This window comes from Pinus tabuliformis, chromosome 4_1, assembly GCF_031772625.1.
Source record: "Pinus tabuliformis cultivar Carrire ecotype Pingquan chromosome 4_1, CPIR1, whole genome shotgun sequence".
Taxonomy (NCBI): Eukaryota; Viridiplantae; Streptophyta; class Pinopsida; order Pinales; family Pinaceae; genus Pinus; species Pinus tabuliformis.
This window is the reverse complement of record NC_142303.1, coordinates 786,512,891-786,801,248: the sequence shown is the minus strand read 5'-3', so window position 1 is coordinate 786,801,248 and position 288,358 is coordinate 786,512,891. Positions and strand designations below refer to the sequence as shown.

At 38.2% G+C, this 288,358-nt stretch overlaps 3 protein-coding genes across 3 annotated transcripts; 2 read left to right on the top strand and 1 right to left on the bottom strand.

The window, feature by feature from the left end:
* Window positions 1-13,005: 13,005 nt before the first annotated feature.
* LOC149178550 (uncharacterized) lies at window positions 13,006-15,004 on the bottom strand. Its single transcript, XM_089422138.1, has 2 exons — window positions 13,484-15,004; window positions 13,006-13,347 (listed from the first exon to the last, which is right to left on the bottom strand). Exons 1-2 carry the CDS (start codon window positions 15,002-15,004, stop codon window positions 13,006-13,008), a joined length of 1,863 nt encoding a protein of 620 aa, XP_089278264.1.
* Window positions 15,005-50,846: 35,842 nt separating this feature from the next.
* LOC149178549 (uncharacterized) lies at window positions 50,847-52,139 on the top strand. The gene has a single exon (XM_089422137.1). The coding sequence runs from the start codon at window positions 50,847-50,849 to the stop codon at window positions 52,137-52,139; it is 1,293 nt and encodes a 430-aa protein (XP_089278263.1).
* Window positions 52,140-106,739: 54,600 nt separating this feature from the next.
* ABCG7 (ABC-2 type transporter family protein) lies at window positions 106,740-269,705 on the top strand. The gene is made up of 11 exons (XM_089420375.1): window positions 106,740-107,160; window positions 136,984-137,174; window positions 137,281-137,431; window positions 169,070-169,202; window positions 233,130-233,331; window positions 265,484-265,766; window positions 266,276-266,407; window positions 266,753-266,973; window positions 267,325-267,537; window positions 267,721-267,805; window positions 269,157-269,705. Exons 1-11 carry the CDS (start codon window positions 106,930-106,932, stop codon window positions 269,343-269,345), a joined length of 2,031 nt encoding a protein of 676 aa, XP_089276501.1. The 5' UTR covers window positions 106,740-106,929; the 3' UTR covers window positions 269,346-269,705.
* Window positions 269,706-288,358: the final 18,653 nt, after the last annotated feature.

Genomic DNA, 288,358 nt, shown 5'->3' with positions numbered 1-288,358 from the left:
GTTGATCTTGGTGGATGGCTACCAGGATGGTATGTTGTTGAGGACGACAACGACTTCAAGTGGAGGAGGATGTAAGGACCTACAGTCCTTGAACGCACTCTCGGCTTGAAGTGTGATGACAAACGAAGAAGTGCGAGCTCAGAACTACAACGCGACAAAGTTATGTTATAATGCGAAGTGCGTAGGAGGAGAGCGAGCTGTTTTATAGTGTGGGGAGCATGAATGCTCAACCCACGGCCGACCAACAAATGTAGCAAGGCCAAATTGACTTGTGGGCGTTTGGATGATGGCTGACGAGATGTTTAGAAGTGTTTGTGATAAAGTTTGAGGGCGTGGGCAGGTTGGCTGGGTAGCCACGACCTTGCCTTGCCACTCGTATATATTGGTGATGCACGGAGCTCATTTGGACATCGCATCATCGCTCAACGAACTCGCTCATGAAGAAGAAGGTGCAGATCTAGTGCGTGGACGCAGCAAGAGGTAAAGGTACAGAACTTGGGTGATGCGCCCGTTCTTGGGCAAGGCCGCATGGAGGTAGCGCGTATCTTGGTGTTGGGTGAGGGCGCGGGTAGAGGTCGCCCGCCGGTTGGAGAAGGGCGTGCACAGGTGTGGCACCCGGTTATGCGAGGGAGCGCCCGACCAAGGTGTGGGCGCCCGGTTTGTGCGACGACTTGGCACGGGTTCTTGGGTGACTCGGGTGAGCGCCCGCCTGTCGTGCAAGTGTGCACGGTGAGACATTTGGTGAAGCCGGTTGTGCGAAGAGGGTGTCTTGGTGACTTGGTGGAGTCACCCGCTCGTCGTGCACGAAGACAAGGTTCGGTTGTGAAGTGCAGAAGTTAGCTCGTGTGAGGGTGCGCCCGCCCGCCTTGGGCAAGAAAATCTTGGTTGTCACACGGAGGTGTGATAAGGTTGTAAATTTGGCTAAGTATGAAACTTGGTGTTTCCAAGTATACTTGTAAAGCTTTGTAATATTGAAATACTATGTAATATATTATTCGGGCAGACTCATTGTTCAGGGAGTTGCCCCTCCCTTTATACTGTGCAATTGTGTACTCGTTTATAATTGTTGATGTTAATGAATGTGTATGGGTGTTCATTGGTATAAAGGAAACATTAATACTACTTGGTTGCGAAACACAAACTAAGTAGGATAAGTGGTTAGGCGTAGTCCATGAACATAAGTATTGGTGAAAAGAAAGTGTTTGGTGGTGCCGCACCTCGCCAAGCGCGATTGAAAGACTACCGCCGGCCTAGGGGCGTGACAAAAAGGGTGGTTGATGTGATGTCTGTAGTCGATGCTTGTCATTTGTTTCATGACATAACATTATTGAATTCAATTTGAACATTTGAAGTGATAGATATGTGGCAATAGGGATATGAGAATTTATGTAGGAGTTTCTCCCACACTTTTGATGGCACTAAAGAGACAATAAAAAGATAATAAGAAATGCTTATGATTATTATAAGAAAATGATATACTTACAAAAAAACCAAAAACATAGTATATAGTTAATAAATTTTCGAATCCTATTATTCTTATTCTCAGGCATACCAAACTTCAATCCGATTTCACCAGCCAATAACCCAAATTTCCTATGCTACAATGTCACCTCATCTAGTTACAACCTATCTTCACCCAATTACGAGCCCACCTCACCGTTCATATAGTCTCACATCACCTTCATGTAGCCAAACATCTCTAATGCAAAACCCAACTTCTCTCACATACATCTCGATTTCCTTGACATACACAATGAATTTCCAAAAAAGACGATTATGAATCACATTATCCCATACGCAGAAAACATCTCCTTAAACATTATAATCTTCAACTGCAATATAGAGTGAATTTTAGCTGAAACATAGATATGAACAATCGAATCTCATATGTAGAATATTCTCAATTATTATTTGTTATAATGGATGAATACTTTTGCCTCAACGACATATTCATTCCATCATTTATTGGATAATGTGATCCATCAATAATATACTTGAAATAGTGCCATTTATTATGTCACTGCCCTTTGAGCAGTGATATCTAGTATCGGCGGAGGGCTATTATTTTTGCCCGTGCAATGATTTTTTTTTTGGTTTCCAAAGCTAAGAATTGATTTTTCTAATGTTTTTGAGGCTGATGTAAGCCCACCACCGACACCATGGCTCTAACGGCCGAGGCTAGACGTTAGCCTCTGTCCTAATGGATGTCATGGCATAAGTATTGCTGGTACAGGTGGAGGGTGGCAATATTAAAAATGACGAGATTTTTTATTTGGGATATGGTCAGACGTGAGGATTGCACATTATTTAGTGGCTTCGATATTGGTGAAAAGGGTGGCATATAACGCGTTGTTAAATGTTGCTTGTATATGTGTAATGGACTATGGTTCAACACTTTTAACCGGAGGACAGAGGGGCTGGTGATATGGTAACACATTTATTGATGGTACAGGTGTATTGCAATATGTTTTAGCGCATAGAGTAGTAACAAGTTTAAACAGAATGGCCTCTGTTCTATTTAGAATATGGTTCAGCGCTTTCAACAAGAGGATAGAGGGGCAGGCGATCCAGTAACACATTTATTGCTGGTACAGGTGTATTGGAATATGGTTCGGCGCTTTGAACCGAAGGATAGAGTGATAATAAGTTTAAACATAGTGGCATATAATGGTAGGCTTTGCATCTTGTCAATTTCTTTTCTCGGAGCATCCTCGACATTGAATTCACATTCAATTGCCACTGTTGTATTCGCTATCAGATCTAATTAAATTGCCTTGAGTTTTCAATTGTTTTTATGTTCGTTAAGCCCTCGTATCTCCCTCTGCACAATGTCCTTTAGAGGCTGTGAGATAAACAATGATTCTTTAATGTGCGGAATTAAATACTTAAAAGAATCTAAAAATAAAACTTTAAAAATAAAACTTTAATGTCGAATAATTACTTATTGTAAAGAATCGTAAAAACTGGATGCCCAAGAATACTTACCTCTAGCCATTTATGCTACTCCAGTGTTTTCACTACGCTTGAGGTAGCCGATAGTCTCACAGAACTTTGGATGGATAAAAGAGAGAAACAAGTGACTGGTTGTAAAAACCCGCACCCAATTTGATTGTACAAAAAAACAACGTTAATTATGAACACGGCAAGGTAAGTGATAAGAGTCTCTGGCTATTAACATTTCAAATGCAACGGAACAAAATCATAGTCAATGTTGTAGTATTGGAACGCAAGGCTGCATTTACAAATCTCTTTGGTCAAACTCGATTTCACAATGGGTATTTAGCAAATCCACTATAAAATCCCAGCCACAAGCTACGCGGCACACTTGCAGTACCAGTCCAACTCAGATTTTTATATTCTATAGTTAGGCAAAAAACACTCTGCCAGAAAAGCCCATAAAACAATGAAGGTTCTAATCACACATAGGCAGCTTCGTATTGACTTAGTACACTGCTGGAAAGTTATTGAAATGACCCTGAAACCATTTAAGGACGCGTGCATGAAAAACAAACATCAGCAAGTTGTCCACAATCGAACAACATCAAGGATCATGCCTAAGAAAAATACGCCAAAGCAAATCGCAGAACTGTTATGAGGAGAGATAAATGCCCAAACAGAGAGCACTCCCGTTCATCAAGCTATGAAACGTAATGGAGACAAGAAAAAAATCACTACAGAAAATCTGAAGGCACTTCCAAGCTCTGCTCTCTCAACTTGATGGTGTAAAACTGAAGGGGATTGAGATGCAAGCTTGGGGACCAAACAGAAATATATATAGCCAAGCTTCCATCAAGCTTCTATTGGCTATGTGTTAGGTGTTCCACAGATCATGGTAGACAACTCTAGATGGAGTAATGGACCACTTCAGAAGCTCCCAACAAGAAATTAATTAACTGCAGTTGATTTCTGTAATTTAAGGAAATTACTGCAGTTGGTTTCCAGAAATTAAGGAAATAACTACAGTTCACTTTCGTAATTGTAGGCAGCAGTTGGGAAAACTTAATGGAGCTTAACATTCTCCCACTTGGTCCATACTTCCAAACTTAATGTCTCATCTTAAAACCCATTGATAATCTGTATTAAGTAATAGATATATGAATCATGGCGATAAGTCCTCTAATGACGAGTATTATCTTCCATGTATTACTATGTATTTATTCTTATTATAATTTATGTGGCAACAATTTCTTAATGAATAAACCTTATGTTTATTCCTGGTCCTACACAAATGAGTTTTCTCAAATTAAATTAAGGTGCACATAAATATGAGAAAACATCACAATAATTAAGAATTTAATTAAAATAACATTGTCCATACAATGAGAAACTACATAATGGAACCAAGTCCCATATTCATTACATGATCCTTGAATTTAAATGGTGGCATGTCTTTAATCAAAGGATCGGTGATCATCAACTCAGTGCTGACGTGCTCAATGACCACTTTATTTTCTTTAACACGTTCCCTTATAGCTAAATACTTAATGTTGATGTGTTTATTTCCACTCCCACTTTTGTTGTTTTTAGCCATAAAAATAGCAGCTGAATTGTCGCAATATATTCTCAATGGCTTAGAGATAGAATCCATAATTCTAAGCCCAGAAATGAAACTCTTAAGCCATACACCATGTAAAGTAGCCTCAAAATAGGAGACGAACTCGGCTTACATAGTGGAAGTGGCAATCAAGGTCTGCTTGGCACTCCTCCATGATACAGCTCCACCAGCCATCATAAAAATGTATCCTGATGTTGATTTGCATGAATCAACACATCCAGCAAAGTCAGAATCTGAGTAGCCAATTACTTCCAAAGTGTTCATCTGTCTATACATAAGCATGTAGTCTTTGGTTCCTTGAAGGTGCCTCATTACTTTCTTTGCAGCTCTCCAGTGGTCTAAACCTGCATCACTTTGATATCATCCCAACATTCCCACAACAAATGCAATGTCAGGTCTTGTGCAGACTTGAACATACATTAGGCTTCCGACAGCAGAAGCATATGGAATGTTCTTCATTTGTTCCCTTTCAAAGTTGTTCTTTGGGAATTGGTTCAAATTGAACCTATCACCCTTCACAATGGGAGCTACACTTGGTGAACAATCCTTCATCCGAAATCTCTCTAAAATTTTATTAATATAGGTTTACTGAGATAGACCTAAGATGCCTCGAACTCTGTCTCTATGGATCTTAATGCCAATGACATAAGATGCCTCACCCATATCCTTCATATCAAAATTTTTAGAGAGGAATTGTTTCACCTTATGTAACAAACCCTTATCATTGGTTGCTAGCAAAATGTCATCCACATATAAAACAAGAACACAAATTTTACTCCCACTAACTTTCAGATATATACATTGATCCATAATGTTTTCTACAAAACTGAAAGAAGAAATTACATTATGGAATTTCAAATACCATTGGCGGGATGCTTGTTTTAAACCGTATAATGACTTCTTGAGCTTGCAAACCAATTGTTCACCATTACTAGAGGGGAATCCTTCAGGTTGTTTCATGTAAACCTCTTCCTCTAGATCTCCATTGAGAAAAGCCGTTTTCACATCCATTTGTTGCAACTCCAAGTCAAAATGGGCTACTAATGCCATAATAACGCGCAAGGAATCTTTCTTAGATACAGGAGGGAAAGTCTCCGTGTAGTCGATTCCTTCTTTCTGAGTGAATCCCTTAGCAACAAGTCTTGCCTTGTATCTCTCAATGTTGCCCAATGAGTTTTTCTTTGTCTTAAAGACCCATTTACATCCAATGGCTTTTGCACCATTAGGAAACTCAACAAGATCCCAGACTTCGTTACTCTTTATAGAATTCATCTCTTCCTTCATGGCATTGTACCATAGTTCTGATTCTTTGCAACTCATGGCTTGTGAAAAGGACTCGGGATCATTTTCGGCTCCAATGTTGTAGTTAGATTCTTGCAGATACACAACATAATCATCAGGAATCGCTGATCTCTTTAGTCTAGTAGATCTTCTTAATGTTGTACCATCATCTTCTGGAGAAGTATGTGGTTCAACTTGTTGTTCAAAAGTTCTTGGCAACTCTTGAACTACCTAATCTACTGGAATGTCGTCAACAACTTGTGGAACTTCAACAATTGGTTTTTCAACACAGTTTGTACTTGAGGGGTGCTATGAACAATAACCAATCCATGACTTGAGGTGGAAGGTTGAGATTCTAAATGATCCTTCTTAGAAACTATGTTCCTCGTTTGATCGCTCCCACTGATCAAGTCATTTTCAAGAAACTTTGCAAATCTTGATTCCACAATCCTAGTGCTATGAGACGGACAATAAAATTTGTAACCTTTAGACCTTTCAGCATATCCAATGAAATACCCACTAATGGTCCTTGGGTCGAGCTTCTTCTCTTGTGGATTATATATTCTCACTTCAGATGGGCATCCCCAAACGCGCATATGTCGCAAACTCGGTTTCGAACCTTTCCATAATTCAAATGGCGTTTTAGGAACAGCCTTGGTTGGAACTCGGTTTAATATATACACTATCGTCTTAAGTGCTTCAGTCCACAAGGATTTAGGAAGATTGGAGCTACTAAGCATACTCCGCACCATGTCCAATAATGTTCGGTTTCTTCTTTCTGCTACACTATTCTGGTCGGGTGAACCAGGCATGGTGTATTGGGCAACAATCCCATGCTCTTGAAGAAATTTAGCAAATGGTCCAGGTGCTTGTCCATCTTCTGTGTATCTACCATAATATTCTCCACCTCTATTTGATCTCACGATCTTAATTTGTTTGCCGCATGGTTTCTCTACTTCAGCGTTAAAGATCTTAAAGGCATCTAATGCTTCGCTATTTTTATGAAGCATGTAGAGATACATATATTGTGAGTAATTATCTATAAAAGAGATGAAGTATCTCTGACCATGTGAGTCCATGTTTGGACTACATATATCAGTATGTATGATCTCTAATATGTCCGAACTCCTATTGGCACCTTTCCTTGACTTGTTGGTCTGCTTTCCCTTTATGCAGTCCACACAAGTCTCAAAATCAGTGAAATCCAGAGTATTAAGTACCCCTTCATTTACCAATCTTTTAATTCTTTCTATGGAGATATGACCTAGTCTCTGGAGCCATAATTTAGAGGAATCTTCATTAATAACACATCTTTTAGTGCCAGTGTGAACATGCATTGAATCATAAGTGACATTGTTTTGTAAATTAATGCAGTAAAGACCATTAGACAAAATACCATTCCCAACATAATCAGATTTATAAAATAGATTGAAAGATTTTTCTGAAAAGTTAATGGAATATCCAAAAGGTACAAGCCTTGAGACTGAAATCAAGTTTCTAGAAAAACTAGGAACATAAAAGGTCTTTTCTAATTCTAAAACAAAGCCACTACTTAAAGTTAAATAACATGTTCCTATAGCTTTCACATGCGAGCTCATCTTGTTTCCTGATAAGATGCTTTGCTCACTTCCCACTAGCTTCCTTAGGTTTTGCAAACCCTGCAAGGAATTCGAAATGTGAATTGTTGATCCAGAATCAATCCACCACATGTTAATATTGACGTTAACCATATTAGATTCATAACAAACAAACGAGATTAAATTACCTTTATCCGCAAGCCATTTCTAAAATTTGGCGCATTCCTTCTTCATGTGTCCCTTCTTTTTACAGAAGAAACACTTGGAATCTTTCTTGATATCAGCTTGGGGAGGTACTTTACCTTTCCCTTTCCGATTGGCTTGAGATTTGCCCTTTCCACGCGTTGCCAGCATTGCACTTTCTCCCAGTTCCGTCACCAGTCTCTCTTCCTCTTGAACACACATGGTCATGAGTTCATTAATTGACCATTTATCCTTATGTGTGTTGTATGAGATTTTGAAAGGTCCGTATTAGTGCAGAAGAGTGTTTAGGATATAGTGCACCAGGAAAGACTCCGATATTTCAACCTCGAGTTTCTTCAATTGAGCCACAGTGTCCCTCATCTGCATGATGTGCTTGCGCACACCTTTCACATTGGTGAGCCTTAGGGATGAGAACTTCATGATTAGGGTGCTTGCTAGTGCCTTGTCTGAAGTGACGAATTGATCATCAATGGCCTTCAACAAGTCTCGGACCTTTTCATGCTAATCAACGGAACCACGAATACCAACTGAAATTTTAGTCTTAATGAACATCATGCTTAGGCGATTGGATCGCTCCCATCGTTCATAAAGCGTGACGTCCGCTGCAGTGCTAGTATTAGTGAGTGGCGGTGGTTCATCTTTCTTAATAGCATAGTCTATGTCCATCCACCCCAAATGAATGAGAACCCCCCCCTTCCAGACCTTATAGTTATCTCCCTTAAGTTCAGGGATATCACAACGAATTTCAGAGAAATTTGCAAGTTGTACAACTGCATCAAAATTAAAAAATCACATGCTTATGTTAAAATTGAGGCTTAAATAAAATTTCATGTTTTACCAATGTAAATCATGCTCAAAATTGAATCTAATGACATAAAAATTGCGGGCTAAATTTTCAATTCAAGCAGATTCAATTATTCATAGTTTTGAACTTTATGATAAAACTATTAATTCATAACTCCTGTGGGTAAGTTATGAAATTTTATCCTAATTAATTACATAAATATAATAAAAATTCATGTGAGATAAAATTTATTATATTTAGTATAGTTAATTACAATTTAATGTCTAAATAATCTTTATGTGATCCTAACCAATCATAATATATAATTTTATTTAATTACAGATGCTGTCGCTATTCTCTAATTAATTAAAATTATATGGATCACTAGACATTATTTCTTACATAAATTGCATAAACACAACTATACACAATACTTCACATTTCATGCTAAGTGAAATGGCGTATACATAGTTTAATATGAAGCAATTTAAAAAATATGAAAAGCGGAAACAATTACCGCACTTACGAAACACTTAAAAATTTACTTATAAAATTATAAACAAATCTTAACCAGAGTAAAAATAATGTTTTGTGAAAGGAATAAGTCAAAATGATATTTTAAATAAACTCCATATTAATTCGTACTAATATAACCAGAACTATAAGTGAGTGACATAGTATGAGTAAAAACTTCAATAAATATCAGTATTACTGTAAATTACGGCAATAATTCCTCACAAGATAAAATAAAATTAAAGAACTGTTGTAAATTTGCACACATCAAGGCAGAGATAAATTAAGGCTCTTATACCAAATGTGAGATAAACAATGATCCTTTAATATGCTGAATTAAATACTTAAAAGAATCTAAAAATAAAACTTTAATGCCGAATAATTACTTATTGTAAAGAATCGTAAAAACTGGATGCCCAAGAATACTTACCTCCAGCCATTGATGCTACTCCAGTGTTTTCACTATGCTTGAGGCAGCCGATAGTCTCGCAGAACTTTGGATGGATAAAAGAGAGAAACAAGTGACTGGTTGTAAAACCCGCACCCAATTTGATTGTACAAAAAAAACAATGTTAATTATGAACACCACAAGGTAAGTGATAAGAGTCTCTGGCTATTAACATTTCAAATGCAACGGAACATAATCATAGTCAATGCTGTAGTATTGGAACGCAAGGCTGCATTTACAAATCTCTTTGGTCAAACTCGATTTCACAATGGGTATTTAGCAAATCCACTATAAAATCCAAGCCACAAGCTACGCGACACACTTGTAGTACCAGTCCAACTCAGATTTTTATATTTTACAGTTAGGCAAAAAACACTCCGCCAGAAAAGCCCATAAAACAATAAAGGTTCTAATCACACATAGGCAGCTTCGTATTGACTTAGTACACTGCTGGAAAGTTATTGAAATGACCCTGAAACCATTTAAGGACGCGTGCATGAAAAACAAACATCAGCAAGTTGTCCACAATCGAACAACATCAAGGATCATGCCTAAGAAAAATACGCCAAAGCAAATCCTAGAACTATTATGAGGAGAGATAAATGCCCAAACAGAGAGCATTCTTGTTCAAGCTATGAAACGTAATGGAGACCCAAAAAAAAAAAATCACTACAGAAAATCTGAAGGCACTTCCAGGCTCTGCTCTCTCAACTTGATGGTGTAAAACTGAAGGGGATTGAGATGCAAGCCTATGTTACCAGAAACGAGAAACCGGAAACGAAACGAGAAACGACAACGGGACAAGAAACGAAGTTTGGAGGTTTCACATTCAAGAAACGAGGAGAGAGAAAAAAAAAACAAGAAAAATGTGAAAAACATAAAACAAAGCACACATCATCCGCATTCTCCAATAATGTGGTTCATACATAGTTGCCCATAGGCTTTAGTTGCTCACATAGACCATTCTAGAATATTCATAGTGAGAAACAAAGCTTGTGTTGCTTATATAGTTCATTCTCAAATACCCATGTTTGATCCTCTAATAGTGAAGAAACCTTTGACATTGAACTCAAGCTTGATTTGACCTTTCCATTTCCATTTGATTTGGACCTAGTGAGAGTGGGATTTTTTTGAATGCCATATCCCTAGAAATTTCCTGATGAGTACATGATCTCACATATCATGTGTATATTCTCCCATATTATTTGAGCGGACCTCAAATTTGGGCTATATTGTAGTATTTGGTAAGCAACTACTAGGATGTAGTTTCCCTAGTGGGTAATAGGATGGTGAAGATTAAATTGAGCTCCATTGGGATTGGGGAATTCAGCGAAAAGTAGAGAATTGTTTAGAACTATTACTACCTTCAACTATCTTATTATACAAAGAAGTGTTGCTCCCTCCATTGACATTTTGAATAGAAAAAAGGAAGACTTTATTGTTAACTCATTATAATAAAAATTAATCTTTATAATAATAAAAATAATATATAATGTAACTGTGTGCATTTAAATTTATAGTTTTGTATAAAAAAACAACTTTTAAATATTAAATACAATAAAACCATAAAAGAAACCCTACACTAAATACACTTTTAAATAAAACTAACACAAAAATTAAGAAAAATTAATTAAAACATTAAAAAACATAACATAACAAAAACATGACATAACAATAGACAACACATCCCAATAATATAATTTTAACAAACAAAATCTCTAAATAGACAATTTTGTTTAAGAAAATTTAGACTAAGTACAATAGACCATGAAACCGCTTCTAAAAACTATCTACAAAACCAACCTTCATTTTTTTAAATTGGGCTCAACATTACAATAAAACCAACATTAGCAACATTTCTCGGAAAACCAATCTTTTGTTTTTTTATTCTGCTCAACGTCCAATTGAAATGAGACCAGCGTGACAATTGAAATGAGACCAGTGTTACAAAGGAACCAGAACAACGTTTCTCAGAAAACGATGTCAAAAACAATTCGTTTCAGGAGAAACCGGTTTCTGTATTGAAAAACGAAAACGACCGTACAAAACGGCGTTTCCTCCGTAGCGTTTTTGGTAACATAGATGCAAGCTTGGGGACCAAATAGAAATATGTATAGCCAAGCTTCCATCAGGCTTCTGTTGGCTATGTGTCAGGTGTTTCATAGATCATGGTAGACAATTCCAGATGGAGTAATGGACCACTTCAGAAGCTCCCAACAAGAAATTAATTAACTGCAGTTGATTTCCGTAATTTAAGGAAATTACTGCAGTTGATTTCCAGAAATTAAATAAATAACTGCAGTTCACTTTCGTAATTGTAAACAGCAGTTGGGAAAACTTAATATAGCTTAATGGAGGCTTCGTTTGTGCTTCTTTTTATTCGAGTGAGTAGTGTCTGTGGATTGCTCTGCGACGACGCAAAATATTTCTTGGAGCTCCAAAGCGTCCTCGGCATTGAATTCACGCTCTTTTCTATTTGCTATCAGATGTCATTCAATTTCCTTTGGTTTTCAATTATGTTTGTGTTCGTTGAGCCCTTGTATTGAGTTTCTATTCATTGAGCCCTTGTCCCTCCCACTACACAATGTGGTTATTGGTATAGAGGCTTGGTGTTTAAGCATTAGGGACTCAGGTGAGCAGTGTCTACTGTGGCTAGAGCTGAAAATTTCTTCGTTTTGTTGTGTCAGTGCCTAAAAGAAATTTAGGTGTGTCGTGGTTTGGAGAAAGCCAGGGTATTCTCTAGAGCTGTCTGGTGACTGTGCAAGAAACAAGAAATAGAGGCGACAAAGTTTTGCAAGGTTTTTTTTTTCTATTTATTTTTCATGTTCTTTTGAAATTTTTTGGTTGCTATTTTGAAATTTTTGCTGCTTGATTCTTAACTGGATTATGCTGTAGGTTCTTGGTCGTGGTTGCAACAACTGGTGGGTGTTTTGTTAAGCAGTCAGAGTGTGGCAATTATAGTAGTTTTTTGGTCGAAAAGGTTAGTTGTTCTAATCGCTTGTTTTGTCTAATGCCTTGTTTTCCATAAATTGTTGTTCGAATCGATTGTTCTTTGTTATTTTCAATTACCTGTTGCATGTGGTTTCTTTTATCTGAATTTACATACTTGTATATTTTTATTTGCACTAGGCATTCTTAGCGAAAACGGTGCCAGTGGCCTATCCAGGTTAACGTGATAATAATCCTATCCTACGAGCGCTATAGTCCTTGTAGGAAAAGAATGAGATTCTGGGTTCTCAATTCAGCTGCTCCCCTATGTTACCAGAAATGAGAAACGGGAAACGGAACGGAAAACGAGAACGGTACGAGAAAAGGTTTGGAGGTTTCGCATATAAGAAACGAGGAGAGAGAAAAACACCATATTAAAGGTGAACAATATAAACAAAGCATTAATCATAAACCTGTAATGTTCCTGCTCATGAAATTGTAAAAAAACAATTGTAAATACTAATTTAGTTTTAAGAAGGAAGTGATAATTTTGTAGATCAAAAAATTTAGCCATCATTAATTCCAAGAAAATAGAAAACATTGATAAGAATAAGAGATTTGAAATATAAATAATTAAATTTGTTCTTTTGAATATATATGTATCTCTAAAGTCACTTCCAACAATTCATATCAAAATGCAAGTAAACCTAATAATCTAGATTTGAAGCTCATTTTCTGGAATAGTTGTTGAGCTTGAGCCAATTCCAAAAGAATTATTTTGGTCAATAAACTTCATGGTATCATCAAGCATGTCTTCAGCATTGTCTTGTAGCACCTCAAGTGGAAGCTCATCATTTTCGTCATCTTGTGAACCACCATAATCCCACATTCTCGTGGGTCCAGTTTTGTATTCTAGTTGTTGTCGAGATAACAAACGTAGATTTGAGTGTACAAACACCAAATCTTGTGCCATTTTTGTGCCTAGGCGATTCCTCTTCGTTGAATGGATGAAAGCATATTCACTCCAATTTCTTTCACATGCAGAGGAACTAGTCACCTGTATAATAAAATTAAAATTATGTTAGTCATAGTCAATCAATAAATCTTATAAGATAAATAATCCAAAATGAGCTTTAGAATTAATTGTTTAAACAATAAATCAATACATTAAAGGTATTTGTTATTAAGAATACCTGTGAAAGCAAACGGATAGCCAAACGATGAAGCAAGGGGGTCCCTGTACCATATTGTATCCAGAAGTCGATGGGTCCAAGTTGTTGTCTGTTGTATGCACAATCTTCATTTGCAAAGTGGTCTTCTGATCTCAAATACTTTCCTAGCTCAAACCGTAAAGCAGTGCGATCCTGACGATCGTAACACCTACTTATAAAAGTGTTCCAGTTTTGCATAACCTCTACATCTGACGATGGTTTCTTATGAAACCATTTAGGATTGAGTAAAAATGCAATTGAATGAAGAGGGCTATGAAGCATTTTCCACCTTGTCAGACTAAGTTCCCACACTTCATTTCTGGTGTCTTTGTCAATCCTAGAATTTTCATCTTCCATTATGTCATGAATCTTCTCTCTCATTTGATCCATGCTCTCAAAGACATCCCCTAAGCATGGTTGATCACTATCAAATATGCGAAGGGTGGAAACAATAGGTGTAATAAAGGTGACAATATCCTCCACTCTCCTCCAAAAATTCTCTGAAGAAAGACCAATAATGATGTCCTCAACTTTTAGGCCATCCCCAGTATGAAAACCCTTCCACCTTTGCCAATCCATTGATACCACCATCTCTCTCAAAGATTGATGCATTTTAATAAGGCGTTGAAGCATAATGAAAGCAGATGCAAATCTAGTCTCGGCACATCGAAGAAGCTGAAGTTTTGCATATTTCCTATAAATTGCTATGGATGCTGCATGATTAATAATAAAGTGTTGTAGCATCTTTGCTTCAGTTATAGTTTTATCAACCCATGCAATGTTATTAATATCTTTCAGGAGCAAATTCAAGCAATGCACAGAGCAAGGAGTCCAAAAAATTGTTGGATATTCATCCTCAATCAACCCACCAGCAAGGATATTGTTTGAGGCAGTATCTGTAACAATTTGGACCACGTTTTCTCTACCAACCTCCTCTATTGCCTCTTTGAGGAGACCTGTTAGATATGGACCATCATTTGTCTTTCCTGTAGTATCATAGGATTTTAAAAACAAAACTCCTTTTGGGCTCGAAACCAAAATATTGATAAGGGGACGATGGTTAACATCTGTCCAACCATCTGAGACAATGGAGACCCCAGATTCCTTCCAACTATCTCTAATGTCTTGAAGTCTAGCTTCAACCCGAGCCCTCTCTTCAGATAACACGGTTGTCCTCATGTTTTCATAACTAGGAGGCTTGTAACCTTTAGGAGCATTGCTAACTAGATCCCTTACCATTTCTTTCCAATAAGGAGACCTACAAACATTAAAAGATATGCCATTTGCAAAAAAAAATCGTCCAATGGATGCATCGAGATTTCCCCTTCCTTTTACATCCCATAAGTTTTGAAGGTGAGAAACAGAAACTTGATGTTGAGAATAAAAGTGTGGACCACCAATTGTCAATCCACTAGGATTGTTGTTAGCTTGAACTAAACCTTCAACAATTTTTCTCAGCTTTTCAAGTTCATTAAATTGCTTAATTAGAGAAGCTTTTTTCATATAATCTACAACCTTGCTCGTCGCTGTTTTCGGTCTATGATTATAGAAGCAACACAGTGTTGTACCCACTTTATCATGTGCGCAGAGAGAGCTTAGTAACAAAACCAGATCATCACGTGAACAAAGCTAACTCAATGGTATGTCGTGGGCATTAGGGAAGTGATTTAAATTAAAAAATAAAGTACATGTCACATAATCTCTTTATTTTTGCAATTAATTGTTATATTAAAATATAAAAAATTGTCAAATTAACTAAAAAAATAGCTATAGGACATTAATGTTGAGATGTTGAGAGGGCTAAAAATATTTATGTCGTTCTACATGCTTATATATATTGGATTTATACAAAAGTTAGACATGAAAGATGAGAGGACCAAAATTTTTTTATTGGACAATACATAATCATATATATTGGATTTATAAAATTCTTTTTCATATAGTAGGATTTGAGAGTAAAAATTAATTATATGAATTTGAGGTTCAATGAATTCTAGTGAATCGATGAAAAAGATTCAATGCACTTACTGCGAGGTACGTGTGATAAAATTTAGTATTGGTTTAATATGGTTGTACAATATTTATTTTTTTAATCCAATTTTTTTTATTAAATGAAAATTTAATATTTAATATTATGATATAAGGCGTTATATTTGAGAATATATTATATTTAATAATAAATTTTATCATTAATGGATATATGAAAAAACTCTCCATAGAGTGTGTAAATTAAATGTATTATAATTTGAATTTTTCTACTCATTCAAAATAATTGGGAGGGAAATTAAAATTTTGATCTCAAATTTAAGAAAATTATATTGAAGACATGTGATTGTAATTGTTAAATATAAATTTTATAATTTAATTGTAATAGGAGCATTTTACATTAATTATTTTATTTTGTTTTTACATTTTGTCTTATATTTTTCTTTTGCACTTTGACATTGTCAAAATTCTTGCATACCATAGCTTGCCAAACTATGGGTATATCTTTATTCATCTTGAATTTAGCAATAAGACTTAAAGTCTAAACATTAAGACATTAGACTATAAGTTTCTATAAAAATAATATTAAGCTTAAAAATACTACTTTCCTAGTGCTTTGGTGCTATATAAATCCTTTTTGTTTTCTCTTTTTTGAGTTGCATGCCAATGCATGAATTGATTTGTTTGGAGCCAAAAGTAGTTATATTACAACATACATAGTGGTTGCACTTGTTGCATGTTGCTGACAAATTTTTATGCAACTCAGATCAAACATGTAGTTTCATTTTTTCTTGTAATGTTAGAGTGTATATCGTAAACAATTTTACAAGAATAGATATGGATAAAGGAACATATTAGTGCACTTTGTTGTCTCATTGTTGTTTGTTTGAATGTTCATTGTGCTCTTTTGTGTTCTGGTTATTTATATCATGCTTGTACTACATTTATGCGCTTATTGATTCATGCACTTATTTTGAAATGATGCTACATCATTGGTTGAATTCTGTTAGATCGTTGCATATTTATTATTGATAGTTGTTAGCTTTAAATATTGGCACATCAAATTTATTGGGCATTTTAGAAAAAAGTTTGACATAACCATTCACTGTGTTTATTAGGTGTGTTTTCTCTTCGAGAGAATAGAAGTGATATATTATCTTGGTTTACCTCATGTGTGTAGACATATAATATATCTATATTGCAATGTGGAGCAATTAGTAACACTCTTTTTAATGCATTGAGTTAAAGTCAAGCAAGCTATATGCAATATACTATTATTGTCAATGTTTCTTGTCATTATTTTGTCTTAGTTACTTTGAAGCATGCCATTACTTGTGTGGCGTTGTTATTTTGTTTTGAAATGATGATAGCTAGAGATAAATTGGCTTGAAAGCACTATGTTAATGAATATACTCTTAGTGAGAGCCTAGGTCTTCCCGACCATAATGAGAATCTTATGAATTTTATAATAGATAAAGACTTTTTTTTCCCAATGTTTCTATATTTGAAATATGCTTAGGTTAACAAATATTATATTGGTAGATTATAGTGTGTTTTGGACACTTGTGCATTTAAGAATTTACTTTTATCTTTTTCTTGTGTTCTTTGTGACAAAGCAAACTATTCACAATTGTGCTACTTTGAAAAAGAAAAAGAAAAAAAGAAGTGGGAGGCAAAGGAAAGAGCAAGGAGAGAAGAGTACACTTTGTATAGCAAATTTCATAATATGCTCCAATAATACTTCTTGATTTAATAATCAAAGTATTTTGTGTTTCTTCAACTATAATAAAAAATTACATTGGACAATTTGCATATTTGCTCATTGCCACTTATGGCAACAAAAAACGCTTTTGCGATACATGAATCATGTTTTGAAGAAATTGATTACAGATTATATAGATTCCATTTATATAGGTTGAAACATTTCTACTACTACCCACGAGACTGTATTTTTGACTCATTTGTTGTTCTACTTCACTTCCGTTATACATCAGTTGAAATACGACAAGGAATTGTAAATCACTTTCACCATTGCTTACATTATGAACATGATGTTGCTATACAATCACTGCATACTGAATTGACTTCTGAATACCTTCAAGATCTCCATCGAGTTACTGATGTTGATACATATTTGCAAGGATTGGCTACACCTGCTTCTAATTCTAATGCTTCAACAATTAGCTTGTGGGGAGATGCTTTTTGCATCAAATGGTTTTCTAATTGGTTGTCAATACCAGTCAATGTTTGGTTATTTACAAGTGGAAAACCATATCTCTGCTTCAACCAATATATCCATGGCTATCAATTTAATATTTTATTGCATAACCAAAATCTTGCATGTGGCCACTTTGAACCACTTCTTCAATATTGCACAATGAACATTGTATCACCAAATTCTATATCAATTGCTCCATGAATTCCTGCACATTATTCCTCTTCTGTACAACATGACATGGTGTCCATTAAACAAATGTTGTTAGAAAAAGGATTCTTGATTCATGATCACATTGTCGATGATTGTCATGACTCACTGTTCAATTCTATTTGCATAGTTGCACCTTGGTTTGACATGTTTTCCATCAGAAAAACAATTGCACAAACCTTCTATAATTTCTATAGTCAGAATGATGTTAGAACTATCAAATACTTGCAAAAGAACCTTGATACCAAAACGATTGAACAAGATAAATGTGTAAACAATTGGAAAATTTATATTATCAACCTATCAATGCCATATGACAATGGACACATAGAGGGAAATCATTTCTTGATCCAATGGATATGTGAAATACTTGATATTAACATGTATGTTTGGGTCCAAGTATCAGAGATATTTCTTTACGATTCTACTCATCAAACGTTGCCTCAATTTTATTTTATCTTATGAATTTGCCCATATCCACATCACTTGCACACTTTTATGCAATTTCGCAAATTAGTAGCGTTTGTAGTGTTAATGATTCACATAACATAGATACACGTCTCCAAAAAATATTGGGAACAATGAATTTTAATGCCATTTCAAGTCTTACACCCAAGCAACATTTACACATAAAATGCAATGTTGTTGCACCATGTAGCCAACCAGACAAGGGTTTCATTGACAATAAAACATCGACGAGCAGGAAATATGTAAGATTGTATAAACATTGCACATTAAAACGATAGCCTCTTTCTTCATTATTTAGTGACCACCAAGGGAAGGCAATGCTTGTTCTTCCTTTCAACAAATGCAATAAGAATTCTTCCTTTCAACAAATGCAATAAGCATCCTAGTCGATTGAATCATTTGAAACATGAAATATGTGCATATGGTGCTTTGCAATTGCAAGAACAAAAAAAACATTTGCAATTGATTAAATCAATTGAGGCACATTCGCGGTCCATACAAGACACACCTACCCATGTATGTTGTGTTTGTGATAGATTGCATTTTGAGAAAGATATGTAGCTTTTGTGCAATAAAACATTGGAAACTTTTCATGCACTCACAACTACAACTGAGGCAAAGCCAATCAAAGCCAATGAACAAATTTGCAAATTTTGCAATACAACAATAATCAATGGAAAATTGCCTAAATTTTCATCGTCTTTACATATCTGCCAGAACAAAAAATTAATTTTAGTTGCAGAGTTGACAACTTTGGAAGAGAGGTTAGTGGCACCAAGAATGACCTTTGCACAAATACCACAACTTGGCTACAAAAGATCGCAGATAGAACTAATAGGCACAATCATAAATGTTCCTTCCAATTTGAATCAAATTCAAAGAACTCTACCTAGAAGTATTGATGATGGCATGACAATTGTGATAATGTTTAAAAGAAAAATAGAATGCAAGAATGCATATTTGTCTGGAAATGTTCGAAAAAAAAATAATGGTTTCCTTACGCGACTTGTGCAATACATCTCTTTACAAAAATGAATAGATAATGATAAACAATGAGTGGCAAGATCATTTCAATCAACATAAACAAAATCATGAGAGCGTTAGCCCAAAATTTCATGAAGCAGAATCATTATGTCTTAGCAATGATTTAGAATCGAAATCCGAAACACTTGTGCATGGTTACTCAGAAGCACACTTAATCCATGATATTGATGCAAAAATATTGCAAATTCCACCTTCCAAAGGATACAAGCCATTGGGTATCTTCCAGGACAAGTTCTCTAAAGAGCTTAATTTCCCAACATTGTTTTATGGCTCTAGTCGGCCTATTTTTGTGGTCAATCGCCTCTCATATAAACAAATTGCACAATGGGAAGTATTGCACAAGTATGAATACTTCTCAACACATGTTACAAACATATATTTTTAAGGAAATTCATATATTGATAGACCATGTTTCCAGTTCAACTTGGATTTCAATTTGCAAAGGAGAGCTAAGAGGGAAAAAAGTAGTAGCTAGAGATGTCAAGTATCAAAACAACCTTAATTTTTTTTTGCAATCACCAATTGCATATCAATGTATAAAAAGCATTCACACCTCTCCTGACTACTTTGAAAACATATGAAAAGACATATTTGCAATGATACATCAACTCGGTCCACCAAATTTTTTTGTTACATTCACTAGTGCTGAGCACATTTGGGAACCATTGATAGATGCATTGAAGACACAAACTTGTACTAGTTCAACAAACCAACTTAATGATACTTCGAATGAATGCATAGACAAGTTGATCAGAAGTCGCCCAGTTATTTGTAGTTGTTATTATAGAGAAAGAATCTTAGCCACGCGCACTTTGATCACGAAAAAAATGAACTATTTGGGCAAGTGGAAGACTATTTTTATCACAAAGTTCCAGAGCAGAGGAATTGAACATGACCATGGATTGCTTTGGATTAAAGATGCACCAATATATCAACATTCTCTTGAAATTGATGTTATTTCTTTCATTGATAGCTATTTGACTTGTAATTCAACAATATATTCAGATCAAATGATTCAAATACAAACTCATCATCACACAAAAACTTGCAAAAAAAACAAACATTCTAATTGTAGGTTTTGTTTTCCTTTTCCACCAATGCATGAAACTTGTCTCTTGCAACCTTCATGCAATAGTGATAATAACAATCAAGAAATGAAAAAAAAAACTTTCTTCTCTCTTACATAACAAGGTGTACCCAAAAGACATGATATTTGATACCTTTTTGGCCAATCTTGGTATTACGAACAAAGAATATATATTGCTCCTTCATTCTTACATTGTTTGGCCCATTGTACTATTGAAAATAAATCCATGCAATATTTGGATAAATTCATTTGCAAAAAAAAATCCCTCAATCGTGGCAGGCAAACAAATATGCACAAATGTATATTAGATTCCTATGATGTTGCAACATATTGTAGTTCCTATATTACAAAAATGGACCGCACAATGACATCTACCTTTAAACGAATTCAGGAAGATTGCTTGTCTAACAATAGAGGAAACTATCTGTAAACTTAGAAATGCATTATTGAATTTGCAAGAAATGTCAAGTACACAAGCTATTCACATTATACTCTCATTGCCTTTGTACTCATCATCGAGAAAACTGATTTTTATTAACACTACTCCAGCTTAAAAACGATCATATGTGCTTAAAAGGCATGGTCTCTTGAAACATGAACATGACAAATTTGAAGGTATTTTGTGCAAGTCAATCATTGATAAATATGTGGCCCAACCCATTGAACTTGAAATAGTTTACCTAGTAGAATATGCTTCTTACTATTTAGTTGGGAAAAACAGAACCAAAAAAAACACACGTGTTATACGATTCGTTCGATACAATGAACAAAAGGAATCTGAAAACCATTATAGATTGAAAATGAGGCTTTCTCTTCCATATAGAGAATTTGAATGCACTCTTAAAAATGGCAATGTGACCTGGACCGAAGCATTCTTGTCTCAAAAGAACATTGTTTTTTCCACCAAAAAACATTTTTTCCATTCAATATCTCCATGGGGTGACATTGACCTTGCTTCTACTGCAATTTCATCCAAAGATGAAGAAGCACTTGTACTCAACCTCCCATCAAAAAATGACATAAAAACTTGTTTCCATGAAGAATATGATATTCAACATGATCTATTGAAAAAAATTCAATCTAGAAACATGGATATTGCAAGTGCAAAAAAAAATGAATATATCAAGAATCCTTTTGTTTTGAGCACAACATCATATCATGAACTTAAGAGAAAACTAAACAAATAACAACAATGCATATTGAAACAAATAGTGTTATGAAAAAAAAACAACCTAGGCAAACGAATTTACTTCTTTATCACTAGAGGTGCAGGCACAAGAAAAACATTCACTGCAAAAGCACTTTATCATGCTTTGATGCACTACTATAACAAAGAGCTAGAAAGTGACCCCCTTAAGAGAAAAGGCCTGACACTTTCATTCACTGGCAAGGCTGCATATATTGCAAATGGTGTCACAGTGCATTCGAATTTGCACCTATCACTGTCATCTTTTAACATGATGCCATTGAGTTCTAATACACTTGATATGTTAAGCAAGGAATGTGTAGGCCTTAGACTTTTTATCATAGATGAAGCATCACTGATTGGTTCTCAATTGCTATATAACATTGAAAAACGTCTTCATGAAATCATGCACACACCAACCACACCATTTGGAAACCTTGACATAATATTTTGTGGTGATCTATGCCAAGCACAACCTGTTCATGATCAATGGATATTTGGGCATTTAGGTCTTAAAGCAACTAGTATTCCTTACAACTTTTGGAAAGACAATTTCATTGCTTTTGAGCTAAAACAAGTGACGCGACAAGAAAACAAAGAATTTGTGTTTGTATTAAATAGACTTAGAACTTGTTCACATACTATCAACGATATTGAATATTTGAACAAGCATTGTTATAGATGCCCACCAAATGATCCGACATTTCCATACTTGTTTTACTTGAACAAGGATGTGCAAAAACACAATGAAAAAATGTTATGCCTCGTCGACGCAAAAACTATAACATTGAGTGCAAATGACAAAAGAGTTAGATCATTAAACATAGATAGCTACACCAACACCAAAGTGCAATTTCCAACTATCATTTTGCTAAAAGAGAATATGCTCATTGAATTGATTGGTGGAAATTATGATATTAAAGATGGCTTGGTCAACAGAACTGAAGGAATTTTCAGAGCATCCACAACAACTGAGAATGGTGCAATTTTGATTTAATTTCTTGATCTAACAGTTGGCAACATCCAATGAAAAAAATTGAAACATTTGTTCACAAATTACATAATGTCTAATTGGACACCTATCACCAGAGTCTGTAGACATGTCCAATAAAAGAAAAACCATAGTTACACAAGAGAACAATTCCCTGTTCAACTAGCATGTGCATGAACCATACGTAGATCATAGGGCTTAACAATTGATAGATTGGAATTTGACCCAAAAGGAGTTAGGAAACACGGACTTTTCTACAAAACACTTTCACGTGTAAAAATAATTGAATCCTTGTATGTAATAAACAAAATAGAACAAAGAAACTTCAATCTCTCTAGCAAAGTTGTTATTGAGCTACAAAGACTTAGAGAAAATGATCCCTTACAACTTCAATACAGTTTATAGTCAACGAAGACAAATGGCTACTTCAAAATATGTTCATTGAACACACGAAGCCTCTCATTGCATTTTGAAGATATTATCTTTGACTATGATCTGATGAATGCTAATATTCTTTGTTTCTAAGAAACAAAAACAAGTGTGCCTCCACCAAATCCAATGTTTGCAGAAAAATATAATCACATACAACTATTGCATTTGCATGCCATTTTGACATGTTACACAAAAAACCCCACAATTCAGAATGTCTTCATGTACAAAACAAATCATATTAAATCAATAATTGCTCTATTTATTTTCCCAAAAAGTGTTATTGCGATTGCAAATGTCTATTGTACACCAAATGCAACAACTGGCGAAATAATTGATTTGGTCAAATAAATTTTAAAACAAGTGCCAACACACTATCAAATCGCTATTGTTGGTGACTTCAATCTAGACATGCTACATAATAGTTATGGACAAAAAAACTATGGTCATTTATGCAACAAAACAATTTCAAATTACAAACAACAACTGATTATGGCTCAATGCTTGACCACATTTGGACAATTATTGCAAATAGATCTGTCTCCTTTGATGTTTTTGATGCTTATTGGATAGACCATTGCACTATCTGCCTCACCGTACCTTCAGTGTACACTTGAACTAGAATTCCTATGTTGATTTGACTAAAGGCAAATGTCCAATGCTCATGTCTGTTGTCAAATATTTGACACTCAAAAAACAAGGATAACATCATATGCATCATACCTAGAGAATCAAACATCTAGTTAACCCATATTTCAATTTAATTTACATGTGGAACTTGTACAAATGCCTAAACATTGATACAAATAACACCTTTTCAAAAGACTGTCTATGTGTCTTGTTGTTTAGTCTTTATCGATATTTACCACAACTATATCAATATCTACACCGCTCTTTAAAATGTACATTGTTTTTTAAATTGGCTATTGTATATAATTGCTCATTTAATTCTTTAATATATTGAACAACAATGTAAATAATTGTTCTTCCAATACTTTTTTCCTCCTCTTGTGGTTGTTGTGTCTAAAACACACTATGCAGTGGATTTCAAATACCTCATTTATTAGGCATGTTTTCTCTTGGAGAGAATAGAAGTGATATATTATCTTGGTTTACTTGATGTGTGTAAACATATAATATATCTATATTGCAATGTGGAGCAATTAGTAACACTCTTTTTAATGCATTGAGTTAAAGTCAGGGAAGCTATATGTAATATATTATTATTGTCAATGTTTCTTGTTATTATTTTGCCTTAATTAGTTTGAAGCATGCCATTACTTGTGTGACATTGTTATTTTGTTATGAAATGACAATAGCTAGAGATCAATTGGCTTGAAAGCACTATGTTAATGAACATACTCTCAATGAGAGCCTAGGTCTTCCTGGCCATAATGAGAATATTATGAATTTTATAATAGTTAAAGACCTTTTTTTCCATTATTTCTATATTTGTAATATGCTTGGCTTAACAAATATTATATTGGTAAATAATAGTTTGTACCAACAATAGAAATAGAAATGTACCAATAGTTAAATCAACCACAACGTACCAACAACTAGGACTAGCAAAAATTTTGTACATCAGTTTACTACCACTATGGGGATTTGATATAATGTTATGAATATTGTTTATGAAATTGTTCTTGTAATTGATTCTTATGAATTACTACAAAATTATTTTACTATAATAATTATTGTTTTTTTTCCAACAACCAATATTTTATTACATATTACAACGCACTTCAAATCCTTTCTTAGTACAAACAAATCGCTTGTTTCTCATTGTATTGTTTTTCTTTTCGATCTTTTGGCTTTTGGTTCTTTCTTCTCCATATTTGTCTACCTCCAAAATTCATGGCCTCTAACAAATTTGGTTATTTTGAAATAGATACATATTTACCTTACATGCATCACAAGTACCTATATCCAATGTACAACTGTGCTCTGCCTTTATTGTTGTTTCAATCTTAACAATCAATAAAAAAAACATAAAAAAATGTTCAATTGAATGTTATGTTAATTCATTTACAAGTTGCCAAATTCTTTACAACTTTGGGAACAAAAAAATCGGTAAAACAAATGATTTGATCTCACAAATCTTTTTTCTTTTTACACTATTTTTTGGATTCTTTTTTCGTTTATTCTTATACAATTATGTCAGATTTTAAGTTATTCCTTTGGAACTAATGTCAACAAGTCATTGACATGTTTCATAGTACCATGGAAAACAATAAGCCTAGTCTCTAGCTGCCAGATGCACAAATGACAAAAGAGCAAGATTCAAAGAGGTGAGATTGCTTACTCTATTTAGAAACATGCAATTTTCCCGACAATTGGTTCTTTATTTCAAATGTGAATTTATGAACATTAACTGTTTTTTTTTTAATTACACAGATTAAAAACTATGCAAAACATTCCTTGCTCAATTATACAATTATGCACAGGTGCACACACACATGCTTTTGCAGGTGATGTCCTTGTAGTGTATGGACCAGGGCAAACCAGAAATCAAAATTCACCAGTCAAAAAGCATTTAGTGCATGCAGATATTGTAGACAAAAGCGGTCAACTAAAAATTACAGTCAATATAAGTAATAGTCTTATAGACAAATTCCGTGACAAGATTTGTCCTGGCAAAAGTATCTGTATTACAAAATTTGCAGTGAGAAGCAAAAGGGACTATGAGAGAGGAGATGTAAAACGTTGTATAGTCTTAACTCAAAAAATTTAAGTGAAAATAGTGTCCCAAGTTTGTAACAATCGTAGGCTAGCTCTAGATACAACAATAAAAAATCTTCTTATGTCAAATGAGACATATCCAGTTGGTTCTGTTGCAGCTGTTGTTATAGCATGCCACCAAAACAAAAGATAGTTTGAGCTCAACATCAAAGATGGTGAGACTAACCATGATACAACTATTGTAAGTCATATCTTACATGAAAACGTCTCCAAATTCTATTGCACATTGATCAATAATTATTGCTATGATTTTTCTTTCATTGTCAAATGACACAAAAAAATTATGTTTTCATATTTGCAATATTCGATAACTCTAATACTCAAAACTTTGCATTCAATGACAATTGCAATTGAACGAAACTTACAAAGAAGACTTCTTGGAAATAAAGCATGAACTTGCATCTAAAAACAAAGCACTTTATCTATTCAAGAATATTGTCAGAAATGGACCAAAAGGATGCCAAATGCTATGATTTGCAGCAACAACTTTCATTGATGTTCTTAATGGTAGTTGTGCAAAAGAAAATTTGTTGTCGTTCATTAAATCAACAACACAAATATTTAATTGCTTTTACATTTTGCATTCTATGGACATCTAGTCTTCTGTTCAAAATCCTTATATTTTGTCTATCAAATCATATCAAACCTTAATAATTAAAGTCATTTTTGAAACAGGTGCAAGGGACACTCAAAGCAAAGAATGTTTTCTCACCACCTTATGAGAAAATTTGTGCTCAATGTTCAGATCCCATGCTTCCAAATTCAATGAATTGCATGTTATATAAATAAAATACAACAACTACATATCATACGACTATCGATTGCATACTAGAGACATGTGACAACAAAATAGATTGCAAATTGCAAATGCCGCAACTCCAACAACTCTGTCCAATAATTGCTAACTCAAGTTTCCAAGAATATATGGAAAAGATATCATCCACAATGTTCAATCTGTGAAAGTTGTCTGTTCATGGCATTTTCACTTTGACAATCAATAACATAATTGTTGACATCAAGCTACTTTGAAAAAACTTTTGTTCAATTGCGATTTCTTTGGCTTGACTCCTCTTAATGTATGTGTCTTCCTATAACAATGTATCATTGATAAATTCATTTATTTATTGAATACTTTGAATAACTTAAATCTTGTATTAGCGTTTTTTTTATTGCACTAATATTTATCTCTTGCTCATTGTCATATATTAACTTGGACAAACCTATATTTTGTTGCAATGCCACTTGGAAAAACTTTGTCAATTGCAGAAGAACTTTGCCAGTACTAGTGACAATGACATGCATATTCATTGCACAATGTTGTTCTTGTACAAATTTGTACCAAATATGTTTTTGTTTAGCAAACAAATGCGAGAGGAGACAATGTTTTTTTCCCTATGCACTAAAGTAACGAATCTTATAGCTACATTGTTACTTTTTTTTTGTCTCCTTGTAGAAAAATGTAATATGATATGGCTAGAATTATTGCTATTGACAAATGCTCAATCTATTTACTCTCATGTGTTAATTCATATTGTTCGTGCGTCAACATCCAATGGATTTGTTTATTCTGTCTTTTGGTACAATCTTTTTATTTTATATCTGAGTTATGTGCACAAATGCGAAGATTAAAACTATAATGAATTTTTGGTTTTTAAATGCCTCAATTTTATTGTGGATCACGAGACGCCTTTGTAACCTTGTTTCGAGAATCGTTGCTATCTTTTTGTGCAGGAATAGTTTATACTGTGTTTACTTACCACTTGAAATTTGCAGGTTATGCATTAGTTAGACTTCAACAAATTCACATATATATGTTGCCTTATCCTTTTCATAAAAGTTAAATTTGAATACAACGTTGTACAAGATTGTTTGAAAAGTGAATATAAATCTAAAACTCATGTGCTGTAGCTTTTGTAAACAAGCCTGCTAAAAATACTTTGTGAACTTTTGTATTGTTACAAGAATCCTTGCTTTAATAATATTTTCTTTGTTTGTCAGTTCATATATTTTCCAGAACTTGTAGTCTTATGAGGTTTTGATTGGGCTTGTTTTTAAATCTAGAAACACACACACAAGATTCTTAAGTCGACTATAGTTATATTTTGCACAAAAGAATTTGCTTTCCATAACTTAGCATATGTTTTTTTTGCACCAGAGAAATTTTTTTCCAAATATAAAATCTGCTACTTTCTCAAACAAAGAGACAATTACAAAAAAACCAAAAACAAAATGCTAATTTTTTGTGAGAAATAAATTTGGCCAAGTCACATAATTTTAGTAGTCTAATTTTAATCTTGAATTGAAAATAAAATCTTCTTTATTTCAGAATTCCAAAATTTGGCAAACTTCCCATGTTAACGACAATTTTAACTTTCCATGTTGAGAATCATTAGTTTGAGAATTAATATAGCATTTTACGGTTGTTAATCAATTTTATTAAGTTTTAAATTTTATTACTTCGTGATCAAGATAATAATCAATAAGAGTGTAGATGGGTAGTGTGGATGGTTAAAGTCCCTTTCCTAAGTCATTAGCTTTGTATCACAAGGCATGGGTTTAATCCTCCTCAGATACATCTAGGTCAAACTCCATTAGTAGAGTCGATTAGGCATGAGGCCTTTTTGGGTGGGCCTCCCTATGGGCATTATTACGAAAAAAAATGGAAAAAGAAAGAATAAAACTAACAGTTATATGAATTTTTATGCGGAGTTTGTGTTTTTTCCATTAGAGTTATGGATTGAATAATCAAAAGAAGTCACCCTTTTCAATAATATGTAATTAAAACTATTATATGAATTTTTATGTTGAGTTTGTGTTTTTTCCATTAGAGTTATGAATTGGATAATCAAAGGAAGTTACCCTTTGCAATAATATGTAATTAAAGTAAACCAACCTAGATTCATCTTAAACTAGGGTCTATCAAGCATTGTGAGGGATCAAGTCCAGAGTTAAAATGGATCTAAGCTAGTACTCTTGCATTCCATAGTGGATTTTCTCAAGCCTTTAATTAGGTTTCATCGTAAAAAATATGCAATACCATGAGCTTGTAACTACCATCAATAGACACATCAAATGACATTTTAATAGTAATTATTATTATTATTTTTTAATTTTAATTTAATTTTAAATAATTTGGCCAAGTCAACATAACATTACATTACACAACGTTTTACAACATCACTATCATACTACATTGCTGAGCACCCTTTTGTCTTATCATTGATTTAAGAGGAAGAACACTTTGAAACTATAGCATCACTATCATACTACATTGTTAAGCACCCTTTTGTCTTATCATTGATTTAAGAGGAAGAACACTTTGAAAATATAGTGTATTTTTAATGTTGACTAGATGTTGACAAAAATAATTGAAAATAAATGAAAAATGTGTGTTTCTATGTTTTTTTCATGTAAATTTTGCATCCAGTGAGTATTCCAGCATGGTAAATAATTGAAAAAAAAAACAACACTTCATGTATTTTTAATTTTTTTTGCAGTGGGTCTATGTAGAGTGAGTGAGTACTCACTCAATGTATTTTCAATTCTTTTCAGCGTGGATATACTAAAAAATATGTAATAGGTATTTGTTTAATGAAAAATTATATTTTGCATCTAACAAATGCCTACAATTGACATTTGAGTAAACCTATAAGGAAATGGCCAAAAAAATTAATTTCTCCAAAATTTTCAATTCTTTTCAGCGTGGATATACTAAAAAATATGTAATAGGTATTTGTTTATAATTTTGCATCTAATAAATGCCTACAATTGACATTTGAGTAAACCTATAAGGAAATGGCCAAAAAAAAAATTTCTCCAAAAATATTTATCACTGATATGAGATTATATTAAATTTTAAAAGTATATATATATATTTTTTTATGTTGCGGAGGCCAATTTTTATCTTAAATTTCCCTAATAATCCATTATTTTGCTTAAAAATAAATGAAAAACTAATGCAATTTTCTTTCACCAAACTATACTATTTACTCATGTCATTCCTGTGCTTAACCTGCATGAATCTGGTGAATCTGTCAGTTCTCGGCCTTGCCTCGCATTCATTGTAGTTGTTCAGAGTATTTCCCCTTCATAGTCCCCAGTAAATAAGTTTGATTGTGTTACGATCTTTATGGGATTGTGAAGGCATCTGATAGAGATAGTTGTTTTCTTCTTGGACTTTCACAGTCCAACGGTTTTTTGTTTGTTTGGAAGTTCGGGTTTTTAGTTCACCTGTTCATTTCGATGTACAGCGTGGTCTTCCTTTTTTTTTAGGTCTCCACGTTTTTTAATATTTTTTGAGTTCTGCGTTTTTTCTTAAAACTTTTTCTGTTTAGAATATATGTTTTAGAAATTGTTTTAGTGTGATTTTTTAGATTTTTTGTTATTGAAATTTGATAGAAAATTTTGAAGTAAAATCTTAATTTGTGTTATTAAATTGATTTTTTTATTGTATATGAATTTAACACTTTAAAAAATCTCTAAAACATTTCAATTATATAGAAATTACCAATCAATTTCAATAAACTTTACCAGATTTAATTTTTCAGAAAGTCCACTGAAAAACTTCCAAAAATCTTACTAAACTTATATGCTTTATAGTTTTAAAAACCCATACATACATAAGCTCTAATTTGGATACACTGCCATGTGCAAAAAAATTGTGGCCGTTCCTAAAGAATTTGATGCTTTATCGTTGACCGACATACTTTTGTGTGTCAATTTTATATTTGTGCAATGGTACATGTGTAAGATAATGGAGCATTTATTTATTTTTTCTCAACAAAACTTTTAAGTTTTCAAAACTATTTTAAATTGTAATATCATGATTAATTAAAGTGCTGTACATGTAATACATGATTAATTCAAATTGATGGTACATACAATATGGTAGGTATTGGATTTTGTGTATTCCAAATACAGGTTAAGGGATCTCAACCTTTCTATTGTCTAATAAAATAGAATATTTAATGATAAATAAAAAATAACTATTACATTATTTTTGTTGAAGGAATAAAAGCAGTACATAGAATGGTGTGAATAAAATCTTTGTTTTTATAAAAAAAAAAAAAAAAAATGCAGGCTTATAAGGTTTATTACATTATTTTTGTTGAAGGAATAAAAGCAGTACATAGAATGGTGTGAATAAAATCTTTGTTTTTATAAAAAAAAAAAATTAAATGCATGTTAGAGGGATAGTAAAGTTATATCCATAAAACTGATCTTGTTGATAGAGTTTTAGCCTTTTGTCATTATACAGTTTAGTGGGATTAATGAGATTATTTGGGAGTTTATATAGTGTGTTTCTATTTTTTCTTTTTAATAGTAAATTAGTGAGTAGTGATTGATATTTGCATAAATTTTTCGTAATATTAAATATAAAAAATAAAGTTGTAATAGTTGGATGTGATATGGTGTGCTTTAGTATATTATTATGGTTATTGTATTCTTTGTAAATTAATGTGGGTTTTGAATTGATTACATGTATAATTTCTTGAAATGAAAATTGCGTTTTCTGTGAAGGTTTATGGAAGAATGTGTTTTATGTATAATTTATATGAATATTATTTTTCTTTACAAAATTATGTAGTAAATTATTTAGGTCATAATTTTATATTGTTGACATCGTAATGTTCTTTTGCAACACTATGATCTCATTCATTTTCATAGCACTTTGTATTGGTAATATGAAATAAAGAATTGATTAATTTTCATGTTTTTGTACCTTTGTAATTTGTGATTGTCTAATAATTCATTGATGGGTAGTTAGGTTTCGACATTTATTCATTTAATTAATTAAGTATAAACACATCAATAGACCGTATTTTATGCAAAAATATATTTATGAAAATATAAAGAAAAACACAAATAAACTCTATTAGCAACAAATTAGTACAACCCCATAAGAATAATGTAATTAAGAATGGACACTAATAAACCTAATTTTATACCCCCTCACACACACTTTTATGTAATATATGATGTGATGAAATTTTGTATTTACTTTGTAATGCATATTTCATGATTTTTCATATCTCAATATGCATGAGTTATGTTGATATAAAGTAACTAATACAAGCTCGTTGATGTCATATTTTCATTTATTTTGTTGTTGTAGGAGAAATGTCAAAAATAAATTCATTCTAAACGTAACACATGTAGCTAAGGAAGACACAGGGTTGTCTCAAATTTGTTAGGCATAATGGCATTTCCTTAACTATATTGTATTTCAAATTTGTTTTGATTTTTTTATAATATAAAAAATTTACAATTGATTATGAATTTTTTATAAGGTGTTTACATACCAAAAAGGGCCATTAGAAACTTTGATTGGGATTGGACTAAATATGGGTTGTGAGTACATGATGGAGTATAACCTCAAGGATTATAGCTCAATTGGTCTTAATTCCAAACATGTATACTCTACGTTGAAGTTCGAGAGATCACAAGTTCGACTCTCTCACTCGGGGTTAGATCCCCGTTGGAAGGGTTAAGAGTTACCCTGCTTACCATCCATGGATCATGAAGAAGTATTCAATGAGTTTTCTATGGAGTATCCTTCCAAAAAAAGGGAAGAAGTATATGATACACTATCAAAGGGTACTAGAGAAGCTTGTAAGTAGTTATGCAATTAAAATCCAGAATTGAAGACTCCTGAAGAGAGCGAGGAGCGATGGAGGGAAGGCGCGGGTTTCGATCGTGGGTTTGGTTAGAGCCGGGACCTGACTGAATAGGGCATGGGCCACAGCTGGGCGCGAGGACCGGAGGAAGTAAACAACGCATACAGGTTTCTGAAGCAGTCAGTCAAGGCGGAACGGGCAGATGTAGGTAACCCTCTTGGGATCGGGCGGTCAGCAGGGAACAAGGGTTAAAACCCTTATTGTCAATAGCGCGGGCGTCAACACATTTCCGTCTTTCACTGTAATCCGCCATAGAAACCATGGTAAATCCCAAGGAGCTCGTGGATTTGGAACCGGTTGCGGAAGACATTTTGTCTGTTTGGGGCAAAGACCCGATCGCTAAAAACATTGAAAGGTATTTCGGAGAGTCGGGGTCATGCAGAACGGGTGCCCTTTCGCCAGAATCACTTAGGATTCAACAATCGTTTTATCAATTGACCACAGGGTTTCCAGAGAACGAGTTTCTACAGCAAGGGCATTTTGACGCTCCGCATCTCTCCTATCCGAGCGAAGGTACTCTACATGCCAATCCCGGCCATCTGAGCCATGGTAGCAGAGGAAACCCGACCCTCGAAGAGCCGGTTCTATCGGGGGGTCTCGAAGACATTGTTAATTTCATCACAAGTTCAGAGCGGCCGGGTGAGAAAAAGACCGGCAGAGTTTCGGCGATAATAAGGGCTTCAATAGGGAAAGATTTTATTACCCCAAAAGGGTATGCTGGTAGGCCGGATAAAGCGAAAGCAGGTTCCACAGTGCCTCAAAAGGGAACCCTTACAGAGTCCCTGGATGTACAGGTAACTATTCCCTCCTCTGATTTTACTTTTCAAGAGTCCGAGTTTCCTCTGCTCTCTCAAGCAACTATTCCCCTAAACCCTAGTTCACAAAGGGGTGAAACAGAAAAAGAGGCCCGGGAGGAGATTTTATGTGGGAGAAAAAGGGGCGAAAAGCGAAAGAAAAACAGGCCTATTGGTGAACAGGAGCTGGAAGGTAACTTGGTTCTAGGAATGGAGGTGAGTATAGAAGCATCTCTGGAGGTGGCGGACTGCACAGTAGTGGGAAGGGCTAGAGGGAAGAAGTTCACCTCTAGTTTCCTGCAAGAGTGGGGAAAAAAGAACTGGTCGACAGAAGAAGGAAGGATTTTCAAAGCTACAACCCTGGCGAAAGGATGGTTTCTATTCAGGTTCGAGAGTAAAGAGGCGGTCGACTGGGTTATTGCTAGAAATTGGGTGATTGGGAATATCCCAATCCTATTAAAGAAATGGACACCTTTGTTCGACGCAAGACGGGAAAGAACAGATGTATACCCTGTGTGGGTAAGGGCTCCAGGATTGCCCTTTTTCCTATGGACGGAAGCGGTTTTCAAAGCCATAGGGAATAGACTGGGAACATATCTGGAAGCTGACATGTCCTTCCTTCAATCTGGGGACCAAGCCATGGCACGAATCCTTGTCAGCTTAAACCCCGGCAATTGTCTTGCAAAGAGCATCAACCTGCAATACAAGGATATGGTTTTTGAGCAGGTATTAGATTACGAATATCTGCCCTTCAGGTGCCATAGGTGTCATGAGTACGGGCACCTGGCTAAGGTTTGTCCCCTAGGAAGGCGAAGGAGAAGACATCCAAAGGACCCGGCACAGTGGGAGAATTTTAATAGCCCTTTCCACCGCTTCCAAGGTCAGAACCTCTCTTCGGAGAGTAATGGAGTCGACGCGGAGTTAAAAGCCTAAACGGAAATGCCGACGACGGAACATAACCAGCTGGATCATCAAGTCACCCCGCGGGAGAAAGAAATTGACCCGGAGAAGGAATCTGCAATGGAACAGCCAGCCGAAGGGCCACTGCAACCTGCTGATGAAACAATGGGTATGTGAGCTGTTTCATATATTCCTTCGTCTCAAAATTCTGAACCTATGGATGTCTGTATGGATCTTCCACCATCGCAAAATTTTATATCTTTAAATATAAAAGGAAATACTTCAAATTGTAAAGAATTTAAAGATGTTCTTGGTGTAGATGATATCTCAGCCGCCCTCCCCACCCTGGATCTGAACAATGAAGGTGCTTCCTTTGAACTTGGGCCTCCGGAACCCCCACCCTCTTGCCCTTATAATCTTCGTTCCCATGACCCAAAGCCAACCATTCCGGTCTCTGTAGGCGGTATTGGCTCTCTCCCCTCCCAAAGCATATCCAGGAAAAAAAGAGGTAGGAAATCCAATTTATCCATGGCACAGATTAAAGCTAAATTTGATGTAGCAGATGGGAAACAGCAATCTATCCCTGGGGCACTTAGAGCAGCGCAACCCCCTGAAGAGGTTATCAAATGATCTTGTCGTCATGGAACTGTAGGGGGTTAGCCAGTAAGCCCAAAAAACTGGTCCTTAGGGAGATGTTCCTTAACTCAAAATCTGATATCCTTTTCCTCCAAGAGACTTTAGGCAGAGGGATAGAGGTGGAGGCTGCCTTAAATGCCCTGATGCCTGGATGGAGGTTCATAGCCATAGATTCAGAAGGTCGCTCTGGAGGTTTGGCTATTGGCTACAAGGAGGGAAGGATAAAGGTCAGAAACTTGTGGGGAATGAAACAGGCCATGGGAATGGAAATTCAATCCACAGAATTCTCCTTTCCTCTCACCATTTGCAATGTGTATGGGCCCTGCCAGGAAAGGGTACCTTTCTGGAATGATCTAATGTCAAAATCCTTTTTAAAGAACTCAAATTTGGTGCTGGGAGGGGATTTAAATTTCTCTATAGGGAGGGCGGAGGCATGGGGTCCCTCAGCTAGAGAAGATCCCCTGTCTGATTTCTTCCTAAATATGTTCTCGTCCAATAACCTCCTGGATATAAATTTACTTAAGTTGAAGCCTACCTGGAGGAATAGGAGAACTGGGGAGGCTAGAGTGGCAAAAAGGCTTGACCGGTTTCTCATAAATGAGGAGCTGGCTGTTAAAATCCCTATGTTTAGACAATGGATTGAAGAAGGAGGGCTATCTGATCACTTTCCTATTTTCTTAGAAGTCTCATCCCCTCCTCTAAAGCCCCCTGCCCCTTTTAAGTTTAACTCTTCTTGGCTCAAAGAGGATTCCTTCTCCAATCTTTTCAAGCAAACTTGGAAGCACCAGGAAGAAAATGCTCCAGAGGATAAAGGGTTCTGGTTCATGGAAAATCTCAAAAACCTGAAGAAAGCTACTATAAGCTGGGCAAAGGATAGGAAGGAAGCTCAGAAAGAGGAACTCACAAAGATTAGTGAAGAACTTAAAAAGCTGGAAAGTATGGAGGGGGAGGGCTACCTGACACAGGCTTCAAAAGAAAACATTCTCCATCTTGAGAAGCTCAAATCTAAGCTTCTCATGGACATTGAAGAAGAATGGCGATTAAAGAGTAGGGCACTTTGGCTAAAAGCTGGTGATGAAAATACCAGGTTCTTTCATAATTACGCCAAAGGTAGAAAATCCGAAAATACTATTTGGGGATTAAAAGATGAAGAAGGTAGGGAAGTGCAGACTTTTCGAGCTCTGTCAGTCTTAGGCCAGAAACACTTCCAAAACCTTTTTGCAGATCCAGGAGCAACTACTATAGCGGAGGTTATAAGGACAGCTCAATGTTTCCCAAGATTCTTGGAGGAAGAGGAAGCGGAGGACCTTATGAGTGAGGTTACCAAGGAGGAAGTGGAAGCCACAATCAAGTCCATGGCAAAAGAGAAAAGCCCTGGACCAGATGGTTGGTCCATTGATCTGTTTCTCCACTTTTTTGAAACTATAGGATCAGAAATTACAGAAGTGGTGGAGGAGGCCAGGAAAAAAGGTGAAATCTATAGTCCCTTCAACGCCACGTTTATAGCCCTTATCCCAAAGAAGGAATTTCCGGAAATTTTTGAAGACTTCAGGCCTATCTCGTTATGTAACAGTATATACAAAATCATAGCAAAAGTGATAGCAAACAGAATCAAACCTGTTTTGTCAACGCAAATTTCAATGGAACAATTTAGGTTCTTATCGGGAAGACAAATTCATGAAGCCATCGGTGTAGCTCAGGAAGTCTTGCACAGTGTGAAGCAGAAGAATAAGAAGGGTGCTGTTATAAAAATCGATTTATCAAAAGCTTATGACAGGGTAAATTGGTTATACCTCAGGATGTTGTTAACTCACCTTGGGTTCAAGCCTGATTTTATCAGTTGGATAATGGGCTGCATTTCAAATGTTAGCTATGCAATTCTCGTTAATGGAGCAGCCACCCCTTTCTTTAAAGGGCATAGGGGGCTGAGGCAGGGTTGCCCTTTGTCCCCCCTGCTCTTTCTTCTAGTTGCGGAAGGTCTCAGCCAGTTGATCCACAAGGCCAGAAGAGAGGGGAAGGTAAAAGGTATTGAGGTAGCTACAAATCTTTTTATCTCTCATCTCCTTTTTGTTGATGATATCCTGATATTCACTAATTCTGAGCTCCCTGAAATAAAAGAACTAAATTCTATTCTAGAGTTGTTTATGAAAGCAACAGGCATGCAGATAAATCATAGGAAATCCCAGCTGATTATGACAGGGCTGGAAGTTCAGGAGAGAAGTAGGATACAAGCGGTCTTGCCTTTCCAGCCTAGTCCCTTGGACCTCCCTTTCAAATATTTGGGCTTTTGGCTTAAGCCAAATGCATATAAGAAGGAGGATTGGAACTGGCTGATTGCAAAACTAGAATCCAGAATTTCTCATTGGAGTTTTAAATGGCTCTCTAGAGCTGGCCGTTTGACTCTGATCAAGTCCGTGCTTCTGGCAATCCCTGTGTATTGGGCTGCCCTAACTTGGGTCCCCAAAGGGATTTTGGAAAAGATTAGAAGACTCTGCAGTAGATTTCTATGGGATGGATCCAAGGAAAACCACGTGCTCCCATGGGTGGGATGGGACAAAGTGGCCAGGCCCAAAGATTGGGGAGGCTGGGGGATTAAAAATCTTCCTGATTTCAGTTGTTCCTTGGCAGCAAAGTCGGGCTGGAGGTTGATAAAGATGGAAAATCTATGGACCAAAGTGATAATGAGGAAATATATAGACCCGATGCCTCTGGAGGATTGGATAAGGAACCCTGTCAAGAATCAGCAGAATGAATCCGTGATTTGGAAGGCTACTGTAACTTCTTTCAAGGTTATAGAACAAGGTCTGGCATGGAAGATAGGGAATGGCAGATCTCTGAAGATTGGGAAAGACCTGTGGCTCGGCTGCAATGAAAACTTCGCCCTCTCACCTGACCTTATTAGACACTTAGAATATAAAAACATTTTCACTCTAGATCAGGTGGAAAAGGTGGGACAGTCGAGTATTTGGAGTCAGGCATGGAAAGATGGTGAGGATCTGCAGCTTGATCAGAGGTGGTGGAATGATTGGTCTTCCTTCACTCAAGAACTTGTTCGCTCAAATGTCAGAATTTCAGACTCTCCAGACAGCCTGATCTGGGCTCACGGAGAAATAGGTGATTACTCCCCCAAAGAAGGATACAAGTTTATCCAATCTAGGAAAGGATGGGCAAATCCAGAGTGGTGGGCCAAACATATCTGGAAGCTAAAATGCCCTGCTAAGGCTAGACTCTTTCTCTGGTGTCTCCTTAGAAGGAAAGTTCCTACTTGGGACATCATCCAGGTTAGATTCATGAATGGTCCGGGAAGGTGCTCCCTCTGTAAAGCAGCAGAGGATTCTATAACCCATCTTTTTGTTCAATGTTCGGAAACTGTAAAAATCTGGAGGGAGGTTGAAAAGCTGATGAACAAAAAGTTTCTATGGGGAAATGGGAATCTGGATGAGGCCTGGTCATCCTGGTGGCAGCACTATCCGGAGGGGAACCTTAGGAATCCCCCACCCATTATTTGCTGGGGGGTCCGTCTTACTAGAAACAGATCTATTTTTCAAGATAAGGATACTCAGGCCTCCACCATAGCTACGCAAGCAGTATCCATATATGCTTCCATCCCAGAACCTGAAGAAAAAGGACCTCAAAACCATGCCAATATTGTCCAAATCAAAGAAGGTATTACTTGGGCGTTCTTTGATGGTGCTTCTCAAAATAACTCAGCAGGTGCAGGTATTGTTATTCATATCAATGCTCATCACTCCCTCAAAGCTTCTATCGGTCTGGGGTCTGGTACAAATAACTTCGCCGAACTTTCAGCCTTAAGACTGCTCCTATGTTGGCTCATCCAAAGGAACACCTTCACTATTCAGATCTTTGGAGACTCTCTCAACGTTATTAACTGGGTCAATGGAAAAAGTTCTTGCAAAAATCTTTTATTGGAACCCATGCTTCAGGAAATACAGGTTTTAAAAGCATCCTTTAACACCTTCTCCATATGCCATATCTACAGGGACAGCAATGAAGTCGCGGACAAGCTTTCTAAGGAAGGTTTGCAGCAAGTTCTGGGAGGATGGAAAATAGATGAAGTCTGTCAAGGACAGACAGTTACATCAGCTGTGCCACCTTATAATTAACTTATCAGCTGCTGTTTTTTGCTTTATTTTATCAGCCTTTATATATTTTTATGCATAGACTTTGTCACACAGACTCTTTACTTTTCAAAACTCGGTTACATATATTCTTTTTGTGGGCTGTTTTCCTCACTGTTGAGGAGGCTCAAAGGTTGATCGGATTGACTGTATACTCTGCTGTTTTGTTTTCTGTCTTCCAAGACGAGTTTCATCATGGGTTAGCTGTTGCTACAGCTGTCTTTGATTGCAAATCAGCTCTGTTTTCTGTGTTTTTATAAACAGAAAGGAGACTCTTTGTTTTTTGTATGCTTGGTTCAGCAAGCGGCTACTTACGGAAATGCTCAGCATCTGCAATGTAACTTTTTATTCTCTTAATAAAAAGTTCGCTTTTTCTTCGGAAAAAAAAGTAGTTATGCAATTTTCCTTCCCCTATTTTAGAAGATTAGAATGCAGAAACTTATCATTGTATACAAACTTTAGCATGATGCATATAACTTAAGCAAGAAGGCTTCAAGATGATGGATATTGTTCATGAAAAAATGACTACTAAGACAACCTTATCAATCTTCACAAATGGGAAATAATTAAATAACAAAGACATTAATAAAAACATACAAATATATACTTAACTAACAAAGATATATTAATAAAAATATCGATAATCCCAAATATCGTAAAAATTATTATATTTCTTCTGTCTTGATGATGGACAACATATTGTTGGTCTAAACTGCTAACAACAACATTTCATACACAGTGAATCCAAAATCCCAAAAACCCAAACTATCACATTATGAAAATCTTAAACATAATAAATAAATAAACACCTACACACAAACACACACATATTGATGAAGATATTCACAATTTTGTGAAGGGGTTTCTTATTGGTAAATAATACATTAATGTTTCCTATTCTTTTGTACTTTTCTTACAACATGCTATTTTGTTAATTAAATGTACATGATTTATGGAATTGCAATTAAAAAAAATTGAGTTATTAACTTTATTCATTTAATTACAAAACACAATATACTTATGTGTTGATTAAATCAAAATGTAAAAATTGCATTATTATAATATGATTTGGTTTTCAAATTATTATTTAATTTTTACGAAAAAAGAACAAAAAATTAGGTAGTCCACTGTGGGTTGTCACGAAAAATAACTAGTTATGTTTTTTTAATTGTATGATCCATTGTGGCATGTTATGAAAAAGAACTAATGTTGTTTTCGTTATTGTATGGTTTCATTCTCATATATTTGTTGTATGCCCTAATGTTTGTAACTAAATAACACATTGCTGCTTCTTACATTGACATGAACACCATTGCTCCAGACTTTAAAGTGCACTTTGGTGTGCCCATGGTGAATACCAACACTATTGTAGTGTAGCATTATGGTTCCCACAACCACTATGAAGTTGTGACAATGCATATGCATCTATAACATTTTGATGTCTCGATATATATTGCTTTGATGTGTACTCTTTGATAGTGCCTTAGTGTCCTTTGTTACACATGGAATCAACACACACTTCTATATAGTGCATAGATTTCCCTAAACATATAGTGCCACACCAATGATGAAAAAACCTTTGGAAAATCTTCCCTACAAAACATTTCTAGTTGTAAGTAAACCTTCAAAAGGAACTTGTGGTAACAATAAGTGAAGGTTTTATAGAAGTTTTTTTTTTTTAGAATTTTGGCCATTCTTGGAACATTAAGAACATTTCATAAACTTTGTTTTCTGTGTAATGCAATGAACTTGGTAATCGCTTCCTTGTCCATTACTCCAAGTTGTCAAATAATATAGTGGTTGAGATCCTAGATGTAGGCATCTATTAAAATTTCCATCATATGCATTTTCATTGTTGTTGTTGTTTCTCCCAATAGTTAACATGATAAAATTCATCCTTGATTAAGACTTTATCTTTCATCCCAAGCAATGGGTTTTGTGGCACTAAGATTACATCTATGTTTGTATAAATTCTCCCACTAAGGCAAATCTTCTCCACACATGCATAACTTTACAAACACAACATGTTGTTTATCCTTACACTACTTTAGTTCATAAAAGAGTCTAATTAAGCCAATCGTCTAGTCATAAGACATCCACTTGACCATCATAGGGTGAAATATCTACCTTGGTCTCCACATTATGAGAAGATCTCATAGTTGGTAGTGGGTTCCCTAGAGAACTACTCAGATATTGTACCAACTTACTTTCTAAAGGTTACATTATCTAACTAGAGCCTGTAAATTGTTACAAAGGTTAGCGAGATTTGTAACAAATAATATATGTTCAAAAGTTAACCATCCAAGGACTTGAATTTTGTATAAATGTTAGTGATTTCAGTCTTAAGCAATCCAATGCCATTCAAAACAAAATCATCCATTTCTTGATGTGTTCGAGAGCAATCCTCGCCATAAACTATGCATTAAATTAACAAGTTCCAAACATGAAACTTTGATACCACCGTGATTTGAGATAAGGTGTGCCCAAAAAAATTAAGTGAATCCATGATTACAATTAATGGAATATTGTTACACAAATACTTTAGGATATGAAAATTTATTTTTTAAGCAATGAACATTATAGAAAGCGATTTCATAAAATAACACATGTTAATGGCACAATTCATTAACAATGATGAATGTACACCAAGATTGTGAACAGCATGAAGCATATACCAACTATCAAGCATATCATTGGAAACCAAGTAATATCAACTCCAATAGGTAATGATTTAAGGAAAAATAGGTTTTTAGATGGTTATGTTATAATAGAAGCGATAGTGTATACTTGAGGAGAATTTGGGAATGATACTAAGGGGGGGTCACCCTTATAAGTGCTAATGAGCAAGGAGTATTTCAAGATTCCAAGTCATAATCCTACAAAAGAGGGGAACTCTTGGTGTGCCCATAAGAGTGGAATTATATTTTCTAAGTTGATAGAGAATTATGGTTCATAATATGCTAATGATTGACTTTGATGACCTTCCAGTCATGTGGAAAATCATGGTTTAAGACATCGAAGAGGAAACAACCTTTGTGGCATACATGTAACTGCACCCTAATCGAATGCTATATTCCAATGGTGCATCAAAGAATTCCATTTTTATCACGACAATCATGCTTGCAAGCTCAACAAGGATATTTTGGTAGAGGCCATTAGGTTGGGATGGATTGTCATTGTACACCTATAGGTTGGTTATAAAAAGGGCGAGTTGGAGAGAGCCCGACTTCTACCACACATTTTGGACAATGATTACACCGATGTTCCCTAATCTATAATGCAAGGATGAATAACAATGTTTCTAATAGATATTGAGATTTGGAATGTGACCAGAGATGGGACTATGGTTTAAGAGTTTAAATTGAATGTAATGAGGCAAGAATTAGAAGAGTTGATTTCCCCCGGTGTAGATAACAAATACTTTATTTGAGATGGACATGTTTGTAAATTGTCAAGTGTTGATGTAACATCAGTGGATTGAGCTAAATTATCAACGATGTTATAGCTATGAGTTGCCCTTGTGTGAGGGTTATAAGTAGTATGCTATAAAGGAGCCTTTGGTGTCGAGGGGGAGGGTAGCGTCACCACTATGACATGGACTTATCAAAGGAAAATTTATTGGAAATTGAGTGGCATCTACGATGATTGAAGGGAAGTTGAGAGGCATACCATACTGGTGGTTGTGAGTTTATAGATGTATTCCTATGACATTCGTGAAAATGTCTCTATATGCCTAATCTCTAGGGTGAGCTTGACCTAGTGGTTGTCGTAATGGGATAATATACCTATGGATAGGTTGTCAAAAGACCCATTAAATGGGTGTACTTCAATTGCAAATAGAGGGATAAATAACAACTTACATTATCCTAAGACTAAAATACATTTTTAAAAGTTAATATGAGAATGAATGAGGGACATACCCAATTATGGATATTTGTCCAATGTGCCCAATGGATCCCAATTGACCTTGCAATGGTTCCACTAATTCACCACCAAATTGCACAATCATACGTAAATCGATACTTTTCTCATTCTTTCATAAAATGATAAATATAAACTTACATGGTTAAAGTATTAATATAATAATATCAAGCTAACTTAGACCCACAAAATCGCATTAAAGATGCAAAAGACATGCATAAACACATAAGTGGGGAAAGAAGAATAGATCCATATTTATTGAAAAGAGTTACAATTATGATGATTATATTTAGATTCATCATTGTACTCCTAGCTCCAAGACCCAAAATCCTCGTCCCTAGTCCTAATTCCACCTCTATCAAACAAGCACGATATGAAACCATATTATTGCAGGATAAACAAATGAATGGCTAATAGTCCTCACTTAGGATCAAACCACAATAATGTTGATGCCCAACACTCAACAATGGTATCCCACTAAATACCAAGGATTCTTGCCATAAATCACCAACTTAAAGTAAATTAACCTTTGCTCCTTATCTTTGGCTCCCATACTTATAGATTCTTGATGAGATAATAATAGGTTGCATTTCATGCACAAATTTGAAGGTATGAGCTTGCATTGCTTTCATGTGAGTATTTTGGCTTTCATAAACTAGTTGATATTGAACTTCCTCATGATTTCTAAAGCTTTTGGGGACAATTATTTATTTTTCATTGAGAAACCATGACCAATATCTCTTATGCAGGGAAAAACATGACTACTCACCCTTATTCCTAGGAAAAGTGTGACTGTAATATCCTTTTTATAATTAAGTGTTTTGAGATAAAAAATTTCACCCTCTGATAATATATTTTGGTATTCTATATCTATCCTAGCTTATGATGTCAAATAAATCTACAAAAACTAGTATTGATCAGGAAGGTAAACGACCCAACCCTAGTTGAATAGTTACAACTCCTTGTTGTAGGAATGGTTTTGTAGTACTATTGGTTGCGGTGGTGGAGGAAAATTTTGGGGTGGAAGTATTGTGCCCTAAGGTATTAGTGGACCTTGTTTGGACCTACTTTCCTTCATCCTTCTATAATCCATTATTTGGGGCAAATGATGAGAGTAGTGGCCATACTCAACACATAATGGATAAGGGAATTTTGTGTGTAAGTTGCCACGTTTTTCCCTTGATTTCGCTAGTTGTTATTACTTTGTTTTGGTTTTGTTTTACAACATTAACATGGCCCCCAGTTTTAGTTTTTTCTAGGGGTTTCTCCCCATCTTTTGGCTCCCTATTTTTTGTTCCCCCCCGCCACCAATTTTACCATTGCTTTGCAATATAACAGAGTTAACCATATTCAACTATTCAAATGCTTAAACTCATGAAGGTTGTATAAAATTGATCTAACGTGATTTTTAGCCTATGGTGGTGCAACATTATTGAGTGGGGCAATTGGGAAATGATTAGTATGAGTTACCTTGTTGTGGGTTTCCATATGAGCTATAGGATGTTGAGGCCCCTCCACTGCAATTTGACTATTTCAGGAGGGTCCATGAACATGTGATGAGACTTGCATACATAGTGGCATGTGGTTCCTAGGATTCATTGATATGTATCCCCCAACCATCGGGGGGGAGTGAAATATGCTACCAGAGAGAGATGATGTTCCAATAGTAGTTTGATATGAAGGGGATTTATCATAATGGTCATCATATTGACTAATGCCATATGAGGATCGGGACCTACCATATGGCTTTGAATGGGTGATGGATTTAATCAATCCAACAATAGAAAAGGATGTACTAGGGTTTTATTGACCACAAGGTTGAGGATGAGGGGCATCAGGGATCACTATGCAAAAGTATGTTGATTAGTGTAAAATGAGGCAAAGTGTTAGGCTTTAAGTATAGCTTCTTTCTCACTTTGAAGCATGATTGTCACAACAACATCTTTGGCATTAAGGGGTAAAAGGGATTTTAGGAATGATTCCAAATGGGGTTTGTCCTTAATTTCAATTTTGCATAAGCTAACTTGTTGCTTCAATTGATGGATGTGGTCCATAGTGTGAGTGGAATTTTTTTGGATAAATTATATTAAGATCTTAAAACCAATGAAATGGTGAATCAAAAGTTGGAAAAACATGAGAAAGGCTTTTGCTAGTGACTTAAAGGTTACATGGGAATCATTTTTTTTTTATGTATGCACCATTTTATGGTAAGATTTATTAAGGTTCATTAAAAGAGCCTTAATTGGATAAAATCATATGTGATGCTATTATATGAGCACTAAAGGTGAAAATCTAAGTTGTGATTGGTTGAGTCTCCCCTTGGTTTTCCCTCAAACTTGGTGATGTGAAAATATATCTTGATTGACATGGGTGGCCAAGCAACATTATGTAAGATGGGGCCATAAGTTAACTTTGTCAAATATAGAAGATTCAATGATGCCATATATGGGATATGTGGTGGTGTTGCATCTACCATTGAGAGACGACAATGGCAATGAGTTCTTAAATTTGGGGAAGAGATTGTGATGGTATTACTAGGTGATCCTAACAAGGTTGAGCTAAGAAGGGTTGATCCTAGAAATGTATTTTTCAAAGGTGAATGCAAGGGGGAAGGTCAAATTGGTAATGAAATAGGACCAATAACACCTCCCAATGCTGGTGAGAGGCCTTTCCGGTGTCAAGAATGCTAGGGTGTCGAAGTATCCCTTATGGTTCTCAACTTGCAGTGAATAATGTATTTTTGAGTGAAAGGGAATAAATCCTAATTTAGTAAATTAACTTAGCCTAATCAAATCAAAGAAGAAATGACCACCAAAATAGGAGTGTTTGAAATTTTTGAAAGTAGAGTGTTTTCATAGGATGGTATCCTTCAACATAATTATGTGAAACGATAACCATTAAAAATTTTCATACTAGAAGACCTAACATCCTCTGTCTCAAATGTAAATGGGCCTTCCAATTGTTTGAACAATGAGGCATGAACCCATATGAAGAAAACCAGTGAAGGTTAGAATGGATTAGTTATCTTGAGGGGAAATGGAGGCATGTCTTAAAAAGGATGGAAAATTTTCCTAATAGCCATTCAACATTTGATTCAATTGCAGTTGCACCCCATGAGTTCCACCTATGTATATGCCCTAAAGTGTGGTCACTAAGGTACATTTGTCTAGTGCGGGTAGGATACTCTTAGATTTTTTTTATTAATCATAGGTTGTGAGACCTCACAATAGCTAGGTGGCTTAGAAGGCTCATAGGACATTGGACCAAAGGTTTGGCCCCTTCATGGTTATCTCCTTACCATTAGTTTTCTACACAATGGGATGAAGTATTTAAAGCACCCTATAAAGTCAGTTTCTAAGTTTCAAATGAAATATGATCAAGGTGTATTTTTTTATGCTTATACCCAAGAGCATAACCTATACTAGAAGATTTCGTTTATGGCCTCTCAATGGAGGATTTTAGTAGGTTATTTTAGAGTTAATTTTTAAAGTTTGGATTTGAGGTCATGAATCCATTCATTCACTTAAGGGTGTAGTGAAAGATATTTTGAACTCTTTGATTTTTTTTAGTCTCCTATATTACTTTCAGGTAGATGGAGGAGAGAAAATTCAAATAAGGGGAGCTTCAATCTATTTAATGTGTGAGTAAAAAATGTGTGGAAGTGTGAGATATGAAAAATATTTCTGAATGAAATTGGAGTATGTGGATATCATGTGATTTATTAACTCCTTATAATTAAGCTCTAAATGTGGTTTGCAACCTTGCAAAATATTTAAAACTGGTGTTAGATTTGTCAAAATGTAGACATATGGGGTCCTTTCAAATATTTTAACTTCCTAAGTGTTTAGTATTGCAACTACTTTGAAAAAATGAAACTATCAAGGGTTGCAAAGTTATGGATTAGCATGGTCCTTTCAATCATTTAAAATCCCTAGAATTTTGAATTACAAACAAAAATAAAAGATATGCACACATGTGGGTGCACTACTCCAACTAATTAAGTTCTTAAATGTGTTGTTGTAAATTGCAAGTGAGATGAAGAGGCTTTCACACCTTTCTAGTCTACCAAGATCACTTGAAAGTGTGAGGTAGAAAGCATACAAGGATAAGAAAACTTGCTTCTAGTCTTGAAATATGACTTCTGATTAAAAAAATAAAAATCTAAATACAAATATGTGGGCTTTAATTAGCCATTGATGTGGCAAGGAAAGGAAAAGAAAGGAAAAGAAAGATGGGTTCCTTTAACTCCCTACTGATCTAAGTTTTCTAACTAATTTTATTGAAAATCCATCTTTAAATTTCATCCTTGAAAATTAGCCATATTTAAAGTTTGTGTGCTTTAATTACCCATCCACATGGCAAGAAAAAGAAAGCTTGGTTCCCTTGCCTCCCTACCAATCTAAGTTTTCTAATTAATTTGCAAGGATGAACTTTATATATGAAATTTTGGCAGGCTTACACAATGCAAGAAATTAAGCCCTATCACTTAACTAAAAATTGGAAGTGAAAATTTCGAAGAAAAAAAACTCATGTAAAGGGGGATTCACGTCATTTTGTAAATAAATAGTTGTGTGAATCACACTAATTCGTAATGCATTGATCGTGGGATTTGGCATCAATTCTTATGAATTCCAGACAAGGCAAATTAATAAAAAATTCCAATGAGACTTAGAGCCGAGCCAAGAAAGTATCCACTGAGCCGAGACAGCTAGTGCTTTTAATGGAACAGGCGGGAAATGTACTTTTTAGCCACGTAGCTTCAATTTCGGGGATGGCTCCTGGGCCATGAATGGAACAGTTGGTTTACATGTGGCTTCCTGGTCCCTTCATATGAGACGTATCGGGTCTCGAACCAACCCAAAGCAAACTCCTATCTGTCCTCTGTCCTAGGTCGCATATAGTCGTGTTTTATCTCAGAAATCAAAATTTTGGTTTCAGTTTTTTCTGTCTCACTTCCCCGCGCACCTCTGCGCTTCTGTTGAGGGTCTTATCTATAAGGTCTATCTTGCATCATGGACAAGCTGGTCAAGTTTCTGCACATATTTTTTGTAGTTCTATCTCTATTTCTCGGAACCTGAACGTTCTTCCACCATCTCTCGGATTTTTGATGTTTTTCATCAGTTTTTGCGTTTTAATCCTGCTTATAACGTTTTCAGCCACTATCAACCAATTTCTATCCATACCTTATTAGACTGTTTTGAGGGTGAGAGTCAGTATTTTTGTGGAAGGATCTTTGCTAATCGAAGTGCGTGCGGGCGATGGGTTCTTGGGGTGGCTGGGTCTTCTTGCGGTTTCTTCATGGTTTAGAGGTAAGCAGGATCTGCTCCCATTTCAGTGAAATCCAGAGTAGTTTCAGAATTTAAAACAAAAGGAAAAATATGTTCTGTTTCTTGCTTATTATTACTTTTTCCATATCTGAGTGGAAGTTTAGGGATCAGTATATGTCTCTAAGTTGTTTTAACAGCCTCTTAGAGGATATAAAAGCTTTATTAATCAAGCATGCATCGTTTTTGAATCCTATCTTTAAGATATCAAAAGTTTGTGTTATATCCAGGCCATGTTTAGATTTTAGATTCAGAATTGGGAATTGGTGGTGCAAATTCAATGGATGTTACTATTGCTGCATAATTTTTTAAAGTTAATCCTGAATTTTTAGTTCTCTTTCTTTTCAAAGGTTTTAATCATCCTCCTCATCTAAGACATCTAATGGCCGAACCTTCTGCTTTGTCCCCTCTAGTTTTCCCAGGGTCGGTAATTTCCAAACTTTAGTTTTCCGGGACCTAGAGGGACCTGTGACATAGGCTAAAGTTTGATATTTCTTGGAATCTATCAATATTCGTCGTTGTTTTCTTCATATCAGCCTGCATCTTATCTTTTTCTGACGCTTACGTCATTATCTTTTTAAAGTCTATCAGTTGAAGTACACTTTAACTGGTCTTTTTCTAGAATGGCTGAGTACATCTCTTAGATATTGTCAGTATTCAGGTTATGGGAATTTTTTTCATATAACTTGGCCATCCCCTCCCTTATCTGGAATGTACTTGGATCTGACTGTTTCCATTTATTGCTGGCCGCTACCTTGTAATCTGCTCTTTGAACTTGCTTGCATCACCTGTCAGCACGACTGACGTTTCCTTTTGTTTTTATCAGTCTCATGGAGATTTTATCGGATGTGTCTGCCACGTCCGCTATGGTGCGGGCCACCATTGAAGCGGAATCGATCCATGGGGGATCCAATCTTCCGTGTGACTGGCAGTCCACTCTGGCGAAGTTATTAATTCCTCCTTCCGCCCAGCCGGCTCATGAGCAGAAAGGTGGTGGACATGAATTCACGCGACATAAACATAACCAGCGTCCCATTAAGACTATTCCGCCACCCTCGTCTATCAACCTGGATAGTGTTTTTCTCTCGGATCGAATTGCCAGTCTTCAAAGTCGAGCACTTGTAGGTTGTTGGCATTTTCTGGAAATGGATGATGCCCAGATGAGAATTTGGCTTGGTACTAAATGGAATTCCTTACTGGGATACATTCCCACGATAGTCAAACTCATGAAGGATTGGTATAGCTTTCACTTCTTAAGTGCTGAAGACTTGGAAGTTATTCGGACTCTTCCATGGGTACACGACAAAAGCTTCTTAGCCCTTCATAAATGGTATATAGGATATAACCCTCTGTTGAATACTCCGTCAAACAATCTTATATGGGTGAAGTTACCTGGTCTACCCATAGAATTATGGATGAAGGAGACGCTGACAGACATAGGAAATGCTATAGGGAAATTTGTCTTTGTGGACCCGAAGTGCCTCGGGGCAAAGGACAAAAGAGTGGCATGGATTCTAATTGAAAAGGAATATAGAGGAGGATTTCCTGAACATATTGATCTTTTTTGGGGAGATTTAAATATTCAACAGAGACTTGATTTCTGGGGGGTCCCTTTTCAGTGCTCTGCTTGCCACAAAACTGAGCACTTAAAAAGAAATTTTCCTCGTCATCATGCTAAATTTTGCACAAAACTCTCGAACCAAGAGCAGAGAGGGGTTGTGGGCATAAGGGCTCAACATATTGGGAAGTCCACTCCTTCAGGTATGTCTATTTTATCCTCCCCTCATGGTTCATCTCCCTATTTTTCTAGAAGCCTATCTATGAAGGCTGGACCCTCTGCTTTTTTTCCCCGAAAATCAATATCTCCTCATGAGAATTTTTTTGTGCATCAATCGTCTCCTAGGAATCAATATCTGAATAAAGTTCTCTCATCTGACAAAATTCTCCGAAGGTCTGTTACTCCATCTGGGAGAGAGGAAATTCTTCATTCCAATCCTTATCCCCCCGAGCCCTCTGTTGATAAAGAAATTCGGTCCCCCTTACCTATTCCTCCCCCTTATTTTGATATTCCTTCTTCTTCTCACATCACTTTCATCCCCTCATCCTCCCCATCTCCTGTAAAAGTTCAATCTATAGCTAAAGGGAAAGCGCCTTACATCACAGTCACTCCTCAAAATTCGCCAATCTCATCCCCTATAAACTCTTTTGGAAGTGATTTGGACTTAATTCTGAGGACAAAATCACTTGAACTGCATCCCCTCACTATTCACAAACTTGATAAGCCTTCTTCTCCCCTTATTAGTCCAACATAGGCAAGGAACATTACCATAAGAAGAAAGCAAAACAAAGGTAGTAGGCATTTCTGAGGTAGGAAGGATAATTCCTGAATAGAACTCCGAGACCTCTCCCTCATAGACGTTCCTATTATTGACCTTGTTGTAAATTGGCCTCTTAGAGCAAGCCAGCCCAAGGAAAAGCCTTCATGACTCACATCCTTTCTATGAATATTAGAGGTCTAGGGGCGGACCATAAATTCTTGACCCTAAAGGATCTGTTTTCTTCATCTCAGTCCAAGATTCTCCTCATTCAGGAGACCATGCATGGAGTTCCTGAATCCATATCATATTTTAGGCGCATGTTTCCTTCGTGGCACATTGTTGCAACAGAGGCAAATGGTCAATCAGGGGGTTTAGTTGTTCTATGGGATCCAGTTTGGATAACGGCAAGGGAATTTAGATGTTTTTCCAGCATCCTGCTTCTTACAAATTTTCGGGGTATTTCTTGCTCCTTCCATATTCTGAATGTCTACGCTCCATATAAGGATCGGTTTTCCTTCTGGAACCGCCTCCTGGCATCAAAATTATTGGAAATTGATTCAATGATGATAGCTGGTGATCTGAATTGCACTTTGAGTTTAGATGAAGTCTGGGGTAGAGGCAGGAAGAATGATCCCTTGGCTGGAACCATAAAAGATGCTTTGCTCCAGCATAATTTTGTTGATGTCTGTCCCCCCCAGATGGACCCTACATGGGATAATGGTAGAACTGATGTTGCATATCTTGCAAAAAGATTAGATCGTTTTCTAATCCATGACAGTTTATTGGATCGACTGGGTTTACCAATCTTGAACATTATAAAGTGCTTCATCTCTAACCACAGACCTATCTCCCTTCAATGGAGAAATCAGGGATTCAGGAAAGGCATTCCTTTCAAATTTAACAGAGTCTGGCTGGAGGATGCAGAATTTAATGAACTTATTCAGAAATCTTGGCATAGTTCCTCTCCTCAGGACCAATCTTCTCCCTCCCAGTCCTTCTTGGGTATGCTTGTATCTCTTAGGAAGTGTGTAAAAGATTGGCAATCCAGAAAGAGACTCTTGAACAGGAAAGCTCTTGATGACATACAAAAGGAGTTGGACAGGACAGCTGAGGATTTCATTGATAATATCATTACTCTAGAGTTGCACTACCATATAAAGGAGCTGGAAAGGAAAAAACACAGTCTACTTGCCATAGAAGAAGCTACCTGGAGATTGAAAAGTCGAGCAATTTGGTTAAAAGAAGGTGATAGGAACACCAAATTTTTTCATAGATTTGCAAACTCCAGGCATGAAATTAATGCTATTTGGGAGATAAAAGATGAGGAGGGTAATCTAGTTCACTCTCAAGAAGACATCACCAAAGAGGCAGTAATTTTTTTTGAAAAATCATACAAAAGAAATGGGGACTGTGGGATAGAGGATATTCTCTGGGGAATTGATTTATTCCCATCTATGTTTGATGAGGAACAAAATGATCGTCTCTTCCAACCTGTCACCGAGGAGGAACTCTTAATGGTAATGAAGTCCTTTAAAAAAGACGAGTCTGGGGCCCGATGGATGGACGATTGAGTTTTTCATTCATTTCTTTGATCTGATAAAGAATGAATTACTGGGTATGGTAGAGGAATCAAGAACCAAGGGAAAAATTCATCAGCACATCACATCTACTTACATAGCCCTCATTCCTAAAAAGAAGGAAGTCTCCTCTTTCTTGGATTATAGACCTATATCTCTGTGTAATACCATTTATAAAATCATATCCAAAATCATAGCGGGCAGAATTCGGGGTACTCTATCCAAATTCTTGACTCAGGAACAACATGGGTTTCTTCAGGGAAGGAACATCTTGGAGGCGGTTGCAAACACACAGGAAAGCCTGCACTCTCTACATACAAAAAAAATTGAGGCGGCCATTCTGAAAATTGACCTCAAGAAGGCCTATGACTGCCTTGACTGGGGTTTTTTAAGATGTCTTCTTATAAAAATTGGCCTAAATTCTCAATGTACAAATTGGATAATGGCCTGTGTTGAAAATTAATTATGCTATCATCATCAATGGACTGCCATCTACTTTTTTCTCAGCTGCTAGGGGTGTGAGACAGGGGTGTCTATATCCCCTCTTCTGTTTATTCTAGCAATGGATTCCTTAAGTCTTCATATCAAAAGAGCTGTCATGGAAAAAAGATGTCACCCTCTGATGATCAGCAGGGGAAATTTCATCTCTCATAACTTATTTGTGGACGATATCTTGATTTTTGGAATGCTCTGTCGGCTCACTTGGAACTGTTTACATGAAATTTTGGAAAAATTCCAAAGAGCTACAGGCCTCCTTATAAATGATAGAAAATCTTCCTTCTATCATGGGGAAGTTAATATGGAATTTATAGAGTATCTGGTTCAACTGTACAAGATTGAAGTGAAGTCCATCAATGATGGCATGAAATATCTGGGTTTTCATCTAAAACCTACGGGCTATTCAAAATCTGACTGGCTATGGATTTCAGACCGATATTTCAAAAGGATAACTAGATGGGAATACAAGTGTCTCTCTATGGCAGGAAAGCAGTTTTAGCACAATCAGTGCTGACCCAACTATCAGTGTTTTTGGCCCATATTTTTTACATTCCGGCGAGTGTAATTCTTTTGTTGCATAGAATGATAACAAATTTTATATGGGGAGGAAATAAGGAGAAAAGCAAATATCATTTGTCAAAACTATCAGACCTTACCCTTCCAAAGAAGCATGGGGGATGGGGAATCACGGATCTCCGGATCTTCGGGATGGCCTTGCTATGCAAGTCTCTATGGAGAGGCATTTTTGGGGATAGCATATGGAGCAGATCCATTAGGAAGAAGTATATGGCTAGCAGAGATATCTCTTTTTGGTATAGGAAGGGGACGACAGGGTCTCCTCAAGGCTCAGCCATCTAAATGAGTTTTCATAAAATTGAATCATTTTTCCTCCAAAACCTTGCCTGGAGCTTTCAAACAGGTAATAAGGTATTCATAGGTCTTGACTCTATATCGGGTGGGGGAGATGATATTAATATATCACGGCAATTAATAGAGTTCTTCCATCGGAAAGGGATTTTTACCTGGAATCAGGTCATTGCAGAATGGCAGGGCCCTTTCCCCATTTGGAGAAATGCTTCGACTTTGGGCTTAAAATGTTTTTTAGCACAACAGTGGACACAGATTCAGTGGATATTAAGGAACAAGGGCATATGTTGAGCTGAAGAAGAGGATGTCTTCATCTGGAAGGGAAACAGTGAAAAGGACAATGCAAGTGTAAAAGATATCTATTCAACCCTTATCAGGTTTCACTATTCTCAATCAGTTAACATTTTTCCTTTATCATTATGGAAAACTGGGAGCCCTCATAAAATCATCATTTTCTCGTGTTTAGTTTTCCATAACAAAAATCTTACTTGGGAAAACTTGCAAAAGAGGAACTGGTCCAGCCCTGGAATATGTTTAATATGTAAAGCAAAGGGAGAAAATAACTTACACATGTTCCTGCAATGTATTCACACCCTTCATCTTTGGAGGAGCCTTGCTTCCTTTTTTGGTTTTAATTTTGTTCTGCATTCTTCACTAAAGAAGCACTTGATTGGTGGAGTAATTAGAAAGCAATCTGGAGACCTATTACACAACTAGTTTTTTGGTCAATCTGGAAACAGAGGAATAACACTTTGTTCCAAAACATAAAGGAAGTTTTTAGGTCTGTTTTTGAGAACATTATCACTCTTTATAACTCTATTCCTCCCAAGATTTCACAACATAAAAAGGAAAAATCAAAGGAGCAAACGACAAGTCACATGAACTTTCCAAGAGCCTATTTTGATGGGGCGACACAAAATGGTATATGTGCTTGTGGGGTCTACATAGCCATGGAAGAATATCAACAATTTTCCATCCACTGGAATGGGGGAAAAGGAAAAAACAATAAAGCCAAGGTAATGGCTCTATCAGGGCTTCTTTACTTCAGCTTATTCCTAAATATTCGGTCCCTGCAGATCTATGGTGACTTTAAAATCATAATAGATCATGTCATAGCCAAGAGTTTTATAAAAAATCAACACCTTTCAGGTTGGCTGAACAAAATTGACACACTCTGGAGGAGGAGGAAGGATTATACTATACATCATGTCAACAGATCTCAAAATACTCAAGCAGATGATTTGTCGAAGAAAGGGCTCCTAACTCAAATGTACAAATGGAAAATGGACATAAAAATGGAAGCCGAAACGTACTCTATTCAGGATTTTTTTCTACTTGGCACATAATTTTACTTGTTCATATCAATTTCCCAGGTATGTTCCCTGCAACTATTTTTTCTTGCTCATATTGCATACTTTCTCCCAGTTGGCAGATGACGCTCCCAAAAGGGGTTTTTCCTATCTAGGCAATCTATTTGGAAAAAGTTTTGTTTTTCCTCAGGTATACCGCACATATACATCTTTTCTTTTTCTGGTACCTTTTGGTATAATAGGCTTTCAGACATTTTTGCACTACACTGTTCCCCTACAGTCTGTACTGTCAAGGAATTTCTCTCATTTCAGTCTATAAAGATGTATTGGGCATTATCTGATTTTAATACAATCAAGCTTTTTTCGTATTGAAAAAAAAGGTGAACTAGTGGTTAGAAAACCAATTGGACATGTCAATCTATTTGGTTTTTTTGTCAATTAGATAAGAAAAAATAATCTTTATATCATGTAAGGTTTCCACACTAATGACAAATAATTGATTAGAGTGTTAGTCAATAACATATATACCATTGCAAAACATAAGACAGAAAGGAAAGAAAGGAATGTAAACCATGAAAATTACACCAAAACAAAAAGGGAAGTGATGATAGAGAATGAATGAAAGTAGGTGGACTCTCCCTTCCTCCTTGGGAGAGTGTTTTTTGTGTTCCTTGGAAGCTCTTCTTTTTGTAGCGCAGAAGTGTGTATGTGAGCTCCTCATGAGAGGACACAAAATATTAATTAGTGGCTATGTTTTTTCTAAATGATCGCTTAAGGCTTACAGAGCTTTAAGAACCATTTAGATAGCATAACCTTGTTTTCTCTTCTCTTCTCAAATGTTGGCCCGTGGTTTCTTTTATAGGATGTTTTCAAGCTCCATAAAAATTAGTTTCCAATGTGAATGAACCAAGTTTGAATAGTAATTTCCCATGCATTAAATGACTTCGAACTACCCAAAGATTCATCATAAAATATAAGAGAGAGAACAAATTAAAATTAAGGAATTGAAATATCAAAATTTCTTGTTTAGACAATTATTTTAATATGAGTTTAGTTTCAGAATGAAATCTACAAGCTTCATTTAGTTGTCTTGATTTTGGATTTCATGAAATAAAGCATGATTGTCAATATCAATATGAACACATATAATATCATTGTATGGAGTACATCTTAAAAGGAAGTGATATTCCTCTTCAATTTCCTTTAGGTTGCACAATTTATATATTCTTTTTTCATAATAAGTTTTTGGAAAAGTTCCATCTATCAAATTTTCTATGTAACTCATGTGAGTTAGTTCTTAGTTTAGTTATCATCACTTGTTTATTGAGGCTCGGAACCTTAAAGGATAAGAAGGATGTTCAAGTTTAGTATTTATGACATTTTTGCTTAACTTATAACTATTTGTACGACCCTCCAACTCATAGGCAAGAATGAGATTGTTGGTACTTTTCCAACTCCAGTTAACAATTAGCTCATGAAGCGCTCTAATCAACAATTTACTCATGAAAAGTGAGCATTCCATGAGTGGTATTTATATCCAAGTGTAGAGTATCACATCTTCTCCTCTTGTCCACTCAATCAAACTCAACTGGCATATTGATGTCCTTTTCATAATAACACAACTTTCATTTGTCTTTGACATTTTATTCACTCCATAGCTATTTAAACACTTCATTTTATATTTTCAATTATATGTTTTCATCATTAGAGGATTACATTACCTTGAATATCCCAAAGTTATAATATTTTAGTAAAAAAAAAATCCAACCTCTATTTGGTCAATGATAGGATTATAGAGCAATGATGGGAAGCTTCTATTATTCATCCTTTTTAACTTGTATTTGTGTAAAATATAACATTTTATAGGTTCATGTTTGATAAGGAATATACCAACTTTACAAAGAAAATGAAATAGAGAATATTAACTTATTTTTAAAATTATATAGTATTGGATTTTTCTTAATAATTATTATTTCAAACTTTGTATATAGCCACATCAAGTAAACTATAATATACACTTTCATTTTAAACTATTTTATTTAACCATTTAATCACTAATCTAATATACAAATTCTAAATCTTGTACAATTGTACTATGTTACTAAAATCCCACCTCATTTCAACACCTTTCCCACCTTTCCCATCACACATTGTAACCAAACCTCCATTTTCATTTCACAAATGTCAATATGTCCATGTAATCTATTGGATTTATTATTGAACTCTATACCTCACACAAACGAGAAAATGTCAATACAATTATTAATTGGCTTCATAAAAAACTAATTTTTGGATTTATCACTAAGTAATGCCTACCTTTGTAAATATTTTTATCTTTCTATTTAATCATATCTTTGCATAATGTGGTTAATCTTGCACACAATGTAGTTAAGTTTGCATATTCATTTCACAATTAATAATTTATTCAAGCTTATGAGTTATTTCAACATTTTTTTATGAACATTATTAGGCATTCAACTAGTTTTGCATAAATAGGTGTCCAATTTGAAATTCCATTGGTTCAGCATATTAGTCTATACCAATTTTATGAGAGGCACCATTCATGAATGTGGGGAAGCAACCCTTGAGTTTTCCTATAATATTCTCCAAATATGTGTGTGTGTGTGTGTTTGTGTGTTTGTGTGTGTGTTGGTTTTTATGAATTATTGGGAGGTGGTCCTACATGCCAAGAGGACTCCTAAGTCGACCTAGAAGAATTATGGAAATTAAAATAAAATAATATTTATTTTGGGCATGATATAAGCTCAAGAATTCTAGTCGACCCCACCATGAGACGGTGTGTCCTTTGGTAAAATTTACCCATTCGACTTGTATATTTATAGATGATGTGACATTTCAATTTGATCACTCGATCATCATCATCTCTCTTCTATAACAACCACACATGGGAGTAGATAGATGACAAATTTGATTGAAGTTTGGACTTGGATTTTTGGCACAGATTTCCAATCAATTTGGAATTGTAAACCTTGTTGAAGAATAATTTATCCTAGAAGAAAAATTGTTGGGTGTTTTTTTATGGATAAATCCCTCTTATGGACAAGAGTGATCTCCTTAGGCCTAGAAATCGGACCTAGATCAAAACAAGCAGGAATGTGAGCAACAATGGGATGAGAGCTTTGTACCTTATTAACAATTTTCATATTCCTAAGAAGATAAGGATAGGGATTTGCAGTACATGTTCTTCTCTTAAATAAAAAAGGCATAAATGTGAAGGGGTGGAAAGAGGTAAGCATTCATAACATTAATTTTTAAAACTGTATAGTCATCAACTATGAAAACATATTTATCAATGACTTTATTTTATGTTGTGTAGATTCTATTGTCAAAGTGCTTCAAGAGCATCGTGAACAAAAAACAAGTGAAAGGAAAAAGTTGTAAGAGCATCAAAAAAAGTGTTATGATAATCCAAATAAATATTTGGGTTTGATAATTGATGGTATGGACCATAAGAAAACACTTCTACCACATTTTGTTCGCACACCCAAAAATTTACATGAAGAAAAGTTTATTCAGTATCACTTGGTCAGTTGTATGGTCTTCAATATACTTCACAACTCAAAATATTCATAATGATGCAAATATGACAATAACCATAATTCATGATGTGCTTTCTCTTTGGTCTAGTAATCTTCCTGAAGTTTTGTATCTACAATTGGACAACACTTGTCGTGAAAAAAAATCATATTGTTTTTGGATATCTAAACATGCTTGTTGAATTGAGAATTTTTCAGAAGCTAAAGGTTGGTTTCCTTCTTGTTGGGAACACTCATGACCATATTGATCAGATGTTCAATCATTTTTTAGTCACATTGAGGAGGAAGGATGTTGGGAGCTTGCCATCATTAATTGAGTGTATTAACAAATCATACATGCCAGAGCCTATTTTTTATGTGTTGGAAGAAATTGTTGACATGCGAAGGTTTATTTTGGGATCGCATGGTGAGAAGAAATGCATTGAACAAATTAATGACATTAGCTTCCAACGTCAATTTCGTAACAAAAAAATTGATGCGAAAACACTAATGTGGGGCAAGAAGTATTCAACTACTGCAAAATGGGCGTCATCATCAGGTTTGGCATTTTTGAAGTTCATTCTAGATCACCCAATATTTGTGTCAAATACATTGTTATTACAATCAGTTGTTGAGGTTCATAATGCACGCAGGCAAAATAGAGATATAAATTATTCTGATTGCCTGTAAGAAATTAAAAAATGTATTAGATATACATATGAGTACTTTGATACTGCTTATTCAGTTTAGTGGGAGTCTTTTTTCAATAATCAAAGTGATATCATTTCAAGAACAACAAATGAATATATACCTTTGAAAAATCCATTTATTTGGCCACAAAATGTGTCAAATGAACATGAGGAAAGAAATATTGTTGAACAACAACAATCTCAAGCTATTATTAATTCTTCACAGGTAGAGGAAAGAGAAATGTATATTGGTTCCAGAAGATCTCATGCACAACGTGAAGCCATGGAAGACCTTTACAGGGGTTTAGTACAAGATATTAAGGAGGGTTGCATGATCACCGTGCTAGTAGATGGAGATCCCAATGGCTATCTATTCTGGGATGCTAAGGTTATAAATGTCATTACAGAAAAATGAAGATGTTGCAGGTGTTGAAGTACATGGGTATGCCATAAATACACACCCATTCAATGGTGTGTACAAGCCAGAGATGGTAGTTTATAAAAAAGTTGTCAAAAAGAGAAAAAGAAAGGGTACAAATATAAATCGTCGCCGCACATAGCTCTTAAAATTGGAGGATGTTGACATACTTGTTTAATGTAGAATTTCCTGCAAATTATCTACAAATATACCTCTGAGATCTATGTAGAAAATCTGACTGTAGATTAACTCGATAATGAAATATACCAAAGAAAAATACTATAATCTACTTCTACAATCAAACTTGCGGAAGCTTAATAGATTTGAGCAAGATCAAGCAGAATACATATAACTAGAAGAAGAATCAATGCACATGAAACACAGAAGAATACTTAGGGGAAAGCATCAGCTAAAAGCCACGCTATCTGTATTATCATACAAGGTGGAAATATCTTAGAATTACACAAAACCTTAGCTCTCACAGCTAGTCAGCTCTCAGTGGAATCCTCCTGGATGCTCACAGGAAAACATGGCTTCTCACAAACCTTCTCCTCTGCCCTCCAAGCCTCCTATTTCCTTACATTGTTTCTCCTGGGTGATCCTACTGTTACCAAGTGTAACACTGATCACTCACTCTGATCTCACACCCTGTAAAACCACACAATCCTCAAGGAACCTTATTCCTTCTGCATGGATGAGTTTCCTTTACAGGAAAACTCATGCAACTGATAGTACATTGTCCATGTCTTTAATCTCAACTGGGTCTTCTCTGAATATACATGCATGAGTTATTTATGAGAGAATCTTCAGTTATCTGGAGTACACTAGTTTGAGGCATGCATGCATTAACTGACTGATCTCACAATTAGTTCCTCAAACAGTTTGGAACTAATTTAACTAGACATAACTCAGTTAACTGAGCTAACTAATTACAACTCAATTATAACTCATCCTTATCTCCTTAATTTAAGGGATAAATTTTGCATGACTGCACAAAGACTTCTAGCTTGAATTTCTCCAACTAATTAATCCAAGATGAATTAATTAATTATTTTTCAAGTAGCTAGTCAGATTAAATTTGAATTTTAATTCAAGGACAAATTAAAATTGGAATTTCTGGATTCTATTTTTATCATTTCTTGTTGTTATTTTCAACATTTATGAATTCAATTTAACAAAGAGAGGAACTCTTCACTTCAAGACGATAGAGATTCTGAAGAGGTTGTTACCAAAAGAAACAATGTTGAGATGGGAGTTTGATGAAACCAGTTGTAGATCCAGAAGAATTTTGAAACCTGAAATGGTGGCCATGGTTGTGGACTCAGATGGCGCATTAGTTGATGAAAGAGAAGAATATGGAACATCTTCATTTGCATCCAGTCATTCATCTGAATATGTAAATTATGATGGTGTGCAAGAAAATATGAGTGATTTTGAATAATTGTCTAAGACGGTTGATATAAATGGTGTTTGCATCGTATCTTGAAATAAAATTTTTGATTTCCCTATGATGTTAAATGAAGTTACGAGTCATTTTTATGTTTGTTGGATTATATGTTTTAATTATGATGAGTTTTATTGTTTAGAATATCTACAATGCAACAATAACTTAGAGATATAATTTATGTTTCATTCAATCTACAAGTATTGACATTTTGATTAATTTAGTCATGTAATTTGCTCATAATTTCATGGTTTAAATATGTTGAAAACTTAGAGTTTTTTAATTCTATTGTTGAAAATTTTCCATTTTTTTATCTTTAATGTTATGGTTGAAAACAATTAGAATTTTAGTGATCTTTAGTGTCATGTTATTATATGTTTAACAACATGGATGAAAATTGATGAAATTTTAATGTGTTTCGGATCCCATTATTTTATCTTTATCGTCATTACTAAAAATGTTGAAATTATACCTGGGAAAGAAAACTATTATTCTACCAAAAGAATTAGTGTGCTTTGTCCCTCAAAAACACTTGTTTTTTGCACACAAAAAATCGGTTTTACTTCCTTTTTTTAAATATGTTGAAAATTAACCCTAAAAAAAAAACATCACTCCAGTATAGACACTTTTCATTTTTAGCATCTTTTTTCATGTTTTTTTGGGGTTTTTTGGCTATAGTTCCCGTTTTGAGTTTATAGGTTCCATTTCAAAGTTTACATTGTTTGAAGGAAGGCCAAATATGAAATGATGGATGACTTTTCGATGATGACATGACTGGCTCATGGATGAAAGTGATGGATGGTTTGTGCTCTCTAAAGAAGTCCCAAACATGAAGACTCCTAGATAACGAAAAGAAGTTCATGACATCGTGAGGAGGAGTTATTCAAGCAGTTGGTTGTCCCATCATCTCCACCTGAGGAGTTGTTGTAGGTCCCTAATTAAGAGGGATCCTGGAAACAAGTTTATTACTTGGTAGAAACTTGGAAGAAAAAATTCCTAAGCCAAGAGGGGGCTTAGGTACATTCCTTCCATAGGAATGAGTACATTCCTTCCATAGGAATGAGTACATTCCTTCCATAGGAATGAGTACATTCCTTTATTGGAATGAATATTCCCTCCTTAATCAAGAGGGAGAGATAGACACATCATTCTTGTCTTCACTTGGGAAGACATAATGGAGGATTGGGTAAAGTTATGGCATCCGATGCTCTTTGAAGATGAGTTAGGGAATCCAAGATAATATTAGTCATAAAGGACCAATATTCTTTCAGGATTAGGAATCCAAGATAAAAGTAGTCCTGGTGAAACACACCCTGAGAACCTGGGTGGGGTATGTTCCGAGAGAGATAATGATGAGGGTGTGTATACATCATTGGTCTCTCCAACATTGTGCTTAGATCTCATGGAGAGATAGAGTTAATATTCAAGGCGTTGCTATGTAAAAATGTTGGTTGATATGATTCTATACAGATGGGTTACCAATGATCTGACTCTTCTTACGAGAAATTCTTCAGATTGAGAATGACAAGGTACCATTATGAATACCTCCCTAGTTAAGAGGGAGTGTTGAAAAGTGTAACTAGGTTCAGTCTTCATAATGAAATGTGTAATTGTGATTTTATGTAATTGATGAAAAGAAGAAAAATAAAATTATTATTGTAATGCTTGTCTCATGAGTTTCATGAGCAAGGAATTTTATTTTGAGTAGTGGCTCCCATTGTGAGCCTTTAGGTTTTGTCATCTAGTCATAAAATTCAAATTGATTCAATGTCATGTATGAATGACCCTTCTTGCGTATGTTACATTTTGTATGACTCATTGAATAGGTATGAAATCCCTCCAAGACAAGCACAAGACCTCTCCTTCAAGTCAGCTACAAGATGGAATAAATAATCTACACAAAGAGACATGGCAGCCCACCCTCTCTCAAGTCGGCTTATTATAGGCTCCAAACACTATAAATAGGGAAGCTCAACATCATCTTAGGAATATATTTTTGGTCATCATCAAGTATGAAGTAAGAGGTACAAAGCTCACTAAGGAAGCCCATTATCAAGCGAAGGAGGGAAGAGCATAAACCAAGATCTTTTCGGGTATATTTTTGGGTCAATTTCCTCTACACATGTGAGGTAGCAAGAGATGAGTTGCAACAGAAGGAGCCTATAAGAATAACAATCCTCTTGGGTAGCCAAGTTGGAAGAAGTTCAAGTCAAGAAGGAATCCAAGTCAAGCTAGAAGAAGACCTATCCAAAGCAAAGAAAATTAAGGCATAAGATAAGGTCTTGTTCATGAGATAGGGTTTCTGAATTAGGATTGCATACCTAATTCAAGGAGGCCAAAGGTTTGAAGTAGAAGGAGGTCAAAGTGGAAGAAGAGCTGAGAAAAAGGAAGGAGCAGACGGTTTACTATCTTTGTCTTAGGATCTCATCAAAATAACTTGTGTCTTGGTCTTGGAGTGGCAAATAGGTCAAGGGTATTGGTCTTGGTATTCGTCAATTGGAATATCTAAAAGAAGAAGAATTTTTTCAGGTTTTCCTCTCAAGTGGGAGAGTTTTTTGCCCTGGTTGATAGCCTATATTATGTGTCTCTTGTCTCTTTATGGTTTATGCGTTGCTAACAGTTTGATGAAGAATAACACTATAATAATATAATCTAAAAGAAGATCCTAATCTGAGTAAAATTCATTCACAAGCAGTTATTGATAGAAAAGAAAACACTTAACCCTGATGCCTTAGATTTCTCAACAAAAAAAAAAAAAAAAAAAAAAAAAAAAAAAAAAAAAAAAAAAAAACTATGCTTGATATAGGATTCATTTTTACACAAGCTTGAAATAGAGAAAAAACTATGCTTGAGATAGGTTTCATTCTTACACAAGCTTGAAACAAAGAAAAATCTATGCTTGAGATATTTTCATTTTTACACAAGCTTGAAAGAGAGAGAAAAATATGCTTGATATAGGTTTCATTTTTACACAAGCTTGAAAGAGAGAAAAAACTATGATTGGGATAGGTTACCATGCCCCCAACATGACTTGCGAAGACTAATGGATTAATTCCAACAATATGACTAGAGGAACATGCCCCCCAAACTGTATGAAGGGAGATATGTTTCATTTTTTAATGAGCTTGACACGGGAAAGGAACTATGCTCATACACCTTGTTTCATTTTTTAACAAGCTTGACATAAAAAGGAACTACACTCATGATGACTTGTTTCATTTTTTAAAGAACTTGACACAGAAAAGTAAGTATGCTCATAAGGTTTGCCTCGATCATGGCTTCCAATAGGACAAATATCTGGAAGGAATACATGTTAAGGGACATACCTTGATCATGGCTTCCAAGAGGACAAATATCTGGAAGGAATACATGTTAAGGGACATACCTTGATCATGGCTTCCAAGAGGTATTTAACATGAGGTAAAAAATGCTCTAGAAAGAATTCATGTCAATAGACTTAATAGGGTTAGGAAGATAAAACTCCATTATCCCCATTGAAGGGTTCACCATGTCAGCTACTGTATATGGGTCAAAAGAAGTAGAGTATACAATGGGAGGTTATTTTTCATTGGAAAGTGAAGGCATGGGTCAGGTTACCGCATAATTAACCTATGGCAGGGGACCAGATACCACTTGTGTATAGCGAATGCTTAGGGAGGTCGGATGGTTTGTAGTTAGATCAAGACCAAAAAATGAAAGCTGGTCAATGATCACAATGTTTCGATTATGAGGAAATACATCACTCAAAAGAGTGTGGACATGACAACTCTCATGGCATAAACATAGTCTCTCCCAAGGATCAAATTAAAATCCAAGGGGCCTTGGACTGCCATGACATCAATAGAGACAATTAATCCTTCCAAGGTAATGGCCAGCTAAGGAAAGATCCCTAAAGGTTAACTAAATCTTCTCTTAAAAGCCAACAGATTATGAGTAACAGAAACAAGATAAGGGGAACCTATAGCTTGCCACGTAGTCAAGGATATAATGCTAACAAAAGCACATTCATCTATAATAGTGCAACATATGCTCTTATTACAAGCATGCACAATGATTTGGAAAGGTACGCAAGAAGGGAGACGAGGCTCTATCAATCTATTCCAATCAAGGTAAATGACCTCAATACTTGGAGGGAGTTCTTTGGGAACAAGAGAAGTACACCCTAATATGGTGGAATCTAATACTACAATTGAACCTGAAGTAACAAGAAAAGTGTGAGTGGTATCAACTTCACTCTCTAAGGGGAGAGTGGGATCGACAAATGAGTGAATTGGATCAACCACTTCAACTTTACTCTTCAAGGGAATGGTGGGATCGACCAATGATGGAGTCATAACAACCACTTCATCAATTGATGGTGGGTTGGGGGAGAAATTATGGTAACCAGTTGGACTTTTCTGCTGAGAAATAACAAGATTATATAACAAATTTGAGGCCCTCATCCATACGAGGGAAAAGATGAGGTCGATGACTCCCTTCACATATCCTATAAGGAAAATTAAATTTATCCTTTTCCCCTGGAACCTTATAATCACTATTTAATGGACCAACAACGATTTGATGAGAATATTTAGACCACACTTCTAATACTATGGGAATATCAGGAGAGTTTTTAAGAAGGTGGTCACCCTTACAAATATTACAAGAGAATTTGGGCTTAAGATGTCTGTTGGAAGGTTACTCAACATTATCAACACTCATAGAAATGGTGGTTGGTTCCCTCCTTTCTTATTTGATTCTTCTTATTCTTCTTATCTTCCTGGCTACTAGCATTAAAACTTTCACCAGGCGGGGAAGAAGAAAGGGGAGAAGACACAGTGGGAAAAGAAGGAAAAGGTTCAACATGAGGTTGGTGTTGTTGAGGTGGATAACTTGTTTGATGAGAAACATGGTTGTTAGGGATAAACAACATTGAAAACAACCATACTAGTAAACCTATCATGAATCCAGGAAGGGACAATGTAGCCATATAAAGAGGACCAATATTTCCAATGCAAAGAAAAAGACCAAGATCCCCGTTAAAATGGGTTCCCTAATTGGAAAAATGTAGAACTGTTACCATCAAACTCAACCTAAGATATTTTAAATAGAAACAAAAACAACAATGCTTGGGGGGACATTTAATAGTTGGATATATCTGCAAGGGCATGGAAATGAACCCGAAATTGCCTTGAGAGGTTTCTCAAAGCAAGGGTAGTCCTCCCAAGTGATCCCTAAGTGTTTTACAACACCATTTGTAATATGTGAAAATCCACACCACTAAGACCAATCAAGCAAGATAGATTACTCCGTTGGTCCCAATGTGACCTCGTGCTTAAATCCTGTGTGAGAGGAGCTTCCCAGACAACGTGATGCAATAAATGGATTTTCACTCCCTAACTCAAGATTCTAATGTTTGTTTTGTAGCCTTGGAGAGTTTAAACTCACTACCTATTCCAAGTCCCTACACCTAATCTAATGTAGGTGTGCTACCAAATAAATGTAAAAATGTTGAATCAATTTTATTAAGCGTTAATTTTATGGTTGTTTTTTACACAATAGAAATATGGAGTTGAAACCAATGATATTTTTACATGACTCAAAATTTCAAGTGCAATGAAATGAAATGAAAGATTTTATTTCGATGAATTCTAGATATAGTAAGGTGTAATAGGTTTTAAGAAAATAAACAAGTGTAACATCCAATGAAAGAAACGTGAACCACTCTTTGAATGCAAATCAAAGAAACGGTAGGATACTCCACCCATAAACTAGAATGCAAGATTTTTCCTTTTTTTTGTTGCTTTACAAATGCACTAAAAAAACCTCAAATGCAATTTTTGCTTCCTTACTTTCAAACAAGATGAAAGAATTCAATGATGATGCAGAAAATCATGAAGTAAAAAGATGCAAACAAAACATGCACTTCCAACACATACTCAAACAAAATGGTGAAAAAGCACAAAAATACTCTTGATCTATAAAGTTAAGATTGTGTAATGACAACAAACAAACTCAAAAACCTATAATGAACATATAAAAAATAGATTTGAGCTAAATCCTGGATTTTTTTTTTACTTTTCTAATAGTGTCGTAGGCTGCAAGTATATTACAGTGTAATAGTTACACAGTGTCGTAAGTATGAATCCACCCAAGTGCGATAGTGTCACTTTGGTTCTAAAAAGGAAAGTACGACAGTGCGAAAAAAATAAAAAAATAAAAATAAATAAAAAAATGAAAATATAAATATAAATATATAATAAAATAAATAATAATAAATTAAAATTAAAATTAAAAAATTAAAAATTATATATATATATATATATATATATAGTTTATAGATCTAAAAAGGATCCAAGGTTTGAGAGTTAGATTTGGCTAGTGAGCGACTCAAAAATCATGAAAACTTAAGAAAGCAAGGATTCAAACAACTAGAATGAATCTGAAGAACGTACTCAGATCTTTCACACTCTTCTGGCTTACACAACGGCTTCCACGCCTCACAACAGCCTTGGTGTCCCTTCGATCTTTTGGCGAACTTCCTACGAACTTCGAACGAAAGCTCAACACAACTACTATCACATCGGACTTTGTAAATCACAGAGATACTCGATTGCGAAAAATCATGAAAACTTAAGAAAGCAAGGATTCAAACAACTAGAATGAATCTGAAGAACCTACTCAGGTCTTTCACACTCTTCTGGCTTACACAACGGCTTCCACGTCTCACAACAGCCTTGGTGTCCCTTCGATGTTTTGGCGAACTTCCTGCGAACTTCGGACGAAAGCTCAACACAACTACTATCACAGCAGACTTTGTAAATCACAGAGATACTCGATTGCGGAAATATGGTGTACTCATTTTATTTCAAAAACTCAAAGTATTATATCTATATATATATTTATATTATATATCTAAAAAGGATCCAAGGTTTGAGAGTTAGATTTGGCTAGTGAGCGGCTCAAAAATCATGAAAACTTAAGAAAGCAAGGATTCAAACAACTAGAATGAATCTGAAGAACCTACTCAGATCTTTCACACTCTTCTGGCTTACACAACGGATTCCATGCCTCACAACAGCCTTGGTGTCCCTTCGATCTTTTGGCGAACTTCCTGCGAACTTCGGACGAAAGCTCAACAGAACTACTATCACAGCAGACTTTTTAAATCACAGAGATACTCGATTGCAGAAATATGGTGTACTCATTTTATTTCAGAAACTCAAAGTATTACAGAGAGAGAATTTCTTTACAGAGATTGACTGTCGTCGCTTTTACTGGACTATATACCATTCATAAAGAACAAGTAACACCGGAGGCTACCTGGCGATAGATAGACTCTGCCTCAAAAATCTATGACAGATTTCTATAAACTGAAAGACTCTTACTAATGGTTCAGCCACTTTAGGTTCTCACCAGTGTCGAGCACACTGATGCGCAGGCTTCCAAACCACCTAAGGACTTGAGTGAATCTTTCGTGGTGCAAGCAGATCAGACCCTCAGGTCCGCAGATGCAGAGCAGGAAAATACACTCGACTCAAAACTCACACAAGACTCAAGACTCTCTAAAACTCCGATGCCAAACAAATGAGCCTTACCCTCCTTATATAGGAAGAGAGGGGGGACAAACATCATTGTTGGTCGGGACAAAGAAAAGACTTAAAGCAAAAGGAATCATTGCTTTCCAGCCTTTATCAAAGCGACGTCCGCACAAAGATTCGGGTCTATAACATGGACCGAATAATTGCTTTCGAGTAACGCTAAGATATTATCTGTAAAGTAGATTCTTGTACTTAAAGTAAATCTGACAGATATCATGACTTCCTACACAGTGGATGCTTTTGTACTAAATCCCACGAGAAAAGACTTAAAGGGGAATATTACACTGTGGAGGCTTTTGAACAGTGAAGCCCACAGGAAAACTGGTCACAATTCAGCCCTTGTGACTGGTTCACATTAAAATATCTTGAGATCCGGAAACCGGTCCCGCTTATATTGCATAGTGTCCCATGCTTTGGTGTAGATCCGCCGAACAATGATGGGCTTCCCCAGCACGATTTGATGTTGTACTTTGGTAAGGATGAGCCATTCCATGTGCTCTCTCATATATTCTTCAAGAGAATTATTATATGGGGCGGTTTGATAAGTTGTCCATTCAGTACTGGCCATTTCTTTTACAGTATGATAGACTAGGTGATTACATTCTTTGTTACATTGCATAATACAGGTTTTACCCATATTTTTACAATATTTTTCATGTTCTACAGGATCCATGGCTGTCCTGTTCATTCCATAGTCTTTCCACCAATCCCTGAACCATTCACATTGCTGATAACCTTGGTAGTGGCCAACTGTGCTGAACTTGATTCTGGTATAATGAGTTTCTGTTTGATCATCAATGTTTAAAAATTGCCACCAGAGTTTCTTGTAATCTGCAAAATCATAAACAGTGTCAGGAAACATGATATGGGGATCATTTTTGGGCCATCTGGCTACTGGGTGAACTTTGCCATGACCAGGCTCTCTCCATAAATCTCTGGTTCTATAAATACAGACATGTCTTTCATATATTCCTGTGTTTTTCCCTCCATGATACCAGATAGTAGCAATATCATGAAAATTTTGTTCTAATGCTATTCTTGCTACTTCAGCATTCCTTCTAGCTTTATCAATAACCATGTCGTGTACCCATTTTCTTCATTTTGGGTAGACTTTTCTTTCTGGCACATAATACTGGAGATCTGTATGAGGTTGTAGATTAGCATCCAATACTTTGGTATTACGGAGCTGCCATGTCGGTTTCCAGTTTCTTTTGTAAGTCTCCCATTCTAATTCATCTGGCACAGTCTTCAAAACTTCTTGTCTCTGATTATTATCCCATTCAGTGATAATAATCATAACATGATCTTCCTTTTGTTCAATATACTCCCTGCTAAGGAAGTCAGGAAGGCTGTTATCTTTTCCCTTGATATGCTCTACTGAAAAATCAAAATTTGCAAAGAGTGCCTGCCATCTGGCAAACTTTGCTTCTCCATCTTTCTTGATATCTTTAGATAAAACTTTCTGCATAGCTGAGGCATCTGTCCTGAGAAGAAAAGGCTTGTTTATCAGATAAACTTCAAATTTGTTAATACAATTCCATGTTGCTTTTACCTCCCTTTCTATGACAGAGTAGTTTTGTTCTGTTGAATTCCAGATCCCTGAAGCAAATTGAACTATCTGTTCTTCCTTTCCAATTCTTTGTTTTAAGAATCCACCCCATCCAACATTGCTTGCATCAAACTCAACTATCTTAAAAGCTTGATCATCAGCTACATGTAGTATAGGTAAAGATTTTACCTTGGCTTTGATTTCTTGGACTGCTCTAGTGTGGAGGTCCGACCATTCAGGGGGATTTTTACCAAGTCGTTTGTTGAGCACGTTCCTATCACTGGTGCAATCCTGGTAGAAATTGCTAACATAGTTTAGGCACCCAAGAAACCTCTGTAGCTGTGTTTTGTCTTTAAGCACATCTGGGAATTTATCTGCAAATTCGATGGCATGCTATTGTAGAGAAATTTGCCCATTGCAAATTGTGTGTCCCAAATTTTTTTATAGAAGTCTGGAACAATTCTATCTTCTTCTTGCTCAGTACTAGCCCATTCTTTTGAACTAATTTCAAGAAAATATTGACATGTTTGAAATGGTCATCAATATTCTTGGAAAAAAATTATAACATCGTCAATATAAACAATTAGCCAATCAAAGTATGGCTTGAAGATATCATCCATGACTTTCTGGAACTTTGAGGGAGCATTCTTGAGGCCGAAGAGCATGGCATTCCATTCATAATGCCCTACTGGAATACTAAAAGCGGTTTTAAATTTATCTGCTTCATCAATGGCAACCTGCCAAAATCCTGCCTTTAGATCAAATTTAGAAAATACCTTGGCACCTGCAATTCTTCTGATCCAATCTCCCTTGTGCGGAATTGGGTATGTATCATCAACCAGAACTGAATTTAGAGGCTTGTAATTTATGACAAGTCTAGGAATTCCTCTAATTTGTTTAGCTCTTTTATTCACATAGAATCCATAGCAGTTCCAGGGGCTATTGGATTCTCTGATCAGTCTTCTGTCAAGCAACTGTTGTATTTCTTTCTAACCAAGATCTCTATATTCTTTGCTCATTGGTATGGCCCTGCTTTTACAGGGTTTTCCAGTATATCCTTCTCTATAGGGCAGCTTGATAGTATGCTGCTTCGTATGCTAGAAAGCATTTGGTTCTTCTGAACAACATGTTTCTTCTAATCTTTCTTTTAGATCCTGGATCTTTCTTTTGACTTGGGGAAATTTTAGTTGTTCTTCAATTCTTAATGTGTCTTTCAGATCTTTGAGATCTGACAATAGAGATTCTATGTTTTCCAGTTTTTGCATGGCTTAGACCATTTTCGAAACTCTTGGGCTTGAAACATAAGGAAGTTCAATTTTCTTTCTTCTCCCTTTTGATGTAGGGATAGAAATGAAGTAGCTGACTCTTCCTCCTTTTATCCTGACTGAGCCATGAGGCTCTATTGCAGCTAGAAAGACATTTCCTAATATGCAGTCAACAGGAATATCTGCAATAGCAAACTTCACATATACACAATGTGTATCAAAACATAATGAGGCTCTAGGAATCTCATATTGGAGTTTCTTGTTTCCAAGACCTACTACCTCTCTTTCAGCTGAAACCCAATACTTGGCTGAAACATTCTTTATGTTAAGGATGTTAATGTCTGCACTAGAATCTAATAATGCAGTCATATGAAAAATTTGCCCTTGGATACAGACTTTTACCTTAACATGGTGTTGTTGATAGGTGATTGTGAACAATCTCATATCCTTCAATCCAAAATGTGGATCTTGCATTCCTTCAACAACTTGCACTTCTTGATGATATGCAGTAGGATTCTGGGAATCCTCTTCTTTTTTCTCACCTGCAAGGTTTTTCCCTTTTTGTATTTCTGCAATTTGAGTTTTAATTGCAGAGATTTCTGCTTTAAGATGGTGAATTTCACCACTTACTTCTCCCAGAGTCAGTGACCTTACTTTTCCTGGCTTTTGATGATGCATTTGAAATGATTTAGTATTTCTTTCATAAGATGCATCAATAAATAAAGGCTTCTTACCTGATTCTTTGGAAGCTTTGGTTTTGAGCTGGTCAGTGAATGCTTCAATCAGGCGATTCTTCATGTCTCCTTCCTCCATTGCCCTTATTTGAGATAAAATCTTCAATTCTGCTTCTTCTTCAGTAGATGCCATGAGAACCTTTTCTTTTGGAGGCTTAGGCCTTTCTTCTTCACTGGAGCTAGTGTAATATTCAGAATCTTCTTCATATAAAGCATGGCAAGCACACTCATCTGAATATGGACATGAACATTCTAACGAATCTGATTCATAGTACTGGCCCATATTAGCGTGCAATTCTCCTTCTTCTTCTGATGTAGAAAAAGAATCAAGAGAAGATCCTTCTAGTTGGTGCTATTGGGTTGTATCTCTGATGGAAAGATTTGGGCATCTCTCTGTAAGATGTGTCTTGGATTTGCATCTAAGACAAAAGATAGGTCCTGAATGTTCTTGCTTGGAATTCTGAGCATAAACAATTGTTTTCTTCCCTTTATTGAGCTTTGATTCTTCTCCTTGGGGACATCTGGATGTTGTATGTCCATTCTGGCCACACAACCAACAAGTAATTTTGTTCCATTTTTCTTGTTTGGTTGAGTGCAAATGAATATCAGAGGGGTTGTAATAATGAGTCTTTGGAACATATCTGTAATGTCTCTTCTTCTTATATCTCTTATTTTTGTCCTTTGCAGGATATCTCCTTTTATCCTTTGGGTAATTTCTTTTATTTTTGTAGAAAGTCTCTCTAAATTCTCTTTTGGCTCTCTTTCTGGACTTTCCTTTCTTAACCAGGGGGTCATCTATTGTGAGTCCATACTTACTGCAGATGGACTTTTTATCTGGTAATCTTGATAACTTTACCAGAGACTTGTTAACCTTTGAACTAGTACAAAGACTCACCAATGTCTTTGTAATATGAGAGTATATCTCTCCCCATGTGTAAGATTCAAACAGTAACTGGAAAATTTCTTGCATTCTGATATAATCAACAAATCTAGAAGGTAAAGCAGCAAGGTATACATGTTTCCACAACAAGTTCTTGGAGTCTTTTACCTCATAGATCCGTTGCATCCAGTCTCTATGGAAATCATCAAACTGTGACATTTTATGGCACTTGAGGTTCATGAGAATAACCTCATGTTTATTGGCTATCTCTGTCTCACTTCCACACCAATGCTCCAGAATCATTGATGTTAATGCGCCAATCATGTTGCTGATGACAATGCCATCTGGATTGTGAATAACGTCTCCTTTCTCATCCTTGAGAACTTCTGCTTCCATGGTTTCAATGAGTTTAGGAGAAGACTTAGTCTCCCACCATCTGAGGGGAGTACCTGTAAAACATTGAATGATGGTTCTGCAAGCATCTATTTCAGACTTACCTCTGAGACACATGAGCTTATATTCAGTGTACATTAAATCTATCATTTGGCGTATTTGGCCAATGCTCATGTTATCAATGTTCCATTCTCTGTGAGAATCAGGGAAAAAAAGTATGGGCTTCAAGCATTTTCCCTTTCCCTTTAATATCAGGGGCAGAGTATCTAGAAAATCTATGTTCCAAGGGTTCATAGATTGGAAGAATCTGTATCTCTGATGTTTTCTGCTCTATTTCTGCATCTGCCTCTGTTTCCTTAAATAAGGAAGCAATACTAATATGTTCTGATTCTTCAGTTCCTGATGATGAGGCAATTTCCTTAGGAAACAATAGAGGGAATTTCTGGACATTTCTCACAGGATTTTCAATTTTGATATTTCTTTTTACCAGAAAACAATTTGGAACTGGCTTTTCAATTTTTTACAACTGTATCCTTTCAACTTTTGTTGTTAAGCCAGTAAGGAGAGTCTTAGTTGTACCTATGTGTCCAACTAATTTTTCTCCTACTTCTTCTATCTTGCTTATTGATTCTTTGGTATAAGAGCGAGTCATGCTGGAATCAAATTGCATATTATTCAAGCAATTATTTACACTATTCAATGAAGACTGTACAACATCTATTTGCTTCTTTGCATCTTTTGTTTTTGCTACATTCATCTCTAGGCCTTTGATAGCAGTATTGGTCCAATTTAATTGTTCACTGGCTTTTTGGATTCTCCCGTCAATGCCTAAAGCATTGTCATCCTTTTGGACCAGAGGAATGGCTTTGGCTGCATTTGTATTTTCTCCTAAAATAATTCCTTTGTAAGGAGGAAATGTAGTAGGAGTTTCTACTTTTGATCCATCAAGTGCAGTCCATCCATGTTTATCAATTGTAGAGCTGGAGGTTGTTCCCGTGAAAACATTTATAGGAGCAACATTATCTTTCCATGAATAGAAAGATATCCAAGTGTTATTTGCTTCCATATAATGTTTCCAGTCAGTTGCATACTGTTTCTTTTGTTCAGGGGTGTATGCTTGGTCAAACTCTATGCCTGAGGATTTGTATACAAATCCCAATTCAGCATATCCTTCATCCATTTAGTACTAATTTCTGACTTCAAGCATCCATTCATAAGTGAAAAGAACTTATGCATTTCCATAACTGCAGGCTTTTTACAGTCAGAAGGAATTTGTTTAAATCTGCATTCTGGAATTAATTGTGATTGTTCAAGTTTTCCTAGCCCATATCTTGGCTTTGCAGGTCTCATCAAACAAGTCATCTCTGTGAACCTAGGATCTTCTTCTTCAACTGTATGTATCATAAGGACATGGTCTGAATCTGGCTCTGGCTCATGTGGGAAGGGAATGTCAGAGTATTTGGGATTCGGACATGAATTGATAGAAGTAGAAGGTGGAGCAATACCAGTTCGTGGATTATGATGCAGATGAACATTTTGTTCAGCTAATGTAAGCAGATTTATGGTATTTTCACAGTCTAGACATTTTACTTCTAAGGAATAATAATTTACAAGCTGAGCTAATTCATATAACTGGTTATGTCTACAGGAAGACAAGGATGAACAGGCAGTATCCACAGTGGAAGGATCTCTGTAGTATTTTGAAGATTTACAAGCAGCATCAATTCTACGACGGTCAATGGTGGATCTTCGGGGAAAAGAAATGATTGCACTAGAAACATTTTCAGAAATATTTGCAGAGGTGATATTTCTTGGTATATGAGGCCTAGAATGATTTACGACCCAATGTTCTGGAAACTGCAAGTCTTCCCATTTGATTAACAGATGTTCAACCTTTTGGTTCTTGGGATTTGTTTTGACAACAACACTGGACTTGGAGTCTCTACTGGGCGTATGACGGATAGCAGGCCACAAAGTATTTGTGTGACGGAAACAGGCTTTGGTCTGTATAGCTATATTATTTCTCTTTTTCTTCATATCAAACCCCATTGTTTGGATCTGCAACTGCATGATTTCTTTAATGGTTTCATCATAAACGTACACAGAGAAATTTGGGAAGCAGTCAAAGTAGACTGGACCATCAGACAGCGGGGCCACAATTCCGCCAATAATGGAATCTGTATACTTATTGTGCGTCATGTCTCTTACAGTAGCAAGCACAAAAGTATGTAATCCTTTATGGATTAAAGGATTGATTCCAACCCGAATGCAAGTAATTTGTCTTTAGCTTCTTTGCTTCTGCTTGTAAGGCTTTGGGATTAAGCAGAGATATAGTTTGGATACTGTCGGAGTTTTCCTGAACTTGATTGACAGATTCCTTAATACTTATTCTAGAAGCAGCAATTAAATGAAAAGGAGCTAAGTCACTATAGACTTCTGAAGGGGTCATAGCGGGCAATTCCCACCGGGCAGAGGGCTGAGTTTCTTCATAAGTGAGTTCAACAGAGTTGAGAGCTCTACTTGAACTACTAGCAAACATTTCTTTAAGGGGATTTTCCTCAGCTTGAGAATCTCTCTCTTCAAGTTCTCGGAAAGAAACAGATTTCCTGAAAGATTCCATTTTGAATAAGAGTACTTAAGATTTTTAGAGTACCAACCTCAAGAACCAGACGTTACTAGCTCTGATACCAATTTTATGCAGGGGCTCCTGTCACGAGCTTGCAACTTGTTGTGCCTCTTCGTTAGTGTTGATGGCCAACTCTTGATGAACCAGTGGTGAACCTACTTAGATCTTTCACACTCTTCTGGCTTACACAACGGCTTCCACGCCTCACAACAGCCTTGGTGTCCCTTCGATCTTTTGGTGAACTTCCTGCGAACTTCGGACGAAAGCTCAACACAACTACTATCACAACAGACTTTTTAAATCACAGAGATACTCGATTGTGGAAATATGGTGTACTCATTTTATGCAGAAACTCAAAGTATTACAGAGAGAGAATTTCTTTACAGAGATTGACTGTCGTCGCTTTTACTGGACTATATACCGTTCGTAAAGAACAAGTAACACCGGAGGCTACCTGGCGATAGACAGACTCTGCCTCAGAAATCTATAGCAGATTTCTATAAACTAAAAGACTCTTATTAATGGTTCAGCCACTTTAGGTTCTCACCAGTGCCGAGCACACTGATGCGCAGGCTTCCAAACCACGTAAGGACTTGAGTGAATATTTCGTGGTGCAAGCAGATCAGACCCTCAGGTCCGCAGATGCAGAGCAGGAAAATACATTTAATATAAAATATCATTTATTTAAATTTATATAAATTAAATATACTAATTTAAACAAACAAACAAAAATTCTTTTAAATATTTTCACAAGATTTCCAAAACAATGAAATAATTAATACTTTTTTTTGTTAGTTTGTGTGAGTCCTTAGATGATTGCACAACTAATTGTAGATTTTCCCACTGTAGATCACCTGGTAATGCAATGTACTAAAGCAAAACACTTGATCTACTTCTACAAACAATTGAGCGAAAGCTTAATCGAACATGAGCAACATCAAGCATGAATAGATATAACTGAGAATGAGAAGTAATCAACCATAAAACAGAAGATATAACACTGGGGAAAGCACCAACCTAAAACCCCAACTCTGTATTATCATACAAATGGAAATCTTGTTCAAGTTACAAAAAGAATCAGTTGTCAAGCTATCCTGCTCTCTCTGCAATCAAACAATATTGCTCACAGACTTAATAGACATAGAATATATCTTCATCAAGCCCTCCAAGCCTCCTATTCCCTTGTGCAATTTTGATTGGGGTCCAATGATATCACATGTGTGAATTGGCCTCATCACACTCACTGTAACCTCAGGTCCAGCTGCGCAATCCTCAAGGAATAATATTTCTGTTGCATGCAAGGAATATTCACCAAGGAATATCCTAGCAACTGATAGTACATTGTCCCTCCATCTGATCTCAACTGGATCTCTGAATGAACTAACATGCATTAGTTATCCATGAGTGAATCTTCAGTTATCTGAAATACAGTAGTTACATGCATGCAAGCATTAACTAACTGAACTCTCATTAATTTAACAAATTGTTAAATTAATTTAACTAGACTTGACTCAGTTAACTGAGCCAACTAATTACAACTCAATACTACAACTCACTCTTATCTCTTTAACTGATGGATAAATCCCTCAATCAAAGGAGAAACTGTTGCATGTCCTCACATAGACTTCAAGTTCATAATTCCTTAACTAATTAACTCAAGATGAATTAATTAATCAATTTACAAACTATTGTTAATATCAAATTCGAAATTTACTTCCTATGTTTAGTCCAGGGACTGACTAAAATAAGAAGGGATCCCGAAATGCTATTTTTAGAAAAGCTATTTTTAGCACTTTCACTTTTCACCCATTGTATCTAAGATCTCCAATGGTTGAACTGCTATTTATAGCAGTGCTATTTTTAGCAGTGCTATTTTTAGCATCTTCTATTTTTAGCATTTCTTGTTGCACATTTCAACACTTCCTGTTAACAAGAAAGGGATTATCAGTAACCCTGATCCTGTCTATGTGGAACTCCAACTTGCATTTTGACAATGCCTTAGTTAAAATATCTGCATCCTGCTCCTCGGTCGAAACATACTGCAACATCATGATCCTCTTGGCCACACAGTCCCGTAGATGACGGTAATGGATATCTATATGCTTGGACCTATCATGAAACACTGGATTCTCAGAGAGTTTTATGCAACTTTGGTTATCACAGTATATCAGTGTAGGATCCATCATCTGACCAAACAATCCCCCTAGAATCTTCCGCATCCAAATGGCCTCGCATGTTGCCTGACTAGCAACCATGTATTCAACCTCTGCTGAGCTAAGTGCAATTAATCTCTATTTCCCGCTATACCAAGAAACTGCAGCTGAACCAACGTTGAAGATTCCTCCAGAAGTGCTCTTCCAGTCTGATGGATTACTAGCCCAATCTGCATCTATGAAGCCTTGCAGCTTCACTCCCTCTGTCCGTCTGTACCATAATATGTACTATGTAGTGCCTCTGAGATATCTCAGCACATGCTTCGCTACCTTCCAAAACAGCTTGGTAGGCTAAACCATAACTTGACTCAGTTGGTTCACCGCAAAGCATAAGTCGGGTCGTGTGTTCACCAAATACATAAGTGAACCCACCGGCTACCGATAAATAGTAGTAGCTACTACCTCACTTGAAGTAGCATCCTCCTTCCTCTAGTTCCCAACTAGAGTAGTTTCCATGGGTTTGTACTTCTCCATGTGAAAGCGCCTGAGTATCTCATTGGCATACTTCACTTGAGACACAAATATTTTCCCATATTTCTACCACACTTCCATGCCTAGAAAGTAGTGCATGAGGCCCATGTCCTTCATCTCAAACTCTCTTGCAAGGTCCTCCTTGCAAGATTTGATCAGCTGATCATCACCTATCAAAATCAGATCATCGACATAAAGTACAATAATCAATGGCTTACCTTCTACCATGATGTGGTAAAGGTTTGCATTTGCTTCACTCTTGGTGAAGCCCAAACCAGTGAAATAGTTGTTGATCCTAGTATACCAAGCATGGGTTGCTTGCTTCAGCCCATATAGTGCTCCTTTGAGTCAGAAAACATGCGACTCGCGATCGAAGGTCTCAAATCCTTCGGGATTCTCAATATATACCTCTTCCTCAATCTTCCCATTGAGGAACATCGTCTTCACATCCATTTGATAGGATCTTCCAACCCATCTGAGCTGATAGAGCTAGCATCGATCTAATAGATGAGTACCTTGCTACGGGAGCAAAGGTCTCATCGTAGTCGATCCCCTCAACCTGTGAGAAACCTTGGCTAACAAATCTTGCGTTGTGTTTCTCAACACTGCCATCAGCTGCCTGCTTTACCTTGTAAAGCCATCGAGAACTAACCATTGACTTGTCCCCAGGTCTAGGGACAACATCCCACACACTGTTCCATATGATAGAATCGTACTCTTCTACCATTACATCAACCCAGACTGGTTACTGCACTACCTCCTGAAAAGAAGAAAGTTCGGTCGCTACACACTCCCCAACCAAGGCCATGTAGCCAGTGTATCTCTCAGGAGATCTCCTCTATCTGTGCTGAGAGGATGGCTGCCCCACATTCTCTCTCGCATCTAGCATCAATCTGTCAGCTTCCCGCGAGTGTTTTTGCCCATCTCTGGAAGACTCTCCAAGAGTGGTGTTCTCCACTACTAGATCCTCTGCATGTGGCTGATCCAAATCATCAGGAGGCTCCTCCTCCTTTGGAACTAAAAGATCCTCATCACCATGCAACTTGAGCTCCCTCTCAAGTGACACTCGCATAGCTCTCTGCGCGTCGAACTTCAGATCCCTGCGCACTACGGTCCTCTGACTGGCAAGTAGAAACACATGACAGTTTTGGGGTGTATCTATGTACCCCACAAGTATCCCCAACTCAGTTGTTGGGTCTAGCTTCTTTCGAGCATCTTTGGTCACATGACAGAAAACTGGTGATTCAAAGATTCGGAAGTGACTCACATCTGGTCGCTTCCCCAAAAAAGCCTCCATAGGTGTCTTCATCCCCAAGATATGATGAGGACTTCTGTTTTGAAGGTACACTGTTGTATTGTATGCCTCAGCCCACAGATGAAGTGATAGGCCTTGGTCATGTAACATCGCTTGAGCTGCTCCCACAATAGATCTGTTCTTCCTTTTGGCCACCCCATTCAATTGTGGGTTATGAGGTGTTGTCAGTTCTCGTTTAATTCCTTCTGTAGCACAGAAGTCTTTAAACTACTGGGAAACATACTCTCCACCATTGTCGCTACGCAAGGCTTTTACTTTCTTTCCAGATTCTTTCTCTGCCAAGGCTTTAAACTCACAAAACCTCAAGAAGGTTTGATCCTTATTTTGCTTGAAGTAGATCCAACATCTACGAGAAAAATCATCAATAAAAATAACATAGTACCTTTTCTTAGCAGTGGAGGCTATAGAGAATGGTCCACATACATCTGAGTGAACTCGCTCCAGGATTGCTCCAGCTCTACTATCCCAATCCTGAATGGAAGCTTTTGCATACTTAACCAGGGTGCATCCTTTGCATGTGTCTGTTTGCTCCAGTTTTTCCTTGGGTAAGCCAGTAGAAATTTGCTGCATGATCTTCAAGGCCCCAAGATGCAAGTGGCCCAATCTCCTATGCCACAACTCGCCAACATCTTGGCTTTGCACCACCTTTGCTTTGGAACTCAATGCAGCACAGTCATCTACCTCCATCTTGTAGAGATTCTTTACTCGAATCCCAATTCGCTTGGTCTGTCCAGTGCCGATATGCCTCAGGAAAACTTTTCCTTTACTAAAGACTACATCATAGCCTTTATCTTCTAGCATAGCAACAAACACAAGATTCTTTTTCAAACCTGGTACATATTTAACAGTAGATAGGGTGAGAGGAGCACCATGCTCCCTCTGAAACACAACTGTACCTTCACTAGAGAAACAATACTTTCCATCATCACCCATCTCGATCCGCATCTGGAGATCCTTCTCCTCCAATGTACTGAAAAGATTCTTGTCACCCAACATATTGAAAGAAGCTCCACTGTCCAGGTACCAAACACATCCCACCATGGATGAAACCATGCATGCGATAAGCGAGAAATCCAACTCAAATTGTGAGGCTAATGCATCACCATCAGATCCCTTGGAGGAACCCTTCTTGGATTTCTTTAGTGGACAATTCATTGCATAATGGCCCACTTCATGACAATGAAAGCATCGCATTTTCGACTTGTCAACCTTCTTCCCACCATGATAAGATTTGGATTGGGACGCCTTCCCTTTCCCTTTCTTAGCTTTACTCACTAAAGCTATATTTTCTTCATCATCTTGTTTTGATGAAGATCCATCCCGGGTGCTTCGCCTTATGTCCTCTTGCATCAGATCTGACCAAAGTCGTTCCCAATCTGACAGTTTCTCTCTTCCATTAACCAAGTCCTAGTAGCTATGCCAGCATGTAGGAAGACCGAGGAGTGCAAGACTCACCATGTCATCATCAGCAGTTACGATCCCTACGCTTCCAAGTTCATCCCTGCAGGTGGTGAGCTTGTTCAGGAACGTAGATATTGTGTCGCCCTTTTCACACTTGATCTTTTGAAGTTTATCTTTCAGCGCTAACTTCCTTTGATCGTTGCTATTCTGATAAAGATCTTTCAATGTTTTCCACATCGAAAATGGAGTCTCCTTCCCATGGATGCTCAAGACAATGTGATCTCGAACTCCCTCCAGGATGATTCTCCTAGCTCTAACCACACACTTTTTCCATTCCACCAGTTGAGTAGCATCATTCAGCTTCTAGACTTCTTAATAAATGAAGTCCTTTAGGCCGTTATCTTCTAATACTACCTCCATGCGATCCTTCCAAGATATATAATTCGAACTGCCATCAAGGGCATATTCGAGTCTTAAACCACTGAACACCATTGGTGAAATAGATGTGATAAGAACTCAATTCAATATTCAGAAACCAAACTTTGAACTTCTCCTACTTGTATACTGTTCTTCCTTGATCACCTTTGCTCTGATACCATGTAGATTTTCCCACTGTAGATCACTTGGTAATGCAATGTACTAAAGCAAAACACTTGATCTACTTCTACAAACAATTGAGTGGAAGCTTAATCGAACATGAGCAACATCAAGCATGAACAGATATAACTGAGAATGAGAAGTAGTCAACCATAACACAAAAGATATAACATTGGGGAAAGCACCAGCCTAAAACCCCAACTCTGTATTATCTTACAAGTGGAAATCTTGTTCAAGTTACAAAAAGAATCAACTCTCAAGCTATCCTTCTCTCTCTGCAATCAAACAATACTGCTCACAGACTCAATAGACATAGAATATATCTTCCTCAAGCCCTCCAAGCCTCCTATTTCCTTGCACAGTTTTGATTGGGGTCCAATGATATCACATGTGTGAATTGGCCTCATCACACTCACTGTAACCTCAGGTCCAACTGCGCAATCCTCAAGGAATAATATTCCTTCTACATGCAAGGAATATTCACCAAGGAATATCCTAGCAACTGATAGTACACTGTCCCTCCATCTGATCTCAACTGGGTCTCTGACTGAACTGACATGCATGAGTTATCCATGAGTGAATCTTCAGTTATCTGAAATACAGTAGTTACATGCATGCAAGCATTAACTAACTGAACTCTCATTAATTTAACAAACTGTTAAATTAATCTAACTGGACTTGACTCAGTTAACTGAGCCAACTAATTACAACTCAATATTACAACTCACTCTTATCTCTTTAACTGATGGATAAATCCCTCAATCAAAGGAGAAACTGTTGCATGTCCTCACATAGACTTCAAGTTCATAATTCCTTAACTAATTAACTCAAGATGAATTAATTAATCAATTTACAAACTGTTGTTAATATCAAATTCGAATTTTACTTCCTATGTTTAGTCCAGGGACTGACTAAAATAAGAAGGGATCCCGAAATGTTATTTTTAGAAAAGTTATTTTTAGCACTTTCACTTTTCACCCATTGTAGCTAAGATCTCCAATGGTTGAACTGCTATTTATAGCCTGGCTATTTATAGCAGTGCTATTTTTAGCATTTCTTGTTGCACATTTCAATACTAATTTGTCATTTGAGTAGCTGTGACTTAGGGGCATCTAAGCCATCAAAATCACCCAAGGATCGCAATTGGCCTATGACACACCAACCCTTAGCATGCTTGGATTGTTGCCCATAGAGTTTCAAACTGATGACGTTTACACTACAGAGTACCTTAATTGAGCACCCTGTCACTGTCTATTCTACACCCAGTAGACAATAATTAATAGTATTTGTAATTTACCAATAAATATAATATCTTTATACTTTAAAATATAAAATTAATAAGGAAAAAATAATATTAATATAAAACATCATCTTAACATAAAAATACATTAACAAAAAGCAAAAGTAAATTTATAAAAGATTTAAGAGGGATCAAATCTCTCTAAATGCAAACCTTTGCTGGGGTGCTCAAGAGATTTGATTCCTCTCTACTCTTGGCAGACCTCTAGTTGAAATGAATCTCTGTTGTTTTTTAACAAAACACTAATAAAATGTTTCATCTATAATTTATTTATTTATTTATTTTCACTAGTCTTATATAATATATACATAGTTGACAATACCCTGAGGGTTAGTTCAATTCGTTGAGTCCTTGTCGTTAAAGTACCTTTGCTATTGAGAGGTTATGGGTTTAATTCTCTTGACACCCTCGAGGTTAGGCTTTGTGGTTGAGTCGGCAGGGAGCAATCCCTTCGAGTGGATCTGCTTGGTACAAATATTTTGTGGGCATAACGGTCACTAATCTCATGGGTCCGTGAATTCCCCCCCTCCCACACACACACACATAGTTGACATTGAAATATTTTATTTACGAGTTACATTATCCACATTAAAATGTCAATGTACATGCCTCCTCATATTAGGAAGTGGAAAAAATATCTATAGGATATAATGTCTCTCTCTCTAAACACACATTGAATTATTTTTATTATTAATATTTTTTTTAAATGTTACATGTAAAATCCATATTAAACACTAAATGAATTACAAACTTCCTCATACCTTAATTAGAAAAAAAATTATTAATGCAATATAAGAGATCTCTCTCTAAATATTTAAGCCGATAGGATTTTTATGGTGAGGTCCTTCCTCACGACATTGTAGAAAATTCGTCAGCCTAACGAATATGCTTTTTTTAGGCACGTGTCAAATATTGTGAGTTTATGCTTCTAAGCCCAACAAATTAGCTATCCATTGTCGTATTCTCTTTGATGGCCAAGTGTGTGGGGCATATCAGAATGTTGAACTATCGGGGGATTCATATGTTATCGCATCCCAAACTTATGATGTTGCTCGACTCCCATTTCTCTGATACCCCATCCAAAAGCCATGTGCCACTTCATAAAACTATTGGATTTTGTTTAAAAATATTGAAGTTTTTTTTAACGCACTGCCATACCCAAGTTCCGATACCTCTCCTATGGATGGACCCGATGACATTTTTCACCACATTTTAAAGCCGATATTAGATCTGTTGGCCATCGGGTTTCTGGGTTTCAACCTGTGTAATATCTTCAATGCATACCAAAGTCTGGATACCCAGACCAACGTGGGTCTTGGTGTGAGGTAGATGAGTGTAGAGGGAGTAATAAACAGAGGTGTCGTAAGCCCTAAAAGTGCAAAACTAGATCCTTGGTGTTCCCAACCTATTCCCTATGTGCAGCGTCCATCCCAAGAACATGTCGCTGATGATGCATAACGACAGGTGCCCACCATCTTCTTGAGTGATGTGGCGGATGAGGTGCTCAAAATGAGGTTCCAGGTGCTTTGAGGCTTCATACAAAGATGGTAAGGGAGGGAGTCCATGTTTTCGATGTGAGGAGGAAGACCATGAGCATCGTTGGAGAAGCGCAGGTCCGCCAGGCAGATATGCAGAGCAGGGCCAACAGATTCGATCTTGGGTCACAGGCTTCGGATGTTTAGAAGCGTATTGGCTATGGTGATGGAAAATCTGATTCTTTTAACGCTCCCATTCCTCGTCTTTTAATAGTTTTCTTGATCATCTTCCAGTATATGGAATATATGCCAAACCGATTAGGCATCATACAAAGCAGGTGGATTTTGGTAGTGCTTACCACTCAATCCCTCCCAAAAGTGAATTTTAAACTAAAATTGAATATTGGTTCAAGGTTTTACTAACTAATTTATATGGCCGCAATGTAAGCATCTGTGCTTTTTCCCGCATCTACTACCTTAATAGAGCGAGTCATGTTGTTTCTGTTGTGAGAGTTTTTATGTATTCCCAAATATTGACAAGCATTACGATGGTTTTGGATTGGTGGATTAACAAGTTGGAAATATTGCACCTACTGCTTTGTAAAGCTTGCACCTCCTACTCAATGATTCACTTAATCGGCTCCGCCCAACCATCAGGTTTTTTCAAACGGATGTGCTCGGAGTTTCTAATAGGCCCAGACCCTATCCCACTTTGTGTTTGATTTAAATCCAATACCAGATCCACCACACCAGAACTCTTGTTATGACCCTCGTTTAAATCTCTGATACTGCCTCAGACCCGATTTCTTTCAAAACTTCAATTTATTATAGCTCAAATCCTCCCTCTATCGGATTTTTAACAGTCATCGTAATTTTTGGTTATATATCCATTCAAATTTTTCAATAGTCATACTCCTCCTATATGTCGTGCACTTTCCATCTGTCATGCTTTGGTTTTCGCCCAAATTTTGGCATATCAGAATGTTGAACTATCAGAGGATTCATATGTTATCGCAGCCCAAACTTATGATGTTGCTCGACTTCCATTTCTCCGATACCCCATCCAAAATCCATGTGCCACTTCATAAAACTATCAAATTTTGTTAAAAAATATCGAAGTTTTTTTTAACGCACTGCCATACCAAAGTTCTGATACCTCTCCTTTGGATGGACCCAATGACATTTTTCACCACATTTTAAAGCCGACATCAGATCCGTTGGCCATCGGGTTTTTAGGTTTCCACCTCTGTAATATCTCCAATGCTTACAAATTTCTGATACTCGGACTGACGTGGGTCTTGGTGTGAGGTAGATGAGTGCACAAGGAGTGATAGCTGGAGGTGTCGTAAGCCCCAGAAGTGCATAAATGAATCCTTTGTATTCCCAACCTGTTCCCTACATTTAGCATCCACCCCAAGATCATGTCAGTGATGATGCACATTGGTAGGTGCCTGTCATCTTCTTGAGTGATGTGGTAGATGAGGCACTAGAAATGGGGTTCCAGGTGCTCTGAGGCTTCATACAAATGGAGGAAAATATGGTAAGGGAGGGAGTCCATGTTTTCGGTGTGAGGAGGAAGACTGTGAGCATCGCTGGAGAAGGGCAGGTCCGCCAAGCAAATATGCAGAGTGGGGCCAACAGATTCGATCTTGGGTCGCAAGCTTCGGATGTTAAGAGGTGTATTGGCTATGGTGATGGAAAATACAGTTCTTTTAATGCTCTCGTTCCTTGTCTTTTAATAGTTTCTTAATCATCTTCCAGTATATGGAATATATGCCAAACCAGTTAGGTGTCATACAAAGCAGGTGGAATTTGGTAGTGCTTACCACTCAATCCCTCCCAAAAGCGAATCTATACTAAATTTGAATACTAGTTCAAGGTTTTACTCACTAATTTATATGGCCACAATGTAAGCATCTACGCTTTTTTCCCGCATCTACTGCCTTAATAGAGCGATTCATTTTGTTTATGTTGTGAGAGTTTTTATGTATTCCCAAATATTAACAAGCATTGCGATGGTTTTGTATTAGTGGATTGACAAGCTGGAAATATTGCACCTACCGCTCTGTAAAACTTGCACCTCCTGCTCAATTATTCACTTATTTGGCTTCGCCCAACCATCGAGGTTTTTCAAATGGATGTGCTCGGAGTTTCCAATAGTCCCGGACCTGATCCCACTTTATGTTTGATTTAAATCCGATATCATATTTAAATCCGCCACATTGAAACTCTTGTTATGACCTAGTTTGACAGTCATCATAATTTTTTGTTATATATCCATTCAAAATCTCCTCGCATTCACCCAGGTCCTATGGATATATGTGCCAACGAATCCACCAATAGCACAGTCTCTAACGATTATTGCACGAATTCTTACTCACCAGGCAGATCCCAAGTGAATAAGGTTGAGCATTATCGGGTAGTGGCGAGCCCCCCAAAAGCGATTCAAAAGATTTCTCGGGCTGACATAAAGACCAACTATCGACATACTCCTCAGATCTCTTCGAACAACCTTCAGTATTATCAATATCCAATTTTGAGCTAATATCCAAAGCAGTACCTTCGTTGGTCTTAGATTCCTCGGTCATCGATGACGACAGCTCAACCAAGCGCACATCAGAATCATCACTCTCGGGCATTCTGAGGACGTTACTACCTTCAGAAGAGCGATCGAATAATAAATTCGTCAACTTCGACGGAAGATACAAAGGATTTCCCTATTTGGAATTCTCTTGAGAGAATACCAGAGATGGGGGAAAGCTTGTGCACAAACTCATAATCATATCGTGAATTCACGCAACTGCTAAGTGATTTAATAATGGTTCTCCAATGCTAGATCCCCCATGGCGGCCTTGTTATTTAATTCGACGCTTCATGCCCTGAGGAAGAAGATGAATAAAAGTACGCTGTTGCAGCGACAATCCAAAGGAGGAAGACATTTTATGATAACGAAAGGCATGGAGATAGTGCTACATGTACCTCTAACTAGAAAAACACACAACAAATTTCCCAATTAAGGCCGCACTAACTACATCACTTCACTTCCACCTAATAGAAGACAGTGCACCAACGGGGTATCCAACAGAGAAAGAGAGGGATTCGCTACCATAATCGATTGATGGCGGTTCCACGCAATTGGAAACAAAAGTTAATGCACTAGAGCGTGAACTAGCCAAAATGTACATATGGTTCGCTTGTTGGCAAAGAAGCCATTTGTAGGGTGACAGAAAGAGGCATGAGCACTGCCAATAGGATTAGATAGTCGTGTTAATTATTTTGTCAACAAAACTATAGAGTGGTGTTTCAAGATTCGGCATAATGATAATCTATGATAGCTTAGGGATTGCCTAACTGGGAAGATAAACACATGCTAGCGAACTCAAGTCTCACAACTGGGTGCGGTGCGTGACATGATCCGCAACGCTCTTACACGTGGTCACCACATTGGCATCTTTGCCATATTTTGTTTCGTTTTTCAGGAAGGAATAAGATAAGTTGGTGATCTTTGTCATATTTTGTTTCGTTTTTCACGAAGTAATAAGGTAATTTGGCTATCTAGATCATATTTTGTTTCTTTCACAAATGTGATTTATTCAGACAACCATTTTTTTATTATCTAAATTGGAATTTTACCAATTAGGGATGTTGTATAAAACTATACTTTAGTTGAATTTCTTTTGAATATATAAATTTTATTTTTAATAAAATTTAATATTAATTAATATAAAAATTATTTTAAAAAGTCTTAGTCTAATTTGCGTGTAAATTTGCTCTGAAAATCATAGAAATTTGGGTAATATTTTGATAAAACCTGGCAAGGATTTTTGTAAGTTTAGGTTAGAGCTAGCAGACTTCAAGATTTTGGGTGCCTTAGAGGTTTTTGACGGTGATAAATCCACTTCCACCATCAAAACCATGATTCAAAAACTGCTACTACGAGATTTCTTGAATTTTTTTCGCTGGGTTCCTGCCACTTTTGACCATCGGAGCAATTCCTCGGATTCCATGGACGACGCCAAAAACTGTAATTTAAAAAAATTATAAAAAAATATAATTATTTATTATTTTTCCTTTTAGACTAATAGTAATAATTAATAATTTAATTTAAATAATAAAAAGAGTTATAAGCCAAAATTATATAAATTCCATTAATATAACTAATTCATTATTAAAAATAAATAAATATTTTAATATAGTTATTAAGAAAGTATTTTTCATCAAAATTATAATTTAAATGTAAAATATTTACTTATATTCTTTTAATATTTAATAAATATATTTTGAATTTATATAAATTTAAATTTATTTATAAAACATTATCCATTTTAAAATATTTATGGTGTGTAAATATTTAAATTATTATATTACATATTAAAATATAAGCAAGACAATAAATTTATATCCATACAATTAAGCAGGTAATAAAATAAATTCATTTCTCCACATCACAAATGAGTAGTTAAGTCACATACAAGAAGCAACTTGTATTCAAGATAAGATAATGTTAGTGATGTCTTTATAAGATTGTTTATTTTTTAGGTTTAGAAATATTAAATTAATATTATATTAAAAAAAAATTAATTGTGTGCGCTCACAACTTAGTATGCTAGAGATGTTGTAATATTTAATATTTTGGCTTAGTCATGATAAAATAATCTAAAATAAAATAAACAACATAAAATTCTCCAATTTATAGTTGTTTTCCATGGTATTCTTAGCCCAGGGTTTTTTCTCATGGTATTCTTCTTTAATATGACTTATTTAAAAGTTTAATTAAATCAGTCTAGATCCATCTTAATTCCAGATCTACCAAGTGCCAAAAAGGATCAAACTCAAACCCTTTTTAATGTGAAAAAAATGAAAAGAAATTTAAATTAAAACCTCTCAATTTTATCAAGACTAACATTACTTTGATTGCCAATTGAGCTACTCCTAAAACTTAAAAACTGTATAATTTATTTATAATTATTAAAATATTTTGTTTTTTTGGTGAAACAAAAAATGGCTTTTTAATCATTTATAGATCTTGATGGTAAATTACATAAAGGTTTGTAAGGAGGTGTGCAGGGGGAATTTGGTCATTTTTGTTGTAGACTATATTTTCAATGTGAAGACAAACATTCAGGATGATTGGAGTGTTGTGTACACCAAAGTCGTTCACATCCGACAACAGGAATTTATTCATTCTTGATGCATCGCCTTTGAAGTCACACGTGCATGTATTCATGGTACTTTCATTTGGCTACACCACATCATTCAAGTTTTTGTAATTTTTGGCGGTGCTCTCTCGGGACTAGCCTATGAAGAAAAAACACAAACATTGCTCAACGACTATACTTACATCAAATAACTTAGAGCAAATGACCAATTATGGATGAATCCAAGACTTTTATGAATCAAATCTTCGACAATCATTAGTATTAATGAAATAATTTAGAATATTGAAAACCATAAATTCACTGCATTTCACCATTAATTGACACAATGTATATCCACATGGGCTTTGATACACGTCAGCTTTAACGAAGATTTTTATTTGAGAAATCAGATGCTTGTCCTACTAAGACCTGCAATATCGTTTACCTCCGGACGGTCCCGATTAATTTTATCAGAACATATTTAATATAAAATTGCATCTGCCCTTAATCAAAGATTTTGGAATGAGAGCTCCCCTTAGATCCGTCGAGCTCTGATTGCGATATGTCTTGCGGACCCGATTGCCTTTATTATAACAACTTCAATGTAATATCGCATCCACCATATCGCAACTTTTGAATCCTTGTCACTTTGAAACCTCCGATTGCGATACATGTTGCAGACCCGACTACTCCATCATAACACACCTTAGATCATACTTGTCGACAAAATGTAGAAACCCAATAACATTTTTGGCTTGCCTCTTAACCAACAACTGCAACCAAAACCATCTAATGCCATAAGAACGACCTTTAAAAAATTTTCGTAAATAAAGATTCATAAAATAATATAAAGCAGGCAAGTAAAATAACTCTGCAATTGTTGCATAAATACTTTCCCATGAAATGTGAATGTCGATATTTGTTTTAGAAAGAAAGCATGCCCAATATTCATTTCAATGGCATGCTCTATGTATTTATCTATCATTTCTCATATATTGTGTGGGCTCGATACTATTTAAGACAAGAATTTCTCTAGTCAAATTTTCCTTATTCTAAAGCTTTTTCTATATCATTTAAATTCCTTTAAACAATTAAGGCTTTGTATACCCTAGTTGTTGCTACTTGTTCTAAAATTTTCTTGATTAATAAGTCCTTCCAGCTGCTACCTGTTCTCAAAGCTTTGTTGATTAATGTATCAGTATGGATTTTTCCAAATAACTCAGTATACAATGCAATGAAGTGCTTAGTTTACACACATTTCATTTATCATAGAACTTCTACACACTTTTATACTTCAAAAAAAAATAATAATAATAATAATAAAATAATAATAATAATAATTTTTTTTTCTCCATAATAATTTGGGAACTTGTTTATCCATTGCGTAAACACATTCTTGGCATGTTGTTGGTTGTAGAAATAAAATCAAAACTCACCAAATATGTGGTCCATTTCAATACTACATCGTTCCGTTCAACCCGCACCTGGCTTATCATTTCATGTCGTAATTACGTGGGAAGGACTTGCTCAAATACATGGCAGTTAAATTTCTTATCGGATTCACTTGTTAAATGGATATCAAAGTTTTTTGGAATTGTCGTCGTAAAAATATCGATAAATATCAGTGGACACGATCATATTATAAATCACAATTAAATTCCAAATCTGGTCCAACCTATCGAAGTTACAACTTTCAGAATTATTAAAAAGCTCGATATAATGAATGGATGCGATATGGATCATAAAGCGGATTTAAATTCTGTATCGGGTTTGGGGGGTGAACCGAGTATATCGGAAAAGTTTCGATGGGAGAACTTTTGATATATGGCATGGTATGATGTGCCCATTGAAGATCAGGAGTATAACGATATCAGATTTTTTGGAGACATACCATATAGAAAAATCTGATAAATGGGATTCTCTGATTTGGGACAAAGAGAAAAATACATAACAAATGAGTCTAGTGAAGGTGGACTTAACTATGGTTGTGCCAACAACACGACTCCTTAAACCTTTGAAATTTATTTTGGAAAGGTTTTAATCACCATTTTTCTTAAAATGACTTTTTAGGACATTCCAATATAATACCTTTGCGTCAAGGCTTTAAAGTTAAACCTAAACTTTATCTCTCTTTTTAATTAAGTTCTTTTGGGATCTTAAAACTAAGATTTCCTTATCTTATTACTAATTTTTACATTATAGCCTAAATTTTAAAACGGTCCATATTCTTTATTAATTCTATTATTAACTATACTACGGGGTTGCTGAGTCGTACACCACATATGTAACATTTTACTCCAATGTTTCTTTTACTTACTTCCCTATCACCCACTGCTCCTATTGATGTTGCTTTACACCTCTTGGTGCAAATGCTAGTTTATTTATGACCCACATTAAACTTCTTTGCATCGAGGCTTTAAAGTTAAACCTAAACTTTATCTCTCTTTTTAATTGAGTTCTTTTGGGATCTTAAAACTAAGATTTCCTTATCTTATTACTAATTTTTCATTATAGCCTAAATTTTAAAACGACCCTTATTTTTTATTAATTCTATTATTAACTATACTGTGGGGTTGCTGCTAAAATTTGGTACCAGAGGACAGGTGGTTCCCTTAGGCTTTGATCTTTGGCCTAGGGAAAAGTGTCAAAAAGAATTTAATTTTTCTCCTAAAGTAACTTTATAATTTTTATAGCCCACGGGGCTTTGGATTGACGGTGAATGGGTGCGCTGTTAAGGCACTCCTTGCGATAGGTCACCGGTTCAAATCCCCCGTGGGTACTTAGGTTAGTCTTAAACTAAAAAAAAAAAAAAAAAAAAAAAAAAAAAAAAAAAAAAAAAACTTTATAATTTTTATAAAATTAAATCTAATTTAAAAGTGACTTTAAGTGATAAAGTTATTAAGTCTAATTTTAAAGTGACTTTTATAAAGTCAATGAAAAATTAGAAAGGAAAAGTGACTTTGGAAATAAATGACTAAGTGGGTCTTTATTAAAATGGGGTGAATTAAAAAATAAAAAGTGAGATTTGAATGAGCATTTAATCTCAGCCTTAGATCTCAATTTATTTCAGCCATTGGATTTAGGGATCACCCAAAAGTCACTTGGGGTTAGATTAAAGAAGGAAAAGGTCATTCATTCTTTCATGAACAGATTGGGAGAAGGAGAGCAAGAGAGCAAGAGAGATTTCTAAGCAGGGAGGAGAAGGAGACAACAGCTTGGCACACATTCCAAAGCAGCAGTTGAGCAGATTTGTACAACTAGTTCAGCACACAGTGAAAGGCAGATTTTGGCACAATTTTCGAGGAGTGGTTTGCACAAAAATCGAGGAGCAGTTTGCTGATTTTTCTGCACGCAAAATGAGGGCCGTACAACAACATTTAATGCTGAAAGTGGGCACAAAAATCGAGGAGGCCGTACAACATTTATTGCTGTCCTGTTTGCTGTAATTTCCAGTTTGCTGTGAGGCATGGGAAAAGAGATAAGCTGTAAATTTGCTTGCTGATTTTTTGCTGAATATTTCTCACTATGAAAAAGGCATTTTCAGAAATAAAGAAGAGCTCTCGAACTGGTTTTCCCCAAGAGTTGTAGGGGGTTTTTCCAGGGTCAAGTTAACCAAAAATCTCAGTGTTTAAATGTGTTTTAATGGCTGTTTATTACTGCTGATTTTTATTTCTGCAATTTTCACCATTCTGTAAAATTTCCAGAATTTGTGTTTTCAGCAAATTTATTTTTTCCAGCTTGTTAAATGTATGGTTATGGGAAAGGGCATTTAACTATATGGGAGAAATAAGGAGAAACTGAAAACCGTGGTGGGAAATGAGAAATTTCTACATGGTATCAGAGCTTGAGTGCTGAAGGACAGTTTGGGATAGCAAAAGGAAAAATTACAGCGGCTGATTTTTCACTCAGAAAATTCCAGCAAACTGATTTTTTCATAAACAACAGTTTTATCTTTACTACACCAGTGCTATTTTTCAGTTTTAAGACAACAGGATGTCATTGGGATTGAGGGTGGAGGATAGGCTGGATGGGCATACAAATTACAGCGTTTGAAAGGAGAGAATGCATAGTATCTTTGAGGAGGCAGAAGTCTGGGATATCATGGTGCATACCACACAGAACCCTGTTATTGTGCCTACTGATGCTACTCAGTTGACAGCTTATAATAAAAAGAACAACAAGGGTAAGAGGCTGATTCTAGACAGAATCAAAGACCATTGCATTCCTCATGTGAGAGGAAAGAGCAATGTCCATGAGATGTGGACAGCATTGTCCAATCTCTACCAGAGTACCAATGAGAACTGGAAGATGGTCCTGAAGGAGAAGCTGAAGAACATTAAGATGGGTAATGATAGTGCAGCTGGATATCTCACAAAGATTACTAATGTGAGAGATGAGTTGGCAGCGATTGGAGAGGCCATTCCACCCACTGAGTTGGTGCGGATTGTAGTGAATGGCCTCCCCCGTTCATGGTTGAACTTTGCTGATGGGGTTTGTGCACGTGAAACCCTTCCCACATGGGAGAGGTTTTGGGATGATTGCATTCAGACAAAGATCAGGAAAGGTCAGCTTGGAGCAGCCAAGCCAGTTGAGCAGGATGAGGATGTAGCACTGGTGGCAGGAGGCAAGCAAAGGGAAGAAGCAGGCTTCCATAAGCAGTGGTGGGGGCAAAGGCAAAGGTAAAGGTAGACAGGGGAACACACAGAAGGACTATTCCAAGGTGAAGTGTTGGAATTGTCAAAAGATGGGACACTATGCAGTTGTGTGTCCGGAAAAGAAGAAGAAGAAGGGGAAGAACCAGGATGTGGCAGCTTCAGCAGAGATTGAGGACTTTGCATGTCGTTTTAACCGGGAGTTTGCGTTCACTAAGTGTGAGTCCTCTAGTGCAGGATCACCTGCCACACAGGTTCAGAGGGAGCATTCTTTTCCCTCGATTAATGGAGCATCTTCAGGTATCTGGTATGTGGACAGTGGGGCTTCACGTCACATGCCAGGAGTCCGTGAGTACTTCTCAGAGCTTTTAGAGAGTAGCACTGATATAGAGGTAGTACTCGATGATGACAGAGTTGTTAGAGCAGTCGGGGTGGGGACACTGACATTTCAGAGGGAGTCCAAACCTCCCTTGAAAGTGTCAGATGTTCTTTATGTGCCAGGGATGAGGAAGAACCTCATATCTGTCTCAGCTTTGGAGGACAGGTGTTGATGTATCCCAGGGGCACTCCAGCTGATTTAGCTAGAGTGATAGGTGTACGCCATGCAAAGGTGTACAAGTTTGAATTCCAGCCCCTTTTGGCATTGAGCAGTAGTACCGACAGTAGAGCTAGCAGTTCTGAGCCGTGTGAGATTTGGCACCGTAGGATGGGACAGATGTATCATGGAGCCTTGAGGACATTGCGGGAGATCACTACAGGTGTGCCAGATTCCAGTACTGATCACTTTGATACTTGCAGAGGTTGTGTGACGGGCAAGTTTGCCAAATCCCCTTTTCCCAGCAGTGACAACAGAGCAACTGGGATACTTGATTTGATTCATTCCGATGTGAGCGGTCAGATGTCTCATGTTTCCTTGAGTGGATATGAGTACTATGTTTTATTCATTGATGATCACTCCAAGAGGACTTGGATTTATTTTTTGAAGACCAAGAGTGAGGTCTTCAAGCGGTTTCAGGAGTTCAGAGCTCTTGTGGAGACACAGACAGGTTGAAAGATCAAGTCCCTAAGGTCAGACAATGGAGGAGAGTACACCCTTGGAGAGTTTGTTGACTATTGTGCAGAGGCAGGCATTAGGAGGGAGTTCATTGTTCCTTACAACCCCTAATAGAATGAGGTTGCAGAGAGGAAGAACAGATCCATCATAGGGGCTGCCAAAGCCATGTTACATGATCAGGGATTGCCATTGTTCTTGTGGGCAGAGGCCTGCAACACAGTTGTTTACTTGCAGAACAAGAGTCTACATCGTGCCTTGGGGCACATGACTCCGGAGGAGGCTTTCTCTGGGAAGAAGCCTGATATTGGTCATCTTCATATCTTTGGATGCATTACATACTCCTATATACCAAAGGAGAAGAGGACCAAACTAGAGCCCGCCGCAGAGAAGGGTATCTTTGTGGGCTACAGTGAGACCTCAAAGGCCTTTTGGATTTACATTCCTGCACAGAGGAGAGTTGTTGTCAGACGGGATGTGAAGTTCGAGGAGGATAGGGCCTTTAGGAGGTCACAGGAGTTAGAGTATCTGGATCAGCCAGACCCTCAGCAGCAGTTGAGTCAGTTGCAGGGATCCAGTGGGCAGGGATCAGGAGGATCAGGAGGTACATCTATGAGGATGTCAGGTCCGTCAGTGAGCAGTGGCTCACTGAGCCAGAGGGGTGGTGCTCCGGGCAGCATGCAGAGTAGTTCACAGAGCAGTTCACCAGGGAGTCCACTGATGGACAGTTCACAGGGTACCTCAGCTTCTACAGGTTCAGGTGCAAGCAGGAGGACAACAGACAGACAGTCAGGAGTTCATGCTCATGATGATGATGAGGAGGAGGAGTTTCATTCTTCGGTGGGAGAAGCATGCTCAGGGAAGAGAAAACCCAAGTGGCTTCAGGACACCTTGAGAGATGCCACATCTGTTACTGAGCTGAAGAGGCCGGTCAGGGAGAGTAGACCACCTGAGAGGTTTTGTAGCTATATGGCGATGGTTACCAGCATCCTTGACTCTGAGCCTTCTAGCTATGAGGAGGCAGCTAGCCAGCAGGTCTGGAGAGAGGCCATGCAGGAGGAGTATTCTTCTATCATGAAGAATGATGTTTGGGAGGTGGTGCCGAGGCCTGAGGGCAAATCCGTGGTTACTTCCAGATGGCTTTACAAGGTAAAGCATGCTGCAGATCGCAGCATTGAGAAATTCAAAGCAAGGTTTGTGGCTAGAGGGTTCTCCCAGGTAGAGGGAGTTGATTATGAGGAGACCTTCACTCCCGTGGCTCGATATACTTCGATCCACTCCATTATATCGATAGCAGCAGAGATGGGTTGGAAGATCCACCAGATGGATGTGAAGACCACATTTCTCAATGGCTTCATACAGGAGGAGGTGTACATTGAGCAACCACAGGGCTTTGAGGTGCATGGGAAGGAGTCCCATGTGTGCAGACTGAAGAAGGCCCTTTATGGCCTGAAGCAAGCTCCCAGGGCTTGGTACTCCAGGATAGATACATATTTGCAGGGGATGGGTTTCACAAAGAGTGAGGCAGATCCGAACCTTTACTTTATTGTAATTGGTGAGGAGCCTCTCATTCTGGTGCTGTATGTGGATGACTTGGTCATTACAGGTGCAGAGGGACTCATAGAGCACTGCAAGAGAGATCTTGCGATGAAGTTTGAGATGAAGGACATCGGCTTGATGTATTACTTTTTGGGCTTGGAGGTGTGGCAGGAGGAGGGGCATTTTTTCCTGGGGCAGGGGAAGTATATTGTGGACATCCTTAGTAGATTCCACATGGAGGATTGTAGACCCATGTCGACACCGATGATCACCAACTAGAAGAAGCTTCATGCTTCAGATTCTGAGTTGGTGGATCCCACATTGTACAGGCAGCTGATTGGTTCCTTGATGTATTTGGTCAACACTAGACCAGATATCTGTTTTGCAGTCAACACGATGAGTCAGTTTATGTGTGAGCCTAGGAAGGTTCACTGGGTGGCTGCAAAACACATTTTGCGGTACTTGCAGGGGACAGTGGATTATGGTCTAGACTACAAGCAGGGAGATGGAGTGAGATTGACAGGATACATTGATTCTGATTGGGCAGGTTGTGCTTCTGATAGGAAGAGCACTTCAGGGTGTTGTTTTGGGTTGGGTTCAGCAGTAGTGTCATGGTTCAACCGGAAGCAGCAATCAGTAGCACTGAGTTCAGCGGAAGCAGAGTATATGGCAGCCAATCTAGCTAGTTGTGAGGCTATCTAGCTTCGCAAGATGTTGTTTGGCTTATTTGGTCAGTCGTTGAGACCTTTAGTGATTTACTGTGATAATTAGAGTTGCATTAAACTCACGGAGAATCCAGTATTTCATGACAGGTCAAAGCATATCGGGATCAGATATCATTTCATCAGAGACTATGTTTAGAAGGGAGCTATGAAGCTTAAGTATATTTCCACTGATGAGCAGGTTGCAGATATTCTTACCAAAGCCTTACCACGGGGCAAGCATGTCTACTTCAGAGACAAGATGGGTGTGGTGAGGAACACCTTCCTCGGTAGGAGGGAGTGTTGAAATTTGGTACCAGAGGACAGGTGGTTCCCTTAGGCTTTGATCTTTGGCCTAGGGAAAAGTGTCAAAAAGAATTTAATTTTTCTCCTAAAGTAACTTTATAATTTTTATAAAGTTAAATCTAATTTAAAAGTGACTTTAAGTGATAAAGTTATTAAGTCTAATTTTAAAGTGACTTTTATAAAGTCAATGAAAAATTAGAAAGGAAAAGTGACTTTGGAAATAAATGACTAAGTGGGTCTTTATTAAAGTGGGATGAATTAAAAAATAAAAAGTGAGATTTAAATGAGCATTTAATCTCAGCCTTAGATCTCAATCTATTTCAGCCATTGGATTTAGGGATCACCCAAAAGTCACTTGGGGTTAGATTAAAGGAGGAAAATGTCATTCATTCTTTCATGAGCAGATTGGGAGAATGAGAGCAAGAGAGATTTCTGAGCAGGGAGAAGAAGGAGACAACAGCTTGGCACACATTCCAAGGCAGTAGTTAAGAAGATTTGTACAGCTGGTTCAACACACAGTGAAAGGCAGATTTTAGCACGATTTTCGAGGAGTGGTTTGCACAAAAATCGAGGAGCAGTTTGCTGATTTTTCTGCACACAAAACGAGGGTCGTACAACATCATTTAATGCTAAAAGTGGGCACGAAAATTGAGGAGGCCGTACAACATTTATTGTTGTCTGTTTGCTGTAATTTCCAATTTGCTCTGAGGCATGGGAAAAGAGATAAGTTGTAAATTTGCTTGCTGATTTTTTTGCTGAATATTTCTCACTGTGAAAAATGCTTTTTCAGAAATAAAGAAGAGCTCTCGAACTGGTTTTCCCCAAGAGTTGTAGGGGGTTTTTCCAGGGTCAAGTTGACCAAAAATCTCAGTGTTTAAATTTGTTTTAATGGTTGTTTATTACTGTTGATTTTTATTTCTGCAATTTTCAGCGTTCTGTAAAATTTCCAGAATTTGTGTTTTCAGCAAATTTATTTTTTCCAGCTTGTTAAATGTATGGTTATGGGAAAGGGCATTTAACTATATGGAAGAAATAAGGAGAAACTAAAAACCGGGGTGGGAAATGAGAAATTTCTACAGTTGCTGAGTCGTACACCACATATGTAACATTTTACTCCAATGTTACTTTTACTTACTTCCATATCACCCATTGCTCTGATCGACATTTCTTTGCATCTTTTAGTGCGAATGCAAGGAATCACATATCTTCCTCATATATATATATATATATTTACTTTATATCTTTATATAAAGCTGATGTAAAATTACGGTAGAAATTGAATTATTTTATTTGAAATTGAAATATTTTATTTATGATTTATATTCTCCATATTAAAATGTTAATGTATGCCTCCTTATATTAGGAAGTGGAAAACATATGTCTATAGGATACAATCTCTTTCTACACATACACACTTTGAATCATTTTTACTATTAATATTTTTTTAAATGTTACATGTCAATTCCATGTTATACATCGAAGAAATTACAAATCTTTCTCATACCTTGATTCGGAAGAATTTATTAATGCAATAAGAAATCTCTCTCTAAATATTTGATTTATGATCCACATGAACTTTTTGCTATTAATATATTTTTATTTTAGATATTACATGTGAACTAAACATAGAATGAATCAAATATCAAATCATATTATTTTTACATGTCATGTGCCAACTCCATATTAAGTAGTAAATGACCTACATATCTCCCTCATATTAAAAAGTTTTGTTTATTATTATTATTATTATGAATTGCTTGATATCTCTATATAAAGTTGATGTAAAATTATGGTGTAAATCAAGATATAAATTTGAGAGGCATCTTACCCATCAAGTAAATTTTTTATGATTTGTTGCTTTTTGAAACCGCCCTTCACATGATGTTATATATATATGTCTCTCATTTAAATATTGTGTTGATATAAGTTTTCTTGTTTTAGCTTGATCATAAAATAAAATGAAACCAAGTAAAATCATACATATACACATTAAATAAGAAACATATTGAATCATGTTTGTTATTACAAAACTAGCCAATGATTTAGGAAAATTATGTATAGTCATTGTTTATATAATTTTAGAGCTTTTGCAAGTCATGTTGAATTATTCTACAAAAGCTCTCAATTAGCATGTTCAAAGCCATTAGTTGTAATGTATTTTGAAGAGGAGCAATTGATCTCAACTTTCAACATGATGAATTGGATTGAATATGAACCTTATAAATAATAAAACAAATTTGAACCCACCTTTACTTTTAAGTAGGGATTTAAGAGGATTTTAATAAAGCATAATAATATGCAAGGTATGACTTTTGAAGAAATTCATGATTGTTTAACAAATAAGAACAAATCTCTCTATCATGCATCCTAAAATTTGAAATGCCCAAACCTTAGCAGACATCTCAATATTTGAAAGACCCAAACCTAGTCATGTTTAGATTCACCTATGAATTTATGAAATGCACAATAGGCATGGTAATTGTCCATTTGAGATTTCCATTCCCAACTACTAAACATATCCATGTTATAAAGATTGGGATCTATCATTAACATACTAACATTAAACAAACAACATGAAAGCTCTCAAAATCAAATAAAAAATTGCTATGTGTTGAAATATGGCAACAGGAATATTCCAATTTAATTTGTCCTTGAATTAAAATCGAATTTAGTCTTAAAAACTACTTGGAAATTATTAATTAATTTATTTTAAATTAATTGGTTGGAGAAATTCAAGTTAGAAGTCTTTCTAAAGTCATGCAAGAATTATCTTTAAGGAGATAAGATTGAGTTATATTTGAGTTGTAATTAGTTAACTCAGTTTACTGAGTTAAGTCCAGTTAAATTAGTTCCAAACTGTTTGAGGAAAAAATAGTGAGTTAATAGTCAGTTGATGCATGCATGCACTCAACTAGTGCTACTCCAGTTAACTGAAGATTCCCTCATCAGAAACTCATGCATGTCTATTTTGAGAAAGACCCAGTTGAGATTAAAGTCAAGGACAATGTACTATTAGTTGCATGTGTTTTCTCATGGAGAAAACTCATGCATGAAGTCAAGGATTTATCCTCGAGGATTACACAATTTTGGAGGATTGATCATCCACTTGGTAATAGGAGAATCATCCACAAGGAACAACACAAGGAAATATGAGCTTGGAGAGCAGAGAGGAAGGCTGGAGAGAAGCCAAGATTGCCTGTAAGCATCTGTGAGGATTGTACTGAGAGCTGGCTAGCCGTGAGAGCTAAGGCTTTGTATAATTCCTATGTATTTCCACCATGTATGATAATACAATAGTGCGAGGTTTTTAGTTTAGGCTTTCCCCAGATTATTTTCATGTGTATTGTGCCATTGATTCTTCTTCTTCTGGTTATATTGTTTAGCTCGATCCTTAAGCTTCCGCAAATTGATAGTAGAAGTAGGTTATAGTATTTTGCTTTAATTTATATTGCATTATCGGGTTAACCTACACAGATTTTCTACATGGTATCAGAGCTAGATTTGTAGAAATAATTCTACATGGTATCGGAGTTGTGAACAATAAACTGAGAAGAGAATTCGAAGTTTGAAGTTCGGGGTTGCATGTGCAAATCAAATTCATATCATACTTCAAGGTTGGCCAATGGCGTTCTATGGCTTGAGACTCGAGTATGCCTTGGAAGGTAGCTTGAATTACATAGCATGGACAAATAGAATGGAGGTTGTATTAGAAGACAATGGCTTGAAGGAATTCATTGATCAAGAAATCCCAAAGCCAGCTTCAACTAATGCACAAGAGTTGGCTGAGTGGAAGAAGTGTGTGGCGAAGGCGAGACGGATCATCCTTGAGGGAGTTTGAGACCATATTGTCTCGAGTCTCCATGGGAAGGATACTCCATTTTCAATGTGGAAGACATTGAAGGACCTCTACCAGAACAATAGCGACCAGAGGAAATTGGTGCTTAAGGATAAGCTTCGAAGAATCAACATGGAGAAGGGCGATACTATTTCCACATATTTGGACAAGCTCACCACCTGCAGAGATGAGCTTGGCAGTGTGGGAATAACTACTGTCAATGATGATATGGTGAGCCTCACTCTCCTTGGCCTTCCAAAGAGTTGGAATAGCTACCAGGACTCTGTGAATGGAAGTGAGAAACTGTTGGATTGGGAACGACTGTGGTTGGATTTTATGCAGGAGGAGATCAGGAGGAGCACATGAGATGGTTCTTCATCCAAGAATGATGATGAAGAAAATCTAGCCTTAGCAAGTAAGGCAAGGAAAGGGAAGGGGAAGGATTCCCATTTCAAATCGAATTCTTCTCATGGAGAGAAGAAGGGTGACATGTCTAAAGTAAGATGCTTTAATTGTCACAAGATGGGACATTATGCGACTAATTTCCCATCAAAGAAGTCCAAGAAGGGATCCTCAGAAGGATCGGAAGGTGAGGCATTAGCCTCTCAGTTCGAAATGGACTTTACCCTCATCACATGCATGGTGTCATCGATGATGAGTTGTGTCTGGTATCTTGACAGTGGAGTCTCATTCCACATGACCGGTGATAAAAATTTATTCAGTGCCTTGGAGGAGAAAGACCTCAAGGTACGCATAGAGATGGGTGACGACGGAAGGTATATTGTTTTAGGAGTGGGCACGGTTGCTTTTCAGAGGGAACATGGAGCTCCTCTCACCTTGACAAATGTAATGTATGTGCCTAGACTGAAGAAGAACTTGGTATCGGTTGCGATGTTGCAGGACAAAGGCTACGATGTTATCTTTAGTAAAGGAAAGGCGTTCCTAAGACACATAGCCATAGGTTAGACCAAGAGGATAGGGATTCAGGTGAAGAATCTCTATAAACTAAAGGTAGATGATTGTGCAACATTGAGTACGAAAGTAGAATCGGTGCAAAGCCAAGACATTGGCAAGTTGTGGCACAGGCGGTTGGGCCATTATCATGGGGCTTTGAAGATAGTGAAGCAAATATCTACAGGACATCCAAAGGTAAACTTGAGCAAGTTGACACATGCAAAGGTTGTACCTTGGGAAAGTACACCAAGTCTTCTTTTCATGATCAAGACAGTCGAGTAGAGGCTATCTTATAGCGAGTTCATACTGATTTGTGTGGATCATTCTCGACGGCATCCACAACGAAGCAAAGGTATTATGTGATTTTCATTGATGACTATTCTCGTAAATGTTGGATTTATTTCATGAAGAAGAAGGACCAAACTTTCACAAAGTTTTGTGAGTTCAAAGCTTTGGTTGAGAAAGAGTCAGGGGAGAAGATCAGGGCCTTGAGAAGCGACAATGGTGGAGAATATATCTCTCAAGAGTTTAAGGACTTCTGTGCAGCGGAAGGAATTAAACAAGAGTTGACGACACCTCATAACCCACAGCAGAATGGGGTGGCCGAGAGGAAGAACATAACTATTGTAGGGGCAGCACGGACAATGCTGCACGACCAAGGCCTACCAATTCCGTTGTGGGTTGAGGCATGAAACACAATGGTCTATTTGCAGAATAGAAGCCTGCATCTCATACTTGGGATGAAGACACCATAGGAAGATTTCTCTGGTAAGAGACCAGATGTGGGTCACTTCAGGATCTTTGGCTCATCGGTATATTGCCATGTGACAAAGGATGCATGGAAGAAGCTTGAGCCGACAACAGAGTTAGGGATATTTGTGGGGTACATTGATACACCTCACAACTATCGGGTGTACTTGCCTACCAGTCGAAGGACAGTGGTTCGCAGAGATCTCAAGTTTGATGAGCAGAAGGCCATGCGAGTTTCCCTTGAGAGGGAGCTCCAACTACCGGGTGTGGAGGAACTGCTGGTTCCTAAGGAGGAGGAGCCTCAAACTGATGCAGAGCAGCCGCATGCAGAGGTTATAGGAGTGGAGACATCCACTCAAGCAGAGTCTTCCAGAGATGGACGGAAGCGCACAAGAGAAGATGACAGATTGTTGGAGGATGTGAGAGAGAATGTGGGAGCACCATCTTCTCAGCGCAGACAAAGGAGGTCACCTGAGAGGTACACTGGATACATGGCCCTTGCTGGGGAATGTGTTGAAACCGAGCCATCTTCCTTTGAGGAAGCAGTGTAGTAGCCGATTTAGGTTGATGCTATGGTGGAGGAGTATGACTCCATAGTTCGTAACAGTGTTTGGGATGTGGTTCCGAGATCGGAGAACAAGTCAGTTGTGAGTTCCCGTTGGCTTTACAAGGTAAAACAAGTTGCTGATGGTAGTGCGGAGAAGCATAAGGCAAGATTATTGCACGTGGCTTTTCATAGGTCGAGAGGATCATGTTGTTGTAGTATATTTCGACAGAGGAGCAAGATGCTGACATTTTGACAAAGGCATTGTCAAAGTGTAAATTCAAGTTCCATAGAGACAAGATCAGGGTGGCAGATAATCCCCTTCTTGTTGAGAGGGAGTATTGAAATATGGCAACAAGAATATTCCAATTTAATTTGTCCTTGAATTAAATTGTGAATTAAAATAGAATTTAGTCTTAACAGCTACTTGGAAATAATTAATTAATTAATTTAAATTAATTAGTTGGAGAAATTCAAGTTAGAAGTCTTTCTGAAGTCATGCGCTATCCCTTAAATTAAGGAGATAAGATTGAGTTATATTTGAGTTGTAATTAGTTAACTCAATTTACTAAGTTAAGTTAAGTTAAATTAGTTCCAAACTGTTTGAGGAACTAATAGTGAGTTAACAGTCAGTTGATGCATGCATGCACTCAACTAGTGCTACTCTAGTTAACTAAAGATTCCCTCATCAGAAACTCATGCATGTCTATTCTGAGAAATACCCAGTTGAAATTAAAGTCAAGGACAATGTACTATCAGTTGCATGTGTTTTCTCATAAAGAAAACTCATGCATGCAGTCAAGAATTTATCCTTGAGGATTGCACAGTTTTGGAGGATTGATCATCCACTTGGTAATAGGAGAATCATCCACAAGGAACACCACAAGGAAATAGGAGCTTGGAGGGCAGAGAGGAAGGCTGGAGAGAAGCCAAGATTACCTGTGAGCATCTGTGAGGATTGTACTAAGAGCTGGCTAGTTTGAGAGCTAAGGCTTTGTATAATTCATATGTATTTCAGCCATGTATGATAATACAATAGTGTGGGGTTTTTAGCTAAGGCTTTCCCCAAAGTATTTTCATGTGTATTGTGCCATTGATTCTTCTTATTCTGGTTATATTGTTCAGCTCGATCTTTAAGTTTCCGCAAATTGATAGTAGAAGTAGGTTATAGTATTCTGCTTTGATTTATATTGCATTATCGGGTTAACCTACGTAGATTTTCTACACTATGTCACTTTTATTATTTTTATTGAACAACTAAAAGACCAATCTAATTACTATATCCCCATTGATTTTTGAAATAAAATACAAATGGCCCATGGGTGAGCACATGAGTTTCGACCTCTGGTTTACAATGCATGGTGTGGGATTGCATGATGTGAGCTAGACAAAGACAATCATTTTCTAACATGCCCAAATACCATATCCAAGATAGTGAGTGCACAAATTGTGTTTATCTTAGAGTTTATAACCACCATCCAATATGTGCTTATCTCATAATTTCATCTTGTGCCTAACTTCTTTTATTTTCTCAAATCCAATTTGAAATTGCTTATATTTAAGATATAGAGTTATAAATATAATGTAATAGATATATCTCTATATCATGCATGTATACATATAGAAATATATATTTCTCTCTCACACATGTATAGACACACACATATAGACATATTATAAAGTTGTAAATATTTGATGTTAAAATATGGGTAAATATTAGTCAAATTTAACCATTGGTAAAAATTGAATTATTTTATTTATGGTTTACCTTGATTATATTAGTCAAATTTAATTATTGGTGAAAATTAAATTATTTTATTTATGATTTACATTTTTTATTATTATTATTTTCAAATTTATTAATGTAAGTATTATTTTATTATTTATAAATGTAAGATTTATGTATTCAAACTTTTGTGATCCATAATGAATTAAGCAAAGTCTTTCGGTAGAAATCACATAAGAGATTTTTTTTGGGCGACCCCTTTCCAATCAACAAGTGTGGTTCATCATCATGACCTATGAAGAGGCAAACCATGGCATAGGCTTAAACATAGAGCAATATAGAGACATAATTTCAAGTAATGACTATATTTAAACAATAATATTTAAATTATAATATTAATTTATTAATATATTAAAAACAAATATAAATATAACATTATTTCACTAGGTAATGGTTATCTTAAACGATTAATTTTCGAAAAATAATATTTAAATTAATTTATTATATCCAAATATTACTAATTTTTAAAAATAATATTAGTTAAACAAAATAATCATATTAATGTAAAATTAAAATATAAACTATAATTAATCCTACTAATCATTAATAACTTATAAAATACAACAAACAATTATTATGTTCAAATCAAATTGACAAAAAAAAACATACATAACTTGTGGGCACGGTTCATATAAAACTTCCACACACAAAAAGACAACCTACCTTGCTTAACTTGCGTCGAAAAATTAAACGCGGCAAAAATTCTTCCCTAAACTACAAACCAATCAACCCAAATGGGACAAAACAACGTTAAACGTTTCAGAATTTGTCAAACATCACACCTGCCACATTATGACCACCTGGTCTCAGCGTAAGCATGAGAAAAATACGGGCCAACCATCTACCCCAGGGATTGGATTATATTATCTTTCAATCATCTGAATTTTTATCTCATCACAGGCGCCCGCTGCTCTTCATGTTACTTTACATTCATCAGTAAAGAATTAGCTTCTTCACAAGGAAGGCCATGGCTCCTCCCATTGCTAAAATTTTAGCAACCTTAGTGGCAGCTTTGGCAATTCGTATATTTGCTTTACCAGGTCCTGTAATTGTTGGACGGACCCAATCCCAGGATGAGGACAGGAAAGAAGAAGATCAAGAGAACAATGAAGAGAAAGAAATACACGGGAAGATTGTTCCTGTCACACTTCAGTGGCGGAACATCACATGCACTTTATCAGACAAATCCAAGAAACTAGTAAGTTTCTTTATCAGATAAAGCCTGGAAACCAGTGAGTTTCTTCGAAGTTATGACGAATTTTACTCAATTATGACATTGGCCACAAACTGTTCCGTTAAGACAAACTTTAGGGTTTTCGAGTTTAAATAATCAACAATAGTCTGACCTGTATTTTTCTGTTTTGCGTTTATTTTCGGCTTCAAAAGATGTTCTAATTTTCATCTAGAACTTATTAACATAATGGCTGATTCAGCATCAGACACGTTAGGTTGGTTTGAGTGTCAAAGCCGTTCAGGGTTTAGTGTGGAAGTAACATGCCCAGTAATAGTTCGTTTAATTTCTTCATTTTGTATTTTGTGGTTTTGGGTGAAGTAAGTGCATCCAGAAACATGCCTTTTAGGGGTCGCATCAAAAAGCGCTGCACTAATGTGCAATGTTAAGCTGTTTTGAGTGTCGAAGCTCTTCACGATTTAGTGTGCCAATAATGTGCAAAGTAATCGTTTGCTTAATTAATTTATTTTGTATTTTGTGTTTTTTGGGTGGGAGGAAGTGCATGAAGAAACATGTCCTCTTGGGGTCACATCACAAAGCACCGAATTCCTTTAATTTAGGTGCAAGCTTTGAGGGGATCCTCCAAAATCGTCCGGGCTTGTTTCCGGCCTTATCTCTGTGATATTGATGCGGTATAGGCCCTCCAAAATCGTCCGGGCTTGTTTCCGGCCTTATCTCTGTGATATTGATGCCGTATAGGCCCTCCAAAATCGTCTGAGCTTGTTTCCGGCCTTATCCATGTGATATTAATGCCATATAGGGGGGCTTGTTTCGGGCCTTATCCCTGTGATATTAATGCCTTTTAGGTGAGTCAGATCACAGCGAGAGTGGATCCTTGGTGAACGGCTTAACAATCCATAAACTTCACCCGTAAACAAACGCTCCGTTGACAAATCTCATTTTTAAAATAATTTTTGATGTTTGGCACATAAATGCCATTTCATCTTAAGTTATGCTTGTTCATTTTGAGCATTAAAATTTCAACTGTGGAATTCAAACCTTAAACAGCGTCCATGGTGTCTGCAGGATGGAATGAGACTAAATTTCTCAATGTTCCACTGGGATCTGGAGTGAGACTAAATTTCTCAATGTTCCACTGGGATGCGTCCCCTAGGGGGGGTTCCATGCTCTAGGGGTGACGAGGTGCTTGGGAAACATTTCCCCACATACCCATTTTGGGGAAACTTGGGGAAATGTTTCCCTAGTGTGGTGGATGCATTGCCCCAAAAAGGGGCTTCTTGATGACTCCACCCATGTGCCCCTGCCCCCCTCTGCCCCAAAAATTTGGGGATGCCTGGGCACTTCCCCCTCTCTGGCTTTTTGTCCAACCCTTTCATACCGATCAAAGACCGATCAAAGACAGGGGATAGAGCTTTGAAGAGTTTGTGACCTTGATAATTAATGGTAAAATTATTTTTTAAAGTAAAAATTAACATTCTCCTTCATCTTACGTTTTCTAATAAATTTCTATCCTTTATATTACCTTTTACTTTAATTTTAGGAAAGGTAAGATGGATGAGAATGTCAAATTTTCCTTAAATATTTTACATTACCATTAATTGTTTCACGATGCTTTAGAGTGGTTCCAACTTTATCGGACATCATATGCAGAAAGTGGAATTTCATATTTCATTCAAAATTCAACAGATTTAACAGTTTTCAGGATTTTAGGATTGGCAGGATATTAGCGTTTCCATTGGACTGTACAATGATGAATTTATGTGGAATGGATTGATATTGTTGACATTTTATCATTATTGTTGGGATATTTGTATTAGAACTGATGATTTCTAAAATATGAGCAATTAATACATGCAACTCAGATCACATATACATATAAGGCTAGCATACTATCATGGCACTTTAGTACGTGAAGTGTTCTTGCTTTCACCTGCCATGCTTTATTTGGAGCTCGTGTCTTTATGTCAATGCACAAAGAGAGGAGCTATAATTGTAGAAGCAATGGCAATCTATTATACATTGGTGTATCTTACTCTTATTATTATTCACACAAATGCATTTATGCAGAAGCAAATGTGGCCACCCAAACGACCTAGGTGAAGGCCAAGAAAACAAACATATTGCCTCAGCAATGTTCAAGTCATTGTGAAGGGAGGCAGTTTAGCATCTACACTTTTTGATGGACAGATGCAGCAAACTAGAGTGAAAAGAGAATGTACTGCTCAAAGTTCTTTAACCCCTTGTTCATATAGGAACCCTTCCAAGTCCGACTTTCAGTATGATTTTCAAATACAACCATCTGTGCATGCCAGTCCGCAATCAATGTGAAATTATTATGAGATTTATATGCATCCATACTGTCATAATCTCAGTACATCGCACTCAAGTTCATCCACCAAAAGCTCAAAGGAGTCCTATTGTAAGCCAACAAGCACCCCCTGCTACATTCTTTACTGTGCCCTTGTTATATGGTCATTTGCCATTTATATCTATGCCTTACGTGGAACAGTTATCTTTGATGTTTGGTGCTCCAAGTGGATTTGTCAGACCAATTGTGCAACCTAAGATGGGTGGTCAAGTAGCTTGTTCATCCACAGTGCACACCACAAGTACAAAGTTTTAGTTTTTAGGGCTAGATCGTTCTCTGCTGAAGATAATTGCATTTTTAAACTTTTTCAACAATTTATATATTCACCCCATAAATCATATCACCATTAGCAATAATGCAGAGAGAACAATAACATCAACAATGGAATAGAACAGAAAGGAACAATAGAAGAAAAGCATACACAATAGAGACACCAAGATTTAGGTCAGAGACTAGGGCAAAACACCACGAGGGCGAAAACCCAACCAAATTCTTCTTCTTAGATATTTATCAAATGTTCAACTGAGATACAAAGTACAATTATCAAGAGACATAAGTCTCTCATCATCAATCACATTAGGCCACCTAGGGCCAATCCTGGATCATACTAGATCCTCATAAGCAGACAAGTCTATAAGGCCTGTCATAGGGCTGCCTCCATTTCACTGTCACAAGTAACATCAGTTTCTGTCAAGTATATCTAACATCACAATTGTAGGAGCATTGCATACATCATTTGACACGAGCATTGCCATATATATATCACTGTTGTCATTGTCACAAAGACACTCCCACATATCGCTGTCATCCCTGTCACATATCACTGTCATCATCATAAAAGTCACTGCCATCCAATACTGTCATAAGCACATGTCATTGCCCCAAACATCATTGTCACAAGTACAAGGATCTCTGCGCAAACATCATTGTCACAAGTACAAGGATCTCTGCGCAAACATCATTGTCATAAATACAATACTATCATACACATCACTGTCATATACATCACAACCCTGTCATATACAATACTATCTTACACATCTCTGCCATACTGTCTGTTACCACTCAAACTCGCAGGGTCCTAAAGGGAATCCCTAAAGTGCAAATGCTAGATCCAAGGCAACAAATGGAGGCTTAGCCCAGAGTCACCGATGAAGGATAGGTCAATGAAATGATGTGGAGTGACCCAAATTATCCTTTTCCTGGAAGAGTTCGAAGGATACAACTTGCTTTCTTTCTAAGCAAGGTATAATGTTTTCTAGGGAAAGGAAAGGAGAATTTGAGGGTTAGGTTTATAGGATATGACTTATGAAGGAATGTCCCAATCCCTAAAATCCTCATTGAAATTGGTATCCCGGATGGTTCTTGTAAAAAATTGTCTCTTTAAAGGAACGAGACCACATGGGACCAAGTGGACCCAGTCTAGGGTAGGGGAGAAGAGTAGCGCAATCAATGATATTCCCTAACCTGGACAAGGTATGGAAATGGATCAAAGAAAGAATATCCACTTGAAGGTTTGAATTGATCCAATAAGGTACTAGCCTTTGGGGATGCTAGGGCAAATTTTGATCTCGAAGCTAGGGCTTGGATTTTCTCACAACTCCACTATCGGAATGGCCTCAAATTTGGAGGACTCGAGGAAACACCAGGGCAGGAGACCCTAAGAGATCAAATTTTTTGGATGGGTAGTTTGTCGGGAAAACGATGCCCTAGGTGACCCAACTTGGCTAGACCTGGAGAAAGGTGAAAAAGATGTGATTTTAGGTGACCACCTCTTGGTAGATCAGTGCCTTAGTCTTGGGAGAATGGAGTCTATGATGAATATGAGTGAGGATCTTTGATTCCCAGTCAAGGAGGCCTCAAGACCACTTCGCTAGCCTTCTAGGTCAAGGAGAAGCAATCTTGCAACTTTTATACTTCGATGTGCAAAGGAGATGGCTTATCAAGGTCAATTCGTTGATAGAATTACCCCTAGGAGATTTCGTTCACATTACATGGCCCATACATTGAGAGATGCTATAATAGAGACAAAATTCCACAATTTTAAGCAGTAAATGCATGTTGCTCTTAGCCCTAGAAATAGCGAAAATCACAGTCCAATGTATATGACAAAGTAAAACAAGAATAACATTAGAAACATGTACTTACATGTAACAAAAAATATCCAACCATCCATAATTGACAAAAGAGAAGCTCCAAGATAAGATAGACCAATATCCACACATCAAAATTCATCCATAACGCTCCAATTCATCCTCTAGAAAAGGTGTGAAATTCTCAAGAGAGAGAAAAGATCCAATCCAAAGTGATGATGAACAAATGAACTCATCTCACTTGTATTTGTACACTAATTAGGAGTTTGAATTAGCCTACTTGGTGTACATGAGCCCCAAAATAAAATAATGTTCTAATAATCCAAGCTTTGGTGACAAGCCCACCAAACTAGCTCATAAATGAAAGAATAAGCCTCTCAAGAGGTTAAATAATAATCTATGCATGTCGTAGGGCCCTCTAAGAGGCCTAATGAGGTCCATGGGTGCCATAATGAAGAGTAGAGCCCTCAAAAGCAATGGACAAGGGGTTGGTCCCTTGTAATAACCTGTGGTGATCCAAATGACATGTGTGGGCACACAAGTGTCCTCATGGGTCTCCAAACAAATCAAAGATGCCTGTAGATCGCTTGCAAGGGCTAGGATGATGGTGTAGGTGATGCCACATCATCATGCAAGTCCTGGATCATCTGCCAAGTGTATGGTGCAAATCTGGGGCCAGCTGGGCATGATGGATCAGGTGCATCTTCCTCGTCCAATAAGTGAACCACGAGCAATCTCTGAATGGCTGTGGGGATCCATGGAGTGTTGTCTGCTGCTGTGGAGGCCCATGGCTCTCAATGCACACCCTACATGTGCCAATGTAGCCCTCTGGAGGATTAGGACCCCGTATAGGGAGACCAAACCCAAAATGGAGACCATCTGCAATCCTGCATAAGATCCAATGCGTCCCCTAGCCTTCCAGTACAACAAGTCATTAAAGAAATCGAGTAAATGAACTTACCAATCATGGACCACAGGTGGGGATTTCATAATGGCCCGCCCTTCCATAATGGGCTTTGGGATGTGTCAATGTCTCCTAAACTCTAAATGGGGTTAACCAATAATCCTATTAGGTGGTTTCTACTTTTAAAGGGGATAATATAGTCAAGGTACATCCTTCAAAAGGTGGTGGCATGTGACAGATAGTTGAATGAAGTAGGGGATGAGAAGGGGCAACCCTAGGTCACATGCTTTGGTACAAGGGTAGCTAACAAGAGGGAAGCCCACACTTGGGTTTATAATGTATAGGAGGGAGAAATTGTGGTACATGAGGTGCCTCCACCTTGATTTTTCCACCCTTCTTTATATGCCTTTTGCCTTTTTTATGATTTACTTTGATTAACTGCTCGGGGCTCAAGGGGTATGAGCATGATGTATAAGATATAACAGGAATACCCCCTTTTAAGGTAGGGCGGTTCATTGCCCACCAAGATTCAGGACAATCATGGGTTCTTATATGATGAAGGATGTTCATAAAACATGTAGGAACTAGGGTGACGGCCATGACGATGGGGTAGAGGTCATGTATTGGCTTTTGCCCATGTGCTAAATGTGTGCCCCGATCATCTTTTGCATTTTGTGGTACATTGTAATATCCCCAATTTTGATTTTCAGCATTAGAGATGAGTTTGGGGAGAGGACGCAATTCCAACACCGAGACTTAGGAGGAAAAGAGAATATTGCGGCTCTAGTGGAAAGTGGGGACCACAAGAAAGAGAAATTCGACCCAAGGAGGGAACTCGCACTCTTGGAAGAGAGAGGAAAGAGAAGGGAGTGCGAATTAAGAGGGAGAGAGAGAGTGGGGGCCATAAGGAGAGAAGGAGCCATGAATTATAAATAGAGCAAGAGGCACTCATTTTGGGCATTCATCATCTATCATTTTCAGAATTTGTCTTTTGACAAGAGCACGCTTGAGCAGTGAGCCAAGTCTGCATGTGCTGTTTAGCACACTTGGTGTTTCGGAGCGGAAATCTCAGCCTTTGCTTCGGTGGACTTCGAGTGCTAGCCCTAGGAGGGAGTTATACTTCATCTCAGTTCGCAGCAACAGTAGGGAGACGAGTTACAAAAGTTGTAAGTCGATTTTCAGCAGTAGGGGGAGGAACAACAACGCAGGGATTGCGCAGTCACAAAGTGGGGGACGAAGTAACAATACCACAGGGGATTGCGTAGTCACAGCTTGAGGCATAGAGTAACAACAACACCGGGGATTGCGCTGTCACAACTTGAGGCACGAAGTAACAACAATGCAGGGATTGCGTAGTGACAACTTGAGGCATTTCAGGAAGTTGGGGAGATAGGGTAGTTGAGGAGGAAATTAGGAGGGAAGGCTTGGGGAGTCTTCTAATAGGGTTTGCAAGTATTTTGGGAGCAAGAAACAACCGTTCCAACTACAGTTGCAAATTTCCAGTTTGGAGGAGGGCTAAGCTCTAGGAGGCCGAATTTGGAGGGTCCAGACCAGGGAAAACCTTTTCTAGTTTTTTCTGGGTTTTTGGCAAGGAGTACGCTCCTAATTATATAGAATTTTTTGAGCTGTTTTGATGGGGAAAATCAGAGCTTGAAGTTAGCTAGCAGTGCAGAATTGGAGGGCCAACTCAGTTTTCTGGAGAACAACAATTCTACAACAGTTGGGCTCTCTTGTATCGATCACCTGAGGCTTGTAGCTTGCCTTGTGCAAGCCCAGGTGCACCTCATCCATCTTATATTGTACTCCAGCTATTTTATTAATAAAAACATGCCAGTTTGGTGTTCGATGAGAAATTCCTGTTCATGTGTAAATCGCTGAATACATTTTGCTTTGAGATTTGTTGCATGTGAAGGCCTTGGGGAGAAAATGGTGGAGGATTGGATAAGCATATGTGATTTCCTTGAGGAGAGTATTCAAGAAAGGAATTGTACTGACACTCTTTGAGGATGAGACAAGTATCCAAGATAAGAGTGGTCAAAGAGACCGATATTCTTTGAAGATTAGAGGTTAAAAGTCCAAGATACGAGTAGTCCTAAAAGGACATACCTTGTGAACATCTGGATGGGGTATGTGCCTTGTAGAGGTAGTGTAGTATCACACGTAAAGCCTCCTAGCATAATGCTCTTGAATGAAGTAGAGCTTGTCTAGTTAGGCCTCAAAGACAATGCTAGTTATAATGTTGGTGCTTACTGTTGGCTTATCAATCTGACTCTTATGAGAACTCTTTAGTTTGAGAATGATGTTGCACCGGCTGTACAATTATGAATACCTCCCTAGTTAAGAGGGATTGTTGGAAATGTAACTAGTTTCAGTGTTCATAATTGTTACTGTACTCATTTCAATATGTATCTTATGTAACAAACAAAAATAAGAAAAGAGAAAGTTATTATTTTAAAGCTTGGGTTTTATGCTCATTATTGATGGTCTTCTAGGTAAAAACATGTTCTTCATGCTTCTAAGGTTTATTAGGTCATATGGTATATTTTCATGAATCAAGAGAGTCAACATCATGTTTATAAGACCCTTTCGGGCAAAATGTAAGTTGTAAAAGAATTTATTTTTTGTCTAGAAAATCATGGAAACCTCCAAAGTACAAGTTGCCCTAAAGAAGGAAATTCGACCCCTTGGAAAGTCTATATAAAGGAGTAGTTTCGACCTCATTTGTCACTCACTCACTCACAAGTTCGATCCCAATATGAGAAGTTCGATTTGTCGCTGGGAAGCAAGAAGAAAAGTGTTGAAGAATGTAATTAGGTTTGGTCTTCATAAAATGTATTTGAGTCACAATGAAATGTATTTATCAAAAGAATGAAAAAGATATTTATTATTATTATTATTATGACTTATTAAAGCATGGGTTTCATGCTTGGGTCAACATATTTTAGGTCAAAGTCCCCATTGAGGACTTCTAGGATTTATTCTGAGCCATTAGAGTCATTGTCTATTTAAAGAGACCTTTCTTGGGCTTTTGAATCATGTAAAAAGAATTAATATTGAGTCAAATATGCTATTTTTCCCCTCCACACCATGTCGGCCTCAAGGAGATCAAGTCGGCTTCAAGAAGGGCAATTCGACTTCACTAGAAGGCTATATATACGGAGCAATTCGAATTCATTTGGAGCATTCATTCACTTTCACACAAGTTCGATATCCAAAAGAAAGAGTTGGAAAAGTGCGAAGTAGGAAAGGAGGCTAAAAGGAGTGCAAAGTTGGGGAAAGAAGAAGAAAAAGAGAAAATCGAAATTTTGGGCCATCTATCTCTCTCTTGTGTGGATTCCTCTAGGAGATCGAAGTCTTTCTTGTCAAGTCGAAATCGCTGCTGTTGCTGTTGCTGCCATTTGTTGGGTAGAAGTGCTGCTGTCGCAAGGTTGAAGTTCGAGGTCGAAGTTGCTGGAAGAGGAGGTTGACTTGGTGGTTGGAGGAGGGTTGTGTCTAGGTTGAAGAATCTCAACAAAACTATTGAAGGAAGAGATTTTCACTGGGTTTTCCCCTAGATAGGGGTTTTGCCCTGGCAAAGTGCCTACATCTTGTGTTTTGTGTTTTTGTGATCTTCATACACACATAATTTTGTAATTTCTTGATGAAAGATAATATAATAAAGAAGTAAAATAAGCCAACATAATTCACAAGTAATTATCACGAAAGAGAAATCTAATCCTAACTCTACTAACGTTGATTTCTCAACATGGTATTAGAGCTAAGGTCAAGGAATATTGAGTATCACTCAGTTGGCTTGAAGGAAATGGGTACTCCCTCTATGATAAGTTATATGAAAATGGGATTCAATACTGCAGGAAGCTGGATCAAGAATATCTTCTACTACTTATTCAACAAGGTTAAAAGTCAAGGGTTCTTGGCTGCACTTATAGATGATAATGCATGGATTATTGACAGTGGAGCATCAAAGCATATGACAGGGAAGACTAAACAACTTCATACTATCAAAGAAACCATCTTCTCATGCAATGGAATTAGGAGACAACAAAAACTATGCTGTTAGAGGCCTGGGATCAACATCATTAAAGCTGGAGAATGGAGCTAAGGTGAAGGAGGAGGAAAAAGGCAATTTAAGGATCTATTGAAAAGGATCTAAGGAACCTCAAGAAGTTGATCAAAGGATCATATAAGGAGACCTTATAAGGAAAGAAGCTTACTATCTTCAAGGACAATGTCTAACACAATAAAAGGGAGAGAACAAATTAGAAGGAGCATCCAATTACAATGCTTGGAAGAAGAGGATAAATCTCATCCTCGAAAAGAATAAAGTCTTAGATCTAGTAAAAGGAAAAGTGAAGAAATCTACAAAGAAATCAAGAAGTCTAAAGGGCCAAGAAGGAAGATGGACCTATTCAAGATAGAATGCTACAATTATCACAATATGGGTCACTATAGAAGTGATTGTCCTAGGAATAAAAGAGGGACAGGGATCAAACAAACTTTGCCAAAGAATTTTCACCAAAGAAGAACAAGATGGAAGGACCCAAAGTCAAAAACCTATTTTCTAGGAACTCTTAGGGACTATATCCCTTGCATATCCTTCTATTCTAAGTTTTAAATTGCTTTCCTTCTGTTTTGATTTGTAGGTTTAACACATTTTGGAAAAACAATTTTGAATTGTTTTTATAAGGTTATAGGTATCCCTTGAGTTTGGAGGGATCCCTCACCAACTTCCAAAGATAAGTATCTTACTCTTTGTATTACGTTTTTCATTTTTGGTTTCCCTTACTTATCTAAGTTTGTTTGCATTAAATACTAATCACATTTCTATTCACATTTCCCTTGTTTAGGAAAAGCTTGCTGAATACTCAAGGATTATGGAAGAAGGCCTCTCAAGACAAAGTAGTGGAATTACAAGGTTTTTTAAGAAACAAAGGGTGTGTCTTAAACTATAAGTATTGTTTCTCTTCATGATAAAGGTATATTCATTCTTGATAAACTATTCTACATTACTAACATTGTTGTGTCTAACTCCCTTGAATCATAGAGATTCTTGATTGGGTTATTCACCATTAGATAAATCTATCCTCATATCATTGATTATTCTTGTGGAACACTAAAAAGGTAATGTGTAAAAACCCTAACTTAAGGATATGTCGATGTTAATGTATGAAACCCTAGCCTACTTAGGGTTGTTGATGAAGTCTAAGAGAATGCTATTCTTGATGTTTGAAGTTTTTGATGATGTCATGTTTGGGTTTTGGTATGGTTATGAGAAGCCTAACTTTTTAGGGTTGAATGGTGATATCTGAAATCCCAAACCATTGAAGTATTGATAAATTAGTGTTTGCTGTGTTATGTATTGAAACCCTAGATCATTAGGGTTTGGTAGGGTGTATAAGAAAAACCCTTATAATGTCCTAGGAACGAAATCTTAGGTATATGTGTGTTTGTCCAATCAAAAACCCTTGTATGATCAAGTTTGTTATATGTTTAACTTTAACATTTTGATATTTTTGTCATTGGGATTGACTAACACATGTTTGTGCATGATGATGGAATCTTAGATATATGTGTTGACCTTGTTGACCACTATGTGTCAATGACCCATAGCAGTACACCCGCTTTTTTCGCAAAAGGGATAGCGCTTGATCAATGTATTCGTGCCATACAACTATCATTACCAGCTTCACTTCCAAGATGTTATGTAAACCCTTTCTGCATGTGTATAATGTAAATGATCTCAACAGATCTGTGTCATGTATGTAACGACCTAGGTAAACCTACTTTTCTGGTGACGATTTACATTCTGGGAGGTTCTTTGTCTCATCGATCCATTATCGGATGGTCGGCAGAGTTTTCCTTCAGTCTTACCCCAAAGCTGGAATGGATTTTATCTCTAGGATCTTAGGTGAGTCCTAGTGTTCTAGATCGAGTCTAATTTAAAATGATTTGGGAATAATCCTAACTATTTGGTTAGCTTATTTTATTACAAATTGCTTGGTCTGTTGGATTATATTTGTGTCGCAGAAATGGGTAGTCTGTGAGGGTCTATTACAAATGGGTTTTCCCCCTTGTGATGTAAAAAATATGAAAATCATGATGTAAAGTGTTTTGAGGGTTGGAAAAATAATTTATCCCCTCATAGTTTAATTAATAAATTTTCTGGCAAAAAAAATCATGATGTATAGTGTTTTGAGGGTTGGAAAAATAATTTATCCCCTCATAGTTTAATTAATTAAATTTTCTGGCAAAAAATTAATTAAAATCCTAAGCCAAAAATTTAATTAATTCTAGGTCCTAGGTAAATTTAAATTTTCCAAAGGAAAAATTCGTTGGTCCTTAAAAATTAAATTTTAAGAGGTCCAGGGACTAAGGTAAATTAATTATTTTGATAAATTTTAAACCTTTGATCCCTGGGGTTAAGTCAAAGTCAAAATTTTGGGGAAATTAACTCAAAAATTTAATTTTTGAGTTAATTAAAATGCATTTAATTGAAAAATTCGAATTTCCCCAAATATTTAAATATTTCGACAGATGAGATTAAAAGAAATTTTAATCTTCATCAACGATCGAAATTGCTTTGACGAGGATCACTCGAACTAACCGTTGGAGGATTTATCTTTTAATAGGGAGTCATTTGTTAGTCGATCTATCTGACTTTCGAGTTGTGTGCTTAGCGAAAAGCTCTTGTGTAATCTTTTCCCTGGAGGGTAAGGTCTAGATCTCTGGGGGTTTATCCACATAATTTTGTAGGGACATTATTCAAAAAAATTTGCAGTCCAAGGGTTTAAAAAGTTTTAAATTTGGTAAATTTAATAAGGGTTTAATGGATAAATCTAAAGCAGAAGCATGTCATTTTAAAATAAGATTTTCTGGGAAATTATCTTAGGTTTTTGGCTACCATTTTTCTCTGTTTGCGTTTCTACATTTCTCCTCGCCCTCCTTGCTGCTGCGTGATCCCTTGATGTCGCTGTCAACCTGCAAACGCCATCAAACCTTGCTGTGTTCCCCTCTCTTCTCCTACCTGCGGCTCCCTCTTCCATTTCTCCCCGTGTTGCGTGCTCCCTCCATCCGTAGCCCATTTCCTTAGCTCCTGCGATCTTCCCCCTGCAACTCCTTTACTCCTCCAGTGTCTCACTGCTGCCATATGCATGCTGCCTTTCTCTTATCTCTCTGCTGTGTCCTCCTCTCCTCCCATCTCTTGCTGCCAAGACCTGCGTCGAGCTCCTCTTGCTGCCGTCGATGCTCAACTCCCACCATCGTCTAAGCTTAAACCTGCACGCAAAGCACTCAATGATTTGATTTTTCCCTTTTGTTTCATTTATGTGTTAGGGTTAACAATTCGACTTTTTTTATTTCATTTGTCTTGTTTATGCGTTAGGTTAGGTTTAGGTTTTATTTTTATTTATTTTTAGTTCTTTTTCTTTATTTCATTTGATTCTTTTTTTTTTAGTTTGGTTAACTTATTCCTTTTTTATTTCAAAATTTGATTTTTTATTTTTATTGTTTGTTTAGTCTAGGATTTGAGTTAGGTTTATTTTATTGTCTTTTAGATTCCTTTTTTTTTGTTGTGTTAATTTTTTTTTTTTTTGGTAATTTTTTATTTTTATTTATGATTTTGATTTCCTTTCCTTTTATTTTGATTTTTTATTTTTGATTTCGTATCAAAATTTATTTATTTATTATTATTTTTTTTATGATTTTGATTTCTTTTCCTTTTATTTTGATTTTTTATTTTTGGTTTCGTATCGAAAAAAAATAAAAATCTAAAAATTAAAAAATTTCATTTATGTGACTTTAAAATTCTTGAAAGAATTAAATCAAAAGAGGATTTGTGTTTTCACATTAAAATTTTTAATTTGGCCTATGTCCCATTAAACTTTTAATTTACTAATCTTTTTGATTTACTTTTGTCACATTAAAATTTAATTTCTTCATTTACGACATTAAATTGATTGCCTATGGGATAATTAACATTCAAATTTAAAGTTCCTTGGTGTCATTGGTGTTAAGTGTAAAATTTGATTTCTGTGGTATTGATTTCTCTATTGGCAAAGTGCGATTAATGTTATTTTTTGAAAATTATATTGGCTATAGGAGAAAGATAATTAATTCTAGATGTGGGTTATTGAAGAAAATCATTTTTAATCTAGAATCATTGCCTAGTATTTAATTTTCATAAGTCTTCATGGGATTTAATTGCTAGAATATATTGCAGTTTTGGGCATTTACATTTAATCGTTCATGATCGTCACTATTTGTCACATTTATAAATTGCTCTGGATAACTTGTTTTTACTTAGTCTATGGTTAATTGAGTATAAAGGCACTGGTCTATAATCATTTCTATCTTGTGGTTGTGTCTTGGTCGTGTTAGTGTTTGATCTATTCATCTCAGTTAACCAGGACTCATTTACATTCATCAAGTTGTCCATCTTTAAGTCTCTTAGAGCTTTTGTTCCATAGGCTATTCTCATTCATTCACCTTAGGGACTACCCCCCTTGACTTGTCTAGGAGAGACTCTAAACGGAGTGAGTAAGGATTAGAGTGACAACCCTTACTCTGTGCGTTGTCGCGGTGCCTAGACATTTTGTGCGACAACAGACCTAATTGTTGATGGTCATAAGTCCTAGGGTTTGGAACTAAGCCTTAGTCGAAGTTTGATTCTTTAGGATGATAGTGTTTGTGAATTCTAGGGTTTTGTAACTAAACCTTAGTAGAACTTCAATTCTCTAATATGTGATGACAAGTGTGATAATCTGAGATCTATGAAATATTGAATTTGCCCTGTGATTGGTTTTGATTGTTGAAGCTTAATGCCTCATGTATGAAATCTAGGATCTTGCACTAAATCCTAGGAGAAGTCTAACATATGAGTTCTAAAGTTGTTGGATGCATTGTAGAACTATATTTGTTTGAATTACTTCTAGGGTTTGCAATATTTTGTAGAAGGGTATGTCATATCTCTGGAAGAAATATTGAAGCCCTAGATATAATGAAGATTGTTAGTCTGTTTAAGTTGCTCAAAATTCTTGATGATGAAGGCTAAGGTTTATGACAAAACCTTAGCAAGAAGTTGAAGTATAAAAGTATGGGTTTCTTGTTTGTGAACCTGACTTAGTTTAGGTATTTGATGTCTAATGTCTAATGCTTCCATTATTGTATGACTATGAAATAGTTAACTTCATGCTTCTATAGATTTGGTTGTACTTGCTATCTAAGCTGTGTAGGTACACAATCTTCAATATGGTGAAGATGTTCGTAAGTAAAGTTAATATGATAAGCACGATGAAGAAAGTTATATGAATGATGATGATGGTCATGATACCTCTGATAAGAAGGATGGAAGCCATGAAAGATTCTCCGATGTCTTTGAAAAGAAGTTAATTTCCCTAAGTTAAGAGGGAGCTTGGATAAATAAATAAGTATATCTCCCAAGTTGAGAGGGAGGGCATACTATAGTCATGTTGGATATCTTAAAGAAGAAATTGGAGAATGCATTTTGAGGGGCTGCTAAAATAAGGAAAGCAAGATCTGTTTGCAGAATGTGTTGCTACATGTGAAGTAGGAAAGTAAGATGTATGATTGAGGAATCTTCTGTCAAGATTCATTTGAAAGTCCTGCTGTGATAAATTGAGAAGCAACATCAAGTTGTTTGAAATACCCCAGAGGTTTGTGTTTACTTATGTACATTTGAAAGTCTGTTATTGATTGGGGTTGTGTTTGTACAAGTAAATCTCTCAAAGGTTTGATAAGCATGTTGGTTACAAGAGAGAGATTTGTTACAAATCTGTTTGATCGGGGAGGATTTGCTACCGATTGGAATAATCAGGAGTGTTGAGGCTTTGTAAGTGAGACACATTGCCGAGGAGGACATCTAGCCGACACTATATGTTGATGCCTAGATAACAAAGTAGGGAGGGTGGAATTGGTCATAAAGCTTTGACCTCAGATACGCACCTAGATCCCTGGGTTGATGGTTAGCAAGTAAGCCTGATGGTACCTAGACTGGCTGAAACCTTTAGTCCATCTTAGTCTCACTCGGATAGATTGCCCTGGTGTCAGGAATCTAGTCCGTGGCACTGTGAGTGCCTAAACTGTTGAAGGACCTCGGATAGATTGCCCTGGTCAGGAATCTAGTCCATGGCATTACGATGCCTAAACTCTTCATAGTTCATATGTTTTGAGATCTTCCATGTACTTGTATATGCAAGTATGAATACCTCCCTAATTCAGAGGGATTGTTGAAGAATGTAACTAGGTTCGGTCTTCATAAATGAAATGTATTTATTATGAATGAAAAAGATATTTTATTATTATGAAAGAGCTCGAAAAGTGCGAAGTAGGAAAGGAGGCTAAAAGGTGTGCAAAGTTGGGCAAAGAGGAAGAAAAACAGAAAATCAAAATTTTGGGCTCTCTCTCTCGTGTGGATTCCTCTAGGAGATTGAAGTCTTTCTTGTCAAGTCGAAATTGTTGCTTTTGTTGCTGCTGCCATTTGCTAGGTTGAAGTGCTGCTGCAGCAAGGTCGAAGTTGCTGGAGGAGGAGGCTGACTTGGTGGTTGAAGGAGGTCTGTGTCTAGGTTGAAGAGTCTCAAGAAAGCTATTGAAGGAAGAGATTTTGACTGGGTTTTCCTCTAGATAGGGATTTTTCCCTGGCAGAGTGCCTACATCTTGTGTCTTGTGTTTTTGTGATCTTAATACACATATAATTTAGTAATTGCTTGATGAAAGATAATATAACAAAGAAGTAAAAGAAGCCAACATAATTCACAAGTAATTATTAAGAAAGAGAAATCTAACCCTAACTCTACTAGTATTGATTTCTCAACAAAAAGAAGAGTGAAGGTATAAAATGATAGAATCACGAAGAAAACTCGTTTTTGGGCTCTCTCTCTCACATGTGAAAAATTAGGGTTTCTGCAGCTTCCAGGAAGGACGAAATTGCAGGTACGAGTTGTAGTAGGACAAGTTTCAGTGTTAAGTTGTTGGGAGAGGGAATATTATGTCTTGACCTCATTGATCTTGGGAGGATTTGGCTTGCTCAAAGATTGATCTCTTGAAGAAGCTAGATTAGGGTTTTTGCAGTAGCTACAAGGCAGAGGTTGCACAACAAAGTTGTAGGGTCGAAGCCATGGTCGATGTTGCAACTAGAAGCTGGTTGATGCAGGATTGAGCTATGGTTATTTGATTCTATTGGAAGGGCTATATTGGTACTTGGAGGAGGACTTGGTTTAGGGTTTGGGTCTTTGTTGTTTCATTTGAAGCAGATTTTATAAGAAGAGAAGAGTTTTTCCGGGTTTTCCCCTTGGAGGGGTTTTTCCCTGGCTTGGAGCCTAATATCTGTGTCCATTGTCTTTATTGTTTTGACCTTGATATTTGTTTGATGAAAATATCTTATAAAGGAACACAAGAAAATAAATAATGTTCACAAGCAAGTATTAAGGAACAAGGAAAATCTGAATTAATAAGCTACCATACTACATTTTCCAACATGGAATCAGAGTGAAGGTGAACAAGAAGGCAACTAAAAGGGATCTTGTGGACACAAGAAGGGTTTGCTAAGGGGAATCATTTGCGGAAGGACACAAGGAAAGACGAAGAAGACTTATTGATCTAGGAGAAGGGTGACTACATCAAGCTCTCATCAAAGGAGGGCTTGAAGAAGAAGATTTCAAGAAGATTGTTGATCTCTCTTGGAAAGAGATTTATTCAAAGGCTCATTAGAAGTCATCCTTGAAGGATCTTGGTATCATTCATCACTCTTTGAAGCTGTTGCTGAAGGTATCATAGAAGATATCTTTCTAAGATATCATTGAAGTCACTTTTTAGATCTTGGAATCCTTGAGATAGTTGGAGACACCATCAGAGTAGAGAAGAATCTTGATTAACAAGTAAGTATCATATTGTTTCTCTATGTCTGAATCTAAAGGTCATATGGGTTCTTTCTGTAAGGAAAGCAATAAGCTCGTTGGATCAGAAAATTTCCTAGCATGGAAGAAAAGGATTGATCTAGCACTTACAAAACATGAAGTAATGGAATATATCCTCGGTGAAATAGCTAAAACTAGCAAAGACAAGACTCAAGAACTAGAAAAATACAAGAAAGGAAAAGTAAGGGCATAAAGGATCATTGTTGAATCCATTAAGGGTCATCTAGTTCGCTTTGTTGCAAATTTGAAGACTTCTAAGGCCATGTGTGCCAAGCTAGTAAACTTGTACCCTATAAGTACATCAGGACAAAAGCTGTCCTTGAGAAATAATCTATATAAGATGAAGAAATCAAAGGCTGAAGACATGGCCTCCTTTCTAATGGATATTTCTCAAATAAGAGATTAGTTTGCAGTGGCTCGGGGAGACAATTTTTGATTTTGAGATGACCAGCTATGTACTAAATGCTTTGCCACCATAATAGAACAATTTTGCAATGAGCATCTACTCTAAGAAAGATTCAACTCCTTTTGATGAGTTGGCTCAATGCATCTTGGAAGAAACTAGAATCAAGGCAAAGGATGATATCTAATCAAATGAATTGTCTGAAGCCTCCATTGTAAGGACCAAGAAGTTGAAGAAGGGAAAGTTTGGAAAGTCCAAGAAGAAGCAAGACTTGTCCAAGGTTTAATGCTTTGGATGCAATGGACATGGACACATTGAGAGGGACTATCCAAACAAGCAGAACAACAAGAGAAAGGAAAGAGCGGAGCTCATACAACTGAAGAAATGGGAGAACTTGAGAATAAGCCAAAGAAAGATGTTAAAGATATTTACTACTAAAGAAGGCATCCTCCCTATCAGGTTCTATGTGGTGATCTTTCCTTTAGAATAGCATGTATTGTTGTTTAGTTTTTGATTTTGCATAGCATCATAGATAGAAGCATGTAATAGTAGAAGATTTAGAGTCTACTTGATTGAGTTGCTTTGTACGAATCATCCAGTCTTTCAAGAATAAGAAGCTTGGGACCATTTTGTACAATGTTCATCCATACATTGGCTAACATTTTGTTAAAGGTAGTTATTTTGCTAAGGTGGATCATCAATGTCCAATAAGAGCCATCATTTTGGAAGGCTCTTGGAAGAAGCATTATGACAAGGATCGTGTATATTCCATATAATCTGGAAACAATACTCTTGAAGGATGAAGGAATGACGTTGGTCAGGTTGCAGTGTTTTAAGGAAAGAAATATGTTTCTCTTCAAGTATAAGATGCAATCTCATTTAAGGTCTAATGGCTAGATTATTGTATGAAAACATGGATACAAAGTAATTCTTGGGTAGGATTCATGCATACAAAATCCTGTAAAAGAAGGTTGATCATAAAATATGCTTGATAACTCTTCTATAGATGATGTTTACAAAGATGAATTTGACTTGCCCTAGAATTAATAAAAGATTAAGACTTTCTCGCTAGATTATATAGAATAGTGATCAACATCCAGTATAGTATCTGAAAAGAAAAATTGTAACTTGGTAATCAAGTTCGATCCTTGGGCACTCTAATGCATGAAGGAAATTTTGTGGGGAGATGACCATGACGATGTTGATGCTTGGTTGAGAAAGTCATCACGATAAGGTAAGTCTAATATGTTTGTTATTGGTTATCTGGTTAACATATTGTTTTGTTACCTGGAAGGATATTGTAGGAACGTGTGATGAAGGTTGAGGCAAGATCAACATATGATTTTGTCAATTATAAAGTCAAGATGTGCTCATCTTTGGATTAAAAAGGTAGTAGTGGGAGAAAAGTAAATGTATCATTAATGCTTTATGATTGGGAGAAGATGCAACTTAGCCTGAAGGTCAAGTTTGTACAACAACCAAAGATCACTTTCTTGAGGAAGCTATTTTCAACTTGAAGTTTGGAAAGGATCAATTTAATGCCTTCATAGATGAGGACAAGATGAAAGTGATGCGCAAGATAGATGACTTGGATCCTGTCACAAGATTGAAGAGTGAAGATGGATCCATGATACCTTGGAAGGAAGCAAGCTCGATTCAAGAGATGCGAAGGAAAGAGGGACCCATGTAGCTATGAAGAACAAGCAGCTGATACTCTTATGAAGACAAGTTATAAGGCTTGTGATGTTGACTTCCCAAATTGAAAGGAAGTTTGGAATCTCCTCTGGATTTGAGAAGGAGTAAAGGAGTCTCCTTGAATGGGTGCAAGGATCTATTCCTCAATCAAAAGGGAATAGGTATATCCTCTCTGGTTGAAAGGGAGTGGTGGTAAAATATTACATGTGCGTTGTCTTCTTCATGTGTCATGCACTTGACTAGGAATAACAACCGTAAGTCTAAGTGAAGGCCTTGGAGTGAGAATGGTGGAGGATTGGATAAGCATCTGTGGTTTCCTTGAGGATTGGATAAGCATATGTGGTTTCCTTGAGGATTGAGCATCCAAGTAAGGAAAGGTACCGACACACTCTTTGAGGATGAGACATGTATCCAAGATAAGAGTGGTCGAGGAGGACCAATATTCTAAGGATTAGAGGTTAAAAATCCAAGATTAGAATAGTTCTAAAAGGACATACCTTGTGAACATTCGGATGGGTTATGTGCCTTATAGAGGTAATGCGGTATCACATGTAAAGCCCCTTAGCATAATGCTCTTGAATGAAGTAGAGCTTGTCTAGTTAGGCCTCAAAGACAATGCTAGTTATAATGTTGGTGCTTATAGTTGGCTTATCTATCTGACTCTTCTTATGAGAACTCTTTAGTTTGAGAATGATGTTGTACTGGTTGTACAATTATGAATACCTCTCAAGTTAAGAGGGAGTGTTGGAAATGTAACTAGTTTCGGTGTTCATAATTGTTATTTTACTCATTACAATATGTATCTTATGTAACAATCAAAAAGAAGAAAATAAAAAGTTATTATTTTAAAGCATGGGTTTCATGCTCATTATTGATGGTCTTCTAGGTAAAATCATGCTCTTCATGCTTCTAGGGTTTGTTAGGTCATATGATATATTGTCATGAGTCAAGAGAGTCATCATCATGTTTATAAGACCCTTCTGGGCAAGATGTAACTTGTAAAATAATTTATTGTGTCTAGAAAGTCTTAGAAACCTCCAAAGTACAAATCGACGTAACAACTTCAAGTCAGCCTGAAGAAGGGAATTCGACCCCTTGGAAAGGCTATATGAAGGTGCAGTTTCGACCTCATCTGTCACTCACTCACTCACAAGTCCGATCACAAGAGAAGAAGTTCGATCTGTAGCTGGAAAGTAAGAAGAAAAGAAGAGTGAAGGTCTAGAAGGAGAAAAGAAGGAAGAAAACTTGCTTTTGGGCTTTATCTCTCACACATGCAAAAAATTAGGGTATTGCAGCTTTCGGGAAGGTCAAAATTGTAGGTCTAAGTTGCAGTAGGACGAGTTGTAGTACTAAGTCGCTAGGAGAGGGAAAATTTTGTCTTGACCTTGTTGACCTTGGGAGGATCTGTGTTGCTCAAAGAGGGATCTCTTGAAGACATTTGATTAGGGTTTCTGCAGTAGCTACGAGGTCGAGGTTGCAAGATGAAGTTGTAGGGTCAATGTTGTGGTCGAAGTTGCAACTAGTAGTTGGTTGATGCAAGATTGAGCTATGGTGATTTGATTCTATTGGAAGGGTTGACTTGGTACTTGGAGGAGGACTTGGTCTAGGGTTTGGGTCTTTTTTGTCTCATTTGAAGCAGATTCTATAAGAAGAGGAGTTTTTTCTAGGTTTTCCCCTTGGAGCCTAATATTTGTGTCCATTGTCTGTACTGTTTTGATCTTGATATTTGTTTAATGAAAATATCTAATAAATAAACACAATAAAATAAATAATTTTCACAAGCAAGTATTAAGGAACAAGGAAAATCTGAATTAATAAGTTGCGATACTGCATTTTCCAACTTGGAACTAGAGCGAAGGTGAACAAGAAGTCAACTGAAAAGGATCATCTTGTGGAAGCAAGAAGGGTTTGCTAAGGGGAATCATTTTAGAAGGACACAAGGAAAGAAGGAGAAGACCTATTGATCTAGAAGAAGGGTGACTACATCACACTCTCATCAAAGGAGGGCCTGAAGAAGAAGATTTCAAGAAGATTGTTGATCTCTCTTGGAAAGAGATCTATTCAAAGGCTCATTAGAAGACATCCTTGAAGGATCTTGGTATCATTCATCATTCTTTGAAGCTGTTGCTGAAGGTATCCTAGATGACATCTTTCTAGGATATCATTGAAGTCTCTTTTTAGATCTTGGAAGCCTTGAGATAGTTGGAGACATCATCATAGAAGAGAAGATTCTTAATTAACAAGTAAGTATCATATTGTTGCTCTATGTCTGAATCTAAAGGTCATATGGGTTCTTTCTGCAAGGAAAGCAATAAGATCGTTGGCTCAACAAATTTCCTAGCATGGAAGAAAAAGATTGATCTAGCACTTACAAAACATGAAGTAATGGAATATGCCCTTAGTGAAATAGCTAAACCTAGTAAAGACAAGACTCAAGAACTATCAAAATACAAGAAAGGAGAAGTAAGGGCACAAAGGATCATTGTTGAATCCATTAAGGATCATCTAGTTCCCTTTGTTGCTAATTTGAAGACTTCAAAGGTGTTAAAATTGGTAACTAAGGCCAAACTCCATGTGGGTCATCTTATTTATGGTAGCTGATATTTTTCTTGGATTCCTCTCTTCGAAAGGTGTAGGATTGATCTAAAGATCATCTGATTCTAACATGTATTTATGGATATATGAATTTATTTGTGTTATCTGACAATTTGTCAAGGTCGGCAGCATGCAAATTACCCCAGCTCAAACTTAACGTTGCATTACAAATAGAAGAAGTCTTCAAGTCATTTGACACACACTCATCTCTTGTGATCTCTCTCCACTCGTTTGGGTTTTGGTGGAAAGAGAGGTCTAAAGGAAAGAGCCCTAATCGCAATCATAAGGAGAAGCCCTATACGATGTCCTAAAGGTGCCCTAATCCGCTGTCAAGAGAGACTTATACACAACTCAAAGAGGAGACCTATCCGTAGTCTAAAAAGGCTCCTATACGATGTCAAGAAAAGGCTTAATATACAACCCAAAATGAAGCCCTAGCCGTAGTTTGTGAAGCCCTTATTCCGCAGCAAAGAAGACACTTATACGCAGTTGATGGAGAGTCTTAGCAGCTGTTAACAAAGCCTAGATTTGGCCGCAGTCAAGGAGGCATCATACGCAGGCCTAATCCACAGCAAGGGACGTTAGGGTCACTATCCATAGCCAGCAAGGGAACCCTAGCCGCAGCAAAGGAGGGACCTTAGCCGCAGCCAAAAGAAACCCCAACACAACAAGAAGCATAAAAGCATCATGGTCAGATTGCTGTAGGTGACAACACAATGATAGAGGTTGTTCCAGGTATGGGTTAAAGTCTGCCTTCAAGGAATGAGAGCCACAGTCATAAGGTGAGGCTGTGTGTTGAAGAAGTCTGCCCTCAGACTTAGATCAGATCTATGTAGGGCTAGTTTCATATGCAGATTGGGTGCTCATATATATTGATGCTGTTTTGAGGACATTTACTACAGTGTTGCTATGTGCTAGGCCACAAGCCATAGCATCATAGCAAGGGTTTCTTAGAGCTGCTCTCTTAGGACTATTTGGAGATTATGAAGGAAGTTTAGGACTACTTCAGGTGCCCTTATCAGATCAACAATTCATCACAATCAAGGGAGTTTAGGGCTGCATATTGTGCCCTAACCAGAATTGCAGGAGCAGCTAGCAATCAAAGGAATGTTGCATCAGTGTTATGTGAAGGGCCATTAGTTTGATGATCTCCTCAAAGGATTTGCTTCAACACTCTTTGTGATTGGATTCAGGGCTGCATCTTTGAACAGTCATCATTAGCAGAATGATGGACTTTCTACTGTTGTCATAAATATCAGTTTTGTATATTTGTACTATCTCTCTCTCTACTGAACTATTGAAGAATATAAGAAGAATTGATCAAGGGTTTCCCCACATTGGGGTTTTTCCCTGGCTGGTGCCACATCTTGTGTCCTCTTGTCTTGGCTTGTCTTCTACTGTTTATGTTTATGTTCTATCTGCACTTTACTATCATGCTGATGTGATTGCTAATCTGAATATTGGCATTGGGCTAATATGAAAAATTGAAGTAAATTGCTCGAAGCATAGAGCATACCAAAGTTTAACAAAAGGCCATGTATGACAAGCTAGTAAACTTGTACTTTATAAGTACATTAGGACAAAAGATGTCTTTGAGAAATAAGCTATATAAGATGAAGAAATCAAAGGATGAATACATGGCCTCCTTTCTAATGAAGATTTGTCAAATAAGAGATCAATTGCAGGGGCTCAATGAGACAATTTCTGATTCTGAGATGACCTTCCATGTACTAAATGCTTTGGCACCAGAATGGAGCAGTTTTGCAATGAGCATCTACTCTAAGAAAGATTCAACTCCTTTTGATGAGTTGTGGGCTTAATGCATCCTAGAAGAAACTAGAATCAAGGCAAAGGATGATATCGAATCAAATGAACAATCTCAAGCCTTCATTGCAAGGACCAAGAAACTGAAGAAGGGAAAGTTTGGAAAATCCAAGAAGTAGCAAGACATTTCTTAGGTTCAATGCTTTGGATGCAATAAATATGGACACTTTAAGAGGGATAGTCCAGACAGGCAGAACAACAAGAGAAAGGAAAGAAACGAAGCTCACACAACTAAAGAAATGGGAGAACATGAGAAGAAGCCAAGGAATGAAGATGTTAAAGATCTTTACTATTGAAGAAGGCATTCTTCCTATTAGGTTCTATGTGGTGATCTTTCCTTTAGAATAGGTAGAAGCATGTGATAGTAGAAGATTTAGAGTCTGCTTGATTGAGTTTCTTTGTAGGAATCATCTAGTCTTTCAAGAATAAGAAGCTTGGGACCATTTTGCATAATGTTCATCCATACATTGTCTAACATTATGTTAGAGGCAGTGATTTTGCTAAGGTGGATCATCAAGATCCTATAAGAGGCATCATTTTGAAAGGCTCTTGGAAGAAGCATTATGACAATGATAGTATATATTCCATATAAGATGGAAACAATACTCTTGAAGGATGTAAGAATGAAGTTGGTCAAGTTGCAGTCTTTTAAGGAAATAAATTTGTTTCTCTGTAAATATAAGATGCAAACACATTTAAGGTCTAAGATGTACACCTAAACGCGGGAAACATTTCCATCCCCACAAGGTATAGTCTTTATGGCACAACGCTAAGAGTACAGGTTGTCACCTATTCCCTATGCACTCTGTTTAAGCTCTCTCCTAGGCAAGGTAAGGCAGGTAGTCCCTAAAAGATGGAAAACTAAGAAAGAACTTGTTTTTTTTTTGTAAGCTTGGTAGAGCTACATCTTCATCATGTCCAATATATCAGCCCAATCAGGGCGGGGTAAACCAGTGACTTCACATCAAGGAGTGCCTTAATAGAGTACCTAATTACCGTCTATCCAAGATCCTGTGGACGTAAAATAATTCCTTTTTTTGTAACCTAGTGGAACTCAATAGCCTGCTTGACATGTATCTACCAATAAAGCTCTGGGGGGATAGGATATGTCCTCCTCCCCGTTGCACGAGTCACAACAGGGGGGATTTGAATCTTGGACTCTCATGTTTCAACGATTTCATATTTCTTAGATTAACCAATTGAGTTACCCGCTTGATACTAAGAAAGAACTTGTTGAAACAACAAGTCTAGGAGATCTAAGGGCAAGGAATCACTTCTTAGTAACTTGAATTAAGATTAGATGGCAACTTGAGTTATTAAATTGAGCAATGAGAGATAGATAGACTTAATTAGATCAATATGACACTTTGAGATGAAAAATAAGAGACCAGTGCCTTGATAATAATGCTCAGATAGATTAAAGAACTTGCACAATGATATATAATGCTTCAAGCTATAAGATAAGAAATAAGGATAAAATTTTAGTATGAGAAATCAATAGATCAAGATAACTAGATATATGATCAATAAAATCTTTTGAGAACAATTGCAAGGAAAAGAAACTTGTTCTTTCAAGTAAAAAAATAATATCTAAAAAAACAATAAACTTGAGATGACAAGTACAATGATGCAAATATTGCAATTATAGATTGAGCTCACAATTCCAATTACAATGATCAAATGATGGATGGATGCAAGATCTTGGTTTATTTTAATTAAATGCCTAAGCTAAAGTGAAAGCCTCCTTCTCAATTGTTTTGAAGCAAGTCTTAAACAATGATACCTACCAGGACTTCTAATGACCCAAGTGCCTCTGTTCCTGCAAGGGATTGCCCACAAGAGAACTGTAAAGTCACCTGTTTTAATCGTTGATTAAGGGTCAAGCTTCTGAAATCGAATATGAAGAAGGTGGTCCTAACTCTCTATTAACCAAGCTTATGCTTGGAGGTATTTTAGGAATGCAAAACTAGATTAGAATGATAATGCAAATGATGATGATATTAAATAGTTTCAAAGAGATACAATAATGGCAATACGCTTCAATGTAGGAAATGTAAAACCATCTATAAGCAAACTTATGAATATCACTTAGAACACAAGATTATAAGATTTCCGATAGTAAACCAATGAAGCACTTTAAGGTTACTTCAATGAAACAAAGACAAAAATATCAAATGCCTTTGGTTAGAATGCTTATTAAAATGTTCTTCACTTATATGATTTAACATAGAGACAATTGAGAATTAAATGATGTGCGCACAAGTGACAGATGAGATTGCTAATAGTTATTTAATGAGAATATGCAATAGACTAATGATTTCAATGAAATTCTAAACTAATCAAATGAGAGCAATAGAAAGGAGTTAGTATCTAAATCTAAACAAGAGAAACCAACAAAGGTTCCTCCCTTTTAAGTAAGGAGGGGGATACCGTGGGATTGAATGGCAAGCTGCCTTCAAGCAAGAAGATCTATTTTATTATCAATATTACAATGAGGAAGAAGCCCTTTAAGATAATGAGAAAAAGGCCCTTGCAACACTTGAGGAGATTACAAAGATAGTAACACTTCTACAACGACAATCACTCCTCAAGCTATCAAACACTAAAGAGGAAGGCACAAGGCAATGGATAGCAAGCTCCAATGAAGAACGACTTGCACCATACCTGAAGAAAACCCCACAGCCTTGATGGTTCAGACCTCAAAGCTCACGGTTCCACAAGAGAAAGGCTAGAAAAAGTTGCAAATTTTATATGGTGAATTAAAAATGTTTTCAAGCCCTTGAAATATTTTAAATCAATGTTAGAAACTCTCAAATTAATATGGCTTTAGATTAGAGATATTCGTCCTCCGTATCAGGCTCATGGTTTGGAGGAAAAGGCCTCTTAGGCCTGCAACTTCCTTTCAAAAATTTATGTGTCAAGATGAAACCTTGAAGGGCAAATCCCTAGCCACAAAATCGATGAGAAACCCTTCAAATAAAGGAGTTGAACCCCTGCAAACAACAAGTGTTAGTCCTTAAGCCAAATGAGCTAGGAGCAAACCTTAAAAACCTTGCGGCTAGGCCAAAAGGACTCCAAAAATCTTGCGGCTAACCCTCAAAGGGTAGCCTTCAACGATCAATCCAAATGGGCTAGTTACTAGCTTCAAAACAAGTGATTAAACCCTTTCAAATGATAATTATGAGCCTACAAACACCAAAGGTTAGTCTAATAGACTAGAAGCGGCAAGTACAAGACCTAGTAGGTTTGCGGCCAGGCTTAAAATGGCTAATGATGCTAGCGGCTAGCCAAAGGAAGGCATACAAATCAAAAATTGAGCCACGAATAGGTCTACAAATCTACAAAATTGAACCCAAGTTAGATCTTTGATGAGAAAATGGAGAAATAATGAACACAATTATTTACAATTTTTTTTTTAATTGTGAATCCGTTGCAAAAATTAAGTTTTGAAACGAGATAAGGGCCTCAAACTCGTGCGACCTCCTTAGAAAAAATTGTTGAAGAGATGAGAGGCCACAAAAGAGTAGATCAAACCCCTTGAGTGGCCTAGAAGAGGCCTAGATCCTTGCGGCCTTGAAGAAGAAGGCATAAGAGCTAGATGACCCTCAAGAAATGCTCCGTTGACCCTAAATACCCTAGCCGTCTAGGCTAGGTGAGGGCTAGAACCCTCACAAAATCAATTTCTCGTGATCTTGAGATATATCCACCTGCAAAACAAGTTAAAAGAGAAACTGTAGACGTCCTCTTCAGATCTACAAGAAAATCAAGCTAAAAACCCTAATAGCTATATATGAAAATAGATAAATATGTACAAGGGATAGAGAAAATGATTTACAAGAATAATTTACAAAATTACAATGATTATGGCTCTTGTAAGCAGATCCATTCAGTTAATGCACAAATAAATCAAAATAGTTGAGAGAAATAATTTTATAATTTATATGTGAGCAATAGCCAAGATCTTTGCAAAACAAATTGTTAGAAAAGTTTTGAAATTTAACAAAGTGGGCTCTTAAGCTTACTTGTCTTGGGAGTTGGTTGGTCCAACTGAAGACTTCCCCTCACACCCAAGATTTGAATACTATAGAGTCTCTACACACTTAAGAATCAAGATCAAGTTATTAAATCAATAGAGTCATAGATAACACAATATTTCTCAAAATCTAGAGATACTTGCTAGATAAGTTGAATTAGAATGCTTCTCTAAAACCCAATAACTATTGCAAGATACATGTGCAAATACTTAATCCAACAATTAACTTATAAAATTTAATTCAATAGGGTATTAAGAGCATGATTCAGAAAAATATTACCACATGATGCCGAAGAGGAACACCACCATGAATAAACCCAAAAGACTTCTTTATTATTCTAGAGAAAATATTACAGCAGTAGAGCTTGATTGAGAGCTCAAGTACAAATTTTTTCATTTTTCAAATGAGGAGGAAATAACTTCCTTATATAGAAAAAATGAGAGCATGAGACCCCTCCAAGTGGAAAAACGACTAGTTCCCTTAATCCATGGCTTGATCCTTGTCAAAATAATTCGATCCCTTGATTATTCTTGCACAGATCTCCACAAAAAATCGAATTCCTTGATTGCTGAGCTAGATGCACCAAGCTTTGACTTCTAGGTGGTTTTGGACCACTGGAGAATTTTCACAAAATAAAATTCTCGAAATTCCCTCATTCAAATAACCACATGGACCAAAAATTCGATTTCTCTTGAGGAAATAATTCTTTCTGGCCCAATGATTTTTTTTTAGGGACTTTCTGCCTTGGAAATGAGACCTTTCTCATATTTTTGACTTGATTCCTTTTTAGGAAAGGTCCTCAATGATTTTTAATATTTTTCCCAGTTGGAGAGAATTTAATTTTCTCTCATTTATTTTTTTTGACAAATTTCCAGTTAATTATTTTGACACTTTTCACTGGAAAACAAAATAAAAGACTCAAGAGGGGATTTACACATATTTTCCACCCTCAAAGTGTGTCTAGATAAAAATTATAGGAGTTGAGGTCTAAAATCAAGTACTCATACCCCCTATAACTTATATAGACAACACTTTTTTACATCAAATATTACATAGACATCCCATCAGAGGGGGAAAAATGACCTCTAGGCAACCAAATTTTGCGACACTTGACAGATGATCTAGTATGATAATATACATAGACTCGATAACACTAGAACTCTAGTATGGTAATAATAAATATACATAGACTCGATAACACTAGGACTCACCTAAGACCTTACCATCAATCCCCACTCTAGGTTTGGGGTATGTGTGGGAGAAAAATTCTGCCAATTATAAGGGTTAGAAAACGCGAATAACTGGCGGAGGGTAAAAAACTCCCTATAGTGAAACTCTTTGCTAAGAATCAAAGGCTTACCTAAATGTTTTACATTGCTTCATAGACATTCTAGAATCATTTTTACAATAAAGGCTCATACGGCTGCAGAATTTGGAACTACAATGACAATCTGGAAGCTGCATGATGATGAGGACTTTGAAATTTTTTCATTTTCTGACATGTACTTTGCATTTTGGGGTAGTTGGCATGTGTGTTCAACAAGCCTCATACAATATGTGAGGGGTAACAAGACCTATTATTCTATTGAATTTCTGGGACATAGTTAGGAGACTATGGGAAATGCTTTATATAGTTTTTCATTCAGGTTTAGATTGATATCTATGGTAAAGTGGTGCCTTAAGGATGTTTTCCAATTTTGCTGAGCCCTTTAGACTTGCAGATAGGAATAGGATGACATCCCAATTTCCTATGAGTTATCAGACCTCTTAGATTATAATAGAAAGGCTCTCAAAATCAATGTCGAAGTTGAAAATTAAGCTTGAATCTTCTCAAACAGTGGAAATACTTTGGTGGCCTTTGTTTATTTAAGATTTCTTTTTGTGATGTAGCTTTCATGCAATTATCAGATTGTAAAAGTTTCTAATTATAGTCCATGAATATACTTGAAAGAAGAATAATGAATGTTTTCTGGTGTTCTGCAGACGAGATTTCTGCTCACAAATGTCAGCGGTGAAGCAAAAGCAGGGCGACTTCTGGCAATAATGGGGCCATCGGGATCTGGAAAGACGACATTGCTAAATGTTCTAGCAGGCCAGCTTGCTGCATCACCTCGGTTACACCTCACGGGCCAACTATATGTCAATGGCAGTCCATTCTATATGGTTTCACCCAAGTGAGTTTCTGAAGTTGTCTTCTTTACTGAATGGACTTTACTGGTATGTCAAATTTGGCTTTAAATGCTGAACTATTATAGTGGTTTCTTTTTGCGCATTTTGTAGGATAGCTTTTGTAAGACAGGAGGACCTTTTCTTCTCTCAGTTAACAGTCCGAGAAACATTGTCTCTAGCTGTTGAGCTGCAGCTTTCTAAAGTATTAACTCCTGAAGATAGAGAAAAATATGTGAATGATCTTATCTTTCGCTTAGGCCTGGTAAGATTTTGTGACAAAGCTTGGCACATTGATTTGATTGCCATATATATTCTTCTTATTTGATCCCATGCATGTTTCTTTAAAACCAGACAGCATGTGTTAGTGATCTTGGAGGTCTACATAAAATGTTCTCAGTAAATTCCTTGAAGATTGAATTTAAGTAAAGAAACAGCATTATTGTAAAGACACATCATTATTACACCGGGCAGTTTTAACTTTTAATGAATTGAATGTGGAATACTTCCAATGATTGTTGCCCTTGTTCATCTGTTGCATTGTTGCTGAGATGGGCCTACATTATTTGTCAGCAGCTGGTTTCATCGCGCCTATTCACTCTAGCGATGATCATACATAGTGCATTCAACATAAGAAGTCGTCTATATATAACAACAGGAACAATGGGAGCTGGGTTTCTTAGTTGCCTATATATGTACCGACATAAGTTATCCTTGCGTTAAGCCTTTTCTAGATTTTTCAGAGTATCTATGCATGTAAACTTGTTTTTCCTGCATTATAAAAGATTCAATACTGACGCTGTATGAAGGTCTTTCAAGGAATTTACAAATTTGACCCAAGATGCTCTCCTCTAATTATTTTCGGATTGCATGCTCAGTGCTTTTATGCTTGTGTACATATTCAATTTGGAAAGCGGTACCTGCTCTATTCAGTGGGTGCGTGTTTGACATGTTGACAGTATCTTGGATTGCACATGGCTTACAATTCGTAAACTTTCTACTGTTGTGGGTTCTTTCTACGGCGTTTAAAGCTTTCTTCACATAAACATTTCAGTTTAATTTTTGAAAAATACTTCTTATATTCACATCGAGGAAAACAAAAAGTGGAAGGGTAATACAGTGGTACTTACATCTTACCTCAAAGTAACGTGAACAACAATAAAGTCCGAATAGGCACTGTTGCCACAAAATCTAGCAAGCCTAGTGCAATGCCTCACTAGGCAGATCTAGACCTTAGTGCAACAAGAAATCAGCGGTCACTGTCACCTCAATAGCTTTTTTTTAGCTATTTAGTGGTATTCAACCAGAAGGGAGGCTTCCGAAAAGATCACCTAAAACATGTTCATTGAGAATGTTTCAAGGTGATTGAATGAGGTATAAAGATTGGGATATAGTACCAGTGGAGCCTAGAAGGCCTAAGTAGTGTTCACCAAAGTTTAGGTACTCTATTCCTAGACCAATTATAGGCATAGTTTTAAAAACCGGGACGGACTTGGTGCACCTATCAAATTGGTTATTGAACCAGAATCGGAAAGGCCTAATTGGTCAGATCTCAATGAATCGGTCTTTAAAAAAATACATGAAATAATTAATTTTTAGTGATTTTTTAAAGATTTAAAACCATGATTCCAAACAATTAGAGACAAAATATGCAAAGTTTTCTCATCTATATACCATGTAAGGCTGAATATATCAAAATGGTACTGAGTGCAATACATATCAGCAACAAACTACATAATCAATGAGGCTCTAAATGGCCTCTAGAGTCCAAAAACAATACTACAAGCTATCGGGCTATTGGCCTATTACAAGTCTACATATCAGTGATCAAAATGGCAACATGTGCAATACATATCAGCAATAAAATACATAATCAATGAAGCTCTAAATGGCCTCTAGAATTCAAAAACGATGCTACAAGTTATTGTGCCATTGGGCTACTACAAGTCTACATACCAGTGATCAACATGATCACTCATCAAACTCATCACCACTACTAGAGATGGGATCATTGGTAGCAGCTACATAAACGTCATCTGGCTCAAATTTTGAGGTCTCCTCAGACTCCTTTGCAAGCTCAGTAGTAGTAGTAGCAGTAGCAAAGTTAGACCTAACAAAAGCATGAGTTGGTTGAGCTAGATGACTAGTGCTTCCTGTTACCCACCATTTTGTGGGTGATATCCCTAGGATTTTTTTTTCTCCAAGATGGTCCTCAACCGGCAACCAACAACCCCTTGCAGCCACCAACTAGCTCGTTGTGCCACTTCTTCACCACCTGAGCTAGCCATGTGGTCCTTCACCCATTTGCCATGATCGTATGTTTGAAGGTGGGCCTTTCGAACTTAAAGGTATGCCTTGTCATTTGGTAATTGAGTATTGTAGTTTTCTTATCATGGACACTCTTGGGCATAGATTAATGGGGGGATTCGACGGAAAGAATGGGCTAGGTCTGTGCTCTTTGCCCCTAGACCCCTTTTGGATGTTAACCTTGGATTCTAGTCCCGCGGGATCTCTTTTACTGACCCTTTGGCTTTAGGGATGGTGCTTCATGGGAAACCCTGATTTTGGTTGTGTGGTCCTGCTCCCTCATCCACATATATTTCCCCCTTTCCACTCATTATAACCCCATTCATCATTTTTTCCCACTTGGGCCCACATTCCTCCATTGGGTCCACGTAGGGCTAGCTTTCCCTTTCCTCTTGCCCACACCTTGGGTCAGGCCTGAAATGATGCCCCAGAGGTTGATGTAGCTAAAAAAAAAAGGTAAAAGAATAATTGGCCACATTCAACAGGAAAATGTACCACAAAATGCAAAAGATGGTCGGGACAAACACATTTACCACGCGGGCAAAAGCCAATACATGAGCTCTACCCCATCATCATGGCCATCACTCTGGTTCCTATAGGCCCTAGATGAGCCTCCTTTATCATTTAGGAACCCATGATTGTCCAAACCTCTGGTGGGTAATGAACTGCCCTACCTTAAAAGGGGTTATCCACTGCTATATCTCACACATCATGCTCTTACCCGTTTGAGCCCTGAGCAGTTAATTAAAGAAAAATCATAAAAGGCAAAAGGCATATAAAGAAGGGTGGAAAAATCAAGGTTGGGGCACCTCATGTACCACAATTGCTCTCTCCTATACATTATATACCTAAGTGTGGACTTCTCTTTTTCTAGCTACCCTTGTACCCCAACATGTGGCCCAGGGCTGCTCCTTTTCATTCCCTAATCCATTCATCTATTTCCCACATGTCACCACCTTTTAAAGGATGTACCTTGGACATATGATCCCTTTTAGAAGTAGAAACCACTTAATGGGATACTTGGTTAACCCCATTTGGACCCTGGAGACATTAGCACATGCCAAAGCCCATTATGGAGGGGCATGCCATTATGAAGTCCCCACCTGTTGTCCATGATTTATAATCTCTTTTACTCGATTTGCTTGATGACTTCTTGTATTGGAAGGCTAGGGGATGCATTGGATCTTATGCAGGATTGCAGATGGTCCCTATGTTGGGTTTGGTCTCTCTATACGAGGTCCTAACCCTCTAGAGGGCTACATTGGCACATGTAGGGTGTGTGTTGAGAGCCATGGGCCTCCACAACAGTAGACAACACTCCATGGATCCCCAAAGATGTTCATAGATTGCTCGAGATTCACCTATTGGACGAGGAAGATGCACATGGTTCACCTTTACCCAGCCAACCCCACAGTTGTACCATGCACTTGGCAGATGACCCATGACTTTTATGCTGATGTGGCATCACTTATACCATCATCTGAGCCCTTACAGATAGTCTACAGGCATCTTCGACTTACTTGGAGACCCATGAGGTCACTTGTGTGCCCTCACAACCATTGGGAGCATCATAGGTTTATTATGTGGAGAACAAGCGGCCAACCACTTGTCCATTTCTTTTGGAAGTCCAATTCATCATTTTGGCACTTATGGACTTCATTAGGCCTCTGAGAGAGCCCAACGACATGCATTATTGATTATTCAACCTCTTGGGAGGCTTGCTATTCTGCTTATGAGTTAGTTTGGTGGGCTTGTCACCAAAAGAGTGTTATTTGCACATTATTTTAGTTGATGGGCTAATGTAGGCTCAAATTAGGTAATTCGAACTCTTAATGAGTGTATAAATAGGAGAGACATGAATTCATTTTGGATCATCACTTGGATTAGATCATTCTCTCTCTTGAGAATTTCGCATTTCTTTCTTGGAGGATAAATTGGAGCATGCATGAATTTTGATGTTTGTCTTGGAGCTTCTTTGTTGGAAAATTTATTGATGGTTGGATATATTCTCTTACATGTAAGTATGATATTGATGCTATTTTCTTTTACTTTGTCACATACATTGATCATGAGATTTTCACTATTTTAGGGCTAATTTCTGCATGCATTTACTGCTTCATAATGGAATTATGTTTCTATATAGCATATCTCTATGTATGGGCCATGTTTTTTTAATAAATTGTCTCAGAGATCAAAGGTATCTTGATAAGGCATCTTCATTTGCAAACGAAGTATAAATGCTTTAAGGTTACTTTCCTTTTCTGCCTTAACATTGGACGAAGTTGCCCTTAGAGCCTTTTTGAGTTAGAAACGAGATCCTTCTTCACAATTCTTCCTGACTCCATATCCCCAAAAGGAATTAGGCACTAATCCACCATAAGGTGATCACCTCAAAACCTTTTTCTTCACCTTGTTTCCCCTCCTTTCTAGGTCTAGCCACGCTGGGCCACCTAGGGCATCACTTTCTTGACAAAGTAGCCATTGAAAAAGTTTGATCTCCTAGCCTCTACTGCGTAGGTGTGTCCTCAAGGTCTCCTCCAAATCTGAAGAAATTCTGACAATGGGAGTATGATCTATCACAAGCCCTAGCTATGAGATCAAACTTTGCCTTGGTGTTCCCTAGGCTAGTACCTCATAGGATCAATTTGACACCTCTAACTGAAAACTCTTGTTTTGATCGTTTCCCCTTCTTTATTTGAGTTAAGATCATTATTGGTTGCTAAACTCCCTCCCCTTAACCTACGTTGGGTCCGCTTGGTCCCGTGTGGTCCCATACCTTTGAAAAGTTGATTCTTCAAGAACCACTTGGGAAACCAAGTTCAATAAGGATTTTAAGGATTGGGAAACTCCTTTATAAGGCATCTTTCTTAAACCTAACCCTTGAATTCTCACCTCCTTCTCCTAGAAATCTTAGTACCTTGCTTGAAGAGCAAGCAAGCTCCATTCTTAACCTCCTTCTAGGAAAAGGATCATTAAGGTCACTTCACATCCATTTGTTGATTCATCCTTCACAAGTGACTTTCCATATACCGGGTCTCTTCCCATCGGTGAAAGTTTGAAAAGAGTAGGGAGTCTTAGCTGAGGTGACAGTGGGCTAAATCTCCATTGTTTCCCTTGATCTAGCAATTGTCCCTTTAGGAGTCCCTTTTAGCCCCCTTGCTAGTTTGAGCAGTAACACTTCCCATTAGTTGTTTTCCTTTGCAATTAAGCTATTGGTTCTGGTTCCACTAGCACTACCAGATCTACATTGGGATCAACTTCCCTAACTCCATGGCATCAATATCAAAATCAGGATCAAACTCAGTTGGTTGAGTCTCCTCCACCCATTTTGATGTTGGATTAATATCCTTCAACACGATGGGATTTAGATTAGGTCTTTTTTTCATCAACTGGTTGTGCCTTAGTTGAAGGTTGTATTGCATGAAGACGAGATCATTTAACTATTTTTGTTCCAAAAGGTTTCTCTTCTTCTTGTGAATCCGCTTAGAAATAGACCAATTGTGCTCACAACCAGAAGCACAACAAGTTTGGCTAAGGACTTTAACTACAAACTTTTGCAATTGAGGACATTGGCTACGAAATGACTCCCACCAATGTGCTGTAAAGACAATGACTTTAGTTGGTTCATTGTACAAAAATTTAGATTCTAAGTTTGGTTAAAAAAACAAGTACTTACAGTTTGAATTGTGAACAATTGAACTTAAAAAAAAGCAAATTGGAATTTCTTACCTAGTTGATCCACATCTCTTGGCATCTTTGCCAAAGGTACTTGAGGCCATAGTGAAAACAATGATCTCTCTATGTATTTCCAACTACTCAAACTCATTAGATGATAGGGGTCATGCACTCCAAACACTTATACAACCCGTCTTTGACCTTCCCAGTCTGATCTTCTCCTAGCTGAGCTATATAATGATACTTTGGGTTTAGGAAATAATCGGTTGCATGTATTGAATGATGGAGTTGATTGTTCCATATGTTGTCAATGATCTCTTAAATCGACCCATATTTACCTACTTTATCTTTATTGGTTGCCTGTATCTCCTGCTTTGTTGATCCATAACCTCATAGTTGTAGCCCATGGCCAAATTTTCCCAATCCAACACACATAACACCTTAACAAGAGGCTCACCAATTTTCACAACCTCTGTAGACTTTTTCCAAAAAGATTTGTCAAAAAATTTCTTTGAAAGTTCACAAAAGAGCAGGAGGTAGTGGTTGTGGTGATAGTGGGCTACACCTCATTGTTGTCCCTTAGTGTAATTTTTGCCTTGTTAGCTCCCCTCACAAGACCTACTAGATTTTGAGGCAACAGAAACCAAGGATCTAGGGTTTATAATGGAGTTTCATGGCTGAAATTATGTATAACCAACAAAAGGATGATGCTGTCAGCCTTAAAAGGTGAGGTTTAACATGTAGGAATGCTAGATTTTTCTCTAGTATATTTGTTAATGTATTTCCTACATTAAGAGCAATAAAACATCAAAGCATAAGTCATCTTTTTGGCAATATTTCACATAATACCCTAGCCCTAATCCTAAATATTTAGGAATTTGAAAGAAAAAAGACAAATTTATTAAAGGAGTTTTGATCAACACTACTATGATTAGTGTTTTGTTCTAAATTGGAAAATGGAGTCTTTTAGGGCAAAAATAATGCGAACGACCTTGTTGAAGTAAGGGGGGATGACTAGGGCATCCACTTTTAAACCCTAGCAATTTCCTTGTTTGGGGAGTGTTACCCACCACTTGTGGGTGACCCCATAGGAGACTTTTTCTCCTAGATTTGTCTTCATCCGACAACCAACACCCCGATAACCACTAGTGTAGCTGACATTGTGCTTGTTGACCGCTGCTCCCTGAGCCAGTCATATGTCCCCTCGCCCATCTGTCAAGAGCATATGTTTGAAGATGGGCCATCCAATCCTAAAGGTATATATTTCATTGTGCAATCAAGTGCTTATGCTTGTTTTTCTTGGGTACAACTAGGTATGGGTTATTGGGTAACTTGGAAGTGTTAGCTCTGCTACATAATCCAACATTTGAGGATCAAAAGTAGTCTTGATTGGGTTGTTTGCGCACAGAAGGATGCCCAAAAATGGATGCAAAGTGCCTCAAAAGCCTTCAAAATCCTCTTAAAACCTTCCACCGAATGAAAAAGTTGAAAGAGGAAAGCCCTCAGAGGGGCGGAAATACACTATCGGAAGCCTAAAAATGCTCCAAGACCATAAAAAACTCGAAAAAGCAGGCTTGGAGGTCCGAAATCATATCAGCCGTTGGATCTGGCCGATCAACGGTCCAGATCGCGTCGGCATATCGCAGTCGGAAGAGGCGGGCACTGGCAACGACAAAGGAGACTTCGCCGATATCGCATCGGCGTATCGCAAAGGAGGACTTACAATGGGGGCAAGGCCTTTTCAATGGTTTTGTTTGCGATGCGATAAGCCCGGACCTGACGACGCTATAAGTTATTCTTGATAAAATATCGGGTCCTCGGTGATATCGCTATCGGCGTTTTCAAATGGGCGGGGCCTTTACATATAGCATGCCTCCGATCCGATGGGTCGGATCCGACAACATTATGAGTGGTTCTTTATAAAATTTCAAGTTCGCGCAAGGGCCTTTTTCAATGTATTTCGTGCGTTTTCAATGTATAATGGAAATATAAAGGAAGCATGGGCGAGTGCCGATTGCAATGAAGCCCGGACCCGAAAGGGTTCGAGAACTAAAACATATATATTATCAGTTCTGGCGGAGGCATTTCTTTGTGTTTTTTCAGCGTTTTTATATATTTTCAAGAAACAGAGGATCGACCAGCTTGAGGTATGCATCGCAGCCCAAATGACGGACCCGATAAATGATTAAGCCATGAATGAACCTTTTGAAGTCCAAGTGAAGCATTAATGGGCGGGAATGAGCAGTTTGGCAGCGTTTCACTGTTTATAAGCAAAACAGTCATGATGGAGCCGTTTTAATGTTCAGCGGCTGCAATTAATTCACAGTATGGCCGAGAAGGAAGCAGGACACTGCTGATCAGTTCAGGGCACTCAAATGGTTATGGTTTCATTTGTATTTCACGCCACCTGCTCAAAGGAGGACCGCAGAGCACCAGAGAAGGTCAAGTCCATTTAAACACAGCCAGATTTGTATCAGAGGCTGATTTCTAAATGTAAATGCGGTTGGTGACCATTTATGGGCTCCTCCACGCATGGGTAGCAGAGATATTTTGTAATGTAACACCATATATACCCAGAGCAGAGATGTAATCGAGGGATGAGTGTTAGATGAAGGTGACTCTGTTGTAAGGTTCAACTTCTGGAGACTGTAACTACTTTTTAACCTGCAGCGTCTGGTCTTCATTTCCAGCTAATACAAGCTTCTTTTGCTGTTAATTGCTCACTTTCCACTTCTCTTTCTTGTTCGATGCTGTGCCTGTTTGCATTTGTTCTATTGCTGTGAATGTTTAGCATCAGAGGGGCTGTCATCCCACCTCTGTGTTAGGATTTAGCATGTATCATAGAACATGTGTGCAGGTTTCTGTTGTTTAATGCATAGAGAGCTGTCATCATGTCTGTGCATTAGAAACTAGATTTACAGACCTCTTAACTGGTTGCAGCCGGCCATCACAGGGTCCTGTGCATCTGCTGGTGTGGTCAGTCTTCTCCATTATCACCATATCCTCAAACTGTGAGTAATAGGTGGTTAAAAGCCTTGTAGTCTGGGGGTGTTCACCCATGTCTGGGGTCAATCATAGTAGAAGTGGATATCTGGCTTGAATATGCAGCATTTGTTTCATTCATCCATCATTTATCCACTATATTTGGTTGAATTTGTAATGTTCCCGAGCATCACCGATATGCAACCTAGGTGAGTTTCTTGGGGTGATAACAGGAAGAAGGAAGGGTTTCGACTGTACTCTTGTTCCCTCACCTTAAATGGGGGGTTAATCCACAACCCTAGTCATGTGGGATTTCCCCTACTGGCTTATAGCTTTAGGACGGGCACTACTTGGGAAACCCTGATTTTGGTAGCGCGGTCTTGTTTTCTCGTTCCACATTTTTCACTCCCCTCCACACATTATGTGCCCTATTTCACTATCTTCCCTCTGTGGGTCCACAAGGCTTTGGGACTCCCCCCTCCCCTTGCCCACATATCTGGATTGAGGCTGGGACAATGCCTCGGAGGTTGATGTTGCTAAAAAAAAGGATAAAAGCATATCATGGCCACGTACAAAAGGAAATAATACCACAAAATGCAAAATATGGTTGAGACAATAAAATTTAATAGGTGGGCAAAATCCAAACATGAGCTCTACCCCTTATCATCATGGCCATCACCCTAGTCCCTAGGGCCCCTAGGAGTTCCCCCTACATCGTTAAGGAACCCATACATGTCCCAACCCTTGGTGGGCGATGAACAACCCCACCTTAATGGGGTAATTACTACTATATCATACACAACATGCTCTCATCCCCTGGAGCCCCGAGCAATGCAATAAAATAAAATAAAAACCAATAAAAGGAAAAAGTGAATAAGGGTGGAAAAACAAAGGCTGGGGTAACTCATGCAGCACGATTGCTCCTTCCTACAACCATGCACCCAAATATGTGGGCATCCCTCATCCTTACCAACTTTGAGACCATGGCATTTGGCCTTGAGACCCTTGCGTCCCAATCCACCTCATCATTATCTACATGACACGTACCCCTTGAAGGATGTACCTTGGACATGTCCTGCCCTTTAGGGGTTGGGAACACCTAATAGGGTTGTTTATTAACCACTCCTATGTAGGGAGGTAACTCCATTACATGCTCAAAGCCCCAAATTTGGAAGGGAAACCCAATATAAAGTCTCATTTGTGCCCTTGACTAACAAGCTTAATTCACTTAGATACACTAATGAATTATTGTACTTGAAGGTGAGTAGACACATTATATCTTATGCGTCATTGGCAGGTGGTTTCATCATGGGCTAGGCAACTTAATTGGGGCCTTGTTACCCACCTCCTATGGGTGACCCCTATAGGAGAAAATTTCTCCTACATTTGTCTTCAATCGGCAGCCAACAACCCTTTGCAACCACCTGATAGCTATGATGTGCTACCATTCTCCACCACCCGAGCCAACTGTTGTGTACCCTCGCTCATTTGTCATGATCGTGTGTTTGAAGGTGGGCCATCCAACCCCGAAGGTATGATTTTTCATCATGTAATTGGGTGTTTATGCTTGCTTTTCTTGGGCACACTTGGGCATGGACTATTGGGTAAATTGGAAGAATGAAGGGCTTCAACTGTACTCTTGTTCCGTTACCTCAACTGGGGGGTTAATTCTGTATCTTAGTCCTATGGGATCTCCTTTATTGGCTATTTTCTCTAGGAGTGGCTCTATGTGGGAAACCTAGATTTTGGTTGCGGTCCCGCTTCTTGACACCATATATATCACTCCCCTCCACTCAATACAATCCTTTTTCACATATTCCCCATCTGGGTCCACATTTGTCCATTGGGTTAACAAGGTGTTAGCCTCCCCTTCCCCTTTGCCCACACCTTGGGTCAGGCCAGGAACGACGCCTCAGAGGTTAATGCAGCTAAAAAAATAAAAATAAAAGCATAATATTGCGACATATTTAATGGAAATGTACCACAAAACGCAAAAGATGGTCGGGACAATAAAATTTAGCACGTGGGTCAAAGCCAAACACAAGCTCTACCCGCTATCAATATGGCCATCACCCTGGTTCCTAGGGCCCCTATGAGTGCCCCTTGCATCATTAAGGAACCCATGAATGTCCCAACCCCGAGTGGGTGATAAACTGCCCCCCCATAAGGGGGTAATCACTGCTATATATTACACATCATGCTCTCATCCCTTTGAGCTTCGAGCAGTAAAATGACACCTGCCACTTGATGCGTATATCTTGGACTTGTCATTCCCTTAGAGGTTGGAACCACCTATTAGGGTCCTTCATCAACCTCTCTAGCCGAGGGAGGTAACACTACTACATGTCTAAAGCCCCAAATTTGGAAGAGAAACCCACTATCAAGTGAACATTTCTGCCCTTGATTAGCAAACTTATTTACTCAATTACACTAATGAATCTTGTATTAGAAGGTGAGGAGACACATTGGATCTTATACAGGATTGCAGGTGGGATTTCATCTTGGACTTGGCCTCCCTATACAGGATCTAGGCCTTCTAGAGGATCACAATGGTATTTGTAGGGTGAGCATTGAGAGCCATGGGCCTCCAACCATGCAGAGCATTGATTGCCACACCATGGGCTACTTCAGCACCACCACTTGCTTGCTCGTGCCCCAGTTATTCAGAGATGATGATACACTTGGACCACGTTTCCTAGCCGGCTACACATTGCACCTGACACTTGGCAGTTGATCCAGGGCCCAAAGGAGGTTATGTCTTTCCTAGGGAGACATGGGAGGGCATGTGTCATCTTCTAGCCCTCATTGATGGAGCATCAACTTGATTATGAGCCACTTAGAGACCCATGAGACCCATTTGGAGCCCATAAAGCCCAAATAGGGGTTTGGAGGTGTTTTGCAGCATATGGAGGGAACCCCCCTCTTCATCGTCGTTTTTGAGGTCCTCATTCTCATCCTTAGCACATGAGGCCTCAATGCTGCTCTTCTAGGCCTCCACATCAACCTTGTGTGGGCTTAAGAGGGCTAATTCGATTTATTTCTTGAGCTATCACGGTTGGCTTGTAACCATGGGTGGGTTACTTGACATTTTAGGCATGGGAGGGGCTTTATCTTTTATAATTTGAACTCTTAACTCTTGTATAAATAGGAGAGAGCTGGTCTTTCCCTATCATCACACTTTGGATTTTCGATATCTCTTCTTGATGGACGTGCAATTTGAGGATGAATTTGGACGAGTTGGATGAATTTTGATGTTTGGTTAATTTTGCTATCTCTCTTGGAGCTTCTTTTTGGCATGTTGATGGATGGATATGTTCTTCATTGTCTTGTAAATGCTATTTAATGCTGTATTTTTTATTTTGATTAATGTCTATTGCATGGAATATTGTATCATGGTTATAAATGTGCACTAATTGATGAAATATTGCATAGAAATTGTGACTATTGGGAAATTTTGCATGTATTACTCATCGACAATGAATGAACGAATGTTCCTTGAAACTCCATAAACTATTGCCATTGAAGTGTAAATATCTAGAAGTTGTTGTTGCTGCCATTAAGTGTAGCGAAATTTCTTCTAGGTCTCTTTGAAGAGCGAGTTGCCATATTAAGGTTATCTTTCACTTCAATTCTCCCAATTTCACCTTCTTTTCACCTCTTTTCCTCGTCCCTTTAAGGATAAGAAGGCCTCCCTAGGGCTCGGTGCGAAATCCATTAGAGGAAGGCGTTTTGAATTTCGCTTGGACAAAACTCTTCCTTCATGTCTCCTCTAGTGATCCTCAAGTTTTGGTGGATTTCCCACGGTGGAATCTCCGGAAATTTGATGTCCTAAGTATCACTCCAAGAGGGAACCTTAGAAGCTAATCCTTTAACTTGGGGATTTTTTTTAAGGCATTTGGTTTAGTATTCATTGGAGTAAATCATTAATTGTCTTTTCTCCTATCTACCTTGATGTTGGATGAGCTCATATCTTGCTAAATATCTCAACCCTAGGTCTTGTGTAGCCTTCTGTTCAAGGGTTTTTTCGTGGAAAGTCTTACTAGCTTTTGCCAAAGCTTGCACATTTATTTAACCTTTCCGCTGAATGAATTACTTTCCCTCACTTAAAACTACGATAGTTACATATCTATCACAAGTGAGTCATGCTGGGACTCCTCCCGTCAGTGAAAATCCGAGAAGAGTAGGGGACTTGGGCTATGGTGACAGTGGGCCTTTAGCCCAAGTGTTTTTGTGCCCTCTAGCTTTTTCCTCTTTACAAGGCTTTCTAGTTTGTGCAACAATATTTTTGGTGCCGTTGCCTGGGAGGAAGCAAGTCTGCCTCCTTGGTATAATATTTGAAGAGGTCATCCTTTTAACAACCATATACACCCTCTTCTGGTGACTCCATTTGAAGAACAAAGCCCTAGTTCTTCATTGAACTTCAAAATCAATGCTTGTAAGGTGAAGCAAGCATCTACCAAGGCATCATTAAATTCACCTTGGCGACTCCTGCATAATTGATATGTATAAATTCACAGGATGTCTTGCATTCATGGAGATTCCCCACCAGGATAAAAGGGCTCTATGAAGAATGCCATGGGTAAAGAGATCAAGATGGTACTGATTATCACAAGTCTCTTTTATTCAAACCATTGAACTTTGATGCATACCTCGATCCCATCTACTAATTACTTGACAAGCACCTAGAGTGGTTGTGTAAGTTTGATGGAAGTAATGTTACTAGTGCCCTAGACCATGTGCATGGTTTTACATGCGAAATTACTTTAATGTTCTACAATGAGCTTCTTGTATACAAGGAAGACATAGTGTTGGAATTACTGAGAGGGGGGTGAATCCGTATTTCACTTACAATTAGTTATTTTTTTTTCATAGAGCATTAATTATCATTAGCATCAGATAAATATAAATATTCATCAACAATAAACAACACGATTCAACAATGCACAATAATCAAAACAATAAATATAGATATTTTCTATGTTGCATGAGTTTCTGGAATGTCGGAACGTTGGGAACTTGGGTATGGGTGTTGGGAACGGCTAGAGGTTTCCCCAAAATTTACAGGAAATGGCTAATCGGGAGCGGTAATATTATATAATAAAGAAATTAAAAATATTTTTTTAATTATATAATTTATATAATAATCAAAATATTCAAATATTAAAATCATTTTAAATATATAGATAATAAATATATCATCTCTCTTATATATAAATATATTATTTGGGTGCCTCTCTCCTTGAGTCTCTCCCTTTTATATATATAAAATATTAAAATATCAAGTTCATTATGACACATGACGAGTCTTTGAAACAATCTGGCTTAAAAATACAAAAGAAGAGTTTTATATATGTTTCTCTAGTTATTCTTAAGAGAAAAAGTAAAGCAACTCTAATGTTTAAGCATTGACTGCCACATATAATTTGCACACACAATCTTATACATAAACAACAAAAGAAATACTCATCAGCATGACATCCCAGATATCGCCCTTACATCGAGGTGCCACACGCTTCTTTAAACCATCGAGAAATTGCTCCAGTTTCTCAATTAAGGATATCGGTGTTAAGGATGTCTTTGGCCTTTCTTCCTGTGAAGATTTCAACTTAGGCTCATGTTTTGTGGGCAGTTCAGTGTATTTCTCTACAGACTTTGTATTCCCCAACCCCAGGGAACGCCGAAACTCCAAAAAAAATAGTCTTCAAAGCTCCCGGAACTTTCCCAAGTTCCTATTGCAGCTCCCACTGAAAAGGGAACGTTCCCATACGGTTCCAAAGATCCCGGGAGTGCGGGAACCATTGGAACGGGTTTCCCAACTCTTGGGAGCGGTTCCCGTGTAACATAGGATATTTTTAGGTGGAAAACCCCCTCCGGGTAAAAAAAAACCCCAAATGCTTTTTAGTATTTGTCTTCAAAAATAATTACATCAAGTTTTCAACTCCAAATGAAAGAGACTCTAGAGCCCTGATTTATAGGCTCCAACCTGTAGGACGCTCCTACGTCCTGTTTACCAGCTGCAACCAGAAGGATGCTCCAATGTCTTGATATCAGGCTCCAACCTAACGAGTGGTCCAACATCTTATTTACCAACTGCAACTGGGAAGACGCTCTAATGCCCTAGATCTCAGGCTCCAACCTGACTGATGCTCCAACACCCTGTGCACCAACTACAACTGAACGGACGCTCCAATACCTTGTGCAGGCTAAAACCTGCCCTAGCACCACACTGTCTCCTTGAAGTGTTCTCAGGTACCAACCTGAAGGTGGCTCCAATCACTTGCCTCACACCACCCTGCCACCCTGATCAGCCGACAGACCAAGTTTCACAATTTTCAGACTGGATCCACATTAATATAAAGAAATTGTAATGAAAGTTCTGCTACTCTGCTCGGTATGTATATCACAGTCAAGTCCTGGGCAACCTCACTGCTCAACTTTGCTTAATATGGTCATTGCACAATCGTATCTCAAACCCAATCTTGCCTCTGCTCAATCACAGAGCCAAATTAAAACACTGCTATCTCTGACCATTCCGCAGTCTATCACTGTTCACTGCTACAACTGAAGATCATCATCAAGGTCACTAGCTGCCAATTATCACTATCCACTGTCATATAGGTACTATGCTATGTCAGTCAAGTACTTATCATATCATCCATACAATGTTATCAAGAAACTGTCATGTACATCTTGGGCACACTGTCATAATGGTTCTATCAACAAGATTTCTTTTATTCCTTCAATAAGGTCACTGCCCAAGTCAGTTTACTTCAGACACCCTTAATGATATCACATGCATATATCACAATCACATTGCCATATATATAATGAATCACTGTACGACTGAAACAGGATAGTCACATGGATGTCCTCACTATAGAAGTTGACATGTCTAGTAGGTCACTGCTGTCAATTGCAAGGTTCCTTGGATCAAATCTTAACCTTCATTAGATGGGTCACTACTACATGTCATATACTATTAGTAGTACACTATCTCGTTGTAACACTGTCTTACTATAATATCACTGCTGCAGTCAACTAAATTTAGGTCATCATCATATTCAACAGGATCACTGGACTGCTTATTTTGCACATGTCGGCTTATCGTTATGTGTGTGTGTGGGTGTCTATATATATATATAAGTGTTCAAAACAATGGTTCTATATAATAATAGTCAGAACGATCAAATTCTCGTACTGGAGTAGCTTTATTATATGTATACTGTTATTACTGTTATACTGTCAAGTCAAACTGCCATACCTTTTAGCTAAATCACAAAATGTTAGAAATCAATCATTGGCTTTGTGCATTTGATCCTCAATGAAGGCCACATGAGGCATGAAGATTCTTCACTGGTTCTGAAAAGGATAATCAATCCTTTGATGTCACAAAGATAGACTTTAGTACAGCAATTTCAAATTAGGCCCGATAAGCAGACCTTAAAATTTGATGCCCTATACCATAGTGTAGTCTTCAAAAATTATTCACTGTTTTCTCTTCAAGTCACTGTAAATTCACGCTGATTTGAGACAACTTTATTCACAGGTGATGATAGTTGAAACTTGACTTCACTGGTTTATACTGAAACCTTCTTCCAAAACTTTGAGCTAAACAAGTTCAGACTTCGGTTCTGCCTTTTAAGGTTGATGCTGAGGTCACTCTTCTGAGGAAACCCTAGGTAATTCAGACCGCAGTTTGTATTAAGTGGATGCTCAGGTAATCTGCCTAAAAGGAGAGCTCCTTTGCTGGGTGAGAAACCTTAATGATAGTCTAGATCTTGTAGCTAATTCACTGATCCATACAACTGAGATTCTTTTTGCAATTTCAGGACTCCTCAATACAGAGATGTGTAACATATTCTAGGAGAATTTAGGAAGGTGACCTGAACTATTTATAATCCTGTAATGTGAGATAATTGAAAGAGACGGAGCCTAAAATAAATAGGAGATAATTCATCTCGCTGGTCTGTAAAGATTCAAGAACATCCGAGTCCTACAAGAGATAATTAAAACCAAAAACCAGAACTAAGATTAACCATAACCCAACGAATCCCCAAGTCAATAGGACTACCATAGTTTTAAAACTCTGACTCTGACTTCGAGCCGGCTGAGGGTCGACTCTAACTCCGACTTTGACTCGGTATCGACTTGGCCTAGTTGATTTCGATGACTCGGCCTTTGTAAAAAATACATTAAATATTAATCTTTTTATGGAAAAACATTATTTTAAAGATTTTCATTCATGTTTCCAAACTCAAAGCATTAGAATATAAAGAGAAGACAACATACGATCAAAGTATGCTCATGAATATATCTATTATATCAAAACGACACCCAGTGCACTGTCCAATATATGTAATATATGGAGATCAAAACAAAAACACAACCAAGGAGGCTCTAAATGGCCTCTACACAACAAAACATCACTAGTCACTAGTCACTACTGCTAGAGAAGCCAACATCATCTGGCTTAGACTCTGAATCAGAGTCATACAGGAAACCCAAGGCTCCTCCTCCTCATCAAGATATCCAACTACAACTGTAGAAGTAGTAGCACTAGCAGGCGCAACAACTGCATGTTGAGATAGACGAACTATGCGCTTGCGTCGTGGTTGAGTAGAGGAAGTGCCTGCAACTAGAGGGCTTGGGGCTGGGCTTGGTACTAGTGGATTTGCATTTAACTGAACATTATGTTCAAGTTATGCCTCCATCTCTAAATCCAAATCAAGACCAATATCCTCATTAGGGTCAAACTCTGCTGGTTGACTCTGCACTACCCAATCTGATATTGGATCAATATCTTCCAACATAATGGGATTTGTATGAGGTCTTTTGTTTAACAATTGGTTGTGTCTTAGCCGGAGGTTGTATTGGACGTAGACTAGATCATATAACTGTTTTTGTTCCAAACGGTTTCTCTTCTTCGTGTGAATCCTCTCAAAGACAAACCAATTTCGCTCACACCCAAAAGCACTACAAGTTTGACTCAAATACAGATTGCAAACTTTGCAATTGAGGACAATGGCTACCAAATGCCTCCCACCATTGTGCTACAAAAAACATAGTTGTGTAATGAGTTAGCTCAACAAATTATATCCAACTTTCAAATTATAAACAATTTAACAAAATAAGCATTTGAAAATTGAACTTGTTTACCTGGCTCATCTGCTTCCCTTGCAATCCTTGCTAGGTTCTTGCCAAAGGTACCCGTGGCTCTACTGAAATAAGTGATCTATCGATGTATCTCTAGCTGGCCACTCTCCTTAGGGACCATGCTCTCAAGGGACTCAATCAATCCATCTCTAACCTCCCCAGTCAAAGCTTTTGCCTCCAGAGCTTTAGAATGATACCTTGGGTTCAGAGAAAACCCAGCTGCATGTATAGGGCGATGGAGTTGATTGTTCCATCTTTGATCAGTGATTTCCCAAATGGGCCCATACTTGGCCACTCTATCCTTGTATGCTACCTTTATTTGCTCCTTGCTTGATCCATAGCCTCCTAAATGAAGCCCATAAGCAATCTTTCCCCATCCACCAACCACAACACCTTAACTAGTGGCTCAACAACCTTCACAATTTTTGCTGCCTTTTTCCAAAATATTTCTTCATTAACTTTATTTTTCACATCTTTGCCATACTGTTTGCGAGCCCATTGACATTCATTCCATTTATCACTGGAAAACATCCTCTGCAAGTTTCTATGTTGGGAAAGCATAGATTGCAATGTCAAAAAATGAGTTGCAAATCTAGTGATGACAGGCCTAACAAGATCCTTGCCCCCTGTGTTTTTCCTCATCAGGTTCAAAATCCATGAGTGATTGTAGATATATTTTGTTATGCTTTTGGCATGCTCTACAGTGTTCTTGACCCAATCTATTTTACCAATATCTTCAAGCATGAGGTCTATGCAATGTGCAACTCATGGGGTCTAAAAGATGGTTTTGTGTTTTTCCTCTAACATTTGACCAGCAAGAACATAGTTAGAGACATTATCTGTGATGATCTGAACAACATTAGCCACCCCCACCTCTTCAACAACTTCATCCAAAAGCTGAAACAACAAGTGTTGGAATTTCTAAGTTTAACCCGTTAGAAATTCTTCCTGTACTATCTAATTTATTTCTTCCTACTTGTTCAATTACTTAACAAGTTATTTACTATGTAAATAGTGAAAATAAATACAAGTACAATATCAACACATACAAATCATCAAATGAAAGTAAACAAGCACACAAGTGACACTGTTGTTTTTGGACTAATGACCCTGGGAAAACCCAATGTGGGAAAACCGGTGCATCTATTCAAAGGGTTTTATTATTAGGCAGTTTCAGATTGGGTGCTAGAAATGGCTCACCCAACAGAGAATGCCCTCGATAGTAGTACCTCTCAGTTGGAGATAGATATTCCGGCTAAAACATCGGATGAACGATCCCACAACAACAATGCAGCTTCTGCTGCTCTGTATCACTCTGATAGGGACTGCGTCACCCTATCTGGCTCTACAGCTGCCAGTCTGTCCCACTAAAAATCTCCCAGCGCTGCCTCTAGGCCCTGCGTCAGCCTCTCTGGCCCAGTGGCAGCCTCTCTGGCCCAGCGTCAGCCTCTATGGGCTCTGCGTTAGCCTCTATGGGCTCTGTGTCAGCCTCTGGAGGCTCTGTGTCTCACACGCTAGCCCTCTCTAGCTCTGTGCGGCTCTTGGCTGCCTTTGCGTGGCCTTTGGATGCCTCTGCGTGGCCTCTAGTTGGCTCTGCGTCAACCTCTCCCGGCTTCTGCGCTGATCCTCCTGGTACTAACTCTGCCTCTCTGCTATGTATTCACTGCCCCTCAGCGGCAACTTAGTTCACTCACTCGATTTCCTCAGCACACCTTGCCCCAGAAAATCGAATTCTTGATCTCTCTTGGTGTGTCCTCCAACTGACCCTCAAGCCTCCTCTTATATTTTTCTTGTTGGTCCATCAACGATCGAGATTAAATCTCTAATCAACGGCTAAGATTAGATTTGGCTTGATCCATGACTTTTGGACCCTTCTAACCCAGTTTTATATTAATACCCATTAATATTTTATTTTTCCTAAGTTTAGACTTAGGAACTCCATTAAAAATATTCATTATTTTAATATCTCCCAAACCGGTTAGATTCTGCCCAAACTATTTCCGGGTCTTGGAGATCTCATGTGTTTTAGCCTCTCCACCAATTTTCATGGCTAGAGCACATTTGATGCTACCCCAAATCAACACTCCCTCTTAGCGAGGACTGTGCTCTAGTAATACTCCTCACTGAGTATCACCCTGATCATTCAACATCGGTCCTTGTGCTGATGCTAGGCCTCCTCGCCCAACATCCTCTGCACTGCTGCATCCTGTACTGCTGCCCATGGCCCTGCCATTGCCACTGCTTTATCTGTATGGCAGCTCCCTCTACATCCGTGCTGCTGCCCATGGCCCTGCCACTGCCACTGTTGCATCTGCATTGCATCCTCTCTCATCATGTTGCATCGTGTTGCCCATAACACTGCCACTGCTTACTGCTGCACTGCAACTTAGTTACTGAGAAGTAAGTCACTGCTCCTCCCAATTCTGACATCTCTGTCAAGCTAGAAACACTCCGGATGCTGAAGCTCCCTTTGTCGCTGACAAGTGCTCCCTCTACTGACCTCTGCGCTGCTGCAACAACTCCATGCATCTTGCACTGTTGCCTCATGATGCCCCTCATCGTCTGTAGTCTGTTTGACTACAGCTCGATGTCTCCCCACTTCCTCTCAAGTGGCGCATGAACACTCATGGCACAGTCATCATCTGTCTCCACTTCTTTTTCCGCCCTTGCTGGCGGTGCCTTGGTCTCAGAAGCCTCTCCGTTGCTCTTCTTCCTTGGACACTGGTTCGTATAGTGACCCAGTTACCCACAGTGGAAGCACTTGATTTTGGAGAGGTCCTTCTTCTGTTTCTCCTGCTTTCCCGTAGATGCTAGAGCAGCATCCTCCTCTTCCTCCTTCTTGATTCTGACCCCCTTACCGCTACTCTCTGCCTTGGTCAGCCGTCTGATCTCTTCTTGACAAAGAGTCGCCCACAGTGCCTCCCAATCCGGAAGGATCGACCTGCCCAATAAGCTCTGGACAAATACCTCCCAGTCTTCTGAGACTGCGTTCAATGCGGTCCTCACCAACATCTCCTCATTCGGCGTGGCCCCTATGGAAGTCAGCTGGTCCTCGATCTCTGTTAATCCCCCGAGGAAGATATCTATTTGCTCTCCCCTTTGCATCTGGTATGATTGCAACTGATTTTCTAGAAGCATCTTCCTCTGCCCGGAAGTATGCTGATACAACTTCTTCAAGGCATCCCACATCTCATTTGCCGTACCCTTCTTGGCAATATGTGGTGCCACATGATCCTTGACCCCATCAAGGATGATGCACTTAGCCCTGGCCATTGCTTCTTCGTACTCCTCATTTTCAACCGGGTCAACTGGGATCACTATCGTTTCAAGGCGAAGTGCCTGATGCAATGCCTGTCTAAAATGGACAAGATCCTAGCCTTCTAGACTACGAAGTTGGAAGCTCCGTCCAGTGTATCCTGATCTCTCAGCCCATTCATTGCCATTTCGCTGCTCCTCTTTCGAGTCTCTCAACTTCCCGTTTGGAAGTTCTCGGTTTGACTCCCTCTGAGCCTCGATTTCCCTCCTGGAAACCCCTTTGCCAATGTCGAGATACCCCACTCCGATCGTTTGTGCAACTGCACCACTGATCCGGATTTCTTAGCTAGAAATCCTCGACAGCAACTCCCTACTCTTTGGTCTTGCCCTGTTAGGTGTTGTTTTGACCACAGTATCCCACTAGCTTTGCTTCGTAACTTACCCACAACCTCCTATGCCTCAACAATCTAAAGGTCTGAACCACTAAGATCTGCGCAATCCTGGCACCGGCAAAATCTGCACGTCCTGGCCACAACGTCGATCCTTCCTGACTGAGAAAGATGACCGGGCACTGCGTAGGTCAAGTCTGCTCCTCTCTCCCTCTGCGTTGATCCTCCTCCTGTCTTGAACTGATGACACAAGCCCTCTGTGTCACCCCTTCCTTGTTGCTTTCTGCTAAGAACAACTTTTGTCACTCGGGACAATTCTTTTTGCTGCTACCGCTCTGCTCGGCTGATGCCTTAAGTTATCCTGTGATTTGCAACCACGCTCTGATACCATGTTGGAATTTCTAAGTTCAACCCATTAGAAATTCTTCCTATACTATCTGATTTATTTCTTCCTACTTGTTCAATTACTTAACAAGTTATTTACCATGTAAATACTGAAAATAAATACAAGTACAATATCAACACATACAGATCATCAACTGAAAGTAAACAAGCACACAAGTGACACCATTGTTTTTGGATTAATGTCCCCAGAAAAACACAATGCGGGAAAACCGTGCAGCTATTCAGAGGGTTTTATTATTATGCAGTTTCAAAATACAACCTGGGTGCTAGAAATGGCTCACCCAACAGAGAATGCCCTCAGCAGTAGTACCTCTCAGTCAGAGACAGATATTCCGGCTAAAACACCGGATGAATGATCCCACAGCAACAATGTAGCTTCTGCTGCTTTGCGTCACTCTAATAGGGACTGCGTCACCCTATCCAGCTCTCCAACTCCCAGTCCGTCCCACAAAAAATCTCCCAACACTGCCTCTAGGCTCTGCGTCAGCTTCTCTGGCCCAGTGTCAGCCTTTCTGGCCCAGCTTCAGCCTCTCTGGGTTCCGCGTCAGCCTCTGGAACCTCTACGTCTCACACGCTGGCCCTCTTTGGCTCTGCGTAGCTCCTGGCTGCCTCTGCGTCTGCGTAGCTCCTGGCTTTGCGTCACTCTAATAGGGACTGCGTCACCCTATCCATCTCTCCAACTCCCAGTCCGTCCCACAAAAAATCTCCCAGCACTGCCTCTAGGCTCTGCGTCAGCTTCTCTGGCCCAGTGTCAGCCTTTCTGGCCCAGCTTCAGCCTCTCTGGGTTCCGCGTCAGCCTCTGGAGCCTCTACGTCTCACACGCTGGCCCTCTTTGGCTCTGCGTAGCTCCTGGCTGCCTCTGCGGGGCCTCTAGCTGGCTCTGCGTCAACCTCTCCCAGCTTCTGTGCTGATCCTCCTGGTACTAACTCTGCCTCTCTGCTATGTATTCATTGCCCCTCAGCTGCAACTCAGATCATTCACTCGATTTCCTCGGCAAACCCTACCCCAGAAAATCGAATTCTTGATCTCTCTTGGTGTGTCCTCCAACTGACCCTCAATCCTCCTCTTATACTTTTCTTGTTGGTCCATCAACGGCCGAGATTAAATCTCTAATCAATGGCTAAGATTAGATTTGGCTTGATCCATGACTTTTGGACCCTTCTAACCTAGTTTTATATTAATACCCATTACTATTTTATTTTTCCTAAGTTTAGATTTAGCAACTCCATTAAAAATATTAATTATTTTAATATCTCCCAAACCAGTTAGATTCTGCCCAAACCATTTTGGGTCTTGGAGATCTCATGTGCTCTAGTCTCTCCACCAATTTTCGTGGCTAGAGCACATCCGATGCTACCCCAAATCAACAACAAGTGTGCATCTTTCACCTTATCAGATGCATCAACTGATTTTAGAAACATGATTCCTCGTGGGCAAAATATAAGAAAATTTATGATGGTACAGTTCCTTTGATTAATCCATCCATCTGACATGATGGTACATCCTGTTTTCGCCCATGAGCTTTGGAAAATTTTCAAACATTCATCAATGGACATAACCTCCTTTTGCAAAAGAGATCCCCTTAACTCATGCATAGTAGGGCCTTTGAAACCCTTTCCAACAAAAAATATGGCATCAAACATAGGTTCGTAATATGGTGAACGAGAAGCATTGAAGGCGATATCAACATCATACCACCATCTAGCTATGTAATTGCAAGCATTTTTTCTCAATTCTTTCTTCCAATGGTCATCTAAAGTAGGTTGCATTTGTCCTCTATTAGCTGGAGGACCATGTGCACTATTAGAGGGAGAGGAGGGTGTGACTGTGAAATAACTTTTGATGTCACCCTTCTTTTTAATTTTACCCTTGCCCTTTTCTTGAATAGACTCCAAAGAGGGAGGAACATAGCGAAATGGGTTGGATGCAAGGGATAGATGAAGAACCCTCATAATCAAAATTGGGGTTGGCAGCCATCATGTGTTTTATACTCCACTTCCTCCCTATTTCAGCCTCTATTTCTTTTGCCTAGCTTTTTCTTCCTCAAGCTTCTCAATTTTTTCTAGCAACTCCCTAATATCCTCAATTTGTTCTGCTGGTGCTGCACATGGAACAATTTGGCCTCTAATACTAGCGAAGTGTTGTTTCAGCCTATGAATGTCCCCTCTACCTCCCTTAATTTTTTTATGACAAAATTTGCAATGCATTTCATTATCAATCATCTCAGCATATGCCCAAGAAACATCTTTCATTCTAGGAGCCATTTTCTGATATTTGGACTTGGAAATGAAAGGACAAAAATCTGAAAATGAAAAGAAAAAAAATAACTCTTCAATGTTCATTTCTTTTAGAAAAATTACTCTTTTCAATTTCCAGAGTTGCAAAAAACAAAAAGCAAGGGCAAATTTGAGAAGTGAAAAAAAAACGTCTAGGCTCTAGCCTCCTCAATGCTACTCCAAAAACCAACTCCTCAATGCTGCTCCAATGATTGCCCAAGAAGCTCCTCACTGCTGCTCCAATGATTGCCCAAGAGGCTCCTCACTGCTGCTCCAAAAACCAACTCCAACTCTTCACAAACTCCTCACAAATGCTCACACAAATGCAATGAGATAGCTGTGAGGAAATGTGAGGGGGTTGGGTAACTTTTATAGGCTTGGGAGAGGGTATACGAAGTGACAAAAACCTAAACAAAAAAAATCGCTTTTGAAGTCCGTCTTGCCCTCCCTTTTTCGCCGTGGACCGGCTCAGCTTGGTTAAGATGGGCTCAACCGAGCTGGCCGGTCCGTTACCGAATTTTGGCCGAGTTGATGTCTGACTCGGTCAGTTCGGTAACAGACAGACCTTCAAACCGGTTTTTGTACCAAGCCAACCCGGGCAGGTGTCCGGCTTAGTCGACTAGGCCGAGTCCGATTCAGACCGACCTGGTTTTAAAACACTGAGGACTACCCAAACCCTTTTCGTTTGATGTGACAACTCTCCACAAGGGGGATGCATTTTTTTCCCAAAGCTCAATTAGCTTCAAAGATCATCATTTTTCAATACCATCAAAATAGATCTAAGGTCTCTTTTATCGGTTGTGGAGGGCTTCTAAGGAAGCAACAAATTCCTTTTTTTTGGAGAGCTTCTTAAGACATTTGAAATCCTAAAGTGGTGGATCTTTAATTTGAATTTCCTATTTAGAGGGATATTAGGATTTAAATTTAAATGTGTTGCAATGTGTAACTAGGTTCGGTCTTCATAATGTCTATTGTAATCATGATTTTATGTATTTGATGAAAAGAGAAAAATAAATTTATTATTTTCATTCTTGATGCATGGGTTTCTTGCTCTTGAATATCTATAGAAGGTTTTTCATTTTCTAAAATCCTACTAGATCTAATTTGAATATCATTAAGATCTAGAGGAACAATCATGTAAGTAGGAAATTGTTGTCCTTCTACCATATAACAATTCCGAGGGCTTTTATTATTGGGGTTTGGTAATGGTTGGGCTGGTAGTTGATTTGGCTTTTGTTGAAATGGAAGTAAAAGTTGAGGATTTTGACTCTGTTGTGGAGGTTGTTGTGAAAATGGCAATGAAAGGTGAGGGCTTTGATTTGGAAGTTGTGGTTGTTGATTTTGCTATTGATTTTGTGGGGGAGGATAACTCCGATAAGATGGAGGATATTGATAATATTGAGCAAATCTCCCATAATTTTGTACCCTTTGTGCCCATGGTTGAGATTGATACTGATTTTGAGGTTGAGGCCAAGGTTGTTTCCAAGAATTCCAGTTTGGTGGGGCTGAAAATTCATTGGATTGTTAAATCCTTGATTTTGTGGCCCTTGCCAAGGTCTTCTTGCAACAAAACAAAGAGTTTCTACAAAATTTGGGACTACTTCCTCTTGAAAGACAACCTTAAGACCTGGGATTGAAGGACAATCCTTGGTCTCATGACTTTTTGAACAAATCATACAAGTTTCTACAATTTTTGCATCTAAGGGGCATTCCCTTAGAGCATGTTTCTTTCTGCATTTTGGACAAAAGATGGCTAAAGCATCAGCTTCTGTTTTCTGCTTGTTTTGGATTTTGAGGGTGTCTAGCTACTCACTAAGGCTCCCTAAAATATCAGTTTTGAACTCATCAAGCATATTGCCAATTTTTGCCCTACTTACAGTTCTAGTTGCAGATTTGTTTGCTCTAATAAGAGAAGGATCTCTTGGTCCTTTCCCAGTTTTAGATTTCCCTCTTGAGAGATGGACACATAGTTCTGCTATGTCACTCAATGGAAGTTGAGAGATGTCTCCCTTCCCCATCATGTTTAGGATATCTATCCATTCATCTCTAATGGCCTTCAACAAAAGAGCTTTCAAGGTCTCTTCATCTAAATTGTTCATTTTTTCTCTTTTCAAATTGTAGTTAAACCTCTCAAGCAAATCCTCTAAGTTTTCATCTTCCTTTTGCATCATTTTGAATACCTCATCCTTATGATTGGTAGGCATACAGTAATCCAAGTATCTATCCAAAAATGCCTGCCTCATATCATTCCAAGTCCTAATGGATTGAGTGACTAATCCCATAAACCATTTCAGAGCAGCCCCTTTCAGTGTTGAAGGGAACAATTTGAGTTTTTGAGAGTCTTCTAGATAGTCATAAGTTCGGCATAAGACTTCAAACTCAAACAAAAATGTTTCAGGATCCTCACTTCTCAACCCATAAAAGTTTGGGAGGATAGATGGTGAAATGTTTTTCATTGTTGTATGTGTTTCCTCATCTACTATAGGGAATCCAAATGAGTTATCTCCTTCCCTATTTCCTCTACCTCCTCCATTGTTACCTCTACCTCCTCCATTGTTTCCTCTACCTCTACCTCTACCCCCTCCTCCAAATAGTGAAAATTCTCCATCTTGCTCTTCTTCTGCCATGATAGTTTCCTCAGAATCTTCTGGTTCTTCTATCAATGGCTGATGAGAGAGAGTTTCTATTTCTTCTTCTTCTCTAGGTATTCCTACTTCTTCAACTACAATAGGCTCCCCTATAGAGGTGAAAAAGGGTTCCTCTCCTAGATTTGGTTTAGTAGATGAAGTGGGAGAATCTTCTAATTGAGTTGCTGCCCCTTGAATTCCAGGAATCCTAAGGCTGGGAGTATGAGTCTGGGATGGAGGTGTGTCCTTTCTAATCCTTGGTGGAGTAGTTGGAGTTGTGAAAATCGAACTTCTGCCCCTAGCTATAAATCTACCCCTAGAATCTCTTTCTCTATGCATGTCATTTTTTGTTTTGTTGTTTTTGATTTTTTTTTAGTTGGAATAACAATTCTTTTTTTGATCCTCCAGATCACACAAAGTGCAAGAGGAGAGCATACTCGAGAAATTATTAATTTATTTTTTTATGAATGTAAGAGATAGGCTACCTAGTTACACTTCCTCGGCAACGATGCCAAAATGTTTAGTCAATTTAGTGTCTTAAATTGCTACATAAATTATCAATCCGGGTGTCGTAAATTAATGAAGTGTAGTGCACTATATGTAATAGATAACCCTTTCTTATCTCACTATTTTCAAGTTTATGTTGTTTTGGGGTTTTGTTCTTTTGACTCCTAGAGTTCTAAAATGTAATTGAAATCTTAATCTACTGCTGAAGTGAGAGTCTAAAAGTGTTTTTTAGGTCAAGTTTGGAAGTGGAGTTTTCCAAACAAGAAAATGAAGACAAAGCTTATTTTTTTGCTATTGTAATGGTTTCCAGAATATAGAGTTTAAAAGACTCTTAAAACTGCTATCTACAAAATTAAAACTTGAATGAGAAAATGGAAGTGTAGCTATCTATTTCAAACTGAGAATGAAGTACTGGAATCAAAACTACTTCTGCTGTCTATTCTACTTGAAAAATTAAAGTCTAATGAACTACTGCAATTAAACTAAAGGAAAAATTAAAACTGAAACTGACTCTAAACTAATGAACAACAAGTAATCTCATTTATAAACATAACACTTCGCCAATTAGTTTGAAGATCAATCATCAACGAAAGGGTCTGGAAATATTAGCTTATATCATGAGAAAATGGCATCAAACTATCTAACTCTAAACTAATGAACAACAAGTAATCTCATTTATAAACATAACACTTCGCCAATTAGTTTGAACATCAATTATCAACGAAAGGGTCTGGAAATATTAGCTTATATCATGAGAAAATGGCATCAAACTATCTAACTCTAAACTAATGAACAACAAGTAATCTCATTTATAAACATAACACTTAGCCAATTAGTTTGAAGATCAATCATCAACGAAAGGCTCTGGAAATATTTGCTTATAACATGAGTGACTATATTAAGAAAAAATGTACTGAACAACAAGAAAATCTCATTCATAAACTCCATATTTCACCAATTAGTTTGAGGGTAAACCATCAACAAAAGGTTACGGAAACAGGCACTTATGTAATGAGTGACTATCCTAAAAAGCATAAAACAACTTGAACTTAAAAACTGAAGAATAACAGAAGGAGTGAGTCTAAAGATGCTACTTAATACAATTTCAAAACTACAACTAAGAAGCTCAAGCATAAAAGAAATTAAAGAACTACTGTGATACTGAAATGCACTTATCAGGGTTAGTAAAAACAAGTGACAAAAGCTGCAATATATACAATGTTAGAACGATTATGGACATAAATGAAAACACAAGAAATATACAGCTGAACGAAAGAAAAACAACAAATGTAAATACATAGAAACAAAAAGGAACCTCAACCACGCAGGGGCCCTCTGCACGGCCTTGGACTAGCAACGCAAATTTACTTCACACGCTCAGGTAGCCATATAAGAAAATAGAGTTTTTGTATATAAAAACAGAGGACTGTATGTCTCTTGATTACAAACGGAAATCACACTACTTCAGCAGTAAAAACATTAACTAGTTCTGCGTTCCAAACGCTGGAATTTATAGGAGAAATTCATAACTGTTTCTAAGAGGAAAATCTTCTACAGCAGACACGTGAACAGGTCGTGCATCCGGGAATTTAGTCTCCGGTTGGCATAAACAGTAAATCTCTGAATATGGATGTTGGATATGGTTATGCAGGTGGCAAAACGAATCCTTAGCTTCAGGAACATGCCTCGGACTCATTTGCGTGCCAAAACAAAGTTCTAGCTGCTGTAGGACTTCTCCGTTGACTCCCCTTTGACTGGGGTCTTTCTCCTCGAATTTGATCAAACGAATAGGACTCTATCCATGTACTGACATTTCCTTAGCTACCCATGTGGCTCGTTCCTCTTCTCGACACCTGTAACCTACAAAAGTATGGAGATGGTTGTGGAATTTCCAGTTAGCTACGGAAAGTGGCTACATTCTATAGCTGAAAAACAAAACCCTATCCAAATAACACACATAATAATATAATTTGAAAATCACTAAAATGTACTCTTGGAATCAACATGCAATGACTTTTGATGGTTTAGGATGCACTGGCATGGGGAAACAGAGGAAGAAGGGTGAAGAAATTGCTTGAAAAAAAGAAGCAGTTTTAGGGCTCAACGGATTGGATAAGCATTTGTGGTTTCCTTGAGGATAGAACATCCAAGAAAGGAAAGGGATCAACACTCTTTGAGGATAAGACACGTATCCAAGATAAGAGTGGTCGAAGGGGACCGATATTCTTTGAGGATTCAGGAGTGGAAATCCAAGACAAGAATAGTCCTAAAAGGACATACCTTGTGGACATTCAGATGGGGTATGTGCCTTGTAGATGTAGTGTGGTATCACACGTAAAGCCTCCCAACAAAATGCTCTTGAATGAAGTAGAGCTTATCTAGTTTGGCCTCAAAGACAGTGTTGGTTGATCCTAATGTTGATGTTTATAGATGGCTTACCAATCCGACTCTTATGAGAAATTTTCAAAGGGATAATTGTCCTTGTGCCATTTGGACAATTATGAATACCTCTATAGTTAAGAGGAAGTGTTGGAAAATGTAACTAGTTTCGGTCTTCACAATTGTCATTTGACTCATGTCATGATGTAATTCTTATGTATCTATCAAAAGAAGAAAGAAAATGATGTAAAGAATAGAAAAAGAATTATTTGTGAAGCATGGGTTTCATGCTCAAGTTAGTTTTCACTAGGTCAAGCATTCATTTAATGCTCCTAGGGTTTACATGAGTCAAAGTGTCCTTGTCATATTGTAAAAGACCCTTTTGGCCATTTGTATTAAGAAAAGGAAAATTATTTTGTATATAAAAGTGTCTAGAAGGCTCCCAAGACCAAGTCGGCTAGCAAAGGGGATGTCAGCGTAAAGAGGGCTATTCGACCCTCTTGGAAGGCTATAAAAAGGTGAACCTTTGACCTCATTACATATACAACACGTATACACATCCTTGGATCGATCCTTGGAAGCCCTAGAAAGTTTGGAGGTTTGAAATATGTCTACTACAGTTCACAAGTGCAAGAAACCTAGGGTTTCCGGGCATACCTCAGGTCCGAAGGTTGCAATAACAGTTGCAAGTTCTTCTTGGGGAACCGAAAGGCTGGAAGAGCCTTGCTTTTGGAAGAATATTGTTTCGCTGCTCTTGTCTTGTTTTGAAGAAGGATGATTGGTGGTTGGCTTGGTTCTTGGTGTTAGCCTTGGGTCTTGGGTTTTGGTCTTGGAAGTCTCTTTTGAATTGATTCTATAAGAAGAGAAGTTCTTTTTGGGTTTTCCCCTTGGAGGGGTTTTGCCCTGGCTTGGAGCCTATATCTTGTGTTCATCTTTGTATGGTTGTGATCTTCATTGTTTTGGCATTTATTTGATGATAAGAACATAAGCATAATCAAGAAGAAGAACATAATGTCATAAATAACTGTCAAGTAAAGAAAGTCAAATCAAAATGAAAAATTTAAACTTATTTTGAATATTGCTGCCAGTGACACCATAGGGGGTGGTGTCCTATAACTTTTCTGTGTTACCTACAAAATCATTGCTAAAGTGGTGGATATGTGGGTGTGGTATGTGGCCAAGAATATTGGCTTTGTTCTGGGGCATTTTAACAATTTGATTTATTCAGTGCTTATAGTCATTCTTGATTTGGTAAAATAAATAATGTTTCATAGTAGTGACAAGTTCAATTCCCATGCATTAAACTGTAATATTTGGACCTAATTCTGCTAGGAGGATGTTGTGATTTAGGGTCTTATGCTGCTTGGTTGTAATTACCCGTGGTTGCACAGGTTTAGCAATGCACTAAAGTTTGCCCTCGGGTGAAATGAAACAAATGTCCTTCCAGATATGTTTGAACAATTCAATTGAAAAATGGCCACACATATTATAGGTAGAAAGAATTTAAAAATATATGTGGATACGGATACCAAGTATATCAGCTTCTGCATAGCTATTAAAATAATTAACAAGCTTTAAACATGTTCAAGAAACAAGCATTGAAACAAATAAAAAGGATGGGAACAACATCCCGGTGTAAAAGTTCTCTTGGAGGGCGGGTTGGGGTGTGGGGGGTAATGAAGTAAATCAACTGTCAAACTCTTGAATGTGTTTTCAGCCAACTGTATTATCGTTTTGATCCAGACCATGTTGTTGCTTGTTTAAAAATTATATTGCAAGTAATAACTTCTCAACCAGCATTCTGTGGTTTGTGGTATGACATTTCAGGACTAAGCATCCTCAATGCATCTTTTTTTTCCGTGACTTTGGCCATCTATTTTGGTGGCTAGAGAAATTTGCTTCAGTCACTCCAATTTCATTGACATACTTTTTTTTTGTCTTGCGAAAGGTAACTTGTGCAGACTCTGTTGTTGGTGATGCAAAAGTTCGGGGAATTAGTGGGGGAGAAAAGAAAAGGCTGTCAGTTGCTTGTGAGATGATTGCCAGCCCATCAGTGATTTTTGCAGATGAACCAACAACAGGTAAGCAGTAATTCTTGTAAATTTATTTTCCCTGTTGGGTGCGTGTATTTTAACCTGCTCCCTCTTATTTTTTGTTGGTTTTAAGCTGCAGACAGTCCATCTTTTCAATTTTATCATTTATGGTTATGGCTCCAATCTTATTTCAATTTTGATATCAAGATAATTAGACCCACTCGTGTTCATACTTTCTGCACCTTATTTTGGGGCCCATTTGATGCTTTCTGTTAACAGAATTCCGAGCTTTAGTTAAAATAAACTTGCATTGCCCATTACTTCATTTTGCAGCTGAGACTTAGTATGCCAAAGAGTAAAAGGAAGTTTTTGAGCATTACATCTACAAATTTTTCCTAGCCTTAAACGAAGGCAGTGAAAAGTCAAAATAACTAGTTCCTGTTCTTGTCATTGGGCTGAATTTTCTTACCATGAGTGATTTATAGGTTTAAAATATTATGTCAGAATAAAAGTATGGATTTATAATCTCCAAAACCACGATTCTCTTACTGTCAAAGATGGAATCCTGATCAACCATAGAAGTGTTGATTTTTCTAGATTTCACAAAACTAGAAAAACAATTTCCTTTCACAGATAACTACTACTATCTTCGCACAAAGTGTTTAGACACCGCGACAACGCTCAGAGTAAGGGTTGTAACTCTAATCCTTACTCACTCCATTTAGACTCCCTCCTAGACAAGTCAAAGGGGGTAGTCCCTAGGGGTAAATGAATGAAGGAAACCTGTGGAACACAGGCTCTAGGGGACTTAAGGATGAACAACTTGACGAATGCAAAACAAGTTTTGGTTAACCGAGATGGATAGATCAAACAATTAACGCAGATACAACCACAAGATAGAAATGATTTTAGACCAGTGCCTTAATATTCAATTAAGCATAAAGCAAATGAAAACAAGTTATCCAGAGAAATTTATAAATGTAATGGAAGTGACGATCATGAATGACTAAATGTAAAATGCTCAAAACTTTAACATGAAAGAGATTCTAGCAATTAAATACCATGAAGAACTATGAAACTTAAATGCCAAACAATATACGATCCTAGAGTTAAAATGATTCTCTTTAATGACCCAGATCTAGAAAAAATTATCTTTCTCCTATAGTCAATCTTTAGATATGATTCTAAAACATTAATCGCGCTTGACAATAGAGAAATCAATACCACAAAATTTTCCCCTTTTTTAATTTTCAAAGTCAAAAACACTTTAATACGAAAAGATACCAAGAAGGAATTTTAGGTTAACAATTTAATTATTCCTTAGGTGATCTTTTAATGTGTTAAGCTCATGAGAAAATTTAATGCAGTAAATGTTTAATTTCAATTTTTAATGTGACAAAAAATAAAAATCAAAAGACTTTAATAAATTAAATTTTTTAATGGGCCATAGGCCACATAAAAATTTAATTCTTTAAATGTGAAAGCATAGGTCCTTTGATTTAATTTACTCGCAATTTCAAAGTCACAAAAAATTTGATTTTTTTTTTTTAGTTCTTTAAATGTTTTTGAATGCTTTTAAATGTTTCAAAAAAAAAGGAAATCAAAACATAGATCAAAGTCATGGGTTAAAATAAAAATGTAAAAAAAAAAAAAATCAAATCAAGTTAAAATAAAACAAATCGAAAAGTAAAAAAAATAAAATTGAATTAATCGTGAAACCAAAACCTAACCTAACATAAAAAAAAAGAACAAACAAGAGAAATCAAAGTTTGAAACTAACCCTAATGCATACATACAAATGAAACCAAAGTCGAATTCTTTTTGAGTGTGCTGTGCAGGTTGAGAGAGAGGCGGCGTATGGAGTCAAGGAGCACGATTTCAACGGAATTGCCAGAGTGCAGGGTCGATGGAAGGGATATGGACGTGGGTCTTGGCAGTGGGAGATGGATTTGACGCAGGTCGAGAGGAGAGTAAGGTAGCGCGAGGAGAAGGGGCTCGAGCGAGGGAGAGGAGATGGATGCAGGCAACAACAGGTCGTCGAGGAAGCAAAGGGATGCGGGTTGAAGATGGAGGGCCGTGGTTTGGAAGCAGGTTTGTAGGTAAAGGAGATAAGGGAGCCGCATGGAGGAAATGAGGAGCTGTGAGGGAAATTCGAGGTTGAGGGAGGAGATTCTGTTGGGCAGAATGTAGTGATGGTAGCAGGTAGGGTTTTGAGGAGCTGCGACAGTGCAACAAATAAAGAAAATTTTGAAGTTTGCAAAAGATCGAAAACCCCAGGCAACAGAGAGAGTAAAATAAAAAATTTTAAGAAAGGAGAGAACGTAGCAGTAGAAATGGTAGCCCAGAAAACTTCAAAAATTTCCCCGAAATTTTTGATTAAAATGATATATTCTTTTGCTTCAGATTTTCCCTCGAAACACTTGTAAAATCCTCAGATCTAAAATTTTTAAACCCTCGGACTGTAAATTTTTTGAATAATATCCTTACAAAGTGATTTTGAGGCTAGATCTTACCCTCCAAGGGCTATATCTAGCTTCAAATAAAAATTCTCCTTCAGATTTGCAACTACACCACAATAAGAAAACACCCAAACGATATAATACAATGATGAAATTAAAACCCTAGAAAAACCCACGTTAGAAAAATACAATATTTACAAACTGAAGGATCTAAGTAGCCAGATCTATCATTATGCTGCATAGAAATTAAAAAATTTTAAATTTTGAATGGAGGTACTAGCTCGAAACCCTCATGCATCACAAAAAAATCTTATGATAAGCCCAGAGTTAATTTAGCTGGGCTCTTCAGGAAATACAGATCGGGAGTTGGCTGGTCCAACTGAAAACTTCCCCTAACGCCCGATAATCTATCTCAAGATTTCCTTGCAAAACTCGATCCAGCCATTAAAAATAGAGCGAGAAAATAATAATTAAATTCAGACAAATAGAGATACCTGCTATTACGTTCAAAATTTAGATTATTATTCAAACCTCAGTGACTGAGCAAGATACCTACACTTAGATCACTCTTCAGAAGCTATCATCAATGGCTTTAGAAAAAATTATGCATGAAATAAAACATCTTACAATATTCCCATGAAGAGTAACACCAACAGAATTTAACCCCAAAGTCTTTCTTTATTATCCAGAAAAAGATTACACCAGAGCTTCTTGCTAAGCACACAACTCAAAGATCGGATGGATCGACTGACAAATGACCTCCTATTTAAAGATAAATCCTCCAATGGCTAGTTCGAGTGATCCTCGTCAAAGTAATCTTGACCGTTGATGAAGATCAAAATTTCTTTTAATCTCATCTGTCGAAATATTTAATTTTTGAGGAAATTTGAAATTTTCATTTAAATGCATTTTAATTAACTCAAAAATTAAATTTTTGAGTTAATTTCCCCAAAAATTTGACTTTGACTTAACCCCAGGGATCAAAGGTTTAAAATTTATCAAAATAATTAATTTACCTTAGTCCCTGGACCTCTTAAAATTTAATTTTTAGGACTGACGAATTTTGCCTTTGGAGAATTTAAATTTACCTAGGACCTAGAATTAATTAAATTTTTGGCTTAGGATTTTAATTAATTTTGGGCCAGAAAATTTAATTAATTAACCTATGAGGGGATAAATTATTTTTCCAACCCTCAAGACACTTTACATCATGATTTTCATATTTTTTACATCATAAGGGGGAAAACCCATTTGTAATAAACCCTCACAGATTACCCATTTCTGCAACACAAGTATAATCCAACAGATCAAGTAATTTGTAATAAAATAATTTAACCAAATAGTTAGGATTATTCCTAAAATACTTTTACATAGACTCAATCTAGAACACTAGGACTCGCCTAAGATCCTAGTGACAAAATCCATTCCAGCTTTAGGGTAAGACTGGAGGGAAAAACTTTACCGATCATCCGAAAATGAATCGGTGAGACAAAAAACCTCCTAGAATGGAGATCGTCATTAGAAAGGTAGGTTTACCTAGGTCGTTACATACATGACACGGGTCTGTTGAGATTATTTACATTATACACATGCAGAATGGGTTTACATAACATCTTGGAAGTCAAGCTGATGATGATAACTGGACGACATGGACACATCGATCAAGCACTATCCCTTTTGCGAAAAAAGGGGGTGTACTGCTATGGGTCGTTGACACATAGTGGTCAACAACTTCTAATGATAAGTTAGCTTCAATAAGGTTTAATATCATTAAGTAGTTATACAAAGGAAAATTTTAACCATTAGACATAAAAGAGCAGTAGAAAATTATAATCAAACAATGAGACAAGAGACACAAAAATTAGGCCTGAGGACAAGGCAAACCCACAAGGGGAAAACCGATAAATATTTTCTTATGAGAGATACAGTTCAAAGTTCATCAATACATCAGAAACAACAACATCATGATAATATCCAAACCAGTAACCAAGTGTTGAAGAATCTAGGGCATGCATAATTACATTGATTCTTCATTACATGATAACAATTTGTGAAGTATTTAAACAATTTATCTTAGCTTGATGTTTACTTCATTATTAGCATGTGTATGTTAACTTCATCAAACTGCTATCAAAAACAAAAGAAACAAGAACACAAATGTTTTGGCTTTCTGCCAGGGCCAAAACCTCTCCCCCTTGGAGAGGAAAACCCATGCTAAATTGTTCTTATAGAGATTCCATTGACGAATACCAAGACCAAGACCCTTGACATAATCTGCCTCTCCAAGACTAAGCCATCAAATCCTCTTCCTCGAGCACTGCTGAGATCATCATCTTGCTGCTCCTCTAGCTAGGTCACTGCTGCACCATGTGCTTCATTATGATCTTCTTTACTGCTGTAGCCTTCATCGAGGTTATGATCTACAGGAACAAGATCATAATTAAAGTAGTATCATGACTGTACATTAATCTAGATTGAGATAATATTATACTATGATGAGATCCTTTCATCATCATGTTAGTCACCAAGACCTTGACACTGCTTCTTTTCATTATGGCGAGGCTGCTCCTTCTCCTTACATCGAAACTGATATCACTGAGCTACAAGATCAATATCCATCACTGCTCTTTGTAGCACATCAAGACATTATTACATTTAATCCGAATGTTGTGGTAACCAATGAGACTGTATGTCTCTTCTCACAGGTATGCCGAGGGATTTTGCCATCATGGAAACTTACCGAGATAGTATAGATCTACACAACTGTAGCAACTACCAACGTGATATTTATTGAGCCAAGACAGGCTGAGGATAGTCCATCTACTGTGTCCTCGTTCGAAGTTGGTTTTGCCTCATCTATAGGTATGTCAAGAATGAAACAGTGACATTACTTCATCATTTTCATATGCCCAGATCTCATACAACCCTTCTCTATTCATCTAAATCCATCTCCTTCAGATCATAGATATGCCGAGAAGGGATAGGCCTTGGTTCTGTTGCTCCTTGACTGCCGCTCCTTTCTCCTTGACTGCAGTTCCTTGTATGCGAAAATCTCAGAGGCATCGGAAATTATGTTGTGTCATTTTTGCTGACCCTTCATGGGTATTTATAGTGGTTAGCCTCCTATATTGAGCCGACATACATTCATGAACCAACGCGTCCTTTTATCAAGCTGACATAACTTTCATTTATGTATTTAATTCATATTTGGAGCCAACATGAAGTATTCTTCCTTGTTTTTGCTTGCAGACTTTGGTAGGTTTGTTTTTGAGGCAATGATCTTGGTCTTGGAGGGTTGTTACACAACTTTGAAGACTTGTACATATTTACATGAAATCATAAAGAGTTTCTATACACATGACATGACTCTTTGACATTTATAATAAATCCTAAAGACATCAAGAAAAAGTCTTTTACCTAGAGACACTTCTTGCTCATGAAACCCATGTAGCAAGATTACAAAATAAATTATTTCCTTTTATTACATCAAATACAAAGATCATGTCATTATGAAGACCGAACCTAGTTACACTTTCTTCAACACTCCCTCTAGTTACACTTTCTTCAACACTCCCTCTTAACTATGGAGGTATTCATAATGGTACTTGGTTATTCTCACTCTAAAGAATTTCTCATAAGAAGAATCGGATTTGCAATCCATCTGTTATAACATCATTTCAACCAACATTGTTTTCATTTAGCAAGGCCTTGACTAACAACTCTATGATAAGAGCACACAATGTTCGCGAGACCAATGACTGATAGACACACATCATCATTGTCTCTCTTAGGGTCATACCCACCTGGATGTTCTCCGAGTATGCCCTACTAGGACTATTCTTGTCTTGGGTTCCCAGCCCTCAAGAATATCGGTCCTCTTGCCCACTCTTGTCTTGGATGCCCTACCACATCCTCAAAGAGTGTCGAATGCCAGATGATTGCACAATCCTCCATTCTTTCTTCTGAACTGAAGACAAGAATGTCGTGTCTAACTCTCGCTCTTACCCAGGGATGAGTTCCAAGTTTCTCTTTACTTAGAAACTTGCTCGACTTCCTTTTCTCATAGGAACTTCCCAGAGCTCCCTCTTACCCAGGGACTCTATCATCAGTGCTTTATAGGGTCTTCCAGTTTACTGATGATCTAAGACTTTGATGTCATCAATTTCTTCATATGTAGGGTTCAGTCATCCATCACTTTCCTTCGTCATGTCATTCCTTCTTTCCCGGAAAGTATCCTCCTTGGATTTATATCTGGGGCTTCCTTCATAGGCTTGTTTGTCTTCACTTTCCTTCAACAGTGAATGCTCTGGATCACAAGATACATAGTTGTGACATCCTTCACAACTTTCCTTTCCTTGATCCTGCACACATACCCAGACTTTTCCTAGAGGTCAGACACCTAAAACACATTACACATTACCTCTTGGTGATGGTCTTCTTTCAGTGACATCTTCTTGTAGGTAGCAATCATCCTGCATACATGTTGACATATCTCCCAATGATATCTGTTGTCAAGGGTCCTCATCCTTTCAGACTTCCATCAGAGTCTTCGCAACTTTCCAGGAGATTTCTTGGTCAAGTCTTCTTGATCTTCTGGATGTTGATTGCCTTCATCAAGGTTGCATACTTCACGATCTCTTCCATCCTCATATCTTTCATTCCCAGGAGCTCTCATAGTTCTTCAATGGTCATCAACTACCTCATACTACATTATGAGGACATATTATGTTGATTTCATCTTAGTGTGACTTATGTCTTTCTGCATCCTTTCAGAGGAGGAGATTTATTCCCTTTTGATCATGCTTGATCCATTTTATTTGGAACCACATGACGTTACAATATCAAATGCAAATATAAATACAATCATACATACCTCATTTTCCTTCAAGTATTTTCCTACAGCTTCCTTGATTGAAAAGATCTTCAATCCCTTGGTCTGCTTCATTCTTCATGTCATTGAACCACCATCTCATGAGTTCCAAGAGTTGGAATTTTTGACGAGACATTTTCTGCCTTCCTGGACTAGGAGATCCTCCACTGAGATCTCTTATCAGAGATCCTTCAGGATCTAGTATATCCCCATCTGGCAAATGTTTCCTTGGATGACTTCTTCCTTTCCTTCAATGTATAACGAGATTCCCAAGAGCTATGTTCTTCATGATTCCATACAAGCTCTTGCTTCCATGATGCCACAATGCATCTTCTTACTATGTTCATATTTGCAGGGACTTCTGATAGGATCCTTTTGAGAGGGATACCATCTCATTCATAGTGGAGATCTATTACTCCCTCTTTCCCTTGATCCTTTTCTCAACTTCCTCCATCCTTCCAGTGATATGAGTTCCTCTTCCATAGTACTATTATGTCTTGTCAGCCTTCCTTTACTTATCAACACTTATTTTTGTCCTATCAACTTGCCTTTCTCTATTGCTTCATAGAGACCACAGATTGTTGATCAAGGTAACCTTCTTGTTCATGGACATTTGTTACCTTGCTTATTAATATCAATATCAATGATCATCATTTTTCCCAGATCTCATAACTGAGATCTCATGAAGATGTTTCATCATACCTTGGCACCTACTGCTCTTCATTTCAGAGAGTATATCCTTTTATGTTTTCTTTCTTATTTCATAGAACCTTAAGAGTTCTCATGACTTCAAAGGGGACCTTGATGTACTAACTTCACTCCTTCATGAGGATTCTGTCAATCCTACCGCAAGAACTTTCGATGACTTCTCCAACCCATAGATCTTCTTGCATTGATGAAGTCAATAAACCAGAACTTGATTATAGAATAAAAGATACTTACTTGATACGTGAAGACAAGATCTTCACCTTGATCATGTTGGCTGTTGTTGAAGCTGATATATTGACTGAAATCCTTAGATTGCCTTCCAACAAACTGCTGATACATATCTTGAGATCTGAAGACTGTTGACATCTGAAACCCTTGCAGTTGTAGACTAGTCTCTGATCTAGGGTTTGATCATGACTAGTGTTTGATTCAGCTGCTTTGATGTCTTGATTCTTGAATGTCTCTTTTCTGCCCTTATTTTTGATTGCTGAAACCACCCTCTGATACTATGTTGAAGAATTTAGGGCATGCATAATTACATTGATTCTTCATTACATGATAACAATTTGTGAAGTATTTAAATAACTTATCTTAGCTTGATGTTTACTTCATTATTAGCATGTGTATGTTAACTTCATCAAACTGCTATCAAAAACAAAAGAGACAAGAACATAAATGTTTTGGCTTTCTGCCAGGGCCAAAACCTCTCCCTCTTGGAGAGGAAACCCATGCTAAATTATTCTTATAGAGATTCCATTAATGAATACCAAGACCATGACCCTTGAAATAATCTGCCTCTCCAAGACCAAGCCATCAATCCTCTTCCTCGAGCACTATTGAGATCATCATCTTGTTGCTACTCCAGCTAGGTCACTGCTGCACCATGATTGCTTCATTAAGATCTTCTTTACTACTGTAGCCTTCATCGAGGTTATGATCTACAAGAACAAGATCATAACTGAAGTAGTATCATCACTGTACATTAATCTAGATTGAGATAATCTTATACTATGATGAGATCCTTTCATCATCATGTTTAGTCACCAAGACCTTGACATTGCTTCTTTTCATTATGGCGAGGCTGCTCCTTCTCATTACATCGAAACTGAGATCACTGATCTACAAGATCAATATCCATCACTGCTCTTTGTAGCACGTCAAGACTGTATCACATTTAATCTGAATGTTGTGGTAACCAATGAGACTGTATGTCTCTTCTCATAGGTATGTCGGGGGCTTTTGCCATCATGGAAACTTACCAAGATAGTATAGATCTACACCACTGTAGTTGCTACCAACGTGATCTTTATTGAGCCAAGATAGGCTGAGGATAGTCCATCTACTGTGTCCTCATTTGAAGTTGGTTTTGCCTCATCTATAGGTATGTCGAGAATGAAACAGTGACATTACTTCATCATTTTCATATGCCCAGATCTCATACAACCCTTCTCTATTCATCTGAATCCATCTCCTTCAGATCATAGATATGCCGAGAAGGGATAGGCCTTGGTTTTGTTGCTCCTTATACCCATCTGAGGGGGCAACTAAACCCTTAGACGTATTTAACTTAATGCGGATCTAACTGTAGCTTCTTGCTCCTTGACTGCGGCTCCTTTCTCCTTGACTGCAGCTCCTTGTATGCGAAAATCTCAGAGGCATCCGAAATTATGTTGTGTCATTTTTGCTAACCCTTCATGGGTATTTATAGTGGTTAGCCTGTTATATTGGGCCAACATACATTCATGAACCGACGTGTCCTTTTATCAAGCCGACATAACTTTCATTTATGTATTTAATTCATATTTGGAGCCGACATGAAGTATTCTTCCTTGTTTTCACTTGCAGACTTTGATAGGCTTGTTTTTGAGGCATTGATCTTGGTCTTGGAGGGTTGTTACACGACTTTGAAGACTTGTACATATTTACTTGAACTCATAAAGAGTTTCTATACACATGACATGACTCTTTGACATTTATAATAAATCCTAAAGACACCAAGAAGAAGTCTTTTACCTAGAGACACTTCTTGCTCATGAAACCCATGTAGCAAGATTACAAAAATAAATTATTTCCTTTTATTACATCAAATACAAAGATCATGTCATTATGAAGACCGAACCTACTTACACTTTCACCAACACCAAGAACAAGATCAAGTGCCAAGTCCTTCTTTCTGATTTTCGGCCACCTTCTTTTTCTTCTAACTCCGTTGGATCAGAGATAATCACATTGCAAGCTGATCTGCCAAATGTGGAGGAGAGGTCTCCTTTATATAGCCTTTGAAGATAGGAGGCCAAGTTAAGGTATTTAGCAATTATGTGAAAATCACGATCGGGATAAAATCGATGAGGGTCCGGAAAAGCAAAAAATCATAAAATTCGGGAGGAATTGGTAAAAATCGGCAAACCATTGGCAAAATTAAAAAAATACAAAAATATTCCTTTTTTTTTTCAATTTTTTTAGAATGTAAAGCATCCACGATTTTTGACAAATTTTACAATTTTTTTGGTGGTTTTTACAATTTTATCATGATTTTTTCACAATTTTCGGGCTACTTTTTGGCGATTTTTATGATTTTATTGCGATTTTTTTCATTTTGGAAAAAATTGTCGACAACATTAGTTGAATAAATCGCCACACGGAGAAAGCCACAATTTTCGCAACACTGGTATTTAGGAGGAAAAATTAAATTCTAAGCTTCTATTTCTTCACATGATAAAAATATTGACCATGGCTACCATATTTCCAACACTCCCTCTTAGCCAAGGAGGTACTTTTTATTCTCTCTCTCAAGATCAATCTCCCCAACCAAACCATAGGTCTCAAAGCCACAACCTAAAGGGGAGATCACAAGTATCATCGTAAGGAAGATACATAACATCCAATATATCCCATAAACCAAAACCCGATGGCATCCAAGTCTGTGTCCAACTGACCAATGGGATCAATCAATGAGGCCAAACCAATCATATGCACAGGGTACATCTCCTTGACCACAAACAAGGTCTCTCGGTCCATGACCTAAGGGAGGAATCCCTTTTCCAATCCCTGACTATATAATCTCATGGTCCATGACGTATGGGAGAGAACTCAAGATCATTCGCCTTGACCAATCCATAGGTCTCACAGCAACTGCCTAAGGGAGAGATCACAAACTCAGTGTCCCCGACCAAACTGGTCTCACAGTCATCATGACCTAAGGGATCATTCTATGCCTCAGAACCAATCTCCTCGACCAGATTCACTGGTCTCTCGGTCAACTGACCTAAGGGAGTGACAATCTTCTTGACCAATCCATTGGTCTCACAACTGCAGCCTAAGGAAGATTCATGATGCTATATAATCAATGCTCCCTCTCCAAGAGGAATTCTTAGCCATTCCAAAACATCAGGAACCTACTCATCAGTATGAAAGTAACCATGGTGGATTTTAGCACTTGATCAAACATCCAACAGACAACAACATCAAGCTATTCATTCAGTTTTAGCCGAGGCTTCTCACAGAAGCAAGCAACCATGGTTGAATCTAGCAGACAACAAGTGGCTTCTTACAAAAGCAAACGTCAATAACTTGCTCAACAACAGAAAAATATACCGTTGTCGAATCCAATAGATAATAATAGGTTGAACATCCAACTATTTATTAAGCTTCAGTTGTGGTTTATCACAAAAACAAGAAACCATGGTTGAATCCAACATGAAAGTGGCTTCTTACGGAAGGAAACATCAACAACTTGCTCAACAACAAAAAAATGTACCATGGTCAAATCCAGAAAACAATAATAGGTTGAACATCCAGCTATTTATTCAGCTTTAGTCGTGGCTTCTCATAGAAGCAATCATCAGAATATGCAACAGAAACATCTGTGTAATTTAGACCAACACAACACCCGAAAGTGTTCTTTCTTTCTTTAATACATCCAATCCAAATAGAGTCAGTAATTCCATGCACCAGGTGGCTCAATGAACCAATTAGAGAATCAATGAAGTCAACAATAGAGTCTCGCAACTGTTGAGATTGCAACAAGATGATGGAGCTTAGTGAAAAGAGTCGCCTTCACTAAGTGGGCCCGCAGGCTATTTTTGGCGCAAGTCTATTTTTAGACTATGTCTATTTTTAGACATATGGATCATGTCTATGTTTATGGATGATTGATCAAGTTGGGAAAAATAGATGGACTTCTATTTGGTGAAAGTGGTGAAAGTGTGAGTGATCACAGTGTGAGTGATCAAGTCTATTTTTAGACTGGCTGTCAAAAATAGAAAAGTCAAATATTATTATCTCACAATAATATTTGGACTATAAACTTAATCTTATTCTCTTGGAGCACTTCAGTTTGAGCTACGGAAGTGGCACATGCAGCTGTCAGAAGGAAATTCGTTTTTCTTATGAGTCAGTTGAGTTGTTGCATGCATGACTTCAGTTAGAACTCAAGTGAGTTGAGTTTAGTGGACTGGAGGTACAGTTGATGGAGTTGTGTTCAGTTTAACTTAGTTAAACTGGTTGTAGTTAGTCTAACTGCAGATAGACTAATGATGAGTTGTTAAACTAATTATTAACTCATAATACAACTAATGAATACATCAGTTAACTCAGTTGCATGTCAGTGCATGTTCAGTTCAACAGGGACAGGTGGTAGAGAATCAGATTGCTATCAGTTGTGACTATAGTTGTGCACCAGATCTTGCACAATCAAGGGATTGAGTATGCCAATGAGTTTGCTCACGTATTTGGCCCGCATTTTAGCCTTTGCTCACGTCCACAAAGAGTGAGTGACTATTTTGCAGGTGAAAATCGAGTTTGGGAAGCTATTCTCATCAGTTCTTGAGCAGTGGAGGCAGGCAAGCAGTGGAAGAGATTTGGAGATCAGATCTGAGCTGTATTGTGTGTAACAGAGGTGGAGATACTTGTGAGAAGTATTATGCTGTGTAATGTTACATGACTCAATCATTAATATACAGATAGTGTGGGGTTTTTAGCGAGATGCTTTCCCCGTGATACATACTGTGTTAATGTGTGAATGCTCTTGATGTTTTATTGTTATTGATGCTGCTATATTCTTGATCAACGTAGAGGAGCTTATGTATTGTGTATGTTTTCCGCATTAGTACATGATCAGGATAATCTCCATTGAATATGTGTTAAATTATTCAAAATTTCTACAACAACTTCATATTTTTCATCAAGCAAGTGTCCATGGACTCATAATCCATCATGCCACAACCTCAACAAGGATTTCACTAGGCTCATGCCACACTTTCAATCTTACAATTCTTCAATCAACTCCCTCTTACACCGAAGAGGTATTCAACCCTTATCATAGCAAAAAAGTCATAGGCTCATCTTTAGCAAATTTGGATCAACATCACTTTAACCATCTTCACATTGGAAGTCACAACTGACTTATTTACATCATGGATCAAAACATGCTTCAATCAAGTTGGTCTTGTCTGCTCCCTCTGAGTACAAAGTTCATCCAATCACAGATCTTCTTGTCACATTGTTCTTCCATCCATTTCCAATGATTGCCTGTCAAGACCGTGAAAACAAGTGTAAAAACAGTGAAGGAAATTTTATGTTGAGGGTACCTACCTGTGCCCTTGCGGTTGATGATGACTCCAACTCCCTGCTTCGGTTACCAAAAGACCGAATCCACCCAGCCAAACTGAGCAGAACCTGGCTGCTCAATCCAGTAAGCTTCTTAGTAGAAGCCGACTGTTCCCCCGTGCCCAGAACCTCAGAACAACTCAAGCTCTTCCTGTGGATGATTTCCGTACATGATGTTCCTCCTCCTTCCGATTTTCTTCCCTCCGTTCCCCCCTTCTAAATCTCTGATCCGTGGTTTTTATCCTGTTGCTTGGCGGTGGCTGCTCTTCCATCTGCAGCCCACCGCTCAGTTTGCTGGTGACACGCTCCTCTGTTACGTATTATCTCCCTTATCTCTTTTAAAGGTCACGTATATATGTCACATTATGTTTTATTAAAGTATTCATTTAATATAAACATAATGACTTTATACTTAGTGCCCCTTTTAATTTCTTATATATATTTTAAAAATTATTTTGTTAATTTATTAATATGATTTATTTATATTATTAATTTATTAATATAATTTTTATTAATAATCTGGAATATATAATTTATATAGTTCTCTTTTAATATTTACCCATACATTAAGCAATGTGGGTGTTGATGGATGAGTAGAACCTCTATCCAAAGAAGTGTCATGGTATTTAGTACTTATAGTTAATTTAGTATATATAAATACTAGTGCGGTGTATGCGGCACATGCATATGTAGCTATCATATGCATGCGTTGTATTCTTGCTATTATTCTTGCATTCTCTATATTTATAGATAGGTCGTTACATTGCCATAGCCATGTATTCTTCATTATGTACCTGCAATCCTCTAGGAGGCCATGGAAGAACAAATACAACCAAGCAAGATATACAAAGACAAGAGACTCATAATGAAACAACAAACAAGAAAGTACTTATCTCTTGAGAAAGTGTCAACTCCCTCTTGATCTTAGCCTTCTCAGATCCAGTCAACCTCGTCCACATCATCAAGGAGTTAACCTCGTTCACATCATCAAGGAGTCCACATCATCAAGGAATCCATATCATCATCAACATTAAGGAGTTGACCTTGCCCACATCATAAGTAACGATTAAAAATAAAAGAAATACAAGATACTTATCTTTTGAGAACATGTCAGCTCCCTCTTAATCTTTAGCCTTCTTACATCCAACCTATAAATCAACTTCATCATCAATATGTCAAATCTTCTTGGAACTATGGTTTCTTCTTCCAAGCAGAAGTAATCAATACATAAGCCCAAGGCTTTCTTAACCCTTTTTGTCCAGATAGGGTTAACAATCATTTGACTAGGATTTGCAATTTGTATAGCTAGGGCTTTGACTTCAAACCCTAATAATTCTTCAATCTCAATCTAGGGTTTACAAACCCTAGATGAGTAAGGCTTATCTTCATCATTCTTGTTTTCAGTATCAACATCCTTACATTCTTTTTCATCTTTATCATTTTCAACATTGACAATCCTAGGGTTTCACAAACCCTAGGGCTTTTCTTACCAGGTTTCGCAAATCCAGAACGTTCCAAGAATCTGGTCAAATATTCGTCCTTTCAAACCCTAGATGATGCAATCTCATTGAGTCATAAATCCGTAGCAATAATCTGATTAGACTTCAGGCTTAGAAGGGAAGCTTGCTTAGCAAATGGAGTAATCTTGACATCCTTACATTTAATGTCCTTGGCTACATACTTCAGATCACAAAGAATCCACTACATTACTTTTGCAATAAATTTCATCATCAAGGCTTATTCTCAAATATTCATGCCAGTACTTGGGAATTCTTTAGGAGAGACATTGGTCTTCAAGGTAGGTGACATTTTTAAACTTAGGAAACCTTCCAAAAAAAGGTTTCCGGCCTTGGTTCAATCATGAGATTCCAAAACAGTGTCTTGACACGAATTCTTTCATTCGCGGACTTGCAAATTGTTTGTCTATTAATGAGATACCGAGCCACCCATCATTGTTTTACTACTCTAAAGGTTAGAACAAAAACTCAAAAAAAGATTATTAGTAAAATTGCAATAATCCTGATCATGTTATTGAAGACTTATAGAGGAGCATTGCTTTCAAAAATATATAATAGATTTTCCAGGTAACACGGTCTTGAGTCCTTGGACTTATGAGTGTCGAACACCATAGATCTGAATCATCTGCTAACTTGTGACACAATGATGAACTCAAACTACTGGATACGTAGAGATAATGTCAGGTCTTGTCAAACTTAAATGGCTTGAATTTGTAGCTTCAATCCCAAACACTTTGTCATGAACATCATAGTTATAATGATCTCAGGTTTTGTTCCACAAATTCACAACTCAGACTATAATCATAGAGATGACAAACTTTAGACCTTATGAGGGAGCTCAGACTTGTCACCATGGATTTAGAAAGGCAAACTTCGATCCTTGACACAAGACTCAGATTACTAAATTCAGATTGACATCACAAAAACTTGGGTCACACAATTCACATAAATGATACCATAGGGTACGCATAAAAATAAAATTTCAGTCCTTAATTTCCTCAGGATCGAATCCTTATATCATTCAAATTTGTCTTATAGGGATAAGATTTGTCTTGGCCTCCTTCAAAATTATTGATAAGGACATGATCATTTCAAAAATATGAGTGAGTTCGAACTAGGATCATTAATTAGACGAGGCTCATATCTCCTCAGCATAAACTTCAGATCCCTTCCATAATAGACAGATTTGTTACTATCTCGCAAGACAAAGAGACAAATGACAAAACTTACCTTACTCAAATGGCACAAACTATTCGGTCCTTTCTTCCACAGAGACGAGTTTCAGAGGGCTAATAAAATTTGGATTTTTCTTAGACTCGGTTTTCTCACTAGTATTTGTAGAATAGCATCACTGAAACAATAGCGTCTGTGAAACTCAATTGTCACAGAGGTAAGAATTCCTTAGAACTCGCATTGATCACTCAAATTTGCACTATATGCAAGGCTATTGGAGTCTCAAATCTGCACTTATTGGAGCCTCAGATTCACATTGATTCCACAGAGAATGGGAGCCTTAGGTCCGCAAACTTCCACAGAAGATAAGTGTCTCAAGTCCGCAATTCTTCATAGAGAGTTGGAGCCATAGGTAGCTTGTGTAACAAAGATGTGATGGCCCAGGTCAAGACAGCAACTTGCATGAATGTAATAGAGAAGTTCACATATAAGAGTGTTGAGAAATCAAGAGGGCTATGAATTAGGGTTGATTTCTCTGTTAAGATAATTACTTGTGAATCTGTTGGCTTTATTATTATTATTATTATTATGTTCTCTTATTTCATCAAGCAATTACCAAAATATAAATAAAAAAGATTACAAGAAACAACGAACACAAGATATAGGCTCTCCAAGCCAAGGCCAAAACCCCGCAAGTGGGAAAACCATGAAAAATATCTTCTTATAGAATCAGATCAAAGTGAGAAATCCAAGACCGAAATCCAACCTCCAAGAAGCCAAGTCAAGCCCTCCAAATAGCATCAATCTCAGTCACAGTCACTTCTATCAATTTCAGCTTCATATGCCACAGGGAACCCATTCTTATCTTAGATTATTTGCCACAGGAAAATCTTGCATTTCTCTCAGACCTTTTGCCACAAAAAATTCGCAATTCTTCAGACCAATAGCCCAGGAAACTCACATGTCTTTTTCATAAAAGTGGCCTCTGAACTTCGCATGCCCTTGCCTCAGAACTTGTCACAAAAAAAGCATTGAATTGCTTGTCAAATTGGAGGAGGATGTATGCCAATATATAGTTGTTCTCATATGCGAAAAGTCACATCTATTGAGTGAGCCGACCTGTCATCTAAGAGGGTTGACTTGGCTTCTTGAGGTGAATTTACCCAAATTACATTTTCAAAAATTCTTTTTCCTTTTTCTTTACAAGGAGTCCAAATAGGACTTTCACTGTTTGACTCAACAAATCCTAGGAGCATGAAGAACATGCTTAACTAATGAAATAATAATAAAAAATCCATTTTTTTCTTCTTTTTGCTTTTTACATAAAATACGTAATGATACAAGTACAATAATAATTATGAAGACTGAACCTAATTCTGCTTTTTCAACACTCCCTCTTAATTAGGGAGGTGTTCATAATTACACAACCGGTACAAGGATACTCTCAAATTGAAATATTCTCATAAGAAGAGTCAGATTGATAAGCCATATTCAAGCATCAACATCATAACCAACATTGTCAATCTGCACAATAGCAAGGTCTTGACTAACAAGCTCTAACTCTCCACTAAATTAGTGCACAATGTTGGGAGGCATACATTTGGACACCACGAGAACTGCCTCTCAAGGCACATAACCCATCCGGATGTTCACCAAGTATGCCCTTAAAGGACTATTCTTATCTTGGATTCCCATTCCTCAAAGGATATCGGTCCTCTTCGACCACTCTTATCTTGGATACCCTGTCCAATCCTCAAATAGTGTCGGTCCACAAGACTACTTCTATCTTGGATTCCCAATCCTCAAGAAGTATCGGTCCCAGATGCTTATCCAATCCTCCATTCTCCCTACCAGTGCCTATTAGTCCTGGCCTAGTGCATGGCACATGCAGAATACTGTGTCCATCATCACTCCATCGCAACTAGGGAGGAGATCCTTACTCCCTCTCAACCAGGGAGACATAACCACAATCCTTAGTTGGTCTCATACTTCATCAACATATCAACTACTTGTTCTTCCATGGAGATATAGTTGTAGCTGCAGGGCTCCTTTCTCACATTACATTATACTAGGCTTCGACCTTTCTGGATGTCAAACATTTTACGAAGCCAAATTCTTTCACATTCTCTCTTCATGACAGGGTTTATCGGCTCCTAACATCATCACATCATATCAAACTTCGACCTTTCTGGATCTTGACAATCTTCATGCAACTTTTTCATCAAATGGTTCACTTATCATCTTCAAGGAGCCAAACTTTCTCACAGTTGCTAGCACATGCCTTCCATCCTTGCATAACAATATTCAGTCTTCATGCTCTTCCAAGCCATCATTAGTGTCATCCACTCAATCCATGTGCTCCCAAATCGAATCAAATAGCAGTTGGTATAATATCATCAATTAATTTATCTTTCCAGCCTCTTCACATACTTCTGCAATAAGTCTTTTCAAGAAGCCAAACCATATCCCAACATTATCAGAGTTTCCGAATCACAATAGCTTTTAGTCAAGATGTGGGATTCTTCAAAATCTTGTTGCTTTCTCCCTCTGAGGTCAACATTCCTTTGCATGGTCTATCTTCATATTACAATAGAGTTCTGCTTCATGCTCTTTAGCTTTCAATCATCAATCAATGTGTTCCTGAAACAAACCAATCAACAAGCTTCAATATCAGGGTCTTTACAGCTCCCTCTTTTCATCTGAGATAAATGGACTTCTTGTCCTCTAATCATGTAATATTTCTAAATGGAATTGACAGTAAATAACAAAAGCAAGTCATTTGAAACAACACACAAAATAGCAATTACACACATATAACTAGTCACACAATTAGTAGCACCAAATTTGCTTCTTGTATTAAATTATGGGCACAAGAGTACAATATTAATGAGGAGAAATGAACCTAGGCTTGCAACAAAAAGCTAAGGCAAAACCCAAGTGGTAGAATGGTTGTTCCAACTCCAAGGAAGAAGCCCACAAAATTCTGCGCCCACCCAGAAAATCTTTGTCACTACTTCAGGATGGAAATGAGGTTCTTTGTCGCCCCAATGCTGGGAATCCTTTGAAAATGCAGGTGGTGCCTCTACTAATTTTTCTCCACAAGACCCAGAAAGGAATTGATCCAAAACCTAGCCACTGAAAAATCCACAAAAAGAGCGAATTTACAGTCTCACTGGTTGAACACAGTACTTGGAAATGAGTTTCTGCTACTCCAATCTCTCATAAAAGCTCCCAAAATTCCTTGTAAAATTCCCCCCAAATCCCTCCTTGATTTCTCTAGCCCCTAGGCTCTCAAATTATGCTTTCTCTTGGTCACACTTGAGCCACTGCCACGAAGACTAAGCATGCCCTAGGAAGCAATTACCTAGCCAAGAAATCTCCCCTAATGGCTAACCTCCAACCCGCCCAAAATCTCCTGTAGATGATTCTCCAATTCAACCCTGAAATCCCCAACAAAAGGGCTACTCCACAGATGGTTCCCTCAAGAGGTGTGAATTCTTGCCCAGCCTCCCTGTGCCATGCAGAAGTGGAAGAAAACTCCTTTCCCTGCTATGAAATTGTTGAAGAATCAAGGGCAATTAGGTGTAGTGTGATTCTTCTTGACTTGATAACAATTTGTGAAGCACTTTTACAATTAACTTAGCTTGATCTTCTTCTTATTATTAGTGTGTGTGTTTCATCAAGCTGCTACCAAAAACATAAAGACAAGAACACAGATGTTGGCTCTCTCCCAGGGCCAAAACCTCTCTCTCTTAGAGAGGAAAACCATTTGGTAAGTTTCTCTTATTGAAGCTTCTTATTGATCAATGCCGAACCCTATACCCTTGACTAGGATGTCCTCCAAGCACAAGTCAAGTCCTTCCTCTGTTCTGCACTTTGTTCCTGGCACATAGACTTCCTCCTTCCGACACTTTGCTTCCCAGCACTTTGTTCTCCTTCTTTGATCTTTGTCTAGAGATAGACCTTGCTTATGTGAGCTTCTTGATGAGATATGCTTCCTCTTTACTTAGAGATGATCTTCGCTTATGAAGACACCCTTCCCTTGATCCAAGGAGTTTCTTCTTGAGATAGATCTGCAAACTGATGAACAACAACCCTAGTTTTTCCATGTGTGGTAGGAACCCTAGAGAATTAGGGTTCTTTTCCTTCGCTAGATAGAAAAGCTTCTTCGCTTTACTTGGGAGGCCTAGTTTCAAGCCCAAACAATACTAGCTTATGAACTGTTTGTCCCTATTGTCATATCCGCAGACTTGACCTTCCTTTCTTCGCACGTGTGACTGTTTCTAGCCCTAGAAACAATCCCCTTCACTTTGGTTCTCCTTCTCCTTCCTTCATTGCACTAGGAGACCTCTTCTTCATCATTCATTACCCTTTCTCTTGCCTCCTTTCTTCGCAGATTTCAGAGATGCTTGGTTGACATTGTAATGGAGTGGACAACCTCTATATATAGAGGACTATCCCTCCTTTTAGGCCGACTAGAAGACTGCAGGCCGACATGAATTTATTCCATTGTTTTGCTTCATTTGAAGGACGTTGTTGCATGGAGAGGACTTGGACTTTGCTTGGAGGCATTCCTTTGACCTTTATACTATTTTATTCATAGTGTAACATGCCTTCAAAGGGTCTTACATAAATACATTGACTCTTTGACTTCCTAGAAGCACTTAAACATGTGCTTGACCTAATTCAATGAGTATGAAACTCATTGACAAATATCATAAAAATAATCTTTTTTCTTGAATAAATACAAATATCAAAGATACATTTATGAACATTGAACCTAGTTACACTTTCTTCAACACTCCCTCTTAACTAGGGAGGTATTCATACAACATTACATGGTGTTTGGCTATGTTTCAATCTTGAAGAATTCACATAAGAGAAACTGGATTTGCAATCCATCTGTTATAACTTATAGCATCATAATAACCAACATTGTTTCCATAGCAAGGCCTTGACTAACAGCTCTGTCTCTCAATAGATCAGAGCACAATGCTGGCGAGACCAATGACTTATAGACACCTTAGTCATTTTCTCTCAAGGTACATACCCACCTGGGTGTTCACTGAGTATGACTTTCTAGGACTATTCTTGTCTTGGGTTCCCAACCCTCAAAGAATATCGGTCCACTTGCCTACTCTTGTCTTGGATGCCCTACACATCCTCAAAGAGTATCGGATTCTAGATGATTACCCAATCCTCCCGTTATTTCTTCCCAAGTGAAGACAAGAATGTTGTGTCTATTACTTCCTCTCAATCGAGGAAGACATGCCCAAGTATCCTCTGACAAGGTACTTGTCCAAGTTCCTTTGTAATTGGGAACTTGTTATAACTCCCTCTTAGCTAGGGACTTGTCCATTCATCAACAACTTCTTCTTCGTGGGTCCTTCAACTACTTGATCTTCTTCTTTCCTTCGATGTCATGAAGTCTTGGTTCGAACTTCCTTTTGGTAGGGCACCATCCATCAATCACTTTCCTTCCTGGTTTGTCATGTTATTGCTTCCTTTGTGGAAAGTGGTCTTCTTTTCATATATCAGGTTCTCTTGTCATCTGGTTACTCATTTGTCATCGTATTCATGCTTCGCAATACTCTTGTCATGGATGCTTCATTGAGCTTGCTTGCTCCCATGCTTTAATCTAATAGCCCTTCACGACTTCATCCTGATATTGCTTCAACATTGCTTTGCTTTTGCTAGATGGCTTCTTTATCACGACATCTTTGTAGAGTAGAATCAGTTATCTGCACCTTTCATATCTCCAAGGCCTTCACAGGTGTCAAGGGTCCATTGATCTTTTTCTTCCTTTGTCAGAGTTGTCATGCCTTCCTTCGGGAGATGTCCTCAAGGTATCTTGTGAGATAGTGATTCTTGGTGATCATGGTGTTCTTCACATGCTTGATCTCTTTCTTCACTTGCTTCTTCTTGAATAGATTGGTTGTTAATTTTTGGTATGTTCTATGCTAGAGCAATTTATTTAAATTTTCACAGTTAGCAATCACATCAGCATTAAGATAAATTGCAGATAGAACACAAATATAAATCGCAGAAGACAAGCCAAGACAAGAGGACACAAGATGTGGCGCTAGCCAAGGACAAACCCCACAATGTGTGGGGAAACCCTTGATCAATTTTTCTTTTATGTTCTTCAAAGTTCAGCAAAGAAAGAGAGAGAGAGATAATACATTTACAACAAAAGTCAACACTTTGACTTATCTAGATCTAGCATAGATCATTTCGTATAATGATGAGATCAGTTGAAGACATTCTGCGTTGAGTATATATATGCCTGAGTTATATATACTGCCTGCGTATATGTATCTGTATTTGTGTTGACATACATATGAACTGTGTGGCATATTGACCTATGTGGCATATTATCTTGCGTTCCATTATATATTACGTTGACTTACATATGATTCTGCATGGCATATTAACCTGCGTGTGGGTGCTTTAGCGTATCCAAACCTTCCATGGACTGCGTGTGGGATAACTGCTCCATTGATTGCGGTGCTCCCTTTGATAGCGTTGCTCAGCATGTTCTCTTGCTGCCTCATCATGTGACTGTGTTCACATATATTACCTGCATGTCAATATATATATGTGACAACTGTTATTATCAATGTCCCAACTTATGAGACTGCGTTGATTGTCCAGCGTTTTACAAACCAATGTCTGTCCAGCATTTACAACCCTAACTGTGTTGACTATCCAACGTTTACAATCCAGTAACTGTCCAGCATTTACAAACTAGCGTACAAACCACGTTTACAACCATGATTGTCCTTGCTGTATAGATTCTATAACTGTGTATGGTTTCCATTGCGTATAAATTCATCACTGTCCATGCTCAACGTATCTGTGTATGACCTATGAATGAGTGTACAATGTGTTGATTGCGAGGGATCAGTGTTCAAGACTACGTTGCTATTGCCTGCATATACATAATTATTTCCAGCGTAATTGCCAGGACAGTGTTATTAATAACAGCATGACAACGTTATACTCTCAATGTATAGCTGTGTAAGTCCTTTAGGGTTTCACCACTTCCTGAAAAGTGTATATAGATTAACAATGAATCATATTCCAGCGAATAGATTTCTTCTCGAATTAGGGCATCATTTGTAAGGCCAACGTATTACCCTTGGTGTCTCACTCCTCCAAAAACCCAAGACGTGGAGAGGAGGAGATCACTCAAGAATTTTGTTATGAAATGACGTCAAATCCTCATCTATTTATACCAAAAACGTATAGTTTGAATAGACATGATGTTTGGGCTTCTAGAGCCTACATAAGAGCTGGTCGGCTTGATAATAATTACATAAACAAAATAAATTCATATCTCCATAAATACTTATCAGAATCGGATGATCTTTGAATCAATTCTACACCTCTCAACGAGAGGGATCCAATAAAAATATCAGCTGCCATAAATAAGCCGACCCACATGGAGTTTGCCCCTAGTTGCCAATTTAACATTGGTCAACCACTTTCTGCTCCTTGTGAGAGCACTTCTTCATTGCTTGCTTCTAGGACTAGTTAGCATTTCTTCTTTACTTGCTTCTTAGTCAGCAATCTGATAATCCTTATGTGAGCATTTCCTTTTGTTGACCTTCATTGCGTTATAGTACATGCCGTCGAGTATGTCATTGGTCAGAAAGATTCTTTCCTACTTGATCATGTTATAGAACTATTCCCATGACTCAATAATATACAAATGATAACATGACTAAACTTTGATGCATACATACCTCATCTTCATTCTCCTTGTATCATCTTAGCTTCATTTGATTGTCCTTGGTGTGGCTCTTCTTTGCTTCATCTTAGCTTGCCTGCATATCATCTTTTTCTTGAATCCCATGAATGGGATTCCCAATGAGACATCTGCTTTGGTTTATGAACCTTCTTTTGAAGATTCCATCATAGGATCTTAAAGACCCTTGCCTTGCAAATGTTTCTTTCCTTTTGATGATGGAGGTCTTCTAAGATTCTTAATCATGATCAATTTTCTTTCATTGTGGATGAGGTCCTATTCTAGGTATGCTCCTTCTACATGAATATCTTGAGCTATGTCCATCATGCTCCTATATTCTAGAAGTGATTTCTAACCATGCATTTTGTTCTCATTTATAAATGCTCTTTCTACATGAGTATCTAGAACTCTATGTACTTCATGCTTCTAGATTCTAGAAGATGTTTCTAGCCATGCAATTTTTATTTTATTCCTACATGCTCCTATCCTACTCAAAACTTTGAAAGAAGACTTTAAGTAAAGAGTTTGACTTAGTCATAGTAGAGATCCGGAGGATCTTCCTTCTTTTGCTTCTTTTCTTCTTCTTTCACCTCTTGAGTCATGTGAGCTTCTTCCCTCTTTCTTTTGTTGTTGTTGTCCTTCTTAAGCTTAGGACAATTCCTTTTGTAGTGTCCATATTCTTGGCATCCATAGCATTGGATTTTGGACATATCTTTGTTGTTTGTTCTTCGTGGACCAAATTTGCCAAATTTTCCCTTTCTCTTGGCCATGGTAGCAAATGCTTGCTCCTTTGATCCCACATCTTCCTTGGCTTTGAGTTTGGTTTCCTCTATTTTGCATAGAGACCACATTTCACTTAGTGTGGTAGCTTCCTTCTTGGCATATATGCTAGATGTGAAGTTGCCCCAATCCTCAGGTAGAGCATTGAGTACTACAGTTGTCATTTCTTTGTCGGACATGACTTCCCCTAGCTCTTGAAGTTGATCTCTCATCTCAGAGATCTTCATGAAGTAGGGAGATTTGATATATTCATCTTGTATAATTCATTTCTTAGAGATATCACTTCTCCAACTGTGGTTACTGAGAATAGCTCTACTAGTTTATCATAGATTTCTTTTGATGTTTCAAATTTGGAGACATAAGGAATGACGGAGTCGTTGATAGATTCTATTAGAATCCTTTGAGCTCTTGTCTCATCCTTATTGTACTTGGCTAAGGTTTGGGTTTGTTCCTTAGCAGGGATAATGATATTCCCTTTAACATGTTCTAGAAGTTCATTCCCCTTGAGAAGTAAATCAGTCCTCTTCTTCCATGCAAGAAAGTTATTGGTACCTACCAATTTGTTGCTTTCCTTGCAAAAATACATTGATGTATATTTAGAAGGGGACATATACTTACTTGATATATTTTTAGATGTAGTGGATTTGCTTTCTCCTTGAAGACTTGATGGTTTGCCTTTCAAGTTGCCTTCTTCAAGTGGACTTGCTTGATGACTTGTAGATGACGTAGGTCCCTCTTTGATCTGCTCTTCTTTGTGAGTTCCTTTATGTAAGGCTCTTCTTCTTGCTTTGTAGTCTTCCTTGATGAATGATAGATGGTAGACCTTCTTGTCCTTGAAGTGATTGAGACTTCTTGGCTTGATGCTTCAACTTTGTAGATGCCCTTCCTTGATGAGTCACCTTATGAGTGTTTTTGAGATGCCCTTTCCTTGATGTGTCACCTTAGCTTTTATTCCATGTTGAAGAATCAAAGGCAATTAGGTGTAGTGTGATTGTTCTTGACTTGATAACAATTTGTGAAGCACTTTTACAATTAACTTAGCTTGATCTTCGTCTTATTAATAGTGTGTGTGTTTCATAAAACTGCTACAAAAACATAAAGACAAAAACACAGATGTTGGCTCTCTGCCAGAGCCAAAACCTCTCTCTCTTAGAGAGGAAAACCCTTTGGTAAGTTTCTCTTGTTGAAGCTTCTTATTAATCAATGCCAAACCCTAGACCCTTGACTAGGATTTCCTCCAAGCACAAGTCAAGTCCTTACTCTATTCTACACTATGTTCCCGGCACATAGACTTCCTCCTTCCGACACTTTGCTTCCCAGCACTTCGTCCTCCTTCTTTAATCTTTTTCTAGAGATAGACCTTGCTTATGTGAGCTTCTTGATGAGATATGCTTCCTCTTTACTTAGAGATGGTCTTCACTTATGAAGACACCATTCCCTTGATCCAATGAGGTTGTTCTTGAGATAGGTCTACAAACTAATGAACAACAACCCTAGTTTTGCCATGTGTGGTAGGAACCCTAGAGAATTAGGGTTATTTTCCTTCGCTTGAGAGATAAGCTTCTTCTCTTTACTTGGGAGGCCTTGGAGGCCTAGTTTCAAGCCCAAACAATACTAGTTTATGAATTGTTTGTCCTTGCTGCCATACCCACAAACTTGACCTTCCTTTCTTCGCACGTGTGACTGTTTCTAGCCCTAGAAATAGTCCCCTTCACTTCGGTTCTCCTTCTCCTTCCTTCGTTGCACTAGGATACCTCTTCTTCATCATTCGTTACCCTTTCTCTTGCCTCCTTTCTTCGCAGATTTCAGAGATGCTTGGTTGACGTTGTAATGGAGTGGACAACCTCTATATATAGAGGATTGTCCCTCCTTTTAGGCCGACTTGAAGGTTGACTAGAAGACTGTAGGCCGACATCAATTTATTCCATTGTTTTGCTTCATTTGGAGGACGTTGCTGCATGGAGAGGACTTGGACTTTGCTTGGAGGTATTCCTTTGACCTTTATACTATTTTATTCATAGTGTAACATGCCCTCAAAGGGTCTTACATAAATACATTGACTCTTTGACTTCCTAGAAGCACTTAAACATGTGCTTGACCTAATTCAAAGAGCAAGAAACTCATTGACAAATATCATAAAAATAATTTATCTTTTCTTGAATAAATACAAATATCAATGATATATTTATGAAGACCGAACCTAGTTACACTTTATTCAACAGAAATGACTCCCTAAGTGTCAAGTGACTCCCCTAGTGTGGCACTAGAAGTCCACCGAAGTAAGAGCTGAGATCTCCGCCCGGAAATCTCCTTGTGCTAAGCAACACTTCATTCACTTGGTTGAGAAAATCAAGTAAACAGTTGAGTTCAGAAGTGAAGTTGTCAAAAAGCCCCAAACAATGGCCCTCACCTTCTATTTAAGCTTATTGCCTCATTTTCCCCCTTGGTGGGGCCTTTTACCACTCAAACCAACAGGGGACCTAAAGGGGTTCCTAAGAGGGCAACTGCTAGGTTAAGGGCAACGGTGGAGGCTTAGCCCATTCTCACCACAGCTAAGTCTCCCTTCTCTTTATGGACTTTCACCAATGGGAGGAGTCCCAGTAATGTAGGGATCACTTGTAAAGTATATGTCAATGGATAGGTGAGAAGTGACCCTGAAACCCTTTCCCAAGGATGGAATGAAGAATGGAACTTGCTTGCTCTTTAAGCAAGGGACTTGGTCCACCAGGGTAAGGGGTGAGGATTGGAGGGTTGGGGGAGAAAGGATAAGTTTATAAACAAGGTTCTCAATCCCTATAATCCTTGGGAAACTTGGATTCCCAAATGGTCCTTGACAAATAATCTTTATTGAGAAGTGGGACCACACGGGGCCAAGTGGACCAACCCAGGTTCGGGGATGGAATGTAGCAACCAATGATGTTCCTATCCTGGACAAGGGGAGGGGGAAGGAACAAACAAGAATATTTACTTCAAAAGGTTGAATTGATCCTATTGAGTTCTAGCCCTGGGGATGCCTAGGAAAAATTCGATCTTAGAGCTAGGGCTTGGGATTTCCAGAGATTCCACTATTAGAATTGCCTCAAATTTGGAGGAGAGGGAGGATACCCACCAGCGCAGTAGCCTATAAGAGATCGAAGTTTTTCCTTGGGTCAATTCCTGGGAAATTGATGCCCTAGGTAACCTAATGGGGCTAGACCTAGGGAAAAAGGGTAAAAAGAGGGTTAAAATGATCACCCTTTTTGAGGGATTAGTGCCTAATTCACTTGGGGATATGGAGTCAAGGATGATGATGAGTAAGAACTTGGTTTCTTGATCAAGGAGGCCCATAAAGTCAGCTTCATCCAACGTTGAGAGAAAGAAAAGAAAAGTGACCTTAAAGCATTTATACTTCAAAGCAAACGATGCAAGCTTATTGAGACAGATAATCTCTAGGAAATTTCATTCATATAACATTGGCCCATACATTAAATTAGCTAAAACATGCCGAATTCCACATTTTGATTATGCAGCAACTAGCCCTAATTTTAGCAGTATGTAGCGACAAGAATAATAACATCAAAAATCACTTACAATGTTATAGAGTATATCCAGCCAATATTTCGTTCACAAGACAAAGATCCAAGACAAGATAAATAGCCCAAATCCATACGTCAAAATTCATCCATCTCCAGAAAATATCCTCCAAGGAAAAAGTGTGAAGTTCTCTATGATTAGAGAGATCCCAAATCTAGTGACGATACAAATGAATGTATCTAACAACAATATATAGCCTCCTAATGAGTTCGAATTAGCCTATGGGCCTACATTAGCCCCTAATGATAAAATAATGTTCAAATAATAACCCCTATTGGTGACAAGCCCAATATACTAGCTTACAAATGTAAAATTAAGCCTCACAAGGGCCAAATAATAATATGTGCATGTCGTAGGGCCGTCCAAAGGTTCAATAATATCTTGAAGTGCCATATTGAGGAATAAATTCCTCGGAATATGATGGACAAGGGGGTGGTCTCTTGTTTTCCAAGTAGTAGACCTGTGGTGCTCCCAGTGGGTCTGAGGGCACATCAGTGACCTGATGGGTATCCATATGAATCGGAGATGCCTGTATATCCTCTACAATGGTCCAAGTGGTAGAATGAATGCTGCCATGTCATCGTACAAGTGTTGGGACACCTTCCAAGAGTGCGGGGCTCCTGTGGGGGTTTGTTGGGCATAGTGGATCGCTAGTAGTCTCTAAACATCTATGAAGATCTATGGAGTGTTCTCTGTTGTTGTGGAGGACCATGGCTCTTTATGTACACCCTACATGTACCAATGTAGACCTCTGGGTTTAGGATCCCATATAGGGAGACCAAACCCAAATGGAAACCACATGTAATCCTGCGTAAGACCCAATGTGTCCCCTAGGCTTCCAATATAATCAGTCATTAAAATAATTAGGTAAATGAGCTTACAAATCATTGATAACAAAGTGGGCACTTCATAATGGCATGCCCTTCCGTAGTGGGCCTTGGCATGTGCTAGTGCCTCCAGGCTCCAAAGGGGGTTAGCCAAGTACTTATTAGGTGGTTTCAGCACTTAAAGGGGATAGTATGTCCAAGGTACATCCTTCTAATGGGGGTGGCAAGTGACAAATAAGTGAGATGGAATAGGGAATGAGAGGCGCAGTCCTGGGCCACATAGTGGGGCATAGAGGTAGCTAGATAAGGGGAAGCCCACACTTGGGTATGTAATGTATAGGAGGGAGCAATCGTGGTACATGAGGTGCCCTAACCTTGATTTTTCCACCCATCTTTATATAACTTTTGCCTTTTATGAATTTTCTTTAATTAACTACTCGGGGCTCAAGGACAACAACATGATGTGTAAGATATATTTGTGATTACCCCCTTTTAGGTAGGGCGGTTCATTGCCCTCCAGGGGTTGGGACAATCATTGGTTCCTGAATGATAGAGGAGGCTCATCTAGGGCCTATGGAACCAGGGTGATGGGCATGGATTTAATCAATGAATGAATTGAATTGATTTACAATGAGCAATGAAGCTCAATAAATAATACAAAAGTGCTTATAGAAATAGCAAGTTTTTACTAAGAAAATAGAAACAAGTTTCTAATAAGAAACTGCTAATAAGATCACATACGATCTTATCTACATAAATGAGCGTTAAACACTAAAATAGCATTATTTTATTACCCTCCCTTAATGCTCAATCTATTTACAACACCTATAGACCCTTTGAATTTTACAAACTTATCAAGACCAAGGGGCTTGGTGAAGATGTCTGCTGGCTGCTCCGTTGTGGGAACATACAGCAACTGAATGGATTCGTCTTCAACAAGCTGTCGAATGTAGTGACAATGGGTTTCCACATGCTTTGTTTGTTCATGGAAGACTGGATTCTTGGCGAGTTTGAGCACTCCCTGATTATCACAGAACAAGGGAGTAGGACCTGCCTGGGAAACATGCATATCCGCAAGCATATGTCGAAGCCAAACTGCCTCACAAGATGCCTTAACTGCTCCCTGATACTCTGCTTCTGTCGAGGAGAGAGCCACTGCCTGCTGCTTCTTACTAGTCCATGTGACAGCATCGGATCCCAGACTAAACACATACCTAGTTGTAGATTTACGGTCATCAACCGAACTTGCCCAGTTGGAATCTGTGTAACCACTGAGTGTAGGATCTGAACTCCGAGTGTACAGAAGTCCATAATCAGGAGTGCCACTCACATAACGCAGCACACGCTTCGCTTCTATCCAATGATCAGCCTTAGGAGCTGACATGAAGCGTGAAATGTAGCTCACTGCAAAATTGATATCAGGTCTAGTGGTAGTAAGGTAGATGAGGCTGCCCACTAATTGCCTAAATAAAGTTTCATCCACAAGTGGTGAGGATGACTGAGCTGAAAGTTTGAGCCCTGGTTCCATAGGAGTCGTGGCAGGTTTGCAATCCTGCATTCTGAACCTGTCCACAAGATTTCTGGCATACTTGGACTGAGAGAGAAAGATGTTGTTCTCAGTCAGCCAGACTTCAATCCCTAAATAGTAATGAGGAAGTCCCAAATTTGTCATATCAAAAGTGCTGCACAAATCCTGTTTGATCCCATGGATTAAAGGTGTTCAACTGCGAGTAATGATAAGGTCATCCACATAGACAACCACAAACAAATATCATCACCAGTATGTTTGATATACAGGTTTGCATCAGATGGACTCCATTGAAAGCCATGATCTGTTAGGTACTTATCAATTTTCATGTACCAAGCCCGAGGGGCTTGTTTCAGACCATAAAGTGCTTTGACTAATCTACAAACTTTCTATTCTTGACCGACAACCTTGAATCCTGGAGGCTGCGTCATGTAGACTTCTTCCTGTAAGTCACCATTCAGAAAAGCACTCTTTACATCCATTTGATGGACTTTCCAACTGAACTGAGCTGCTAAGGCAAGGATGAGCCGTATGGTACTCATCTTGGCTCTAGGAGCAAAGGTTTCTTCATAGTCTATGCCTTCCTTCTGTGAGAACCCTCGAGCAACAAGGCGAGCCTTATACTTGTCTAGGGTTCCGTCAACTTTGTATTTCACTTTATACACCCATTTGCAACTAATGGGCTTCTTCCCTGCAGGAAGATCAAAAAAGGTCCAAGTGTGATTCTTCTGAAGACTCTGGAATTCAGCTTCCATAGCCTGTTCCCACTCAGGTATACCCTTAGCCTCTGAATAGGTTTGAGGCTCAAAAACACTGTGTAGGTTAGCCATAAGAGCAAAATTTATTGTAGGCTGCTGTTTGCTCTTATTTCTGGAAGTTCTACCTTTAAGGAGCTCATTATGCCGGAGATCACCAATAGTTTTAACCCACCATTTAGGCCGAAGAGTAGAAGAACCAATATCTGGAGTAGGTGGAGGAGGCTTAGGAATAGCAGGAGCAGTGAGAGGAGGATTATTTTCCGGAGGGAACTTAGGTAGTGCATCATCAAATACTGATGCTGCATCATCCCTCCCATCAGGTGGACCTAACGGAAGAAGAACACTGTGAGGCTGATCCTCAGAACACTGCTCAGAAGGAGGGGACTGAAGGAACCCTATGTCTTCATCAAATACTACGTCCCGACTGAAAATAAGACGATCAGTGTCTAAATCTATGAGCCTATAGGCCTTGTGGGGATCACTGTACCCTGTCATCATGAGTTTCTGGCTTTTGGAATTCAACTTAGAGCGCTTAGCAGCTGGAATCCAAACATATGCAACCGAGCCAAACACTTTGAGGTGACTAATCTTAGGTTTACAGCTAGACCAAACCTCTTTTGGAGTCTTCCCCTTAACAGCCTGAGTAGGTGATCAGTTAAGAAGATAGACAGTAGTAAACATTGCTTCAACCCAAAATTTGTTTGGAACACTCCTGTGTTGTAACATGGAACGAGCCATTTCAACAACCGTACGGTTGAAACGTTCGACAACACTGTTCTGTTGAGGAGTGTAGGGTGTAGTTAACTGGCGTTTGATGCCATGGGTATCACAGAAGTTGGAGAAAGCAAAAGAACAAAATTCCCCCCCATTATCTGTCCTAAGAGTTATGATATTACAGCCAAACTCTTTTTCAACTAAGGACTTAAACTTCTCAAAGATACTAAATACATCAGAGTTATGTTTTAGAAAGTACACCCACATCTTTCTACTGAAATCATCTACAATAAGCAAAAATTATCTGCAACCAGTAATTGAAGATGTATTCATAGGACCACAAATATCAGCATGAATTAACTGGAGTACCTTAGATGCGTGCCAAGATTCTCCATCCTTGAATGAAGACCGACGTTGCTTGCCAACTTGACAGGCGCCGCACACTCCCAACTGCTGAGTCTGAATATCAGGTAACGTTGACAGAAGTCCCTCCCGAGATAGCTGAGAGAGATACTGAATGTTTAGATGCCCATATCTCTAATGCCACAGAGTGCTGATGGGAGAAACACGAGCTGCTAGAGCCACTTCTGGAGAATCACCAATGTCAAGAACCCTGTATAGGCCATGATCCTCTAGGCCAACAGCAACCGTAAGACGAGTTTCCCTGTCAATAATGGAGCACTTGTGTGCACTAAACACCACATCGAGCTTAGGAGAGTTCCTCATAATCTGGTTGACAGGCAGCAGATTAATTTCCATACCAGGAACATAGTACACATTCCAGAAGATGAGTGTGCGCCCATCAGACTGGATTTGAACTATACCTCTGCCAACTAGTGTACTCCTCACCTCCGCCGAATACCACGGAATCACTGAAAGATGAGAAGTCAGTAAACTAGTCACGCCTGTGAGAGAAATGACGTGATGCACCAAAATCAATGTACCAGGTAGAAGACGGGGCATGATCTGAGGACCTCTTAGCCATAAAGGCGTAAAAGGCAGATTCCTATTACTCGGAATGTTCTGCAATATTCGCTTTCTGATGAGACCCTCCTTGCTTCTTCTGTTCAGAAGCAATCCTCTGTCGGCAATATTTCTTCATGTGACCGAACTTGTGATAGTGATTACATTGCACATTTTTCTTCTTACTAGGATCAGAAGGCTGAGAAGAACCTTTCTGCTGAAAGGACTGAGAGAACTGATATTTGGCAGCAAAAGCATTTTCTGAGGAGGCTGATGAAGCACCACTACCAAACTGTTGTTTCCAACGATCCTGCTGCAAGAGTTTGGTGCATAACTCCAGAAACTTCAGATCAACATTAGTGGAGGTAATGTTGAGTGTTTCTATGAAGTGCTCATAAGGTTTTGGTAGACTTTTCAGAGTGATGACTACCATATATCCTTCCTCCATGGTCTGACCAATGGCTTCGAGCTGATCTCGAATGTCTTTAATCTTGTTGAGATGTTCCTGTAAAGACATGTTCGTCCATCATGATGGAGAACAACTGATTCTTTAGAAAGAAAGCTCTGCTCTTGTCGAATGTCTCGTGCAATTCCTTCAAATGTTGCTAGATTTCGGCAGTTGTCTTGTCGGAAGGAATCTGTGGTAACTGATGATCAATCACAGAGAGTTTGAGAATCATAACAGCCTCTCGATTTCGATCATCAAACTTATCTTGATCTGCACCAGGTGTACCAGGACTGAGCTCTTTTCACAAAACAAGCTGGTCAAGACGCCTATATTAAAAAATGGTCAACATTCTTTGTTTCCAGAAGTTATAATTGGTGCCATTAAAGCGCTGATTGCCTTCCAACATCAGGTTGGTTAACAAGGCCATTTGCACGTTTCCCAAGACACAGAAAACAACAAAGGAGGGCACGGATTTCAATGTAGATGCCAGCTGATCTAGACAAAATTTGTCTTCTACTGAAGGGAAACTCGTCCACTTTTCTGAATGTTATTTGGTCTACTCAACTCAGATCAATGACAAAGAAATTTGATCCCTGGTGCAAGAACAATTTTAGCCACACTTGGCACCAATGTTAACTCGATCTCTGCAAAATAATTCTGTGTCGTCAGATTTGACCTGCGGCTCCTTCAAATGAGTTGACTCTGCCTTTCCATGGTGTTCTCCTAAAACGTATTGGTGAACGCGTTGCTTTTTGGAGAAATGGATACGACTTGCCTACCTGAAATTAATGGACAATACTTAGCCAACTTGAGTTTTGCTTTAATTAATTTCCCTTCTGTATATTTTTCTTTGGCTTCAGTAATACATCACCGACAACTCCTTCCCATGTAATTTCAAATGGCCCAACATTCATTCCTCAACTGAAACCTATGTCTTTGTGACTCTAAATGTGCAAAAATGGCATTACCGACTATATCCTGAAGACATGTTACGTTCTGCCCAGAATAGTTGGCAACTCCCGCCGTGAGATTCGTTCTACCAATTCACTACAATCAGCCCCCTCTTATGATACACTCAACCATCAGTGCACAGGAATGGACGTGGCCCCCTCCATTGCCAGAACTCGACCGAAGACTTGGAAATTGATTTGGACTCAAGCTGTACCTTCAAACGCTTGCGGTGGCCACTCCTGAAGCGTCTGTTCTAGCAATGAGATGAAGGGAAACTGTATTTATCCAGCAAGCGTGACTCTCCCATTCTCAAACAACCGACGACAACGAACGAACAACAAAGGAAATCAAACAGAGCAGGCAGGGAGACTCTTTGTGGATATATCAAGGTATCGAATCCCCAATCTCGCTAGACACATAAACTATCAGAGATTTCTTTTTTGTGTACAATGGTGGCAGCGGGGTTGGCCAAAGGCGGTGCAATCTCTAGGATGAAGATTGATGACAGAAATGTGCCGCATTCCGCTGCTTCGTCGTCCTCTGTGAGATTCCCAATCTTGGAGGCGACGAATCGGTTTCCCCGTTCGAAAAAGGAGGAATTTGAGTAAAGACGAAAGAGTTTTATGTCAGTAACTTAAAAACCCTCAAAAGGCTCCCGTGGTGTTTGCCAAGGCCTGTCGAACTTCAGCAGAAAAAATGCCGCCCAGTAAAAAAAATTCAGACTCCTAGAGAGCAATTTCGAAATGAAGCACGCAAATTTTCAAACAATGAAAAATTATTTCAAAAAAATACTCGAGCTCTGATACCATAATCAATGAATGAATTGAATTGATTTACAATGAGCAATGAAGCTCAATAAATAATACAAAAGTATTTACAGACACAACAAGTTTCTACTAAGAAAATAGAAACAACAAATTTCTAATAATAAACTGCTAATAAGATCACATATGATCTTATCTACATAAATTAGCATTAAACACTAAAATAGCATTATTCTAATAGGATGGGGTAGAGCTCATGCAATGGCTTTTGCCCACGTGCTAATTATTTTGTCCCGACGATCTTTTGCATTTTGTGGTACAATTTCCTGTTAAATGTGGCCAATTATGCTTTTCACTTTACCTTTTAATTGCTTCAACCTCTGGGGCATTATTCTAGACCTGACCCAAGGTGGGGGCAAGGGGATAGGGAGGCTAGCCCTATGTGGACCCAGAATGGGAATGTGGACCTAGGATGGGAGAAAAGATGAACGAGGGTATAATGAGTGGAAAGGGAGTAATATATGCGGGTAAAGGAGCGGGACCACGCACCCAAAGTCGAGGTTTCCCAAGTAGTACCACCCTATAACCAAATGGTCAATAAAGGAGATCCCACAAGACTAATATCCAAGGGTAACAACGAAAAGAGATCAAGGGGACAAGAGCACAAACTAAGCCCACTCTTTCTGCCAAATCCATCCATCAATCCATACCCAGAAGTATCCATGATAAGTAAACCCAATACTCAATTACCAAATGACAAGACATACCTTTAAATTTGGGAGGTCCACCTTCAAACATACGATCAATACAAGTGGGTGAGGGACCACATGGCTAGCTCAGGTGGCAGAGAAATGGCACAACGAGCTAGTAGGAGGCATCAAGGGGCTGCTGGTTGTCGGTTGAGGCTCATCATGGAGAATTATTTTCTTCTGGGGATATCAACCACAAAGTGGTAGGTAACAGGGCCCAACCTCCACTCGCTCGAATTTCCCTTCCATTCTCTCTCTCCCCCAAGTGCGTACACTTCGAAGGGGTGTGTATGCCTTTTGGGTGGGCCCCACACCCACCAAAATTTAATTTTCTCCTTCTCCTACGTTAAATTGCCATAAATGCATGCTAATGCCAAAATTGTGTCAAAATTGATCCAACGTAGTGCTATATAACCAAAGATTAATTACTTACTGACAGGAGAGGTACGCATGCAAACTGCAATGACAACAATCTACTTGCACCTCTTACACCAAACCCTTTACCCTAGGTCGCCCTTCTTTCAATTACACCCTGAACTCGCTCATTTGCATGCGTCGAGGGGTAACGGGTCCTCAAACCATATTTCTACTCAATTGAACTAGGAAGAAGCCACGGGAGGGAGACTAGGAGCCTTTAACATTCAGGCCCTTGTTGCTTTAAGGATCAAATCCAACTAAGCCTTAGATCTTTTCACCACAGAACTGATTTTGAAAATATCGTGCCAGACCTTAGAAGAGGAGATCAAATTACTCAAACATTCTTTTCCAATCATTTCTTATAAACCATAGAGATTAGAAAATTCTTAGTGATTGCATTCTCTCTTGCTTGGGCTTGTCCTCACTTGAGCTCTGATACCATGTTAATTTTAGTTAACATGTCCTTTGCTTAGGTCAATTACATCAGTAATCCATATGAGCTCTAGTTTAATTCCATTTCTCTCATTAGCAATCATATACACTATTATCTCATTGACTGTAATTGAAGAAAGATGACAGATAACATGCGTAGAAGACAAGCCAAGACAAGAGAACACAGGAATTGGCTCAAGCCAGGGAAAAACCCCAAGATGGGGAAAACCCTCGATCAAATCTTCTTATTATTGATAACAAATGTTCAACAGAGAATGAGAGAGAAAATACAATTAATGACCAAGAAGCAGCCTCCCATAACAAATCTCCCATAACCTCCTCCTACCTAGGGAGGTATGCATAATAACAAGTACAAAGATCTCAAAACGTATGAACTATGAAGAGTTTAGGCACCGCAATGCCATGGACTAGATTCCTAACCAGGGCAATCTAACGAAGGTCCTCCAACAGTTTAAGAATTCACGGTGTCACGGACTAGATTCCTGTCCAGGGCAATCTATTCGGATGGGACTAAGATGGACTAAAGTTTCAACTTCTCTAGGTACCATCAAGCTTACTTGCTAACTATCAACCCAAGGATCTAGGTGTGTATTCGAGGTTAGAGCTCTATGACCAACGCCACCCGCCCTACTTTGGGATCTAGACATCAACACATAGTGTCGGCCTGATGTCCTCCCAGGCAATGTGTTTCACACACAAAGCCTCAACAAATCTCTTCCAAACTTTTATCATTATCAACAAGATCAACAATATCTACTAAACCAAGCATGTTTCTAAGAAATTCAAATTTCTTATTAGGAAGAGACTTGTTAGTATGTCAACTACTTGATCGTCGGTCGAGACATACTGTAGCTTCATGATCCTATCCTACACCAAGTTCGTAATGTAGTGGAACTTATTATTGATATGCTTCGTCCTAACATGAAACAAGGGAATCTTCAGACATCTTGATGCAACTTTGATTATCACAGTTTATCAAAGTAGGACCCAGAGGCTTCTTGAACAAATCTGTCAGAAGCTTCCTCAACCATACAACCTCCTCTCCTACTTCACATGCAACAACATATTCTACAACTAGATCCTGCTTTCCTTCTTTCAACAGTACCTCAAAGTGCATTCTCCAATTTCTTCTTTCAAAGTATGACCATAATATGCCCTCCCTCTCAACTTGGGAAGATTTCTTCTATCCAAGCTCCCTCTTAACTTAGGAAGATCAACTTCTGTCTATAACATTAGAGAATCTTTCATGGCTTCAATCCTTCTTATCAGAGTCATCATGACCATCACCATTCATATAACTTTCTTCGTCATGCTTATCAACTTACAAATATCTTCATTATCTTGAAGAATATGTACCTGCACAACTTAGATAGCAAGTAAAACCAAATTCATAGAAGCATGAAGTTAACCATATCATAAGCATATAGTAATGGAAGCATTAGACTAGATACCTAACCTTAGTTAGGTTCATAATTAGCAAGAGACACATACTTCAACTTCTTGTCCGGGTTTTGTTACAAACCCTAAATCACATCAATAGCTTAGACAAGATATCAATCTCATTATATCTAGGGTCGCAATATCTCTTTCAACGATATGACAAATTCTTTTATAACATATAGCAAACCCTAGAAACAATTCAAACAAGTATAATTCAATAATGCATCTAACAATTTTTTGAATTCATATGTTAGATTTCTACTAGGATTTAGTGCAAGATCCTAGATTTCATACATGAGCCATTAAGCTTCAACAATCAAAACCAATCACAACTCAATTTCAGATTTCAACAATCTTTCATAAATCTCAGATTATCACACTGTCATCATATATTAGAGAATTGAACTTCTACTAAGGTTTAGTTACAAAACCCTAGAATTCACAAACACTATCATCCTAGAGTATCAAACTTCGACTAGGGCTTAGTTCCAAACCCTAGGACTTATGACCATCAACAATTAGGTCAACACATATATCTAGGATTCCATCATCATGCACAAGCATATCATAACAACATATGTTAGTCAAACCCAATGACACAAACATATTCAAACATCTAACATATTTGATTAGATGGACAAACATATACCTAGGGTTTCATTCCTAGGACATTATCTAAAATAAGGGTCTTGCTCATAAACCCTACCAAACCTTAAAGATCTAGGGTTTCAACAACAAACCCTAATTTATCAATACTTCAAAGGTTTGGGATTTCATACATCACCATTCAACCCTAACAAGTTAGGGTTTTCATAACCATACCAAAACCCCAAACATGACATCATGAAAGCATCAAACATTTTCTTTAGACTTCATCAATAACCCTAAGTAGGCTAGGGTTTCACACATTATCATCGACATATCCTTAAGTTAGGGTTTTTACAAAGAACCTTTTTAGGGTTCCACAAAAATAATCAAAGATATGAGGAGGGTAGATTTATCTAATGATGAATCACCCAATTAAGAATCTTTATGATGCAAGAGAGCTAGACACAATAATGTTAGTAATATAGAATAGTTTATCAATAATGAATATACTTTTATCATGAAGAGAGCAAAACTTATAGTCTAAGGCATAAAAGAATATCGAATGAATTAATTAGAAATGAGCAAACAACTCAATGATAATACAAAGATATTTACAATAATAGAAACATCAGGTTTCTATGTAGAATATGGAAACAAACAGTTTCATCTAAGAAACTGCTAAAAGAATAAAAATAGCAACAGCTAAAAGACTGAGCATTAAATACTAAATATGAATATTCTAATACCCTCCCTTAATGCTCAATCTATTTACAACACCAATAGACCCTCGAAATTTTACAAATTTATCAGGACCAAGAGGCTTGGTGAAAATGTCGGCGGGCTGCTCTGTTGTGGGAACATATTGCAACTGAATTGAGCCATCTTCAACCAGCTGGCGAATGTAGTGGCAATGAGTTTCCACATGCTTTGTTCGTTCATGAAAGACTGGATTCTTGGCAAGTTTGAGCACTCCCTGATTATCACAAAACAAAGAAGTAGGCCCTGTCTGGAAAACATGCATATCTGCAAGCATACGACGAAGCCAAACTGCCTCACAGGATGCCTTAACTGCTCCCCGATACTCTGCTTCTGTTGAGGAGAGTGCCACTGCCTGTTGCTTCTTACTAGTCCAAGTAACAGCGCCAGATCCTAGACTAAATACATACCCAGCTGTAGATTTACGGTCATCAACCGAACCGGCCCAGTCAGAGTCAATGTAGCCACTGAGAATAGGATTGGAGCTGCGAGTATATAAGAGGCCATAATCAGAAGTACCACGCACATATCGTAGCACCCGCTTTGCTGCTATCCAATGATCAGCTTTAGGAGCTGACATAAAGCGAGAAATGTAGCTTACTGCAAAATTGATGTCAGGTCTGGTAGCAGTAAGATAGATGAGACTGCCCACTAATTGCCTGAATAAAGTTTCATCCACAAGGGGAGAGGATGACTGTGCTGAAAGTTTGAGCCCTGGTTCCATAGGAGTCGTGGCCGGTTTGCAATCCTGCATTCTGAACCGTTCCACAAGATTTTTGGCATACTTGGACTGAGAGAGAAAGATCTGATTTTCAGTCTGCCAAACTTCAACCCCGAGACAGTAATGAAGAAGTCCCAAGTCTGTCATCTCAAAAGTTCTGCATAGATCTTGTTTGATCCCATGGATCAAATGTGCAGAGCTGCCAGTAATGATAAGGTCATCCACATAGACAACCACAAACAAGATATCATCACCAGTATACTTGATATACAGGTTTGCATCAGATGGACTCCGCTGAAAATCCTGATCTGTCAGGTACTGATCAATTTTCATGTACCAAGCCCGAGGAGCTTGTTTCAATCCATAGATTGCTTTAGCTAACCGACACACTTTCTGTTCTTGACCAGGAACCTTAAATCCTGGGGGCTGCGTCATGTAGACTTCTTCTTGAAGATCACCATTTAGGAAAGCACTCTTTACATCCATCTGATGGACTTTCCAATTGAACTGAGCTGCTAGGGCAAGGACAAGCCTTATGGTACTCATCTTGGCTGTAGGAGCAAAAGTCTCCTCATAATCGATGCCTTCCTTCTGTGAGAACCCTCGAGCCACAAGACGAGCTTTATACTTGTCTATGGTTCCATCAGCTTTGTATTTCACTTTATACACCCATTTGCAGCCTATGGGTTTTTTTTCGGCAGGAAGATCAGAAAGTGTCCAGGTGTGATTCTTCTAAAGACTCTGGAATTCGGCTTCCATAGCCTGCTCCCACTCAGATGTACCCTTAGCCTCTAAATAGGTTTGAGGCTCAAAAATACTGTGGAGGTTAGCCATGAGAGCAAAATTGACTGTAGACTGTTGTCTGTTCTTATGTCTAGAAGTTCTACCTTCAAGGAGCTCATCATCCCGGAGATCACCAATGGTTTTAGCCCACCATTTAGGCCGAAGAGAAGAAGAACCAATATCAGGAGTAGAGGAACCAATATCAGGAGGAGATGGAGAAGACTCAAGAGCAATAGGGATAGCAAGGGGAGGGTTAGCTTCTGGAGAAAGCTTAGATAGAGTATTATCAAATACTGATGCTACATCATCCCTCCCATCAGGTGGACCGACCGGAAGAAGAACACTGTGAGACTGATCCTCAGAATGCTGCTCAGAAGACGAAGACTGAAAGAATCCTCTGTCTTCATCAAATACTACATCTCGACTGAAGCTAAGACGACCAGTGGCTATATCTATCAGCCTATAGGCCTTGTGATGATCACTGTAACCTGTCATCATGAGTTTCTGGCTTTTGGAATCCAATTTAGAGCGCTTAGCAGATGGAATCCAAACATATGCAACTGAGCCAAATACTTTGAGGTGACTGATCTTAGGCTTACGACCAGACCAAACTTCTTCAGGAGTCTTCCCTTTAACAGCCTGAGTAGGTGATCGGTTAAGAAGGTAAACAACAGTAAATACTGCTTCAGCCCAGAATTTGTTTGGAACACTCCTGTGTTGTAACATGGAACGAGCCATTTCAACAACCGTGCGGTTGCGACGCTCGACAACACTGTTCTGCTGGGGAGTGTAAGGGGTGGTTAATTGACGTTTGATGCCATGAATATCACAAAAGTTGGCAAAAGCTGAGGAACAAAATTCCCCACCATTGTCTGTCCTAAGGGTCATGATATTACAACCAGATTCTTTTTCAACTAAGGTTTTAAACTTCTGAAAGGTACTAAGAGCATCAGATTTATTTTTTAAAAAATACACCCACATCTTTCTACTGAAGTCATCTACAATAAGTAAAAAATATTTGCAAGCAGTGATAGAAGCTGTATTCATAGGACCACAAATATCAGCATGAAGTAACTGAAGTACCTTAGATGCTCGCCAAGATTCTCCATTTGTGAATGAAGACCGATGTTGCTTTCCTGCTTGACAGGCGCTGCATACCCCCAACTGCTGAGTCTGAATATCAGGTAATCCTGACACAAGTCCTTCCCGAGAGAGCTGAGAGAGATACTGCATATTTAGATGCCCATATCGCTGATGCCACAGAGTGCTGATGGGAGAGACACGTGCTGCTAGAGCCACTTCTGGAGAGTCACCGGTGTCAAGTAGCCTGTATAGACCATGGTCCTCTAGCCCAACAGCAACTGTTAGACTGGTCTCCCTGTCAATGATTGAGCACTTGTGTGCACTGAACACAACATCAAGTTGAGGAGAATTCCTCATAATCTGGCTAATAGATAGCAGATTAATCTCCATACCAGGAACATAGTATACATTCAGAAATATGAGTGTGCGTCCACCAGACTGAATTTGAACTGTACCCCTGCCAGCTACAGTATACTTTTCACCTCCACCAAAGACCACGGAATCACTGAACGGTGAGAAGTCAATAAACCAGTCACGCCTGTGAGAGAAGTGGCGTGATGCACCAGAATCAATGTACCATGCAGAGGAAGGAACATGTTCTGAAGACCTTTTAGCCATAAAGGCGTAAAAGGCAGAATCCGTCTGCTCGGAATGTTCTGCAACATTGGCTGTCTGATGTGGCCCTCCCTGTTTCTTCTGTTCAGAAGCAATCCTCTGTCGGCAATCTTTCTTCATGTGACCGAACCTGTGACAGTAATTACACTGCACACTTTTCTTCCTAGCAGGATCCAAAGACTGAGAAGAGCCTTTCTGCTGAAAGGACTGAGAGGACTGGTATTTTGCAGTAAATGCATTTTCTGAGGACACTGATGAAGCACCACTACCAAAATGCTGTTTCCACCGATCCTGCTGCAGAAGTTTGGTACATAAATCTGGAAACTTCAGATCAACATTTGTGGTCATAATGTTGAGAGTTTCTATGAAGTGTTCATAAGATTTTGGTAGACTTTTCAGAGTAATGACTACCATATCTTCTTCCTCCATGGTCCGACCAATGGCTTCGAGTTGATCTCGAATGTCTTTAATTTTGTTGAGATGTTCCTGTAAAGACGTATGTTCATCCATCATGATGGAGAACAACTGATTTTTGAGAAAAAATGCTCTGCTTTTGTCAGATGTCTCGTGCAGTTCTTTCAATTGTTGCCAGATTTCGGCAGCGGTCTTGCCAGAAAGAATCTGAGGTAACTGATCATCAGCGACAGAGAGCTTGAGAAGCATAACAGCTTCTCGATTTCGATCATCAAATTTATCTTGATCGGTACCAGTTGTACCGGGACGAGACTCTTTGCCCAAAATGAGCTGATCAAGACGCCTGTATTCAAAAATGGTCAGCATTCTTTGTTTCCAAATGTTATAGTTGCTGCCATTAAAGCGTTGATTTCCTTCTAACATCAGATTGGTGAGCGTGGCCATTTTCCCAAAGAAGACTGAAAAAAATAATATAGCTGTCTGCTTAAAATCCCTCTTTCAGAATGACTGTACCAAACCTTAACAAATTCTGATTTGAAAGAAAATAGGCTTTCACAATGACTCAGATCTGTACCAGATCAACACACCAGACCAAGAGGTCACATGTATCGATATACACGTTGATAATATATACGCTGTTCTGTTCAGATTATATATATATGCGTAGACTGAATGCGTGATATATTTATGAGGTTATATATGCGTGATATATATACGCTGAACTGGAGAAAGCCGTCACTATAATCTGAACTGATATATATGCGTGATAGCCGTCACTGGAACTGAAGAAAGGCGTCACGTGATATATATGCCGTCACGTGATATATATCTGAACTTGAACTGGAAAAAAAATGCCGTCACTGTAATGCCGTCACTGTAATGCCGTGCAGATGGTTATCACGTTAGTCTCACACACTGAAGATCCACAGTTCGAGTCTGAGCTTAGTTACTGTTTCCGTCGATGCCAAACTGTAATCTGAGAAATGCGTGATACCTTTTGAAACAAAAATGCCGTGACTGAAAAAATGCTTTACGTGGTGAAAACGGCACTGTAATCTTGATCTGTCGAATGAGCCAAAAATTCGTGAGCAAAAGGAAAACGATTTTCCGCTTCTCGATTTGGTTCCGCTTCCGGTTCTGATACACAGGCTCTCGATACTCGAACGCGATTTCCACTGACGCTTTTCCTTTACATATATAGTGACCCCGAGCCTTTTGTGTGAGATTCGAGTCACGATAGTGGCATCAATGGCCCCGAGAGCAGAGAAGAAACCCGCGGCTGGAAAAAACTGTGATGGGGAATTCGTTTTCAACAGAAAAGAAGCCTTTGAAGCCGGAGAATAAGCTATTAAGGGAAGGCGACAGAAAACGCAGAGGCTGGCTATTACAGCGAGGGTAAAAAACTGAATACGGGTTTTACACTGTTCCTTTCAAAGCAATTTTACGATTCCGAGCACTGCTACAAAATTCCTCATAAAGCGATAATGCAGGAGAAGAATCCCTTTCTGTATCGAGATTGACGACTGTAAGCTTTTATCACAGTGAGCAAAGCCGAGGCTAAGACTCAGTGAAGGCTACCTGGCTTACAGAGGGCTCGACCTTAGAAAGGAATGAAGGAACACAAGAGGTTAGGGTACGAAGAGGATAGCTAATCAAGGAATCTACAGATCCTGAGAGCAGTTTCGAAATGAACTACTGAATTTTTCAAACTATGAAAAATTATTTCAAAAAAAAAATTCCTGTGCTCTGATACCATAAAAGAATATCGAATGAATTAATTAGAAATGAGCAAACAGCTCAATGATAATACAAAGATATTTACAATAATAGAAACATCAGGTTTCTATGTAGAATATGGAAACAAACAGTTTCATCTAAGAAACTGCTAAAAGAATAAAAATAGCAACAGCTAAAAGACTGAGCATTAAATACTAAATATGAATATTCTAATAAGGCATACCTTTTGTTTCTTAACAAACTTTGTAATTCCAATGCTTTGCCTTGTGAGGCATGCTTCCATAATCCTTGAGTATTCAACAAGCCTTTCCTAAAACAAGGAAAATATGAATAGAAATGTGATTAGTATTTAATACAAACAAATGTAGATAAGTAAGGGAAACCAAAAATTAAAAGGTAATACAAGGAGTAAGATACTTATCTTTGGAAGTTGGTGAGGGCTCCCTCTAGACTCGAGGGATACCTATAACCTTATAAAAACAAAAAAATGTGTTTCCAAAATATGTTAACTTACAAATGCTAGAAATAATAAATGAAACAACTAAAGCTTAGAGCAGGGGACTTAGTAGTGTAAGTCCCTTATATCTGATTCTTCAACTTTATTCTTCTTTGGAGATTCTTCTTCAACAACATTAGCTTGGTTCCTGTTCCTTTTCTTATTCTTCGGATTGTTAGGATAGTCACTTTTATAGTGACCCATTTTATGACATTGGTAGCATTTTATTTTGGACATGTCTACTTTCCTTCTTGGCCCTTTTGACTTCTAGAAGTTTCCTTTCTTGTGATGAGTGGAGTAGGCATTTGAAACTTTCTCTTCTTCATTGTTGGCTACTAATGAGATTCTCATCTCTTCTTGGCTACAGGCATTCCATAATTCTTCGAATGATGGAGTTTATTTCCAACAATTGATTCCTGAAGTAAAAGCACTCCTAGTAGGTGGCAATCCCAATAATGCAGTAATCAATAGCTTTTTTCCTGGTACAAGCTCATCTATGGCTTGAAGGTCATCTCTAATTCTAGCTATCCTTTCAAAGAAGGAAGCCACAGTGTCATCTTTTTTCATTTTTGTGGTCCTTAGTTCATTCTTAAGACTTGCTACTTGACCAATGTTCTTGATAGTGAACGATTTTGATAAGGCTTCATACATTTCTTGAGCAGAGTGTATGTTCAAAATGTATGGGACAAGATTGTCTTTTATACCTTCTACCATTAGTGTCATAGCCAATATTTCTGACTCTCTAAACTTCACTTTATCTATGTCACTAGATCCTTCAGTAGGTTTCTTCACTTTTCCTCTAACCAAATCCAGGACTTTGTTCTTTTCAAGAATGAGATCAATTATTTTCTTCCATGACCTGTAATTTGATGCTTCTTCTAATTTGTTCTCTCCCTTTATTGTGTTAGACATTATCCTTGAAGGTAGTAAGCTTCTTTCCTTATAAGATCTCCTTATATGATCCCTTGCTCAACTTTTTGAGGTTTCTTAGACTCCTTTCAGTAGATCCTCAAACTGCCTTATTCCTTCTTCACCTTAGCTCTGATAGCATGTTAGAATATCATAAACGCAAAAATATTTTCTTTATATAGATAATTACTTGTGACTTTATGTTTTTCTTATGTTCCTCTTTTATCTTTTGTTCAATAAGCAACTATCAAAACAATAGCACAAAGATCATAGACACCAGATATAGGAAGACTGTTGAGATTTTCTGTTAATTAAATTTGGAAAAAGTCTCAAGAATGTGACAACAATAGGATTTGTTGCTAAATTAACTCCATTTTTTCTTGATGGGGAGTTATTGCATCCTATATTTGTTGCGAGTGAATTTATGATTCAGTTTTCTACTCCCAACTATAAAAATGTAAGCCCGTAGAGGATATGTGTTATGAGAAGGTGTGAGGAAAAAGAATTCCGGAGGTGCAAATCTGTTGTTGTAATCTCCTGTTGAATAATAAGATTGCCGATGCCTCTGTTTGGTGGACGTAGCCCAGATTGGTTGGGTGAACCACGTTAAAATCTCTGTGTTTTTCACGGTTGAATGTTGTGTGTCTTATTTGTTTTAAATTTCTGTTGTGTTAACTCTAACACTTGGTATCAGAGCGTTGTGTACGCTGCCTGCTTGCTGAGTATATGCTGTGTGGAGAGGAGCGCTGTGAATTGAGATCGCTAGACCTGTGACTGTGTTGAGCGAGTTGGACTCCGCTCAACTCAACTAAGGCTGTCGACTCAGCTCGGTGGCTTATGAAAATCGTGGTGATCCACTGGACATAATTCACTGCAAGGACAAACTGCATAGCACGTGTGCTAGAGGTTGAACTGCAAACTGCATAGCACGTGAGCTGGAAATTGAACTGCGTGGTCAGATTGAACTGTGTAGCACAGGAGCTGGAGGTTGAACTGCGTGGCCAGGTTAAATTGCATAGCACGTGAACTGCTGGAGGTTGGAACTGCGTGTCTGTGGCTGTTGATTGTCCACGCAGATCTATGCGAAGACCAGAGCTATGCAAAGCGCTGTTAATTGGTGAATTTGCAGCAGTGAAAGGTAGCTGCACGGTGTCCTCAAGTTTTTTTTCTTTTACATCGATTATTAAAATGCCGTTGAACCATTGAAAAAATCGATATTTGATTTGGAACGTTTTTGAAATGGGTCTTTAAAAAAAAACGATTTCAAATGGGTCTCCTTTTGTACATTAAAAAAAAAGTTCGATTTGAAGTTTTTTATAAAGCTATTACGAAATGCCTTTTTTACAAAACTAAAAAAAAACGATTTGTATTATATATGATATTATATCTATATCATATTTCGTTTTTTAAATGGTAATATGCCATGATATTATAAGGCAAAGGCATTTTATTGGTGAAGGACATTTTTAAATAAAAACTTCATTTATTAAAAGTTGCAATTGGAGATTTTGTGTGACACAACATGGCAAAAACTCAAAGTGCTTGATTTGAGATCGACAAGTTCAATGGCAAAAACAACTTCGAGATCTGGAAAGTGAAGATGCATGATCTACTCGTGCAACAAGGCATGGTGAAGGAATTGTTGGGAAAAGCCAAACAACCTTACACCATGACAGATGATGAATGGAGTGACCTGGATGAAAGAGCACTGAGCGACATTTGACTGTGTTTGGCGGATGATGTTTTGTTTAACATTGTGTCAGAGAAAATTGCTGCTGGTTTGTGGACAAAGCTTGAAAAGCTGTACATGATAGAATCCTTAACCAATAGGATTCTTCTGAAGCGACAGTTATACAGCTTGTGCATGAAGGAAGGTACGACGATAACTGATCATCTGAATACCTTTAATACTCTCCTGGTGCAGTTAGAAAGTATAGAAGTAAAATTTGAATCAGAAGATAAAGCTGTAACTTTATTATGCTCGTTGCCCGAGTCATGTGATCATTTTGTTACTTCTATAAGTCTTAGTTCATCAGAAACCCTTGAATTTGACGATGTTTTTGGAGCTCTGTTGTTCGAAGAAACAAGGAAGAGGTCAAATTCAGAAACCTCTAAATCAGAAGAAATGATGGTCAGAGGTCATTTTAAAGAAAGACGCTTCAGTAAGCACAACAACTCGCGTTCAAAATCGAAAGGGAAGAAGAGTAAGGTAAAGTGCTGGTTTTGTGGCAAATTGGGACATTTGAAGAAGGACTGTTGGAAGAGACAACAAACATCCAAAGAAGACTCTTCGACAAAGAAGAAAGAAGCAAACATGACAGATACAGGTTCGGCATCCATTTCAGGTATGAGTGATGAAGTGTTATCAGTTAGTTTGTCTAATCATGATCAACATTGGCTGTTAGATTCTGGTGCGTCAAATCACATGTGCATTCATAGAGAATGGTTTAAAACTTATAAATCAATCAATGATGGAGTAGTTTACATGGGAAATGATATCTCATGTAATATTGTGGGAATTGGAAGCATCCAGCTTAAAATGTTTGATGGGACAAATAAAATTCTAACTGATGTAAGACATGTACCTGAACTAAGAAAAAACCTCATTTCACTAGGAGTACTAGACACTAATGGATATAAAACCTTTATTCAAGGTGGAGTAATGAAAGTTTATAAAGGAATTTTACTAGTAATGAAAGCAAAGAAGGTTGGAAATCTTTTTCAGTTAGAAGGAAGAACAGAGTCAGATCATGCTTCTACAGTATCTGAAAACGACAATAATTCTATTCGTTTATGGCATCAAAGGTTGGGCCATATGAGCGAAAGAGGTTTAAAGATTTTATCTGATCGTAAGTTACTTTCTAGTTTAAAGTCTGTTAAGTTAGATTTCTGCAAACATTGTTTATTTGGGAAACAAAGCAAGTAGAAGTTTAAAACTGGAAAACATACTAGTAAGGGAATCCTTGATTATATCCATTCTGATGTTTGGGGTCCATCTCCTACAACCTCATATGGAGGATCGTCATATTTTATATCTTTTATTGATGATTTCTCTAGAAAAGTGTGTGTCGACATGTTAAAGAAGAAGTCTGATGTATTCACAGTTTTCAAACAGTTTAGAGCATTAGTTGAAAACATCACTGGAAGAACCATTAAATGTTTAAGAACTGACAATGGTGGTGAGTTTACTTCAAAGGAATTTGATAATTATTGCAAGGACGTTGGGATCGAAAGACATAAGACCATTGTATATACTGCTCAACAAAATGGAGTTGTTGAACGCATGAACAGGACTCTTTTAGAGAGAGCAAGAAGTATGCTTAGTAACGCCAATTTGCCGAAGGAATTGTGGACAGAAGCGGTTTCTATAGTTTGTTATTTGATAAATCGATCACCATCAACTGCAATAGGATGCAAAATTCCTCAAGAGGTATGGAAAGGTCATCCTTGTGATTATTCTAAACTGAAAGTTTTTGGTTGTGAAGCATATGCTCTAGTTTTGAAACATCAGCGTTCTAAATTAGATCCTAAATCAAAAAGATATATCTTTGTTGGATATGGTGATGGGACTAAGGGATACAGGTTGTGGGACCCTACTAGTCACAAGATCATCATTAACAAAGATGTTAAATTTAATGAATCTTCACTTGAAAATCCAGATGTAGATGATAAATTGAAACATGATAATGTATCTAAGCTTCAACACATTCAGTTTGAAACTAGTTCAAGTACTGATGATAGTCTAGATGAACAAGTTTTAGATTCATATCATGAACAAGTTTCAGATGTAGATCATGAACGTGTTTCAGATGCTGATCATGAAGAAGTTCCTACAGATAATAATCAGCAAATTGTGGAAGTACCAAAAACATCTTTAAGGAGGTTGACGAGAATCAAACGTCCTCCTAAAAGGTATGATGATTATGTTACTTCAGTTGCTTTAACCACTAATGATGATGAACCTTTGTGCTATCAAGAAACTGTAGAAGGTTCTAAAAGTGATAAGTGGAAAGAAGCTATGAAGGACGAGATGATGGCATTAGTCAAGAATGCCACATGGGATCTGGTAGAACTTTCTAAAGACAGAAAAACCGTGGGATGTAAATGGGTTTACAAATTGAAAAGGGGCGTTGATGATACAGAGGATAGGTACAAAGCAAGGCTGGTCGCAAAAGGTTTTTCTCAGAAAGCAGGAATTGATTTTCATGAGATATTTTTACCAGTTGTAAAAATTGTTTCAATTCGAATTGTGTTAGCATTAGTTGGTTTACTTGATTTAGAATTACAATGACTAGATGTTGAAACTGCATTTTTACATGGAGATTTAGATGAGGAGATTTACATGGAACAACCGGAAGGGTTTGTTCAAAATCGCAACAAGAAATTTGTCTACAAACTCAAGAAATCATTGTATGGTCTGAAGCAGTCGCCTCGACAATGGTACAAGAAATTTGATTCCTTCATGATGAGTCAAAACTATATAAGAAGTGAATATGATCATTGTGTTTACTTTAAGAAATTAAGTAATGGCATGTTCATTATCTTAGTGTTGTATGTTGACGATATGCTTTTAGCAAGCAAAAGCATAACAGAGATCAACAGGTTAAAGGCTGAAATGGCTAGGACATTTGATATGAAAGATCTAGGAGCAACAAGACAGATTTTGGGCATGGAGATTTTCAGAGACAGGAGCAATGGTAAGCTGTGGCTATCACAACAGAAGTATATTGAGAAAATACTCTTGAGGTTTGGTATGAACAATGTGAACCCTGTTTCAGTCCCTTTAGCTTCCCATTTTAAACTTCCTTCAAGTTTATGTCCTAATACAAATGAAGAAAAAGAATATATGTCTCGAATTCCATATGCCAATGTAGTAGGTTGTTTGATGTATGCAATGGTTTGTACTCGACCAGATATTTCACATGCAGTTGGGACTGTCAGCAGGTATATGGCAAATCCAGAAAAAGAACACTGGTCAGCAGTGAAATGGGTGCTTCGGTATCTGAGAGGCACAAGTGATTACTGTATCACTTATAACAGGAGTAGTGAATTTGTTTGCTGATATGTTGATTCTGATTTTGTAGGTGATTTGGATAAGAGAAGGTCAACTTCAGGGTATGTCTTTACTCTTGCAGGTGGAGCTATTAGCTAGATGTCAAAGCTACAGAACATTGTTGCTTTATCCACTACTGAAGCAGAATACATATCTTCTTCACATGCTTGCAAAGAAGCGGTTTGGTTGAAAGGTTTGTTTGGTGAGTTTGGTAGGTTACAGGACAACATCAAGTTATTTTGTGATAGTCAAAGTGCAATTCACTTGGCTAAAAATCCAGCCTATCATAGTAAATCAAAGCATATACCTATCAAGTACCATTTTGTAAGACAGGTTATCACTGAAAGGGGAGTCTCTCTTGAAAAAGTGCATACAAAGGAAAACTGTGCAGACATGTTCACGAAACCAGTTTTGTTAGAGAAGCTACGTTGGTGTTTGGCTTCTCTTGGCTTGCAGAAAAGATAAAATAATAATGGAACAGGGTATCAGGCTAATTGTTGTCAAGGTGGAGATTGTTGAGATTTTCTGTTAATTAAATTTGGAAAAAATCTCATGAATGTGACAACAATAGGATTTGTTGCTAAATTAACTCCATTTTTTCCTGATGGGGAGTTATTGCATCCTATATTTGTTGTGAGTGAATTTATGATTTAGTTTTATACTCCCAGCTATAAAAATGTAAGCCCGTAGAGGATATGTGTTATGAGAAGGTGTGAGGAAAAATAATTCCAGATGTGCAAATCTGTTGTTGTAATCTCCTGTTGAATAATAAGATTGCCGATGCCTCTGTTTGGTGGATGTAGCCCAGATTGGTTGGGTGAACCACGTTAAAATCTCTGTGTTTTTCATGGTTGAATGCTGTGTGTCTTATTTTTTTTAAATTTCTGCTATGTTAACTCTAACAAAGACAGCCAGGGAAAAACCCCTATCTAGGTGAAAACCCAATCAACAACTCTTCCTTAATAACTTCCTTGAGATAATCCAAGACTCTTGACCTAGACATAGACTTCCTCCACACCAAGTCATCCCTTTCTTCCTTCTTGCAGATGATAACCCTTCAACAACAACTTTGACTTGACAAGAGAGGCTTCGATCTCCTGGAGGAATCCACACGAGAGAGATATACATAGCCCAAAATTTCAATCTTTTTCTTCCTTCTTTTCCAACTTCACACCCCTTTTAGCCTCCTTTTCCAACTTCACAATTTTTCCAACTCTTTCTTCTCGGAAACCGAACTTTAGTGAGAGAGTGTGCTCCAAATGAATTCGAACTACTTCAATATATAGGCTTCTGGCGATGTCGAATTACCCAGTTTGAGGCCAACTTGATCTCCTTGAGGCCGACTTGGTGTGGAGGTGAGAAATACTTTATTTGACTCAATAATAAACCCTTTTACATCATTCAAATTCCCAAGAAGGGTCTCATAAAATGTACAATGACTCTAATGACTCAATATAAATCCTATGATCCTGTTGATGGTGCTAGACCCGCCAACATGACAGGGGATCTTCTCGGTAAGAAATCCCAACTAGACCTCAAAACGTTTGGAGTAGGAGTCCCAGCAGTAGGTAGTAAAGCAATGCCTTGACTGTGATGGCGCGCAGAGGTAAGTGTGATATCTTTGTCGGAAGTAAGTGTGTGACCTTGCAGCGAGTCATGTAAGATGCATGGGGGTTCTAACACAAGGAGGGGAAAAGGAAGTGTGTCCCTTACAATCCTATAATAGTACGCAACCTAAAAGGAACACACGAGCTGGAAAGAAGAATAGTACATAATCCAAAGTGATGGGTTAAACCAACAACACTATTTCAACAAGATTCATACAATCATATACAAAATAGTTCATACACGAATGTGTAAGTTAAATAACATACATTGTTAAAGCAACCAGAATAGTCCAACTATGTTAAGTTATGGTATGTTCTATGATTATAACAATTTACTTCTTTTTCTTATTATATTCCACCGATTAGCAATCACATGTACATAAAGTAAAGTGCAGATAGAACATTAAACGATCGACAGAAAACAAGCCAAGACAAGAGACACAAGATGTGGCGGCTAGCCAGGGACAAACCCCACAATGTGTGGGGAAACCCTTTGATCAAATCTTCTTTTATCTTCAATAATTCAGCAGAGAGAAATAGTACAATAAATCTGATTCATATCAGCAGTAGCAAACCCTAGATCAGTAGCATCAGCATTAGCAGCTTCATTATCAAACTAGGGCAGACCATATCTCACAAACCGACAGTCGGATTGACTTCATTCCACCACCAAAAGTTTCGGCTTCCAGAGGAGGTTCAGATGAACCTACAACGCAGTTCAGATGAGGAGATCTTCTAGGCCACGCAAGTCAATCTCTACTTCTGCAGTTGCAGCTTCAGTTTCAGCAGTTTTCAATTTCAAACTAGGGCAGTCGATATCTTGCAAACCGTTCGTCGGATTGATTTCATTCCACCACCAAAAGTTGCGGCTTTCAAAGGAGGTTCAGATGAACCTACAGCGCAGTTCCAAAGAGGAGATCTTCTAGGCCACGCAAGTCAATCTTTACTTCTGCAGTTGTAGCTTCAGTTTCAGCAGTTTCCGGCTTCAAACTAGGGCAGTCGATATCTTGCAAACCGTTCGTCGGATTGACTTCATTCCACCACCAAAAGTTGCGGCTTTCAAAGGAGGTTCAGATGAACCTACAACGCAGTTCCAAAGAGGAGATCTTCTAGGCCACGCAAGTCAATCTTTACTTCTGCAGTTGCAGCTTCAAATTCAACAGCTTCCGGCTTCACATGTGTGAGAGAGAGAGACCCATTTCAGCGCAGTAGAGAAGAGACTCATATCTGCGTAGTAGAGAGAGAGAGATGTGATGAGATGAGTGAGTCCAAATGAGGAAAAGTCCTCTTATATTTATACACAACGTTGGTGGGTGAATAGGTGCGACTGTTGGGCTTCTGAGCCTACATGAGTTGTAGGTCGGCTTGATAATAATTCCATAATCAAAATAAATTCATATCTCCATGAATACTTATCGGAATTGGATGATCTTTATATCAATCCTACACCTCTCGACGAGAGGAATCTAATAAAAATATTATTAGCCATGAATAAGATGACCCACATGAAGTTTTGCCCTGGTTTCCAATTTTAACAAACTACAATAACAACATATGCATGAAAATGTGTTGGCTCTGCTATATACATATAAAGTGAAAGTTCTATCCATACATACACCATTGACAGTGACTAGCCCCGATAGTGGAACATTACAGTCAACACCGCCTACTCCTCCAAAGAGATGTACTCTCTCTATGTTGTGGAGAAGCCAAGGCTTGTCACAATACTCTCCAAGCCTTGTCTAAGCAATGCCTAGCCAAAAGCTTGGCTCCCCAAAAACCTGTTCTATGAGTTATGAGGTTCTATATATAACAATGGGTGTGGTAACCCTTGACATTCCCCTTTGACTCTTGGACTACCCTCATGACTCTTCACATTACAATAGTGATTGTTCACATTCCACTAATGACACTTGGAATTTCACTTACAATACATTTACAATAATACAATTTCCACATATACCCATGTGGGACAAAATAGGCTTGAGTCAACCTGACAAGACAAACAACATCACTCAGGGTCTTGGGGAAAGACCAACTCGGTAACCTCCTTATGGTGATCTTTGGTGACGAACTGATACCAAGCTTGGTACTGCTCTATTGTGTCCTCGTACTATTTGATGGCATCTTTGTCGAAGTGGACAACTACCTCCATGGCTTCCGGGTATATGGTTCTGAAACCTCTATCCAACTCATCCTGAAGCATGTGCAACACTTTCCTGAGTGTGGTTGGACCATTGATGTACCTTTGCATGTTTTCTGCACTGAGCTGCAAGTCATCATTGGTGGCTTCGCGCATCAACTGCCCAATGTACCTCTCGACATCCAGCATGACTTGGTTCTTCCTCATGGCCTGGGTGAGGGTTCCGATGGAAGGGATCTTGTGCATTTGCACTATGACATCTAGACTCTTGAACAAATGTGCATAGGAAGCCTCAATGCTAGTGATGAGCGGAGGGACTGCTCATAATTCCGGATCTGCATCCAAATCCATGCTTTGTCTAGCTCAACCTGTGGCTTCATCTTCTTGTGCAAGTAAAGCGAGCTCCCTCGTACCTCATTGTCCATTCTTGCATGTGCGCAATAACAGTGTGAATTTCTTTGAGAGTTTGTGTTGTCTACGCGCACTGCTGCTGAAGACCGTATAGATGGACAACTTCTTTGTGCACGGTGACAAATCTGCTATACACTATCTACATGGTAGCTTCCAAAGTTGATATCTTTGCTAGTATTGCTTTCCTCACTTCTGCCATAGCGGATCTTGCGGACTACTCTGTTCTTTGCCTGGCCTCTTGCAAGTCCTTTGCCATCTGTTCATTTTCTGCTATCAAGAACTTGACTGTTGAACTCGTGGCTTCTGCATAAGCCTTAGAAGCCTCAGCCATGGCAACTGGATGTCTTCTAACATTTGGTACAATCACCCTTTCTTCTGTGTGCGCAAGTGATGTATGATCATCCGGGAGCTGCTTTCTTCGTGCTTATACAATCCTCTGCTGTGTCTCGTCAAATGCCAGATTGTACACATCTGTCTCCGGATCATCTTCAAGGAGAACAACTTCTCCTTGCTCGCTTGGGACTGGTTGTGGTTCTGGAGGTGGCAGAGACTGTGGTACGACCTCAGATGCCCTTGGCATGAGATCGATGTCTTGGTCCTCTAGCTCCTGTTTCGTCTCTATGTCTGTTGCCTCAACCAACTGCTCAACCTGCTAAGCAAGTTCCCAAACCTGCACCTGCTCACCCTGTTCATCATCTGCTGGCTGCTTTGTTGTCTCAACCTGTATCTACGCAGTTTGCTCTGTCAGTGTGCCTTGTCCTTCTTCTTGTTCTTATTTCTACCTTTCTTCATTCTCTCTCTTCCTGAGCTCTTTTTTTGCTTTCAACTTCTTCTCTGTCTCCTGCAATCTCCTTTTTGTCTCTTTCAATCTTTGTTTCTCCCTCTTTCTCTGCGCTACTCTCCTTCCGCGATGTCGCCTCTTTGCATCTATCTTCAAAGCTACTCTCTCAACAAGTGGATCTTCTTTGAACTTATAGCTTTGCTCAGCGTTTGCGCTTTTGGCAATCTTCCTCTTGCCTTTGTCTTGTGCCGGTTTGCTGCTCACTACTGTTGTTGTTGCTGCTTCTTGTAGTTTTGCTTCCTGCAGTGCTGCTTTCCATTTTACAGCCTGCTAACCTGTTCATTGAGCCTAGAGGAGTTATAGCAATAACTCCAAGGATCTTCCTCTAGCCAATGACATGCCCCGTGGACCCATGCAAAGTACACTTTCACATAGTGGTTCTTGCATATGCAATGTGGATCATACGGATTGAAACTCTTGGTGCCAAGTCCGAACTTCTTCAAGTCCTCTGTCTCAACATCTTCATCTTTCAAAGTACGGATCTCGTGCAACCCAATCCGCAAAGGAATAGTAGGCCATGGTGCCTTCTTCCTCTTGTGCAATGCTGCTAATAACCCTGTGGAGATGTGGTATGCAACCTCTTGCATGACCAACTTGTTCGTGGCAAACGTTGGTAACTCATGCGAAGGCTTCTCCGCACCAAACATCCTGATGAAGGTGCCACCGAGTGAGGCATACCAAACTGCAATGTTGAGTAATGTCTGCATCGCTTCCTGGGACATGAAAGGTGCGTCTTGTTCAAATATCATCTTATACAGTGGGGTGATGAAGTGGTTAGACAACCTCAGCATGACTCCTCGGTAGCTGCACTCAAAGAGCAACTTGCAATAAACATTCACAACTTCCTTTGATGGTGTCCATGTCCAACCCATGCTAAGGAACTACTGTTGGCACAGATTGCATCAAGCAGGTTGTAGACCTATAGAATCTTGCTTGTCCATCCTTAGGCGGATTCTGGGTATCTGATACATGCACTTTTAGCTTAAGAGCCAACATGTCCGACCAATTGAAAGGTCTTCCTTTACTTGCCAACTGATTTAACATAACAACCCAACTCTGCAGGAAGGTCTTTGTGCTCTCTTGGCCATACAAGCGACATGCAAAGATGACTAGTAGTTGGTAAGCCTTCCTAAGCAACTTCATCTTGTAGAACTAGTTTGGTGTCCTCCTGAACTTCGATGACTTTTTTACCCAACTCTTCAAGATATCTCTTGAGTTCACATTGTTGTTGGGAGTGAAGAACAGTGCATCCATGTAGTTCACTAGTTGCGGCAAGTGATACATTAGATGGTATTTTTCCATCCTGAAGGTGACAAGCTGTGTTCTACTGGTGGTGCTCAGTGTCATTGTCTCAGGATCAATATGTGAGACAACCCAGTGAATGATATCCGCACACGGGAAGGCGAGGTACCTGCATGCAACCCTGTACAAGCCTGGCTTGTGAATGTTGACATAGACCTGTCGATTTTCCGGATCTTCCTTGAAAGTGTCTGCAAATATGTCCTTTATTTCTTGCCGTGTGATCTTCATGTCCTTCTCTAAGAACAACTGCGTGTTTGCATAGATGGGCAAGTTTATTAGCACCTATTCAACCATGTCTCCAGTGCTGCTCTCTATAATGTCCTTTGATCCAGCTATCTTGGAAACCATGATGCCTGTACTGCTGAGACACTGCTAAACAACTGATGTAACTAGAGACAGAGTGGACACTCACTGCAAGTAAATGTCAGTTTAAAACACAATGCACTTAAAGAATTGATCATGCGACAAATTGGGTGACTGATGGGCAAGATTGCACAGTAGTGACTCTCGGGGTTGGGAGACTGTCAGCTAGAACTGCACATTACGCAGTCTTAGCTGCCAGTGAAACCTGCTGCTGACTGGAACTGTGCAGAGCACAATCTAGTGAGGTTGATTGTGGACTGGAACTGTGCAGTGTGCAGTTCAGTCCGGCTTGACTACTGGCTGGGATTGCGCATTTCGCAACCCCAGTGAGCAAGACTGGGCACTGACTCCCAGAACAACGCAGAGCATAACTAGAGGCCACTGACAGGCAGTCTCTACAATTCGTGGGGCCAAGGTAGAGCCTTGAGTTTAGGAATGTGCAAAGCATGCCGGTGAAAGTAAGATTTGAGCCAAGGCAGCGCAGATCTGCCTAAGGGTAACTTGAAAACGAGTAGATTTGAAACCACAAGCAAAGGATGGTGCAAACAGGAGTGAATGATCATGCATGCAATCAAAACCAATGCAGGAATCAATCAAACGGACAAACAACAATGCTGGTGGAGAGGGTTACCGCAATGACGACCGTTACTGTGAAAACAGTGTTATGCATGCGACACTTAAGAAAGACAATGCAAAACTTGAAACAACACTTCTACAAGTTAAAACAAACTAAAATGCCAGCGATCATTCAATAAAACATTCAAAACAACAATCACAAGCCAAGGAAATAAAAGCGACAGAAAAAGCAGGAAAAGACTTGAAAAACAAAACTTACCCAGAAAAGTTGTGCTAACTGTGCCGAAGGTTCCTAGATGCCTTGGGAATGCCAGAGCTCCAAGATTCGAATGTGTAGAATGAGCTATGGGGCGTCGTTTAAATAGATTTGGTAGATTTAGGGTTTATGACGCGCATGCCACAAATCTAGGAAAAAGCGACACTTGGCGGGAAGTTTCTAAAATCAACTTGCATGTAACTCCCAATGCTAAAAATAGATCCCTATTTTTAGGGATGCTTTTTGCTTTTTTCGGGAAAGGCTGCCATGCATGCATGGGAAGATTGCGCAGTTCTGGAGGGAACCAGGCAACTTGCCAACACATGCATCGGATAACAGCTGATGGAATGCTTCTGCGCAATTCCTGGGTTGAGTGGCTCTAACCGCCTCTCATGCTTTGCGTAATTTCCCAGCTGAAGACAAGTTGCCAGCTAGGTCTACACAATTCCTGAGCCAAAGCCCAATGTTTGGATGTTCTATGCAATTTCTCTGAGTAAGGTTGTTTGCCAGACTACTCTGCGCATTTCTAGAGAGCAGGGTTGATTGCCAAGCTGCTCTGTGCAATTCCTGAGAGCAAGGCTGGTTGCCCTCCAGGATTGCGCAGTTTGCCAAGACAACGCAAGAACCAGATGTGAACCAAGTCACGGGGTCAGCTTGTGGTTGGTCGACAAAAAACAAGTTAGCGAACACAAGTTGCAAAGTGAAAGATAACTTCAAATAAAACACAAGTACCTGAGTAGTGCAAGACATGCTGCTAAGATTTTGAGGAGGGAGGCTCCAAAACGAAGTGAAGGCAAAATTTTGGAGGGTGGTTGTAGTCGCTACAACAGAGTCCACAATGGGGACTTTGACTAATAAAAGATGACCCAAGCATGAAACCCATGCTTTAATAAGTCATTGTAATAATAATAATAAAATTATCTTTTTCATTCTTTTGATAAGTACGTTACATAATGACTCAAATACATTTATGAAGAACGAACCTAGTTACATTCTTCAACAGAAGTTGCACATGGTGTTGGGCAATAAGAGTTAGAAAGAGATCAGAGGACCAGGGCTAGTGCCATTCAAGATGGAGTTAGGACAGGTGATGCGAGTTCAGGACGTATTGTTTGTACTAGGACTCAGATATAGCGTGATGTCTATGTCATTGATCGAGCAGAAGAGGTTTGAGATGTTGTTTCAGGATGGGAAGGCTAGACTCAGGCCCAGAGGCTCTAGCTCTGCAATTGTTTTGATTGGAGATAAAGAGCATGGTCTATATAGGCTTCAGAGGAGTGGGTATAGGTTCCAGAGAAAAAGGTCCAAGTTCTAGAGGCTCGGAGGGAGTCAAGTTCTAAAGGGAGTTTGCAAGCTCAGAGGAACACTTTGCAACCCAAGAAGAGTGTGTGGTCAGTGGGGAGCAAGGGTGCTTCTACATCTGGCAAGAAGGAATAATGGAGAGAGTGGAAGACATTTCAGGAGAAGAAAAAGCAGGATGCTTCTAGTGACAGTGACACTTTCGAGAGAGGCGTAATCCATCCTTCAGGGATTGCTCCAGTTTTGGGCGCCAGGACTTGGGTGAGTGTTGCGAGTAGTGATGATGATGATGATGGGTTACTTCCTAAGTTCCTAGTCTTGGAAGTAACTCCCTTGCTAAGAGTGAGTGTTGATTTTTGGTAGCTTGGGAGGTACCCCAAACTCTAGGGTTCGAGGTTTGGAGGTTGGAGCGCCACAAAAGTCATTTGTGGGCTTGGAACCCAAGATGTGGGCTTGGAACCCAAGATGTGGGCTTTCCACCCAAGCTGGTGGGTGTGAATCCATGAGGAGTTTTGGACATGTGATGATTTGAGGTGATAGAGGATCTCGAGAGCAACCGAGAGCAAAAAAAATCACTCAAATCCAAGTTGTCTATTATGAGATATGAATTTTTATTGTAGTTGTGGGTTAATGTGGCACCTAAAGCAAGTCAGCTTGGTGTGTTGGAGTGCCACAAGTTGTTTGTTGACACCACATGATTTGATATAAATTAAGGAGAGATGAGAGGCATTTCTCAACATCCCATGTGCATTCAAGAATATAAAATATACCTATCTGAGGCAATGAAGCTACAGGACGAAGAGGACAAGAGTTTGGGATTGCTTTTATGGTTATTTGTCTCCCTTATAGGTCTGAGTTTGGAGCAGAGGTTGTTGCTTTGCATGAGGGCTGATTTGATGGTGTTTTGGGAATGTTCTTGTGGTGAATCTCTCCTAGAAGCAGGCCTCACTTGATTGGGACGCCTACAACCAGGTCACAGGCCTTGAGTACCCTGTTTAGGAGGCCTAGAAGCTACAACGGGGAGGCTGCAGTCTGTTATGCTTGAACATGAGGCTGTGTGGTTTGTTTTTGAGGCCTAGAAAAAGGCTAAAAGGCAGCGAATTGTAGGAGGGACTGCTTGAAGGGAGGTCGTAGTCAATAGAAGGTCTGACGGGTGTTGTAGCAGACTGTGTTTGTGCCCTAATCAGTGACCAAAATTGCAGAGAAGAAGACACCAGCACTTGGAGCATGCAAAGGTATGTAATTTGGTATATTTGTGTTGTTTGGATACTAGGTAGATGTAGGTTCTAAATAGGACAGATTTGGAGGACTATAACAACCAAGAGGTAGGGCTGATGTGGCATGTTAGAAGCCCTAACCAGTGGGAAAATGCTACAGTGGTGATTGGGTGCCTAGATTTGTGCAATAGCTCCTCTATTGCAGAGCAAAGGGTAGATCTTTGGAGCTCTAGTTGGATGATGTTTTGAGCAGATTTGAAGGACGTGTTTGTTGGTGTTGGATTGGGCATTAGTGGTCTGTTGGAGGGTAGCGTGAAAGTGCCCAAGTTGGAGCCCTAAGGGCAGTTCCTTGATGGACTAAGGGCTACTAGGAGTGGCAGTTGTTGTAGCTCAAGGTTTGGCCAGCCAAAAGAGAAGATTGATGGAGCCCATGTTCATCATTAGAGAAGCAAAATTTGATGGTGATAGGTGGGAACTGTCCTACCCTATGTTAGGCTTCATTGGAGCAACACAGGAAGACTATAGTGGGAAGAAGACCCTGAGTAGCTAAGGAGCAACAATGGGCTGTGAGCAGTTGAGAGTTCACAAAGAAAGTTGTGGACAACTCAACAGGAGTCTCAATGTGTTTATGTGTTGCTGGACAAACGATTAATGAGAGAGCAGATTGCATAGCCGAGATTTAGTGGCCAGATGGAGTTGGAGCATTGATAGAGGTTGGTGTTGCAGATTGGGAGCGAAGGACCCGTAGGTGTACAAGATAAGACAAAGAAGCTGTGATCGTCGACTACATCAGCTAGACCGTCAGATTACCTTGTATTTTGTATTCTTGTACTTGTAGATATTTGAGGGCCATTATCCCTGGTAAGGGAGCCCTAGACTGTTGTATTATTCAGTTGGATTAATATAACGAAGATTGGGTTATTGTACATATTTTTGCAGAAAGTTATTTATATTTTGTGCACTATTGGATTTACTATTGTTTATATTCCACTGCTCAAAGTAGACTTGTTGTGATACTTGGTTTGGTAGTGTCAATGACTTAAGATTCTATCCAGGACACTAGTATCATGGAAAAACAACACTTTATTGATAAATATGGAACAATTACAAAGCAATACTAATAGCACTTCCCCAAGCTCAAGCTTCCAACACTAGCTTCAAGAGAGAGGAGCATTACTATTTATAACAAAAGAGGGAGACAATCCCAATGAAGAGAAGAGTTACAAGTGTCCAAGGTGAAGATCCCAAGGCAAGATTAAATTGCTCCAAGTGTCCAAGACTAATTTCCAAAGAGAGCTCCATAGGTCCTCCTAGCTTCCATTCCTAGACCAAGAGGGTATGGAATTTGCACAAAGAAAGAGGAGAGAGAAGATAGAAGAATAGAGAGAAGAAGGGACAAAATTGCCCTGCGAACTTGAAATTTTTTTATAGGTGATTTGTCCATTGGGCAATGGGGTCTTTGTTCCCTGCTAGGTACGTCTGAGCAGGTAACAAGCTTCATTTGACCTTCTTTCAGTGGGTGCCAACATTCCTCCAAATATATTTTTAGCTGTCTTTTATCAATAAAGAAACTGTATTTTATCTTCTTTTTAAGTCATGTACACTTCAGTCATTTTTGTATGAAAATTGCTTCTTGTTTATAATTCAGGTTATTTACTATGTAATGTTGGTTTAGACTGCATTTATTTATCAGAATCTTCCTTAAGCCCTATTTTTAACTAAAAATTGCTATCAGCCTATGAGGTCTTCCTGAAATCCTTCCACATCTATACAGAAAAAGACAAGCACAGTAGTAATTTGCAAGATGACAAAAAATATAAATTAGTTGAGCTTTGAATTGGTAGAAAAACATAAAATAAACAAACACAATAATTACTTCTACAAAGGCTCAACAAGGAAGCAAAACTTATAAATAACAAAGCTGTTATTTTGATTGCTCACAACTACTTTATCATATAAAGCTTTAATATCAAAAGTGTAGCATTGTCACTTGTAAATTGTGACAAATAATAAGTATTAATCATGTAGCATGAAGCCCTCATGTAAAGTGTTCTTATGGATATAGTCGAGTCAGGTGTGGCAAAGCAGTCTATAATTATCTGCCTTGGGTTATTTTTACGCCACAAAGTTTTGACTATTGAGTTAAGCAGTATTTCCTGAGATTGTCCAGCTTATGACTTCTGTTATTCATCTAATCTTGTGTTAAATTATTGTCTATGTTTTGAATTCCTCAGTTATAGAGTATAGCAGTTCCACTACTTTGTAAGCTTTTTGATCCTATTTTCGTATCCATGGAGTCCTTTTATTGTTAAAATTGTTCATTATTTTCAGCCATTTGTGGCTTTTATGCATTCAGGTTTGGATGCTTTCCAGGCAGAGATGGTAATGGAGACACTTCGACAACTTGCTCAAGCAGGACATACAGTAGTATGTTCTATACATCAGCCTCGAGGTTCAATATATACAAAATTTGATGATCTAATCTTGTTATCAGAAGGGGCAGCTGTATATGCTGGTCCTGCTCAAGAGGAACCTTTGCTCTATTTTGCTGAACAGGGGTTTGTCATCTTCAACTCTCTTTTAATTATTTTGCATGTTCAAATGATATATTCTATTTGGAGTTTTTTATTATATGTTGTGTTTGTTCAAATGTAGATTATTTAGAAATACGATTTTTGACGGTCATAGCTATTGGGTTCCTTCATCCATACCCTGAAACCATGATTAAATTTCACATTAAAAAGGATTATTCTTTTTGCTGGCTAAAACACAAACAACAAAGATGGATCAAATCTTGTTGTGGGAATGAGACTTTTTAAATCTTCTATTCTTAGTTTAAAATAAAGCAAAGGAAGTGATACTTTTAGTTCTGATAGAGATGGTTGGAAGAAAATAATTAGCCTCAGATCATTGGGAAAGGATATTTTGATTATTTCCATTTGGTTTGCCTCATACTGATGAAAAGTCAACTGTCCTTGTTTAATGCTATTGCATTTCATTAGTTGGTATTTGTTGCCACAAAATCTAGCAGGCCTTGGAGAGAGACACCATACAAGTTATAGACTAGACCTATGAGCAACAATGGGGTAGTGGCCCACTATCAACATAGCCAAAAACCCCTGCTCTCTACAGACTTTCACCAATGGGAGGAGTCCTGGTAGGACAAAATCATTTATAATAGGTATTCTAGGATTAAAGTATGAAATGGTCTTGCTAGGAGGTCTTCAAGAAAAACACAATTTTGGTCCAAGGCTTCACAAGGAAGCGATTTGCTTGTTGTGAAGATACCTAGAAAAGGAGGCACAAGACCTAGGGTTTGATTGATTTGACAAGTGTTGGAGCAACTCAAGGTCAAGGAAATGAGAAAAGGTTTCTTGCAATGCATATTAGCTAATCTGAGGTTCGTGAAATCTTCAAGAAAGTCCTTAAGGTTGAGGGAAGAAAGTCTAGGGTTTGCGTACTATAATCACCCATGTTTTTTGTAGAAGAAATAATCCATACAAAAAGTAAATCTATACTAAATGTAAGTTATGAGAACATGATATGATGTCAGTTATGCAAAATAAATATGCAATGAACCTATGCTACCTTCTACCACTCAAACTAGTAGGGGTCCTAGGAGGAGTTAGAGCAACTACTAGGTCAAGTGGCAACAATGGAGCAATATCCCACTATCATCTCAGTTAGAGTTCCCTACTCTTTACGAACTTTCATCGATGGGAGGAGTCCCAGTGTTAGGGAAATCACTAGAAGAAATGTGTCAATTGTTAGTTTTTGTAGCATCAGATGTGTTCTTGACATGAAATTTGGTGGAGAGGCTAGAATACATGAGATCTCCAAGACCCAAAAATTGTTTCTGGAAATTCGACCTAGAAGTGACTTAATTAGATTATTAACCAATTTTTTTAATGTTTCCTAAGTCTAAACTTAGGAAAACTGGTTAATTAATCAGTATTAATTAAGGCAAGGTGACAATTATCTAGACACTCACAGAGATCGATTCGAAGATGATCCTAGCCATCGACTAAGTTTTAATCTTGGTCGTTGGTGCTCTAATAATGAATTATGAGAGGAATTCGATGGGCACTTGGAGAACACACTCGACAACACCAGAAATTCTATTTCCTTAGCAAATCGATTTCCAGAGTAGCAGTAGTCAGTTGTCGGAGAGCCAGAGATCGAAGCATTGAGTGAGGAGCAGGGAAAGTGAGTCCGGAGGAGATTTTCCAAATCTGGAGAGTTAGCTATAAGAGGGTCGAGTTTCCTCGGTGAGGTTGTGCAGAGGCAGCGCAGAGGCTTCAGAGGTAGTAGTTCGATTTGGCCAGACAAAGGCTCGATTTAGTTGCTAGAGGCCAGGAAGATTTCCGGAAGGGACCAGCGAGTCATTCTCAGAGGCTAGATTGGGCAAATGGCTTGATCAGTTGCAGTTCCTGGCAAAGCGTATTAGTGGTTGCGTAGGCTTGACGCAGACGCTGATGTAGGGGTTTCGTGGAGCCCATTTAGAGCCAGTTTTGGAGCTGGATCAGTGCCAGATGAGACAAAATTTGTCTTAGTAATTTTTGTGGCTAGTTTCTGTTGATTTGGGGTAGCATTGGATGTGCTCTAGCCACGAAAATTAGTGGAGAGGCTAAAGCACATGAAATCTCCAATACCCAGAAGTGGTTTGGGAAGAATCTAACTAGTTTGGGAGATATTAAAATAATTAATATTTTTAATTGAGTCCCTAAGTCTAAACTTAAGGAAAATAAAATATTAATGTGAATTAATATAAAACTGAGTTAGAATGGTCCAAAATTCATGGATTAAGGCAGATCTAATCTTAGTCGTTGATTAGGAATTTAATCTCGGTCGTTGAAATGTCAACGAGAAAAGTATAAGAGGAGGCTTGAGGGTCACTTGGAGAACACACCGAGTTGATCAAGAATTCGGTTTTCTGGGGCAGGGCTCGCTGAGGAAATCAAAAGAGTGATCAAAGTTGCAGCTGAGGGGTAGCGAATGCAGTAGCAGAGAGGCAGAGATAGTACCGGGAGCATTAGCGCAGAAGCTGGGAGAGGGTTGACGCAGAGGCAAATAGAGGCCACGTAGAGGTAACCAGGAGTTGCGTAGAGCCTAAGGAGGGCTAGCATGGGAAACGTAGAGGCTCCAGAGGCTGACGTTGGGCAGATGTTGGGCCAGAGAGGCTGACCCAGACCCTAGAGGTTGACGTTGGGAGATTTCGTGGGGAAGGTTGGGGCTGATATCTGTGTCTGACTAAGAGGTACTACTGCCAAGGGCATTCTTTGTTGGGTGAGCCATTTCTAGCACCTAGATTGTATTCTGAAACTACTTAATAATAAAACCCTGAGATAGTTGCACCGATTTTCTCGCGTTGGGTTTTCCTAGGGACATTAATCCAAAAAAAACGGTGTCACTTGTGTGCTTGTTTTTCCTTCAGTTGATGATCTATATGTGTTGAGACTGTACTTGTATTTATTTCCAATATTTATATGGTAAATAACTTGTTAATTAACAGAACAAGTAGGAAGAAATAAATCATAAAGTACAAGAAGGATTTCTAATAGTTAGATATAGAAATTCCAACATAGTATCAGAGGGTAGTTGCAGATCACAGGATAACTGAAAGCATTAGCTGAGTAGAGCGGCGGCAGCTGAAACAATTGTCCCAAGTGACAGAAGTTGTTCCTAGCGGAAAAGCAACAAGGAAGGGGTGACCTACTGCCTACGTCATCAGTTAGAGTCGGGAAGAGGATCAACGCAGTGGCAGAGAGGAGCAGACCTGACCTACGCAGTGCCCGATCATCTTTCTTAGTGAGGAAGGATTGACGCCCGTGGCCAGGAGGTGCGGATTTTCCTGGTGCCGTCATTGCACAGAACCTAGAGGCTCTAACCTTCAGTTTGTTGGGGCATAGGAGGCTGTGGGTAAGTTGCGGAGTGACGTTGGTGGTGTATTGTGGTTAGAACAATACCTAACAGGGCAAGACCAAGGAGGAGGGAGTTGTTGTCGAGAATTTCTAGCCAAGAAATCCAGATCAGTGATGCAGCTGCACTAACGATCGAAGTGGGGGCATCTCGACATTGGCAGAGGGGTTTTCAGGAGAGAAATCAAGGCTCAGAGGGAGTCACACTGAGAACTTCCAGGAGGGAAGTAGAGAGACTCAGAAGAGTCGAAAGAGGAGCAGCGAAATGACAGTGAATGGGGTAAGAGATCAGGATAGACTGGACGGAGCCTCAAACTTCGTAGTCTGGAAGACCAAGATCTTGTCTGTTCTAGATAGGAATCGTCTCAAGCACTTTGCCTTGAACACGATAGAAATCCCAGTTGACCCAGCTGAGAATGAAAAGTACCAGGAGGCATTGGCGAGGGCCAAGAACATCATCCTTGACGGGGTCAAGGACCATGTAGTACCACATATTGCCAAAAAGGACATGGAAAATGCGATGTGGGAGGCCCTGACGAAATTGTATCAACATACTTCCGTGCAGAGGAAGATGCTACTAAAAAATCAGCTGCGATCATACCAGATGTAGAAGGGAGAACAGATAGACACCTTCCTCAGTCGATTGAAGGAGATCCGGGATCAGCTGACTTCCATAGGGGCCACGCTAGATGAGGAGATAATGGTGAGGACCGCATTGAACGCAATCTCAAAGGATTGGGAGGTATTTGTCCAGAGCATACTGGGCAGGTCGACCCTTCCAGATTGGGAGGAACTGTGGGCGGCTTTTCATCAAGAAGAGATCAAAAGGCTAACCAAGGCAGGGAGTAGTGGCAATGGGGTCAGAATCAAGAAGGAGGAAGAGGAGGATGCTGCCCTAGCATCTAAGGGAAAGCAGGAGAAATGGAAGAAGAAGGACCTCTTCAAGGTCAAATGCTTCCACCGTGGGGAACTGGGTCACTATGCGAGCTAGTGTCCAAGGAAGAAGAGCAAGGGAGAGGGTTCTGAGACCAAGGTTGCGCTAGCAAGGGCAGAGAAAGAAGTGAAGATAGATGATGACTGTGCCATGAGTGCTCATACGCCACTTGAGAGGAAGTGGGGAGACATCGAGCTATAGTCAGACGGACTACAGGCGATGAGGGGCAGGATCCTTGAGGTACCCAACCTCTTGGATTATACCTTGCTACAGGAGCCCCGAAGAGGAGTAGCAGGATTGGCGAATGTTGGTAGAGAGGGAGCTACAGTGTAGAACTCCCAAGACAACGTGAGGCTGCAGTGCGAGATGCACATAGTTGTTGCAGCAGCGCAGAGGTCAGAGAGGGAGCACTTGTCAGTGACAGAGGGAGCTTCAGCATCGGGAGTGTTTCTAGCTTGATGGAGATGTTGGAGTTGGGAGATCTATTACTTACTTCTCAGTAACTGAGTTGCAGTGCAGCAGTTAGCAGTGGCAGTGCTATGGGCAACACGATGAGAGGGGTGGCAGTGCAGATGCAACAATGGCAGTGGCAGGGCCATGGGCAGTAGCACAGAGATAGAGGGAGCTGTCATACAGATGCAGCAATGGTAGTGGCAGGGCCATGGGTAGCAGTACATGATGCAACAGTGCAGACGATGTTGGGCAACAGGCCTAGCATCAGCACAAGGACCGATGCCAGATGATCAGGGTGATGCTCAGTGAGGAGTATTACTAGAGCATAGTCTTCTCTAAGAGGGAGTGTTGATTTGGGGTAGCATCGGATGTGCTCTAACCACAAAAAATGGTGGAAAGGCTAAAGCACATGAGATCTCCAATACCCAGAAATGGTTTGGGTAGAATCTAACTAGTTTGGGAGATATTAAAATAATTAATATTTTTAATGGAGTCCCCAAGTCTAAACTTAGGGAAAATAAAATATTAACGTGAATTAATATAAAACTGAGTTAGAATGGTCCAAAAGTCATGGATCAAGCCAGATCTAATCTTAGCCATTGATAGGGACTTAATCTCGGTCGTTGCATTGTCAATGAGAAAAGTATAAGAGGAGGCTTGAGGGTCATTTGGAGAACACACCGAGTTGATCAAGAATTCGATTTTTTGGGGCAGGTCTTGCTGAGGAAATCGAAGGAGTGATCAAAGTTGTAGCTGAGGGGCAGTGAATGCAGTAACAGAGAGGCAGAGATAGTACTGGGAGCATCAACACAAAAGCCGAGAGAGGGTTGACGCATAGCCAGCTAGAAACCAGGCAAAAGCAGCCAAAGGCCACGTAGAGGCAGCCAGGAGCTGCATAGAGCCTGAGGAGGGCCAACGTGGGAGACGTAGAGGCACCAGAGGTTGACGCAAACCCTAGAGGTTGACGTTGGGAGATTTCGTGGGGTAGATTGGGGCTGATATCTATCTCCGACTGAGAGGTACTACTGCCAAGGGCATTCTCTGTTGGGTGAGCCATTTCTGGCACCCAGATTGTATTCTGAAACTACTTAATAATAAAACCCTCAGATAGCTGCAACGTTTTTCCCGCATTGGGTTTTTCCTGAGACATTAGTCCAAAAATAACAGTGTCACTTGTGTGCTTGTTTTTTCTTTCAGTTGATGATCTGTATGTGTTGAGACTGTACTTGTATTTATTTTCAGTATTTACATGGTAAATAACTTGTTAATTAACAAAACAAGTAGGAAGAGATAAATCAGAAAGTACAGGAAGGATTTCTAACAGTTAGACTTAGAAATTCCAACATAAAATAATTAATATTTTTAATGGAGTCCCTAAGTCTAAAACTTAGGGAAAATAAAATATTAATGTGAATTAATATAAAACTGAGTTAGAATGGTCCAAAAGTCATGGATCAAGCCAGATCTAATCTTAGCCGTTGATTAGGGACATAATCTTGGCCTTTGAAATGTCAACGAGAAAGGTATAAGAGGAGGCTTGAGGGTCACTTGGAGAACACACCGAGTTGATCAAGAATTCGATTTTTTGGGGCAGGGCTTGCTAAAGAAATCGAAGGAGTGATCAGAGTTGCAGCTGAGGGGCAGTGAATGTAGTAGCAGAGAGGCAAAGATAGTAACGGGAGCATCAGCGTAGAAGCCGGGAGAGGGTTGATGCAGAGCCAGCTAGAGGCCACGCAGAAGCAGCCAGAGGCCACGCAGAGGCAGCCAGGTGAGGAGGGCCAACATGGGAAACGCAGAGGCTCGAGAGGCTGACGCAAAGCCCAGAGAGGTTGACGCTGGGCAGACGTTGGGCTAGAGAGGTTGACGTTGGGTAGATGTTGGGCCGGAGAGGTTGACACTAGGAGATTTCGTGGGGCAAATTGGGGCTGATATTTGTCTTCGACTGAGGGTACTACTGCCAAGGGCATTCTTTGTTGGGTGAGCCATTTCTGGCACCCAGATTGTATTCTAAAACTGCTTAATAATAAAACCCTTAGATAGTTGCACCGATTTTCCCGCATTAGGTTTTTCTGGGGGCAATAGTCCAACAATAACAATGTCACTTGTGTGCTTGTTTTTCCTTCAGTTGATGATCTGTATGTGTTGAGACTGTACTTGTATTTATTTCCAGTATTTACATGGTAAATAACTTGTTAATTAACAAAACAAGTAGGAAGAAATAAATCAAAAAGTACAGAAAGGATTTCTAACAGTGAGACTTAGAAATTCCAACAGTTTCTCCTGTAGTGGATTTCCAGTTTGTGCATCCAAATTGTACTCAAATTTTCACTGCTACATAATAATAAAACCCTCATCTGCTGCACTGGTTTTCCCGCATTGGGGTTTTCCAAGGACTTTTGTCCAAAAACAACGGTGTAAATTTTATTGTGTGTGTGCTAGTATTTTCTCAGTTCCAGCGCTATTATTTTCCGCAATTTTATTTGTGAATGTTGCAGTGTGATTAATTTGGTATTTGTTGTAGCAAATAAATTGTTAAATTAATGAACAATTAGAAGAATTAATTCTAGTTACTGCAATAGGATTTCAGTGGTGAAATTTTCACATGGTATCAAAGCATAAGTGATGAGCCGGAAGCTCGGAAATGAAGGAAAGAATTTTGCTGCTCATAAGGAGCACCAAGCCGAAATTCTTGAGGTAGCGCAGTTCATTGCCAAGTAGGCCGAGTTGTTTGGGGAAGTTTGATTTTTTCAGTGCAGGATATAGAAAAAGTTCGAATATCCCAGACCATTGATTCCAGTAGGCAGAGTGAGTAGCAGCAGCTCAGACTTTCATCGAGCAGATCTCTGATTGGACGAGGAGAGTTTTGCTACAGGTTGCAAAAGCAGAATCTGCATCGAGTGGAAGAGAAAAGCACACATAACAGAGGGAAAATTTTCCTCGGGAACTTCAAGTCTCAGAAGTTTGAATTTCCAGTTGCAGATTGGCAGTAGCAGCTAGTAGAGCCACGCATTCCATAAGGGAATGTGAATAGCAAAGCAACAACCAAGCACAGGGAAAGAGGGAGTGTTTGACTTGATTAGAGATGGCCACAGGTAGGATGAGAGATAATGATAGGTTGGAGGGTTCCTCCAACTATGTCATCTGGAAGGTCAGGATGTCCTTCCTGTTGGATTAATATGGCCTGAAGCTCTACGTAGACAGTGTTGTGGCATTTCCCTTGGATGCAGATCAGTTAAAAGAGTATAGGAAGGAAATGGCGAAGGCGAAGCAGTTGATCCTGGATAGAGTCCAGGACTATATAGGCTCACACATAGCTGACAAGGATACTACCAAAGAGATGTGGGATTGTCTTCGCCACGCTATATTAGGGCACTTCCAAGCAGATGTTCCTAGAGGAGAAACTGAGATGCATCAGGATGCAGAAAGGGGAAGGCATAGATCCCTTCCTCACCAGGATTCAAGAGGTCCAAGACCAGCTTGCAGTTGTTGGGGCAGTGCCTCAACCAATAGAGCTAGTGAGGTTGGCACTGAATAGTGTCTCTGAGGAGTGGCAAGTTTTTGTCCAAAGCATATTGGGCAGAGACAAGCTACCAAAATGGGACAGGATGTGATCAAACTTACAACAGGAGGAGTTGAGACGAGCTCTGTTAAAGAGCTCCATCAGTGGCAGCAGTAACAGCGGATCGAAGGTGGTGAATGAGGAGGAAAATGTGGCCCTCGCATCAAAGGGTCCCAATCAGGGCCAGGGGGAATAGAGAATAAAGAAGGACCTGTCAAAAGTCAAATGCTTCAGGTGTGGTGAGCTTGGTCACTACAACAAACATTGCCCTCTCAGGAAGAAGGACAAGTCGAAGATGCATCAGGATGCAGAAAGGGGAAGGCATAGATCCCTTCCTCACCAGGATTCAAGAGGTCTGAGACCAGCTTGCAGTTGTTGGGGCAGTGCCTCAACCAATAGAGCTAGTGAGGTTGGCACTGAATAGTGTCTCTGAGGAGTGGCAAGTTTTTGTCCAAAGCATATTGGGCAGAGACAAGCTACCAGAATGGGACAGGATGTGGTCAAACTTACAACAGGAAGAGTTGAGGCGAGCTTTGTTAAAGAGCTCCATCAGTGGCAGCAGTGACAGCAAATCGAAGGTGGTGAATGAGGAGGAAAATGTGGCCCTCACATCAAAGGGTCCCAATCAGGGCCGTTGGGGATAGAGAAGAAAGGACCTGTCAAAAGTCAAGTGCTTCAGGTGTGGTGAGCTTGGTCACTACAGCAAGCAGTGCCCTCTCAGGAAGAAGGACAAGTCGAAGAAGCAGGACCAACAGGCAGTGTCAGCCGAGATCAACAAGTTGACCTCCAAGTTAGAAGAAGACTTTGTGATGTTCGCAGATGTACCTTTAGGAGTGAGGTGGGGAGATTTGGTAATGTAGTCCCAAAGAACTATAGAGATTGGGCAGGGTCCTTGAGGAGTCCACCTCATGGATTAGTACCTTGCTACAGGGGCCCATATTATTCAATAGCATGAAGGATCAGTGGCAGTTGATGCAGTCGGTACCAGAGTGACAGTTGCAGACTAGTAGCAGTCAGATGCTAAGGAGAGCAGTGCAATGTTGATAGCAGAGCAGGTTACTCAGTGCAAAGTTGGCAGCAACGCAGATTCTTCAATGAAAGTGTAGATGCTAGTAGTAGTTAGAGACTCGAGAGGCATATGCATCATACTAAACACACTTGATTCAGTATTTTGGATGCTTTTCAGTTACAGATTTTGCAGTTGCAGCAACAACAGATGAGAGGGAGTTGCAATGCAGATGCAGAGTTGGCAGCAGTATGGCAGTGTCAGCGACAACATTGATGCAGCATCAGAGTTGCGCAGTAGTTGGTGGGCAGCAATAGCCAAACATCAGCAGCGTGACAAGAGATGATACAGAGAGAGAGTGTTGTGATAGGGTATGCAGCACTAGAACACATTCCTCGCTAAGAGGGAGTGTTAGTTTTTGTAGCATCGAATGTGTTCTAGCCACAAAATTTGGTGGAGAGGCTAGAATACATGAGATCTCCAAGACCCGAAAACCATTTCTGGAAATTCCACCTAAAAGTGACTTAATTAGATTATTAACCAATTTCTTTAATGTTTCCTGAGTCTAAACTTAGGAAAACTGGTTAATTAATTAGTATTAATTAAGTCAAGGTGAGAATCATCTAGAAACTCACATGGATCGATTCCAAGATGATCCTAGCCATCGATTAAGTTTTAATCTTGGTCGTTGGTGCTCCAATAGTGGATTATAAGAGGAAGTCGATGGGCACTTGGAGAACACACTCGAGAACACCAGAAATTTGATTTCCTTGGCAGATTGATTTCCAGAGTAGCAGCAATCAACTACCAGAGAGCCATAGCTAAAAGCAGTGAGTGAGGGGTAGGGATAGTGAGTTGGGAGAAGATTTTCCAGTTCTGAAGAGTAAGCTACAGGGGGGTCGAGTTTCCTCAGTGAGGTTGCGCAGAGGCAGTGTAGAAGCTTCAGAGAAAGCAGTTCAATTTGGCCAGACAAAGGGTCAATTCAGTTGTCGGAGGCTGGGAATATTTCTGGAAGGGACCAGCGAGTCATTCTCAGAGTTTGGATTCGGAAGATAGCTTGATCAGTTGCAGTTCCAGGCATAGCGTATTAGTGGTTGCATAGGGCTGACGCAAGGGTTTTGTGGAGCCCATTGAGAGCTAGATCAGTGCCATGTGAGACAAAATTTGTCTCACTAATTTTTGTGGCCAGTTTCTCCTATAGTAGATTGTCAGTTTGTGCATCTATATTGTACTCAGAGTTTCACTGCTACATAATTTTAAAATTAGGTTTTTCCAGGGACTTTTGTCCAAAAACAATGGTGTAAATTTTATTGTGTGTGTGCTAGTATTTTCTTAGTTCCAACGCTATTATTTTCCCGAGTTTTATTTGTGAAGGTTGCAGTGTGATTAATTTGGTATTTGTTGTAGCAAATAAATTGTTAAATTAATTAAAAATTAGAAGAATTAATTCTAGTTGCTGCAATAGGATTTCAATGGTTAAATTTTCACATCAATAGTGTAACGGTAGCCTATTCAAAGGAGAGTCTCTAATGATAGCGATTGTTTGCTTTGGAAGCAAGATAGATGGCTCTCCAAGAAGGGCTAGAAGGAAACTTAGACCTAGGTTTGATGGGGTTGCTTTGAAGTTCCCTAAGACAAAGAATCCTAGAAGAATATGGTTTCTAAGCAATCCTTGTGAAATTGGAGTGTCAAGGTTGCGGGACCACAAAGAAACCTAGTGGACCCAAATGAGGTCAAGGGTTCAGAGTGAAGCTTCAAACAATAGGACTTGACCAAGTGAGGGAGAAGAAAGTGATCGAGGTGATAAAATTCAACTTTAATGTTTAATGCAATGACCCTTGATGAAACCACTAACTAAAGGCAAATTGGGAAAATGGTTTTCGAGCTAGGGCTTGAGATCTCTCAAGATTCCACCGTCAGAATGGCCTCAAATTTGGAGGACCTCTTGAGGACCCACCAGCGCAGCTCTAGACCAAGATTCATCAACTTTTGATGGCTACAATAGAATTAGTATGATGCCCTAGGGATCACAAAAGGCAAAGGATCTTGTTTATGTCCACTCCAAATTTTACCTTGCATCTCGTAGGGGTCCAAAATATAGCAGTGGTCCTTCTAAAGAAGGGGGTTGGATCCAAAAAGTCATGATTTGGAGCTCACTCTCGCTGCCTTGAATATTGAGGACCAGGAGCCTAGAATTGGAATTGGCCAATCATCTTCCTTAGCACCACCATCCGCTGTTGAGCATGCTTCTGCTTCTATTTTTTATGAGGATTATGATGATGAAGATTAGTCTTTTGTCTTTATAGTACATGCCGCCTCATAGTCTTTATTGTACTTGCAGCCTCATATATATAATAAAGGTTGATTTTGGATTATCCGATATTGCGATTTTCATTATGTGATCATTCATGAGTAAATGTGATCTAAATTGAGACTTATAGTTTACTGTTTATGCGTTGACATTGGACAATTTAATCATAATGTTTAAACTTTAAATGTAATAAATTATAATGTATCATATATGCTTTATGATTGCACATAACGTTTCTCAAATGTCGTAACATATATATATATCAAGGTTGCACAAAACGGGGAAACGGGTACGAGTTTCCGAAACGGGAAGTGATACGAAACGCGACCTCCCCAAATTTTGGAAACGGGGAAACGCGATATATATATATATATATATATATATTAGGACATTTAAGAAATATGTGCAATCATAAAGCATATATGATACATTCTAATTTATTACATTATGATAAAATTGTCAGTGGTCAATGCATAAACTATAAGTATCTAAATTTACATCACATTTACTCATGCATAATCACATAATGAAAATAGAAATATCCAAAATCAGCCACGAGAAATTTCTAATTTTTTGTTTCATGCATGATTGGGAGTCTCCTCCTACATAGTCGAATGACCTTAGTGCTCTTGATTAAATACAAGTTTCATACCCTAGTACCCTACATTCTCTTGATTATTGGGAGTCTCCCCTACATAGAGGGCTTTGTTCTCTCGATTAAATACAAGTTCCATACCCTAGTACATGATAAAATCCAATGGAAACATTGCAATCCCCCCAATCCTGAAATCCTGAAAAACAGATAAGTCTGCTGGATTTTGAGTGAGATCTAAAATTCTACTTTCTCCATATGAAATCCAATGAGGGCGAAACCACTCTCAAACATCCTGAGTCATTTCATGGTAATGTTAAAAATTTAAGTAAAAGGATGAAAATGAAAAATAAAGGAGAATATCACTTTTACTTTAAGAATTTAACATTACCATGAACTGCATATCAACACTAGGGCAAAAGTTCACTTTTATAACTTTAGACAGGCATCTGGAAGCAACTAGAAGTCACTAGGTTAACGTGAGAATAGATTAGAAAACAAATAATAATAAAAAAAAATTAAAAAAAACACAAGTAAATGCTGAAACGTGGGTCGTATGGCCCTGAAACGCGTTTCAGGCCGTACTGGCCACGTTTCAGTTTCGTGAAACGTGGCAGTACGGCCTGAAACGCGTTTCAGGGCCGTACCAAACGCGTTTCAGCGTTTCGTACTCGTTTCCGTACGGAAACGCCCTCCTACCCCACGTTTCCTGCAACATAGATATATATATATATATATATATATTTATCGTGTTTTCCCATTTCCAAAATTTGGGGGGGTCACATTTCGTACCCATTTCCCCGTATCATGCAACTTAGTCTGGCTCCAACTAGGACATGATCTCTCAGAAGAGTGCACGAACGTACTCGAACGGGGAGGTCATGAGAACACCAACAATCTCTTGGGACCGCAAACCTGTTACCTACACATATCAAAGACCAAGCACACGGAGTAGCATTTTTTTGTGGTGTCTTATGATCACCCATGCTTAATATTAGGCCATAAAATAAAAAATAAATAAATTTCTATTTTAAATGCAATTTAATCTAAATGTGGTTATTCTAACATATGATGTTAGTTCTAATGAGAAAAATCAGCATGCAATGCATCCTACCCTAACATGCATATGGTACAAGGTCAAGTATCAAGGAATGCAGTGATACCACTGAATTTGACCGATTGTGGACAAAGTTCGTCGTCAAGTTTGGGAATGTAATAGTAATTCTCACCAACCTTCCTGTGAATCTTGACAAGTATAGGGCTTTTATCTACCAACACCACATCCCCAACCTTGTATTCCTTTTTGGGCTTCCATTTCTTGTTTTGCTTGTGATTGGGTCTCTTAAGGATATGGACCTCTCGAGAGGGAAGAATAAGGGTTGGTTCCTCGGTCTCGGGGATCTTGTAATAAGGTTGGGCCCTGGGTTTACCACGTGAGTAGGGTACATGGTTTCTCTATAAAGGGTAAAGGGAGTTCCATCAGACTGTGGAATGGTGACATAAGATAAGTCCATTTGGAGTTGACCACCCACAATAGCACCCCATTTCCTAGACAATAGCATTCCCCATACATCGGGAATATCTATGACCACAACATCCATGAGTAGTGATATATCAGGGTTCATAGCTAAAGAAACCTTTAGATATTTTATGAGGCTCTCTACTTCAACAGTTTAGGAGTTGAAACCACAGACCGCCTTTTATCTTCGGGTAATGCTAAGATTTAGTTGCTTCATGACTTTTAATGGGATGATATTTGAGGAAGCCCCTCAATCCAACATATAATTATGTAAGAGGAGGTCATTGATAGCTAATGTGAGCAAGAATGGCTCATGTCCCGAATTTGAATTAGAAAGGTGAATGTTCTACAATGTTATTGGTGTGTCATTTTCTTCTTCAAACCCAAGGGCCTTCTTAACTTGTCTTTGTTGTCATGGGAGCTTCACAATTTCCTTCGAGGGAACTTGCACAATCATCTTTCCTATAGTAGTATCTAGATCAACATCAAACTCAACCTCCTTACCCTTGAGTTTGTTTTTGGGCTCTCCCTTTAGAGGATTCCTTTTAGAATTTTCTTTCTTAGGGGGTTCTTAGGAATGGGCTGCTTAGGAGGTGACTCTTTCTTGTCAGGTTCCTTTAAGGTTGTGGAAGGGTCTCTATCATTCTTTCTTGAATATTGAATCCCTTTAAATCTCCCACTATCATGAGCACTAAGGATTGGCTCATTCTTCTCTTCCTTGATGGTCACTTCACTAATGGCAGGATGAGTGTATGTGCCACTTAACAAGATGTTGAAGGCTTGGGAATCCACAACATTAGATTGCTCGTCACCCTCCTTCACTTTCTTCTTCATCACTTTGTTCACTTTCCAAAGATGACTCTTGTTCCACAACATTATTTAGGGCCAATGTGTTAGGAACTTGAGATGAGCTTTGCTTGCCTTCATCATTTGTCTTCCTAGGAAAAGGCTTGTTTTTAGGAATGAAGCTTGATTTTTGAGCCTTTTCTAGGGTGGTGAACTTATTCATGTAAACTCTGTCCCTTGAGTTCATTTCCTCAGATAGCTTATCAACCTTCTTGAGGAGAACTAAAAGGGTTTCCTCATTTTGGTCTTTGGATTTACTTTTCTTGACCTCAACCTTAGCCTTAGGATGTTCATCTACATCCATTTTGGAAATTCTCAGGTTTTGTTCAACTTCCATAACTACTTCCTTGGCCTCAGTCGGGCTCTTAGGTTTCTTATCTCTCAATGCATATGTCAAATGACTGCTCGTTATGTGAGATGACTACCCACGGCCTTAATGAATTTATCAAGTATGTTAGCATCAGGGGGTCTCAAGTGGGTAGGGATATCCCTAACTACCCTATCAAAATTTTGGATGAATTCTTTGATGTCTTCCCTTCCCCTACTTATTTGATAAAACTTTTCAATGTTGAAAGTCCCCTGGGCATCAAATGACCATCTTTTCATAAAAACATCTTCAAATTGGCCAGATTTCTCTATGCATCTCAAAGGGAGACTAAGGTACCATTCTCTAGCTTGTCCTTCAAAAGACAAGGCAAATAGCATCATGATCCTATGTTCGTCGAATACTAACCTAGGAGAGATTGCCTAATAAAATTCTTCAACATGATCATGGGCACTTATGGTAGCATCACCCTTAAACTTGGGTAACCAATCATTGTATCTTTTGGGTAAAAGCTCAGGATTGTCACTTAAATTCAAAGGCCCAAAGACACTAGTTAAGTACCTCTTACTTCGTGGGATCTTGGGTTGATCTTGATTTTGGTTGGTGCTAGAATTTGTTGCCATCTTGGGGGTGAGATCACCAACCTTTTCAAATTCAGGAAGAAGGCTAGTTCTAACGAGTGATGTGTTGAAAATAGTGTAACTAGGTTCGGTCTTCATCCTGTAATAATGTAATTTTGTATCAAGATTTTTTTTTGTATTATTACTTGACCATGGGTTACGTGCTCAAGGAATGTTTATTTAGTAATGACTCACATTTAAGAGTCTTAAGATTGATTCATGAAAGAGAAAACAACCATGAGTTGTTACACTTGTAAATATATTCAATATTAGTCAAAGTGTCCTTCTAGACCATCAACGAAAACCACTGAAATGTACCCACCAAATTAAAGAAAGAAATCTGCTTGTATTTGAGAAGCCTCCCATGATGTCGGCATAGTAAAGGGGATCAAGTCGGCTTAGAGATGGATGAACAAGCCTATATATAGGCATCGATGGCACCTCCATATATCACATTCACTCTCATGCATTCATGTATCGAAGACGAAGAGAAGGAGACGAAGGAGAGGCAGCCACAGTTAATGAGGAAGTTTGTTCCCTCATTCGAAACCCTCATCAAGTTTGTTCACACTTGCGGAAGTCTGATCCGAGCTAGGGCATCCATGTATCCTGATGTTTTATTGGGTTAGAGATTCGATCTAGCTGCAAACTGAAGGGAAGATCCATTGTCAAGGAGATCGAAATTGTAGAAGGGCTAGAAGAGCCCTAATTCTCCTCGCACGTGTGTCCACAACCTGGAATAGACAGTCATGATTTCACTGCCCTAGAACAGTCACTGTTTCGGCATCTAAACTTGTAGATCAAGCTCAAGTCAAAGAGCTACATCATGTGTGACCAGTTTACATGGAAAGCGAAGGTGCAAGAAGGCTAGAGGAGGTTGCTCTCGACATCATTTGCTGACTGTCATCACAGACCTGATATACAGTGCGAAGTTGCAGAAAGAGATTCTCTGTTTGTGTATATTTTGGAAGGTTTATCATTTTGATGTTGAAGGCAATCTTGTGTCATTTGTTTGGGTTTTGGAATTCATCAATAAAGATTCTATAAGAAAGAGTTCAAGGGTTTTTCCTCTCAGGATTTGGAGAGGTTTTTGCCCTGGCTTGATGCCAATATCTTGTGTACTTGTGCATGATTGATCTTCTTGTGTTGATAACTAATTGATGATAACAATACATGTTAACAATATCAAACTAATCTGAAGGGAATAATATCACAAGCAGTTATCATTGTAAAGAGAAATCAAATAATTATATTGCCCTTAATTTCTCAACATGGTATCAGAGGGAGGTCCTGCAAAGGGCATGAAGAAGATCAACTCCCTCATGCAGCAGTTGGCAATCATTGGGTTATGTTTGACAAATTTCATTGGCCAAAAGATCAAGCAAGTATGGACCAGCCCAAAAAGGCAGAAGAATTTTTTCGCATTCTTCCTTTTAATTTTTTGGCATGGATGAAGATCAGATCCGCACCATGGAGAGGCATTAAGGCTTGACTGCATCTCGGTTGGGTATTAGGTGCATTCATGGCTAGATCTCAGTTGCATAAATATGGACGCAACACTAATCCAAGTTTTGGAGCAGTGATGTCATCTCGGATGGATAGAGCATAAACCTTAATCTCGGTACGCCTATGAATAGAAGGTGGGATGGCTGGAACAAAGGTATGTTCTTAGCATACCTGTAGGTACAGTCAAGCTAGATCACGGTTGATGGAGCAGAAGAAATCTCGGATAGATAAGTAGTCTCAGCATATAGATATTTTAGCTCTTGCGAAGGTACAATAATGAGGTATAGTAACAACAGTGATCCTACAGCTGTAATGAGAGTCTTGGCATAATGACAAGGATAAGTAATCTTGGATTCATGACAGAAGCAGTAACCATTACAGTCTCGGCCTAGATGAAAGGTAAGATCACTATTTCAGTGGATCTACTTCATATGCAATCAGTGTATATATGATATTAAGAATTTCAGAACCCTTATTGTTCTTAATGTCTCGGGTTAATAGAGATCACGATGATTCTAAAGATGCTATCTCAGTCATGTTGAAAAGAATTTCGGTAACCATTGGAGTATAAGCATAACGAGGAGCAGTGTCAAGGGATTCAAGCAGCGTTAAGGATTGCAATGTAGGCATGATAAAAAGGAAATAGTAATGACAGTGATTGCTACACTCTCGGCATAACAAAAGAAGTTGTAGTAACAATGATGATCATGATCCTGTTCTTGAAAGAACACGGTCTCGATGAAGATACAGAGATCACCTCTGTGGCAACCTCAAGGGACAGTCATGGTGCAACAGTGACCTAATTGCAATGCTAGAAGAGGTACTCTCTGAAATGCAGTAAAGAAGGTCATCTTCATGAGATCTCAATTGGGAGATCTGAGAAAGATGATAAGAAGACAATCATCTATTTTTCTTAATAAGCAAGATGTCAAGTGTCCTTGGGACAAGGAAGCTTCCTCATCTAACAACTTATGGTACCTGTGCAAAATGGAAAAAGGATAAGTTGTGGACAAAAGTGTTGAAGGTTAAAAGACTAAAGCATGAGAAGGGAAGTTTGGTCCTCAAACAAGACAATTTAGTATAGCTAAGATTCAGTGCTATGGGAAGATTATGGAGAAGAGTTCATATCATCTGAAGGATAGAGGAAGCTAAAGGAAAGAGGGAGTAATAGATCTCCAGTATGAATGAGATGGTATCCCTCTCAAAAGGATCTTATCAAAAGTCCTTGCAGATATGATCATAGTAAGAAGATGCATCGTGGCATCATATGGGAATCATGAAGGACATAGCTCTTGGGAATCTCATTGTACATTAAAGGAAAGGAAGAAGTCATCTAGGACAAAGGAAGCATTTGCCAGATGGGGATATACAAGATCTTGAAGATTCTCTGATGGAAACCTCAGTGGAGGATCCCCTAGTCAGGAAAGGCAGCAAGTGTTTCATCAGGAAATCCAACTTTTGGAATTCATGAGATGATGGTCCGATGACATGAGAAATGAAGCAGATCAAGGGATTGAAGATCTTTTCAATCAAGGAAGCTGCTGGAAGTAGCAAAGGTAAAATGAGGTGTGTATGCTTGTGTTTATATTTAATATTGTAATATCATGTCATATGGTTGCAGGTAACATAGATCAAGCATGATCAAAAGGAAAAATGATCTCCTCCTCTGAAAGGATGCAGAAGGACATAAGTCACATTAGATGAAATCAACATAATATCCTCATATGAAGTATGAGGTGGTTGACTACGATTGAAGAACTCTGATTGAAAGCTCCTGGGATGGAAGATGTGAGGATGGAAGAGATCATGAAGTATGCAACCATGATGAAGGCAATCAACATCTAGAGGATCAGGAAGACTTGACCAAGAAATCTCCTGGAAAGATGTGAAGACTCTGATGGAAGTCTGAAAAGATGAAGACCCTTGATAACAAATATCATTGGGAGATGTGTCAACATGTATGCAGGATATTGATACCTAGAAGAAGATGTCACTGGAAAAAGACCATCACTAAAATGTAATATGTGCTTTGTTTTTGGTATCTGACCTCTTGGAAAAGTCTGGGTATGTGTGCAGGGCCATGGTAAGAAGAGTTGTGAAGGATGTCACAACTATGTACCACGTGATCTAGTGCAATCACTGCTGAAAGAAAGGTGGAGCTAGATGGCCTTATGAAGGAAGCCCCAGATGCAGATCCAAGGAGGATACTTTCCAGAAAAGAAGGAATGACATCATAAAGGAAAGTGATGGATGACTGAACCCTACATATGAAGAAATTGATGACATCGAAGTCTTGGATCATTGGTCAACTAGAAGACCCTATAAAGTACTGATGATAGAGTCCCTAGGTAAGAGGAAGCTCTGGGAGGTTCCTATGAGTAAAGGAACTCGAGAAAGTTTCTGAGTGAAGCGAAACTTGGAACTCGTCCCTGGTTAATAGGGAGAGTTAGACATGTCATTCTTGTCTTCAGTTTGGAAGAAAGAATGGAGAATTGTGTAATCATCTGGCATCCGACACTCTTTGAGGATGTGGTAGGGCATCCAAGACAAGAGTTGGCAAGAGGACTGATATTGTTGAGGGTTGGGAACCCAAGATGAGAACAGTCCTAGTAGGGCATACTCAGAGAACACCGGGGTGGGTATGACCCTAAGAGAGACAATGATGATGCGTGTCTATCAGTCATTGGTCTCGCCAACATTGTGTGCTCTGATCTATTTGAGAGATAGAGCTGTTAGTCAAGGCCTTGCTATATGGAAACAATGTTGGTTGAAAATGATGCTATAACAGATGGATGACTAATCGGACTCTTTGCTTATGAGAACTCTTGTATTGTGAATGTCCATGTACCATGTATGTATGAATACCTCCCTAGTTAAGAGGGAGTGTTGAAAATAGTGTAACTAGGTTCGGTCTTCATCTTGTAATAATGTAATTTTGTATCAAGAATTGTTTTTGTATTATTACTTGAGCATGGGTTACATGCTCAAGGAATGTTTATTTAGTAATGACTCACATTTAAGAGTCTTAAGATTGAGTCATGAAAGAGAAAACAACCATGAGTTGTTACACTTGTAAATATATTCAATATTAGTCAAAGTGTCCTTCTAGACCATCAATGAAAACCACCGAAATGTACCCACCGAATTAAAGAAAGGAATCCGCTTGTATTCGAGAAGCCTCCCATGATGTCGGCTTAGTAAAGGGGATCAAGTCAGCTTAGAGATGGATGAACAAGCCTATATATAGGCATCGATGGCACCTCCATATATCACATTCACTCTCATGCATTCGTGTATCGAAGACGAAGAGAAGGAGACAAAGGAGAGGTAGCCGCAGTTAATGAGGAAGTTTGTTTCCTCATCTGAAACCCTCATCAAGTTTGTTCACACGTGTGGAAGTCTGATCCGAGCTAGGGCATCCATGTATCCTGATGCTTTATTGAGTTAGAGATTCGATCTAGTTGCAAACTGAAGGGAAGATCCATTGTCAAGGAGATCGACATTGTAGAAGGGCTAGAAGAGCCCTAATTATTCTCAGACGTGTGTCCACAATCTGGAATAGATAGTCATGATTCCGTTGCCCTAGAACAGTCACTCTTTCGGCATCTAAACTTGTAGATCAAGCTCAAGTCAAAGAGCTTCATCATGTGTGACCAATTTACATGGAAAGCGAAGGTGCAAGAAGGCTAGAGGCTGCTCTTGACATCATTTGCTGAGTGTCATCACAGACCTGATATACAGTGTGAAGTTGCAGAAAGAGATTCTTTGTTTGGGTACATTTCGGAAGGTTTGTCATTTTGATGTTGAAGGCAATCTTGTGTCATTTGTTTGGGTCTTGGAATTCATCAATAAAGATTCTATAAGAAAGAGTTCAAGGGTTTTTCCTCTCACGATTTGGAGAGGTTTTTGCCCTGGCTTGGTGCCAATATCTTGTGTACTTGTGCATGATTGATCTTCTTGTTTTGATAACTGATTGATGATAACAATACATGTTAACAATAGTTATTAGAATATTATATATAATAATATATAATAATAGGGTTATAAGGGGCTATAAAAAGAATTAATAAAAAAAATTATTTTAAGGATAAAGTTAACATATTATAACTACATGGTTTATAATATTATTTTATTAAAATACTAATTATTAATAATATTATTACCTAAAAAATTTTGAATTTATTTATAATATTAATAAGAATTTAATTCAATAATATTTTTATAAATTTAATTTCTTTAGTTAGATTCCCTTACCCTTCTTTATCAAATCCTAATTACTAATTTCTGCCTTTAGTCAAAGTAGTTGTTACTCCCAAATGGCTAGTTAGCTGTTGTCTACATCTATTTATTGCATTGCCTGGATCTGGTTCCTCATCTTGTCCTGAAGATGAACCACACTGGCTGGTTCGAAACGCGTCGACGAGATTATCTCTTATGTGATTTTTACTGAAAGATGTTGTTATAAATATCAAACTAATCTGAAGGAAATAATATCACAAGGAGTTATCATTGTAAAGAGAAATCAAATAATTATATTGCCCTTAATTTCACAACATGATGGAGTTCATTCTCCCCTTCTCGCAGCAATCCTAGTCAAAGGAGGAATGTTGTTGCCTTCAAGCAAACTCGGGCATTGGACAATGAATGGAGTCACTAGAGGAATACTTGAAATGTCATTTATGAATCAATTCCTCAATGATTCACTAGGGAGGTAGACCTGCTTCCTCCCTGGCAACGATGCCAAAATGTTAACGCTCAAACTAGCAGGGATCCTAGGAGGTGTTCCTATAGAGCAACTACTAGGTTGTGGCAACAATGGAGCAAAACCCCATTGTCATCTCAGCTAGAGCTCCCTGCGCTTTATGGACTTTCACCGATGGGAGTCCCGACATTAGGGAAATCACTAGAAGAAATGTGTCAATAGTGTAAGGGTGGTGATTTACAAGCCTATTCAAAGGAGAGACTCTAATGATAGTGATTGCTTGCTTTGGAAGCAAGATGGATGGCTCTCTAAGAAGGGCTAGAAGGAAAGTTAGACCTAGGTTTGAGGGGTATGTATTGATATGAAGTGCCCTAAGCCAAAGAATCCTAGAAGAATAAGGTTTCTAAGCGATCCTTGTGAAATTGGAGTGTCAAGGTTGTGGGACCACCAAGAAGCCCTAGTGGACCCAAACGAGGTCAAGGGTTTGGAGTGAAGTTTCAAACAATAGGGCTTGACCAAGTGAGGGAGAAGAAAGGGATCAAGGTGATAAAATCTGACTTTAACGATTAATGCATTGACCCTTGATGAAACCACTAACCAAAGGCAAGCTAGGAAAATGGGTTGCGAGCTAGAGCTTGAGATCTCTCGATATTACACTGTCGGAATGGCCTCAAATTTGGAGGACCTTGTGAGGACTCACTAGCGTAGCTCTAGACCAAGATTCATCAACTTTTGATAGCTACAATATAATTCATATGATGCCCTAGGGAGCCTACTAGGGTTAGGGCATCGAAAGAAAAGAAGGGAGGTGGGAATGCTTTTCATTTTTGTGATCACCTAGGACTAGACCAGTGCCTAGCCTATTGGGAGAATGGAGTCAATCTGATTCAATATTTGGAGATACTTATACCCAATCAAGGAGTTTTCCTGCAACCTCTCATGGCCTTAGCAGCAACTAGGTTACTAGGGAAATTTATACTTCTTTGATGTTGCAATTGATGACTTATCAAGGCAATAATGAATAATCATATGCCCCTAGGATATTTGTTCACTATACTTTGCATAAACATATGAAAAAGCCCTCTCAAAAAAAATAAAAAATTGTATTCCATTAAGGTCGCTACACCAGCTTCATGAGCGAAAATCTTCCATACAATATACAAGTGCAAAACATGAAAAATAAACCATGTAAAAGTCACTTACAAGTATAGCGAAGTTTTCCAATCACCAATAGAGACAAAAATTAAAGCTCCAAGAATAAAGACAAGTATTTCCAATGTTGAAACAGTACCCAGACTTACTTTTCCGATCCACTGAACTTCCTGCCCAATCTGCATCGATAAATCCACTCAACCTGATATCCTTCCCCTTGTTGTACAAGAGCCCATAATCTACTGTTCTCTGTAATACCTGAGAACGTGCTTGGCTGCTGCCCAGTGAGCCCTCTTTGGTTCCACCATGAACTAATTGAGGGTGTTGACAGCGTAGCAAATATCTGGCCTGGTATTGACTAGATACATCAGGGACCCTATGAGCTATCAGTATAGGGTGTGATCGACATCCTTGTCTTCTGATGCATCAATCTTCTTCCAGTTGGTGATCATTGGCGTAGCCATAGGTCTACAATCTCCCATCCCGAACCTTTTCAGGATTTCTGTAGCATTACATCCTTGCCCAAGGAAGATTTCTCCTTTCTGCTGCCAAACTTCCAACCCTAGGAAATAGTGCATTTGTCCCAGATCCTTCATATCAAGCTTTGTGGCTAGATTCTTCTTGCAGTCTTCAATGAGTCTGGATGATCCTGTTAGGAAGAGATCATCCACATATAATACTAAGATAAGTGGCTCGCTCTCTACGACTAGATAGTAGAGATTCGGATCCGCGTCACTCTTGACAAACCCCATCTTTTGCAAGTAGCCATCTATTCGACCATACCATGCTCTTGGTGCCTGCTTCAGCCCATACAAGGCTTTCTTCAGTCTGCATACATGAGACTTCTTCTCATGAGTTTCAAAGCCCTCTGGTTGTTCAATGTATACTTCTTCTATTACCTCATTCAGAAATGTCGTCTTGACATCTATTTGATGGATCTCCCATCCCATCTGGGCTGCAAGAGATATCACGGTCCTAATAGATGTATACCTGGCTACCGGGGCGAAGGTTTCCTCATAGTCAATCCCTTCCTTTTGAGCATACCCCTTAGCCACAAACTTGGCCTTGTATTTTTCAATACTGTCGTCCGCAGCATATTTGATCTTGTAGATCCATCTTGAACCTACCACAGATCTGTCTTGAGGCCTTGACACCACCTCCCAGACATCGTTTACCATTATGGAGTTATACTCCTCCACCATCGCATCTAACCTGAACTGATGCTGAGCTGCCTCCTTGAAGTTGGTAGGCTCTCCATCCTGAGCTACTAACACCTGATACCTGTCTGGTTGTTTTTGCTCCCTTTTACTGTTCCTTGGCTCTCCGATGAAGTACTTTGCATCACGCGGAATTTGACAAAGTTCCCTACTAGTTCTTCCTCTACCAACAGGTGCTTTTGTTCGCTTCTCTTCCTCATCCTGAGAATCTTCCTGATCTGAGGAAGGATTCTTCACTTCTGTTGGTTGAAGAGGCATGACCAATGGATCCTCTTTCGACTGCTCCTTGGAAGGCATTTCGCGAGATCTTCTGAAAGCTCTATCCTCCATGAACTTTACATCTCGTCGTACTACTACCTCCCTGCTCCCTGGAAGATAGATCCTGCATGCCTTAGCATTCTTGCTATATCTTGCCAGATACCCCTTTCCTGCAGTGTGATCCAGCTTCTTCCTCTTTTCTTCGGGTATGCAACAATATGCCAAACTCCCAAATATCCTAAAATGACTGACTTCAGGTGTCTTCCCAGTGAAGACTTTCTTTGGAGTAATCTTGCCCAATGCCTGATGAGGAGTCCTGTTCTAAATGTAGACAATTGTGTTGCATGCTTCCGCCCACAGGAATTTTGACATATCCTGATCATACAACATGGCCCTAGCTACTTCTACAATAGTCCTGTTTTTCCTTTCTGCCACCCCATTCTACTCCGGATTGTAGGGAGTTGTCCACTCTCTTCTGATGCCTTCCTTAGCACAATAATCAGTGAAGTCCTTATCGACATATTCTCCACCATTATTTGAGCACAAGACTTTTATTTTCTTACCTGTCAGATTCTCCACTAAAGCCTTGAACTCCTTGAATCGACAAAAAACCTCATCCTTGGTTTTCAGAAAATAGATCCAAGTTTTCCTCGAGTGGTCATCGAGGAAGGTAAGGAAATACTCGGCACTGCTGAGAGCTTTGATGGACATAGGTCCGCAGACATCTGAGTGTATCAATCCTAGTACACTCTTGGCCATGTGGTTGCTCCTAGGAAATGCCGCCTTGGCATACTTTCCTAGAGCGCATCCCCTGCATACATCATCTCGTTCCGTACTCAGATCCGTAACTCCTATTATAGTGCTCTTGAGAATTCTCAGAGCTCCATGGTGCAAATGAGCCATCCTTCTGTGCCATAGTTCATTCAGGGCTTTGCCCCCATGACTGCTTATTAGTGGCATTGGAGATTCTAGTTGTAGTCTATACAACCGATTACTTTTGATCCCGATTTGCACTTTCTTTTTCCAGCTTGGGTGTTTGACGTATACCTTTGCCTTGATGAAGTAGACATCATAGCCCTTGCCTTGTAGTTGTGACACGGAAATTAAGTTCATCACCAATCTTGGTACATGCAGTACATTTGTGGCACGGAACCGCTCTCCCAATTCTGTCTGAAAAACTATGGTACCCTTTCCTACTGGAGTACACTTTGCCTTGTTCCCCATGGTGATCTGAAAATCCATCTTCTCTTGTCGATATTCTGAGAAACACTCCCTGATTCCTATCATATGCCACGAGGCTCCATTGTCTATATACCATACTTTTGATGATGCAACGCTAGTCATGCATGCCACTTCTTCTTCCAACCTGGAAGCCAACAAAGAGAAATCGAAATCTCTCTCTCTTGTGCAATCTTCTGAAAATCTGCGAGAGTCCCCTGAGGTGGATGCCTTTGCATCGTGGTCTCGAACCATAACTAATTTTCCCTTTCTGTCTCTGATTACTTGCTCTGATACCATGTGAAAATTCTATCACTGCAGCAACTGATTTACTGATCCTACTTATTTCATCATAAGTTATTCATGAAATTACTTCAGCAAACATTAAAATAAATACTATTGCAGATATCACACTGTAATACATAAACAAACATATGCACACATTGACACAGTTATTTTGGACTAATGTCCCCGAGAAAACCCAATGTGGGAAAACCGGTGTAGCAAGGGAGGATTTTATTATTTAGCAATTTTCTAGTACAACAGGTTGCCAAACTGGCTTACCCACAGATAGACAAATTTCCAGCAGTTCTTCTGATCCAGCGTAGGCCCTACTGACCTCTGCGTCAGCCTACTGAGGCTCTGCGCTTTTGCGTCACTCCTGTAGTCTCTGCATGGATGACGCGGGCCCTTCTGGCTCTGCACAGTCTCTGATGCCTCTGCGTGGATGACGCAAGCCCTTCTGGCTCTGCGCAGTCTTTGCTGCCTCTGCGTGGCTTCCTCGAGCTCTGCGTCTGCCTCTTCTGCCTCTGCGCTGATCTCCCGTCTCTCTGTTACATACTTGCTGCCTCTTGACTGCGCTCCAGACCACTGGTTCAATTTCTCAGCAAACCCTGCTCCAGAAATTGAACTCACTGGTCTCCCTCAGTATGTTCTCCAAGTGCCCCTCAAGCCTCCTCTTATACTTTTCCTGTTGACATCTCAACGGTCAAGATTAAGTCCCTAATCAACGGCTAAGATTATATCTGGCTTGATCCATGTCTTTTGGACCATTTTAACACAGATTCATATTAATACACATTAATATTTTATTTTCCGTAAGTTTAGGCTTAGGGACTCCATTAAAAATATTAATTATTTTAATATCTCTTGATCTGTTTAGAATCTGCCCAAACCCTTTCTGGGTATTGGAGATCTTATGTGCCCCAACCTCTCCATCAAATTTCGTGGCTAGAGCACATCTAATGCTACCCCAAATCAACAGTATCGTGGTGAGTGATGTTCTTTCTTGTAACATATGAGATGAATTCTTCTATGTGATCAAGTACAAATAAAGGATTGCCATTGAATCTTGGGATGTCAGGAGATATCTTCGAAGGAACCGTTTTGTATGATCCTTACCAAATTCCTCTTCAACATCACCCTTAATATCTTCATCAATGCTTTCATCTTGGTGATCAAGAAAGGGTTCCTCCACTTGCTCATTGTTTTCTTCCCATGATGATTGCCGGGGGTAATATCTTCTTCAGGAGGGTTATGATCCTTTTCCTCAACACCAAAATTTTGAGAACAAAGAACTTCTCTTCTAATAGCTACACTCAAGCTTCTTTGGCCATTCTAAGTGGATTGGAATCTTGGTCCCTTATATCATAAGAGTTCACTAATGGACACTTCGATGGAGGGAATGCTTTTAGGTTTGCATTTGTCCTGTAGCCAACCTTAATGCTCCCTTGCGATGGATTTGAGCAATAGCCTTATGAGAGTATCCTGGTGGACCACCTTGACCTTTGAAATGTACAAGAAAAACCTAGCCACATGGTCGATTGCCAAGGATGGATCATTGTCAAACTAGGGAGCTTCATTTGTATTATCTACATCCTCGTGATTTGGATATCCAGGGATACTTGTGATATCAAAGGCGGGGACGCACTCATGGAGTAGCTTGAAAACCATTTCGTTAGGTTATACATATGAACTATATAGGAGTCGCCAGGGTGAATTTGAAATGCCTTAGCAGATGCTTGCTTCACCCCACAAGCATTGACTTTGAGGTTAAATGAAGAACAAGGGATTCGTTCTTCCAATGGAGTTGTCAAATAAGAATCTATATTGTCGTATGGGGACAAGACACACGCGTCATATCCCCGACAACGATGCCAAAAGTGTTGCCGCAAAATATAGCAGGCCTTGGAGAGGTAAGCCCCACAAGGTATAAACTAGACCTATGAGCAACAATGGGGTGGTGGCCCATTGTCACCACAGCCAAAACCCCCTACTCTTTACGGAATTTCACCGATGGGAGGAGTCTCGATAGGAAGAGATCACTTATAATAGGTATTCTAGGGTTAAAGTATGAAATGATCTCGCTAGGAAGTCTTCAAGAAAGACACAATTTGGGCCAAGGCTTCACAAGGAAGTGATTTGCTTTCTATGAAGATACCTAGAAAAGGAGGCACAAGACCTAGGGTTTGATTGATTTGACGAGTGTTGGAGCAACTCAAGGTTAAGGCAATGAGAAAAGGTTTCTTGCAATGTATATTAGCTAAGCCAAGGGTCATGAAACCTTCAAGAAATTCCTTAAGTTGAGGGAAGAAAGACTAGGGTTTTCCTCTTAGGACAAACAACTAGAGCAAGAGAATTTATGGATGAAATTGAAGTGGATGCCCACCAAATTGATAGGTTTTGTGGCAAACCCTAACTACTTGATGTTTAGACTCTCCAACCACCAAAATTCTTCCTCTAGAAATTCGCACCAAGCCCTAGTTCTCTTCTCTAGCCTTAAAAGGAATGAATTTAAGAGAAAGAAAAGATGGATAACATATGAGATTAATCACCAACAAATTGGACTAGTGCCTTGTCCCTTCGGAGAATGGAGTCAAGGATGATTCAGGATAGTCAAACTTGTTCCTAAAGACACCGAAATTTGATGCCCTAACAAGCAAATTTCAAGCATTTAGCCATTCAATGGAAAAATGGATTTTTATGGGAGAGCTCCAATGCGTTCACCACTAGGAATATTCAATACATGTTATACATGAGTAATGCATGCAATATTCATCTAGATAGCAATGTTGATTAATTTTCAACAAATTAGGGCACAATTTTGCATGACCTAGAATCAATAATTCCATACATTAGACAAAGAAAAACAAATCTCTAGTAAATTAGGGCACTTAGAAGACAACATGGAAAAATTCCTTCCATTATGCCAAAGAATATCTAAGTTTAACTCCAAATATCAAAATGCATCCAAATATTCTAGTTCATCCACAAGAGAGAAGTGTGAGTTCCTCTAGGAGGCCGAAATTCCAAGTGTGATGATAATGAGAGATCAAATGGGAGATCTCTAATATATATGTGCTCGATCATGTCCTAATTTAGCCTGCAAGCCCCTCTAATTATAAAATAGTGTGCAAGTAATGGTCTAGGTCAAAAGCCAACCTAGTAACTTTTGTAAATTTGGTTTTATCTCCACAAATGCTAGCCAAAATGTTGATGTCATGCTTGTGTGGGCTTCTTGAGGGTTGACATTGAGGCCTTTTGGTGCCATGACAAGTGTAGAGGCCTCTAAAATCAAGATCTAGGGGTTGGCCCCTATATCTCGGTGCAAATCATCTTGTGGACCCCAAATGTGGGTTTGGGGCACAAAACTAGGTCTCACAGGTCTCCAAGTGATGAATATGCCTGAATCTATTGCAATGTTGAGGGCACTGAAGATAGTGCTAGCCCTCCCATGTCTCAAGGCATGAGACAAACCTCATCTGGGCTTTGGATCAACTACCACACAATTTATATACTGCAAATACGACTGTGGGAAAACAGGTCCAGGTGCATCATCCCATGAATAATAAGGTAGATGCAGGAATGTTGTGGGTGTTGAAGGCACCTATGGCTATCAATGATGCTCTACATCTGCCCAGAGTTCCATGGCTCTGAACACATCACTTGTGGGTGTCAATATGTTCCTCTAGAGGACCTGGACCCTAGCTAAGTTGCCTAGACCTATAGATGGAACCACTTGCCAAGTACACACAATATCCAGTGTTGCAATTTTCATCATTAGGTACGCCAATCATCATTGCATGTAAGTGTACCAAACTTGAAATACATGAGCATATTGATACTCCATGTGTGGCTTCTCTTCCAAAATTGGTGTACTAGTCACTTAATGGTGTTACCTCCCTAGGTAGGAGTGATTAACGGATGACCCTATTAGGTGTTCCCAGCCCCCAGAGGTAAGTGACATGTCCTCAATCCACCCTTCAATCGATAGGTGCCATGTGAATAATGATGGAATGGAAGGGGAAAGAACTCCATGGCCAAGTGCCATGGTCAAAGGGACCAACTATGATGGAATACCTCATCCTGGGTGTATAGATGTGAGGAGGGAGCAATCGTGGATGCATGAGTTACCTCGGCCTTTGTTTTTCCACCCCTCTATATTGCCTTTTACTTTTTCTTGATTTTTTTTTGTATTATTACTCGTAGCTCGAGGAATGAGAGCTTGCTTTGTATGATGTATAACAGTTATTACCCCCTTTGGGATGGGGTAGTTCATCGCCCATCAAGGGTTGGGATATGCAAGGGTTCCTTGTCTTCTATGAGATAGGGCAACATTGGCCCAGGAACCGGGTGATGGCCATATGAGAGAGGTAGAGCTCATGCTTGGCTTTTTCCCACGTGCTAATTTGTAAGTGCGACCATATTTTGCATTTTTATTTTATTTTGTTTTTCTTGTGGCCATCATATTCTCTTTCTTTTTCTTTTAGCCTCATTAACCTGCCACGGTGCATTTCCAGGGCCTACCCAAGGTATGAAGATGTGTGGATGCCAACTCTTAATGAATCTATAGTCAGTTGACCCAAAGAAGGGAGGTGGAGTAGGGGCTCATAATATAAGATGGAAAGTGGTAAGAATGGAATAGAGATAGATGGGGCTACGCTATCTTAGTCGTGGCTTCCCAAGTAGTGCCCCTTCCTAAATCCATGGGCCATTAGGGGAGGTCCTACTAGACTAGGATAGAGAATTAGCCCCCCATTTAAGGTGAGGGAACAAGACTACAGCTAAGACCCTTCTTTCTTCCTAGTTACCTTATAATCCATGCCAAAATGCCCAAATACAAACAAGCGTAAGCACCCAGCTACAAAATGAATAAAGTACCTTTTGATTAGAAGCCCACCTTCCAACATGTGCGCTTGACAAATGGGTGAGGAAACATATGACTGATGCAAGTGGCGGAGATATGAGTGGCACGTTACATCGGCTACAAAGTGGCTCTCATGGGCTGCCGCCTGGAAGAGATGAATAGGAGAAAAAGTTCTCCTAGGGGTCACCCACTTTTGGTGGGTAACACTATTCTTTATTCTCCTAGTACTTGTTTAATGAATCCGTGTTTTCCTGCTTTAATTGTCTGGTGAGATTTAAAAATCTATTTAAGCTCTTCTTCCCTCATCGAAAGCATTTATTGTTTCTTCAATTGTGGTTGTACTATATGTACTTTGTCATCATCTCATTTGCTTAAACTTCTCCCGGTTGCAGTTAACTAACCTCTTTATTTTCCCCATCTCAACCTAGGCCTTTGCCTGTGTTACCTGTTCATATCTCTAGTTGTTGACAATTGTCCTAGATGGATTAATTGGCTGTGATGGACTTTACATTATAGTGCCGTTTGTTTTCCTGGAGTCTTGGGTTTACTTAATTGGAACTGTAATGTTCTACATGCTGTTGATTTCTCATCAAGGTGCAATATATGTTTTTAATTACACACACATATTTTGGTCCAGTTTCTCATTTGCTGCTCCCTTTTACTTTTCATCCTCTTGAAGCTATTGTGAAATATCATAATTGGTAGTCTGCTTTCTGCCACTATTAACTACTATATGGCTTAATTAGCTTTTGTTATGATCTTTGCATCTCTTTGCATCTTCCTGAGGTTATGCAATTTTTGCATTCAACAAGCAGCAGACATTTTGTCCACACCTTGTATCCATATTGGTAAAATTGAAATTAAAATGATTCATAACACCATACATGGCTCTTTTTTGTTTGCTAGGTTATGTGAGTTCCGAGATGGCTGGCACTCCTAACTTGTGGCTTGAGTAGCCGTGACCTAGGGGCATCTAAGCCGTCAAAATCACCTAGGGATCGCACCCCGCCTGGGCCACTCCAGCCCTCAGCATGGCCAGATTTTTTCCCATAGAGTTTCGAACCGGTGACCACATCACAGAGTGCCTTAACAGAACACCCTGTCACCATCTGCTCTATGCCCTGTGGGCATAACACCATACACAGTTAAAATGCATTTGGAACTTTAAGAATATTTGTAGTTTTGATAGTGAAGAAAGAAATGGCATGGGCAAGATGAGGGTTTACTAAAATGGAACAATAAGCTTTCACAGATATTTACATGTTTTGCAGCTTTTAATTCTACTTAGATGGTTGTAACAAACCTTTCCTGTTTTAATATCTTCCCTTCAAAAAGATGCAGCATACCATGTGGTTCACTGTTGAAAATGTTGTACATGAGTATGGGTTTTGGTGACAGGGCACTTACTGCAGCCTGAATATATTCCAGGTTTGTTTGTCAAGAGCATGTAAATCCAGCTGAATTCTTTGCAGACCTTATATCCATTGATTACAGCTCATCTGAAAGTGAACATTTATCTCGAAAAAGGATTGATGACATGTTAGAGGTATTTGCCAACAAGTTTTCAACAATGCCAGATCTAAAGGATGGAAACCTGGAATTTGGAATGGAAACTGATAAGGTAGCTATAAAATCAAGAAGGAAAGCTGTTACCCGCAAAGTTGGCTGGTGGAAGCAGTTTCGGCTATTATTGAAGCGTGCATGGATGCAGGTTGAATAACTATCTAAGTCAGCATTTTCTAAAATATATTTTCTCATTTTGCATTAGGTTAAATTTCTCAGCATTTGTTTACTAGTATCATACTTCACAATACTTAATTGCTTAAATTGTGGCATCTTGATTCTTGGTCATATGATCTTACGTTGCGAATAGATAAATCCAGGTTACTTCTTTCTGTGAATTTCAGAGCATCTCCTGTTGTAGCTACTGGATCACAGTTCAATTTATAATGCATTGATTCTGCTATTTACAATGATTAAATTTACATCATATTCGATGATACTAAACAATATTTCTATGTCATGACTCCTTTAGACGAAGATACTGTGCAGCATACTATTTACAAAGTCAAATTTACTATGCTGCCTCTGTGTTAGTGCTGTCAAATTCATTAGAAAAATATATAATTTCATGAAGTATGATGTGATTCTGAAAACAATCTCATATTCCTTTAAACTGTGAGTGGATATTGACATTTTAATCAAAGGTGCCACCTTTAGGCTACTCGAGATGGGCCTACAAATAAAGTGCGAGCAAGGATGAGTGTTGCTTCTGCCCTGATCTTTGGATCAATTTTTTGGCGAATGGGATTATCCCAAACATCCATACAGGATCGAATGGGACTCCTTCAGGTATTTTAATCCTCAAAATTGAACTTTCCAGATGTATAAATTTCAGAACTGATGAGTTTTTCATTTCAGTCAAAACGAGTTAATTTTACTCAATTTATGGGAAGTTGAAGAAATTTAAAGATATCAAATGGTAAAATGCACCTAAAGATGAAAATCTTCTTTAGTATAAAGGGCCAAAGCCATCGAGGATACTACCTTTCCAAGGTTTTTGTTTTAGTCCATAAAAGATGGTTGATTATTTATTTTTAATTTTGACTTTTACAATCATGACCTGATTGTCAAAGCAAGTTAGAGTTAGAGTTCATTTACTCAATTTAATTAATGAAGCTCATGAATGACCTGAAGGTGGCAGCTATCAACACAGCAATGGCAGCACTCACCAAGACTGTGGGTGTTTTCCCGAAGGAGCGTGCTATTGTTGATAGGGAGCGCGCAAAGGGTTCATATGCCCTGGGACCTTATCTTTTTGCTAAGTTGTTAGCTGAGATTCCTGTTGGAGCTGCTTTTCCTTTGGTCTTTGGTATAATTCTATATCCTATGGCACGTCTTCACCCAAGTTTATTGAGGTCAGTTCTTTTATTCATCCATCTTTTGCATCTTTTTGATCGACACTCATGTTATATCTAAAAATAATGTAAGACAGCCTCATATGCTCATATTTTTGGCTCTTTAGGACAGGAATTTGGCTGTAACCCCATGGTTAGATTGCTGTAAGTTTTGTTCCATGAAGTGATGTATGATGTATCATTTCTTAAAAAAGAAAGACTTCACTGTAATAGTAAAAGTAAATTATTTGCAATTAAAGAGTTTACTTGTTTGCATTCCAAATGATAATAAGTCATGAATTGAGGGTTACATGGTCTTTGCATTCGAGCTTTAGACAAACAGTATCATTTAGTTTCACGTGCTTGTAACAGGTTTGGGACATTCTCCAGTATTGTGACTGTGGAGTCATTTGCTGCATCAGCCATGGGCTTAACTGTGGGGGCCATGGTGCCTACAACGGAGGCAGCTATGGCTTTAGGGCCATCACTGATGACCGTTTTCATTGTCTTTGGAGGTTATTATGTTAACTCAGAGAACACTCCTACAGTTTTTAGATGGATCCCACGAATTTCTCTTATCAGATGGTAATTTTGTATTCAATTATATTTTTGTTCATTAAATGTTGCTGACAAATTTTGATGGATATGACACCTATTTTATGGGCTATGATTGAAGTCTCTGAACTTCTAGAAATGCAAATATCTTGTTCGATTATGTGATCCTCAGCATGAGACATCTTCATTTTTTTGAATTTTCTGCTATGGTAGGGCCTTTCAAGCTCTCTGTATCAATGAATTCAAAGGTCTGAAATTTGAGCAACAACAATCATTTGACCTGCAGACTGGTGAACAGGTGAGTTTTGCACCTCTGCGTTTTTTCTATGTAAGAAAGGGAAGAAATAAATGATAGTGGAGTTAAACACTGTTTAACTAGCTGATTTAGAAGCATTTTGGTCCTCATTTTGAAATGTGTAAGAGAATACTGTCTCTACTGTTTTTGATATATTCTAGGAAACTTTATATTGGTTACAGCATTGTGGCCCTGGTCTAATCAATCTTCCACAAAATATTAGTGAAAACTCCCTCACAGTTTTCATGTGAAATAACCTATGGGATGTTTGACAATAATCTGATCTGTTATTGCTACGTGGAAGTCAATAAATTCGATCAAAAAGAATAATATATCTGTTTACGTGAAGATAGGAACCAGATAAGGATATTTCCTGTACTCTGTCCTGAGCAGGAACAATTAAAAGTTTCGAATCAAATATCTTAAGCTACCTTCTGGCACATTTTATTCTGTCCTGTTTTCTGTACAGTTAGCCATTTATTTTTTTTATGAATGAGTTGCTACATTTCTTTCATTTGTCAAAGACAAGAAACTTAAGCAATTTGTCTTTTTAGAATACATTCACAACAGGATTGATGGCCAATCAAGAGAGAGGTTCATTTTTTCTATCATAGATCATAGCAAGTAGCTCGTAATTATTAGATTCATTGGAGATCCATCTTCATCCCAAAAGTTCTAGGGATTTTCCTTTTATACTAATAGGGAGATTTTGAATTTTTGCGAATGTTTGCCTCTCTGTGTAAGAACATTTATATATGATTTATGCTTAAATTGCTTTATTAATGAAAGACCCTGTGGGGTCTCAGATAGATGGCTTCATGATCAAGCTTATGGATTTTTGCTTCTAGTATCTCTGGAGTCCATGTATTACTAGACGATTATTCACACTAATATTTAATTAGTTAGAGTCTCGTTTAGATAAAATACATATTTCCAAGTGTAGATAATAACCTCATTAGTTTTCTGCGTTATTTTGTCACCTAAAATTCAATTACTCAGGCATACTGGAATATATTGTCTAAACAAACTTTTAATATTTTCCAAAGTATTCAGGGATTCTCCACTGATTGAAGCAAAATATTCTTACATTTTAATTCTAGTGTAAAGGGAATTCAGACATCAGAAAAGTGCTTTGATTGACAGTTATTTGGATTTTGTTAAAATCATTTCGTTAGCTAAGTTTATATTTTCATGTTTAACTTATCGTGGGATGAACAGTTCCTCATTATGCAAGAATGATTTAAATGCTATTCATGTTATACTGAACTTGTGTCATGAATATATTCGTTACACGTGCTTACATCAGACACACAATGACATGTAAACTAATATGTTCTGTTGTCGATGTTTGCAGGTGTTGGAGCGTCTATCCTTCAGTGGAAGTTCTGTAGGTGATGCACTTGTTCAAGAAGGCCGCATACTACTTTTTTGGTATTGGATGACGTATGCTCTTCTGAAAATGAAGAAGCCTAAATATCAACCTCTAGAGCTTCCAACCATACAAGTCCAGTCTACAGCAAAGTTGGAAGAGTTAAAGGATTAAAGCACATTGTTATTCAGAAATGTGAATATCCTAGCATCTACAGGGAGGACATGTAAATAAATAAGTTGTAAAATTTTAATTAGGAATATAGCCAATCCAGATCATATATTTACTCCCCTCTTTAACTTGGATAACATAATTGGAGTCTAATTTGTAATTTTATCCCAAGTCAGGTATAAACTTGTAGCTACTTGCATGTCTTCTAGGTAGCAGGTCCACTACTTACGGCATTTACATCATAACAAGGAGGAGTTTCTGTTAACCAAATGACTTATTATAGTTTTGTGGAGGTTATTCCTAAACTGCAGGCAATGATATTTTTCAAAAACTACTGAAAGGATAAACTTTTTCACTGCTTTACTGAATTTGTCGAAACATAATTAAAATGATTTGTTATTAAATCAGGGTTAGATAAAATTGCATGGTTCCACTTTCACCTTTCTCTTTTAAAAAAATGCATTTTGTATTGAAGGATTAACTCCTACTTGTGAATCAAGAATAATGTATAAATTATATGATAGATTTGTAATGATATAAATCAAGCATAGAAGTCTACTGAAAAATCAAAGATGAGGAGAAAATAGAAAAGTTAGAGATGAAGATGACATTGAGGAATTCATGAAGAGATTATTGTGGAGATATTTATACATTTGGTTGAAATAATTATCTAAATATGACACTAAACATTTAATTATAAGATAGATGTTATGATTATATAAACAGATCAATTGTACAATACAAATGTACGTGGAAATGGTGTAAGTAATATAATTTTTTCATTAGGGTGTTTCATGAGGGTGTCCCTTGCTTCTTATATGTTTGTGTGTGTTCAATGTTAGTTATTGAAACCAACAATTGGTAACAGAGCGTAAGTTGCTCATGCTCAAAATTGTTGAGACAACATTGCTGAAATTGTGACCTGCTATTTTTTGGTGTGGATGTCAGTCTGAGAGTTCTTTTGCATAAACCCTTTATTTAGAGAAAGGCTGACGAGTGGTCGAGTTGTCATTGTAGTTGAATATTCCTAGTCTGTCAATATTGTGATCAATCATGGCAACCCAGATGAGCAAAAGGACGGAGAGTTTTTCGCTGAGCTGAATGAGGTTCTTACAAGAGAGATTGCACAGCATCGATCTTCTGGTGTGGAGGTTCATGTCACGCCTATGCATACAACAATTATAATTTGTGATACAGAGCACCGGAATCTGTGGGAGCTCGTGGATTGGTGGCTCTTCATTGGACGTAGGTTTTGGACATCGCCATTAATTGTTTCCGTTAACTTGCTGGATTGGAGCAAAATATTGGGAGTCGAACTCCTGAAAGAGAAGAATTCCTATGCCGTCGATGTTGACTTGGTTGACGAGGAGGAGGATGAGAAGGCGAGGTTGCCTTATCAAGAGACCTAGCGAGGGAGCATGCATGCTACCATATATTTTTACCACGACATGCATCTCGAAAGGCGTCGTCGGGCTTAAGGGCTGGAGGCATGAACTGAGTTCGAAATGCGGTGTGGAGGCGTACCGGATTTCTGGGCGGAAAAATAATCTTCGTCCCTCAGAAATAAAATGTAAGGAAAGATCTTTCGTCCCAAGTAAATTTGGTACAACATTTTAAGAGGGATATTCTCTACATCTGTTGATGCATTGATCAGTGAAACCCTGGCAACATTGTTAAGGATATGTGGTTGTGACGTGCTAGGGAGCATCACCACCTTTGATGTTTACAATTTCAAGGCATTACTAGTGGAAATTCCAGTGGAAATTATTTCCATATTTTTGGTTCAGTTCTGTTCACCAGCAAAGCATGCTGTTTCCAACATGATACCCACTTGTAGTACATAGCTACAGGCTATTGAAAGCAGGATCGCTGATCAACCGAACCTTAGGTAATAGCGAACAAAAGGCACAATGATTAGACGCTGCAGAAGTTAATGTGTGTATCTCTCCCCTAATGAGCTTTGTTGGTAAGTCATCCACTCCCTGATATGCATACGGTTGATTAGAGGTGCCCAATTGTGTTGTATTTAGATTGTTATGAATGTGCTCAACTAAACCCAACATTTGAGTTGTGCTTTGGTCAAGGGTTCTGAGCTGGGTGGATTGTAGCAAGCAGCAAAATAGTGCAGCACATGAGAGAGAAATCGTAATGATTCCAGGAAGGCATGCGGCTTATTGGCATGTTCATTTGTTCATTGAATATTTGAGTTCCAGTCAGCAAAAAGTTTGAGTTTGGCCTATGTGATAGAATAAAAGCCAAGTTGATAACAGTTTTGAAGAATTATTTTTTTCAACCGAACCTTAGGTAATAGCGAAGAAAAGGCACAATGATTAGACGCTGCAGAAGTTAATGTGTGTATCTCTCCCTAATGAGCCTTGTTTGTAAGTCATCCACTCCCTGATATGCATACGGTTGAGTAGAGGTGCCCAATTGTGTTGTATTTAGATTGTTATGAATGTGCTCAACTAAACCCAGCATTTGAGTTGTGCTTTGGTCAAGGGTTCTGAGCTGGGTGGATTGTAGCAAGCAGCAAAATAGTGCAGCACATGCAAGCGAGAGAGAAATCGTAATGATTCCAGGAAGGCATGCGGCTTATTGGCATGTTCATTTGTTCATTGAATATTTGAGTTCCAGTCAGCAAAAAGTTTGAGTTTGGCCTATGTAATAGAATAAAAGCCAAGTTGATAACAGTTTTGAAGAATTATTTTTTTCATCGAAAGTTGTATGTTACAATTTTTTTCAAATAGATACTGTTAAGATGTTTACATCTTAACAGTCCAAGTTGGTGTTGAATTTAAAGTGCAGTCAAATAAAGTATCAAATTCAAGTCTAGATAAGCATATTGTTATTGAGTTGTAAATGGCAAAAACATTATGCAAACTTCATGATTTGAAAATGGTCAATGTTTGTAATGAAGTCTTGTGTAAGTCGAGTTTTTTTTATGAAGTCTAAGTCAAGTTTAGATGGAGAATAATTTTTGATTTAAAGAATTAAACGCAAAGCACATAGAGAATCTAGAACCAAACTAAATTCAAAGCCCAGTGAAAGTGGAGTTAAAGTCAAGAATTTATTGATGTTATGAATTCAATGAAGTCAATGCCAAAGTTAAAGTGGAGTAATGAAGCCTTGATAAAGGTCAAAGTCAAATCAAGTTTAAGTTATGTTAAATCATGACATTGGCGACTCAATTAAATTGTTAAACCATGGTCATAGGTTGTCTGGTTAGATCTTGATATCATTTCAACAAATAACATTTTTGTAGATATAGAAAGAAGATGTAAATTTCATGATAGAAGTTGAAAGCTTAAGAAGGTAGACATGAACAATAGAAGCAAAAGGCAATGGTATATTGAAGAGAAAAGAAATAAGGAAGAAGAGAATGATGAAGCAACCAAGAGAACGCAGAAAATGGATACGAAGATTGAAGCAATGGATGGATGAAGAGTGGAGAAGCAAAGTAAGAACAAAGGAATATTGTGCGTTAAAAAAGTGAATCACATCCTTAGGAAGCTAAATGGTTACTAAATAATGTTGTTTTGATGATTGAAGGAAAATGGTCTTAATGTTTGTAAGGGCTAGATTAGCTTGAAATGAAAATTTGAAATTGTATGTACCAAACTTAAATAGTCCAGAGGGTTAGCTCAAGTGGTTGAGTGTTGTGTGTTACAAGTCGAAGGTCATGAGGTCAAAGTCCTTGGGCTACCTGCCCTAGTGGATATTATTGGACTTTGCTTGATGTCCTTGTTTGTTAAAATTGGCAACTAGGGCCAAACTCCATGTGGGTCATCTTATTTATGGCAGCTGATATTTTTCTTGGATCCCTTTCATCGAGAGGTGTAGGATTGATTTAAAGATCATCTGATTCCGATAAGTATTCATGGAGTTATGAATTTATTTGTGTTATAAGACAATTCGTCAAGGTCGGTCAGCAACCAAATAAACCCCACATGTGCTCAACGTTTTAGTATAAAAGGAGATGACTTGAGAGTCATTTCATACACACTTCTCACTTGATTTCTCTCCACTTGTCTTGGGTTTTAGTGTGAGAAAAATCTAGGAGGAAGTAGCCCTAGACGTTAGAGGAAAGGAGGATGCCCTAGCCGCAGTCCAAAAGGATGCCCTAATCCCAATGAACAAAAGGTCTTGGCCACAACAAAGGAAGGATTGTTTCATGGATCTTTCGGAAGGCCGAGGTGTTGTAAGGGAGGCCGAGTTAGCTCCTTTGATGGCAGAGACAAGGGCAAGCTGTCTGGGGACAATGTGGAGGTGTTCTTAGGTGCCCAACTCTTGGTGAAGGGTAGTGCAGGCTGTTGTGGCTAAGCTACAAGCCCTATGAACTATTTGGAGGGCAACGTATGGTGGTTCCAAGTGGGATGTAGGTGGCAGTGGAGGTCTGTAGTAGGTCGCGGGCCTAGCCACTCCAAAGCAGGCCAGTGTGGAAGTGTTAGGGGCTGCCATATGCCCAGAACAACGGCATGTGAAGGCAGCAATCTACCTTGACTAGGCTACAATCATTTGGAGGTTGTTTGTATGAGTTGATAAGGATTGTTGTTAAGTACACATGCTCTAACCAGGGACAACAAACTTGGAGCAGCAAGTGTGGTGCGTTTGGGTCAATGTTGTGACTAGATTTAGATCAGTTCATGGTGCAGCCAATGTTCATGTGCAACTATGGTACTTGGTGTAGCAAGGTACAACAGTGCTAAACATTGGCACAACAAGCGTGGCAGCAAGGTGTAGTAGTGCTAAACATGGGGACAGCATGTGTGGCAGCAAGGTAAAGCAGTGCTAAACATTAGGACAAGCAATATAGCAACATGGTGCAACAATGGCACATGGGACAACAATGGTACATGATGCATTACATAGAGGTACAATATGAGGCAACACTGGTGACTGTAGCAAGATGTTGCAGTACAGGAAGGTGGAGCATAAGGTGCGGCTGTATGATGTGTGCCGCATGGTAATGAGGTCCAACATAGTGATGATGGGTGCAGCATGGTGCAGCACAGTAAGGTGGAGCATGATGACGAGGTGCAACACAATGATAGGTGATGGAGTCACCTTGGAGAATCAGTTGAAGCAGCATGTCGTCAATTAAGTTCAGCTACCTCATGTATCATCTACTTAGAGATGATCTATGCTCTTATTTATATAAGTCAGAGTGTTGACTTTTGATGTATATGTACTATCTCTCTCTCCCTGCTGAACTATTGAAGAACATATAAGAAGAATTGGTCAAGGGTTTCCCCACATTAGGGTTTGTCCCTGGCTAGCGCCACATATTGTGTCCTCTTGTCTTGGCTTGTTTTCTGCCATCTTTGTTTATGTTCTATTTGCAATTTACTATAATGCTGATGTGATTGCTAATCTAGAAAAGCTATTGAGCTAACTGTGAAAATTGAAATAAATTTCTCTAAGCATAGAACATACCTAAAATTAACACTGTTGAATTAGGTTGTCAAAACTCCAAATGGCTAATTTGCCCCAAGTATTGTCGTTGTAATGAGAGGAGTTGCTTAAGGGGTTTCCTTGGGATGTGTATTCCATCAAAAAAGAAAAGTGCATGAATCAAATGTTGATGTAAGCCTTGGTAGAAAAGCATAACCCCATAATTTGATTGTTGTATGGTTAGTGATCAACCAAAGCCACCGATGTAATGTATGGTTTGTGGTTAACTAAAACCATTTGATGCAATTGATGGTTCGTGATAAGCCAAAACCACTTGACAATTGTAATGGTTGTGGTGAATAGAAACCACTTGAGAATTGTAATGGTTGCGGTGAATAGAAACCACTTGAGAATTGTAATGGTTGAGGGTAATTCATAAAAGCTCAAAAGTTGTAATGGTTGAGGGTAAGTCAATAAAAACCTAGAGTGTGGTTGTGGGTAAGCCAAAAAGAACTCAAGATTATGATTAATGATGATATAGGGGGAGTACAAGTGTGTCTGATTGAACAATTGTTGTTAAACCATGTACAACAAAAAGATTCCTAGAGAATTAAAAGACGCAATGACTGGTGACCCATTTATTTCAATGGATGGTAGCTTTTTTATATGGACTTCAAAAAACACAATGTTTATATTTTGAAGGAAAAAAATGAACATTGAAGAAGACTAGGATGGAAAATGAAGAAGACCAAAGATGCATAAAATACAAAAGATGAAGACACGAAGAAGATCATAGAGGATATAAATGAAGACAATAGACATCAAAGGAAAAGATCATAAGAGATGAAATGGGACTAGTTCAAAAGACAATTGGAGAGACAAATGATGATTACATATTGAGATCACGAGTACTCATTAAAGGGGTGTATGAAGGATTAATTCCTACTTGTGAATCAAGAATAATGTCTAAATTAGATGATAAATTTGTAATGATGTGGACCAAGCATAAAAGTTTGAGGATGGAGAATGAAAACCAAAGATGTGTAGAACAAAAAATATGAAGACAAAGAAGATCACAAAAGATAAAATGAAGACATCGAACATCGAATGCAAAGATCATAGGAGATGAAAATGGGACTAGTTCAAAAGACAATTGAAAAGACAAAGGGTGATGATTACATATTGAGATCACAAGTACTCGTTAAGGGGGATAATGAAGGATTAACTCCTATTTGTGAATCAAGAATAATGTCTAAATTATATAATTCCATTTGTAATGATGTAGACCAAGCAAAAACATCTATAGAAGAATCAAAGACGAGGAGAAAGGAGAAAAGTTGGGGATGAAGATCACTTGATAAGATACGATAATTATATTTATGTCCAACTGTTGACCACTAAGTAGGTCAAAGGGACTGTTGAGTACAGTGATGTCCATACAATGCGGGAGAACCAAACGGTCTCCTATAGAAAATACAATGCATGAATATAAAAGGTACAATGCAGGAACATAATGCCCTAGCAGAGAAAATCCTGGAGCTAATGGATATGAGGATCAAACTCATCTCTCCTGACATCTGAGGTTGAATGAAGAACACTGAAGAAAACTCCACAAAGTATGTTGGGTTGATTAAGGGCCGGTGGAAAGTGCGGATTGTCCACTAAGTCGTTGTCTGGGGGAGTTTGCGCACTATTTAGGTCTGGAGGGCTTGGTCTATCTCCTAGGAACCTATCTGAGATGGATTTGTTGTTGAAATCTCGTGTGGCGAGGTGAGGTCCCACGGATCCTCACTGATCTAGAGTCTAGATATGAACTGGTATCAATCGGTCTCTTAGTGCCCCTGTCTGAAGGTAGTACCTTGAAAATGTCATGATCCTCTATGTTGGGTCTAGTCTGATGGGAGGTTGAAGAATATGCACTCGGAACTTGAGAGCCTCCTGCATATATAGGGCCAAACATCTCTGATCGGGATACCTGAAAAAGTCAGTGAGGGTGTGAGAATCTCTAAACAAGCAATGGAACCTTCCTCTGATCTCAAAGTAGACATGGCATCCAAAAATGAAGTGCACGTCAGTCTCCCCTTCTTGTAAATGACATACCTGGCAGATTTTGTCTGGTCTATCAATCTAGTGGTCCATCTCTACTCGAAGTCTATGAGAACCTACTTTGAATTGGCCTAGAGGAATGTGAAGAGCATGCGTCTAATTGTGAAACATATACTAGGGTTGAATAATGAGCATGTCTCTCAACTCCAAGAAGTGCCCATCTTTGGGTGCAACCCTCCCGAAGGATTGACCTAGGTGACCTAAACAAACCACTTGTAGGTGTCCTCCTTGATGATCTTGTTCAGCACATGTCTAGTGGGAAAAAGGTGACCAGGAGCATCTAAGGAATATTGGAAAGGAGGGAGATGATCCAACTGAATGCCCACTAACTCTAAGAGATCTAAAACTCTTGTAAACCAACATCTAGCCCGAACCGAGGGAGTAGAACGAGCAATAGTCTTAGAAGAGAAATATGCCAAGTAACGATATCGGTCCCTACTTTTTATTGAGTCTGCAAAGCCCCAAACATGATGCAAGAATGAGACCAAATTGAAGATTGTCTCAAGCCGAAAGGGATGAGCTCCAAACTCTGCAAGGATGATGTGCTAAGGTATTGTCTGTTTGCATCTAATGATGCGGTGGAGAAGAAGAATTTTGACTCTCAACTGAGTCCCAATCTGACTCAAGTAAATACGGTCCTCAAATCTCTTAGCCATATAGAACAGTGGGGCGAATCAAGGTGTCCAGGAGGCTCATCTTGGACAGGATGTCCTAGAAGTGATTTCGAAAGCATTGTCTCTCAAGAAGGGCTAAGGATCCATATCCTTTTTTGATTCGAGGCTGAAGCACTAGTCGCAAACTGAAGTTGGGACCTGAGAATTGCACCCTCAAGTAAATATATGTGTTGGTGATCTCAACGTCCTCCCCTCTGAATAGGAAGTGAAGGTTTGAATTTTTCTTCACCCCATTGAAGATCATAACATTGGTTTTGCGCAGGTTGATCGTCAATTGTCGAAGATCACAAAACAGAGCTAAGGTATCCAACTGCCTCTGTAATCCTTCTAGGGATGAGGAGAGGAGGACCATGTCATCAACGGAGAGTAGAATAGATATCAAAACCTAGTGAAGAAGGCAGCCATCAGTGTCCTGGATATGCTCGTGTAGAAATGCCCCCAACTCATCAATATAGATCCCAAACAAGGTAGGGGACAATGGAGATATATATGGAAAAATTATTGTGAATATAGTTATGCATTCAGTTTAACTAAACATCTAATTATAACATAGTTTTTATGATCGCCTGTTGTTGTGTAAAAGGGCCAAATGTACAATAGAAACACACATGAGAATGGTTTAATTAATATAATCACCATAGTTGTTATGATCACCCATTGTTATGTAAAGGGGCCAAATGTACAATAGAAACACACATGAGAATGGTTTAATTAATATAATTAAACCATTCATGTGTTTCATGAGTTTGTCTCTTGTTTCATATATGTATGTGTATGTTTGTTGCGGGCTATTGAAGTCAATATATATTTAATTAATACACAAAAAACAAAGGATCGTTTTACATCATTGTCATAGTGGAGACTTGTGAGCTTCCCCTCCCAAGATAGAGAAGAGCCAAATTTTCCTCTCTGGCAATCACTCAAAGTCCAACTCTTCTCTAAAAATGCATATTCTTGTATGATATTGAGTAGCTAAATCATACTTGTAAGATGATTATTAATTGAAGTGGAGCATAGAAACATCTCCATTAAAGGTTGCTCAACAACTCCTTTCCACGTGAAGGAGCTTCCCATGAATATGGTGTACCATATATTCATTCTTTCTTGCTTGTCTAACCATTTACTTGTCCCTAATGATGACCTCTTTTTTATGAAGGGGGGCAACAAAGAGTGTGGAGTATTCAACAATTATCCATGTTAGTATCTTTGCTCTACCTTGCATCCTCACAAGACTTGCTTAACGATTTTAGGTTTCTGCCCAATCACACGGCAACCATGATGAGCATTGTTAGGACATTTTGACCAACTCTTCAAGGAAATTTTGATGAAGGTTGCCATTAGATTTTCCTTTTTAGTATAAATAAGGTTATTAATCTAGTTTGTGTTGTAATGTGCTAAGTGCATGATGGATTAATTGAAAAGTAGGTGACAACATTTATTGTGTTAGGTTTTGATAGACTATTTTTAGGGATGATGTGTATTACACTAATCTTCGATTACAAGAGGGAATTTTTCTCACTTGTGAGTAGTCCTTTTTCATTATTTTTTTGCAGTATTTGCTCACTGTATTTTTAACTCCATTGGGTATTTGTTTTGTGGGTTCAAGTTTCTTTTTATTTTCATTGTGGGTTAGGGTATTTGTCCTTGCACAACCCATATCAAACCATGTGTGATCTAAGAGCGATGGAGCTTGTCCTTGGTCAGAGGATCATTGTTGATATCTACCCAACCAATCAACTTGGAATTAAAAAAATGAATGCTCTTTTTAGATATTTTAAAACTTTTATGTTATCTTGGCCTTACTATCCTAAGTAGCTCATCATATGTTCATCCTATCAAGAGTGAGAAACAAGCCCAAATCTTCCAATAAAATTCCTTGGTTTGATAGTTTCTAGGTGTATGTTTATGGTGTCTCATGACAATAAGCCTTCTATAACCAACTATTCATGTATATGGTCAAGGTATTATATTTTTCCAAGGATAATATTGTGAGGAAGCCCATAGGCACTTACATCACATACCTTGGTATAGACATGGAGTGAGGCTTGCAACATACCACCAACCTAGGTGATTGACCTTGATATCTTTTGTATGCAATGCAAAACACTTTAAGCTAGCCCGCCCACCAACCTATGCAGCCATATTACTGTTATTTTCAATTTGAATATTTTTTATCTAATTGTCCATCACAATTTTAAAACCTTCTACTCCATTGGTGATAACTTGGGAGTTCATCTCTAAAATTCAAATCCATGTTCAAGTAATTTTGTTATGAATATTCTTCATCTGCAAAGCTTCACTATTGCCAAAAGTTGATTGATTTACATATGAATTATATATTTTTTGTATTCCATATAAGATGATAGATTTTAGATTCATGTGGTTTGTTTTTGTATATAAAGAGTTCAGATTTTTCACCATCTTCGGGATAAATATTGAAGAAGGATGAGACACGCATAAGAATAAATAACTAAAAAGAAAAAAATCAATCAAACTTAAAAAGTCGACTAAGAAAAACTAAATAAATAAAACCTAAAATAACCTATATTATATATATATATATATATATATAAATATAACTTAAAAGGTCAACTAAGAAAACTAAATAAATAAAACCTAAAATAACCTATATATATATAATAATTGATGTAAATTATAAATTATATAATAATGATTTGATTAAAGAATAATTAATTAGTTAATAAGAATAATATAATATAGTAATGATAAGATGTATTAATAATGTTACCTATTAATATTAAGGTAAATTAATAAGTTACCTATTAATTAATTATATTATATTTAAATAATTAATTAGAGTAATTTAATATATTATAGCTATGATTAAGTTACCTATATAATGTTAATTATTACTATTAAGGTATATCATTATAAATAATGTTACTTTTTTTAATAGAACGATTATTTTTTCATAAAATTTAGATTATATGGCCATAATCGTTTACATCGGGTAAAACAAAACAAGACTCAGTGATTTCAGGAGCTTCCATGTTCCAATAGATCTAGAGTAGGTCTTGTTGCCTCTACGGGTTTTATAGACTAAAATTATACACTGATATCTTCCATATGATCTACAAAATTGGCCCAACAACAAAATGAACTTGCAGTACATAAAATAACTAAAACTTAGGCTGGCATGGAAGGTTTTGCTTCATCCTTGCCATCCATAAGACAAACTTTTCTTTGTTCGTTCCTTCAACTGTTGCGCGCACTCCAGTTGGATCTTGAACCTTCTTGGTGCCGAGGACATATTTCCCTGTCAAAAGCTCGTTGACCTCTATGAAAAGGTTGTCGCTAACAAACTTTGAGCTGTGAGACATCAATTATGCCTCAAGCATAATGAGCTTTCTCTCAACACTAGCCCCCAAGCTCTCAAATTTTTCTTTCATCAGAGCTTCCTTTGCTTCCCTATCGCTCTCTATCATATCTATTGGACAAGTCAAGAGATCAAGATGACCCATCAACAATTTGAAAAAGAAATATGCCACCCTCTTCCACCTTGTTGCTTCATCCTCCAAGGACTGGAAGCCTTCTATTTCCATCGCTACACAACTTACAAATAGACCAGAACTCAATAAGAGCTAAGAGAAACTAAGGGTGACAGGCCAAATCCTTGGAGTGACCATATATAGCCCCCCATCAACCGAGCACTCCCCGTCGCTCACCACTATCGTCATTAAATGTGAATCTCTATTGATCTCCATGACAATCTTAGACATGTCCTCTTCAAGGATCCAGACCAACATTCCTTCGGCTGAATTAATGAAGATCCAAAGCGAGAATAATTGTCATCCCGTCGGCATTAATATAACCTTGTGGGAACTCACATCACTAAGGATCAACTCCACCCATATGTGTGACGATTTGGATGAGACGTGCTTGGGGAACAGAGCATAATGCCCAGGCTTACCACGTATATGCATGAGGACTCCAAGTGTACCCGCATTAAATCCTAGAGCCATACCATTGTACATTCAGGAATTAAATTCCCGATGGTTTTGATCCCGTTTGCCACTAACCTTAAATAATCATTGATGCATGATCATAACTTATGGCACAAGGGTATGGTCTTTACTAATACCATTTAATTCCAATAGACCTATGCTTAGCTTCGGTCCTCGATTGGCCAAAATGTGCGCCACCTTATTAAGGTGTCTTAGGATATGATAGAAGGAGAATTCTTAAAAAAATCAAAAGAAGAATAATTATTTTCACTATAGTGGGAAATGTAGTATCAACTGATGTAGTGTACTTAGATAGCATTCTAATTACTATAATAAAATCTTCCAGGATTTTAAGCTTTTGTATACCTTGGTTCTTGGCGAGGTCGAAGTCTTTCCACAATGCGAGAAATTCAACTTTATTGTTCATCCATGTGCCTAGTTCCCATGTGTACTTGATCTCTTCATATTCATCGGGGAAATGCATCGCCCCTCCTACTCTTGTTGCCCCTGATAATGTTACTTATTAATATAAAGAATAAGCTCTAAAAATATTTTTATGGTTATGATTAAGGTATATTAATGATGATAAGTAATGTTCCAATTATTCTCAAGATTAATGTATAATAATAAGATTAATGCATATTAAAATTAAATTAGTAAATTAGAATTATAGGAATTCAAGCCAGGGAAAGAGAGTCATACTTGAGAGGAGACAAGATGTTCCTTGCAATTGGTTTCATCTAGTTCGAAGGATTGGCGATTCTTAGGTATGAATTTCAAATATGACCCTCTTTCCCTAATTTGAATTCATATAGTTGTAATTTACTAATTTAATTTTAACATACATTAATCTTAAAAATAATTGGAACATTAATTATCATAATTAATATACCTGATCATAACCAGAAAAATATTTTGACATTATTTTTAATATTAATAAATAACATTATTTTTAATTAAAATGCCTTAATATTAATAATTAACATTATATATTATAATTAATTACTTTAACTAACTATAATATATTAAATTATTCTAATTAATTAATTATTTAATATAATATAATTAATTAATATGTCACTTATTAATTTACCGTAACATTATTAATACACCTTATCATTACTGTAAATTGTATTCTTATTAACTAATTAATTATTCTTTACTCATATTATTAATCATTATTATATAATTTATAATTTATAATTTATAATTTATGGTGATATTATATTTAATAAAATATACTTTTATTAATACATATTTATTATATATATATATATATATATATATTATTTTTTTATTATTAGGTTATTTTAGGTTTTATTTTTTTAGGTTTTTTAGTCAACTTTTTAGGTTTGATTGATTTTTTTCTTTTTTTTTTTATTTATTCCTTTGTGTGCCTTAACTTTCTTCAATCTTTGTCCTAAAGATGGATTCAAAATATTGACAACTCTCGAATATCACTATGGAAAATCAGAACTCTTTATCAACATAGAAGATGAGTTAACTGAATAATATGCTCTGCTTGTTCTTCATCATGTTTTGGTCTATTGTATTTTTGTTGTTTGTGTTGGGTGTGTATTATTTCCAAAGTTTTTTTAGAAATGATGGCTTCCTAGTTTTCAAGTGAGGGCTATGCGAACAGATTCTTACTTGCTTAATACTCATTTGCCTCCTCCAACATGTCACATTATCTTAATTCTTTTGGTAGTCTAAGGTCATTGATGCTTATATTATCATGTGAAGTCTGTGGTTGTAGAATTTTTAGTGTTGCATAAAAAAAAAATTCATGTGCCTTCATTCTATTTGAAAAATTGGCATTCACCATTTGGCTAGCTACTTTGCAGTATCATCTTCAATGCATATTTTTTATTTTTCAATTTCTACATAATGTAATGATGTCACTATTAACTTGTATTCTCTAACCCTTCCATTTTCATCTTATATGAAAAAAGTTGCATTTAGCTTGATAGGTTTTATCACATTAATGTTTGATGGAATAGTCTCTAAAATAGGTACAAAACACATTGCAAGAATATTCAAAATACCTTGGTTTCGACCCATGGAGTAAATTGAATTAGATCATGTAAATGATGTAAATATACATACATACATGAACTATGTGTTAGGCTTGTCACAATGAACTCAAGCAATGTAAAATTGATGTTGGAATATAATATAAAAGGGTCCTAATTGGTTGTGAGAAGCATGAGAATGAGAATATTATGATTCTGCTAGAGGGGAAGATGAAAGGGGTTCAATGGGAGAGTGAATCCTTCGTTGCCAAATGTTAACCTTAGATTTATTTTCTTGTATCCATTTGGCTTTAATGGAGGCAACCATCTTCATTGATTCATAAAATAATCATTGAATGCATGTAAGGGGTTTGTTGGACAAGCCTTATGAAATTTTAATATTGTTGCAGTTATTGGTTATTATTCACCTATCTGAATTATATTATTTGCTTCTACAATTTATATGCGACAAACACTGAATAAAACATTATAGAAACTTCATGAAAACTAAATCACAGGAACTGAGAAAATATTTCATAGACACAAAATAATAGACATTTATATTTTTGGACAAATGTCCCTGGAAAAATCCCAAAGTGGGGAAAACCAGTTTTGTAAATGAGTATTTCTATTATTCTTCAACAATTCTGTAATTGAAAATTATCACAATTGTTTGTTGTAAATTAGCAAACCTTTGGAAAATTATTTTCTTCACTTCTTCTAGTCGATCTGGCCTCCTAGAAGAAGCTTGACCCCTCTGATTCAATTTGGCCCTCTAATGGAACCTTGAAATGATCCACATGTAAGGCCCTGGTTAACTCAACCTCTATTGATTTTTCAAATGGTCTTCTAAATAAATAATTACTTCTAATGATTAAATTCCTTTTCTTATTTTTATCCATCACTAAGCAATTACATAGAAGACCTCAACCATATAGCATATATGACAATAGAATCATGAAGATACAACCAGGAAAGGAACATAAGAGTTTACCCTAGGAAAACCCGCATGGGGGAAAAATCCAACAACCTTTTCCTTAGACAAATTATTTAGTTCAACAAGAGACACACCAAGACTTCCTAGTCATTCACAAAGTAAAATTGACCAACAAAATAAGCTTGGTCAAACCTAGTCCATCAGCCGCCTAGTCAAGTCATAATTCTGCCCCACAACCTCTGATTGATCTAATCTGCTAGGACAAAACGTCAAACTCATATTATGCTAGAGAAGTTTGGTCTAGTCTACTTTTGCTAACTTGTATTCTATCTATCATGGGCTACAGATTCGTCTTGCACTTTAGACTACAACTTCGCTTGGTACTAGAGAAGTATTGTGCTAGAGAAGTTCAGACTTGTTGTCTCTCCTAGAGATTTGATCCTCAAAGATTCGGTCCTTCCACAAAATGATACCTCAGGGATTCAATCCTTCAACATAATACTTCCACAAAGATTTTGTCCTCCAATAGATAGATTTGTCCTTCAACATAGAGATAGATTCGACCTTATTTCTTGTCTCTATCGTAGAAGATTTATGTTTTGATGAGAGGATCCAAATTGGTGCATTTGAAGGAGGTCGAGTGCCTTATATATACCTTTCTTGTCTGGTTGAATGGGTGTCATCCTTAACTGGGATGACTTGACTAGGAGGAGGGTTGACCTTGCTTCTTGGAAGCCAAAAATTCATTTTTTCTTCTTTTGAAAGGACATGAAGGACATGTCTTAAAATTTGTCTTTTGACACTTGTATGGAGAACATGCTTTACAAAATAAATCATGACCAAGAATATTAATTATGAAGACCAACCATAGTTATAAAATTCAACACTCCCTCTTGACTAGGGAGGTATTCATAATCACTATCTAGGTGTTCTCATGTTGACAAATTTTCTAAGAAAAGATTATAACAAATCCAATTACCATAATCTGGTCAAACATATTTGACACATGGTAAATCAAAAACATCAACAAGTTACCATAATTCAGGTCAGTACCTCAGACCAATGGTATATCCTCACCATAATTCGGGTCAGTACTTCATACCTATGGTATATCCTCACCATAATTTGGGTCAGTACTTCAGGCACATGGTACATCATTTAGCATCAAATAGTCACCATAATTTGAGTCAGTACGTAACACATGACAATCAAACTAGTATTGGTCCACCATCATTCGGGTCTATATATTTGACAAGGTGAATCTCCAAAGGCCACACTCTTTCTGAGTAATTCAGGGCTTAATGCTAAACAAACCTAATGCTATAGGACCATTCTTCCTCATTCTTTGTCAACATACTAGACACAGGAAGAATAATTGTCCTTTGTTGAACCATTTTCCCTAATTCAAGTCAATATAGTTGACAAAGCGAGAATGTAAGTGTTATGTTGGACCATTTTCCGTATTTTAGGTCAATATACTTAACGCAGGGATAATTTCAGTCCATGACGTTATCTCATCAACACTCCCTCTCACTGAGAGAGGCATTCTCAACAAGTCTAAGCTTGTCCTTGAAGTATATAGAATTCATCATGGGATAGAGGGTTTTCCAACAATTTTCGATATTGTAGAATAATATTGAAGCCACTCTTCTTCTTTCTATACCATATCTCAGTGTCGGATCTCATAGTGCTTTGACTTGTCATTATGGTCGTCACCTACACCTGGTCCTGATCAAGACAAGTTTGTAAGTAGCCTCTAAATCCATATTGCTTCAAAAATTTCCAACCAAGATGCAACATAATTGACCACTGAGTGGGACAAATGCCTACTTTGGGCTCATGTAATAAATCATAATGGAGCTCAAATTGAAGTGATATCCTCACAAGCTCTTTCTTTTTGTTGATTTTATTAGTGCAATTAGGGTTAGCACAATATTTCTAAAAGTTTGATAATTACTTTTGATGTTGATTTTCTTTTAGTTTATTCCAATATATTATTCAACAATTATACTTCAAAAATTCAACCGTAAAGAACAATAGAGCAATAGAGATCACAACACACAAGAGAAGACAAGATTTACCGTGGGAAAACCCACTACGGGGAAAAACATAGCAACCTTTAAATATAGAAATTATTCTTGTTCAATGAGAGACACACCTATACCTATGGTAGAACATGGTATTCTCCTCCAAGTCAAGTCACCCAATCTTATCCTGCACTTCAAAATTTCAATCTTCCTGCAACAACCATTTGCCCCAGAATTTTCGCCCCTACAACAGTTGCCCCAGTAACCTAGAAATTTCGCCCCCCTACAATAGTTTTCCTAGAAAAATGTGAACCACAGAGAGATAGATTACTTCAATTGTGCAAGTTGACAGAGAGAGAGAGGAGAGAGAAAACTTAGCCTTCTTTTCATCATTCCTATGGACCTTTGTTCACTTACCCAAAAATTGTCTTGTGTGTGAGAATGTGAATTTCCAAATGCAGGAGCTCAAGCTACCTTTATATAGTAGTTTGTATAGGGAGAATCATATGTGTCTCTTGGGCTAGGCCAAATTTACTTGGAGGGAAGCTGACTTGTCATTTTTTGAACCAAAATTTTCATTTCAAAAATTCAAATTTACATCTTTTAAAAGTCGCAAATGGACTTTGACTCAAAATATTTTTTTCTTTTGAATCAAGCATTTATAATTATTCCTTTCAATGATAAATACAATTACATCAAGTGACAAAATGTACATTATGAAGATCAACCATATTTACAAATTCAACATTGTCTTCATCGCTCTCTGCCTAATCTAAATCTGCAAATGTACTTCAATGTTTGAGACATATCTCAAACCATAACAAATTGTGCCATGCCCAACTATACCATGTTGGTACTTCAACACATGTTGAGTCATAATTCTTGGCTCAACTTGACCTACCTCCTTCACGGGATCCATCACCACAACTTCTTTCTGGTCACTCTGATTTGGTTCTCCTTCTCACATTGAGACATATCATGTTGTGGTAACCATGGTTTCTCCCTTTGTCACTGCAGCTTTTAGTTGTCTAGCCTGACACTCCATTATCCAAATATATATTGGATATCTCAAAATTATGCTTCAAGGAGATAATGCATCAAATCTATGTCCTTCATCTCAAACTTAGAGATCAACTCCCTTTGAAGCTAGAACAAGATTTTCGGAGGAATCCCTTACTAGTCCCTTTAATACGGAAGAAAACCTTTCTTCGAATGTTGCTCCTTCTCACGCATGAGTCGTTTTGCTTTCGTTAGAAACAAATCATTGAGGATCAAACTTGATCCATTAATCCAAGAGTATTCGAGGATCCTTTACAAAACCTTCTTTAGCATGCAAGTAGGGTATTTCTCCATCTATCTTAAAAGCTCGATGAAGCTCTTTATGTACACTTCTTCTTTCATCAATGAAGACGATTTCTACATACATTTGATGTATTTTTCAATAAAAATCATAAATATAATGAATTTTAAAGGAAGAGTACTTGCCTTCATAGTATTCTCCCTCTCATAGAAGTAATCCTTCAATTTGTACTTCTTTTAAGTTGCATACTTCATCTTTGAAGTCACCACTAACTCTTTTTTGGCATAGATCAAGTTGTACTTCAATCATGCTAATTTGTTTGGCCCCTCTTAAGCTCATATCTCATCTAGTATCAACCCAATTTATTGATTCTAGGAGAGTCCTCTTATCACAAGATTTGCCTTGTTCTTCCACTCCTTCAAATCTGCGGTCAAAGCCTTAGCAACCTTTACAATGTACCTATAACCCTCACTAGGATACCATGGAAAATTTTTTTATAACCAATCATGGAAACAGAGACAAGAGTAAAACAATAAAAATAGTAATTCAAAGAAGAGAGATATAAAGTACTTATCTTTTGAGAAAATGTCAGCTCCCTCTTAAT

Coding starts and splice junctions, on each gene's coding strand:
- LOC149178550 (XM_089422138.1), bottom strand. CDS start 15,004: ATGAAAAAAGCTTCTCTAATTAAGCAATTTAATGAACTTGAAAAGCTG. Junction 13,348..13,483: donor CTATCCGTTTGCTTTCACAG/GTATTCTTAATA, acceptor TTTATTATACAG/GTGACTAGTTCCTCTGCATG.
- LOC149178549 (XM_089422137.1), top strand. CDS start 50,847: ATGCATGGAGTTCCTGAATCCATATCATATTTTAGGCGCATGTTTCCT.
- ABCG7 (XM_089420375.1), top strand. CDS start 106,930: ATGGCTCCTCCCATTGCTAAAATTTTAGCAACCTTAGTGGCAGCTTTG. Junction 266,974..267,324: donor CTTCACCCAAGTTTATTGAG/GTCAGTTCTTTT, acceptor TGCTTGTAACAG/GTTTGGGACATTCTCCAGTA. Junction 267,538..267,720: donor CGAATTTCTCTTATCAGATG/GTAATTTTGTAT, acceptor CTGCTATGGTAG/GGCCTTTCAAGCTCTCTGTA.